Genomic DNA, 288,358 nt, shown 5'->3' with positions numbered 1-288,358 from the left:
ACCCCAGTCAGAAACCCAAACCCATCCCCATTAATCAGAAACTCAACACCATTCACACCACCCCAGTCTGAAACCCAACCCCATCCCCATTGCCCCAGTCAGAAACCCAAACCCACTCCCATTGCCCCAGTCAGAAACCCAACCCCATCCCCATTTCCCAGTCAGAAGCTCAACCCCATTGCCCCAGTCACAAATGCAACCCCATCCCCATTGCCCCAGTCAGAAACCCAACCCCATCCCCATTGCCCCAGTCAGAAACCCAACCCCAGATCCATCCCCATTGCCCCAGTCAGAAACCCAACCCCATCCCCATTGCCCCAGTCAGAAACCCAACCCCATCCCCATTGCCCCAGTCAGAAACCCAACCCCATCCCATTACCCGAGTCAGAAACCCAACCCCAGCCCCATCCCCATTGCCCCAGTCAGAAACCCAACCTCATCCCCATTGCCCCAGTCAGAAACCCAACCCCATCCCATTACCCGAGTCAGAAACCCAACCCCAGCCCCATCCCCATTGCCCCAGTCAGAAACGCAACCGCATCCCCATTTACCCAGTCAGAAACCCAACCCCAGCACCATCCCCATTGCCCCAATCAGAAACCCAACCCCTTCCCCACTGCCCCATCAGAAACACATCCCCATTCCCCCGGTCAGAATCCCAACCCCATCACCATTACCCCAGTCAGAAACCCAACCCCATCCCCACCGCCCCAGTCAGAAACCCAAACCCATCCCCATTAATCAGAATCTCAACCCCATCCACACCACCCCAGTCAGAAACGCAACCCCATCCCCATTACCTCAGTCAGAAACGCAACACCATCCCGATTGCCCCAGTCAGAAACCCAACCCCATCCCCATTGCCCCAGTCAGAAACCCAACCCCAGCTCCATCCCCATTGCCCCAGTCAGAAACCCAACCCCATCCCCATTGCCCCAGTCAGAAACCCAACCCCATCCCCATTTCCCAGTCAGAAACCCAACCTCATCCTCACTGCCCCAGTCAGAAACCCAACCCCATCCCATTACCCGAGTCAGAAACTCAACCCCAGCCCCATCCCCATTGCCCCAGTCAGAAACACAACCCCATCCCCATTTACCCTGTCAGAAACCCAACCCCAGCCCCATCCCCATTTACCCAGCCAGAAACCCAACCCCATCCCCATTGCCCCAGTCAGAAACACAACACCATCCCTATTACACCAGTCAAAAACCCAAACCCATCCCCATTAATCAGAAACCCAACCCCATCCCCACCGCCCCAGTCAGAAATCCAGCCACCTTCACAACTGCCCCAGTCAGAAACCCAACCCCATCCCCATCACCCCGATCAGAACCCAACCCCATCCCTATTACCCCAGTCAGAAACCCAAACCCATCCCCATTAATCAGAAACTCAACACCATTCACACCACCCCAGTCTGAAACCCAACCCCATCCCCATTGCCCCAGTCAGAAACCCAAACCCACTCCCATTGCCCCAGTCAGAAACCCAACCCCATCCCCATTTCCCAGTCAGAAGCTCAACCCCATTGCCCCAGTCAGAAATGCAACCCCATCCCCATTGCCCCAGTCAGAAACCCAACCCCATCCCCATTGCCCCAGTCAGAAACCCAACCTAGGATCCATCCCCATTGCCCCAGTCAGAAACCCAACCCCATCCCCATTGCCCCAGTCAGAAACCCAACCCCATCCCCATTGCCCCAGTCAGAAACCCAACCCCATCCCATTAACCGAGTCAGAAACCCAACCCCAGCCCCATCCCCATTGCCCCAGTCAGAAACCCAACCTCATCCCCATTGCCCCAGTCAGAAACCCAACCCCATCCCATTACCCGAGTCAGAAACCCAACCCCAGCCCCATCCCCATTGCCCCAGTCAGAAACGCAACCGCATCCCCATTTACCCAGTCAGAAACCCAACCCCAGCACCATCCCCATTGCCCCAATCAGAAACCCAACCCCTTCCCCACTGCCCCATCAGAAACACATCCCCATTCCCCCGGTCAGAAACCCAACCCCATCACCATTACCCCAGTCAGAAACCCAACCCCATCCCCACCGCCCCAGTCAGAAACCCAAACCCATCCCCATTAATCAGAATCTCAACCCCATCCACACCACCCCAGTCAGAAACGCAACCCCATCCCCATTACTTCAGTCAGAAACGCAACCCCATCACCATTGCCCCAGTCAGAAACCCAACCCCATCCCCATTGCCCCAGTCAGAAACCCAACCCCATCCCCATTTCTCAGTCAGAAACCCAACCTCATCCTCACTGCCCCAGTCAGAAACCCAACCCCATCCCATTACCCGAGTCAGAAATTCAATCCCAGCCCCATCCCCATTGCCCCTGTCAGAAACACAACCCCATCCCCATTTACCCTGTCAGAAACCCAACCCCAGCCCCATCCCCATTTACCCAGTCAGAAACCCAACCCCATCCCCATTACCCCAGTTAGAAACCCAACCCCATCCCCACCGCCCCAGTCAGAAACTCAAACCCATCCCCATTAATCAGAATCTCAACCCCATCCACACCACCCCAGTCTGAAACCCAACCCCATCCCCATTGCCCCAGTCGCAAACCCAAACCCACCCCCATTGCCCCAGTCAGAAACCCAACCCCATCCCCATTACCCCAGTCAGAATCAGAATCAGACTTTAATCGCCAAGTACCTATGCACATACAAGGAATTTACTTAATCAGAAACTCAACCCCATCCACACCACCCCAGTCTGAAATCTAACCCATCCCCATTGCCCCAGTCAGAAACCCAAACCCATCCCCACCGTCCCAGTCAGAAACCCAACCCCATCCCCATTACCTCTGTCAGAAACCCAACCCCAACCCCACCGCCCCAGTCAGAAACCCAACCCCTTCCCCACCGCCCCAGTCAGAAACCAAACCCCATCCACATTACTCCAGTCAGAAACCCAACACCATCCCCATTACCTCAGTCGGAAAGCCAACCCCATCCCATTCCCCAGTCAGAAATGCAGCTCCATCTCCATTACCCCAGTCAGAAATCCAACCCCATCCCCATTGCCCCAGTCAGAATCCTAACCCCATCTCTATCCCCAGTGCCCCAGTCAGAAACCCAAACACATCCCCATTAATCAGAAACTCAACCCAATCCACACCACCCCAGTCAGAAACCCAAACCCATCCCGATTTCTCAGTCAGAATCCCAACCACATCCCCATTTTCCCAGTCAGAAACCCAATCCCGTCCCTACCCCCTAGTCAGAAACCCAACCACATCCCCATTACCCCAGTCAGAAACCCAAACCCAGCCCTATCCCCATTGCCCCAGTCAGAAACCCAACCCTATCCCCATTGCCCCAGTCAGAAACCCAACCCCATCCCCATTGCCCCAGTCAGAAACCCAAACCCACTCCCATTGCCCCAGTCAGAAACCCAACCCCATCCCCATTTCCCAGTCAGAAGCCCAACCCCATTGCCCCAGTCAGAAAACCAACCCCATACCCATTGCCCCAGTCAGAAACCCAACCCCAGCTCCATCCCCATTGCCCCAGTCAGAAACCCAACCCCATCCCCATTTCCCAGTCAGAAACCAAACCTCATCCCCACTGCCCCAGTCAGAAACCCAACCCCATCCCCACCGCCCCATCGCCATCCCCATTTCCCAGTCAGAAATCCAGCCACTTCACAACTGCCCCAGTCAGAAACCCAACCCCATCCCCATTGCCCCAGTCAGAAACCCAACCCCATCCCCATCACCCCGATCAGAACCCAACCCCATCCGTATTACCTGAGTCAGAAACCCAAACCCATCCCCATTAATCAGAAACTCAACACCATTCACACCACCCCAGTCTGAAACCCAACCCCATCCCCATTGCCCCAGTCAGAAACCCAAACCCACTCCCATTGCCCCAGTCAGAAACCCAACCCCATCCCCATTTCACAGTCAGAAGCCCAACCCCATTGCCCCAGTCAGAAACGCAACCCCATCCCCATTGTCCCAGTCAGAAACCCAACCCCATCCCCATTGCCCCAGTCAGAAAGCCAACCCCAGATCCATCCCCATTGCCCCAGTCAGAAACCCAACCCCATCCCCATTGCCCCAGTCAGAAACCCAACCACAACCCCATTGCCCCAGTCAGAAACCCAACCCCATCCCCATTACCGCAGTCAGAAACCCAACCCCATCCCCACCGCCCCAGTCAGAAACCCAACCCCTTCCCCACCGCCCCATTGAGAAACCAAACCCCATCCACATTACTCCAGTCAGAATCCCAACACCATCCCCATTACCTCAGTTGGAAAGCCAACCCCATCCTCATGCCCCAATCAGAAATGCAGCTCCATCTCCATTACCCCAGTCAGAAACCCAACAACATCATCCTGATCAGAACCCCAACCCCATCTCCATTACCCCAGTCAGAAACCCAACCCCATCCCCACCGCCCCAGTCAGAAACCCAACCCCTTCCCCACCGCCCCAGTCAGAAACCCAAACCCATCCCCATTAATCAGAAACTCAACCCCATCCCCATTGCCCCAGTCAGAAACACAAACCCACTCCCATTGCTCCAGTCAGAGACCCAACCCCATCCCCATTACCCCACTCAGAAACCCAACCACATCCCCATTTCCCAGTCAAAGCCCAAACCCATTGCCCCAGTCAGAAGCCCAAACCCATTGCCCCAGTCAGAAACCCAAACCCATCCCCACCGTCCCAGTCAGAAACCCAACCCCATCCCCATTACCTCTGTCAGAAACCCAACCCCATCCCCACCGCCCCAGTCAGAAACCCAACCCCTTCCCCACCGCCCCAGTCAGAAACCAAACCCCATCCACATTACTCCAGTCAGAAACCCAACACCATCCCCATTACCTCAGTCGGAAAGCCAACCCCATCCCCATCCCCCAATCAGAAATGCAGCTCTATCTCCATTACCCCAGTCAGAAATCCAACCCCATCCCCATTGCCCCAGTCAGAATCCTAACCCCATCCCTATCCCCATTGCCCCAGTCAGAAACCCAAACACATCCCCATTAATCAGAAACTCAACCCCATCCACACCACCCCAGTCAGCAACCCAACCCCTTCCCCATTTCTCAGTCAGAAACCCAATCACATCCCCATTTTCCCAGTCAGAAACCCAATCCCGTCCCTACCCCCTAGTCAGAAACCCAACCACATCCCCATTACCCCAGTCAGAAACCCAAACCCAGCCCTATCCCCATTGCCCCAGTCAGAAACCCAACCCCATCCCCATTTCCCAGTCAGAAACCCAACCCCATCCCCATTTCCCAGTCAGAAGCTCAACCCCATAGCCGCAGTCAGAAACCCAAACCCATCCCCATTACCTCTGTCAGAAACCCAACCCCATCCCCATTTCCCAGTCAGAAGCCCAACCACATTGCCCCAGTCAGAAACCCAACCCCAGCCCCTTCCCCATCGCACCAGTCAGAAACCCAACCCCAGCCCTATCCCCATTGCCCCAGTCAGAAACCCAACCCCATCCCCATTGCCCCAGTCAGAAACCCAACCCCATCCCCATCACCCCGATCAGAAAACCAACCCCATCCCTATTACCCCAGTCAGAAACCCAATCCGATCCCCATTAATCAGAATCTCAATGCCATCCACACCGACTCAGTCTGAAACCCAGCCGCATCCCCATTGCCCCAGTCAGAATCCTAACCCCATCCCTATCCCCATTGCCCCAGTCAGAAACCCAAACCCATCCCCATTAATCAGAAACTCAACCCCATCCACACCACCTCAGTCAGAAACCCAACCCCATCCCCATTTCCCAGTCAGAAACCAAGCCACATCCCCATTTTCCCAGTCAGAAACCCAATCCCATCCCCACTCCCTAGTCAGAAACCCAACCCCATCCCCATCACCCCGATCAGAACCCAACCCCATCCGTATTACCCCAGTCAGAAACACAAACCCATCCCCATTAATCAGAAACTCAACACCATCCACACCACCCCAGTCAGAAACTCAATCCCATCCCCACCCCCTAGTCAGAAACCCAACCACATCCCCATTACCACAGTCAGAAACCCAACCCCAGCCCTATCCCCATTACCCCAGTCAGAAACCCAACCCCAGCCCTATCCCCAGTGCCCCAGCCAGAAACCCAACCCCATCCCCATTGCCCCAGTCAGAAACACAACACCATCCCTATTACACCGGTCAAAAACCCAAACCCATCCCCATTAATCAGAAATCCAGCCCCTTCACAACTGCCCCAGTCAGAAACCCAACCCCATCCCCATCACCCCGATCAGAACCCAACCGCATCCGTATTGCCCCAGTCAGAAACCCAAACCCACTCCCATTGCCCCAGTCAGAAACCCAACCCCATCCCCATTTCCCAGTCAGAAGCTCAACCCCATTGCCCCAGTCAGAAATGCAACCCCATCTCCATTGCCCCAGTCAGAAACCCAACCCCATCCCCATTGCCCCAGTCAGAAACCCAACCCCATCCCCATTGCCCCAGTCAGAAACCCAACCCCATTCCATTACCCGAGTCAGAAACCCAACCCCAGCCCCATCCCCATTGCCCCAGTCAGAAACCCAACCTCATCCCCATTGCCCCAGTCAGAAACCCAACCCCATCCCATTACCCGAGTCAGAAACCCAACCCCAGCCCCATCCCCATTGCCCCAGTCAGAAACGCAACCGCATCCCCATTTACCCAGTCAGAAACCCAACCCCAGCACCATCCCCATTGCCCCAATCAGAAACCCAACCCCTTCCCCACTGCCCCATCAGAAACACATCCCCATTCCCCCGGTCAGAAACCCAACCCCATCACCATTACCCCAGTCAGAAACCCAACCCCATCCCCACCGCCCCAGTCAGAAACCCAAACCCATCCCCATTAATCAGAATCTCAACCCCATCCACACCACCCCAGTCAGAAACGCAACCCCATCCCCATTACCTCAGTCAGAAACGCAACCCCATCCCGATTGCCCCAGTCAGAAACCCAACCCCATCCCCATTGCCCCAGTCAGAAACCCAAACCCATCCCCATTAATCAGAAACTCAACACCATTCACACCACCCCAGCCTGAAACCCAACCCCATCCCCATTGCCCCAGTCAGAAAACCAAACCCACTCCCATTGCCCCAGTCAGAAACCCAACCCCATCCCCATTTCCCAGTCAGAAGCTCAACCCCATTGCCCCAGTCAGAAATGCAACCCCATCCCCATTGCCCCAGTCAGAAACCCAACCCCATCCCCATTGCCCCAGTCAGAAACCCAACCCCATTCCCATTGCCCCAGTCAGAAACCCAACCCCATCCCATTACCCGAGTCAGAAACCCAACCCCAGCCCCATCCCCATTGCCCCAGTCAGAAACCCAACCTCATCCCCATTGCCCCAGTCAGAAACCCAACCCCATCCCATTACCCGAGTCAGAAACCCAACCCCAGCCCCATCCCCATTGCCCCAGTCAGAAACCCAACCCCAGCACCATCCCCATTGCCCCAATCAGAAACCCAACCCCTTCCCCACTGCCCCATCAGAAACACATCCCCATTCCCCCGGTCAGAAACCCAACCCCATCCCCATTGCCCCAGTCAGAAACCCAACCCCATCCCCATTGCCCCAGTCAGAAACCCAACCCCATCCCCATTGCCCCAGTCAGAAACCCAACCCCAACCCATTACCCGAGTCAGAAACCCAACCCCAGCCCCATCCCCATTGCCCCAGTCAGAAACCCAACCTCATCCCCATTGCCCCAGTCAGAAACCCAACCCCATCCCATTACCCGAGTCAGAAACCCAACTCCAGCCCCATCCCCATTGCCCCAGTCAGAAACCCCACCCCAGCACCATCCCCATTGCCCCAATCAGAAACCCAACCCCAGCACCATCCCCATTGCCCCAATCAGAAACCCAACCCCTTCCCCACTGCCCCATCAGAAACACATCCCCATTCCCCCGGTCAGAAACCCAACCCCATCCCCATTGCCCCAGTCAGAAACCCAACCCCATCCCCATTGCCCCAGTCAGAAACCCAACCCCATCCCCATTGCCCCAGTCAGAAACCCAACCCCAACCCATTACCCGAGTCAGAAACCCAACCCCAGCCCCATCCCCATTGCCCCAATCAGAAACCCAACCCCTTCCCCACTGCCCCATCAGAAACACATCCCCATTCCCCCGGTCAGAAACCCAACCCCATCACCATTACCCCAGTCAGAAACCCAACCCCATCCCCACCGCCCCAGTCAGAAACCCAAACCCATCCCCATTAATCAGAATCTCAACCCCATCCACACCACCCCAGTCAGAAACGCAACCCCATCCCCATTACCTCAGTCAGAAACGCAACCGCATCCCCATTGCCCCAGTCAGAAACCCAACCCCATCCCCATTGCCCCAGTTAGAAACCCAACCCCAGCTCCATCCCCATTGCCCCAGTCAGAAACCCAAACCCATCCCCATTAATCAGAATCTCAACCCCATCCACACCACCCCAGTCAGAAACGCAACCCCATCCCCATTGCCCCAGTCAGAAACCCAACCCCATCCCTATTGCCCCAGTCAGAAACCCAACCCCAGCTCCATCCCCATTGCCCCAGTCAGAAACCCAACCCCATCCCCATTTCCCAGTCAGAAACCCAACCTCATCCTCACTGCCCCAGTCAGAAACCCAACCACATCCCCATTACCCGAGTCAGAAACTCAACCCCAGCCCCATCCCCATTGCCCCAGTCAGAAACACAACCCCATCCCCATTTACCCTGTCAGAAACCCAACCCCAGCCCCATCCCCATTTACCCAGTCAGAAACCCAACCCTATCCCCATTGCCCCAGTCAGAAACCCAACCCCATCCCCATTGCCCCAGTCAGAAACCCAAACCCACTCCCATTGCCCCAGTCAGAAACCCAACCCCATCCCCATTTCCCAGTCAGAAGCCCAACCCCATTGCCCCAGTCAGAAAACCAACCCCATACCCATTGCCCCAGTCAGAAACCCAACCCCAGCTCCATCCCCATTGCCCCAGTCAGAAACCCAACCCCATCCCCATTTCCCAGTCAGAAACCAAACCTCATCCCCACTGCCCCAGTCAGAAACCCAACCCCATCCCCACCGCCCCATCGCCATCCCCATTTCCCAGTCAGAAATCCAGCCACTTCACAACTGCCCCAGTCAGAAACCCAACCCCATCCCCATTGCCCCAGTCAGAAACCCAACCCCATCCCCATCACCCCGATCAGAACCCAACCCCATCCGTATTACCTGAGTCAGAAACCCAAACCCATCCCCATTAATCAGAAACTCAACACCATTCACACCACCCCAGTCTGAAACCCAACCCCATCCCCATTGCCCCAGTCAGAAACCCAAACCCACTCCCATTGCCCCAGTCAGAAACCCAACCCCATCCCCATTTCACAGTCAGAAGCCCAACCCCATTGCCCCAGTCAGAAACGCAACCCCATCCCCATTGTCCCAGTCAGAAACCCAACCCCATCCCCATTGCCCCAGTCAGAAAGCCAACCCCAGATCCATCCCCATTGCCCCAGTCAGAAACCCAACCCCATCCCCATTGCCCCAGTCAGAAACCCAACCACAACCCCATTGCCCCAGTCAGAAACCCAACCCCATCCCCATTACCGCAGTCAGAAACCCAACCCCATCCCCACCGCCCCAGTCAGAAACCCAACCCCTTCCCCACCGCCCCATTGAGAAACCAAACCCCATCCACATTACTCCAGTCAGAAACCCAACACCATCCCCATTCCCTCAGTTGGAAAGCCAACCCCATCCTCATGCCCCAATCAGAAATGCAGCTCCATCTCCATTACCCCAGTCAGAAACCCAACAACATCATCCTGATCAGAACCCCAACCCCATCTCCATTACCCCAGTCAGAAACCCAACCCCATCCCCACCGCCCCAGTCAGAAACCCAACCCCTTCCCCACCGCCCCAGTCAGAAACCCAAACCCATCCCCATTAATCAGAAACTCAACCCCATCCCCATTGCCCCAGTCAGAAACACAAACCCACTCCCATTGCTCCAGTCAGAGACCCAACCCCATCCCCATTACCCCACTCAGAAACCCAACCACATCCCCATTTCCCAGTCAAAGCCCAAACCCATTGCCCCAGTCAGAAGCCCAAACCCATTGCCCCAGTCAGAAACCCAAACCCATCCCCACCGTCCCAGTCAGAAACCCAACCCCATCCCCATTACCTCTGTCAGAAACCCAACCCCATCCCCACCGCCCCAGTCAGAAACCCAACCCCTTCCCCACCGCCCCAGTCAGAAACCAAACCCCATCCACATTACTCCAGTCAGAAACCCAACACCATCCCCATTACCTCAGTCGGAAAGCCAACCCCATCCCCATCCCCCAATCAGAAATGCAGCTCTATCTCCATTACCCCAGTCAGAAATCCAACCCCATCCCCATTGCCCCAGTCAGAATCCTAACCCCATCCCTATCCCCATTGCCCCAGTCAGAAACCCAAACACATCCCCATTAATCAGAAACTCAACCCCATCCACACCACCCCAGTCAGCAACCCAACCCCTTCCCCATTTCTCAGTCAGAAACCCAATCACATCCCCATTTTCCCAGTCAGAAACCCAATCCCGTCCCTACCCCCTAGTCAGAAACCCAACCACATCCCCATTACCCCAGTCAGAAACCCAAACCCAGCCCTATCCCCATTGCCCCAGTCAGAAACCCAACCCCATCCCCATTTCCCAGTCAGAAACCCAACCCCATCCCCATTTCCCAGTCAGAAGCTCAACCCCATAGCCGCAGTCAGAAACCCAAACCCATCCCCATTACCTCTGTCAGAAACCCAACCCCATCCCCATTTCCCAGTCAGAAGCCCAACCACATTGCCCCAGTCAGAAACCCAACCCCAGCCCCTTCCCCATCGCACCAGTCAGAAACCCAACCCCAGCCCTATCCCCATTGCCCCAGTCAGAAACCCAACCCCATCCCCATTGCCCCAGTCAGAAACCCAACCCCATCCCCATCACCCCGATCAGAAAACCAACCCCATCCCTATTACCCCAGTCAGAAACCCAATCCGATCCCCATTAATCAGAATCTCAATGCCATCCACACCGACTCAGTCTGAAACCCAGCCGCATCCCCATTGCCCCAGTCAGAATCCTAACCCCATCCCTATCCCCATTGCCCCAGTCAGAAACCCAAACCCATCCCCATTAATCAGAAACTCAACCCCATCCACACCACCCCAGTCAGAAACCCAACCCCATCCCCATTTCCCAGTCAGAAACCAAGCCACATCCCCATTTTCCCAGTCAGAAACCCAATTCCGTCCCCAACCCCTAGTCAGAAACCGAACCACATCCCCATTACCCCAGTCAGAAACCCAACCACAGCCCTATCCCCAGTGCCCCAGCCAGAAACCCAACCCCATCCCCATTGCCCCAGTCAGAAACCCAACCCCATCCCTATTACGCCAGACAAAAACCCAAACCCATCCCCATTAATCAGAAACCCAACCCCATCACCACTCCCCAGTCAGAAACCCAACCCCATCCCCATTGCCCCAGTCAGAAACCCAACCCCATCCCCATCGCCCCGATCCGAACCCAACCCCATCCGTATTACCCCAGTCAGAAACCCAAACCCATCCCCATTAATCAGAAACTCAACACCATCCACACCACCCCAGTCAGAAACCCAACCCCATCCCCATTTCCCAGTCAGAAACCCAATCCCATCCCCACTCCCTAGTCAGAAACCCAACCCCATCCCCATCACCCCGATCAGAACCCAACCCCATCCGTATTACCCCAGTCAGAAACCCAAACCCATCCCCATTAATCAGAAACTCAACTCCATCCACACCACCCCAGTCAGAAACCCAATCCCATCCCCACCCCCTAGTCAGAAACCCAACCACATCCCCATTACCACAGTCAGAAACCCAACCCCAGCCCTATCCCCATTACCCCAGTCAGAAACCCAACCCCAGCCCTATCCCCAGTGCCCCAGCCAGAAACCCAACCCCATCCCCATTGCCCCAGTCAGAAACACAACACCATCCCTATTACACCAGTCAAAAACCCAAACCCATCCCCATTAATCAGAAATCCAGCCCCTTCACAACTGCCCCAGTCAGAAACGCAACCCCATCCCCATTACCTCAGTCAGAAACGCAACCCCATCCCCATTGCCCCAGTCAGAAACCCAACCCCATCCCCATTGCCCCAGTTAGAAACCCAACCCCAGCTCCATCCCCATTGCCCCAGTCATAAACCCAAACCCATCCCCATTAATCAGAATCTCAACCCCATCCACACCACCCCAGTCAGAAACGCAACCCCATCCCCATTGCCCCAGTCAGAAACCCAACCCCATCCCCACTGCCCCAGTTAGAAACCCAACCCCAGCTCCATCCCCATTGCCCCAGTCAGAAACCCAAACCCATCCCCATTAATCAGAATCTCAACCCCATCCACACCACCCCAGTCAGAAACGCAACCCCATCCCCATTGCCCCAGTCAGAAACCCAACCCCATCCCCATTGCCCCAGTCAGAAACCCAACCCCAGCTCCATCCCCATTGCCCCAGTCAGAAACCCAACCCCATCCCCATTTCCCAGTCAGAAACCCAACCTCATCCTCACTGCCCCAGTCAGAAACCCAACCACATCCCCATTACCCGAGTCAGAAACTCAACCCCAGCCCCATCCCCATTGCCCCAGTCAGAAACACAACCCCATCCCCATTTACCCTGTCAGAAACCCAACCCCAGCCCCATCCCCATTTACCCAGTCAGAAACCCAACCCTATCCCCATTGCCCCAGTCAGAAACCCAACCCCATCCCCATTGCCCCAGTCAGAAACCCAAACCCACTCCCATTGCCCCAGTCAGAAACCCAACCCCATCCCCATTTCCCAGTCAGAAGCCCAACCCCATTGCCCCAGTCAGAAAACCAACCCCATACCCATTGCCCCAGTCAGAAACCCAACCCCAGCTCCATCCCCATTGCCCCAGTCAGAAACCCAACCCCATCCCCATTTCCCAGTCAGAAACCAAACCTCATCCCCACTGCCCCAGTCAGAAACCCAACCCCATCCCCACCGCCCCATCGCCATCCCCATTTCCCAGTCAGAAATCCAGCCACTTCACAACTGCCCCAGTCAGAAACCCAACCCCATCCCCATTGCCCCAGTCAGAAACCCAACCCCATCCCCATCACCCCGATCAGAACCCAACCCCATCCGTATTACCTGAGTCAGAAACCCAAACCCATCCCCATTAATCAGAAACTCAACACCATTCACACCACCCCAGTCTGAAACCCAACCCCATCCCCATTGCCCCAGTCAGAAACCCAAACCCACTCCCATTGCCCCAGTCAGAAACCCAACCCCATCCCCATTTCACAGTCAGAAGCCCAACCCCATTGCCCCAGTCAGAAACGCAACCCCATCCCCATTGTCCCAGTCAGAAACCCAACCCCATCCCCATTGCCCCAGTCAGAAAGCCAACCCCAGATCCATCCCCATTGCCCCAGTCAGAAACCCAACCCCATCCCCATTGCCCCAGTCAGAAACCCAACCACAACCCCATTGCCCCAGTCAGAAACCCAACCCCATCCCCATTACCGCAGTCAGAAACCCAACCCCATCCCCACCGCCCCAGTCAGAAACCCAACCCCTTCCCCACCGCCCCATTGAGAAACCAAACCCCATCCACATTACTCCAGTCAGAAACCCAACACCATCCCCATTACCTCAGTTGGAAAGCCAACCCCATCCTCATGCCCCAATCAGAAATGCAGCTCCATCTCCATTACCCCAGTCAGAAACCCAACAACATCATCCTGATCAGAACCCCAACCCCATCTCCATTACCCCAGTCAGAAACCCAACCCCATCCCCACCGCCCCAGTCAGAAACCCAACCCCTTCCCCACCGCCCCAGTCAGAAACCCAAACCCATCCCCATTAATCAGAAACTCAACCCCATCCCCATTGCCCCAGTCAGAAACACAAACCCACTCCCATTGCTCCAGTCAGAGACCCAACCCCATCCCCATTACCCCACTCAGAAACCCAACCACATCCCCATTTCCCAGTCAAAGCCCAAACCCATTGCCCCAGTCAGAAGCCCAAACCCATTGCCCCAGTCAGAAACCCAAACCCATCCCCACCGTCCCAGTCAGAAACCCAACCCCATCCCCATTACCTCTGTCAGAAACCCAACCTCATCCCCACCGCCCCAGTCAGAAACCCAACCCCTTCCCCACCGCCCCAGTCAGAAACCAAACCCCATCCACATTACTCCAGTCAGAAACCCAACACCATCCCCATTACCTCAGTCGGAAAGCCAACCCCATCCCCATCCCCCAATCAGAAATGCAGCTCTATCTCCATTACCCCAGTCAGAAATCCAACCCCATCCCCATTGCCCCAGTCAGAATCCAAACCCCATCCCTATCCCCATTGCCCCAGTCAGAAACCCAAACACATCCCCATTAATCAGAAACTCAACCCCATCCACACCACCCCAGTCAGCAACCCAACCCCTTCCCCATTTCTCAGTCAGAAACCCAATCACATCCCCATTTTCCCAGTCAGAAACCCAATCCCGTCCCTACCCCCTAGTCAGAAACCCAACCACATCCCCATTACCCCAGTCAGAAACCCAAACCCAGCCCTATCCCCATTGCCCCAGTCAGAAACCCAACCCCATCCCCATTTCCCAGTCAGAAACCCAACCCCATCCCCATTTCCCAGTCAGAAGCTCAACCCCATAGCCGCAGTCAGAAACCCAAACCCATCCCCATTACCTCTGTCAGAAACCCAACCCCATCCCCATTTCCCAGTCAGAAGCCCAACCACATTGCCCCAGTCAGAAACCCAACCCCAGCCCCTTCCCCATCGCACCAGTCAGAAACCCAACCCCAGCCCTATCCCCATTGCCCCAGTCAGAAACCCAACCCCATCCCCATTGCCCCAGTCAGAAACCCAACCCCATCCCCATCACCCCGATCAGAAAACCAACCCCATCCCTATTACCCCAGTCAGAAACCCAATCCGATCCCCATTAATCAGAATCTCAATGCCATCCACACCGACTCAGTCTGAAACCCAGCCGCATCCCCATTGCCCCAGTCAGAATCCTAACCCCATCCCTATCCCCATTGCCCCAGTCAGAAACCCAAACCCATCCCCATTAATCAGAAACTCAACCCCATCCACACCACCCCAGTCAGAAACCCAACCCCATCCCCATTTCCCAGTCAGAAACCAAGCCACATCCCCATTTTCCCAGTCAGAAACCCAATTCCGTCCCCAACCCCTAGTCAGAAACCGAACCACATCCCCATTACCCCAGTCAGAAACCCAACCACAGCCCTATCCCCAGTGCCCCAGCCAGAAACCCAACCCCATCCCCATTGCCCCAGTCAGAAACCCAACCCCATCCCTATTACGCCAGACAAAAACCCAAACCCATCCCCATTAATCAGAAACCCAACCCCATCACCACTCCCCAGTCAGAAACCCAACCCCATCCCCATTGCCCCAGTCAGAAACCCAACCCCATCCCCATCACCCCGATCCGAACCCAACCCCATCCGTATTACCCCAGTCAGAAACCCAAACCCATCCCCATTAATCAGAAACTCAACACCATCCACACCACCCCAGTCAGAAACCCAACCCCATCCCCATTTCCCAGTCAGAAACCCAATCCCATCCCCACTCCCTAGTCAGAAACCCAACCCCATCCCCATCACCCCGATCAGAACCCAACCCCATCCGTATTACCCCAGTCAGAAACCCAAACCCATCCCCATTAATCAGAAACTCAACTCCATCCACACCACCCCAGTCAGAAACCCAATCCCATCCCCACCCCCTAGTCAGAAACCCAACCACATCCCCATTACCACAGTCAGAAACCCAACCCCAGCCCTATCCCCATTACCCCAGTCAGAAACCCAACCCCAGCCCTATCCCCAGTGCCCCAGCCAGAAACCCAACCCCATCCCCATTGCCCCAGTCAGAAACACAACACCATCCCTATTACACCAGTCAAAAACCCAAACCCATCCCCATTAATCAGAAATCCAGCCCCTTCACAACTGCCCCAGTCAGAAACCCAACCCCATCCCCATCACCCCGATCAGAACCCAACCGCATCCGTATTGCCCCAGTCAGAAACCCAAACCCACTCCCATTGCCCCAGTCAGAAACCCAACCCCATCCCCATTTCCCAGTCAGAAGCTCAACCCCATTGCCCCAGTCAGAAATGCAACCCCATCCCCATTGCCCCAGTCAGAAACCCAACCCCATCCCCATTGCCCCAGTCAGAAACCCAACCCCATCCCCATTGCCCCAGTCAGAAACCCAACCCCATTCCATTACCCGAGTCAGAAACCCAACCCCAGCCCCATCCCCATTGCCCCAGTCAGAAACCCAACCTCATCCCCATTGCCCCAGTCAGAAACCCAACCCCATCCCATTACCCGAGTCAGAAACCCAACCCCAGCCCCATCCCCATTGCCTCAGTCAGAAACGCAACCGCATCCCCATTTACCCAGTCAGAAACCCAACCCCAGCACCATCCCCATTGCCCCAATCAGAAACCCAACCCCTTCCCCACTGCCCCATCAGAAACACATCCCCATTCCCCCGGTCAGAAACCCAACCCCATCACCATTACCCCAGTCAGAAACCCAACCCCATCCCCACCGCCCCAGTCAGAAACCCAAACCCATCCCCATTAATCAGAATCTCAACCCCATCCACACCACCCCAGTCAGAAACGCAACCCCATCCCCATTACCTCAGTCAGAAACGCAACCCCATCCCGATTGCCCCAGTCAGAAACCCAACCCCATCCCCATTGCCCCAGTCAGAAACCCAAACCCATCCCCATTAATCAGAAACTCAACACCATTCACACCACCCCAGCCTGAAACCCAACCCCATCCCCATTGCCCCAGTCAGAAAACCAAACCCACTCCCATTGCCCCAGTCAGAAACCCAACCCCATCCCCATTTCCCAGTCAGAAGCTCAACCCCATTGCCCCAGTCAGAAATGCAACCCCATCCCCATTGCCCCAGTCAGAAACCCAAACCCATCCCCATTGCCCCAGTCAGAAACCCAACCCCATCCCCATTGCCCCAGTCAGAAACCCAACCCCATCCCATTACCCGAGTCAGAAACCCAACCCCAGCCCCATCCCCATTGCCCCAGTCAGAAACCCAACCTCATCCCCATTGCCCCAGTCAGAAACCCAACCCCTTCCCCACTGCCCCATCAGAAACACATCCCCATTCCCCCGGTCAGAAACCCAACCCCATCCCCATTGCCCCAGTCAGAAACCCAACCCCATCCCCATTGCCCCAGTCAGAAACCCAACCCCATCCCCATTGCCCCAGTCAGAAACCCAACCCCATCCCATTACCCGAGTCAGAAACCCAACCCCAGCCCCATCCCCATTGCCCCAGTCAGAAACCCAACCTCATCCCCATTGCCCCAGTCAGAAACCCAACCCCATCCCATTACCCGAGTCAGAAACCCAACCCCAGCCCCATCCCCATTGCCCCAGTCAGAAACCCCACCCCAGCACCATCCCCATTGCCCCAATCAGAAACCCAACCCCTTCCCCACTGCCCCATCAGAAACACATCCCCATTCCCCCGGTCAGAAACCCAACCCCATCACCATTACCCCAGTCAGAAACCCAACCCCATCCCCACCGCCCCAGTCAGAAACCCAAACCCATCCCCATTAATCAGAATCTCAACCCCATCCACACCACCCCAGTCAGAAACGCAACCCCATCCCCATTACCTCAGTCAGAAACGCAACCCCATCCCCATTGCCCCAGTCAGAAACCCAACCCCATCCCCATTGCCCCAGTTAGAAACCCAACCCCAGCTCCATCCCCATTGCCCCAGTCAGAAACCCAAACCCATCCCCATTAATCAGAATCTCAACCCCATCCACACCACCCCAGTCAGAAACGCAACCCCATCCCCATTGCCCCAGTCAGAAACCCAACCCCATCCCCATTGCCCCAGTCAGAAACTCAACCCCAGCTCCATCCCCATTGCCCCAGTCAGAAACCCAACCCCATCCCCATTTCCCAGTCAGAAACCCAACCTCATCCTCACTGCCCCAGTCAGAAACCCAACCACATCCCCATTACCCGAGTCAGAAACTCAACCCCAGCCCCATCCCCATTGCCCCAGTCAGAAACACAACCCCATCCCCATTTACCCTGTCAGAAACCCAACCCCAGCCCCATCCCCATTTACCCAGTCAGAAACCCAACCCCATCCACACCACCCCAGTCAGAAACGCAACCCCATCCCCATTACCTCAGTCAGAAACGCAACCCCATCCCCATTGCCCCAGTCAGAAACCCAACCCCATCCCCATTGCCCCAGTCAGAAACCCAACCCCAGCTCCATCCCCATTGCCCCAGTCAGAAACCCAAACCCATCCCCATTAATCAGAATCTCAACCCCATCCACACCACCCCAGTCAGAAACGCAACCCCATCCCCATTGCCCCAGTCAGAAACCCAACCCCATCCCCATTGCCCCAGTCAGAAACCCAACCCCAGCTCCATCCCCATTGCCCCAGTCAGAAACCCAACCCCATCCCCATTTCCCAGTCAGAAACCCAGCCTCATCCTCACTGCCCCAGTCAGAAACCCAACCACATCCCCATTACCCGAGTCAGAAACTCAACCGCAGCCCCATCCCCATTGCCCCAGTCAGAAACACAACCCCATCCCCATTTACCCTGTCAGAAACCCAACCCCAGCCCCATCCCCATTTACCCAGTCAGAAACCCAACCCCATCCCCATTACCCCAGTTAGAAACCCAACCCCATCCCCACCGCCCCAGTCAGAAACTCAAACCCATCCCCATTAATCAGAATCTCAACCCCATCCACACCACCCCAGTCTGAAACCCAACCCCATCCCCATTGCCCCAGTCAGAAACCCAAACCCACCCCCATTGCCCCAGTCAGAAACCCAACCCCATCCCCATTACCCCAGTCAGAATCAGAATCAGACTTTAATCGCCAAGTACCTATGCACATACAAGGAATTTACTTAATCAGAAACTCAACCCCATCCACACCACCCCAGTCTGAAACCTAACCCATCCCCATTGCCCCAGTCAGAAACCCAAACCCACCCCCATTGCCCCGGTCAGAAACCCAACCCCATCCCCATTTCCCAGTCAGAAGCCCAACCCCATTGCCCTAGTCAGAAACGCAACCCCATCCCCATTGCCCCAGTCAGAAAGCCAGCCCCTTCCTCACTGCCCCAGTCAGAAACCCAACCCCAACCCCATCCCCACTGCCCCAGTCAGAAACCCAACCCCATCCCAATTACCTCTGTCAGAAACCCAATCCCGTCCCCATTACCTCTGTCAGAAACCCAGCCCCTTCCTTACCTTGGTATAACAGTAACAAAGAAATTCAAGAATCTTTTTCAAGAAAATTTTGCTAATCTTTTAAATTCTACGGAATAGAGTTTGACACAATGGTCACCCTTCTCGTGTCTCTGGTCTTTCGAGTCAATGTTATTAAAATGTATATCCTTCGTAAATTTTTATACTTATTTTAGTCTATACCAATTTTATTTTCTGAAGCTTTTTTTGATTTGTTAAACATTCTGGACTTAATAAAGCTTACCTTCAAAAGTCTAAAAAAATAAGGTGGTATGGCTTTGCCTGACTTCCTTTATATTATTGGGCAGTCAATATTGGCAGTCTTACTTTTTGGTCCTTTTTTTATAATCAGTCTGATTGTCCAAAATGGCTGGCAATGGAGTTGATCTCTACTAAGGATATCTCTATTTCTGCACTTCTTGGATCTGCACTTCCTTGTCACTTGCCTAGACGAATTGTTAATCCTCTTATTGGACATACTCTGAGAACATGGGCTCAGTTTAGAGAATTTAATGACCTTCATGGTTTCTCTCTCTCTTGTCCTATCTTACACAATCATCTTTTCCTACCTTCTATGCAAGACTCAACATTTCATGATTGGTATAGAATGGGCATTAGGCGCTTTGAAAATCTTTTCATAGATAATCGTTTTGCAACTTTTCAACAAATTTCTGCAAAGTTTAATCTACCTAATACCCATTTCTTTAGATATCTTCAAATTAGACATTTCATTAATCCTTTATTATCTAACTTTCCTGAGATGCCCAAGAAAAATGTGGACCTGTTTCTTTGTATTAATCCATTGGGTAAAGGTTTAATATCTTTTATTCATGATAAACTAGTGACCCATTGATAAAATTAGAACTGCTTGGGAGCATGATTTCTTTATCTGATGCGGTTTGGGATTCAATTCTTAAGTCAGTTAATTCAACCTCTTTATGTGCTCGCCACTGTCTTTTACAGTTTAAGGTTGTACACATGTCTAAAACTAAATTGTCACAGTTTTACCCTGACATTAGTCCTGTTTGTGACAAGTGTAAAGGTGGCGAGGCTTCTCTTATCCATATGTACTGGGCTTGTCTAGAGAAATTTTGGAGAATTTTTGGAGAATTGAGCACTCATGCTCAATGGCTTAACGAAATTATGTCCTGTTTAGACCTTGAAAAAATTCATTACTCATTTCTCTTTCTTTTCTTTTTCAATCTTATTATTAGTATTAATAATATTATGAACAAAATACAATTGATATATTAATAAAGGGATTACAAACATACAAATTCCCATTACACATGAAAGATTACATAAGCAATGAATACAGTATAAATAAGTTTTCCTGAAACATGAACCATATAATATATATATGAACAAGGTAAATCTAGATATTTCATAATATATAATATAAAAAAAGAAAATATATATATATATATGCAAAATTGACTAACCTACTAATCTAATATCTAAGGAAAAAAAGGAAGCAAAAAAAGAAAAAAAAAAGAAAAACTAAAAAAGAGAAAAAAAGAGAGAGAAAAAAGGGCTGTTTATAATTTCTCACAAGAATACATAAACATCAATGTCGTCAACTCCGATCCTCTCAACATAAATAGGATTAAAGCTGAAAAATCCAATAAGCTTGGAACAGGGTCGTATTACATCATATGAAAATATTGAATAAATGGTCTCTATATCTTTTCAAATTTAATAGAAGTATCGAATACACCACTTCTAATTTTTTCTAAATTTAAACATAACATAGTTTGAGAAAGCCAATGAAATACAGTAGGGGGATTAATTTCCTTCCAATTCAACAAAATAGATGTTCTAGCCATCAAAGTGAGAAAAGCAATCATTCGACAGGCAGAAGGAGATAAATGAAGTGAGTCCATCATTGGTAAACCAAAAATTGCGGTAATAGGATGGGGTTGTAAATCGATGTTCAGTACCGCAGAGATAATATCAAAAATATCTTTCCAATATTTTTTCAAAAGCGGACATGACCAAAACATATGAGTTAAAGACGCGATTTCCAATTGACATCTGTCACAAATAGGGTTTATATAAGAATAAAAATGAGCTAATTTATCCTTGGACATATGGGCCCTATGTACGACCTTAAATTGTATTAATGAATGTTTGGCACATATAGATGATGTATTAACTAATTGAAGAATTCTATCCCAATTCTCAATAGGAATAATAAGATTAAGCTCTCTTTCCCAATCATTTTTGGTCTTATCAAGGGGCACTGAATGTATCTTCATAATTATATTATAAAGTTTTGATATAAGCCCTTTTTGAAAAGGGTTTAATTCAAACAAACTCTCCAAAATATCTGAAGAGACAAAATTTGGAAACGTAGGAAGTACCGTACTTAAAAAATACCTAACCTGTAAGTATCTAAAAAAATGAAATCTAGGCAAATTATATTTATTAGATAATTGCTCAAAAGACATAAAACAATTGTCCGAAAATAAATCAGAAAATCTTAGTAAACCCTTAGTTTTCCAAGCCAAAAAAGCTTGATCTATAATTGAGGGGTGGAAAAAACAATTAGATACAATAGGAATATTTAAAACGAATTGAGTCAACCTGAAAAATTTCCAAAATTGAAACCATATACGTAAGGTATATTTAACTATCGGGTTGTCAATTTGTTTCGGCAATTTAGAAAGAGCAAAAGGGAGAGAAGTCCCTAAAATAGAACCCAGAGCATAACCTGGTACCGATTTAATTTCCAAACTCACCCAATGAGGGCCAAAAGGACCATCCCATTCTTTCAACCAACATAACAAATATCTAATATTAACTGCCCAATAATAAAATCTGAAATTGGGTAATGCCAACCCACCTTCCTTCTTTGTCTTCTGTAAGTATGTTTTACCTAACCTGGGATTTTTATTCTGCCATATATATGAGGAAATTTTTGAATCAATGTTAGTAAAAAAAAGACTTCGGAATAAAAATTGGTACTGCTTGAAAAATATATAAAAACTTAGGTAAAATAACCATCTTAATAGCATTAATCCTACCTATCAGAGATAAAGATAATGATGACCACTTAGTAAATAAGCCTTTAATCTGATCAATTAAGGGTAGAAAATTAAACCTAAATAATTCTTTATGGTTTTTTGTGATTTTAATCCCTAAGTAAATAAAAGTCATTAACTAATTTAAAAGGTAAATTACCATAGCTTGGGACCTGTCTATTCAAAGGAAACAATTCACTCTTATTAAGATTTAACTTATACCCAGAAAACTCACTAAATTGAGCCAACAATGATAAAACTGCTGGAATAGATTTCTCAGGGTTAGAAATGAATAATAATAAATCATCTGCGTACAAAGATACCTTATGAATATCTGTTCCATGGTTAATACCCAAAATATCCTGTGATTCTCTGATGGCAATTGCCAAAGGTTCTAAAGCAATGTTAAATAGTAATGGGCTAAGAGGACAACCTTGTCTAGTGCCCCGAAATAAACGAAAGAAGGGAGATCTTTGATTATTAGTAAACACCGAGGCTACTGGAGTGTGATAAATCAGTTTAATCCAAGAAATAAAGGTCGGACTAAAATTAAACTTCTCCAGCACATAAAATAAGTAAGGCCATTCAACTCTATCAAATGCTTTCTCCGCATCTAATGAAATAACACATTCTGAAGTGCTATGTGAAGGAGTATAAACAATATTCAGTAATCTCCTAACATTGAAAAAAGAATAGCGATTTTTAATAAAACCGGTTTGATCTTCCGAAATAATTTGGGGTAATACCTTCTCCAGCCTGGAAGCCAGTAACTTGGAAAAAATCTTGGAGTCCACATTCAATAAAGATATTGGTCTATAAGATGCACAGTCAGTAGGGTCTTTATCTTTCTTCAGTATGAAGGAAATGGAAGCTCTATAAAAAGACTGTAGCAAATTCCCCAATCTAATTGCTTCTTCAAAAACCTTGCATAGCCAAGGAGAGAGAGTAGCAGAAAAACATTTTAAAAATTCTACTGTATACCCATCTGGACCTGGTGCTTTCCCAGAATTCATTGAGGAAATAACCCCTTTAATTTCCGCATCCGTGATCGGAGTATCTAATACTGAAAGATCATCGGATGATAATTTTGGAAAATTCAATTTCCCAAGGAAATCACACATGGTATTATGATCCTGAGGGAATTCCGATTGATACAGGGAGGTATAAAAGTCTTGAAAAGACTTATTTATCTCATCATGGTTAACTGTCAAATCCCCATTCTGCTGACGAATCTTAGTGATTTGACGTTTAACCCAAACATTCTTCAGCTGACTAGCTAACAGTTTTCCCGATTTATCACTATGTATATAAAAATCAGATCTGGTTTTCATTAATTGATTTTCAATTGGAGATGTAAGTAATAAACTATGTTCCATTTGAAGTTCAACCCTTTGTTTGTAAAGCTCCCTACTAGGAGTGGTCGAAGATTTCTTGTCAATCTCTTTAATTTTATCAACCAATAAAAGAGTTTCCTTCTTAATGCGTTTTCTCAGACCAACAGAGTAAGAGATAATCTGTCCACGTATATACGCTTTAAAAGTGTCCCAAAGTGTTCCGCAAGAGATATCTTCCGTGGAATTAGTTGAAAAGAAGAAATCGATCTGCTCCTTCATAAATTTAATAAAGTCCGGATCTTGCAATAAGGTAGAGTCAAATCGCCATTGTCTAACATTAGAAGCTGTATCTGTAAAATTAATAGAAAGTTTTAATGAAGCATGGTCAGAGATAGCTATAATATCATAATTACAACCAATTACCGAAGGAATAAAACAAGAGTCAATAAAAAAATAATCAAGTCTCGAATAGGAATGATAAACATGTGAGAAAAAAGAAAACTCTTTGTCGTTAGGATGGCGAAATCTCCAAATATCAAAATTCCATTATCAGTCAAAAAGGAGTTAATACAAGTGGCCGACTTATTGGGTAAAGTCTGAATAGATATAGATTTGTCCATCAAAGGATTTAAACAACAATTAAAGTCACCACCCATTATTAACTTATATTCATTTAAATTAGGTAAAGAAGTAAATAAGGACTTAAAAAAATCAGGACAATCCACATTTGGAGCATAAACATTAACCATAGCAACCGTTTTATTACAGAGTAAACCCGTAATTAACAAAAATCTACCATTCGGATCCGAAAGGATACCATGTGGAACAAATGCAATAGAGGAGTCAATAAAAATTGAAACTCCCTTAACTTTAGCATTCGAATTCGAAAGATACTGTTGACCCCGCCAAGACCTAAAAAAGCGATATTTGTCCTCCTTCCTCACATGAGTTTCTTGTACAAAAATGATAAGAGCATTAAGTCTTTGGAATACTTTGAAAATCTTCTTTCGTTTAATCGGATGGTTTAAACCATTAGTATTCCAAGACACAAAGTTAATGGTTTGAGCCATGCTTCTAAAGTCAACCCTTTGGTATAGAAAGGGTTAACCAAATTATAAACTCATGCACCCGGAAGAGGAACAAAAATAAAGAGCGGACCCGGAAGTGATGGCATCGTAGACATATTTGTAGTTCAAAAACAGCCCGAATGGAAAAACTGAAACAAAGTAGTAAAAGAAAAATAAAATTAGAAAACAGACCATCCCCCACCCCCACAAGAAAAAGAAAAAAAGCCAAAATATGGCTAGAAAAAGGAAAAAATGAGACTAATTCTACCCCGATATTAGCGGCAGACCACTCCGTATATTAAGGATATATATATAAAAAACCACCCCGACTTTAAAAATTATAATCACTAAACTAAAAACCACGCTTCTTAATATACTTAGTTGTAAAAAAAGAATATAATCACTAAAAGCTTATAAATCGGGTTATAACCCAAACAAATCAAGGTATTTAAACTATGATAAGCGATGCATTATAGGAAGAAGAGAAAAGAAACAATAACGCCATCATAAACAAAGCCAAGAAATGGCTCTTAGATCTAAAGGACGAGAACCGGGGCGAAACCCGAATGGTAATGGAAAGAAGCTAGCTCAACCGCAACGCACTGAGTTAACTTATGAACTGTTTGTGGAGGTTTTGGATAAAAAATTCGATGAACAACGACGAGTTTTTAAACAAGATATAAAGGCTTTTCAAGATTATATGGCTAAGACGGATTCAGTAATTAACCAGCAGCAAGTTCCTATCGCGTCTCTGCAAGAAGAAGAAGCTCGGAAAGGAGATTTGACAATTGAAAAATTGCAACAGGATTTAACTTCGACAGATTTTAGTCCTGAAGTTATGAAGAAAAGGCTTCCTTTTAAACCTCTGATGTCTGAATGTTATGAGAAAAATCTAAAACCTGTGCTCTTATACCCGGTGAAGCTCAGGATTTCCCCCCCGAATGCTCCACGCCAGATTTTCCTTTCTACATCTGAAGCGAGAAAGTATCTGGAGAACTTCCCTACAGCCACAGACACTAATCCCTAATAAATGAGTGATTCTGATGGTGTAAGATGGTTTTCGATTCCTTAAACCAGAGTTAGTCTCTGGTTATTGGTGTAGGTTTATCCTATACTTCATATTTAAGTTAAAGTGTGTTTTCGTTATATTAATCGCTCTGTTTTATAGACTTTAACCATTATACTATATTTTTGACTATTGTTTTTGTTCCCTCGAAGGTATATTTTTAACCTTTCGAAGGGAAATTCTTTTTTATTAAGATGGTGGTTTTTTGGAAAAATATTCTTGGTTTTGTTTATGATGGCGTTATTTTTTCTTTTCTCTTCTTCCTATAATGCATCGCTTATCATAGTTTAAATATTTCTTGATTTGTTTGGGTTATAACCCGATTTATAAGCTTTTAGTGATTATATTCTTTTTTTACAACTAAGTATATTAAGAAGCGTGGTTTTTAGTTTAGTGATTATAATTTTAAAGTCGGGGTGGTTTTTTTTAAATATATATACCCTTTATATACGGAGTGGTCTGCCGCTGATATGGGGGTAGAATTAGTCTCATTTTTTCCTTTTTCTAGCCATATTTTGGCTTTTTTTCTTTTTCTTGTGGGGGTGGGGGATGGTCTGTTTTCTAATTTTATTTTTCTTTTACCAGTTTGTTTTAGTTTTTTTATTTGGGCTGTTTTTGAACTTCAAAAATGTCTACGATGCCGTCACTTCTGGGTCCGCTCTTTATTTTTGTTCCTCTTCCAGGCGCATGAGTTTATAATTTGGTTAACCTTTTTATACCAAAGGGTTGACTTTAGAAGCATGGCTCAGACCATTAATTTTGTGTCTTGGAATACTAATGGTTTAAACCATCCGATTAAACGAAAGAAAATTTTCAAAGTATTCCAAAGACTTAATGCTCATATCATTTTTGTACAAGAAACTCATGTGAGGAAGGAGGACAAGTATCGCTTTTTTAGGTCTTGGCGGGGTCAACAGTATCATTCGAATTCGAATGCCAAAGTTAAGGGAGTTTCAATTTTTATTGACTCCTCTATTGCATTTGTTCAACATGATATCCTTTCGGATCCGAATGGTAGATTTTTGTTAATTACGGGTTTACTCTGTAATAAAACGGTTGCTATGGTTAATGTTTATGCTCCAAATGTGGATTGTCCTGATTTTTTTAAGTCCTTAGTTACTTCTTTACCTAATCTAAATGAATATAAGTTAATAATGGGTGGTGACTTTAATTGTTGTTTAAATCCTTTGATGGACAAATCTATATCTATTCAGACTTTACCCAATAAGTCGGCCACTTGTATTAACTCCTTTTTGACTGATAATGGAATTTTGATATTTGGAGATTTCGCCATCCTAACGACAAAGAGTTTTCTTTTTTCTCACATGTTTATCATTCCTATTCGAGACTTGATTATTTTTTTATTGACTCTTGTTTTATTCCTTCGGTAATTGGTTGTAATTATGATATTATAGCTATCTCTGACCATGCTTCATTAAAACTTTCTATTAATTTTACAGATACAGCTTCTAATGTTAGACAATGGCGATTTGACTCTACCTTATTGCAAGATCCGGACTTTATTAAATTTATGAAGGAGCAGATCGATTTCTTCTTTTCAACTAATTCCACGGATGATATTTCTTGCGGAACACTTTGGGACACTTTTAAAGCGTATATACGTGGACAGATTATCTCTTACTCTGTTGGTCTGAGAAAACGCATTAAGAAGGAAACTCTTTTATTGGTTGATAAAATTAAAGAGATTGACAAGAAATATTCGACCACTCTTAGTAAGGAGCTTTACAAACAAAGGGTTGAACTTCAAATGGAACATAGTTTATTACTTACATCTCCGATTGAAAATCAATTAATGAAAACCAGATCTGATTTTTATATACATAGTGATAAATCGGGTAAACTGTTAGCTAGTCAGTTGAAGAATGTTTGGGTTAAACGTCAAATCACTAAGATTCGTCAGCAGAATGGGGATTTGACAGTTAACCATGATGAGATAAATAAGTCATTTCAAGACTTTTATACCTCCCTGTATCAATCGGAATTCCCTCAGGATCATAATACCATGTGTGATTTCCTTGGGAAATTGAATTTTCCAGAATTATCATCCGATGATCTTTCAATATTAGATACTTCGATTATGGATGCAGAAATTAAAGGGGTTATTTCCTCAATGAATTCTGGGAAAGCACCAGGTCCAGATGGGTATACAGTAGAATTTTTAAAATGTTTTTCCGCTACTCTTTCTCCTTGGTTATGCAGGGTTTTTGAAGAAACAATTAGATTGCGGAATTTGCCACAATCTTTTTATAGAGCTTCCATTTCTTTAATACTGAAGAAAGATAAAGACCCTACTGACTGTGCGACTGTGCATCCTATAGACCAATATCTTTATTGAATGTGGACTCCAAGATCTTTTCCAAGTTACTGGCTTCCAGGCTGGAGAAGGTATTACCCCAAATTATTTCGGAAGATCAAACCGGTTTTATTAAAAATCGCTATTCTTTTTTCAATGTTAGGAGATTACTGAATATTGTTTATACTCCTTCACATAGCACTTCAGAATGTGTTATTTCATTAGATGCAGAGAAAGCATTTGATAGAGTTGAATGGCCTTACTTATTTTATGTGTTGGAGAAGTTTAATTTTAGTCCGACATTCATTTCTTGGATTAAACTGATTTATCACACTCCAGTAGCCTCGGTGTTTACTAATAATCAAAGATCTCCCTTTTTTCGTTTATTTCGGGGCACTAGACAAGGCTGTCCTCTTAGCCCATTACTATTTAACATTGCTTTAGAACCTTTGGCAATTGCTATCAGAGAATCACAGGATATTTCGGGTAGTAATCGTGGAACAGATATTCATAAGGTATCTTTGTATGCAGATGATTTATTATTATTCATTTCTAACCCTGAGAAATCTATTCCAGCAGTTCTATCATTGTTGGCTCAATTTAGTGAGTTTTCTGGGTATAAGTTAAATCTCAATAAGAGTGAATTGTTTCCTTTGAATAGACAGGTCCCAAGTTATGGAAATTTACCTTTTAAATTAGTTAATGACTCTTTTACTTACTTAGGGATTAAAATCAGAAAAAACCATAAAGAATTATTTAGGTTTAATTTTTTACCCTTAATTGATCAGATTAAAGGCTTGTTTACTAAGTGGTCACCATTATCTTTATCTCTGATAGGTAGGATTAATGCTATTAAGATGGTTATTTTACCTAAGTTTTTATATATTTTTCAAGCGGGTACCAATTTTTATTCCGAAATCTTTTTTTACTAATGTTGATTCAAAAATTTCCTCATATATATGGCAGAATAAAAATCTCAGGTTAGGTAAAATATACTTACAGAAGACAAAGAAGAAAGGTGGGTTGGCATTACCTAATTTCAGATTTTATTATTGGGCAGTTAATATTAGATATTTGTTATGTTGGTTGAAAGACTGGGATGGTTCTTTTGGCCCTCATTGGGTGCGTTTGGAAATTAAATCAGTACCAGGTTATGCTCTGGGTTCTATTTTAGGGACTTCTCTCCCTTTTGCTCTTTCTAAATTGCCGAAACGAATTGACAACCCGATAGTTAAATATTCCTTACGTATATGGTTTCAATTTTGGAAATTTTTCAGGTTGACTCAATTCGTTTTAAATATTCCTATTGTATCTAATTGTTTTTTCCACCCTTCAATTATAGATCAAGCTTTTTTGGCTTGGAAAACTAAGGGTTTACTAAGATTTTCTGATTTATTTTCAGACAATTTTTTTATGTCCTTTGAGCAATTATCTAATAAATATAATTTGCCTAGATTTCATTTTTTTTGATATTTACAGGTTAGGCATTTTTTAAGTACGGTACTTCCTACGTTTCCAAATTTTGTCTCTTCAGATATTTTGGAGAGTTTGTTCGAATTAAACCCTTTTCAAAAAGGGCTTATCTCAAAACTTTATAATATAATTATGAAGATACATTCAGAGCCCCTTTATAAAACAAAAAATGATTGGGAAAGAGAGCTTAATCTTATTATTCCTATTGAGAATTGGGATAGAATTCTTCAATTAGTTAATACATCATCCATATGTGCCAAACGTTCATTAATACAATTTAAGGTCGTACATAGGGCCCATATGTCCAAGGATAAATTAGCTCATTTTTATTCTTATATAAACCCTATTTGTGATAGATGTCAATTTGAAATCGCGTCTTTAACTCATATGTTTTGGTCATGTCCGCTTTTGAAAAAATATTGGAAAGATATTTTTGATATTACCTCTGCAGTATTGAACGTCGATTTACAACCCCATCCTATTACCGCAATTTTTGGTTTACCAATGATGGACTCACTTCATTTATCTTCTTCTGCCTGTCGAATGATTGCATTTCTCACTTTGATGGCTTGAAGATCTATTTTGTTGAATTGGAAGGAAATTAATCCCCCCACTGTATTTCATTGGCTTTCTCAAACTGTTATGTTTAAATTTAGGAAAAATTATAAGTGGTGTATTCGATACCTCTATTAAATTTGAAGAGATATGGAGACCATTTATTCAATATTTTCATATGATGTAATACAACCCTGTTCCAAGCTTATTGGATTTTCCAGCTTTAATCTTATTTATGTTGAGAGGATCGGAGTTGACGACACTGATGATTCTGTATTCTTGTGAGATATTATAAACAGCCCTTTTTTTTCCTTTTTAGTTTTTCTTTTTTTTCCTTTTTTTTGCTTCTTTTTTCTTCATTAGTTATTAGATTAGTAGTTTAGTCAATTTTGCAATTTTTTTTCTTTTTTCTGTTTTTTTATACCATATATTATGAAATACCTAGATTTACCTTGTTCATACATATACTGTATGGTTCATGTTTTGGGAAAACTTATTTATACTGTAATCATTGCTTATGTATTCTTTCATGTGTAATGGGAATTTGTATGTTTGTAATCCCTTTATTAATATATCAATTGTATTTTGTTCATAATATTATTATTAATAATAAAGAGATTGAAAAAGGAAATTACATTATAGTTTTGGTAGTAGGCATTATTATTCTTTTTGTATTTATATTTACAGTTTTGTGGGGTCGAATGCTCCAATTAATTTTTTTTAACATATTGTAATGGTTGGCCTGGAGTTTCATAGTGGGAGGGAGGGGAGGATACTAACTTTATATGACTTTATTCTGGGTGCTGTTTACTTATTGTTATGAATTATATAATTGATATGTTTATTTTGCACTGTATTAATCTTCACTTTTGTTGTTTTTTTTGTTTGTAGTTGGTTTGTAGAAATGCATTAAAAATTAATTTAAAAAAAAAGACACAAGACTGGTTCATCCTAAAGAAGAAGCATTCTAAAAGGACGATTAGGTAACTTTGCTGACAAACAGCGTAAAAGCAGAAGAGAGGACATACAATATAGCAAAACTTAGTGGGAAGCTAGAGGATTAAGAAGCTTTTAAAAGCCAATAAAGAGAGAAATGTTCAAATATGAAGGTATGCTAGCTGATAAGAGTGAACATTGGACCTCTGGAAAATGATACTAGTGGGGTAGCAATAGGAATACAGATATGGCAGATGAACTGAATAAGTATTTTGAGTCAGTCTTCACTGTGGAAGACTCCAGCCACATTCCAAAAAAATTAAGGGGTAGAAGTGAGTATAGTCGCTATTACTAAGCAGAAAGTGCTTGGGAAGCTGAAAAGTATGAAATTAGTTAAGTCATCTGAACCAGATGAACTACATCCCAGGGTCTGAAAGAGGTAGCTGAAGAGACTGTGAAGCATTAGTAGTGATGTTTCAGGAACCAATTGATTCTGGAATGGTTCTGGAGGACTGGAAAATTGCAAATGTCACTCCACTCTTTCAGAATGTCCGGAGACAAAAGGCAGGAAATTGTAGGCCATTTAGCCTGACTTATGTGGTTGCCAATGTGTTTGAGTCTATTATTAAAGATGGGTTTCAGGGTACTTGGAGGAACATAAAATAAGTGGAAGTCAGTATTGTTTCCTTAACGGGAAATCTCAGCCGGACAAATCTGCTGGGATTCTTTGAGGAAATAAGAGGCAGAACAGACAATGAGAGTCAATGGATGTTGTTTACTTTGATTTCATGAAGGCCTTTGACAAGCTACTGGATGTTTTTTAAACAAGAGCCCATGATATTTCAGGAAAGACACTGGCGCGGAGAGAAGATTGACTGGCAGAAGGTGAAGAGTGCGAATAATGGGGGTCTTTTCTGGTTGGCTGCAAGTTGCTAGTGGAGTTTTGCAGGGGTGAAGTTGGGTCTGCTACTTTTCACTTTTTAATGATCTGGCTGACAGAATTGATGGCTTTGTTCATGATACAAAGATAGGTGGGGGACAGGCAGTGTTGAGGAAGCTGAGTCTGCAGAAGACTTGAAAAATTAGAATGTGCAATGAAGTGGCAGACAGAATACAGTGTAGGGAATTGTATGGCCATGCACTTTGGAAAAAGGAATACAGTTGTAGACTATTTTCTAAATGGTGTGCTAATTAAAAAATCAGAGGTGCTAAGGGAGTCCTAGTGCAGCATTTCCTAATGGTTAACTTGCAGTTTGAGTTGGTGGTAAGAAAGAAAGGTAAATGCAATAATAATATTCATTTCAAGAGGACTAGAATATAATATACACTCGTACGTACCTTGCTCATGGATTGTTTGTCCTACTACTATTGTTACTTTCCCCTAGCAGTAAGTCTGATCAACACCTCCACACCCCCAGCCACCACTACCTTATCATTTCCTGTTAGTCACCTTATGTACAGTCACTCCTGTTAATAGCATCACTTTATGGACATACAATCAATCTACGTGTAAAAGCTATCTTGTGTATTTATATTTATGGTTTTTTATTATTGTTGTGTTCTTTGTCTTATTGTTTCTTATGCTGGATTGAATCCAGAGTAACAATTATTTTGATATCCTTTACACTTGTGTACTGGAAATTACATTAAACAATCTTGAATGTTGAATAAAATTAAGGATGCAATGCTGAGGCTTTATAAGGCATTGGTCAGACTTCACTTGGGAGTATTGTGAGCAGCTCTCGATCCCATATCTAAGAAAGGATGTGCTGCCATTGGAAAGATTCCAAAGGAGGTTTATGAGAATGATCTCAGTAATGAAAGGGTTAACATATTAGGAGCATTTTATGGTTCTGGAAGCTAAATACATGGGTGCCAAGTACCACTACATGCAGAGATTCTGTACATACCTGGTGTTAGAAGGAATGAGTATGACCCTGTTGCCATGAAATGTCAGAGTCAGCTGGACATTGTTGCACTACCTGTCCTTTGTGGACAAATTCTTCCGGAACAGCACCTTTGACCACATGTCCATCACGCAGCAATCAGCACAGATCATCCTGCAGATACTGCAGGAGAAGGACTCGATAGACACAGTCGGGTGATTCCCCGAGCTGACTGTCCAGACCATCTGGTGGAATGCCTCACCAACAGCCACCACGACCTTGCCTGGCTGGCAGTGGTGGGGTTGGGGTGCTGTGGAAGGCTCTCCCAGTCAAATCCTTCCGGCACACGCAGAGCACCACTTCCACATCTTGCTGCCCGCGGGATGACTGTAGTGGGGAAGAGACAGTAGCTCACCTCTTTGGGTTTGGAGAAAGATGAAAGAGCCTGTTTTGTGGTTCATCCCAAGCATCTGCATGATGGAGGACTCTCTGATCTATGGGACACACATCAAGACAGATGCTCTTTGGCCTGCCTGAAACTTGTTGGTCTATCAGCACATCAAGATGTTTGTGGAAGAATGCTGTCCACTGTACATTCCAGGATGCAGGAGTACGTACTGAGGATGCACTTGAAGCTTGGTCTAGCCACTGTGAGGGCTTGGTGGGGAAGGACCACGGTGTAGGGTTCTTCTACTGAAGAGGGAGGGGCCAGGTGGAGGGAGGAAGCCCCTCGATTATTGTGGTAGTTAGTATTGTTACGTACCCCGTAACTGGGTCACTTACCAGCAAAGATAGAGAGGTCCGTTGAAGTCTGATGGTACTATTTTTAACAGTATTTATTGATAAAAATACACAAAAATAATATCAATGCAAACATACAGATAATATACGTCATCAATACTAAATCTAAAAGCGCGGGTATAATAATAATCAATAAGAAATAGCTCTATCGTTGTCTAGGAGATAATGTATTGTCCGATGGAAATATAAAAGTCACTCAGTTCATTCAAGCTGCAGCTTTTGGGTTGGAGAGAAAGACGGGTTTAAAACTTGCCCATTCCTTTTATGATGTCAATCCTTCGAGAGTCGTTGGGAGTTGATTTCCCCGTTGTTAGCTAAAAACCGTTCTTCCGTGGTAAAGGCCACCGATTCCGGGGCAAATGGAAAAGGACGCATGTGGCCTTCCCACCGGCTTTCGCTATTACGGGATCGCTAGCGTTTCTTCTGGTGCGTCTGAGGGGCTGTGCCCACAGACCCTCTTTTATCCTGACTCTCAGGGTCTCAGATGTCAATCAGGTTGGGATGATGCAATCCCTCCACCAACCCCCCTCAGTTCATTGCCTGGGAGGGGCTTCGATGAATCGTACAGTATTCAATACACAATTCCGTCTCCAAAAGACAATGACCTGTTCCGTGGCTTTGTATCTCGGAGGCCCAGGAAACATTCCAACCATTGAGGAATCTGTGTCTCTCTCTCATTTCCTGGGTCTCCTGACTCGAATCAATAGCGATCCTGCGATTCTCAAAAAGGAGGGGGCCACGGGCGTAACAGTATACCAACCCAGAGTGCCACACAAGTGGCAGCAGTACTCTTATATATATGAATACAATAGAACAGTATGAAAAACATTGACCATGTATGTAAAAAATGAAAAGGCATTGAAAAGTTTATTCTTGTAAATAATTATTTTAGTATGAGTAAAGTTTATATTGTTTAATTCTTAAAAAATGATGCCTCTGGACCTGTGCTTGCTGGAGTGTAGAAGAAGAGGGGGAGATCTTATTGAAACCTCTGCAATATTGAAAGGCTTAGATAGAGTGGACATAAAGAAGATGTTTCCAATAGTGGGAGAGTCCAGGACTAGAGGGCACAGCCTCAGAACATGAGGACATTCCTTTAGAACAGAGATGAGGAGGAATTTCTTACAAAGAGTGTCAAGGAGGAGACAAGAGAACGAGGTTGAGAAAAAAAAATCAGTCATGGTTGAATGATAGAATAGACTGAATGGGCCTATTTGGGTAATTCTGCTCCTATGTCTATGTACTCTCTCTGTACTTTGCACTGACTCTTTAAAACAGTCAGTGTTTTCAAAGAACCCGAACATTCTCTCTTCTACCCTCTTCCATCAGGCAGAAATACATACCTGAAAGCACATATGAGCAGGCTCCAGGACAGTTTTTACCCTGCTATTATAAGACCATTGAATGGTTCCCTAAGTGGGCTCTTGACCTATCTACCTCATTATTGTTTACCTGCAATGCACTTTCTCTGTAGCCGTTACATTATTCTGTATTGTTATCGTTTTACCTTATTCTACCCTAATGCACTGTTTGATTTTATTTGATATCAGTATTTGTTGTTTATTTATGTCCATTTATTTGATATGTATTAACAGTATTGAAGAGCTTTTAAATATATCTTGATATATGTGACAATAATAAACCAATCTGAATTTCAGTTCCACCTTCTCCATTGTCACCACTCCCCATCAGCCACTCGTTGGACTTAAGACTTCTGACATTCATCTCCTGGAGTTAGTTCAGTCAACCATCAACACCACCTCGCTCCTAGTTTACTTTCCCAGTGGAAATATATACAGAAAGTAACATTCATAATACAGCAATGAGCCAATTGATTGTAGAAAGTGGAAATGAATCTAAAAAACAGAAAGTGGGATATCAAGAGTATGGAAATAGATTGAAGCCTGAAATAAAAAATATCCTAAAACACCTTTATGAACTGAATTTAAAAAAGACACACCCTGAATCGCTGGCAAATGAATAGTCCTCAGCACCTTCGTCCCTTGTAAAAACTTCATACAGTTGGTTTATCCAGTTTCCTTCTGAAGTTCTTACGTATACTGTAATATCCTACAGCTTTATACAAAATAATGCTTAAATACCCCAATCAGAATTATAAATCTCGCACATCCAAATGGCACTGCCCAAAATTTGGAAATTAAGTAATGCACTGCCAGCTCTTGTTTTTCTTCAGTGCTTTTTTTTTTAAAAAAATGGGAGGCTACACCGACTGTTGTTTTCTGTTTTATCAGTTAATCACACTTGCCATTAAAATTTGTAGCCAGAGTTCCATTTGCGGTTCCCTTACCTAATGTTGTTCGTCCTTCGGAGTCGAAGACGACCACGACTTCTGTCAGGTGGAGGGTTTGTGACTGTGGGTCCGGAGGTGACTAGTGAGGCCAATCCGGGCCCTGAAAGATCAGTGTGGTAAACTATGTATACCTGTCTGGACACGCCCCTCTGCTGACTGCTCCTGTGGCTCCTCCCACAGACCCCTGTATGAAGGCGATTGGGGCACTGCTCCTCCCTCAGTCTCCAAGATGTCGTGCTCCCTTTTTGCTGCTAATAAAAGCCTATCGTTCACTTCCAGTCTCCGAGAGTTATTGATGGTGCATCACTCGCCCACATGTGGGACACATGAGGGTAGGTGCTGCAGTGGAAGTGGAGGTAGCTCGAGCCTTGCGCGCGGCACGTTTCCTCTGAGCCTCTGCGGTGCGTCTGATTTCTGCTGCATACGCTCCTTTAGTAGTCCTGCTCCACCAGGTCGGGCGGTCCAGAGCAAGCGATTCCCAGCTACTGGGATTGATGTTGAGGTCTTTGAGGGACACTTTGAGGCAGTCTTTGAAACGTTTCTTCTGCCCTCCAACTGAGCGCTTGCCCTGGCTCAGCTCTCCATACAGCAGCTGTTTTGGTAGTCGACTGTCAGACATCCTGACGACATGGCCAGCCCATCTGGCTTGGGCTTTCTGTAGGAGGGTGTAGACGCTGTGGGTGCTAGCCCGCTCCAGGACCTCCGTGTCTGGGACTTTGTCCTGCCATCATATGTGGAGAAGTCTGCGGAGGCAGCTCAAGTGGAAGTGGTTGAGCTGTTTAGCGTGTCTGCTGTAGACAGTCCAGGTCACACTGGCATAGAGGAGGGTGGTGAGAACCACTGCTCGGTAGACCTTCAGCTTGGTGGTAAGGCTGAGTCCTCTCCACTCCCATACATTCTCACGGAGTCTCCCAAAGGCAGCACTGGCTTTGGCAATTCTGTTGCTGATCTCTGCATCTATGTTCACCGTTCGTGATAGAGTACTGCCCAGATAAGTAAAGCTGTCGACTGCCCCTGTACTGTGATGTGTAGTTCCTGGTAGGGCTTTCCGGGTGCGGGCTGGTACATAAGTTCGGTCTTTTTGGTGCTGATTGTAAGTCCGAAGTTGTCACAGGCTCGTGAGAAGCAGTCCATTTCTCGCTGCATCTTCTGCTCTGTGCTGGCGTTGAGGGAACAATCATCAGCGAGTAAGAGGTCTCTGACGACGGTCTCCTTTACCTTTGTAACAGCCTGTAGACGCCAGAGGTTGAATAGCCCACCGCCAGTCCTGTATCTGATGTGTATACCATCCTGACAATCACAGAAGGCATCTTTCAGCATAGCAGAGAAGACCATGCTAAAGAGTGTAGGGGCGAGAACGCATCCTTGCTTCACACCGTTCGTCACTGGGAAGGCTTCTGACTCGTCACCATCATCCAAAACTTTCACCATCATGCCATCGTGGAACTGCCGAACAATCGTGATGAACCTGCTAGGGCAGCCAAACTTCTCCATTATCTTCCATAAGCCATCTCTGCTGACCGTATCAAATGCCTTGGTCAGATCGACGAAGGTCATAAAGAGGTCGCTGTGCTGCTCTTGACATTTTTCCTGGAGTTGGCGTACAGCAAATATCATGTTGACAGTTCCACGCTCTGCACGGAAGCCACACTGGCTTTCTGGGAGGAGACCTTGCTCAAGGTGTTGGAGAAGGCGATTAAGCAGGACGCGAGCCAAGATCTTCCCAGCTATGGACAGGAGGGAGATGCCTCGGTGATTGTCACAAGACTGGCGGTTGCCTTTCCTCTTGTAGATGTGGACTATGCTGGCATCTTTCAACTGTTGTGGGACCTTTCCTTCATTCCACATAGACTGGAAGAGCTCAGTCAGCTTCTGCATCATGAATGGGCCTCCTGCTCTGTAGACTTCAGCAGGGATTGCATCTGATCCTGGTGCTTTGCTACAAGAAAGTTGCCTGATGGCTTTTCTGACTTCTTCTTCTGTGGGGAGGTTGTCAAGGTCCCAGTTGATCTCCACCTGAGGTAGGTGAGCAATGGCCTCATCATTGATTTTGGCAGGGCTGTTGAGGACCTGGTTGAAGTGTTCAGCCCATCTCTCCAAAATCTGCTTTTTCTCTGTCAGCAGCCGAGTCCCATCTGCACTGAGGAAGGGGGAGGAGCCAGAGGACTGAGGTCCATACATAGCCTTCAAAGCATCGTAGAAACGCTTGGTGTTGTGACTGTCTGCGTAGCCCTGGATCTCATCGGCCTTATTGCTGAACCAGACATCCTGCATCTCACGGAGTTTCTTCTGCATTTTCTGTCTTGTACTGGCGAAGGCATCTATCTTTGCTTGTGAAGTGGGATCGTTCTGGTGTGCTCTGAACAGTTGGTGTTTCTCTGACAACAGTGCCTGTATCTCCTCGTTGTTCTCATCGAACCAGTCTTGTTGTCTACGGATTGTGGCTCCGAGGTGTTCGAGAGCGGTAGAGTAGACCACATCTCTGAAAGCCGTCCACTGCTCTTCAATGCTGGAGTGGTCATCCTGGGGTGTGTCAAGCAGCCTGCTATCTAGGTCTTCACAAAATTCTTCTGCAACTACACTGCTCTTCAGCTTGGAGACATTGAGCCTCTTTGCAGTCTTCTGACCTTGGGGTCTTCTCACAGGCAGGATGCGAAGTTTAAACTTGGACACTATGAGTCGATGATCCATCCAGCAGTCGGCACCACACATGGCCTTTGTCACTCTCACGTCTTGCCAGTCCCTCTTTCTGGTGATGGCATAGTCAATCAGATGCCAGTGCCTAGAGCGTGGATGCATCCAAGTTGTCTTGTTACGGGTAGGGAGGCGGAATAGGGTGTTGGTGATGACAAGGTCATGCGTAGCGCATGTCTTGAGGAGCAGCAGGCCATTGCTGTTACACTTGCCAATACCATGTCTTCCAAGAATCCCTCCCCAGGTCTGGTAATCTGTCCCCACTCTGGCGTTAAAGTCCCCGAGGACAATAAGCTTCTCTAACTGTGGGACTGCTGCTATGAGGGCGTCAAGTTCTTCATAGAAATTATCTTTGATGTCATCTGGGTTGGTCATTGTTGGGGCATATGCACTGATCAGCGTTGCACTCCTCTTATTGCCAAGTGGGAGCAGAAGCATCATCAGGCGATCGTTGATGCCCTCTGGAAGCTTGGCAAGTTTACGAGCGAGGTGGGATCGGATGGCAAATCCAACGCCAGCCTCTTGTCGTTCAGTGCTGCTGCGACCGCTCCAGAAGGTGTACCCACCAGCACGTTCTGTAAGCTGGCCCTTGTCTGCTAGGTGTGTTTCGCTGAGTGCTGCAATGTCCACGTTATAGTGAGCTAGTTCTTTGGCGACCAGTGCTGTTCTTCTTTCTGGTCTGACAGCCTTGGTGATGTCAAGCAGAGTTCGCACGTTCCAAGTGCTAAGGTTAGGCACCTTCACTTTCATCTTCTTTGTAGTTCGACCGCTGAGTGGGATCCCCGCCAGCCGCGGTGTGCTGGCCAGGGTAAGATGAAGCAGGCTATGTTTGAGGCAGCTTTTCTAGCCCCTTCCTCCATGGAGGTGAGCAGAGCAATTCCTAAAGAGGACTGCTCAGACACCCAGGGGGCAGCCGAGCTCCACTGCTGCTTCATTCCCGCGGAGAACGACCCAATGCCCTGGGCCGCCTGTGTGCAGGTTTGTGACTACAGCTTCCAGTGTATCCACACCTGCTGCTTCGCCACTCGCCCATCGCCACAGGACTTGAAGTTTTTTGGCGGAATGGGTTTGGAGTCGTGACTTGCGCTTGACTTGGATTAAAGTGAGGGAGAGTTGCGCAAATCGCCAGCCTCACTCTCTCATCCCGACCTATCTGTATCCGGTTGCAAGATGGATTCGAGACAGCTGGAGATAAGTCGGGATGTAGTGGATGGCCAGCAGTGTCCTACGTGTCTCACTCTGCCCTGATTGCGCTCCACAACGCTTTGCTGGGTCCGCCTTTCTACTCGTTGGACCGCCAAGTGGTGGTCTCCTCCGCGTAGTCCGCCGGATTCAGTCTTCGCATGCGTAGGTAGACAAGCCCTAACTCATCGAGGGTTTGAGGCCCATCGGCTACCCTCACCTGGTTTTGCCGGCCAGTCGAAGCCGTTGCCCGGGGTGTGGCCGCTGTTGCATGCAAACAGCTACGAGGAACCACCGGTGAGAGCAGCGTGTCAGGTGAGGACCAATGCGGATGAACTACTCAGAAAAGTACGACGTGTTCCCTGTCAGAGGCACTTCCTCTTTCCGACACCCCATACACCCTGGAGTAATAACTTATTCAGGAATTTTTCTTTGCGCCTTCTCTCATCTTCTACACCTTCCATTTATGACATCACTCAAAGTCAAACAGATGGAAGTCAACTTCCATATCACAACACCCACTTCTACCTATGATGTTTTTAAACATGTGTCCCTTTATCGTTGGATTATTTAATTTCCAATTTTAATGCACCATTGCCCTCTACCATAAATTCCAACCTATTCATCTTTCTTCAAAATGTTTCAAGCCATCTGCCTGTTTAGAACCTCAACATCCTATTTTGGCCCACGATTTCTAGTACATATTTACAGGCTGTTGAAGGCCTCCCAACAGTAGCTGGGACGTGGAACACAGATTGCAATGGGAAATAGAAAAGGTGTGTCAAAAGGGCAATGTTATGACAGTCATGGATGATTTCAACATGCCGGTCAATTGGGAAGGTCAGGTTGGAAATGGATCTCAGGAGAGAATGCCTACGAGATGGCTTTTTAGGGCAGTATAGCATTGAACTACTAGGGGGTCAGCTATACTGGACTGGGTGTTATATATGAACCAGAGCTGATTACGGAGCTTAAGGTAAAAAGAATCCTTAGGAGACAGTGATCACAATACAATTAAAATCAATTTGAAATTTGATATGTTGAAAGTAAAGTCTGATGTAGCAGTATTTCAGTGGAATAAAGGAAATTATAGTTGTATGTAATAAAGCATTAATTAGTGGGAAGACAGGCAATTGGGAAGCTTTTAAAAACCTACAGAGAGCAACTAAAAGAATCATTAAGAACAAAAAGATGAAATATGAAAACAAGCTAGCAAACAATATCAAAGGGGACAGTAAAAGCATTTTCAAGTATGTAAAAAATAAAGAGATGAGAGTGGATATAGGACCACTACAAAATGAGGCCAGAGAAAGAACAGGGGCCAAGGAGATGACAGAAGAACTAAATGAGTATTTTGCATTAGCCTGCACAATGGAAGGCACTAGCAGTGTGCAAGATGTTGAAGGGTGTGATTGAAGAGAAGGGAGTGCAGTTACGTTACAAGGGAGAAGGTGCTCAGAAAGCTGAAAGACATAAGGGTACATAAATCACCTGGACCAAGTAAACTGCACCCTAGGTTTCTGAAAGAGGTAGCGGTAGAGACGGTGGAGGCATTAGAAATCATCTTTCAAAAATCATTGGACTCTGGCAAGGTGCTAGAGGACCTGAAATTTGCAAATGTCACTCCATTCTTTAAGAAAGGAGGAAGGCAGCAGAAAGGAAATTATAGCCCAGTTAACCTGACCTCAATGTTGGGAAGATGTTGGAGTTAATTGCTGAGGATGAGGTTAACGAGTGCTTGGTGACAGAGGACAAGATAGGACAAAGTCAGCATGGTGTCCTTCACTAAAAATTTGCCTGACGAACCTATTGGAATTCTTTGAGGATATTACAAGTAGGATAGATAAAGGGCATGCAGTCAATGTTATATATTTGGACTTTCAGAAGACCTTTGACAAGGTGCCACACATGAAGCTGCTTACCAAGTTAAGAGACCATAGTATTACAGGAAAGTTACTGGCATGGTTAGAGCATTAGCTGGTTGGTAGGAGGCAGCAAATGGGAAAAAAAGGATCCTTTTCTGATTGACTGCCAATGACTAGTGGTGCTCCACAGGGGTCAGTGTTGGGATCACTTCTATTTATGCTATTTATATATCAATGACTTAGATAATGGAATAGATTTTTTTTTTGCCAAGTTAGCAGATGATACAAAGATTGGTGGAGGGACAGGTACCATTCAGGAAACAGGAAGGCTGCGGAAGTACCTAGATTAGAATGGGCAAGAAATTGGCAAATTAAATAGTGTTGGAAAATGCATGGTCATGCACTTTGGTAGTAAAAATAAATGTCAGATTATTTTCTAAACAGGGAGAAAATCCAAAAATCTTGTGATGCAAAAGGAGTTGGGACTCCTTGTGCAGAACACCCTAAAGGTTAACTTGCAGATAGATTTTGTGGTGAGGAAGGATGCAATGTTAGTATTCATTTCAAAAGGTCTAGAATACAAGAGCAGGGATGAGATGCTGAGGCTTTACCTTGAGTGCTGTGAACAGTTTTGGCCTTTTCATCTAAGAAAATATGTGCTGGCATTGAAGAGGGTTCAGAGGAGTTTCACAAGGATGATTCCGGAAACAAAATGGTTATCATACAAGGAACTTTTGATTGCTTTGGGTCTGTACTTGCTGGAATTTAGAAGCATGGGGGGGGGGGGAAGTCTTGTTGAAACCTTTCAAATATTGAAAGGCCTAGACAGAGTAGATGTGGAAAGGATGTTTCCCCTGGTGGGGGAGTCTAGGACAAGAGAGGACAGCTCAGGATAGAGGGGCACCCATTTAAAAGAGATGTGGACAAATTTCTTTAGCCTGAGAGTGGTGAATTTGTGGAATTTGTTACCACAGGCATCTGTGGAGGCCAAATTGTAGGGTGTATTTAAGGCAGAGCTTGATAGGTTCTTGACTGGACACAGCATCAAAGGTTATGGGGAAAAGGCCGGGGGTGGGGCTGCGGAGGGAGAAAAAGGATCAGCCATGATTGAATGGTGATGCAGATTCAGTGGGCCAAGTGACCTACTTCTGCTCTCATGTCTATGTTCTGTAGAATTTTCCCCCCTCCCAAATAACCCTTATTTTCAATTCCATGATAATATTGCACCACACTATTCCTACTTCACAACTGCTGAACTTTCATCCATGCTTTTGTCACCTACTGTGAAATTAATCCAATTTCTCATGCTACACCTTCCATAATTTCAGAACATTCAAAATCCAGCTGCCTGTATTCTATGCCACAGCACTTTCTGCTCATCATCTCCAAATAGGCTGGATATGCCTATTGGTTTCAGGCTCCCACCAATCTTTCAACCAACACACTGAAACTCTATCACTTATATAATCCCTCCAAAAATCAGACCCTCCCTTTTAACATACCTGAAACTATTTTTCTTTCTACAGATGCTGCTCAATCTGCTAAGTATTTCTAGCATTTCCTACTTACACACAATTTAGCAGCAAGTTGATAGGCTGATTAACTGAGAACACCACAGTTACACCTGCTATTGTCAAACTCTGATTTTAGGCAACAAAGAGTGGAGTCATTCCACATGCAGATTTCCTCTTCTTTAAATCAAGGGCTTTGAATTCAGTTGCAACCTCCTTGCCATTGTTCAGGGCAGAATCTGCATGAACAGACTTGCACTGTTCAGTAATTGTAGAATTAAAATGAGACAGTGCAAGAGATAATAAAATAATAATCTGTAACAAGAACAAAGGCAAAATGTGCCTCCTGTTGAATTGGATTCCAGGTCAAGGGCACCAAATCTTGGTGCTAAATCATAAGCCTAACTCACTGTGAAAAAAAACACAAAGAACAGTTTGAAAAGTCTGGTTAGAAAATGAATATCTGTGACAATTACACAATACATAACTTGTAGCACTTACTGATTCCATTTTCAATTTTTATTTTTTTCTGGTGCAAACATTTTTTGTTACTTTGAAAGGGAGAGATCTTTACAGAAAAACTTCCGGCCACCTACCTTAACATTCTCCAACTGATTAATAAATTCAAGCTACACAATTGCTATTTTCTATTTAAGTTGCCTCCTTATTTTTACTTAAGGTGATCAATCCAGGCTCATTCCCTTTTCCTTACAACAATCAAATCAAATACAGAATTGGTCCGAAGTTTAGGGTACAGTTAAAAATAGGAATAAGTTAGCTTTTCCATAACCTCATTTACACCTTTGGGAAGTATCTGAGTTATAGTCACTGTTACAATCTAGAAAAAAATGGCTGCCTATTTGCACACAGCAGGATTTTTCAACGTTTGTTAAGAGTCTGAAAAAAATTCTTCTCTTGGAAAGGGACATATTTTAAGATCTTACATTTAGGTATGCCTCTTATAAGCATTACTTCAATTATCCTTTATTTAAACTTTTATATTGAGTAAGCCTAAAAATAACATGCATTTACTTTTTTTTCTCAGAAACTAAATTACTAATATTTACAAGATGTTGTATTGAAATATTATCCCAACAAATCACATTCTATAAATCATGGCCTGCTGAATTGTTTTCATAATGCTATTAAAAATTTTATTTCAAGAGTTCATCTATTCTAAAATGCCTGGACAAGTTTTGCTTAACTTTACAGTTAACATTAAAAAATAGACAACACATGCAGTTTGTAGAATTTCAATGGAAATATGTGGGCCTTTCCGGGCATTAAATAATAACTAAGGACACATCCACTTACTCTATGAGAATTTGAGACCATTTTCCCTGAAATTCTTCAAAGGAAAATAGAGATCAAAGCACTTTCCCCAGATTTAAATTTATTCATATTATAAATTTTAAAATATTTTTACTCTGCAAACTGAAAACACGTGTTCAATGGTAACACAAAGATAAGTTTTAGTAATTCAGTTCTACTTCAGTTGTTATTTTCAGCTATTAGTTTCTTTAAAACTGTTTGAGCCCACATTAACTCCTTCTACACAATCTTAGAAACGAAGAAACTTGAGCATATTTTTGTATGATTTTTTTGTAAATGTAATACTTTATTAAAACATTGGCAGAACTATTGTGCACTAAGAATAAAAATTCTGTTTTGATGCCTCTGGGACCACATATCATAAATTCTACAGCTCCAGGCTTATCTATTCTAGTTCTACCATATCTTACATTCCTTCCCCAATGCTCAAATCCGGGTACAACTTTGCCATCATGAGAAAAACTGACTCACTATGTACAAAGCCACAGCAGATCTCCTAATGTAAATATTCAACAAATAACTGGTCACATTCTCATAAATTTATATTTTATTGAGTTATGGGTAAAATTAATCAAATACCTATAAATGTTCATGTGGAGAAATGTCTTACTTGAATACAAGGTATTATATTACACTAAGACAGGCATGCCTCAGTAGCAACATTTTCAAGATTGATTTTAACAGAATATTTCTGCCAGTAGCCAATTTAAGGCTTAAAAATGGATCATTACATATATAGTGCAGGAGAACACCAAACTCAGTGGTCTGCAACATCTATTACACACTTGTAATGAATAACAGTATACACCATCCAGATCTTCTTGCTTTTAGTGCATATACACTATTTAAATCACAGTCTTAAAAAAGAATGCTGGTTGCATTATACAGGTTTATAATCAAGTTTAGATTCTAGCTTTTTAGAATCAGCCACTTTTCGGACAGCCTTCATAAAGTCTTCCTGGATGACGTAATCACGATCAGCACGTATTGCAAACATACCTGAAGGAAAACACAGAAATATTTATTTTCAAACTGCAGCAATATGTGAATACAGAGAGTTTGCTGATGAGGATGATTGGAGGTGGGTGAAGAGGAGTCACAATACATCTTCATATTTCTTTGGGAAAATGAATTAATATTTGGCTATGTTTCCAACAAGGATATTATGTTAATAATATTTCGATGACAACTGTAATTTGAAATAGTTTTTAACATACCTGCTTCGGTGCAGACATTTCTTAAATCAGCACCATTAAATCCATCTGACAGCTTGACAACGGCTTCATAATCTGTAAACAAAAAATGTGGAATAAGCTGGGAAAATGTGATGAATTAAATTAACACTGATAAATAAAAATCACTAGCAAAATATAATCAAAAAGAATCTTAAACACAAGAGATTCTGCAGATGCTAGAAATCCAGAGTAACACACACAAAATACTGGAGGAACTTAGCAGATCAGGCAGCATCTCTGGTAATAAAAAGTCCACGTTTCAGGCCAAGACCCTTCATCAGCGACAATGAAAAATATCTTCCACTGTTTGCTTCTTGGTGGCAAGTGAACCATGCAAAAACTATTGTATTTGTCAAGATCCTTACGAGCTGATTTGCAGATTATACTGGATCTCAAAAAGCACACTGACACACTTAAGAGCCAAATATGGAATGAAAATGTTTGACTGTCATAAGGCATATGCTTTGATTCAATATTTTCAAACATTATCTTTAATCACAAGAACTTGTTAAAATTACATCAAAAATGCTGGACAAAAACCAGGTTACTGCATAATAATCGGGTTTCGGCCCGAAACGTCGTCACCACCTCCTCCCATAGATGCTGCCTGGCCTGCTGAGTTTGTTGAATGGATAAACTATATATACTATAATCAACAGAGATCCATTGGTCATTTGTGGGGCACAAGAAACCACGACAAGTTCTGCCAGCATTTTGTGTTTTTATTTATTTCCAGCATCTGCAGATTCCCTTGTGTTACTGCATAATAAGTTGCTTGCACCACTGTAGAGTACTGTGTAAGTCTTAGGCACACAAAAACATTCCGTAAAGCGAAGATGCTTTCAAAAATAATGAATTGAAAAGTTTCCAAATATCAAAAAAAAGCACTAAATAGTAAAAAAGAAATAAATCAAATCAATATTTGATGTGTCCATCCTTTGCCTTTAAAGTTACATCAATTCTCTTAGGTACACTGTTGTGCAGATTTTTAAGAAAATAACTGGTAGGTTGTTCCAAGCATTTGAGAACTTGTCACACTACTGCTGCAAAGCTTGGCGGTCTCACTTGTTTGTCTCTCCAGGTAATCCCAGACAGCTCTGATGATGCTGAGATTAGAGCTCTGTTGAGACCATACCACCTGTTGCAGAGCTCTTTGTTCTTCTTTTTGCTGAAGATAGTTCTTTATGATCTTGGCTGTATGTTTGGGGTCATTGTTCAGCTGCATCATGAAGTTGGGGCCGATCAGATGCCTCACTGATGGTACTGCATGATAGATGAGTATCTGCTAGTACTTCCCATGGACAAACAACTACCTCCTACTTGAGCCACAAATTTCAAAATTTGACTTGTCACATCTAGAGGACTTGCTACCATTCAGCACTCCAGTCCTTGTGTTTTTGTGCATGGGTGAGTCTTTTTGCTTTGTTTCCACTTTACAGGAATGGCTTTTTGATTGCAACTCTTCTTTGAAGACCACTTCTGACAAGACTATAGAGGGGTGTACTTGGGTTCTGGTGGTTTCTGCGAGCTCAGAGCTGATGGCAGTGCTGAAATTCTTCCAATTTAGGAGGGACAACAGTTTGACGTATCTCTTGCCTGTTGTCCTTAATTTCCATGGCCAACCACTTCATTTCTGGTCCTCAGCCTTGCCCGTTTCTTTGTGCTTCCTCAGAAGAGCTTGGACAGCACATGAAACTCATGTCTACTGTGAAATTTCTGTTTGACGGACCTTGATGATGCAGGATGACCATCTTGGGTCTTGTTGCTATGCTCACTCATGCCATCATGAAAGAATGATGATTTTAGTTCTCACATCTGCCACACCCTCACCTTTTTGTTTGGTTATCCTTCACCCAGTTTGGTTCCTTCTATGCCCATTTCTGTTTCAATTAATCAGTTTAGTTAATTTAACTCATGCCATTATCATTAGCACCTGTTTGTTATCTTTGTTTAAATGTGCGCTGGGCTATATACTTACAAATTTATCAAGTTTTTACTTGGAAGAGGTCTATTACTTAATATGTTAGTTTAATGAAGTACAAAAATTTCTCAGTAATATTTAATTTTTTTGGAAAATGAATGTTTGGAAATCTAAAATTTGCTCCTTTCTATTGCCACATTAATACAGAGGACAAAAAATTAACATCTAAAACAACATTTATATAAAAAGCTAGGGTGCCTAAGACTTTTGCACAGTACTGTAACAAGTCCAGGTGGAAGTCTTATCGGATCCACAAGATGTATAAACTTGCTACAAACCATCATCACATCCTATGATACTGAATATTACAAATAATTTTCATTGAATATAATGTGCGTTGAAAAAAATCCATATATTGTGGCCTTGCCTGGAATAATTAAAATGTTGGAAATAATTTGGAAAATTTGTAGCTTGCATGGCTGATGATTGGGTTGAGTTGGTCTCTGGTCTTGGCAATCCATTTGTAAACATTTTGTCACCATATGAGGAGATGTCATCAGTGTGCTGTTATTAACTATATTATACTGTACTATGAAATACCGTAGATTCCGGACTACAGAGCGCACCTGATTAAAAGCCGCTGGCTCTAATTTTAGAAATAAAATCAATTTTTTACTTGTAAAGGCCGCACCGGATTTTAGGCCGCACTGGATTTTCGGCCGTAGGTGTCCCACGTTGTTATATGAGATATTTACACAGAAAGATATTACACGTGAGGATTTTTTAACTTTTAATTAAATCCATATGGTAACAAAAACAAATACATATTGCAAATGCTTTTTTTCGAACCGTGCCCGTAACGCGGCTACTTTTAAATATACGTTGCGTATACTTCTTTACTGAACAACATTCCAATATCTCCTAATGACTGGTAAAAAATATATATACTGCAGCCTACCAGGAAAAGTTATTGATCGCCTTTAACTTAAAAGCAGCGTTTTTGCTCCGCCGCTCGACCCCCGCTGTCCCGTTTTATCGCAAACGGCATTTAAAAGCAGCGTTTCTCTCAGATCTAATGCCGCTCGCGTAATGCGCTCCCTCCCTCCTTCCCGTTTATCGCAAACTGGTATCCCACAAGACGCGGCGAAACCGGGTGTGACGTCATAGCATCCCGCGATGTAGTACAGAAAACAAATATAGTTAAAACTCTTCTAACTTTAACTAGAAAATGAATTACTAAGCGAAAATATTATAAACTAAATAACTGCCATAAGGCAGCACAATGCTTCGAGTGTTTTCCATGTTGATGAGGGTGAGTACAAATGACTGATTTACAATAATTTAATTGTGAAAGTGCGCTTGATTTATCGTACAATTTCATTGGACCTCTGTGAACTACTCATCAATTTTATTGGTCTACTGTTACGAGGCAAAATGTTTACGAGGCGGCATGAAAAAAAATCATGCATTAGCCGCTCCGTTTTAAAGGCCGCAGTGTTCAAAGCTGTTCAAAATGTGGGAAAAAAGTAGCGGCTTAAAATCCGGAATCTACGGTAGCTAATATTTATTTGAATGGAATGCAAATATTTGCACTTCAGCTTTTGCAAACAGAGAATTTAAAGGTGTATAACAAAGTTGAAGCATTTATTGTAGTTTTAGAACTCACCAAATGTAGCCATTTACTGTTAAATAGAAGTTTATGCATTAAACCTAATTCTAGTCAACATATTTTACTAGCTTATAGATTTTCAGTCTTACAAAAAAATAAGAAAACATATCATACCTATTTCACCATGTTTCGTGATGGGTCCAGCATGGATCTTCAAAATATCCAATCTTGCTTGTTCATTTGGAAGTTCAATGTCTAGCAATACAGATTTAAATTGCATTGTCATAGTTGTAAAATTTAATGTAAAATATTCCTCCTAAACAATTTAAATTGTTTCTCTATACAGTACTTACGAATCTTTCTATCTAGTCTTCCAGGACGCAACAAAGCGGGATCTAACGTATCTGGTCTGTTTGTAGCCATTATCATTTTAACTCTGTGAAGAGTATCAAAGCCATCCATCTGATTCAACAGCTAGAATTCAATGCAATTAAGATGCAAATTAAAATGCAATTTGGTCCAAAACATCAATATGATGAGCTAATCAAATATAGTCCCAAAACAAGTATGAACCTGGATTTGCATAAATTCCACTCTTTCAATGCAGTTCAGAACTAATTTGCTCTTTGAATATTCTGAACAACAATTTTATTATAATTAGAGGGAGAGGGTGACAAGAGAAGAGCGGAGGGGAGAGGGCAAAAGGGGGAGGGCAAATAAGAGCGATGGAGAGGATGAAACATATGGGCAGGGAATGAATAGGGGGATAGGAGACAGCAAGTGGAAGGGAGGGAGAGAGGGACAGGATAGGAGGAAGAAGAAAATGTTTACTTAGACCATGCAAAGTTCATGGCACCTCAAGTGAAGAGATTTCAAACCTGGACAAGTAAAATGGTAAATTTTAAGTATATACAGAAATAAACTGCAATACCGGACAGTTCGCAAACCAAATCCTATGTAGCAGAGGGCTTTAATCATACAAATCCTTCTACATCTAATATTAATTGCAGTTTCAGGAGTTGGCTTAGTTATATTGGGGTTCAGTAAACAGCAGCACATGATTGTTCGTAAGAATATAAACAATCTAATGTAGTGTCACCCTTGAAGGCATATGGATGAGTTGGAAATTAATGACGAAGGGCAGACTATCAAATTAATCTTTTACCTTTTAGACAAAGCTATAAGTCAGGAAAAGCCGCGGGGACAGTTCTAACATGGCCCAACAAATTAGTTCACGGGATGAATGGGTGGTGCAAGAGAAAAGATGTTTGGTAGAATTGCAAGCTTCAGTTTTAACCTGCAATTATATCTGCAGATCATACTGAATAAAAACCCCTGGGATTAAATTACTATTTGTCTTAATCAAATTTACAGGGACACAAATAGCAAGGAGGAAGAGGAAATGGATAATTGCATGCTTGTTTTGGTGCTCCATTAGAACATGCTCACATGATAATTTGTATAAAGCCATTGTTGGGAATTATTAACTGCAATGTGGTTTAAGAGTTGTAGAAAATTCTGTATCACTGTAATGGCTAGATTAGTATGGAAAATTTTGGTACTTAACTATTAAAAATTTAATGGATACTAATCTTAATTAGATGATTTGTAAAGAATAAATAAAACAGACTTACAAGAAAAATTAAAAAAAAATGAAACAGTTTAAACCTGAAATAAAGCAGGAGCGTTGGAATTAATCAGGCAGTATCTGTGAAAAACTTGCAGCAGTAATGCTTCAAGTTGATTATCTTTCAAAAGAATTGGTGTTTTATGGAAAATATGCAGACTATTGATTAAAAAGTCATTGAAGTGAAATATTAACTTAGTATCTTTTAACCACATATGATACTTGATGCACTATCTCCAGCATTCTTTTTTCTTAAAATTTACATTAAACTGCATTTAGCAATACACAATGACTGCACGGTAACTGACGATGAACAATGCTCATTTTCTATAGTCTAAATTACCTCCATAAATCGAATAAACTCTTCATGGGCTTCCAGCCAGGTACAGCTATCGATTATAACTGATTTTTTTTCTCCAAAAATTCTTTATTCAGAAGTATTACAAAATAAAGTTACTTACAATAAATTATGCAATGACTCTCTGTTCCTATTCAAATTAAAGATGTTTACAATAAAACATTCATTGACTCTCAAACTTTAGTCAATAATTAAAGACTTATTTACAATAAAATAAAATTATTAATGATAAACATCCAAGTGTTGACTCTCATTCCTTTACGGTCTGTACATTTCCAGCCACTCCTGGGGCACATGTTGACTCATCTATCCACACCACTGATGAGGGGTATTCTCCTCCCCAACCAACCCCTCCCACTCCTGCAGGTGATGAACCTTAAATTGTGGTCCTTCCCCAACTGGCCTTTGTGGTGGCTGCACCAAGTTTGAGTGCATCCCTCAGCACATATTCCTGCAGGCAAGAATGTGCCAGGCGGCAGCACTCAGCCACGGACATCTCCGTGTGCTGGTAGACCACCAAGTTTCAGGCTGATCAAAGAGCATCCTTCACCGAGTTGACGATCTGCCAGCAGCACCGGATGTTTGTCTCTGTGTGCGTCCCCAGGAACAGCCCGTAAATCAGGGAGTCCTCAGTTATACAGCTGCCAGGCATGAATCTTGACACCATCCCTTCCGTTCTTCTCCACGGCTTTTTTGCGAACCCACGATTATAATTGATGCTTTGATGACAAATTCTGCCATCTTCATCAGGGATGATGCCTGGGCATTTATACCCCCGTAGTCCTTCCCTCCTGATTGGTTGGTCCTCATCCAATCAGGTTTCTGCTCTTCTACCTTGTTTATAATTGAATTCCGGTTCTTAATTAGAACAAGACCTTCATCTTTGTTAAAATTTCTTTTCCTCCAGGAACTCCAACAATTCCATGACAATCTGAACAGTATACATCCAAACATTCAATTTACAATGGAGATGGATCAAATTGTTGCTTCCTGGACATTCTAATACAACAGTAGCCTTAGACATGGTGCCTAGCAGAAACATACTCACATGGACATGAACCTCAGCAATAATGGCCACCATCATGTCTCCCAACATAGAGTGGCTCTTTCTACTTTGATTAACTGTGCAAAACCTATTTTGGACAGACAGTGTCCCCAAGGAAATAAGACGATTACGCACGACGTTCCTACAGAATGGCTACAAGGTGAAGGAAATCAATCAGGTCCTTAAAAGGGCCGATGGAAAATCAGTAAACCTAAACCTAACATCACTACCTCGTCTTCCATATATTTCCATGGTTTCTGAAAGGATCACCAGGATCCTGAAGAAATACCAAATTAATACCATCCACAAACCCGTAAGGAAGCTCAAATCACAGCATATGCAGGTCAAAGATGACCTGGGGGTCAGATCAGTTGGCGTTTACAAGATTCCCTGTGAATGTGGAGCAGAGTATATTGGCCAGACAGGACACATGGTGGAAATCCGCATTAAGGGGCAGAGGAGATGTATCTGTTAAGGTTCTCAGAGAAATCAGTTGTAGCAGAACACTGAATTTGCAATAGCCATAGGATTGACTTCGACGGCACAAAACTATTGCACCACGTCAAAGGTTTTTGGGACCACCAAGTAAAGGAAGCCATTGAAATAAAACTAGAGGAAAAGAATTTTAATAAAGACAAAGGTCTTCCTCCAGGTAAGAACTAGAATTTGATTGTAAACGAGGTGGGAGAGTGGAAACCTGATTGGATGAGGACTACCAATCAGGAGAAATGGACTACAGGTGTATAAATACCACTGGTCTAGACATGCCCAGATATCATCTCTGATGAAGATGGCAGAGATTGTTATTGAAACGTCAGTTACAATCGATATCTGTACCTGGCTGGAAGCCTGAGAAGTTTATTCGTCATATACGCCGGGAAAGCACTAGATCCCTTTTTACCTCCATAAGAGTTCGTTGAATCTCACGATCAGCAGAAGTACCTTCAGAGAAGCGGCGACCACCTAAAAAAATAATTCCAACATGTTTATTTAAGGCTTAGTTTTCAAATTAAGATATTGCTTCTTATGGAAGTTCAGAAAAGTGAAAAGAACAACTTTTCATAAAATCATAGAACTGTTATGGCAAAGAAGGTTACGTAGCTTATTAATGTCACGCTGACTTAGTAATGATAGTTTCATTTCCCTGGTCTTTCCCCATAGCCTCAAAATTAATTTTCCTCAAGAGTGTATGTACCCAAGTTATTTGTGATCACTGATTGACTACTTCCATTTCAAAAGACAGTAATTTCAAAATCATGACTATTCTGCATTAAAAAAAGTTTTTGTTTGCATTCCCCTGTAATTTTTGTCCATTACTTTAAATTTGCACCCTTGGTCATTGAAACACCTGCTAATAGGAATCCTATTCTCTCACTTAAAAACCAGTTAGCATACACGTCTATCAAATACTTTCTCAACCTTGTTTGCTTCTAGAGAGAAGAATACAGCTACAGTGTATCCCTGGAACCAGTCTAGCAAATCTCTAAGACTCTACATTTTCCCAAATAGCATTGACCAAAACAGTAGTTGATGGTCCTCCAACAGCCTCAATGGTATTTTATAAAACTTCAACCCAACTTCTTTTATTGTGTATTATGTTTTCACCCATTTCAGGTGAATAGTATTGTAATAGGATTGTACACTGACTTGAACTGTAATTCATGGTAGAAATTAATGATTTGAATTGAAAAGGCATAGGCAATAAGCTCACCAATAGCATCAATCTCGTCCATAAAAATGATACACGGCTGATGATCTCTGGCATAGTTGAACATCTCTCTGATTAAACGAGCACTTTCACCAATGTACTTATCAACAATAGAGCTGGATACGACCTATTAAAAAAATGGAATTACCATACTCAGTTCAATAGGATATACGCAAGATATATAATAACAGGCTACCATTTGATTTTTTCAGCTTGATCCAGGTTATCTTCTACCTTAACTTAATCTTTTCATACACCAAAAATATACTGATCCTTGCCATACACAATTAATTAGAACTCCAAAGCTTCACAACTTTTGACTGCAGAAATTTTTACTCATTCCAGTCCTAAAGGAGATGCTGACCAGAAAGAGGGCAATTGATTTTAGGAGGAAAAGGACTGTGATGAGTCATTTATACATTCTGGGAGAAGAAGTTGTAGTGGTGGTGGAGTACAAATACTTGGGTGTTCACGCAACAACAGACTTGACTGGAAAATTAACACCAAGGCAGTTTACAAGAAGAAGAGCAGATTCTATTTTCTAAGGAAGCTGAGATCTTTCAATGTGTGCAGCAGGATGTTGGAGATCTTTTACTAATCTGTTGTAGCGAGTGCAGTCTTCTTTAAAGCTTTATGTTGGGGAGCAACATCGGAGCTGGTGATGCAAAATGATTAACTAAACTCATCAAAAAGGCTGGATTCGGCGCTGGCTACAACCTGGACTTTTTTGAGTTAGTGGTGGACAGGAGGTCACTAAACAAACTGTTATCCATTATGGACAATCTGGCACATCGTCTCCATGACCTACTGAATAAGCAGCGGTGCACCCTTTCAAACAGACTCATTCAGCTCCCCTGTCACAAGGATCATTAATGAAAATCTTCCCTAACAAATGCAATAAGCATATACAGCAGTTCATCTCTGTGTGACAGAACACACATCATAGAACAATAGTCTCTGTTTTATTATTTTGTACATTATTACTGCACATTGGTAAATTGTGTATATTAGTATTTTGTACTTTATTAGTTAAGTCTGCTAAGCGTGTTTTTAAATATCGCTGCTGTAACAAAAGAATTTCCCACTTGGGATCAATACTTATCATAATGCCAAATTCCATATTTTGAGACTGAACCCCCAGTTCAAACTATTATATTCCCCAACCAACTATCTTGTCAATTCCTCTAAGAAATCATAACTTTAAAATATTCAATCTTTCTTCAAGGCAATCTGTCTCATCCAATGGATCAACCTAATGAGCAGATTCAATTACAAACAAGAGAAAATCTGCAGATGCTGGAAATCCAAGCAACACCTACAAAATGCTGGAGCATCTCGGGAAAAAAGTACAGTCAACGTTTTTGGCCAAGACCTTTCATCAGGTGTGAGTCCTGATGAAGGGTCTTGGCCTGAAACATTGACAGTACTCTTTTCTATAGATACAGCCTGGTCTGCTGAGTTCCTTCAGCATTTTGTGTGTGTTGCCAGAGCAGATTCAATTCATTTCTTGCTTATGAATATATACCTTTAAAAAATTGCAGTCTAATTGACTAGCAACAGCTCTTGCTAAGAGTGTTTTTCCTGTACCTGAAAAGAAATAAAGGTACATTTTACATTTTGTTCCTTCATGGCACATAAAACATCTTTACTGCTATAAAGGGATTACTTTAAGACATTATTTTCCCATTGCACTAAACATTTTACACCAATTCAAACTTATCATAATAAATGGAAAATTAGCAATTTTAAAATTCCTTTCTTCAACACACCATTTCTCAAACTAACAATCTGACAAACTTTTCACTCTCGTCTTTATTCGAGACTTTGCCTTTAGACAATTGATTGCAATAGGATGACTCATCTCTCAACATCTTTCCTTCTTGTAAAGATACATCCAGTATTTGTTGAACGCAGATCGACATCCAAATCAATTTCAGTGAGCCACAGCAGCAACATACTTCTACCATGTCACTACTAGATCATCTTTTATTGGAAAATGCCCAGAAAATTTTACACTGCCACCATATGAATTATTCTGGCCACCCAATATTATTACATCCAAATGCAGAATACCAAGCCATTTTATAAATCCATACTTTCTTCCCTATCCTTCCCCAAAGAAATTACAACTCCCAACAATAATCTGCAAGTAACTCTTCCTAGCACTGCAGCATATTTAAATATTCCAAAATAAACATATTGTTAACAATATGGCAGACTTAATTAGATTAGTTTCTAAGTGGAATTTAATGGGAAAAAGGTTATTTGTTTACCTGGTGGTCCATAAAGTAAACATCCTTTTGGAGGAATGATTCCCACACGCTGAAACAATTCTGGGTTTGTAAGTGGTAACTCTATGACCTGTAAATGTTGCATAATTTCATTTTCAGCTAAACAGAAGGTCTACAAGAACCATCAGTTCCACAGAACACAGTTCAATATATTCACAAAGCAATGTTTTTTGGCAAACCTCTCTTAGCTCTCGAATCTGTTCCGCCAATCCACCAATCTCTGAATATGTAACATTTCCTGGATCTTCATGAGACATGTTGTACACCAATGGGTCCACTTCTCTTGGCAAATACCTGTTACACAAGCACACAACATTTATAATTCAGTTACAAATGAACAAACTGGAGATATTTTAATCTATAAACACCACCTCATACCAAGCAAAAACTTAGGAAAAAAAATTGATTATTCCTCAACCCCACGAATATTCCTTAATAAATCACAATTGTCACAGCTTGATAGCTGATTTAGTAAAGAAAGATTTTAGCTCGTTGGCCTTTATAAATCAAAGTATTGAGTACAGGAGATGGGATGCTATGTTGAAATTGTACAGGACATTGGTAAGGCCTAATTAGGAGTATTGTGTGCAGTTTTGGTCACCTACCTACAGGAAAGATACAAATAAGGTTGAAAGAGTACAGAGAAAATTTACAAGATGTTGCCAGGTGTGGAGGACCTACATTATGTGGAAAGATTGAATAGGTTAGTACCTTATTCCTCGGAACATAGAAAATTCAGAAGAGATTTGATAGAGATATACAAAATTATGACGGGTATAGATAAATGGCTTTTTTCCACTGAGGTTGAGTTGGACTGTAACTAGAGGTCATGGTTTAAGGGTGAAAGGTAAAATGTTTAAGGGGAACATATGGGGGGGCAGGAAGGGTCATGAGAGTGTGGAAAGGGCTGCCAATGCAAGTCGTGTATGCAAACTTGATTTCAACATTTAACGTAAGTTTGAATAGATACATGAATGGCAGAGGTATGGAGGGTTATGGTCCCAGTGAAGGGCAATGGAAGTAGGCAGATTAACTAGCTGTAGTAATTCAAATCTTTAAATCCAAATATTGCCCTATTAATATTCTCAGGCTCAAATATTGCTTTATTAAGACTTTTTTCCCCGTTTAATTAAAATACTTCCATTCTAACACTTACCTCATTATAGTTAAAGTCGTCATATCCAGGGCAACTCTAGTCCCTGGTTTCAACTTGCTTTTTTCAAGCTGTATTTATATGAAATGAAAAGGAATGTTAAATGGACCAGAAAAATCAAATTTCCTCCTCCAACACAACACCCTCTCTCATACCACACAAAAAAGAATTGGCTTCTACTGGGCAAACTTCAAAAGTTAAAAAAAAAGTTAATAATCACTCTACATATATGAAAGATAATTATCTTCCTTCTGCAATTTTTTGCCTAATTACATTACTTGGAAACAAAATAAGGTATTTTATATTAAAATGTAGTATATTAATTGAAGTAATTGCTGATGTTCCTAAGTCAATTGTTTGAATAATTTCAGGGATTAGGGATAGACTAGAGAAGATGGATTGGTTCAGGACTGGAGAAGATGGGTCAGTGCAGAGAAAATTAAGAGATTTGATGGCAATGTATAAAGATTTCAATACCTTGAAAAGCTGAAAAAGACAGCTTTAAAATAACAACCCAAATTACCAAAGGCAATACAGGCCTTTTTTTAAAAAAAAAAAAGAAATGTAGTACCTGACAGGGTGCTATAGAGGAATCTTCAAAGGATACCTTGATTATTATTTGGTAAACTAAAAGGAAAATGTAGAAAGAACAAGGAAACAGGACAACTGGATTACCTTTTGAAGGCACTGACAAAGATTCTTCTTTAGTTTTGTATTTTAATGAAGTTTTTCAGGAAATACAAAAGATATTTTAAGTTAAGACAGGACAAACTTTAGTGAATGGCAACTTCTATGCATACCAAATACATTGTGTTTCTAGTGCTGGTGAGAAGCAAAGTATACACCCACACAGATTTGATTCAAAATGTTTCTCATTTCACTGTTTACATTAATTTAGTGCATAGACTCAAAATTCCAAATTAAAATGACAAGTCACCTGTACCAAACAGGTAGCTATTTAAAATAAATCAGACTATACTTTGGGGCAAATGTTTAAACAAAAGTGTTTTTGTATCTTTTACAGAAGGTATTCCATTTCTCGTATTTTACAACAATGTAATAATGCCCATGTAGAGTATTTCAATTTGAAAAGAATTCTGTTTTTAAATAATGGATATGTTCTTTTCTTATAGATACAAAAAACACACATCCATAATTTTTGCAGGCAAAAATCAATCATTAAATCTCAAATTGATATACAATACACTTGAGAAGGCACCATACAAAACATCAAAGTTTATTATGTATAGTTCTGGTATTGAGTACAGTCTTGGTCACCCTGTTATAGGAAAGGCATTGTCGAACTGGAGTGCAGAACATGCTGCTGCCTGGATTAGAGTTCCTGAGTTACAGGAAAAGTTGGCCATGCTAGCTCCTTATTCTCTGGAATGAGGGGTGGCCCAACAGAAGTTTCTTTAGAGCATGAGTGGTATGGATAAAGTGAACAGTCATTGTCTTTTCCCCAAGGTTGGTGGGAAGGCACAGATGCAGATTTAAAATAGAGTTGACAGATCAGTCTTTACACACAAGTTAGTGAGTACCTGGAATAAGCTGACAGAAGTGTTTGAAGTGGGTACAACTGCAACATTTTACAGGCATTTAGATAGGTACATGGAAGGGTGAGGCTTGGACGGTTGTGAACCGAGCGCAGGCTACTGGAACTAGCAGGGAGGATGCTGTGGTCATAGACTATTTGAGTTGAAGGGCATGTTTCCCTGCTATATTACTCTATGACTCATAAAAATACATTGGTATTTCACATATTCAGTTTTATCCCATTGAAATAATCAGATACTTCTGATAACCTATATGTAGAAATAGACTTTTGGTGTGGAAAAGAGAAGGAACTGGAACAGAATACACATAAATATAATGGAAATAAATAAATATTCTGTTAATGCTAGTGCCTGAGAAGAGACTGCTACATTTATTTTAAGGGGAAGTAATTTTGAACCAGAGAAAGGTACAAAGCTGTTGGAAGTCAGATACAATGAATTAGTTTAGGATTGTTCTAGTAAAACATTGGCTTACAATGCTATCAATGTATGTATTTCTATATTCAGAGTGTAAAATAATTTAAAAGCGTTAGTGATATGAAGATATTTGTAACTACAAAATTTATTCAAATATTTGCATACTTTGGCAACCCAAAAGCTCTTTTGCACTTAGGTGATTAAGTTTAGTTACACCAGTTCTCGTAAAACAATGTTGCCAGGACAGACTGCTTTCAAACAAGTCTAAAGAGCTCCAAATTTTGTGTCTCCAGTCCCATCATTAATGCAGAGACTCCCTAAGTAATGGAAGACCTGACTTAAGGAAATTTAACTTTATTTTGCAAATTTTCACATAAACTTTAAAGTATTTTTCAAGATAATAAGTTAGTTACAGCAATATTAACATGGTCAGGGATTATGGAATAAGGTAGCAGCCTATTAATTCAAAAGGTATCGAGTTTTCAAAATGTAAACTGTTTACACATAACTTCCACACAGTAATTAACCAGAGAGTACTTAAGAGACTTACTTTGAAATAGTTAAGGCCAGATCTTGACACTTGTAAAATACTTTAACAAACAATGGAGTATCCATTGATACATATAAGGTAATTAAAACTAGCCATTATAGATGTGGGACAATCTGCTACTGTACTATTGTAACTACATCGGGAGACAGTAGACAGCTGTTCTTGTTAGTCAACCTTTTTTGAAATTGCTGATTTATCTGACCTGCACAAAAACTGGTTCCTGGACATTTTCCAGAAAAAGAAACCTTAAGTAATCTAGGGACTGCCTGTATAGACTGGACTACAGTAGGTGCCCATGCAGTTCTACATTATACTGAAGGAACGTGATGAGCCTTGGAAGCCTTGACTGGGGTTTGGTGGACAACTGAGAAGGTAGAACAAGATTTCATAAATACTTCTGATGGAATCAAGTAGGTAGTTCACATACATTGAGTATCTTAGGTTGGGGTGATGCAGGGGTTCTTGGGAGTGCTGCAAGAATACTAGGAAGTTGAAGTTAATATCAGGAAAGAAACTGGGAGAGGACAGCTGGATGCCAGATTGGGAACTTGGGAGTAGGGTCATCGATCTTACCACTCGGAGCGGGTAAGACCTTATTATTTAACGTGCTCATAACTAATATATTGGGTAGCAATGGACATCAGTGCTTGCCCTGAACAAGAAATTCTTCATCAGTTTAGCATGAGGAAAGACTGAGTGGGATGAGGGGATTGATAGCTTAACTGCTCAATTATTTCTTCTTTACATATTAAAAATAAATATACAATAAAATAAGCAATGGTGTGTAGAAAAATAGACGGTTTTAAATGCACTTTGCCTAAATAATTTTTTAATACTTTACCTGTCGACGACAGCCAACAACATATCGTGGTCCATTTGTAGCCTTTACAATAACTATACAGGGGAAAAAAGTTGTATAATTTTAAATTGTTTGGTTATGAAGGAGGATAAGGTGAACTGTAAAAAAAATTGTTACTTACATTTCTCTTCTGTAAGTTGTTTCAACACTTCACCAACAATCTGAGGAAAATTAATTTTATTTATTTCAAATGGAAATGCAGAAAAATGTAATTTAAGTTCATGAAGGAGTGATGAGTATATAACTCTTACCTGTCCCACACTTTGAAGAGCTTTGAGGTCATTTTCAGACTTTTCATACTGCTTGGTTAATTCCTTCAGTTGCTCTCTCACTATATATTGAAAAATAATTTGAATATTAATTTTGCAGTTTAGTTAACTAAAAAGCAGAAATTCAAATGCTCTCTTAAAACAATGCTGCAGAAGAGGCCATTTGTCAAGTTAACTGCTTAATCCCTGTCCCATACCCTTCTCCCATAACCCCACAGTTGTCTTTACTTCAAATAATGTCATCCTTTCTTACAAGAGGCCATTCTGTCAGTTGAGTCAAAGCTGTCTCTCAAAGCAACTCTGTTCCCATCGCTTACCAAACACTCGTATATTTGGGTTGCTGACTGTAGAACAGTTTATGTAAATACCTCTTGGGAAAATACTGAAGTGTATTATTTGATTATCTTCTAAATTTTTGCCATTTATTCATTTTCTCGTGTTCTTTTGTCCAGATTATGTAAAAAAGTTACTGTGTTTTTTTTCTATGTCCATGGATTACCCAGGCTTAATAACCACAAGCATTCATGATATTGAATTACCTTTTAAATCTCCACTGATGCAAAGAGATCACTGTTCCCTCTATGCTGCGCAAGTGTGCAGTAACTGAAATGCTCCCAATCATGTAGTCTTTGTTGCCGCAAAACTGAAATTTTCTTTTTATATGCTAATATAATTTGAAATATGTCAACATACTTGTAAAATACCTTGTAATTATGTGTTAATGAATACAATCCATAAATTTTCTAAATAATAAACATAACTCAACCTTTATTTCAACGTATTTATTTCACCAGAGTTTCAGGTTACAACACTGTTACAAATTGTAACAATAAACACAGAATGGAAGCCACCATTCTGTTAATAAACCACCAGCCCACTGAATGCCAACACCATCTAGTCAAAACATTTCACTTTTGTCATTGTGCTGTCAGTTGTTTTGACTGCCTGACGTTTACCTGTGTTGTGAGTTACGGCTTCTGTTTGCTTGATGAGTAAAACTCTAAATAATTTTGTAAATTGCATTATAACCTTCAACTAAAATCAAAAGTATGTGATTGTAAAATTTTCATTCTAAATATTAATAATCTGTATATTACAAAAGGAAACAGTTAAAGCAGCATGCAGTTTTCAGGCTGTTTAAAAATTTCATGTTCAGAGCAATGGTTGGTCTGTGCAGCTGTCAAAAAAAATTACAAGGAATGTTGAAAGAAACTAACCCATTTTTTGCTCCAGATGCTGCATACAACCCAAAATTCTCACTACTAGTCAAAAGACAAAGTTCGTCTCTGAAATAACCAGCTTTTATAATACACTTTTAGGTAAGGTGTAAGCTTTAAGATTATACAGGAACATTTGTGATGAGATTCTTAGAAACGGAGGCCTCAATCCCCTCCCAAAGTGCAGTGTCAGAACAGAACAACTTTGTAATGTTTTATAAAGAATGTGTTTTTTTGGTTTTGTACCCTAGTTTTATATTAATAAATTCAAATTCATATTTTTAAACAACTTTCTCAATGCCTTCAATTTTTAGAATATTTTTTAACACTTTCATTATTCTCTCTGCCCGAACTCTATTTAAAATAGTTTCATTTAGTTCATATTACCTTTCTTCATATTAAAGCTTCCCACTTATCTTCACTAAATTTCACTTGTGTATCTGCCTATTTCATGAAGAAATTAATATGAAGCACATCAAATTCCAAAAAGTTCAAACACCCTGGAATGAGTATTGGTACAAATACCAATCCCCAGAGAACATTGTTTTATACATGAAATACCGTAACTCCATACTCTTTGCTCTCTGATCCATGGCCAATACTGCTATAATCATTGTACTTAATACTGATCATAACTATGAGGGAAATACAGCTATATTAACTTAATATAAACTAAAAGATTGCCAAAGAGAAAGGCCCGTATATTAATTTCTAAATGTATATCTTTAAAGGTGCTATTATGTTTCATTTCCACATTTTTAAAAATTCCAAAACAGATTAGTAGACATGACAAGTTTTTAAAACACCAGGGCCCATCAGCCTAATATTCACAGACCTTATTAGATTTTACTACCTAAGCACGATAATATCTATGATAAATGGCTTAGAAATGTTAACAGACATTAAGTTAATGCCTCTGTTACAATAATGACATTTAGCCACTTCACAGAAGACACTGTGGTCAACGACACCAGTGCAGGCAGCTATGACTATAAAGAATGAGGGTAGACTGAAGGGCATGTTGCAATGAGAATATCTCATTCAGATTGTTGAGTGAGTGGGTGAAAACTTGGTAAATGGAGTTTAATGTGGGAAAATGGTAAGTCATGCACTATGGCACAAGGAATTCAAAAGTAGACCATTATCTAAACAAAGGAAAATTGCAAATGAGTGATGTACAAAGGGATCTAGATTTCCAGTGCACCAATTGAAAAAGGTTAGAAGATGCAGCAAGTCATTACCAAAACAAATGCTATATTGCAAGCAGGTTGTAATTTAGAAAAGGGCTACTACACCCGCACAAAAAAAATGTTGAGGCCGCACTGGGAAATGGTGACAGTTTTGGTCTCATTATCTCCTCAGCAGCTGAAGAAATTGAATTAATATTCTGTACTTTCTGGTCAAGCAGTATCTATGGAGGGGAATAAACAGTCAGTCAAAAGTTTTGGCCGGGACACTTCATTGGGGCCAAATTAAATCGTCCAACACGGGCGTTCCTCTGGATTTCCAGTATATGCAGAATCTCTGTTTTTATTTTTAGAATTATTTTTAGAGTTTAGAAGAACGAGGGGTAATCTTTTTGAACATAAGATCAGCATAACTTCCACTGGTGTACGATATCTAAATTAGTAGAGATTTAAAACAGAGGGGAAGAGGAACTTTTTGCAGAATGTTTTGATTTCTGAAAACTTTCTATCTGGAGGGGTGTAGAAACTAGATTACAGTGGATTCTGGATAATTGAGGCATCATTTAATCGAGGCAGGCATGTATTTGGGGCAACTCTTAAAGAATAAAATCTAAATTTTAAAAAAATAGCTGGGATTCTCTTCATTTATTTGGGACACTATACCACTTAATTGAGACTGTTGCTGAACAGCTTCTAACTAGCGTCAGACATGTGCACTTGGGCTGATTTTAGGCACCACACTGTGTTTACAGCAAACAGCTTTTCAATAGCGTCATTTGTGTGTGCTTGTGTTCAAAAAACACTGAATGCTGTCACTGAGATTTGGCAATAAATAAGAATGAAGACAGTTCTGTTTTGCTCAATGTGGTTTCAAGCGTTCAGGATTGGAGATGCCAGATACAGTGGGAGTGAAAGTGAAATGATTTCACTACTTCAACAAGTTAGGAACTGCGAAGAATTTGAAGTTCCAACAATCATCTTGAATGTTACAATGAAAATGAAGATATGGAGGATGTAACTGATAAAGGTAGTCCATTACCTACAATAGGTGTCTGCGCTCAATCAAGATAAACATACACTAGTGTTACGAAGGATGAACAACTCTGATGGGCAGAAGGGTGCAGGGTTGCCCATGTCCCCCTCCCCTGGGAGAATTACAAACCGTTACTGTTGCCAGGCTGCTAATGAGAGAGAAAAGAGATCTAACAAAAACATACTGGGACTGGAACATTTGCTTCAGACAAGGGAGAGATAACACCGGGGGAGAGAGACCATATTATGACTCCTGTAAGACTTAGGGCTCCGGAGAGGGCTGTTTACTTGGTACTATTCTGTTAATTAAAATTCCTCAGTGGACAGCCGGAGTGGGCTGGTTTGATGGGCTGAGACCCTGTGAGTAGGGATAAAAGTGAGGTCTGGGGAGACACCCCTCAGACGCACCAAGAGACACACTAGTGAGCACTGTTTAAGTGTTGGAACCCACGAGAGAAGTGTGGGGCATCGGAGACCGAACGAAGGATCGGTCAACTTTAACTCACAGTGTTTATAGCGAGGCTGGTGGGGGCTTGTGTGTGTGTCCACCCTTGACTGGGTGACGAGTCCACCATAGAACGGTCCAGCAAAAGGACAGAGGGGTCATACCTGAATGGCCACAACAACACATCGACGGATCAAGAACGTAAAGGAAGGTTTGACAGGCTGTCACTGTTTGATCTCTCTCTCTCTCTCTCTCCAACAATTACAACACATCGACCAACAACTACCTCAGCCTGTATGAACTGAACTTTATATTCACATATGACAATTCATTATCCCCTAGACATCGACAGAGCTTGGTTATTATTGATTATTATTATACCCGCACTTTTAGGTTTAGTTATTGCTAACGTGTATTATCTGTATATTTGCATTGTTGATATTGATTTGTATATTTTACTAATAAATACTATTTTGAAAATAGTACCAGATTCCAACGGACACTTCTAACTTTGCTGGTAAGACACCCAGTTACGGGGTACGTAACACTAGACAAATTCCTCTGTTGGTTAACTATTAGGAACTAATTCAGTTTTATAGAACTGTAATAGTATTAACAGTGTTCTCATTTGTTCTGTATTTCATTTAAATACAAAATGTGTTACTCAGTTAAACAATACTTTGTCTTTTTATACCTTTTTAACTATTTCCATTGAACCAACTAATTGAGGCAGCTACCTAATTGGGCCAAAATATACTCCTCCCAATTAATCAGAATCCACTATATTTGGTGATATTTAAAGAAAATATAGATACAGTTTTGAAGAATTTTGAAGTTTTGAAGATGTGGATTTTAGGACACATCAATGGTGATCACATTGCTTAATTGAGCAGGCATGAAGGGCCATGTGGTCTTTCCCTGCTTCTACTTTCTTATGCTCACTGTGCAACTCAAGAAAAGGGGTTATAAGGTGAAAAGAGAAAACAGAAGTCCTTTCTTCAATATGTTAACAACTTTTATAAATAAAGTCACAAAACTTGAGAGATGTTGAGAATTTAGCCTAACCGAACGGTCTAAATCTATATCCTATTGATGGAAACAGAATTTGTAACTTTCTTTTGTAATTTATTTTTTATTGAAGTTCATCATCATACAAACATTTCCACAAGATGTAAGAAAAAGACAATTAAATGAAAAACAAAACAACTCATAGACAACTCTATGCCCGGCTGAGTGACTACGGTCTAACGATCAACCTGGCCAAATGCCAGTTCGGGCTCGACACCATTGACTTCCTGGGCCACAGGATTACCACAGACGGGGCAACCCCTCTGCCCGCTAAGGCAGATGCGGTCCGCCATTTCCCCCAACCCACCACGATCAAAGGCCTCCAGGAATTCGTAGGTATGGTCAATTTCTACCACCGCTTCCTCCCTTCAGCTGCCCGGATCATGCGCCCCCTGTTCGCTTTGCTGTCCGGTCCGGGCAAGGACATTACCTGGGACGAGGTGTCCGCCGCCGCTTTCATTCAAACGAAGGATGCCTTGGCGAACGCCACGATGCTAGTGCACCCCAGAATGGACGTCCCTACCACCCTCACAGTGGACGCATCTAATACGGCAGTCGGTGGGGTACTGGAGCAGCTCATCGCGGGCCGCTGGCAACCCCTGGCGTTTTTCAGCACACACCTGCGGCCACCCGAGCTCAAATACAGTGCTTTCGACTGGGAGCTGTTGGCGCTATACCTGGCAATCCGGCATTTCAGGTACTTCTTAGAAGGTAGGCCCTTCACCGCGTTCACGGACCACAAACCGCTTACCTTTACATTCACAAAGGTGTCCGATCCCTGGTCGTCCCACCAGCAGCGCCATCTGTCCTACATCTCTGAATACACAACGGACGTCCGGCATGTCTCGGGTAAGGACAATGTCGTGGCGGATGCGCTCTCTCGCCAACATTCACGCCCTTTCCCAAGGGGTAGACTTTGAGGCACTGGCTGAGGCACAGTTGGCAGATGAGGAGATCCCATGTTACAGGACCGCAGTCTCCGGTTTGCAGCTCCAGGACCTCCCCGTAGGCCCAGGTGAGAGGACCCTACTCTGTGACGTCGCCACCGGCCAGCCCTGTCCCGTCGTCCCGGCACCTTGGCGACGACGTGTTTTCGACTCCATTCATAACTTGGCGCACCCCTCCATCCGCACTACCGTCCGGATAGTCTCCAGCAGGTTCGTTTGGCACGGACTCCGCAAGCAGGTCCGTGACTGGGCCAGAACGTGCATGCACTGCCAGACGGCCAAGGTGCAGCGACACACCAAGGCCCCGCCGCAGCAGTTCCACCCCACCCACCGGCGTTTCGACCACATTCATGTGGATATCGTGGGCCCCCTGCCAGTGTCGCGCGGGGCGCGGCACCTCCTGACTATCGTGGACCAGTTCACAAGATGGCCAGAGGCGGTCCCACTCACCGACACCACCTCTGAATCTTGTGCCCGGGCACTGATCGCCACCTGGGTGTCCCGCTTTGGTGTACCGGCCCACATTACCTCCGACAGAGGCGCCCAGTTCACCTCCAGCCTGTGGTCAGCGATGGCCAGCCTGTTGGGGACTCAGCTGCACCACACCACTGCCTACCACCCACAGTCGAACGGACTGGTGGAGCGTTTCCACCGTCACCTGAAGTTGGCTCTCATGGCCCGCCTGCGCGGAGCTAACTGGGCGGACGAGCTTCCCTGGGTCCTACTCGGCATCCGCACGGCGCCCAAGGACGATCTGCACGCTTCGTCGGCCGAGTTGGTGTACGGCGCACCCCTGGTCGTTCCTGGGGAGTTCATACCAGCCCCAAGGGGGTGAGAGGACGAACCCGCAGCAGTCCTGGGCAGACTACGCGAGAGGCTCGGTGCCCTGGCCCCCGTACCCACTTCGCAGCATGGGCAGCACCCGACCTGCGTACCCAAAGACCTGCAGAACTGTAAGTTTGTGTTTGTACGACGGGGCGGGCATCGGCCACCGCTGCAACGGCCCTACGAGGGGCCACTTACGGTGCTCAGGAACAACGGGTCCACGTTCGTGCTAGACGTTGGGGGGAGAGAGGAGGTTTTCACGGTGGACCGACTCAAACCGGCCCATGTGGACTTGGCGCAACCGGTCGAGTTTCCGGCACCGCGGCGCAGAGGCCGACCTCCCAAACAGGGTCCGGCCCCGACTGTGGACATTGGGGGGTGTATCACCGGTTCTGGGGGGGTTATGTGGCGACCCAATTACTAGCACACTCGAACCGGCTGACAATTAGCCAGAGTGCAGGGACAAAGGAAGAAAGCCTGAGGGGGTTTCAGTAGGGCCTCTCAAGGTATCTGGTGGGAGAGACAGGCTTAAAAGCAAGACTGTGTAGTTGAAATAAACTTATTCTTTGGCTGCAGTTTATCGACTCTGTGTCGTTATTTCAGCGCTGCGTGTAGCACACCGCTACAGATAGTTATTGAAAAGTTAAGGCAAGCACAATAGATTGAACTTTATTCTACAAAGCAAAATTCTTTAACAATATATTACAAAAAAAAGGTTGTATTATTGCAATGACTATTTAGAAGGGCATGTCCATTAAATATATAGTTTGTAGGATTTGGTGCTAATTTGAGGCTCAGTTATTATTTCCCTAATTGGGTGAGTTAACTAAGTTGACAAATATTTTTGTTTAGCTAACATTTACATGTAAATTTCCAATATCTAGTAATGTAATAGACAAATTAGTTATGAAACTGTGGAAGGAAAATCAATTTATCTAACATCATTTAGAAAATAATTTTGCAATGGACTGGGCATAACACTTAATTTATAGTATATATCACTACTTCTGAAGCTACTGGAGCATTTAATATATTGTCTAATTGACAATGGGATTTCTTAAAAAATTTTCGGAGTGCATATACTACTTTGCAAATTCAAATCATTTTGTAGACAATGATACTTCGTAACTCAAAATATTATTGGCAGTACATTAGAACAGTGCGCAACACAATGCTTTACAGTGCTGGCTATAAGATTGGCGTTCAATTCCCACTACCATCTGTAAGGAGTTTGAATGTTCTCCCGTGACTGCGTGGTGCTCTGGTTTCCTCCCACATTCTAAGTATGTACAAGTTAGGGTCAGTAAACTGTGGGCATGCTATGTTGGTGCCGGAAGTGTCGCTGACACTTGAGGGCTGCCCCCAGCACAATCCTCGCTGATTTGGTTTGATGCAAGTGCATATTTCACTGTTTTGATACACATGAATAAAGCTAATCTTTTTTTGTAAAAATGTATTCAGACATGCAAAGCTGTGCTTTACTGTTCACAAATTAAGAGTATTAAAACAGCTAGGGTACAATCATTTGAAAATATGAGTCTATGCACACCTCTTTCTCACACATAATAAAATACATTTCCTGCACAGAAATGTTTACAATTAAAAGCGTGGGTAAGAATTTTCTAAAATCCTGAGAGGTTGAAGCCACATAGCAGAAGAAACCTTCAACAATCATGGAGGGCAAAAGCAAAGACCTAATAATATTTGTTGCTTTTTTTCCCTCCCCAGTGAAATTAAATATAAAATGGTTTATTCCTCAATCTGCGATGCACAAATCATCAAAATATTGATACAAGCATTAAAACCCAAAGCCAAAACTGACTTAATAATCTAATGGATGAACAGGTATTTAACCAGCTATGATTTTACCCACAAACTTTATTAAAATAGAATATTAGTAATCTTTGTTACAAAAGTGCTGTAATCAAATTTCTGCCATGAATGTTGGAAGGTTTTTTGCAGAACATTTTAAATAATAGAAAGCAAAATGCAACTGTCACTGGGAATCTGAAGCAAAAAAAATACCCATAAAGGATGTTAGCCCCCAAATATTTGCCTGCTGAGCTCCTCCAGCATTTTCTGTGTGTTGTTTGTTGAATTCACAAGCTTGGTTCCATCTTCCTCTCACAAAATTACTGGTTCACTTCGCGAATATTATCAACCTTCCATCACAGTTTCACATTTTTAAAAATTCTAATATACTCCATTCAAGGTGGATAGTTACTGTTACAGTACTTGCACTTATCATAGCAGTGTAATTTGTAACATCATCATAGTTTTGAATGCAGTGTATCAACAAGAAAAGTCTGAACTTGTGCTCTGAAATAGTGGATGAATGATTCAAAACAGACAGAGGCTTAACAGCCTCTATTTTTCACATTAGGATCAATGAATTAGGGTACGAGATATTGTAAAGGGATTCTTAATTCATTCAGCTCACTGCAACGTTAACCTATCTTAAGAGTAGCCCAATGTCGAGTGTTTTTTTCTGTTGTGATCAACCCTTAACCACCAGAGCCCGGAGCAGTCCAACCAGCTGCTTCGTATTTATATCTTTTATTAGAATTTCTACATTGGATTTCAGTACATTAGAGGTCAAATGAACTGGGTTTGCTGAGACTGGAGCTGGGCCCCGGCCCGGCTTCATGCATGACAAAGCGACTCCGAGCTAAAGCTATTACCACTCGATCGTACATGTCCAGGACGACGCGTATACCCCACCACTCAAGGAAGAAAAACAAAACATTTAAAAAAAACAAACATACGTTCTTTCAAGCGGCCGTCAATCTCTTTGTGCTCCAGTAATTTCTTCCTGTAATCCTGCAGCGCCTTCTCTCTCGGCTCCGCCATGTTGTTGCCTGGAAGCGGTGCCTGATGGGATTGGTCGAGCGGCCGCAGTTGACAAAGAGCGTCTAGTGCAACAGGAGTCGACGCCCATTGCTGAACGCCCGTACTCCGGCGACAAGAGCCAATTGGAGATAGAGGTGGTTAGAGGTAGCGCGTCGGGCACAGTCCGTGTTCTCTCAGGAACAAGGGTCAGCCCCGCATCGAGTGATCTCACAATGACTGTTCTCGTTTCTTACCCGATCCGTTCAATGTTCCAATCCCCATCTGAGTGAGTCCACGAACGAACTTTATGAGCGGTATAAATTCGCAGCAATAGGATTTTTAAAAGCAATAGCTAGAGAAACACAAGTGGAAGAAATAAATAACAAACTGTCTATGCCAGGAAGGAAAAAGAGGTTTAGTTTAGTGTGGTGTGAAAATAGTCATTCAAGGTTGCCATACATTGATGTTCCACGGAGATTGCCCTTGAGGCAACCATTATTCATTTACAAGTGCTTGGGAGCTGGAAGTAGAAATTCAAAATTTGCAGATGATGCCCAATTGAGGGCCTCAGTTCACAAAGAAAAAGGACTGAGATAAAGTACAAGGAGATCAATACATTTTAAATACCTTGGATATCAATACTAAATACAGGACTCACGGAATAATCCTTAGAAAGCACTGTTTTGCTCTACTGGCATGAACTCCACTTTATGTGCTCTTAAAGAACATGGACACAGAGGCTGAGCTATATTGGCAGCAGTTATATTCACAAACAATCTCACATCAAAACAGCAGTGCTGGGGACTTCTCTTCCAGCTCATTAATTTTTTGTTTAGTTTAATGTTTATATTATTTGTTTTAAACAGGGTTTGCTAGCTAATTTTTAACAATTGCTTTTTTACATTTCTAACCTACTTACTTTAATAGTTTTTAACAACACAGTCAGTAAAAAACTATGAAAAGCATCATATTTAGGAATGGGACTATGCCAACTGCTGAAGTCTTCATTCAGGGTTATTTTGAGATGGGGATTAGGTGACATCATCACTAGAGACCTCACTGCTATTGAATCTGACTCTTAAAGATCAGTATGATGAAGACCAGCAAGGCATTCCTTCTTCATCTGTGCCTGGCATGTATGAGTGTTGGGACTATGGTGAGAGTAACTTTGATAATGATCATCCTAGAAGGTTCTGACTTGAAAGAATACAGTATAACTAAGTGTGAAACTATTTTAGATCAAAATTATACTTTGGAACAATGAAATCGAGACAATTTTCCATTTCAAGCAAATGATGACATATAGAGTAGAATTACAGAAACATAGAAAACCTACATCAAAATACAGGCCCTTCGGCCCATGATGCTGTGCCGAACATGTACTTATTGTAGAAATTACCTAGGGTTACCCACAGCCCACTATTTTTCTAAGCTCCATGTACCTATCCAGGAGTCTTTTAAAAGACCCTATTGTATCTGTCTTCACCACAGTGCCGGCAGCCCATTCCATGCACTCACCACAGTCTGCACAAAAAACTTAACCCTGACATTTCCCCTGTACCTACTTCCAAGCACCTTAAAACTGTGCCCTCTCATGTTAGGTACTTCAGCCCTGGGGAAAAGCCTCTGACTATCCACACAATCAATGCCTCTCATTATCTAATACACCTCTATCAGTATCTGTAAACTTTCCACTAATCTAAGGAATTATCTATGCAGACTTCCTCCAGGCCTACTCTGTTGATCAACTCTACAGGACCACCCTACTTCCTATTTTGACTTATTCGGTCAGTGCTAGGATATCTCTGTGGCTGTGACCTGTAATGATTGGGCTCCTGTACCAGCTTCACTGTACCACCAGCACGCAACTGGCTGAAGCTTGCAGCTACCAGTCTCCTGTGCGGGTTTCACTCGCCTCAGCGCTCCATTGGCTCTGTGACTGTGGACTCACTTTCAGGGATACTGAGGTTCATGTTCTGTGTGTTATTTTTTTACTTTTTTATTGTTTGCATCATTTCTTTTTTCCCCACACTTTGGATATTTGTGTGTGTGTGTGTGTGTGTGTGTGTGTGTGTGTGTGTGTGTGTGTGTGTGTGTGTGTGTGTGTGTGTGTGTGTGTGTGTGTGTGTGTGTGTGTGTGTGTGTGTGTGTGTGTATTATATATATATATATATATGTGTGTGTGTGTGTGTGTGTATATATATGGGTACTATTGTGTTTCTGATTTGTGACTGCCTGCAAGAAGACAAATCTCAAGGTTCTATATAGTATATATACTTTAATAATAAATATACCTTGATCTTTGAACAAAGACTTCTCCTCCACATGTATCCTGATTTCTCCCAGGGTCTTGCTTCTACTTACCCCGCTGTCATCTCTTCTTTATTCATGTGCTGTCTTTTGCCAGCATTACCTGTATGCATGAGGATACGTTTTACAAACAGGATGATGATATTGAGATGTGCTTTTTCACCATACATCATTTGTTCACTGCATCCGTGTCATTGGGTAGTTACCCACTACTGGGCACTTCATACTTTTCCACAAACAAACTTTGAGAAGAATAAAGCAATCGTTTTCAAAGGAAATTGCGGAAATCTAAAACAAAAGCACACAATAATGGAAACACTCAGCAAGTCAGGCAACAACTGTGGAAAGTGAAACAGAATTACAGGTCAAAGTCCGGGAATGAGAGGAATCAAGTTAGTTTTAAGTTGCAGGGAGAGTGTGGAAGGATGGATAAGAGAAAAGGAACATCACTGATAGTTTAGCTTGGTTGAAGGGGCATAGGACATTATTCATTTACTGCTGTCCTTGGAGGATGGTTTCCCACACAGTGAAAGCAGGTGGATTTCAGTTTATTGATGTGCTGCCTCTTCTTTTCTGGTGGAATGCTTGTGTGTGACAGGCTCTGAAATTGAAAGTGTAAGGCTAGGATTGCTATGGGGTATAATTAATTTATTTTCACTTTCCACAGATGACGTTGCACTGTGAAGAGCTTATAATAAAAAAAATTGAAATCCCGATACAAACTCCAAACTATTACATAGCTCAGCGAAATTTTTGCAAAGGGTCAACAACTTGTTTGTTGAGCTTCCAACCATATATGTGAGATGCCGTAATCTCTTTGACACTTTACATCATATCGCTGTCTCAGCCCCGCTATGACTGAATCTCAGGGCCCACAGATGCGCTATTCCAAAACCCTCTTGGCCAGGCTCCAAGAAAGAGGCATTACAGAAATTCCCATTTATTCATTATCCTGATGATGACAGCTCTCTATTAGGCCTCGGTCAGAGTAACCCTTAGATTTATTTTAAATTCTTACCATTGTTTCTAAATCCCACATGGCCTCCTTCATCTCCTACACTGCAAATTTGACGTGACTTTGGAGATCCCTGTAATTCCTGAAATCTGGACCTTTGCAAATCCTTAATTTTCATTGTGATTTTGGCTGTTTAGGCTTGACAGTTTTCTCTATAAGACTTTTCTCATTACATCATTCTTTTCCTATATGTCTTGTCCCTTTTCTCTCCTAATATCTCTGTATGTCAGAAGCAAAGGTTTTGTTGGTAATTTTCCTGTGGAGTACCTTTGGATGTTTATTAAAGACTATAAATTCAAGCTGTTGAAGATGTTATATATGTGTGCAAACCAGTGTTCTTGTCACCCTGTCACCTGCATCAACATCAAACTGATAAAAGTTCCTTCTACTGCACCAAATAAGCATTCCCATAAGCATTCTGAAATCCCTTCCATGCAAGATTGCTGAATTTTATAGGGTAAACCAATTGAAACCACAAGCTGCTGTGTCAGGAAACGTAGAGGAGGTTTGACCCAAAAGCAGAACAGCAGAGGAGATTCAGCCTTGAATGACGACGTTAATGATAGGCCACACAATACCAAGGCACAAGGGACCACAGGAGAGAACAGGAACCAAATACAACAGGCAACTAGAGAGTGTAAAATAGGAGTGACTGGTTGAGGCCCGCTGTTTCCATGCCTGAACAAGGACTGTGGGTGAGAACTGGGGTTAAGTAGGCTGCAGCTGTTGAGTCTGGATGGATGGAGGGCAGGTGAACCCTACCAGTTGGCTGGAGACTGGGAGGTGTTGGCAGTAGCAGCCCTTACATACTGCCATTCTATTTTCACCAACTAAGTTTGATCCCTGTGTAAAATGCCAGCGCAGTCGAACACTTTCACCCCTTTTTCCTTAGAATATTTTGAAAAAGCAGCAGCAATAGTTAAATGATAGCCTTAAATGTATATCATAGATGTATTAGTTATTGTTTTTATCTATTAACTCTAGTAAGCTAACATACTGGGCATCAGCCTCGTCTGAGTAAAGAGCTAAAACGAACCTCTTTCTATCTGTCTCTCTGGGAGTGGGGTTAAGGTAACAGGCTCGGTCGCAGGTATGTCAACACGTTGCTATAGCCGTTTTTATGTACCAAGGAAACCGTGAAATAACACTTGATTTAAGTTTTCTAAGTGTCTAAGTTTTACCGCATGACACACCAGACTGAATACATGTAAATCAAATATTTAAAAACTTATTTCGTCACTTTGAGTGTAATTCCCGAAACCGGAGATCGGCACGCACGTAATACACGTCTTCAAAATGTTTACAGGAAGTTCCCTTTCTTTATCTCCCGCGTCCATTTACACAACTGGGGACTTAGAACATTCGGCAGGTTAAACAATTACACGCAATTCAGCCTGCTGTAAAATAAAATGAGACGCCACTGGACTTTCTGTGACATATTTGACCCGAGATTAGTGCGACGTGTGAGCTTGGTGTTACACACTAGGAAGTGGAGTGAAATTTACAAGGCGGGGCCTCGGCTTTAAAAGGAAACCTTCAGTGAGTCAAGTTTCTGTGCTTGCGGTGGATGTTAGCTCCTTGTCATCCGTTACATTTTGCAGAATTTGGATCGGAGCAGTTACCATCCCGGTCAAGAATAATTAACGATGTTGAGTCCAGTCTTTCTGATGTTGTTCTGTATGTTTGTGCACCAGGGTACACAGGATATAGTTTCAAAGGAGCAGACATATTCCTATCAGGTACAGTAACGTGCTCATTTTCGTATAACGTGTTTCATTGGGTGTAGAACGTTGTTTGGTACTTGGAGAGGAGTTTCCTGTACTGAGAAGTCAGTGTAGGTGGACTTTAGTTTGCTAATATGCGACCACTTTTCGGCTGTAATGTTAGTGTGGTTTGGGTTTGTGTGCGGCAGGCTCCGAAACCGATTTTGTCGTATCCGCTTTCCGAGGTGAGACCAGTGCTTTAAGCACATAGTCTGTCCGACGTGACCGAGCAAATCTCAGTCGGGATTAAATGAGTCAGGCGTAGTGCGTGTATTTACAACTCGGGCTAGATGGAGTGGATCTGCGGCTGAAAATTTGCAAATTGTCAGGTTGCTTCATTCCTTCGCTCAGCATGACACACTTTGAAATCGCCAAAACAGTCTCGAAAAGCCTGTACCCCTCCGGAAGGCTTTCCGTGATCTAACTTATTAGGAATTCTTTGGATAAGGAGATTTTTCGTTTCAGCTGGTAAATAGATAGCACACACTTACACACACTTTCTCACTCTCTCTCACACACTCACACTCTCTCTCACACACACTCACACTCTTTCACAGACACACACACACTCATGGTCTCTCTCTCACACACACTTATGCTCTCTCTCACACACACTCACACTCTCTGTCTCTCTCTCACACACACACACACACATGGTCTCTCACACTCACACACACTCATGGTCTGTCTCTCACACACTCACACACACACTCACACACACACACACACACTCACACACACACTCACACACACACACACACACACACACACACACTCATGGTCTGTCTCTCACACACATACACACACACACACACACCTCTCGGCCAACACTCATTCTTATCCATTGAGAGCGGCGGATCGAATTTGATGCATTTATTGTGATTTGAGGGCCCACATGCGAGGATCTCTGTCTTTACAGCTACTGGCGCCAGAATTTCAAAGTGGTCCCGCAGTAGATTTTCAGTCATTGGAAACAGATGCATTTGTCGCGTCTCCGAGAAAGTCCTACGTTTAGTCGGAAAACTACAGATTTAGTAATTCATGCTGTTGAATCCGTCGCCAGCCAATCTCTAAAGTTTAATAACATAGCTTTTGAAAAGCCAAATGTAATGATAATTTACCAGGCCGGGACGGCTATTTGGAAATGCAAGAGAAGAAACTGCAGAGGTTCTGCTCATCACCTGCACTCTGATCCGAGTACAGGAATGTACGGTAACTGAGAGCGATTAACGTTTAAAACGCGAATCATTGCAGGCTAGTTAGATTAACTTAAGCGCTAGTTTTATTGAAATCATTTCTGAAGGATGCTATAAAGGTGCATTATGAAATGCACTGAAAGGCCAGACGTAGTTTGCAAGGCCCTTAAATAATCCCGTGCATCCTCTCAAAACTACCGTAACCAATACGCTCCTAGACCTTGGCCTTAATACTTCCTTGTGCAATTGGATCTCAGTTGCAGAAGGCGGTCAGTTCGGATTGTCAACACCGCCACTTCCACGATCTCCATCGACACTGGTGCACCTGAAGGCTGTGTGCTTTGCCCCCTGCTCTACTAGCTTTACGTTTACGACTATGTGGCTAAGCACAGCTCCAGCGTTATATTTAAGTTTGTTAACAACACCACTGTCATAGGCCGAATCAAAGGTGGTGATGAATCTGCATACAGGAGGGAAACTGAATATCTGGATGAGTGGTGCCACAACAACAACCTCTCACTCAATGTCAGCAAAAACAAGGAGCTGATTATTGACTCCAGGAGGAGGGAACCAGAGTCTGCAAGCCAGTCCTCATCGAAGGAGCAGAGGCGGAAGGGGTCAGCAGCTTTAAATTCCTAGGGGTTATTATTTCGGGGGAACCAGTCCTGGGTATTTACCAAGAAAGAATGACAGCGCCTCTACTTCCTTGGGAGTTTGTGTAGATTTGGCATCATTTAAAACTTTGACAAACTTCTATAGATGTGTATTGGAGAGTATATCAACTGGCTGCATCACAGCCTGGTATGGAAACACCAGTGCCTTTGAACAGAAAATACTACAAAAAGTTGTGGCAATAAATGAGCAAAAATGCAAAGGAATGCACAAAGCAGGGCAGACTAATGAGAGGCAGAGAATTAGGGATGGTTAGAAAGGCAAACTGATGTTTTCTTTTTATTAACTAGGGCATAAAAAAGGAGAGCATAAAGGTTAATCTAGAATTATCTACAGCAGAAAATAGATCACAGCTTGAATGCTGCATTCAGTTCTGGGCACTGATTTGCAGGATTGCTCTGCAGAGGTTGCAGAGGGGATTCTCAAAGGTTAGCAGGAACACCATTGCTATAATTAGAAAGATTAGTTGGATTAAAGTTGTTTTCTTAGTACCTGAAAAGACTGAGAGGAGATTTAATTGAGGTGTACAAAATAATGAGCCACCCCAATAGAGTAAATAGGAAGGATGTATTTCTCTTGGCGAAGATTTATGGTATTTGATTGAATAATTAGAAAAGAGATGAGGGAGAAGATTTTCACCCAGGGAGCAGCAGCACTTGGCTGAAAGGGCGGCAAAGACAGAAAACCTCAAACATTTGAAATGTACACTATTTGGGTGTATAATTGAGGAACTTTACCTTGCAAGATTATGAATCTGGTGTTCCAGGGTGAGATTTGGTATGGTACCATATTCCTAATCAGAACAGACACATTGAGCTGAATAAATTTTCTGTGATTCTGTTTTTTGATAAATTGTAGCCCAAGCAACTAAAGCTAATTTCAATGTTTATTGCTAGATCAGCAAACCCGAATTAAACTTGGAATTGAATTTGGAACCTTCACTCCAACTCTTTTAATTGGCTATCCCCTTGGCCTTCATGTTCGTACTCTACCAAGAACTTCAAAATATTTAACAGTATAAATTAAAATGGGAATTGTAAAGGCTGGAAATTAAGATAGTAAATCATTAAATCATGTAGTATGAAATTACCATGTGGTAAATATCAAAGAGAAGTCTTAGCTTGAGAGGTGTTACATTTGGATTGGGCAATTTCTCAGTGGTATGTCTAATGTTCAAAAGGTTGAGCATGATTCTTATAGTTCAAATTATTCCTTTTGAGTTTGAGCTTTAACATGGAGAGCATATAGATTATTAAGGCAATAAAGTATGTTAGAGAATTCATCAGAAAGTCAAAAGCACTCCTATTTTCTTATGTTTAATAAATCAATTAGAATTTAAGTTTCTTTATGGAACATTCTACCATGCAAATTTGAAAACTATAGTTATCTTGATCAAACACAACCCATATTTTTAGATAGTGCTCTGTTGCACATGAAGTTCATTGGGTGGAGGTATACTCTTAGTTTTTTATCTAACAAAATGCTGGTGATAGGATCGCACTGCTGCAGCTTCCTTCCCATTTTCACTTTGTCTGATAGAGTCCAGGTGGGCTGGGGCAAAAATATTCTACCAGTATTTTAGCAAGCTAAAATTTAATCACAGCAAAAAACTTCAACAAAATACCAAATTAATTTTTACCTTGATTTTAAAGCAAAAAAAAAATTAAAGCATCTGATTAAAAATAGCATCCTAAAAGTAGCCTGGGAGCCTGGATGATCATTTTCAACCTTCATTAAATCAAAGTATAAAAATATCATCGAAGTCTTGTGTTTTTGTTTTAGAACAGAAGCATTGTTTCATCTATAACTTTATCATCCTTGTTCAGCTCAACTGTGGTGTATATACAGAGGTGCTAGAAAGTTTGTGAACCCTGTAGAATTTTCTTTATTAAATAAATAGCACAAAAGTATTATCCCAGGACATTGTCCCAGAAGTGTTGTAGAAAATCCAGGTGTTTTTTTCCAAACTTGAGACATGCAGCAATGATCTTTTGGTGAGCAGTGGTTTCCTCCGTGGTGTCTTTCCATGAACACCATTCTTGTTCAGTGTTTTTCTTCTAGTGGGCGCATGAACAGAGCCTTTAGCAAGTTCTAGAGATTCTTTTTCACCTCCTTCAACGTTGCACATTGTGCTCCTGGTGGGAGCTTTGCAGGACACCCCTCCTAGGGAGCGCAGCAACAGTACTGAGTTACCTCCATTTGTAGACATTTTTTCTTTCTGTGGACTGATGAACACTCAGGTCTTTAGAGACACTTATGTAGTCTTTTGCAGCTTCGTGCATCTCTACAATTCTATTTCTAATGGTCCCCTGGAAGTTATTTGGTGCACATAAACATATGTTTCTTGAGGGGAGCATGCTCTGTCAGAAACCTGACTTTGTGTGTCTTTTTTATCGGGCAGGGCATCTCTACAAGCCACACCTCCAATCTCATCTCATTGGTTGGAACATCCTACTCCAAATAGCTTTCGTAGAAAGCATTTCCCCAGAGGTTCACATACTTTTTCCAACAAATACATGAAAAACTGGATCATTTTTCTCAATAAATGAATCAACAAGTGTAGTCTTTTTTCTGTTATTTATTTAACTCTGTTCTCTTCATCTAGTTTTAGGACTTATGGATATCTGATCACATTTGAGGTCATATTTATGCAGAAATAGAGAAAATTCTACAGGGTTCACAAACTTTCTAGCACCACTGTATGATAGATCAAACATCTTCATCTGCTGTAGACCATAGTCACCAAAGTGTTTTTCCCCCTAAGATAATATAAGTGATTAGCTAAAAGATTACAGCCGACAAACTGCTGCTTGTAATTTATCTCAAATTGCTTTCCTTTGGCAATATACTTCCAAGCAGCTGTGATGTGAAATATTCTGTTTGACATACTTCAAAACTGATTTTAGACTGAAAGGTAATTTATAGTAATAAATTCAAATGTGTTATTATATATGTGTGTTTTATTCATCTGGATTAAAGCACTCAAATGTCAATATTGATGCTATCTTCTGGACCAGTGAGTGATAAACCAGCATCTTCAACAAACATGTACAAATATATTGACAGGAAGAATATCTCTTTCACTTTTTCCCAGGCCGTCCATTTCTACTGTGTTTAGATTTTAAGAGAATTTCAATTCAAGTGGAGGTGGGGGTAATAACCATTAAGATTATAGGAGGAGTTCACCTTTTGTTAAATGAAATACAGGTACTTGGTATTTTTTCCAGTCTTTTACCTTGCACCATTTAGAAATATTGCATGTGCTCTTTCTAACAGCAAGTCTATTTAAAAAAATATCTACCTGTGAGTAATACCTTTAAGCCTGTTGCCGATGGAAAAAATATATACTTAGATTCTGCAGTAATCTGTTGACACTGCACTAGTCTTTATTATTCACATTATTGACATCCGGATATACTGTATATAGATAATCTGAAGGGGTATCAAGCCAACTACATGCATATTTGCTGCAAGTTTAGCTTACTACAATGTCCTAAAGCAATTCACAGGAGCAATAGCAAGCATGTATGATACCTATCCATATAGAGAGACTGGAGAAGATGACCAACAGCTCGGCTAAGAAGGAAGGATTAAAGGGTAATCTTGAGGTAGTGGAGAAATACAGAGAGGTTCAGAAAGGGAATTACAGAGCTTTTCTGGATGAAAACATTACCTCTAATCATAGAGGGTAGTTATGAGACTAACATTAGAGGGCCAAAGTTATTTCAGAAGGGAAGAACAAGGCCATATCAGAATTTTAAAATGGGAGACTAGAATTTTACCTGCTTATCTGGGAATTGTGTTTGCCAGAAGTGCTAATGCAGTAATAGCAAGATTTTGTCCTGACTTAGGATGTAGATATAAGAGTTGTGGATAACTTTAGTTGTACGTTGGATAGCCAGGTGAGCGTTGGAAAAGTTAATCCTTGAGGTTAAAAGACACATGAATGTTTCAGCAGCAGAGAAGTTGAGGCAAGGCAAGAATCTTGTATGTTTCAAAGATAGTAGACTATCTTAAGAGATAATGCAGCTGGCTGTTCAGTGCTAAGATAATTTTGCAGTCAAATATGATGACAAATTTACAAATGCTCTGATTCATTTTCAGTAAGTGCATGAAGTAGGAAGAAGTCTTCAACTTGCATCGATAAGAGGTTTTGTAGTAATTTGGAAACATGACTTCATCTTATCTCATCTACTCTCTGCTTCTACCTCCCTGTTCCATCAAACTATGGTTTATTCAGTATCCTATCTTGACTTTCTTGTTTTCTGACATTATTTGCCTACCTTCTCCTTTCTGTTATCATTATTATTCTAAAACAGCTCTTTTACACCCTGTCCCATTCTTTACCCCTTTACATCCCACAGAAGGAATGTTTGGGGTTTGTAAGAGAATGTGGTTAGATGCTGATACTTAAAAAAATCAGAAGTAGCCACTTTCTTGTAGTAATAAGGCTCTCTTAGATGTATGACTGTGAATATGGATTACAACATACCTGTGTAGAGCAGGAGAAGAATGATTATGAGAATCTGTTGTTGCTTGTTACAGGCTTAGAACTGGAGCACAGGAAGATATGATTGCATAGTGGGAGACAGGCCTCTGTGGTAACTGAATCCCTACCAATATAAACCCTGAGTTCCACTGTGAACCCATCTGAGTGGGGGAAAGCTGGCCAAGATCCACATGAATTTATGTTCTTTGAGTAGCTTATAGGACATACAATACCAACACTATCACTTCTTAATTCGCTGTGCAGATAAACGTAGCACTTTTTAACCCTTAAACCTGAATCACCACTCACCTTAGCATTCACTCAGAGTATATTTCTGTACATATAATGATCAAGTCTGTCTGCAGTTCATTGCAGTTTGCTGAAGTCAACTTATAAATGCATCATTTTTAAAATTTAGAAGCTTGTGACAATTGTCACAACTTCTCACCCCCACACACACTGTACCACCCTAATCTTCCATGTTGCTCTACATCTGTAAAGTGGATATTTTGTGAACTTTCTCAGTGAATTATTTATTAATTACTTCAATGTAATGCTCCATTCTGTTTATTGTTTCATCATTAACACACATCAATGTTTAAATGGGGAAAACTGTGGGTACATATGTTCTGGGTGAATGAGATTTACCTTTCCAAAAGTTATGAGAACAGATCCAGATTCATTGGAACTTAAATCATATTGATTTGTCAATGTTATTAGCAAAGGTTTGATGGACAAATGAACAGTGAAATACAAATAAAAACATGTCATTGTGTGGCCTGAAGACATTAGCTCCTTCCTTGGTCATATATTCATAACCTTGACAAATTGTGTCAATGTTTCAAACATTTCATCTTGCACTTGTGATGGGAAGCTTGATCACTGTTTTCAGAATACAGTTATGAAATATCTTTAACAGGACAGTTGCCTTGTCCTTTTAATGTCGGTTTACTCTGCTTTAAATAGTTTCCCACTGCAAACATACCTGCTGATTTGTAATAGCTTCTAATGGATCAATCCAATTATTTCCATTCCTGACTCTTTCACTGTAGCCCTGTAGATTATTGCTCTTTTGCAAAAAAGCAGCATCATTGCCACCATCTTTTCATGGTAACAAAACCCAAAGTTTAGCTAATTTCAGTGTGAAGAAGTGTCACTATTAGTCTCTATTGCCAAACATCTTAACACTGTGCTGTGATTCTCATTATGTCATTGAAATATTCTTTTTCCCTTCAGTACTAAAAACAACCTCATATAGTTTTATACCTCAGTTACAGGTCAATCATGCTGTACTTCTTCCTACCAAGTATTAAGACTGTTGCTTCAATAGCTTGGATAAACCCCTTAGTTATGGTGAAAGTAAGATCATTTTGCTAACAGCTGTAGCAGGCATTGGGCCACTGAGTGATTTTTGACTGGGCAAGCAAAGTGAAAAGGGCGTCTATTCACTGGGCATTTGGTGCACTTCAGAAAATTTGCAAATTGCAAGGCTATACTCATTTGTACATTTTAAATATAGGCAACTGGATACCTTGAAGATTGCACTTGCGATGCTGAAACTATTCAAGAGTTTAACAACAAGCTGTTTTCTAAACTACAAGAGCTCCTGAAAAGTGACTATTTTAGGTATTACAAGGTAAACTCCTTTGCACCTTCTGCCATGTTTATATGTAAGCCCTTTGATTATTTAATGTGATAAGGGTATACTTAACTGTTTCTTTAACTTTTCCAGGTCAATTTAAAGAAGCCTTGCCCCTTCTGGTCAGATAATAGCCACTGTGGTCTGAGGGACTGTGCCGTTAAACCTTGTGAGCCAGTAAGATATTAATTTCATAAAAATTAATTATGTACCAAGGAAAGAGAGAAAAATAAATTTAGGAAAAAGAAAAGACTAGGTTAACTGCTTGGGATGCCACTTAGTTAGTTTGAAAATTTATGGAAAATCTATAACCCTTCATAAAAAAAACTTACATTTATTTCTTATGGGTCATTCATTTGGCATATTTTCCATTATAATATGTTTTACATACAGCACAATTATTTTTCTGCAGGATGATCTACCAGCAGGAATTAGATCTGAAAGCTTTAAGGTATGATACTTGCAGTAATTTCAATATTATTTCATTCTGCATTGTACTACTTAAAGGTTAAAATATCTTTTACATTCAAACATTATTTTAACCCTGAGGTGATTTTTTAGAACTAGGTTGTATTTTTATATATTAAATTTTGAAGCATTATTTATTACCCACCCCTAGTTATCCTTGAGAAGGAGTTAGGGAGTTGTCTTCCTGAACTGTTGCCGTTGACTTATGGACAAAGTAAAATAAAATATATTTAATCTTGTGCAAGATTATAATGATTGGATTTTCAGAATATCCAATGATCATCAATGCTAAGAATAAAGCAACAGGGTAGTAATGTTATTTAGAGATCTATAAAACTCTTGTTATGTGCTAGGTTCTTTATCATTGGCTTTGATCTGCACCATTTGGTCTAGTATACATGTTAATAAGCTTACACAATAAATACTTGTATTCAGCCACTGTTTAGATATTAGCCAACAGATAATATTCTTGTTGACGCTGGTGGAGTATGGTTTTGAGTTACTCATTTCAATGTACAAAGTCTATTTGTTATAAAAGTATGTATACTACATACAACCTTGAAATTTGTCCCTTTACAGGTAGCCTCAAAACAAAGAAGCCCAATAAAACCAATTTAATAAAAAGACAATCAAATAGCCAATGTGCAGAAAAATATCATGCACACAATAACAATAAGCGAATAACATTCAGAACTGAAGTTCCAAAAGTGAGTTGATAGCCATGAAGCCAGACATCACTGCAGCTGATCCAGGGGCCCGTTAGTTGAAGGCCACAGCCTCAGTTCAGCGCACGGATGAATAATCCTTGTGGAACAGCAAGCTGAACACCGGCCCATTCCTTGCCTCCAGCCTTGACACCCTGACCTTTTCAATCTAGCCCAGCACTTAAATTGGCCAAACCTCAAGTCGTTCCTTGCTCCCGGATCTGGGCCCTGTCGATTCAATGCACTCTCAGGCCTGGGTCCCTCAGCCTCAGTTTGGCCTGTACCTGAGCTTTCCAATCTGGCATGGCACTTAGATGGGCCAAACAATGGGCCATTCCTGGGCCTCGCTACCTCGATTCAGCCTGTATCTGCCGCCTTGTAATACAAAAAAATAAATGAAGTAAGCACCAGTGACCTAGTTTCAGCTGGCACAAGTACGCATACAAGCTGAATTTCTCCCACCTGCAATTGCTTCTCTGTTATTTCTTCTATTTATCCACTTATTCTACATGTATTTCATCTGTCTCACCTATGGCTCCAAGTAGCTGTTTGCATGCGACAGTGACCACACCCTGGTACATCGCTTCGACAAGTGGGCTAAACCATTTGAGGGTAGCCGGCAAGCCTCATAACCCTGTGAGCTAGGGACATGCCTGTCTTAGCATGAGAAGTCGGCTCCAGCGGATTTGGCAGACAAGATCAACAGAGAGATCCAATGGCCAGGAAGGTGGTTCTACAAAACTTTGTGGCAAGACCCAGAAGATGACTATTTGTAGCACTGGACCCTGACTTCTGAGGTCAATGGAGAGAAACTGCCCCAGTGTAACAGCTTTTCCACTTTAAAAACTCTCCCATACAGGTGTCCTGTCATTGTTGGATATGATGCACGACCAACACTTCATGTAAAAGACCACGCTAAATCCCATTTCTTCTGTATTCAGCAACTCCACCACTACCACATTTCTCCTATCCCTTTCTGTGTTCTCATCAACTTTTCCCACTTAGGAACCAAGTTTCCATTATCTCGTATTCCCATACATCCTTTACCTTTTCCTGTGGATTACCAGATCACTAATAAAATCACTTAAATTCCTGTCCTATCTGAAATCTGAAAATAAGACGATTATTAAAAAAAAATGTAGCTAAGTATAATTAAACTTAATGATTTACTGTTCATAGGCCATATAGATATGAAAGGGGATGACAATATACAAATACTCTGACAATTATCAATAAATTCCAGTGTTAGAACATAATTAATTGAAAAGTCAACATCCTACAAGGTTGTGTATCTTATACATCTTGTAAGGTAATCATTAAATAAAAACGTGGGAAAGGCTCAGTAGTTCTAGCAGCATCTACAGAGTGAGTAACCAAGTTAGTGTTTGAGAACAATAGCCTCTTATCAAAACCTGAGGAGGGTGGAAAGCAAATGTGTCAAGTTGCAGAAAAGGGTGGAGGAGTGGAAGGATAAGGGTCAGTTTTAAGAGCTGACGGTGCAGGCTGTGGGAAGGGGGCAGTGGTGAAGGCTGATTTGTCTGAGGACGAGTGAGAGAGAAAGAAAAAGAAGTTCCAAATGCTGGAATTGTGAAATAGCTCTGCGGTTGATGGAAATCTAAAATAAGGACAGATCAACAGTGCAGGGCAGGAAGTAAAATGCTTTTTGATTAGGGTTAACACTTTACACAGATTTAAATTCTCTATTGTTCTTCCCTACTTTTATTTTTCCTCTATGATTCATTAATATTTTGTCCTTATTTTGCACTTTTGAATCTTCCTTGCTAAACCCTATAAATTCTAGTTGTGCTCTTCATCGTCCCAACCTTTTCTTTAGCCCTGCTTTCAGCAGCGTTTCTCTCATCAAACTGAGTATCAGCTTGCTCTATTGTATGATTCAATCGGCTGTTTGCAGCGTGCACCGGCAAACTCTAAATGTTTGTGCTCCAGGTTCTCAATAACCCTCTAACACCAGAAGTTACAAATCCTTCCCCACCTCTCCAAGTCCACTCTGCTAATGCTTAGAGTTCCTTCTCCACTATCCCTGCAGACGGGTCAGGCAACCACTTCCTCAAATATCCAAAGTGTTCCTGCACATTGCTCTGATTTCATTGTTCCATTTGCTTCAGTGGCATAGAACCATCTGCCTGATAGCAAACAACTACTCCATCAACGGTGCTTCTAGACCATGGTACATGCCAATGTTTTTGCTTTCTCCAAAAGTTCAGACCCAAAGGTTCAAATCATGACATTATTTCACAATAAATAAACTCTTCTGTACAATTCTGTGAATAGAATTATTGGAACTTGTGAAAGCTCTTGCATTTATAAAGAAAATGTTTCATGTCATTTGCAGTTTGACTTACTAAATAATGCTTTTAACTACCTGTGGAAAGTATATTTGCTTTGAACCTCACCCTCAGTGTAAACAAGGCAAACATTCTAGGGTTATGATTATTGTATTCAATGACCTTAAGGACTACTGTAATTTTAATACCAAACTGCCTAAAACTCTTATTTCTCTCTGTAATCACTGCACATTTATTGAAACATCCCAGTTAAATTAAAGAGAAAAATGTGAAAAAATAAGAGCAAAATTAAACATTCCAGTGCTAAAATGTTCACTGTAATAGATAAGCCATGAAAATACTTCCTTACGAAAGAGGTTAGGTTCTGCTCATTTTTATTACTTTATGAAAATGTGTGCATATTAAGGACCCTCACCACCCTGGACATGAACACTTTTTGTTGGTACCATCAAAGAGGAGGTACAGGAGCCTGAAGACACACATTCAACAATTCAGGAATAGCTTCTTCCCCTCGTGTCAGATTTCTGAATGGTCTATGACCACGATCTCATTATTCCCTTTATTTTGCACTAGTTATTTATTTTGTAATCTGCAGTAACTTAATGTCTTTGCACCTTACTACAGCCCCAAAACAACACATTTCGCACCATATAAGATGGCACTCATAAACCTGATTCTGATTCTGCACATTATCGTGGCGAGAGGATGTTTTCTGAAAATTTATTTCACCTGCTATTCTTCATCTCCTTTTTCTAATGAACCTGGACTGGAAGCAGATCCAGAATACAGTGCTCAACACATTTTCTATTCCCCTGTACCTTAGGGATCTCAGATTTACAGAAATTCCTTTACCTTGTGAGAAAAATAACTCCCAGATTGTAGCAGGTTAAAATAAAGAGAAAAATGTGGAAAAACAAGAGAAGCAGAAACCTGGAATGGACTCTTTATTTGTAAATATTGTGACATATTATTCCCCTATCTGCCTAGTTATGAGTAAATTAAGGGAAACTTACATTTTTCTTGACCGTGCTTCCAATCAGAACAATAAGAAAATAAATATTGTAATTATGAAAGTTCTGAAAATATTCGATATTACTTTATGAGCATAAATTGACTGTGCAATTCTATGACCTTTCAGTATACCAAGGAGGTGAATACTGTCTCTCAACATGTTGCTGAATGTGAAGAGGCCGAGAAGCTTGGTGCCGTTAACAACTCTTTGAGGTACTTTGAATGGCACAGAGAACCTGTTGTCTTAAAGCGAAACTCTAATTTTATTGTTGTTCATAAAGAAATGTATGCATTCTAGTCTAGGAGAAGGTGTCTGTGGAATCACACAGACTGATTTTAACCCCTTCCACTGGGAGAAGGTTGCACAGAATTCCACAGACACACCACTCTCTGGCTAAAGAAATTCCTCCTCATCTCCGTTCTAAAAGGACGCCCCTCTATTCTGAGGCTGTGACGTCCAGTTCCTAGACTCTCCCACCATAGCAAACATCCTCTCCACATCCACTCTATCAAGGCTTTTCACTGTTTGATAGGTTTTGTAGTTGATCTCTGTCTGGTAGATAATCTGTGATCCTTAAAATCCTGAAAATCACAGACCTATGATGTCATTTACTTAGATTTTCAGAACACATTTGATAAGGTGCTTCACATGAGGCTACTTAACAAGATAAAATCCTATAGTGCTACAGGAAAGATACTGGCATGGATAGAGGAATGGCTGACAGGCAGGAATAAAGGGGGCCTTTTCTGGTTGGCTGCCAGTGACTAGTGGTGTTCCTCAGGGGTCAGTATTGGGACTGCTACTTTTCACATTGTTTGTCAATGATTTAGATAGTGGAATTGGTGGCTTTCTGGCAAAGTTTGTGGACGATACAAAGATAGGTGGAGGGGTAGGTAGTGCTGAGGAAGCAATACAATTGCAGCAGGATTTAGACAAATTGGAAGAATGGGCAAAAAGTGACAGATGGAATACAGTGTTGGGAAATGTATGATAATGCATTTTGGTAAAAGGAACAATAGTGCAGACTATTATCTAAATCGTGAGAAATTTCAAACATCAGAGGTGCAAAGGTAATTAGGAGTCCTTGTGTAAGTCTCCTACAAGGTTGCAATGTTGGCATTTATTTCAAGTGGAATAGAATATTAAAACAAAGAGATAATGCTGAGGCTTTATAAGACGCTAGCCAGGCTGCACTTGGAGTACTGTCAACAATTTTGGGCCCCTTATCTCAGAAAGGATGTATTGTCAGAGGAGAGAATCCAGAGGAAGTTCACAAGGATTATTCCCGGACAGAAACGGTTAACATATGAGGAGCATTTGGCAGCTCTGGGCCAGTACTCACTGGAATTTAAAAGAATGCATGGGGATCTTATTAAAACCTATCAAAAGTTGAATGGACTAGATAAGGTGGATGTGGCGAGGATGTTTCCTGCAGTGGGGTTATCTGGAACTAGAGGGCACAGCCTCAAAATTGAGGGGCAACCTTTTAGAACAGAAGTAAGGAGGAATTAGTTTAGCCAAAGAGTGGTGAATCTGTGGAATGCTCTGTGGAGGACTGTGGTTCAGGCCAAGTCATTGGGTATATTTAAAGTGGAGAGATTCCTGATTGGCCGGATCATCAAGTGATAGGGTGAGAGGGCAGGTGTATGGGGTTGAATGGTATCTGGGATCTGCCATGATGAAATGGTGGAGTGGACTCAATGGGCTGAATGGCCTAATTCTGCTCCTATGTCTTATAGTCTTACCTGGTCAGGTAACCCCAGTGACTGACTTGGAAATGACTTAGCAAGCCATCAGTAACACAATGCTCTCAGACTAGGAGAACGTATGTTTATTAATGTACCTTCTGTAACCTTGCCACCTATGGATTACAGAGGTTTGACCCACTGTTTTCAGGAGGTCAGAGGGACAAGTGCCAGAAGGAAGGAGAATCCTTCTGTTAGGTATAGAACATTAGCTGTGATCATATCTCATCAATTTTAACCCAACGCCTCAGCAGACCAACCTAGTGGCAAAGGACCATGTTAATTTTATTACTGTTATGTTCTCCAGCCCCTGTGAGGAAACCTGGTGCCTCTTTTGCTCAGGCCCCTCTCTTCCTACTCTACCAGAATATCCTCCTCTTTCCTGAGCACTTCTCTGAGTGTCACGGAAACGAAGAGGAAAATGGAGAAAGTTGACGAAGAACAGTACTGGTGTCATCCTCTTCCTAGAAGGGGTTCTGTTTCTGTTGAATGGTACCGCTAATAATCCATTGGAACACATTAACGTCAAGCTGTCATGTCTTTGCAATTGAGTGGTACTACAATGTCAATCAGCTTCCAGGAACTGTTCTAAAATGGAAGTAAATCCGAACCTTGAGTGAAATGCAACTTTGTTCCTCTGGGTTCTTGGCAACAATCCCTTTTTCCTGAAATCCCTCTTCTGCCTGCTGACTAGCGCTCCTGCCAGAACACTGAAAGGGTCAGTGCAGGCAAGGTCTGTAACTTGAAATGTTTTGGGCTTTATGCCAGGTAATTTGCCAATCACCTCAATCCATGTCAAAGTAACCTTAGAGAATTTGGGACTATAATTTTCATTATTTGACTCATCTCCTAATCCACACCGTATCTGATCAACAACTTTTAAAATATTTTAACAGTGAAGAAACAAAACAAGCAGTGCTTGACTGGACCAGACACGATGACTCCACAGACAACTTCTGTGAAATTGATGGTGAGTTTAATTTGTTGTTTAATTTTGACATTAATTTTTAGAATAAGCAATTGTATTGATTCTGTGTTTACGCAGGAGCTTATTGCAGCTATATTTAGGCGATGGTACCACCAGCTGATGTTTGCAATTCATTTAAGATGCATACCAGAGTTTCCTTTGTAATTGTCTAGAGCAGCTGGAAGAACATTTCACCGTGTATATGATGTATACAGACTTGATTCTTTGAGCCATTTATCATGTTACGTACCCCGTAACTGGGTGTCAGACCAGCAAAGACAGAAGAATCCGTTGGAGTCTGGTGGTACCAAACTAAAGGTGTTTATTAGTAAACTACACAATACAATTTCAAAAATGCAAATATACATATAAAACAAGTTAGCAGTAATAAACCTAAAAGTGGAGGAATAATAATAATCAATAATAAACAAGCTCTATCGATGTCTAGGGGTAAATGAATTGTCATAGGAAAGTATAGAGTTCAGTTCATAAATGCTGAGGTGGTTATGGTTGTTGTATTGAAAACGTTGGAGAGAGAGAGAGCGAGCGAGATGTAATAGCAACAGTTGCGGCAGGCAAACCTTTTTGTGGCTTTCTTAATCCATCGTATCATTGTGGTCATTCAGTTATGACCCCTCTGGTCTTCAGCTAGACCGTTCTTCTGTGGTGGACTCGTCACTCTGGCATGAGTGGACACACACACAAGTCCCCACCAGCCCTGCTGTAACACTGTGAGCTTTACTGACCGATCTCCTGATTCGGTCTCTGAAGCCCCCACCTTTCTGTGGGTTCCCAACACTCAGTCAGTGTCCACTGGTGTGTCTGAAGGGTGTCTCTCCAGACCTGTCTTTTATCCCCACTCAGCTATCCATCAACTCTGAATGACCGTGTCCATCAAATCAGGCCACTCCTGCTATCTCCTGAGGAATGTTAATGAGCAAAGTAAAGTCCTTGTAGTGGAAGGTAAATAATCCAGGAAGAGTCATAATACAGTAAATCAACAGTCTCTCTCCCCCTCTTATCTGTAGCAGATGTTCTTGCCTGGGCTTTATCTGTCTGTCTGTCTCTCAATAGCAGCATAGCAACAGCAATAGTTCGTAGTTCTCAGGAGGGGGGGGGGGTTGAGATTGGTTAACTCTGCACCCCATTTCCATCAGGTCTGTTCATCACTCATAACACCCCCATCCTTCTGGAAATTTTCACCAGGGTGAAAACTAATAAAGCATATTACTGAATTACAGAGTTTAACAAAATACAGAAGTGGTCTTAACTACAAGAATAATACAGATACACATTCAAATTAACATCTGGATAAACAGTCAGCAATTACATTCTCACTCCCCTTTACATGTTGTATTTTAGTATCGAATTCCTGTAACAACAGACTCCATCTTAATAACCTCCTATTTTTATTTTTCATGTTAGCCAGAAATACCATGGGGTTGTGATCTTAGCTTAGATGTATATTACAAAGTGTGAACCAATACATGTGTGATTATACTGTGATACATTACAGAAGTTTGTGCAAATACTAATCTCTATTTTACTTTCAAACTTAACATTCAATCTTCCATGATGTTGTCTTTATTATTCACATTCTTTGTTAAAAAAAAAATCAAATTCCCGCAAAACCAGATCCTGTTATTCAAAGTGCATTTGGTCAACCCTTGCATCTTTTCCACTTAACTCTCACGTGGTTAGCTTGCTCACCAGTGTGGAATAGGCCTTCACAAACTCCTTTCACAGGAGCTATCTTATCACCAATGTTTTCCAAACTAAGCCCATTTGCTAAACTTCCACACCACTCATTAATTTTAAGCAGGTCATTAATTTCATCTTCAGGATCTTTAATTCTATTGTATCTCGTTTAACATCTGCAGGTGATCCCTCTTGGTCAAAACAAAACTTTAAGTTCTGCCTCTCCAAATCACATCCTTGAACAACATCACCAAGTTGTTTATCCTTAAATTCCAAAACAAACTGTAATTGATTTGCAAGCACCTTGTTAACAAACCACTGTTCAGCTAACGGTTCCTTCACTTTAATTAACAGTTCTGAAACCAAACCCGACTTTAAATTTTCTTTATTCAAAAGTCTAGGAACAATACTTTTCCCTTTCCCTTCAATAATATTCATCTCACCAGCTTTCATCTCATTACTAACTTTTAACACAAGTGACTGAGAATTCTCACTTTCTCCCGGTGCCATGGTTAACCGTTTCTTCACTGAACCAAGTCTATCTGACCCAAAAGGACTGCATTCCTTTTCAACTAAATCAGATACCTCAGACTTTTCCTGAGCTTCAACACTAGGTTCAGTATCCTGTGACTCCACATCCTTCCCATCCTGAACACAAGCAAACGGGACATCTGCCTCTCCTAGGCTTTCAATACCAGTCCCTTTTTCAAATTCTAAGTTCCCCTGATCCTCCCAGGTACTCTCTGGGCAACTCCCTTTTGGAGTAAACTCAACCTTGCGGGTTAAGACAACTTTGTCTGCTAACCCAGCAGACTCCCTCGAGGTAGCGGCATCCTTTTCATCTAGGACTACTCTGACATCATCGGGAACACACTTAACTTCTTCAACTGAAAATAGCTCTGTCAAGCCAGACAGATCATCCGTGTCCAACCCTGGACCTTCTAACTGCCTCATCTGTTTCTCATCTTTACTCTGTGCCTCCATAACCTCCTTCCTCACTCCTAAGTGTCCACCTAGGGGTATCTTGTGAACCAGGTTCAAAGTTTTGTTCCTTGACAACACTAAATCTGCTTCGTCTCCCTTACTTTTCTTAACTCCACTATTCTGCGTTTTACCATCCTTCTCCTCCGGTAACCCCTTTTCATACAAGGTCGGCAAAAATGTCTCTGCTAAATCAACCCTGGACTCATTTAAACGGGTTCCTATCTCAGCCGCCTTTCTAGACATGCTGCGAGTGATTGCACATGCGAGATAAATCTTGGAATCTATGGGCGGGTCCTCAGCACTCACAGGCTTGCTTGTCAGCTTCACTGCTGAACACACATCACCACCTGCCAGATCGTTACCAAGTAGGACGTCAACGCCGTCCATCGGTAGTTTCGACCGCACCCCTATTTCGACTGGTCCAGATACCAGGTCACATTTCAGAAACATCCTGTGCAAAGGTACGGCCTCGGTCCCTTTTCCGATACCTCTTAACACAACCTCCCCAGTCTCAGTCTCAGGACCGAAGTCTAACATCTTCCTTAGAATCAATGACTGATCAGCCCCAGTATCTCTCCAGATCTGCACTGGAACTGGGGTTTCTCCTTCCTTCACAGACACCGTCCCTTCCGAGATAAACTTCTCACACCCCTCTTGTGCTCTATCTACCTTTGCCTTCCTTATCGATCTGTTGACCGACTCAATGCAACCAGTCGGGACTGCTGTTTTCCCTTTTCCTGTCTCCTTCTTCAGAGCAAAACACTTAAAAGCTATATGACCAGCTTTCCCACAATTATAACACGTGAAGTTGGGAACCTTCCTGCCAGCCTGCTTTTCCTCCTCCTTACCTTTTCCACTAGCTCCCGGCTTATTCTCTGCCTTAGCCGGTGGGCTCTCTCTGCCATCCCTACTGCCTTTCTGGTAGCTCTTATTTCGGGAAAACTTTGTTTTGTGGGTTAAGGCATACTCGTCTGCTAACTTGGCAGTCGCAGACAGAGTCACTGTCTCCTTCTCATCCAAGTATGTCTTCATACTCTCAGGGATACAACCTTTGAACTGCTCCATCAGTATTAACTGTAATAGTTTATCATACTCTCCAACGACCCCTTTTGAGGCACACCAACACTCACAATACATTTGCATCTCACGGGCAAACTCTAAATACGTGTGGTTCCACGGCTTTCTCAAGTTCCGGAACTTCTGCCGGTATGCCTCTGGCACCAACTCGTAACTTCTCAATACAGCCCTTTTTACTTCCTCATAATCCTTAGACTCATCCATGGACATTGCCGAATACGTTTGCTGAGCTTTCCCCCTAAGTATACTCTGTACCAGAACAGCCCATTTCCCATTAGGCCAGTTCTGATTCACAGCCACTTTCTCAAAATGAAGGAAGAACTTATCGACATCTATCTCCTCGAATGGAGGTACTAACTGGATCTCCTGACCAATCTTGAACCCCTCATTTGGGTTTGCAACCTGGTCTCTTCCCTGCGATGCCTTTAACCTCTCCATTTCCAGTGCAAACTGCCTCTCTTTCTCTCTGTCCTCCCTCTGCCTATCAGCTTCTTCCCTCTGCCTTGCAGCTTCTATCTCCTTTATCCGGAGTATCTGGAGCTCATGCTCCATTTCCTCCTTCTCCGCAACCAACCTTAATCTTTCTATCTGTATCTGAAGCTCACCCTCGACTGGTTTTTTCTCAGGGAACAGGTCCAATACATCCGACGTGAACACACCCTCGGATACGTAATGCACAGTTATTGCTCTCTGTATATCCAACTTGCTCATCGACGATTTCACCGTCGAGAGATTTAATCGTTTTGCAACGCTCACCAATTCCGCCTTCTTGGCATCCTCTAATGCCCCGAAGTCGGGTCTTTAAAAAATTTGTCAATTTCCATTTCTGCTGGTTTCCCGTCTGGTTATCCACCCAACCAGATCGGATAAGGGACTTCTATCTCGATTCACTGGCCCCCAATTTGGTAATTAAATCCCGGACGAGGCCCTAATTTGTTACGTACCCCGTAACTGGGTGTCTGACCCCCAGAGAAAGAAGAATCCGTTGGAGTCTGGTGGTACCAAACTAAAGGTGTTTATTAGTAAACTACACAATACAATTTCAAAAATGCAAATATACATATAAAACAAGTTAGCAGTAATAAACCTAAAAGTGTAGGAATAATAATAATCAATAATAAACCAGCTCTATCAATGTCTAGGGGTAAATGAATTGTCATAGGAAAGTATAGAGTTCAGTTCATAAATGCTGAGGTAGTAATGGTTGTTGTATTGAAATCGTTGGAGAGAGAGAGAGAGCGAGCGAGATGTAACAGCTACAGCAGCCAAACCTTCCGTTGCTTTCTTAATCCGCCGTATCGTTGTGGCCATTCAGTTATGACTCCTCTGGTCTTCAGCTAGACTGTTCTTCTGTGGTGGACTCGTCACTCTGGCATGAGTGGACACACACACACAAGTCCCCACCAGCCCTGCTGTAACACTGTGAGCTTTACTGACCGATCTCCTGATTCGGTCTCCAAAGCCCCCACCTTTCTGTGGGTTCCCAACACTCAGTCAGTGTCCACTGGTGTGTCTGAAGGGTGTCTCTCCAGACCTGTCTTTTTATCCCCACTCACAGGGTCTCAGCTATCCATCAACTCTGAATGACTGTATCAATCAAATCAGGCCACTCCTGCTATCTCCTGAGGAATGTTAACGAGCAAAGTAAAGTCCTTGTAGTGGAAGGTAAATAATCCAGGAAGAGTCAAAATACAGTAAATCAACAGTCTCTCTCCCCCTCTTATCTGTAGCAGATGTTCTTGCCTGGGCTTTATCTCTCTCTCTCTCTCTCTCTCTCTCTCTCTCTCTCAATAGCAGCATAGCAACAGCAATAGTTCATAGTTCTCAGGAGGGGGGGTTGGGAATGGTTAACTCTGCACCAGAGTTCATCACTCATAACAATCACTTATTCAGCTGTTTGCAAAATAATGAAAACTTTCATTATTTATGAAAGCATGTAAGATGACTGAAGCATTTGTTGTGAGGATCATTGCATAAACTCTTCTATCTGTACTGTCGAGACAATCAGGGTACGATGGCATTATATACCCCCAAATGTCTTCAGTGCTTGCATCCTAGAGCAATGGGGGTTGTTTTGCTGGGAGTCTCTTTCACCAAACGTAGAGGAAAATGGAGAACTTTCACCCTACTCCGTATTTATGGCCTCGTGCCATCCTCTTCCTGAAAGGGGTTCAGTTTTTGGTGATTGGTACCGTTAGTATACCATTGGGACATGTAAAAGTCAAACCGTCCTGTCTTCGTAATTGAGTGGACTTGCAATATCAGTTGGCTTATAGGAACTGTTTTAAAATGGAAGTACCTTGAGTGAAATGTAACTTTGTTCCTCAAGATGAACAATCTCCGGATGCTGAGTACGTAGATCTGCTTCTCAACCCTGAACGTTATACTGGCTATAAAGGTACAGAAACATGGAAAATTTGGAATAGTATCTATGAAGAAAATTGTTTTAAGTAAGTAATACATCAGTAATGCTTCTAATCCTTGAATGAAGTATGTTCAAATCAATAAGTAGCAAGTCACTGTAAGAATTATGTGCAGTCATCTATTTCACTGTTCATTGCAGGCCAAGCTCCATTAGACGACCATTCAACCCACTGACACCTGGCAAAGGTGAGTTAAATATAACTGGGATTACTATATTTAGAATTGGTTTTGACAGCAATAGTAGAACTTCTTAGCAAATAACTTAAAAGTACTTTCTACAAAATTTGCGATAGGGATGGGACAATGGTTAGAATGTTCAGTGAAAGATCAGAGGGAGTTTTTAAAAAAATGAAATCATAATCCAATCCAAATAAAAACAAAAAAATGAGAGATACAAAATAGTAATCTTGGTTAGTGTAAGGTTTATCACTTTAGACCAACAGGGATATTTACTGAGTGGCAAGAGAAAAGGAAGAAAGGGATTTGGTTGTCTGTAAGGCCACATCCATTAAAAACTTGTACAGAAGAACAAATAATATTTACCTCAGTAGGTTGGGGCCTAAAAGTGAGGAAATGATGACCTAGCTTGGAATACTGGTTTGAAGGATAAGCATCAGTTTTCTTGGAGGACTATTTTGGCTGTTGTATTTCTAAAGCGGAATTTTAAAAAGTTGATTTTTTTCCCACTTAATTTTAGGAAGCTTGAGGGCTGAGGGTAGAGGAGTTATCTAATCAAGTTATTTAAAACAACTAAGGTATTTTTAGGGATAGATAGAATGAAATTATTTTCTCTAGTAGCAGATTCTGAGATCAGAGTGAGTCCAGTTGGATCAGGAATGGCAAAACAGCTTCAATGATCTGGGTGACCTAGCATTGATGCAAATTTATATTTTATGGTGTATGTTCATATGTTTTGTGGAAATGAGGTGGATGCCATTATATTGAAGGGATCTTATTTGAAACTGGCTTGGTATAAACCAGTTTGAGAAATGTTCTTATTTTGGGACAAAAACTTTGAATGAATCATGGGCAGATGGAGTTCAATCTGGGAAAGTGTGAAGTGATACACTTTGGAAGGTTGAGTTTCAAGGCAGAGTACACGATTAATGTCAGGATTCTTAGCAATGTGGAGGAACAGAGGGATATTGTGGTCCAAGTCCATAGATCCCTCAAAGTTGCCACAAAACCTGTTAGGATGGTTAAGAAGGCATATGGTGTGTTGCCCTTCAATAGACAGACGGACATACTTTATTGATCCTGAGGGAAATTGGGTTTCGTTACAATACAATAGCTAGGCGATTGAGTTCTTATAAATCTCTGTCTTCAGTTCTGGTCAGCTCATTCTAGGAAAGTTGTGGAAGCTTTGTTGAAGCTGCAGTGGAGATTTACCAGGATGCTGCCTGGATTAGAGAGCATGTTTCAGGAGGACAGATTGAGAGAGCTCAGGCTTTTCTCTTTGCAGCAATGAAGATTGAGAAGCAACTTGACAGAGGTGTATAAGATTACAAGAGGCATAGACAGAGTGGATAGCCAGTGCCTTTTTCACAGGAAACAATAGCTAATACCATAGGACATACTTTTAAGGTGAATGGATGAAAGATAAGGGAAACATGACATCAGAGGCAGGTTTTGTTTTAACATTGAGATGGTAAGTCCTTGGGATGCACTGGCTGGGGTGGTAGTTGAGGCTGATGCATTTAGAAACTCTTAGGCAGGCCCATGTTTGGACAGTTGTGGACTATGTAAAAGCTTTAGATCAGTCATGGATTAGGTGTATATAGTCAGCACAATAGCGTGGGCCAAAGGGCCTTGCTGTTTTGTGTCCCAGGAGGTAATTACTAATTAGAAGGAACTAACATGGATTTGACAAGGCTACTTTATGCTAATTTCATTTTATGGAAATAACATATCAGGTTTTAACAAAAAAACACAATAGATATAAAAATTGATTTTCAGAAGACTTTTGATTGAAGTTTATGAAGAGATTTATTCTGAAAATATAAAACATGGTCAGTGGAAGTATTCCATATAAAGCAAATGAATATTGGTGTCCAAGGACGAAAAGAACATGACTGAATCTTTCAATGTACATGTGTCCTCCATACCACTCCCCAAAGATATACTTTATTTGTCACATGTATATCAAAACATTCAGTGAAATGCATTGTTCGCATCAGTGACCAACACAGTCCAAAGGTGTGTGGGGTGGGGGCAGGGCGGGGGTCAGCCCGAAAGTTCTGCTATCAATATAGTAAGCCTGCGACTCACTAACCCTAACATCTTTGGAATATGGGAGGAAACTGGAACACCCGAAGGAAACCCATGCAGTAACAGTGACAAACTACTTATAGACAGTGGCGGGAATTGAACCCTGATCGCTGGCACTGTAAAGCGTTACACTATCTGCTATGCCTCCCCTAAAGCTCAGTACAACATTGTGGGCCAAAGGACCTGTAATGTTCTAACTTACAGAAAACAGCGGGTATTGAACCCTTAGCACTGGTGCTGTAAGGCATTATTGAACAATGTAGAAGTCAGACTTTAGGTAAGATGGTGGCACGTTTAGTCACAGCAGCCTCTCCAGCTCCAACAAATGGTTCAGGTGCTTGTCTTAAATGTTTTCTTGTGATCACGATCCTATTGGACATTGGTAATACAAAATACTGTAAGTCCGGTTCAGTAGTGAGACTGACAGCAGAGGAGTAGTGTGGCCTTAGGTTCTTGTGCAGACTAGGCCAGTTACAGCCATCCACAGAGGAGGCACTGGAGGTGGTGTGGGAGAGAACAGAGATGCAGCGGGCATGCTGGGTTGAGGGCTGGCTCTCCCATTGGTGCTGCCCTCCAGTGTTCACTCCCTGTAGGACTCCCTGGATAGAAATGGCTAATACAAGAGGGCGTAATTTTAATGTGACTGGAGGAAAGTGTAGAGGGGATATCAGAGGAAGGGTTTTTACAGAGAAGGTGGTGGGTACTTGGAACACACATGGATGTAAGAAAATGGAGGGCTGTGTAAGAAGAAAGGGTTAGATTGATTGTAAAGAAGGCACGACTTCTGAGCTGAAAGGCCTGTACTGTGCTGTAATATTCTATGTTCTAACTGCTACACTACTGTGATGCCCCAATAATAGAATTAGCCCACTATAGAAAATGACATCAAAAGGAATCATGGAAATGCCAGCATTCAAGTATGGAAGAAAATTAATTTAGCAGCTTCCAAACTTTTTAAAAAGTGAAAATGGTGATGGGCAATTGGAATTTTTAGTATAAAGCATAGGGACTCTGAATATCACAGATAAAAATAAATAATATATAATTTCTGAAGATCACAAGAAATTACATGTACAGCTCTTGATATCCCATTATAATACATGGTTGAAACAAAAGAATGTATCAAAAATGTTCACTAAGAAAGAGGGACTGATTGTGAATGCTGTCAATTTCAAGGTCTTTTGTCATTAGAAGAAAAGATATGTTAATCTGCAAGTGCTTTTCAAAAATAACATTTTCAGCAAAGTGGTAACAAAGAAACATTGGAAATTATGAAGAATGAGAACAGCTATTTGAATAGATTTTCACAAAACAATGCATAGCCGTCGATAAATTGGATTTCATGCTTTTTTGATGCACTGAACAAAATTATTACTGTGATGTACACCGTTTAAGACTGACTCTGTACTTTTAGGAGGATAATGCTCCTCACTAAACAGTGATCAGCAGCAGCATTCTGCCAAGACTGCTGGGGAATAAGATTAGAGAAGGGTGGGAGTGATCTCACATTGTACTCCGATAACATCTCATGGCCACAAGTATTCTCAAAAGCCCATTATCAGCTGTAGCTTCAGGCTTTCACAGAGGGATCTGGAAACTGCAAATTATGGAGGATGATTTAAAACATAATATCAATATTCTGGAGAAACATTTTTAATTGTACAAATTTCACTATGTTCACTTTGTTGAACTGTATGATCATGCAGAATATAAATCACATTTGATACTGATGATATCACTGTATGCATGAAATGCAAACCTGATAGCCATAAGGGAGTGACTTTCACAATGGGCAGGTTTTGCAGAAATTCTGTATAAGCATTGCAAAATATGCTCAAAAATTACACAGTGTTCACTTCTAGACACAACAGACACAAATAGATCTTCCCTAATCCAATTTCTAGGCTGGAACACAGAGAGCAGAATGGGTTCCTAAAATGTTGTTGATTTGTACTATTTGCTGAAATAGCTGGCTGCCTTGTAATTATATATCAAGATTTATTATTCTGCATGCCAATATTGTGTACTACTTTGTGGCTGGTATGTAGAAAACTGATTACATCTATATATGAAATGTAATTTAAAAAGTTTAATATTCTTTATAATTTGTTTATTTTTCTCTTGCAGGTGCTGAAGGTAATTTGTTTTGGTCAGTCCTGGGATATCATTGCAATAGGCTTACATCTATAGTTCTGGATGGCTTTAACAATGTTGACTTTGAGCATTGCAACAGTAGTTTGTACCTTTTAAAAAAATATATACATTTTATAACATAACAAAACACATTTTTTCATTTTGGGGTGATTTACTAGTTCTTAATGATTTCTTTAAATTGTCATTGCTATTTATGGATTGAGATTATTTATTTATTTATTCATTCAACATAAACAAAAGCAGTAGTGAAGAAGGACATATGGTCCACTTCATTTGCCAAATTTGGGGAAAAATTCAACACATGGAAATCTCTGAAGCTGGTGGGTACCAGTAGTTGGGACACTGTCATTATGTGCATTTTTCTACTTTGTTTTGAATTAGTCCACTTGGAATGACCTTAAGGCAAAGTTGTTGAAACATGTGGATTACTTCACATTTCAGTTTTTTTTAATAGCTAACTTCTTTTGTTGCACTAAGAATTTCCCCAAAATAAAGAAAAGCAGCTCTCCCAATGTTCCTTTCTAAGCAGGTTTACTGATGGAAATACTTTATTATAACTTGCCAAACAGTGCTTTCCCTTGCCAATGGCAGTAAATGGTATGAAAATAAGTGATTAGTAATTTAGGCTTTTTGGTGATAGAGGGTATGGTGATACATTGAATAGTGATATGAGCAAAAGCAAAATGTTAATTTTCTCCTGAATTAATAATGCTAATTATATTGAAGCTTTTGACGTATTAAAAACATCACTTAACTAACAGCCGAAGTAGAATAGTTAAACAGTAGCAGTGTTACGATTAATTCTCAGAAGTGTCATGAGAGAACATATGATTGTAGTCAGGGAAAATTGATTTAGTTTTAAGATTTTATTTGGAGAAAATGGGGATGAACCACGGAGAAGGAAAATTTATCACTTCAATACCCCTGGATTAAGCCCAGTTAGCAATGCAAGTGGGATCTTAATCATTTTAAGAATTCAGTGACCTTGTGGTTTGCTCACATTAAAATTGTAACATGGTTTAAGTATTTTAATTTTTTTTTTCCTTTCCCTCCCTATAAAGGTGGAGCCTTCTACAATTGGTTGCAAGGTAAATGCATCTTCATGGCCATGTACAAATACTTTTGCACATAACGTTAACTGTTACAACTGTGAAAGTAACTGTTAAACTTTTATCAATGAAGCTACAACCATTTAAGATGTCACCAGGTGGTACCTTTCAATATCATTATACATATTTAAATATTGAAATCCCAGTAAGTTGGAAGCAAACAATGATGAGTGATTGACAAGGTGTTTTTTTTCTAAGTGGAAAACTGGTACCATAGGGGTTCTGTGGGGCTTAGTATTTGGTCCTTTGCTAATTAAAAAGCTCATCTTTAATGTAGGGAGGTTTGTAGATAAAATTGGCCATGTGATTGACAGCAACGAGGGAAGCTTTAGAATACAGGAAGATATAAAATATCTGGGCGCATGGAAAGAAAGGTGCTTCATCCAGTGAAGAATGAGGGAAGTGCAACCTGGCAAGGGAACACAGGAGAAAGAGACTATATTGCCTAGCATGGTTGAACAAGGGAGAATATGTTTACAGATTCTTCATGGTGGTGGAAGAGGTCAATAAGATGGGTAAAAAGGAATATACAATGTTTTCCTTTACTAAGGCACAGAAATACTTGCAGAGAGTAGTCAGTGAACTTATAGTCTGCAAATGTAATACACACTCTCAATTTAATACAGTACTAGGATTTGTAATTGAACTGTGAGCTGCAGTGCCATTGTTCCAGCACTAGAAGATGTAATTAGGCTTATTTTAAACTGGCAGAGCTGTGATGAGCCAGGTGCCCTTTATTATATCATGTATTTCCAATGATGTTATGATTAACAAATCAATTATTGTTGAGGAATGAAACTAAAATTTTCTGTTTCAGATTTGTGCATAGAGAAGAGATCATTTTATCGAACTATTTCAGGACTCCACACCAGCATTAATATCCATCTTAGTGCACGATATCTGTTAGAAGGTATGTACCAAACACTCCTCTTCCCCATGATTTGCCACACACAAATCAAGGATGGCAATCTGCCAAATACAGAATGCTTCTTCTGAGACTTTTAGTTAAACTTTACATCTACGCTATGCTAAAAAAAAAACATTTTCCTGGCCAGATAATTTTGAGAGATTTGGTTTTGCTTGATGATGCTGAGATAAACTTACCGGTAATTCATTTTCTCCATGAGTACGTAAGTGGGCCTAATGAAAGTTTTACTGTCTCAATATGACTGGGACAATGGTAAGCAATCACTCATCTTCAACTGGTTTGAGTATACCATCGTGCACTGTCCAGCTGCAAGGGACTGTCATTCCCTGGTTGCATGAAATGTGGGCAAGGACGCATGGCAACATTGAGAAATCAGAAGTGGGGCAGCATGAATTCTTGGAGGCATTAGAGGTAATGAAAAAGATACATGAATGTAAATATATTGTAGCTTTTCACAGTTAATATTATAGCTTGCATGCTGTCTGCTGTCATGAACAATTTTTAGATGCAGACAAGACTGCAGGGAGACTCCACTGTAATTACCACAATGGGAATTGTTTCCTTTCTTGACCATACATCAGATGTCTCCTGGAATAACCTCCTTCCCAGAAGTAAGGACTGAATATTACAATGTGTCTTTTGGCATTTATGTTGGCAATGAGGCAGAGTTGTCTCCTTTTGATTTTAGAAACTGTCAGTCAACCTATAGGTTAAGCTCCCTCATGTGGGTGTTAGTATTCTGGGGCATGTTAAAATATTTCAAAGATTAATATTGCTTTCATTTTGTCTAAAGGTAAAATTTAAGAAATGCCTGTTTTAGTAACTCATTGGAGCTACTGTTTTAACAGTATATTTTTAAAAAAATCAATATTTTTCCAGGGGAAAAAAGGCAAGATGATAAAGTGTGTTGAGCGCACTCCTCTTACATCCAATGTAACGTCGTGTAAACTCTTTTTCTACAGATACCTGGTATGAAAAGAAATGGGGGCATAACATTACAGAATTTAAGCAGAGATTTGATCCACATATTACCAAAGGAGAAGGACCACGCAGGATTCAAAACCTTTATTTCTTGTACCTGCTGGAGTTGCGGGCTTTATCCAAGGTGTTGCCCTTTTTTGAACGCCCTGCCTTTCAGCTTTATACAGGCAATGAAGCACAGGATGCTAAATATAAAAATCTTCTTCTGGAAATTCTCAATTTGGCCAAGTAAGCAATTATTTGATATACAGTATTATATGGTTTATTAGCAAAATTATATGAAGATGCGAGGCTGAAATACAAAAATGCTGCATGACAATTGCTTAGAGAAACTATCACTAAAGCTACCTGTTAAATGAATTTGTACAGTGTTCAGGAAATGTCAGAACAGCTTACCATTATTGTTGCAATGAAAAATTGATCCAAACTAACTCATATCTGTTAGAAACCTGGATAATGATAGTGCACGATAGGGATATCCCACAGATAAACTTGCAGTGCTGGTTGTTCCTAAAAATTTACTAAGGAACTGCAGCTCATGACATTGGGTAAATTCCAAGTATAATTCATTCTTTTGTGGGCCAGTTTTCTGAAAATTTGCCTTGTGCCAAATGTGACATCTAGAACATGGACATCATCAATTTCCCTCACAAACTTTTAATTCAAATTCTGATTGTTATCATGATATGATCACTTTGGCTCCTCTGTTTTCTTTAGACATCATTAATGAATGAATTTCTTCAGGCTAAATTTTAATCTTAATTCATGAATTTTAATTTTTGAACTGTGATTTTCCTTATGTAAGTTCATATAAACAGTTTTTTAACAGCATTGCCAGTAGAAGTGACATTTAAAATTAACATTAGGATGTTTTCTCCTTCTGCACTTTTAAATAAGAAAACCTTTTTTTCATTGGGTAAAAGAAGGCACAAACTGTCCCAACGACTTTAAATCCATGTTTTAAACTACTTCCTGCCGTTTACTTATCCTCTGCTTTCTGAAGTCTTTCCAGTATCCCTTTCTACTTCATATTTCTGGACATTAAACTGTACCAGCATTTTACCCATTAATCTCTTCACTTTACTGTATTAGCATTCAACTTGCTATCTCTCCTAATTTAGTAACATCAAATTTTAATAACACATTACTCCTCATGTCCAAATTTTTAACGGTTTCAATGGTCTCACAGATCCCTACATATACTATCTGTCTGAAAAGCTCCCCCCACAAAAGTTACAGATATCTTTGTTGCACCTCCACTTTTTCCAACTGTTTATTCCTTGTTAATAATATGTTCTGGAGTCCATGTAACAAGCCTCTGATGTTGCACCATATCAAATTAAATATGCTTATAATTGTTACACACTTATGAACACTTTTACAATAATCAAGCAAATTCAGATTGCTGATGGTTTGTAACACAATGGCAATCGTACTCTTTTACTGCTGAGTAACAGTTTATCATTTAGTAACAATGTATTCTGCCTTAGATCCTTCCCTTCACATTTTGATGAACATTCCTTGTTTGCTGGGGAGAAAAAGGAATCTGTAAATCTAAAGGTAAGACTATATTAAAACTGCTTTTTATATTAACAATAACTAAGCCAGCAAGTGTTTGATCATAGGCTATGCAGTGGAAGACTAACTGCTGCTGGTATTGCATTAACTGGAAACTCATTCATAATTGCAACATTTTCTTCCAGCAACATTTTAGCAGTTCTGTTGCCAGATTAATGTCTCGGTCCTGAACCTGCATTGTACCCACCCAGAAAATTTGGTGTCTAGATTAATACATTTAATTTATTCCTTTTATAAAAGCTTCCATTATAAATATAGCACGATTATGTATCATTATAAACAAGTGCAATTAAAACATTTGCATCAGATTTTTAAAAACTAAAGAACTCTGCCAATATAAGGCAAGTTAGTGGATTAAATTTAGCAATATTCTGATTATGTAGCACTGATTAAAGTGGACAAGGAAAATTGCATTTTTATCACCAGCAATTTCAAGCTTATTTAACCAATAAATAGTACAATTTCATCCATTCTTTAGAAAAAAAATACATGTTGGTAAAATAATCTATTGTATTGTAGATTTGTATCCAAAATTGAGTGGTCATGCTAGAAATCACAGGATTGTTACAAAACAGCACATCAAATCTGCTATCTTCAGACCGAGAGAGACGCGAGACTGCAGATGCTGGAATCCAGAGCAAAGCATAAATGCTAGAATAATACTGTGTGGAGGCAGAGGGATGGTCAACATTTCAGATCCTGATCCTGCATCAGGACTCTGGGTCTCAACCCAAAATGTCATGCATCAGTTTGCATGGACATCCGTTGAGTTCGTCCAGCAGCTTATTTGTTGTTCCCATCAGTCTCATTCCCTCATTCACCCCCTGCAAATTGATTTGCCTCAAAATGCCCATCCAACTCCTTTTCCTTCGATCATCCTAACTGACAGTGAGTTCCTAACCACTTCTCCAAGTACACAGATTCTTCGTTGACTTAAAACCGCTGGCTATACTCCACTTAGAAGCTTCACATTATTTCCACAGAATTTGGTGTGCAGTGTTTTATGATTTAAATTATTTAACCATCTGCTTGCTTTAATATTCTTTATGCATGAATAGCCAACCCTGTTAAGCAGACTTTCCAAGATTCATGCAAGTACTCTCTCTACACCCTCTTTGGAAACTGGTTTCTACTTTATTACTTCCTGCCAAAAATGGATGATTAATCACAGCTGCTGTTCCTTTGTTTTTGCTGCATTTACCTCCGTGGCTTTGGGGTTCCATTTTGATGAAGGCTGGGTGCCACAGTGAGGTGGAGTGGACTTTGTGCATCTCCAAGGCCTTAGCCAGCAGATTTTAAGGATTTGTATCCTAAACAGCTTGATATTAATATGCTGCAGATACCCAGCAGATCAGGCAGCATCTGTTCAGAGAGAAACAACCTTTCATCCTAAGAAAGTAAGAAAATAAATGGTTAAGTTGTAGAGAATATAGCATGTTAGCACGGAGACCAAACCTGTTCAGAAATTGCTTAAACTTATAATTCATTTTATTAGTGTTCTTAACATGTTCCTCCACACACATTAAGGCAAAATATACAAGCCACTTCCCTGGACTTGGCCTTTTAATCATGGACAATTACTTCATATGAATGAGATCAGGCAAGTTATTGGTAGTCAGTCTTGGCATGAAGTGGGGTTCTGGTCTTTCTACTCAGCACATCTGTACTCCACTGCTGATCCAGCAGCCAAGCAGGTGGCCACATGCACTGCTTGCCATTATGATAACTAAATTTCCATATGGCGTTCGCTAATGAGCTCTGCACTACTCAAATAATTGCTGTGTTTTAATTGCAAAATTTACATACACAAATGCTAGATTGTAGTATCAGGTCCAAAATCAAAGGGCACCAAGAGCAATGGCATGTGTCAGTGATAATAAACCTGATTCCGATTCTAATACACTGGAGAAATGACAAACGGCTTTTCCCAAAAATGGTGGTTCTGGTTATTGCTGCACTTTCTAAGATTTGATTTCAGCAACTGCAAGAGCATATCCATACCCTAAGCAATCTAATCTTTAATTATCATGCTATTGCTGGAGAAGATAATATGCATTTCTCTTATCACAGGAAGAATTTCGGCTGCATTTCAAGAATATTACAAGAATCATAGATTGTATTGGTTGCTTCAAATGCAGACTTTGGGGCAAACTTCAGGTCAGTACTGATCTCTGAAAGAAGAAAAATGACAGTTTAATCTTCAGTTATGTATAGATGTTTTCACACACTGTCATTGCTTTAGATACAAGGGCTGGGTACTGTACTGAAGATCCTCTTCTCTGAGAAGCAGATAAACAGTATATCTGACTCTGGTTCATATAAAAGATTCCACCTAACACGCCAAGATATCATTGCACTCTTTAATGCTTTTGGAAGGTAAGAGCATTTTAAAATAGAAACCACTACATATTAAGTTGGAACTAAATGACTGTTTTCCTCTAACTTCAAGTATAGAAAATTTCTCAGAATGAGTGGGTAGGGAGAATGAGAGGCCACAGATGCTGTGCAGTTTTCAAAGAAAAAAACAGCAGGATGATGTTCTTCCTCTATTACATGACAGAAGTGGGATTAGGGTTAGCATACTTGCCATAAAATTGACAGATACAACTTCTGCCTCTGAAATTCTTCTCCTATCCAGGAGTTCTGTCAGCATAGGGGCTGGGTGTTGTAAATTACTTCACCCCCTAAGATTTAACATGGGGATAGAACTGGATCAGGTCCACTGCATTTCTGTTGGCTGGGTAGGAATGTGATTATTAATAGCTCAGTTTAGGTTTACAGATAGTAATGTAGGATACATGTAGCTACTCTACCACTAAACATCAGTAACCATCTTTTGTTCCAGGGTTTCTACCAGTGTCTGGGAGCTTCAGAATTTCATGGAACTACTGAAAACTACACATTGATGGTACCTAACGTACTACTCTCTTTTTCCTATTGAAAGTTCTTGTGCTTTTGTTTTGAAAAGTCAAGAGCTCGTTGTAAATACAGTAGGTTCTGGTTAATTGGGTGGGACACATCAGGCCCAGTACATTTTGGCCCAATTATGGAGCTGCCACAATCAGCCAAAGTTTCATGGAAATGGTCAAAAGCTGTAAAATAGGCAAACCACTTATAACTGCCATAATGTATGTATTTAAATAAATAGGGAACAAATTAGAACACTACTAATACTACTACAGTACTATAGAGCTAATAGTTATTGATGGTAGAATTCATGCAGTGTATGCATTTTTTTGATTGACTGAATGAACAAAATCAATGCAGATACCTACTGCAGATAATGGACTGCCTTCGTACAATACTTTTGATGATTGCAGTTTCCAAATCTACATTTTCATTGTACATTCCAGATGATTGTTGATACCTTCAAACTCTTTGTAATTCCTAACTTGTAGTGAGATAATTTCATATTCATTTCCAGCATCTCCAATCCTGAATGCTTGAAACCATGGTGAGCAAAACGGTTCCAAATTGTGTAACTGCTTACTTCTCAATTATCAGTGACAAAAATCACTTTTCTCAACAAAAATAGATGTAGTTGATGCTATTTAAGAATGGAACACTCCAAGCAGTGTAGTGTGCAACAACCACATGAGTATGCAACTGTTGCTAGATAGAAACTGATTGGGAATGGTCTCCTGCTCTAGTTAAGCAGCATTTGTTCCCAAATAAACGGAGGGAATCTTGGCTATTTTCTTGATTTTGTTTTGAGTAGTCCCAATGAACCAGAATCTACTGTATACTGTAAAAACAAATTTAATGCTGTAGCTGAAGAAGTTTTCAGAAATCATTAATATAAAAATGGCTAGTTCAGCCAACTATGCCATAATGTTATTTGTTGATATTGTTTGTGACACTGTGAATTACAACTTGGAAATTAAAGACATTGAATATTTTTGTAGGATTTTCACTGAAGAAATGTTACCAGTTGGACCACTGAGTTTACAAAATGCACTGTTCCACTCCAAGATTTCTTAACTTTAATTTTATTTCATCCATCAAATTAAATTTCATTCAGGATAATTGCATCACTGTTGCAGCAACATTTGTTGAAATAAATGCAATTATCAAAGACAAAAGGATTACTGAATGATAACCAAGTTAATTCCCAAGTTGCATGGAGATTGTAGCAGATTGTTTGGGGGTCAAATCAATGTAAATGGGATGATTTTGTTTAAAACATTGCTTGACATCTGGATTGCAAGTGCACTGTGGCTTTTTGATCTAATTCAACTTATTATTTCCAACAGCCAATTTGGAAACTCCAATTGCAATAAATTTTCAACAATCTCACAAACAAGCAGATCTGGTGTGGTTTGTGGCAAGTTGTAGAATATACTCAATACTTTTTTAATACTTGAGCACTAATTGGAGTTCTGTAAATAACTGCTACTGAAGATTTATATCTGATCTATTGCACATGTGAAAATCCAAGGGGCACAAAGCCAGATGTATAAAGTGGTGAAAAATTGCAGGGGTAGGAAGGTACAGGTTTCTATTAGTCCTTCCACCCCTCACCACTTACCACTTTTGTGGCTCATTTTACTATAAACCTGCATGGCTTTGCAAGGAAACAAGTATCTGGAGGGAAACCCTGCAAACTCAAGATTATTTTGAATTGTAGTTGAAGCTACTAGCTGGAAATAGCCCTGATCCAGCACTTAATCATGTGGAAGGACATTATAAAAAACTATCATATATACCCGATAAGTTGACTTATGTTGGGATTACGTTGCCCAGGTTTTGGCTTTTCAAGATAGAATTAATAGCATCTCTGGATCAGGCTTAGCAATCCCTTTCAGAACTTAGTACTCACTTATTTTCTGAACTTCTAAGAATAGCACAATGTGTTATCTGTGGGGTACCTGCATTCAGTCCAGAAGGTCAACACCAAATTCCTGTTGCTTGGAATTCTATATTTGACTCCCACCCCAATGCAAGAGGCTAATCCAAGTGTGGAACAGCTCTTCAGCTTGAGATTGAGCAGCCTTTTGGCCTCGGTACTGAATCCTACACATTCATTAAACTTGATTTCTCAGTAGTTTGTCTGATATTGCTTCACCAACCTGATTCCCTTTTATCCTCCCTCTGGATTTTGCAATTCCCACATCTTGTCTCTGGATAAGAGAATATTTCAAGTCAAGGACACTTTTTGTCAGATGTTAGCTCCATTTATCTTCACACAGACAAAGCCTGACCTGGTGTGCCACAGGGATCAGTGTTGGGTCCATTGTTATTTGTCATCTATATCAATGATCTGGTAAATTGGATCAGCAAATTTGCTGATGATACAAAGATTGGAGGTGCAATGGACAGTGAGGAAGATTTTCAAAGCTTGCAGAGGGATTTCGACCAGCTGGAAAAATGGGCTGACAAATGGCAGATGGAGTTTAATGCAGACAAGTGTGAAGTATTGCACTTTGGAAGAACAAACCAAGGTAGAACACACAAGATAAATGGTAGGACACTGAGGAGTGCATTAGAACAGAGGGATCTGGGAATACAGATACAAAATTCCCTAAAAGTGGTGTCACCTGTAGATAGGGTTGTAAAGAGAGCTTTTGGCACATTGGCCTTTATAAATCAAAGTATTGAGTATAAGAGTTGGAATGTAATGGTGAGGTTGTATAAGGCATTGGTGAGGCCGAGTTTGGAGTATTGTGTGCAGTCTTGGTCACGGAGTTACAGGAAGGATATTAATAAGGTTGAAAGAGTAGAGAAGGTTTACAAAGATGTTGCCAGGACTTGAGAAACTGAGTTACAGAGAAAGGTTGAATAGGTTAGGACTTTATTCCCTGGAGCGTAGGAGAATGAGGGGAGATTTGATATAGGTATATAAAATTATGATGGGTATAGATAGTGAATGCAAGCAGGCTTTTTCCACTGAGGCTAGGGGAGAGAAAAACCAGAGGACATGGGTTAAGGGTGAAAAGGGAAAAAGGGAACATTGGGGGGAGCTTCTTCATAGAGAGTAGTGGGAGTGTGGAATGAGCTGCCAGTTGAAGTGGTGAATGCAGGCTCACTTTTAACATTTAAGAAAAACTTGGACAGGTACATGGATGAGAGGTGTATGGAGTCCAGGTCAGGGGGACTAGGGAGAAAAATGGTTCAGCACAGCCAAGAAGGGCCAAGAGGCCTGTTTCTGTGCTGTAATGTTCTAAGGTGGGCATTTGCAGAATTTGGGTGTTGTTTAGACCATAGGCCCGGTTTCTTCATTTCCTGTTTCCCAGGATTGCAGAAACCAACCTAATGAATGAGTGTTACATTACGAGGGGGAGAGGGGGAGAGGGGGAGGGGGGGAGGGAGAGGGAGTGTGTGTGTGTATGTGTGTGTGTATATATACACACACACCCTGCTGTCAGTTGTAACTACTGCACACATATATATATTTTTTAATCTTTCAACAAGTTCGAGAGAAGTTCTCTTCAAGACTTTCAACTACATATTAGCATTTCCCCTTTACGAATGCCATAAAACATTTATTTAAATATGGTAGTGCTTGTTACAGCTTTTGAATAGTAAGTTCATTACATTCATTGGTCACAATAAAATAAAGCCTCAAGAATAGCTTTACAGTTAACAGAACAGTGGTAAATATACAGTTAAACTATTAACAGTACAATACCTTTCAATAGTGCTACACAGACAAAACTTTAGATTTAAGCATTACAAGCTTAACAAATCATTCAATTTTGAAGTGTTACTGAAAAATAATTTACAAATATTTTCAATAAAGAAAGTGCATCATTCTGTGTTGACATGGTAATTATGTTGTTTGTTCCAATGTCAGAAATGAAGATAAAATCAGTCAATCGGGTTCCAATTGGAGAGCTTGACCTTGCGACATGATCATTTAGACAACAAAGCTAGAGCTAAGCTGATCACTTCCAAATCACAGATCAAGCCAAAGAGGGTAGCATTTGTTTGGTTGTTCATATCTTGGTTCATGGAAGAAGCGTTCATGCAGCAATGAGATTAAGTATTTGATCCTCTGATGGATTGCCAGTTAGATAATTCACTCATGGACTGGATGGAAAATAGAATAAGCTCTTGGTTCATTAAGCATGCTGCAGTGAAAGACTACATGAATTTTGAGGAGTAATAAACAATTTTAATGTCTAAAATTAGCAATTAGCAAAGTTTTAAATTAATTTCATTTATGCTGAATGATTCCAATTTTAGTTTTGATACTGTGCACATATAGGATCAACATTCCTAAGATACCATACTTCTACATCAGTTTACTCTTGATAATATTTACATATGAAGTAGATTTAAATTCTAGAGGCTTTGTTGACGATAAGGTAGAGTGCAAGTCTGCAAGATACAAACGGCTGAATGTCAACAGATATTAAAATTAAATCACTAAATTATTTTTTCCTGATGGGATGATACAAATCTTAGAGCATCCTGCATGACCTAGTTATTTTTCCATGAGAACATACTCTACCTAGATTGTTCAATATCACAGAAAGCTTAAGTATTAACAATGTGATAATCCTGATCTATATAGTTCTCTGGTCCTCGTCTCCCTTGAACACACCCAATTCAACCTAGAACACGGGATAACTTGGAGAAACAAAACACATCAACGCTTTGAATATTTTCTTCAGAAGACCCTGTCTATGATGCTCCCCGATGCTTTAATCATACTAAAAAATTAGGATGATAAATGCAATTCAGAAATTAGTTTTCCCTAGAGAAACATATATTCATGTATATTGACAAACATGTATACCCATTTTCCAAAAGACTAAATATTACAATTTACATGGTACTGTAGGGCACATTTTAAAATCAAATTTATGTACCAAATGGTTGCTTAGAATACAGCATAACATTAACAGATGCAAAAATGGATTACGAAGCTATTGCTGATTTTTTGTTACCATCCTGCTGCTCGCTCTATTCTGCCTTACTCCAAAAAGAACAATACTATATATACACTGAGGTATCACCAATTTAAAATGACACCTATCAAGTACATTATGTATGAAAACAAACCGCTAAAGGTAATCCCTAATGCACCAAATATGCAAAAGGGAAAAATAGTTTTGGCCATATTAAGTGACCTTTACCTATGACGTTTAGGTTAAATCCTGAAACAGACAACCACATAATTTTGGCCCAGGTACAATACATTAGAAATAATTGAAACTCATGCTGGAAAGCTTTTAAAAACATAGCAGGATTGAAGATGAACATTGTGCAAATTCAGTACTCAAGTGCAGATTTAAAAGACCATTTAATAGATTTATCTTGTTGCTGAAGTTTTTTGTTGAAGACCTGAGACATACATACATATTGTGCAGCTTCCAACAGTGACTACATACAAAAATACAGCACATTCAATAAGTTTTATAACCAATAAATTACATTTACTAACATTTAAGCTGCACTATTTTAACAAAGTCAAGAAGTGTGCAAACTTTGAAAAGTCTATTTTAATCTGTGCCCTACAATAATCGTGTAGTGTACTTAAATATCTGGCCATCTCTCAAAGTTCAAATGTGTACCAAACATGCTGATGCGCACGTTATTACATGTCTGGAATTACATTACAGAGCCTAGAAGCATTTCTTCTCTGTGTGAAGAAACTAGCCCTCAAGAACAAAGAAACCCCAGATAACCAAATCTGTGGGTAATGAGATTTTACTTCACTAAAATAAACACGCAACTTGACTATATCAAAATAGTTTAAGGTAATGCTAACAAATTTAGGCTATAGATAGAAATATTACCACATTGACAATTTGCCAGGTTTATTTATCAGACAACTCTAGCCCATTGTGTAGGATTTCAAAATGGTAAATACTGAAATATCATATTACATAGTTTGTCACTTAAACAAAACTCATTAAATATAGAAGTTGGATATATATAACCAACTCATTAATACTGTATTTTACCATGGCAAAGGTGTACAAATCCAAATGACATTGCCTAGTCTTAAGAATACCTTAAATACATGCGTCACAGCATTAATGCATTTTAAACTGCCTGACTTGGTTAGTTTAAAATAGCTGATTGAAAGTTAACTCACTTAATAGATACATTAAAACCAAGTTCATAATGATCATATTAGGAATAATTGCATCTGCTTGGCCCAGATTAATCCAAAAAGCCCTCAAAATATATAGATATTAATAAAGCCAGAACTTTCCAAACCTTGGTTCAGGTTGCAAGTGCAGGCTAAAAAGTGCACACAGTCCAACCTACTATAGTCAAAGCAAGCTGTAATGGTGTAGATCAGTTGTTTGCTTATAGTCATTGATGCAGCTCTGAAATTCCAAAGATCTTCCACTCAATGGCAGAAATTAAATTCAGGCAGCATTTCTTTCATATTGACACAAGAGGTCAGTCCATGCAAACTGATGTGCAAGCATTTCCACAAAACTAACTGCAGGTTCATACTAGTTCTGGGGTGTCAAGTAATAGTTTTGTGGCGTTGAATAATAGTTATGGTGGTGATTATTTTGGATATTACCATAAGCGAAGAGCAGTGGTGCTGTAGCTGTTGGAGGTCCATTCAGCAAGTGAGAGACTACAGTGTAATTGCTATTCCTATGGACTGCTCCATACCAACCAGTGCCTTGTGGTGTTGTGGATAGGATGCTTTAAAGGAAAAAAAGGAAAGGGATTTTTAGTCTAATTAAAAAGAACAATTTTAGATGGTAATATTTTTAACATTTTTATCTTTTCTATTCTTTCCCCAAATTACTTTGGCAGCCAGATAGATGACCTGCTCCAAGCATCTGCCTGTATTGTTACAATTGTTTATTCTATGGATACTTTATCTCGGAGATGGGAAGGTAGCGGAAAAAGAGAAAAGCTCCCTTTTGTGAGTGGGGAGGAAAAATACCTTCCAGCAAGTTTGAACACGAGTTTATAAGTATGGGCTAGGAAAAATCATAGGATGAAATCATGTATTCCTGCAGCATTTTGTTGTGATCGTCAAGGGGTGATAAGAGAAAACAGTATTAGGTCACTGTGTTGTTAGGACATCAATGAGGTAGAGCTCTAGATTCACTTTGCTGTTGTTATTCTTATTAGTGGAGCATGACAATAAATACTGGGGAAGCGGACAACCGCAACTTCCTAAAATCAAAATGAAATAAATACAAATTGCTGCCTCAATTCATGTTGGGATATCAAAGACCTTGATTTCCTAATTATATACTATGGAATCTTTTCCAATGCTACCTTTTGCTCCAAATTTAGTGTTCTTAAGTGGTTCCAAAGTATTTACTTTCCTAATGATATTATATCCAACAATTAATGCTTAAGTTACAAAGGCATTACTCATGCACAACAAAGATCTAGAAAAATGGTAATTATAGAAACACAGAACAATACAGCACAGTACAGGTCCTTCAGCCCACAATGTTGTGCCGACCCTTAAACCCTGCCTCCCATATAACCCTCCACCTTGAATTCCTCCATATACCTGTCTACTCTTGTCCACTCTTCCTCACTCTTCCTCTTCAAGGGAAAAGACTCAACAGATCCCCCTGTTAAAAGAATGAGTGTGAAGGGGCTGGAGGGCAAGATATTTTATCTTCAAAATTGAAATCTCATCTCTACCTGGGCTTCTTATAGAAGAGACTCTAAAAAAAAATACACCTTTAGTCGTTTAGAGACACTGGGTGAGTGAAACAATTCAGATTTGCTGAAATTCCAATGGACCACTTTTTTTAAGTGACTTGTTTGGATTATCCTGTTTATTATGGAGGAACTTAAAATATAATTTCTTAAACAAAATTACTGATTGCAAACAAGTGCTGGAAATTCAAGAGTAGTATTAATTAGCTTCATTTTTCATATAATGGTAAAAAAATTCAAATGTTTTACCTTGCTACAAGTTTAAGCTTAAGAGTACAGCACAACTGAAAATTGAATGTATGTGGAAATAGGAAACAGTTGTAGCAAATACAGTTTTGTTCTGTATTGACTGCATTGGGAAAATAAATTTGATAATTCAGCAATAAATCCATTCAAAGATCATTAACTTAAGACAATTTAAATCTTGTTCCGGCCTAGTGGTCAGATTTAACAATAAATATAATCTTGGTATGTGACTAATTATGGTAAAATTTGTTCATGTACTTTAATCTCCAGTTTATCTTATATTTAGCATAAAGGATTTGATTTTTCCTTACAACACGGGCCTACAAATAAAAAGATTTCATGACACGATGGATAAGTGGAGATCCAGGGATATGGATATAATGCTAAAGTACAGTTGGTTAAAAAGGTTCAGTTGCCCAGCATTCAAGATCAGTTTGTAAATTGTATTAGACATTGGCTTTGTGGGAGAAGCCAGAGAGTGGTAGTAGATGGTTACCTCTCTGACTGGAGGACTATGTCTAGTGGTGTGCTGCAGGAATTAATGCTGGGTCTGATGCTCATCTATAATCAGTCAATGCTCTGGATGATAATGTGGTTAACTGAATCAGCAAATTTGCGGATGACAGATTGGGGGTGTACTGAACAGCAAGGAAGGCTAACTTGGCTTGCAGAAGGATCTGGATCAGCTGAAAAAATGGCAGCTGGAATTTAATGTGGACAAGTGTGAGGATTTGCACTTCGGCAGGACCAACCAGGGTCAGTCTCACACAGTGAACGGTAGGGCACTGAGGAGTGTGGTAGAACAAAGGGATCTGGGAATACTGGTCCATAATTCATTGAAAGTGGTGTCACAAGTAGGTATGGTCGTAAAGAAAGTTTTTGGCACATTGGCCTTCATAAATTAAAGTATGAGCACAGAAGATGGGATGTTGTGTTGAAGTTGTACAAGACATTGGTGAGGCCATACTTGGATTATTGTGTGCAATTTTGGTCACCTAGCTACAGGAAAGAAGTAAACAAGGTTGAAAAAGGGTAGAGAAAATTTACAAGAATGTTGCCGGGTCTAGAGGAAGTTACAAGGAAAGACTGAATAGCTTAGGCTTTAAATTTTCTATGTTCCAAAGAATAGAGGAGATTTGATAGAAGTGGACAAAATTATGAAGGGTATAGATAGGGTAAATGCAAGCAAACTTATTTTCCCCCACTGAGGTTGGGTGGGAGTACAACTAGACGTCATGGGTAAACAGTGAAAGGTGAAAAGTTTAAGGGAAAACTTCTTCACTCAGAGTTTTGACAGTGTGGAACAAGCTGCTAGCACAAGTGGTGGATGCAAGCTGAATTTTAATGTGTAAGAGAAGTTTGGTTAGGTACAATGGTTAGGGAATGGAGTGCTCTGGTCCCTGCACAGTTTAAATGGTTCGGCACAGTCTAGATGGGTCAAGGCTAGTTTCTGTGCTATACTTTTCTATGACTATGACTCTATTGCTGAGGTTGGGGGGGGGGGCGAGGAGAGAGGGTTGATATAGAAAACCCTCAGAAAGGAACACAAGGGTATGTCTATAGGAATACCGAATGCAAATGCAAATGAATTCGAAGACAACTCTGGCCACAGTAGTAATGTGTCATTTTGAGCGTTTTACTTCCAAGCTCTTGGTCCTCTGCTCTTGCCCACCTTTGTCTAGCTTTTTACTGTATATAGCTGCAAAGCATGACTAATTCTACTACAGGAAGCACTCTCTGCCTTACTCATCGCAGCTCATCTGTCACCATCTGAGATAAACAGATACCAGCATTAAACTGAAGCACCAGTAGGCTGCTGTGTTCATCGCAACCACTGTGGGAGGAAGATGATTTAATCGCACAAGGCAGCAACTTCTGCAGTATAAACTAGATGCAAAATGCAAGTTAATATTTGATCGAAGAGTCTGATACTGCTCTTCCACCTTTCCATCAACACAACTAGATCACAAATATAGTAAAATTATATTCCTCAGACAAGTGCTTAATGACAAACAGTAATACCAACTGTTTTGACATACATCCTAGGCAGTATTAGGAATATCAGGTATGCTAATTTGCACTTGTCCACAATGTTACATCAGGAATGAACAAGGGATTTCACTTGAACATGGTAGACCATCATGAAGACCCATTTGTCTTCTTTCCAAATTGTTTCTCTCAATGTGCAGTTTGACACAGGACAAAGGCCACTTGCCCCTTGATATCAATTGCCAAATTACATAGATCTAACTTAAAGTATTCAGGAAGAAGGTGCAAGTCAATTTGTTTGCTATACAAATGTTCTTTAACTACTAATTTATTTTGCTCGTAATAGATTTGAAATCCTCAAGAAAAGTCACATTGGATTCGAGGCCTGAAAATGCATATGTTTTAGTTACTTAGTAGTATTTTGATTTTTCCCCATGAAATTGCACTTCAGTAATTCTTGCAAGTATTAATTGGCCTGAATTTTATTGAAGATTTACAATGGTCCTTTCTAAGTGTCATTTGTTACTAGTCCGGCCTTTCATATTCTGGTACAAAATCTTGGAATTCAAAACTTCATTTTGATATTGTGCTGTTCTCCCTGGATGCTCAGAATTGGAGATTATCCTTTAAGATCATCTCATGGTTATTCATTCATTACAGGTCAGTAACAGAAAGCAGAATGAATGTGTAATTCTAGACCTATAGTCTCAATTTTGATTCTGTAGATGTCAAGTCAAACATTGTGACACTGAACTGAAGTTCAGAGTTCAGGTTTATTTACACTGGAGTTACTTTGAATATTGATATACAGAGAACTGCAAATATTTAATGAAGATTAAACTAATGTCAATAACAACCTGGTAATGTTAATAAGAGCTTGTTCAAAATTGTTTAACTTTGTTCTTGTCAAAGACTTCTGAAGAAACGGAGAACTAGGTTTTTGTGTTTCTTCGTAAGCTGGTTCCGTCCATCTACAGCTGGATATTTCCAGTACATTTCAGAACCAATCAAAACCGGAGTATGTAAATTACTGGAAAACAATGTTAATTATTTCTGCTCGCAAGAGCCAGCATGCTACAAAGCATTTCTATCTTTCCAGGAAGGGAAAATCTGTAACAATACAAATTTTGAAGAATTGCAATGACCACTCTTCAGGAATGCTTCTCAGAATTAAAAAAAAAGTGCCACACTTTCAGGATTTGAAGATTACACTCTCAAATTTTACCTACCTTCCTCGTTCTCCTCTTGAGCCACTACTTCGACTTAAATCATCATCACTATCATACCGCCTTGGATTATCAAAAAAATATGCCCTGGAACTGAAACTGTGACTGTTTATCATTCCTCCTGATCCCTGTAAAAGACATCAATGCAAAAGATTCAATAGCGTAAAGAGCCACAGAAGCTCCAATGCATTCCAATGAAATGCAATTTTACCAAAAATGAATCCTGCCATGTTCTGTCTAAGTATTAGATAAAAGTTTAAAAGGAACATTTAAAATTTGTTCTGTTGTGTACAAGTGATTATTTTCCCATTTAACAAATCAGACTTTAATACTTTAAATTTCAACCACTATGGAGGGTACAATATTGATCCCCTGCAGGGAATGAGGGTGGGCAAGAAATTGAGTGATTGGCTCTAGTAACTAATTCTATTTTTTTTAAGATAGTGGTGGAAAAGGATGGGACAGGTCTACAGGTTTGCACCCTAAACTGGAGCAGGATTAGTTTTGGAGGAATTAGGCAGTATATAGCAGAATTGATTGAGTCAGCTTGTCTGAAAGGAAAGGAACAAATGGAAAGCAGGAACTTGAGTGATATCAGGAGTGCAGGGGTAGCACATTCCTGTTAGGGTGAAGGGTAAACTTGACAAGTTTAGGGGACTCTTGACGACAATAGATATTGAGATCTGATCAGAAAAAAAGGGACGCAAATCCACGATGACTATAAAAAGGACAAGAATAAACCTGCAAGGGAAATCAAACATCAAAGGGAGGATATGAAAGTCAGATGTATCTGTATTACAGTGAAGTAAAGGGAATTACGGGGGCACAAGAGGACAGCTTGCTAAAATTGACTGGAAGGGGACACTAGCAGGGATGATGGCAAAGCAGCAATGGCTGGAATTTCTGGAAGCAATTCAGAAGGCGCAGGATAGATACATCCTGAAGTAGTAGTATTTTAAAGCCAGGATGGCACAACCATGGGAAGCTTTAAAAAAACAAAACAACTAATTTAAGGTACTGAACCACTGAAAAATTATGCTGGAGAGGGAGTAATGGGGGACAATGATATGGTAGATGAACTGAATAAGTATTTTGCGTCAGTCTACAGTGTGGAAGACACTAGCAGTATGTTACAAATTCGACAGTGTCAGGGGGCAGAAGTGAGTGAAGTTGCCATTACTGGGGGGTAGATGCTTGGGAAACTGAAAAGGTCTGAAGGTAAAGAAATCATGTGGACCAGACGGGGTACACCCTAGGGCTCTGAAAGATGTGGCTGAAGAGACTGTGTAGGCATTAGTAATGATCTTTCAAGAATCAATTCTGGCATGGTTCTGGAGAACTAGAAAACCGGAAATGTCACTCCACTGTCCAGGAAGGGAGAGGGGCAGATGAAAGGAAATGATAGGCCAGTCAGTCTGACCTCAGTGGTTGGGAAGATGTGCATGTCAGTTGTTAAGGATGTGGTTTCGGGGCACATGATAAAACACCCAAAGTCAGCATGGTTTCCTTAAGGGGAAATCTCGCCTGATGAATCTGTTGGAATTCTTTGAAGAAATAACAAGCAGGACAGACAAAGGAGAATTGGTGGATGTTGTGAACTTGGATTTTCAGAAGGCCTTTGACAAGGAGCCACACATGAGATTGCTTAACAAGTTAAAAACCTATGGTATTACAGGAAAGATACTAGCGTTGGCTGATTGGCAGGAGGCAAAGAGTGAGAATAAAGGGGAGCTTTTTCTGGGCTGGCTGCCGGTGACTAGTGGTGTTTCTCAGGGGTCTGTATTGGGACCGCTTCTTTTATATTACACGTCAGTGATTTGAATGATGGAATTGACGGTTTTGTGACCAAGTTTGTGAACAATAAGATAGTTGGAGGAGCAGGTAGTGTTGAGAAAGCAGGGAGGCTGCAGAAGGACTTGGACAAATTAGTAGAATGGACAAAAAAGTGGTAGATGGAATACAGTGTTGGGAAGTTTATGGTCATGCATTTTGACAGAAGAAATAAAAAGACTATTTTCTAAATGGAGAGAAAATCAAAAAATTCTGAGGTGCAAGATTCCCTAAAGGTTAATTTACAGGTTGAGTCAGTGACGAGTAAGGCAAATGCAATATTTGCATTCATTGAGAAGACTAGAAATTAAAAGCAAGGATGTAATGTTGAGGCCTCAACTGGAGTACTGAGAGCAGGTATGGGACTTTAATCTAAGAAAGGATGTGCTAACATTGAGATGGTTCAAAGGAAGTTCAGGAAAATGATTTCAGAATTGAAAGGCTTATCACACAAGGAGTGTTTGAAGGCTCTGGGCCTTACTCAATGGAATTCAGAAGAGTGGGGTTGGGGGAAGAGATCTCATTGAAACCCAGATAGAGTGGATGTGGAGAGAATGCTTCCAATGGTGGGGAATCTAAGACACAGCCCACCATCTCAGAATACAGACACAGACAGCCTCAGAATAGAAGTACATCAATTTATAAAGTTACTTATTTAGCAAGAGTGGTGAATCTATTGAGTTCATTGACACAGGCAGCTGTAGAGGCCAGGTCATTGGGTATATTTAAGGCAGAGGTTCATAGATTCTTGATTAGTCAGGGTAAGAAGGGATATGGAGTGAAGGCAAGAGATTGGGGCTGAGGGAGAAATACATCAGCCACGATGAAATGGCAGAGCAGATTCAATGGGCCAAATGGCCTAATTCTGCTCCTGTGTTTTATGATCTGGGGCAGGGAGAAGAAATCAGTAGTTTATAGGTACAATTGGGGCAAACAAATGGCACTGACAAAGTCAATTTATCTTACTTTATCTGAAGGGCCAGCAATCAAATGTAGTGAAGTAGTGCTTTAGTACAGTTTTGAGCAAACTTCAAGGAAGTTATAGCATGCTTGAGAAGTGGTTAACAGCAGATCTTGATACTAGGTCAGTTGTAGTTCTGCAGGACCGAGATTTGTTAAGCAAGCACGTAAAGCGTTAAAAAATGTGTGTGCAAAATCAGCCTTGATCGAATGGCAGAGAGAGCTTTAGGAACGGAATGGTCGACACCTACATTTTTCTACCTGCATCCATTCGATTGAGCATTCGCTGGAGAACGGGAAAGCATTGAAAGTGTTAGCACAACACATTGAACAATTTAAAATAAACATTGCTAGTGGCATGTGATAGATGAAAGGGAAAACTTATCTCCCAAGAAAATCTGTTAAAGCAATTTCATACCAGATTTTGATTTGGCCTCTGCACTCTGAAAAAGAATACCACCAAGCTCGTCGGCAAGAGCTCCCACAGGAAAAGAATGATTCCAAAAGCCAGGTAAGCTTGGTCACTCACTCTCTCCACGTCAGCCTGTAAACACCCGGCAGTTTAGTACAAGATACAAAAACTTTATTGTCATTCTAACCGTACATCAGCTCTGCAGGGCAGAATGAGACAGCGTTTCCCAGGAGCAGTGCAATCATAACATAACAAACGCAACACTAAATAATAGACATAACAATAAATAGTAAAACACAACAACCACATGTCAGTTAAAAACAAGTTATAAGTGTCCAAAGCAGAATCAGGTAGAGCGGCTATTTAGCAGTCTGACTGCCTGTGGGAGGAAGCTGTTTAGTATCCTTGTGGTTTTAGTTTTGATGCTCCTGTAACATTTACCTGATGGCAGAAGAACAAACAGTTCATGGAGAGGGTGTGAGGGGTCTTTAATGATGTCTTCTGGAGGCATCGACTCTGAAAGAGGTCTTGGACAGAAGGTAGGGAGACCCCAATAACCTTCTCTGCTCCCCTGACCACCCATTGCAAACCGAAACAGAGTCAGGTGCAACATTCAAGGGAAAATCCAAAAACGGCAAGGAGAAAAGATAAATCAATGAACATTTAAAGTAGTTTGGAAAAGGAGTCTTAACTTGTAAAAGACCACCTTGTTTCAATTTATTTCATTAATTCTGTTAATGCTTCAGGTCAAAGACTCATTTTGTGGCGGAATATTTAATTTTTGTTCTGATGGGAATTTCTGTACATACCTCACTTTTTTCTCATTTACTCATGTTAATAAAGTCCTCTACTTCATCTCATCCATTTCCCATGTCTATGCTCTTGCTCTGTCCCAGAGGGGAGAGAGTAAGGACCGAGATCTCCCCGGTCCTCACCTTTTACTCTAACAGTCTGGTATTCAACAGATCATTTGTTGCCACCTCCAAAGAAATTCCATCACCTAACACATTTTGCTCTCCACCTTTTTCAGCATTTCACAGGGACCATTCCCATTGTGACTCCCTATATTGCTGCTAATGCTCCCTTTCTTACAGCATGTTCCATCAGCCATAGGCGATGCAGCACCAGTTCTTTCATCTCTTCGGTTCCTACCATTCACAGACCCAAATAATCTTTGCAGATGAAGCAGCAATTCACATATACTTCCTCCAACCCAGTGTACTGCCTTCAGTGTTCACATTGACGTAATGCAGATTGAACAATTGCTTTGTGGAACATTTGCCACATTTATAGTGGCAACCCAGAATTTCCAATTGTCTGTTTTAGTTCTTCATTCCATTCCTCTGACCCACCAGTCCATGGCTTCCCGCACTGTTTGAGATACCCAGTGGAAGTTTGACAGAGCACCCCATTTTCTGTCTGCGCACATTGTAGCCTTATAGATAGTACTGAATTTTACCAGTTTTGTTTAATTTCTTTAGATTGTGTCAGTCATTCATTTGTCATCTCAACTCAGCTTATTTTCTTTGTGAGACTCTTCAGACTGATTTGATGAGCTTTTCCTCCTGTTGTGCATTTTGTAACTCTCACATTCTTGTCTCTTGGTTCTCATTGTGTAACCACTGCCATTCAATCATTGATCTTTCTTTACAGCAGATCCTCATCACCCTGGTTGCAATCAGAGACATTCCCCTGTCCCACCCTCTCTGCAGCTTGACAAGTGTACCCGTTTTTCAGTTCTATCAAAGTTCAGACTAAATTTATCAAACAACTTAGTCACCTTACACTACTCCGATGCATTTTCTTGGGCATTCACAGTGATTACATAGAATCAATAGATTAATTTGCACACAAAGGGACAAACAGCCAAGGTGCAAAAGACAAACTGTGCAAAGGGGAAAAAAAGCAATAAATAGTAGATTTATGGGACAAGATTGTAGAGTTCTTAAAAGTGAGCCCGTAGGTTGTGGAACCATAGGTTGGGGTGGGTGAGGTTGAGTAAAATTATCCTCTCTGGTTAAAGAGCCTGATAGTTGAGGAGATATAAAACTACGACTGTTTCTCTTTCCGCAGATGCAGTTTGACCTGCTAAGCATTTCCAACAACTCATGAGACCATGAATGCTGGACTCACTCAGGAACGTTTTTGGCATTGAGTATTTCTAGCATTTGGTATGCGCTGCTTCCTAAATAACAGACTTCAAAGCTATAGCTGAAAATGCAAGTGAAATCACTCCTCACACGAAAATTCACAAAACACACAGCTGCTTTGATTTTAAGCAGAAAATTACATTATTGTGCCTACCTGATCAGATACATTGTACCAGCCATAGTTGAATGAACTAGGCCTATCCTCTGGGGCCATGAAAACAACCACCAGGTTATAGGAAGCCCTGGAGATATAAAGCAGGATCACTGCAGCACCCACAATCATGGCCTGACAAACAGATGTTCCCTGAAGAAAGAATACATGTTAATCAGAGATTCAACAGATAATTCTCAATGTTAATCCACTGCAGTTTCTAGGTAACTGAAAAGCAAAAAAAAAAAACCCTACAGATGTTGAAAATCTGAAATTCAGAACACGCTGGAATAACCAGCTGGTCAGGCAGCAGCAGTGGAGAGAAAGGGGATTTACACTGCAGGTCAATGACCTCTCATGATTCCTGCCTTTGCCTGCTGTTAAAGTGTGTGTAGTGTAGGCCTCCGTTAGTCTCGATAGACCATGGATTTGCGCCTTGGAAAGTTTCCAGGGTGCAAACCTGGGCAAGGTTTTTTTAAAATAATGGAAGACCGGCAGTTGCCCATGCTGCAAGTCTCCCCTCTCCACGCCACCGATGTTGTCCAAGGGAAGGGCATTAGTACCCATACAGCTTGGCACCAGTGTCATCGCAGAGCAATGTGTAGTTAAGTGCCTTGCACAAGGACACACATGCAGCCTCAGTCAAGGCTCAAACTAGCGACCTTCAGATCACTAGATGAATGCCTTAACCACTTGGCCATGGTGTTAAAGTAAATATCAAGATACAGAAGGGAGCGTGGAAAGAAAAGATATAGTAATAAACGATGTACTGGAGGGACTCAGAAGGTTGAGCGGCGTCTGAGAGTGGGAATGCATGGTCAATATTACATATTTTGATGCAGGGTTTCAAACTGAAATGTCAACAACTCCTCTCCTTCCACAGACACTGTACAGCCCACTGAGCTCCTTCCCCAAATCGTTTGCTGCTCCAGATCCCAACGTTTACAGCCTCTGTCTCAAGGAAAAGGTAATGTCTGTGATAAGATGGAGACCAAGAAATCCTGATGCAAGAGATCATGGCACTACAGAGTTGAAGGTTTTAAAATTGTAAATGATCTGTTTGAAGTTATATTAGAAGCGGATTAAAAATATTCCTCACTGCACCAGCTGGAAATCTGAAAAAGCACACTGAAAGTACCCAGGTTATGTAGTAGCTGTGGAGAGAAAAACTGGATTAGTTGATGATCTATCAATACTGGCCAGTTCAGACAGAACAGGAAATATTGTTTATTCTGAAGCCATTGAATACCAAGATTTGGAATATGCCAAAAAAAATGACAAAAATGCAGCTGTTGACCATAATTGCAGATTAGATTATTTTTATTTATCACATGATGCATTTCACTGTTTCAATCTACATTTGCAAAAAGAAAGTCAGCAGGGACTGTGCTGGACACCCCGTGAGTGTTATCAAACTCTGAGTGCCAACTCACTCACTGTATCCAGAGATACCGGCCACGTGACAGACGCACTGCCACCTGGCTGGTCGGAGGACACACCACACGCCAATCAACATTTGGACCCTCCCAACTAATCAATGCACACCTAAATTATTGGTCACCTTAATTGGATTATCTCGCCCAGCCCCATGCTATAAAAGGTGAGACATGTGCCTGGCTCGGTCTCTCTTACAGACCACCTCATTGAAGGTAAGTTCATTGATTTATGTTTGGGAAGGTCTATCGTTTGTCCTGGTAAGGGAGCCGCAGCTATCCAAGGTCAAGGGGGATAGCTGTCGTAGTGCTTTTCCCTTGTTCTTTGTCTGTGTAACCGTACCCTGTCCCCACACCATTTCCTGTGTATTGTAGTTGCTTGTGTTGACCCAACTTCCCCTTTAATAATAAATTCCTTATTATTAAAACTGTGTGTGTCCAGGCCTCTACTGTTGAGACTCAAAGAACCAGTTATTTTCCATCACAACACTAACCCATGTACTTCTTTGGAATGTTGGAAGAAAGAAGCGCATAGAAGGAACCCAAGCGGTCCCAGGGAGAACATACTGAAGGTTTTCACAAATCAAATGGCGTGAGGCTTTTTAGGTTTCAGAGAAACTGTGACAGCTGCTTTACAAACTCCAAAAAACTGAGCACAAAGCGCGGCAAAAGTATTTATGTAGTATGTAATCACATCAGACCCGCCTCTTAAAGTGAACCCCGACTAAATGTGAATTCTGTACGTCTCCACCAATTACATTACCATTACAGCACCCCCCCACCCCCAAGAATTTACTAAGATCGTGAGCCCATCTAGATCCACCCAGCTTGGGCCCCATGTTCCATAGATATTGGAACAGCAGGTGCCTCTGGCTCACCCAGAGGTGCGTTGACACACCCATGGCCATCTGATGACAAGGGCATAGTAGTGGAATCCTCTAAAACTTAGTGGGCTGGTTTAAAGTGATCTCCGAAAACAGGTTTACCCATCGTACGATGAGTCTTTTCTCTCCATTCCAAAACGCGGAACGGGCCATCACAAGGGTTCCTAAGGGGATGTTGGTATGCATCATGGCAGACGAAAACCAATGAGGTGGAATGCAAGTTAACAGGAACCTGAGAGTGCTGATGGGAGGTAGGAATAGGTGCAAAGGAATTGAATTCATGAGGATGGAACACGGTTCAGAAGTCGACCAGGCGGTCATGGCATCAGGAATAAAATTATTTGGAACTCGTAACAGCTGCCCATATACCAACTCAGCTACGGAGTGCAGGTCCTCTTTTGGTGCCGTTTTGAGCCCCAGCTGGGCCCCTGGGAGATGATCATGTCAACATTCATCCATCAGGGAACCCTCAGAGCAGCCTTTAAGGAGCGGTGAAACCACTCCCTGCAGCCCGGAGATCTGATATGAACTGGGGACTGTGCTAATGAACGCCGGAGCCACATCTGCAGCTGTCGTCAATGCTGGAGGGATGATCTTTGGCCATCTGATGGTTCTACGGTCCACCATGGTAAGGTGGTATGAGAAACCGTGGGGTGGGGGGGGAAGTGGGAGGAAGAGGACCATCTAGGTCCACATTGACTGGTAAAGCTGTCGCTCAGGGACCTCAAAATGGCACCTGAACATGATGGTCAAGTTTTGCTCGCTGGCGCTCCACAGAGGCTGCAGATCAATCATGCACATCCTTTCTAAGGCCATCCCACACAAACTTTAGTGCAACCAATTTCTGTGAGGCCTTCCGGCCCAGATGCAAGAGGCCATTCATGGAGTTAAAAACAGTCTGCCAGTTTGTGGGCACCATGGGGCGAGGGTGACTGGTTGAGGCATCGCACAGGAGAGAAACCCTAGCTTCCCCAAACTTCATGTCAGCCAACCACAGGCTTCGAGCTTAGGGTCTGCAACTTGGTCGGCTGCCATAACCACATGGCCTCAACAGCTGGCCATGAGAGGCATTTAGCCCTGGCATTATTTTACTCCTTGATATGTTGTATACCAGTTGTGAACTCCAATATGTAGGCCAGGTGGCATTGCTGCTCTGCGGACCAATAGTGCAATATTTTGGCCATTGTGTGCATGAGGGGTTCATGGTCAATGAATGCTGTGAAATGGAAGAACATTAAAACAACGGACAGCCAGGTAGACACTGAGAAGCTCACGGTCAAACGTGCTGTGATTCCTTTCGGAGGAAAGGAAGCTGCTAGTTGCCGGTGAGGGGCTGCTACACAACCCTTTGTATATGCCACTTTTAAGCTGTATCGGCCTTTGCCCTTCCCTTGGACAACATCGGTGTCACGGAGAGGGGAGACTTGCAGCATGGGCGACTGCCGGTCTTCCATACAACCCTGGCCGGGCCTGTGCCCTGAAGAAGACACGCCAGTAGACTTTCCAGGCGCAGATCCATGGTCTCGTGAGACTAACGGATGCCACTACAGGGGGAGCGCAAGTTCAGCAGCTCGCGAATAAAGTGGTGATAGAAATACACTGTACCCAAAAACCCCTGCAGCTTTTTAGTGCGGTGTCCACAATAGCACGGGAGGGGTTTTGCACCTTCTGCAGAGACACGATGACCCCGAAAGTCAACGGTTGACAAACCAAACTGGCATTTAGCAGGGTTAATAATCAGCCAGCATTGGCTAAGCACTTGAAGTGTGCAGAGATGAGATACTTGTTCAGATTCGGCGACAAGCACGTCACCCAGGTAAACAAAAAGAAAATCGAAGTCTTTTAATACAGAGTCCAACAGTCATTGGAAAATCCGTGCTACGTTTTTCAGCCCAAACGGCACGTGCAGAAACACAGAGGTGAAATGGTATCACAGGTGTTTCGTGATTGGCCTCCGAGTACAGGCACCCACTGGTAGCCCTCAACTAGATCGACTTCGAAAAAATATTTTCTGGCTAAGTGCCGGAGATTCTTGAATGCGTGAGACCGAGTAATGATAAGGGGTGGTAACCTTGTTAAGCAACGTTCCCTCCAAGGTGCCCGCATGCACAAAGGAAAACTATACACAAAAGGCTGTCACTCTCTACCTCATAAGCATGTTAATTATGCCATCGTACACAATCACCTTTCCTTTTCCGGTTTCTGATGTGGACAATGTGGAGTTTGCGATGATGTGCCTGCAGATTTATACTATTTTTATTGAAGCAATTAATTGATTCACTATGTCAAATTTAGCACTATGTTGAATTCCAAAGAAGCACAAAAGAACTGCAAGTTCATTTAAAACATGAAACAGTTTTGAACAGTTTTGAAACAGTAATGAAACAGTAGAAACTGCTACACCAAAAGCTCATGAGATCAGGAACGTGCAGCTATGAGAAATATTTTTGTACAATACAGAAACTGGTGTTACTTGTGTGTATTGTCATGATGCAGAAGTTGCTGGAGAATTTGTAAGTGGGAAGTGGAGTAACATTTGGAAACTTGACTTTTTGAAGTGACCTTTAGCAAGCAAATCACATATTGACGGTGTGCAAAAGCTCCAACAAGAAAATCCTTCATTACCTGCTACAGGCTTGCTATCTGTTTTGAGAGTGCTGATGAATGACAGCGAAAACGATCATACCCAGAGGAGATCAAAATTCTGATTGACGATGTTTTTCAAGCTCTTAAAATGAATACCGCTATATAAAATTCAGTGTGCACATGTTGTCACTGGGGGGAAAAAATAAATAAATCGCAGAGCACAGGATTTTTGCACACACTAGTCTTTATGAAGTAGAGGGAACATTGTCATAAGGCAATGTTAATTGCCACACTGGCAGCTACCACCATTGGACTTGGGGACCATATGGAGGAGCAAGTAGGGCTACTCGACCAGTGTACAATGTCAAGTCTTTCCTTGTTGGCAAACTCTGCCTTGTTGCCAGCTTTTCAGGGTTCAGCATGGACTAGTGGTGAATGTGGTGCTCAACCTCATATTTTGTGACAATAGTGAAGAATGTGGGCTTGGTGAGGTTTGGGCATTCATCCAGCAGTCGAGTAAACTCGCACATGGTGGTGCAGGCACTTGACAGTCATTGTGGAGAACTTACTGGGGGAGTAGGACATCTACAAGCCAGCAGTTCATTTTTAAAAAAAAGTGTTGACTAATAGTCCTTGGGCATACAGGAAATCTGCACAGAGCAGAGGTCCAGCCACAGTAGCCAGGATGAAGTTGCATGTGTAACATGGCCCACTGAAACAGAGCATCACCCACTGTGTCCCATTAAGTTTGGATCCTGCTGCCATTGGCGGCCTCCAGTGAGGTTGTGTCGCTCTTTGCCTTCTTGTCAATAAGTGACGCTGGCAGCATATTCACTTGAGCACCAGTGTCACACAGGAGATGTTGCCCTGAAAGGGTGTCTGTAGTGAACACTAGACAGCTGGAATCCATGGTGTTCACAGACCTCTGATATCCCGGTACAGTGGCACTGTCAAAGCTGCAAAGTGGTCAGCACTTCCTAGTGTTCGTACCAAAGTGAGCATTGGAAAAACATGGCCCGGCATCGTCTGTTACGCAGCTGCTGGTGACTTTGTCCGGTGCCTTGCTGATCAGGCTTATTAAGGCAGGGAAGAGAGGAGGAATTATGCACTATTGCCTGGCTGAGTGTAGACTATCAGCCATTTTAGCAAGCTCCTCAGTCCTTCACAGGTGCATTAGTGAGGGCTATTCAAACTGCATGAAGAGTTCTTTAAAAATAAGAACAATAATTTTCCAGGAGAGATCGCATGAACTTCAGGGAGGGTAAGACGAAGGAACACATCCAATCCTCAGAAGGATCAGAAGTGGAGAGGATGAGCAATTTCAAGTTCCTAGGTGTCAAGATCTCTGCAGATCTAACCTGGTCCCAACATATCGATGTAGTTATAAAGAAGGTAAGACAGCGGCAATACTTTATTAGGAGTTTGAAGAGATTTGGCACGTTAACAAATACACTCAAAAACTTCTATAGTTGTACCGTGGAGAACATTCTGACAGGCTGCATCACTGTCTGGGGCTAATGGAGGGGCTACTGCACAAGACCAAAAGAAGCTGCAGCAGGTTATAAATCTAGTTAGCTCCATCTTGGGTACTAGCCGACAAAATACCCAGGACATTATTAGGGAGTGGTGAGAGAGGCAGGAAGGCAGTGTCCATTATTAAGGACCCCCAGCACCCAGGGAAGGCCCTTTTCTCACTGTTACCATCAGGTAGGAGGTACAGAAGCCTGAAGGCACACACTCAACGATTGAGAAACATCTTCCCCTCTGCCATCCGATTCCTAAATGGACATTGAACCCATGAACACTACCTCACTTCTTTTTGTTAAATATACAGTATTACAGTTTTTGCACTTTAAAAAAATCTATTCAATATATGTAATTGATTTACTTGTTCTCGTGCAAGATCACCAACATTTCAGTTTTACTCTTTTCATCAATATTGCCTGATTTACTGTTTTTTCCTTGCATTAATTTTCTTTCCAGATGTCCAGCAAATGCAATGCTCTGCATCTCAGTCACAGCATTTAAAACCCTATAATCCTCATTTAGTTTTGATTTTCATATCTTTCAGGATAATTAGTAATTAACAGGCTTACGTTACCTCTAATTTGACAGCACCAGCAACTATCAATCTGCAGATATTCCCCTTTTTCTCTCCACTACTACCCTCCCACATGGAATTTAAAAATGCTCGTTTCAGAACTTTATTCGATTGAGATGGAAGTCAGTGATCTGAAACGTTAACACTGCTTTCACCATAGATGCTGTCCAACTCACTGAACATTTCCAGTATTTACTGCTTTTACTATAACTTTCTGGTATTGCGCAATAGTGTAGTGGTCAGAGTATAGCTCCTGGTAATTAACTGAATTTGGCACTTTTACACAATTTCTATAATTAATAGAATTAAATTATTATCTAGGATACCAAAAATGTTGTTTACGTGTGGTCTGCACTAAGGTACTCCCATGACTAATAGTAAGGGGACAGCCACCTTCCATTCAAATAGTGAGGCATAATTCTGTTGAAATCTGCATAGTAGTAATAATGAAAATTAGACAATTTCTGCTCCTTAATGGCTCCCAAGAGTATCTGGCTACCATTAAAACTGTGGGTTTAAAATAGAAACATAGAAAACCTACAGCACAATACAGGCACTTCGGCCCACAAAGTTGTGCCAAACATGTCCCTACCTTAGAAATTACTAGGCTTACATATAGCCCTCTATTTTACTAAGCTCCATGTACCCATCTATAGGTCTCTTAAAACACTATTGTATCCGCCTCCACCACTGTTGTTGGCAGCCCATTCCACATACTCACCACTCTGAGTGAAAAACTTACCCCGACATCTCCTCTGTACCTACTCTCCAGCACCTTAAACCTGTGTCCTCTTGTGGCAACCATTTCAGCCCCGGGAAAAAGCCTCTGACTACCCACACGATCAATGCCTCTCATCATCTTATTCACCTCTATCAGGTCACCTCTCATCCTCCATCATTCCAAGGAGAAAAGGCCGAGTTCACTCAACCTATTCTCATAAGGCATGCTCCCCAGTCCAGGTTAATATCCTTGTAAATCTCCTCTGCACCCTTTCTATGGCTTCCACATCCTTCCTGTAGAGAAGCGACTAGAACTGAGCACAGTACTCCAAGTGGGGTCTGACCAGGGTTCTATATAGCTGCAATATTACCTCTCGGCTCCTAAATTCAATTCCACGATTGATGAAGGCCAATACACCGTATGGCTTCTTAACCAGAATTAGCCTGCACAGCTGCTTTGAGCATCCTATGGACTCGGACTCCAAGATCCCTCCGATCCTCCATACTACCAAGACCATAAATACTACATTCTGCCATCATATTTGACCTACCAAAATAAACCACTTCACACTTATCTGGGTTGAACTCCATCTGCCGCTTCTCAGCCCAGTTTTGCATCCTATCAATGTCCCACTGTAACCACTGACAGCCCTCCACACTATCCACAACACCTCCAGCCTTAGTGTCATCAGCAAACTTACTAACCCATCCTTCCACTTCCTCATCCAGGTCATTTATAAAAATCACGAAGAGTAAGGGTCCCAGAACAGTTCCCTGAGGCACCCCACCGGTGACCGACCTCCATGCAGAATATGACCCGTTTACAACCATCAAAGCTGAAGGTACAAAGTAGAAATAAATAAATACATAAATTAATTTGACTGAAACTGTCAGTTTAATTTTAAAAAGCTTTAAAAATTTGGAGACAGACAAATAGATGTTAACAATATTTAAAGTACATTTTTAAAATGCATGAGTTTGAAAAGTAATCTTACCTTTGACTCGAGATAAACATTTGCAGATGACATTTTTGCAATTTTGAAGATGCACACTGCTAACGATATGGCACAAAGTACAAAAAGGCTATCATTGATGAGCACGCGAGCGAACACAGTCCATTTCAATTGGCTTTCTGGCACGTTTCCTTGGACAAGTACTGCACATGTGAAATTCACCACCAGAAATAGAATACTAACAAACAAGAATGTCAGCCGCAATGGAATCCTGAAAGCATTGAAAAAATAGTTAGGGAAAGCTCTATGTATTTACATCAATAGCTTGAATTAGCATTAGTAAATACAATTTGTATTAGTTTACATGTTGCTTCATACAATTTCTATTTCAATAACTGAAATTAGTAAAGAGTCACAAGAGTGTAATGGTTCACTTTGAGAAGCACCCACTTGGAAAGCTTCAAGAGAGAAATGAGAGAGCAAGGGAGAAAGCTGAGAAGCAGGACCTCCAGGGTAGTGATTTCTGGATTGCTGCCTGTGCCGTGTGCCAGTGAGGATAGAAACAGGATGATCCGGCAGCTAAATGCGTGGTTGAGAAGCTGGTGCAGGGGGCAGGGCTTCAGGTTCTTAGATCATTGGACCTCTTCTAGGGGAGGCATGACCTGTAGAAAAGGGACGGGTTGCACCTGAACCCAAGGGGAATCATTCTCGTGGACAGGTTTGTTAGAGCTATTGGGGAAGGTTTAAACTAATTTGGCAGGGAGGTGAGAACCAGAATGAAGGGACTCAGGATAGAACAGATAGTATAAAAGCAAGATGGTGTGCTGTCAGGAAGGGCAGGCAGATGATAGGACAAAATTGCAGCCAGCAGGGCGGGCATCAGTGCATTAGGGTTGCAGAATCAAAAAGGGTAGCAAATACAGTACACAAAGTGTTAAATCTCAAAGCATGGGGTGCAAGAAATAAGGTGGATGATCTTGTTGCACTATTACAGATTGTCAGGTATGATGTTGTGGCCATCAGTGAATCATGGCTCAAGGATGGTTGTAGTTGGGAGCTAAATGTACAAGGTTACACTTTGTACCGGAGGGATAGGAAGGGAGGCAGAGAGGGCGGCTTGGCTCTGCTGGTAAAGAATGGCATCAAATCATGGGAGATTTCAACATACAGGTCAACTGGGAAAATCAGGTTGGAAATGTATCTCAAGAGAATGCCCATGAGATGGCTTTTTAGAGCAGTACCTTATTGAGCCCACTAGGGGATAAATTATACTGGATTGGGTGTTATGTAATCAACCGGAGCTAATTAGGGAGTTTAAGGTAGAAGAACCCCAAGGAGAGAGTGATCACAATATGACTGAACTCAACTTGAAATCTGATGGAGAGAAAGTTAAGTCTGACGTAGCAGTATTTCAGTGGAGTAAAGGAAATACAGGGGTATGACAGAGGAATTGGCCAAAGTAAATTGGAAGGAGATGCTGGCAAAAGTGCCAAAACAGCAGCAATGGCACGAGTTTCTGGGAAAAATGAGGAAGGTGCAGGATAGATGCATTCCAAAATGAAGAAATTCTCAAATGGCAAAATAGTACAACCATAGGAAGTCAAAGCTAATGTTAGAGCAAAAGAGGCATATAATAAGCAAAAACTAGTTGGAAGATAAAGGATTGGGAACTTTTAAAAGTCTACAGAGAGCAACTAAAAGAATTATTAGGAGGGAAAAGATGAAATGTGAAAACAAGCTAGCAAACAGTATCAAAGTGGATAGTAAAGGCTTTTTCAAGTATGTAAAAAATAAAAGAGATGAGAGTGGATATAGAACCACTAGAAAATGAGGCTGGAAAAGTAACAACAGGGGCCAAGGAGATGGCAGATGAACTAAATGAGTATTTTGCATCAGTCCTGACGGTGGAAGACACTAGTAATGTGCCAGATGTTGAAGGGTGTGAGGGAAGAGAAGTGAGTGCAGTTACTATTACAAGGGAGAAGATGCTCAAAAAGCTGAATGACCCAAGGGTACCTAAGTTAACTGGACCAGAGGAACTGCACCCTAGGGTTCTGAAAGAGGTAGCGGTAGAGATTGTGGAGTTATTAGTAATGATCTTTCAAAAATCATTAGACTTGGGCAAGGTGCCAGAGAACTGGAGAATTGCAAATGTCATTCCACTCTTTAAGAAAGGAGGGAGGCAACAGGAAGGAAATTATAGACCAATTAGCCTGACCTGTGGTTGGGAAGATGTTGCAGTCAATTGTTAAGGATGATGCTATGGAGTACAGTACTTAATGACACTGGACAAGATAGGACAAAGTCAGCGTGGTTTCCTTAAGGGAAAATCTTGCCTGATGAACCTGTTGGAATTCTTTGAGGAGATTACAAGTAGGATAGATAAAGGGGATGCAGTGGATGTTGTTTACTTGGATTTTCAGAAGGCCTTTGTCAAGGTGCCACATATGAGGCCGATTTCCAAGTTAAGATCCAATGGTCTTACAGGAAATTTTACTGGCATGGTTAGAGCACTGGCTGATTGGTAGGAGGCAGCGAGTAGGAATGAAAGGATCCTTTACGAATTGGCTGCCAATGACTAGTGGTGTTGCGTGGGGGTCAGTGTTGGGACTGTTTTTTATGATGCATATTAATGATGCATATTAATGATTTAGATGAATAAATGGCATTGGTGACAGTTTGCAGATGATACAAAGATTTGTGGAGGGGCAGGTGGTGTTGAGGAAACAGGTAGACTGCAGAAGGACTTAGACAGATTAAGAGGATGGACAAGAAAGTGGTAAATGAAATACAATGTTGGAAAATGCATGGTCATGTACTTTTGTAGAAGGAATAAATGTGTGGACTATTTTCTAAATGGAGAAAATCTAAAAATTTGAAATGCAACGGGACTTGGGAGCCCTTGTGCAAAACACAAGGTTGCAGGCTGAGTCGGTGGTGAGAAAGGCAAATGCAATGTTGGCATTCATTTCAAGAGGTCTAGAATACAAGAGCAGGGATGTGATGCTGAGGCTTTATAAGATGCTGGTGAGGCCTCACCTTGAGTATTGTGAACAGTTTTGGGCTCATCACCTAAAAACAATGTGCTGGCATTGGAGAGAGTTCAAAGAAGGCGTGCAAGGATGATTCCAGGAATGAAAGGGTTATCATACTAGGAATGTTTGATGGCTATGGGTCTGTATTCATTGGAATTTAGGGGGGGGATCTCATGGAAACTTTTTGAATGTTGGCAGGACTAGACATGAGATGTGGAAAAGTTGTTTTTCCATGTTGGGGGAGTATAGGGCAAGAGGACACAGCCTCAGGGTAGAGGGGCGCCCTTTCAAAACAGATGCGGAGAAATTTCTTTAGCCAGAGGGTGGTGAATTTGTGGAATTTGTTACCACAGGCAGCTGTGGAGGCCAGGGTGTATTTAAGGCAGAGCCTGACAGGTTCTTGATTGGGCAAAGCATCAAAGGTTACTGGGAGAAGATCGGGGAGTGCGGCTGGGGGGGGGGGGGTTGGAAAAAAGAAGGACCAGCCATGATTGAATGGTGGAGCAGTTTCGATGAGTCATATGGTCTAATTCTACTCCTAAGTCTTATGGTCTACTGTTGGTTAGAAACTGCTATATTATGTTGCAAATCAAACACTGACATACATCATTTTCAACACATTTTAAGCTAAATTCACCAAAAAAAAAATGTTTTTGGCCACTTAATGAAGTAACAGAAATGCTAATTTGTGATATCATGTTCTTTGGAAATATGCTCATTTTAATGTAATTATTTCCAAAATGCATATTTGCTACTCACTTGTATTTGTTAAGTTCTGGACAATATTTGGCTTTGGCCTTGAAAATAACCTGCAAAAAAAATGCACATTATGATAATGAAACAATCAGAAAGTGAATGAAATAGTACAAAACAATTGTGCACAGGACATTAAATCTTCAAGCCAGTTTACTAATTTCTTTCATTGGATCAGTGAATTCAATACAGACTAGGAGGGTTGGCCAAAAGCTTGGCATGGATGTAAGTGGTCTTTTGGGAGGATGAATGTAACACCAAATGAAATAACAAAGCTGCAAGTTTACTTCACTGTGGAGAACTGGGAATGAAGACAAAAAACATGAGTGAGTAGATAGAACAGTTGAGGGTTAGGCAGAAATAGATGTGACATAGCTAAAAATTGTCATGTTTTCTGCAGATGATGCTATCCAACATTATTATACAGCCAAGAAACAGGAGAAAACAACTGGTTTGGGGGGGGGGGAGGGGAGGGAGAAGGAGGAGTATCCTGGTTAACAAGGAGAAAATTTAGTTGTAGCAACCCACTGGAGAGGGTTATTGAAAGCAAGGAAGAAAAAAAAAAGCCATTTATATAGGACATTTCAGTTTCTAGGAAATTCATAAATTGTTAAGTATCTATTTATGAAAAGCCCAGTGGCTGGTTGTAGCTCTTTGGTGCTATGTCAGTAATGACCACACAGGAGGAAATTAAGTTGGTTTATGGAAGTAACTATCACAGAGCTATGAAACATTTGAAAGACCATGGAAAAAACATATTTCAGAGGCTTGAAACATTACAAATTGTTATGTGAAATGGTAATTTTGAAAAGTTAGCAAATGCTATGTGAAGTGGAAATATCTGAATGGAAGTATGGCGAAGAGTGTGGGTCATGGATCATGAAGGACTCACTTTATCTTGATTCAACTGTAGAAGGTGCAGTTAGATAAAAAATCCTTATTTCTAGAAATATAGGTAACTCATTGATTGTAATGATTTCAAAATATATTTGCTTTATTTCCACATTCTGCTTACACAATTTTATTCATACTTACATAAAAAGTAGATTATACTACACAACTGCATTAGCTAGAAATGTCAGATGACTTAGAATGTTTTAGCCTAAACCCCTCTATGTTTAGATCATAGGAACATGCAAATCTGGAGAAAAATATCCCAATTTTAGATCTATATGCAAAAGCAATGAACAGGTAGGCATTCTAAAGAAATGCCAAAAAAGCTAAGCATAAACTGCGAGAAGAAAATTCTAGTGGCTTGAGTGAAACTGAGTGAAAGACAGTATGATTGCCTCATGGAATAGAGCATCATGTTCATCTTCACCTGTTGTTAATATTTTAGGCAAGGATATAGACATGGTGAGAGAATGATCATACACAAGATTTGGGATTTGGATCTACAAGGACAATGCTGGCTATAACCTCTAAAAAGGCTAAAATCAAAAGAAAGGTAAAATAGTGATTATAAGAGATTGCTTAACATTTCAGTAAAATAGAAAAAAGTTAAACATCTTTAATTTGTTAGGCGAATAGGATTGTTTCCAATATTTTCAGATTAAGGAAATGCAATTCCTCCCAAAGAATGCAATGTACATCAAATGCTGGAATTCTGAATGGAAAAACTGAAAATTACCAACTCCAGGAATCAGATTTATTATGATTACTGACATGTGAAATTTGCATTTTGCAGCCAATACAGTGCAAAGACAAAAATTTATTAGTTATGAGGAATGATTGATAAGTTCATGGCCTAAGGTAGAAGGAGATGAGTTATTAACTTCAAACTTTTTGCATAATCAAAGAGTTGAACTGCATATGCATGTAATGAGAGCTGTAATAACTCCATCTCCTTCTACCTTAGGACCCAAACTTATCAATCACAACTTATCAATTAACCTGCTATGGGCCATTTCTGGAGGTCCAAGATGACGATTTCTACAAAGAAGGATCTGTATGCTCTACAACTGCTGGACTAAGTGTGTAAACGTTGGTTAAGTTAAAGTCCGTCCTGAGCCTCATAAGCTCATCAGGCTGGTGCTTATGCCGGTTTCCATGGCGTGAAGCAACTGAGAGTACTAGACTCCCCCCGGATAGGACGCCAGTCTATCTTGAGGTTAACTCCAAGCATTTTGCCGGTACTCATTTTCAGCTGGGTAGATTGGAGCAATGTGTGATTTAAGTGCCTTACTCAAGGACACAACATGCTGTCTCAGCTGAGGCTCGAACTCACGACCTTCAGATCGCTAGTCCAATGCCTTAACCACTTGGTCACGTGCCACAAGTGTGTAAATGTAGGAGGAGACTATGTTGAAAAATAAATGTGCTAGGTTTTCTAAAATTGACTCCTTCTACCTTAGGCCACGAACTTATCAATCACCCCTCGTACAACAATAAAATAGTGCCAAAAAAAAAAATGAGGTAGTGATCAAGTACTATTCAGAAACTTGATGGCAGAGGGAAAGAAGTTGTTTCTAAATCATTGAATAGGTATTTTCAGGATTCTGTGCCTCCTCCCTGATAGTAGCAATGAGAAACGTCATGCTCCAGTTCATCGGGGTCTTTAAGGACATATGCATGCATTGAGGCAACACCTCTGAAGACACTCTGGTGAGGGGTGTTCTGCCTATGATGGAGCTGGTTGAATCTAATATTCACTGCAAACTCTTGCAAATCCTGTGCACTAAAGCCACCACAACAGGCTGTGATGCAACCTGTTAGAATGCTGTCCACCACATTATTAGAAATTTAAGGGTCTTCAGTGATGTACTAAATCTACTCAAGCTCCGAATGAAGTAGAGCTGCCTTCTTCATGCTTACATTAATACGTTTGTGTCCAGGGTAGATCCTCTGGGATATCAATACCCAGGAAGTGCCTGCTCACCCTTTCCACCACTGACCCCTCAATGAGGACTGATGTGTTCTCCTGAGGTTTACAATCAGTTCCTTGGTCTTGTTGACACAGTGCAAGGGTGAGACACCACTTACCCAGCCAACCTCACTCCTGTAAGCCTCATCGTCACACTCTTAAATTCTGCCACAGGAAACTTATGGCTTTGCTTAGCCACAGTCATGTGAAAAGAGTGTGGAGAGCAGTGGTTAAGCACATAACCTTGAGGTGCACTTGTCTAGATCGTCAGTGAGATGCAATTTGTTAAAACTGTTAATAATTGCTTACATTCTAGGATGATGACATTTCATCTAAGTTCAGATGAGTTGACAACAAAAGTTTTAAGTTAGAGAACAAAGGGAGGGATGATATGTAGAGCAGGGGACATTAAATGACAAAAGAGGCTGAAAATGCAGTCAAGGATTTTATAAATGCAGTATTATCTGACTTTGCCAAAAGGAATTTGGAATGCATGCTGAACATCTGGAAAACGTGTTGTGCTAAAAAAAACATAGTGGAATTCAAAGTTTGTGTAAAACAAGCTATAATCTATCCTTGTCACATGAGTGGATGTTGCTCCTGTGCTTTGATAATGTGCAGGATGAGGATTCAGAAGATGGAGGAAGACAGTTAAAGCATTGGGCCAACAGGAGACTTGGCTCATGTGCAACCCAAGTGCAGATATTTTCCCTTCATCATCCCAGAGAAAACATGAACAGATTATATAAAGAGGAAGACAGGATTCTAAGGTCAAATATGACAAAATAGGAAAAACATCAATTAAAAGTACAAAGACGCAAGTGGACAAAAACACAGATAATTTCTTTGTAATATCAGTGCTACTAGGTAAAGCACCGTTAAGTGTTGAAAGGTCTCAAAATACAAGGCAAATTTATTAATGCTGCCAAGGAAGAAAACTCAATTTTTCAAAGCAATGTATTTTTACAGGAGATGGAAGCCCTAGGAGTTATTAGATTCAAACAAAAATGTGCAGAAAGACAGAATTTATACTTCCTGTCAGAAAACTACACATTTATATTCTGCCTTTCATGTGCATGCTATCAAAATAATGTCAAGGCAAATTTAGATCAGGGGACTGACTACCAGTTTGATCAAAGGAAGTTGGACGGGGAAGCAGAAAGTGGCAAGACAGATTGGTGTAAAGATCTTGCTCAGGCTCAAGCAACCACAAACAGTTGAACAAAAGGTGGAAACACCAGACGTTTGTTCAAATGGGATGAATGCAAGGCATCAGAGGGGAATAACATTGGGATGAAATTTTACTATACTTTACTGTCTTCTACAGTAGTTATTCAATCTTCAACAGCAAACACAAGAATGATTATCCAGGGAGAATTGATACAGAACAGAGTTTTGGTTGAGCCGGTTTAAATTAGTGGCTGGGATGTTTGCTAAGAGAATATTGATACCTTCAGACTCAACTGTGGTAAAGGCATGTTGAAGAATATCAGGAACAGATGCGCTAATATAACAATTCAAACAGATAAAGTAAAACAGTCTTAAGGGTTAAATCATCAATTGAAATCGCTGGAAGACTAAAACACAGCTTGTAACTGGCAGCCAGTATGAAGACTATGATCTTTCCAATACTGTATTTAACAAGAGAAGTAGTTTTAAGGAGGGTTTTAAAAAAGTGAGATTTAGGGAGAAATCAAATGAGAATTCTGCTGACAATCTAAAGAGATCAAATATTAGTTTTCAGTAATTTTAATTTGAAGATGATGGCATGAGGAAATGGAAAAGAAAAATGTACAAGGTGGATAGGTCTGGTTTATACAGGTGAGAGATCTGGCTTACTCTGACAGACAGGAACAATGCATAGATAAGAAAATGTGGGCATGTTCATGATGGAATTGAAACATGACACTGATTGGGGTTGATGTTGCAGTTGTCAGGAGGCAAGGAGATAGGGAAAATAAGTTTTGTTATTCCGTGGAGTGTGAAATTGCAATTGGAAACAATCCATGAACCTTCAGTTAATTGTAGAAATAACAGTTTTGCTGATCATGTAAAAAGACACAAGAGAAATATACAAACTAGGTCAATGAGCCAAAGTCTTCTGAGGTTGCAGAAAAGAAATATAGTCAAGGTAACAGGAAGGGAATACTATTTTGCAATTTTGATCGTGGCCATTACAGGCAAGAAACCAGGCTGGAAAGATTAAAAGATGCGCTTGAGTAAAAAAATCAAAGAACTGTAGAGACTAGAGGTCTGAAGTACAAACAGAAAATGCTGGAACAACCTTTGAATGGTATGCACACGAAAGGCAGAATGAAGAACTGTTTCATGCCTTGGAACCCCATCAAAAAACTAGAAAGAGTAAAAACGTTGGTATAAGTAGCAGAGAAGATGGGGGCTTGAATGGATTGGTAGAACAGGTGGAATATTTTCTCTAATAGACAGAAAAAGGCAGTTAATCTCCTTTGTCTGTGTAACATGTTGCTAATGTTTGAAAGTATTAAAAAGTTTTAAATGTTTGAATGCCTGTATAAAGTATTAGTCCATCTGGATAGAATATACCTAGCAGAACAGAATATACAGTAGATGTGAAAGGCAAAAAGAATGACAGACAAATGAATAAACAGCAAGTTATCCATAGTAAGAGAACTTGATATCAAGTTCAGGCTGTTTCAAGTTGGAAGATGAGGCACTTGCTCCTCGAACTTGTATTGGCTGTTGTAATACGCAGGAGGTTACATTGATGTTAGAGTGGGAAAGAGATGAATCGGGCAACAAACTCATGGCCTCCTGCAGACTAAGCACAGGTTCTTCACAATGCAGTCACTCAACCTGCATTTGGATTCTCCAATGGGACTGAGGTGAGATAATGAACACTCCATTCAGTACATAGACTAGAAGGAGTAGAAGCAAAAGACATGGATTTCAGTGGTGGATAGGGCAGAGTGAACAGATAAGAGTTGCATCTCGTGCCGCTGCATGGGAAAGTGCTATCTAATGGGGAGGAGCTGACCAGCGAGTTGCAAAAGGGATGACCCTTTCAAAATGTGAAAAGAGAGGCAAGAGACTATGTACCTGGTGGTGGAACTTTGTGGGAGCTGACAGAATTTGCCAAGGATGATCCATTGAATGTTGGAGGGTGGATGGAAAACTCGACCTACTCTGTCCAGGAATAACTGTTAAAAGTATGGGAACTGGATTTCAGCATTTGAAAAGGTGTTCCAGGATTGAGGTTTCAAACGTGAAAAGGAGTCCACAGATATGAATAACCAGGAAAGCTTGTGAAATATTGGCACTTAGTATGAGATTCAGATTTAAAACCACGAGTGCGATTTGGTTGCAGAGCTGATTGGTTTCTGTTCTGAGTAATGTTTAGTTTTGGCCACAATACTCAAAAGGAGAACTACATCAGAATAGTATTCAATGGAATGTTATCAAAGTCTGCTTAATTAGACCAAGTTCATTAGAATTAAGGGTGCAATCCAGTTGGTGTATTTAAAGTTATTGTGTAGGCCTCCGTTAGTCTTGACAGACCATGGATTTGCGCCTTGGAAAGTTTCCGGGGCACAAGCCTGGGCAAGGTTTTTTTAAAATGCAAGATCAGCAGTTGCCCAAGCTGCAAGTCTCCCCTCTCCACGCCACCGATGTTGTCCAAGGGAAGGACATTAGGACCCGTACAGCTTGGCACCGGCGTGGTCGCAGAGCAATGTGGGTTGTGCCTTGCTCAAGGATGCACATGCAGCTTCTGCCGAGGCTCGAACTAGCGACCTTCAGATCACTAGACGAACGCCTTAACCACTTGGCCATGCGCCAACACTATTTAAAATTATGAAATGTAATACAAAAAGAAACCATTTCATCTGATGTTAGAATCAATAGACAGTAGGTGCAGGAGTAGGCCATTCGGCCCTTCTAGCCAGCACCACCATTCACTGTGATCATGGCTGATCATACACAATCAGTACCCCGTTCCTGCCCTGTCCCCATATCCCTTGACCCCGCTATCTATAAGAGCTCTAACTCTCTCTTGAATGCATCCAGAGACTTGGCCTCCACTGCCTTCTGGGGCAGAGCATTCCACATATCCACCACTCTCTGGGTGAAAAAGTTTTTCCGCATCTCCGTTCTAAATGGCCTACCCCTTATTCTTAAACTGTGGCCTCTAGTTCTGGACTCACTCATCAGCGGGAACATGCTTCCTGCCTCCAGTGTGTCCAATCCCTTAATAATCTTATATGTTTCAATCAGATCCCCTCTCATCCTTCTAAATTCCAGTGTATACAAGCCCAGTTGCTCCAATCTTTCAATATATGACAGTCCCGCCATTCCGGGAATTAACCTTGTGAACCTACGCTGCACTCCCTCAATAGCAAAAATGACCTTCCTCAAATTTGGAGACTGCACACAATACTCCAGGTGGGGTCTCACCAGGGCCCTGTACAGCTGCAGAAGGACCTCTTTACTCCTATACTCAATTCCTCTTGTTATAAAAGCCAGCATGCCATTAGCTTTCTTCACTGCCTGCTGTACCTGTATGCTTGCTTTCATTGACTGATGTACAAGAACACCTAGATCTCATTGTACTTCCCCTTTTCCTAACTTGACTCCATTTAGATAGTAATCTGTCTTCCTGTTCTTGCCACCAAAGTGGATAACCTCACATTTATCCACATTAAACTGCATCTGCCATACATTTGCCCACTCACCCAACCTGTCCAAGTCACCCTGCATTCTCATAACATCCTCCTGACATTTCACACTGCCACCCAGCTTTGTGTCATCTGCAAGTTTGCTAATGTTACTTTTAATCCCTTCATCTAAATCATTAATGTATATTGTAAACAGCTGCAGTCCCAGCACTGAACCTTGCGGTACCCCACTTGTCACAGCCTGACATTCCGAAAGGGACCTGTTAATCACTACTGTTTCCTGTCAGCTAGCCAATTTTCAATCCATGTCATTACTCTGCCCCCAATACCATGTGCCCTAATTTTGCCCACTAATCTCCTATGTGGGACTTTATCAAAAGCTTTCTGGAAGTCCAGGTACACTACATCCACTGACTCTCCTTTGTCCATTTTCATAGTTACATCCTCAAAAAACTCCAGAAGATTAGTCAAGCATGATTTTCCCTTCATAAATCCATGCTGACTCGGACTGATCCTTCTACTGCTAACCAAATGTGTCGTGATTTCCTCTTTTATCATTGACTCCAGCATCTTTCCCACCACTGACGTCAGGCTAACCAGTCTATAATTCCCTGTTTTCTCTCTCCCTCCTTTCTTGAAAAGTGGGACAACATTAGCCACCCTCCAATCAGCAGGAACTGTTCCTGAATTTATAGAACATTGGAAAATGATTACCAATGCGTCCACGATTTCTAGAGCCACCTCTAAGTACCCTGGGATGCAGACCATCAGGTCCCGGGGACTTATCAGCCTTCAGACTCAATCTATCCAACACCGTTTCTTGCCTAATATAAATTTCCTTCAGTTCATCCTTTACCCTAGTTCCTTTGGCCACTATTACGTCTGGGAGATTGTTTGTGCCTTCCCAAGTGAAGACAGATCCAAAGTACCTGTTCAACTCATCTGCCATTTCCTTGTTCCCCATAATAAATTCACCCGTTTCTGTCTTCAATGGCCCAATTTTGGTCTTAACTATTTTTTTGCTATTCACATACCTAAAGAAGCTTTTACTATCCTCCTTTATATTCTTGGCTAGTTTACCTTCGTACCTCATTTTTTCTTGGCCTTTTTTGTTATCTTCTGTTGCTCTTTAAAAGCTTCCCAGTCCTCTGGTTTCCCGCTCATCTTTGCTATGTTATACTTCTCTTTTATTTTTATACTGCCCTTTACTACCCTCGTCAGCCACGGCCACCCTTTACTCCCCTTAGGATCTTTCTTCCTCTTTGGAATGAACTGATCCTGCACCTTCTGCATTATTCCCAGAAATACTTGCCATTGTTGTTCCACTGTCTTCCCTGCTAGGGTATTGTTCCATTGAACTTTGGCCAGCTCCTCCCTCATAGCTCCATAGTTCCCTTTGTTCAACTGTAATATTGACACATCCGATTTTCCCTTCTCCTTCTCAAATTGTAGGTTAAAACATATCATATTATGGTCACTACCTCCTAATGGTTCCTTTACCTCGAGGTCCCTGATCAAATCCGGTTCATTGCACAACACTAAATCTAGAATTGCCTTCTCCCTGGTAGGTTCCAGTACAAGCTGTTTTAAGAATCCATCTCAGAGGCACTCCACAAACTCCCTTTCTTGGGGTCCAGTACCATTCTGATTCTCCCAGTCTACCTGCATGTTGAAATCCCCCATGACAACTGTATCACTACCTCTGCGACATGCCAATTTTAACTCTTCATTCAACTTACACCCTACATCCAGACTGCTGTTTGGGGGCCTGTAGATAACTCCCATTAGGGAGATCCCATTAAGATCCCATTAGAATCTTAAGATAGGATGATCTTAAAAATTAGGAAGAAGGGCTTGGAAGAACTAAGCTTTTCTTAAAAAAAGCTATGCAAATGTTGTAGACACCCAAGACAAATGAAATTCAAGACCAAAAGTATTTTGTTTACAATGCTTGAAGCTGTCATTAAGGAAGAAATAGTGAAACATTTAGAAAGGAGTGGTTCCATTAGACAGATGCAGCGTGGATTCAGAAAGGGCAGGTCCTATTTGACAAACTTACTGGAGTTCTTTGAGGACATAATGAGTGCAGTAGATAGAGAGGAACAGGTTGATGTCGTATACTTGGATTTCCAGAAGGCGTTCGATAAGGTGCCGCACAAGAGACTTATAAATAAGAAACGGATGCAGAGTTGGAGGAAGAGTATTGGCATGGATAGTGGATTGGTTAACCAATAGAAGGCAGACAGTTGGTATAAATGGGTGTTTCTCCGGTTGGCAGTCAGTGGTGAGTGGGGTGCTGTAGAGGTCAGTGCTAGGCCTGCAGCTGTTTACCATTTACATTGATGGTTTGGAAGAGGGGACTGAGTTTGCTGATGACAGTAAACAGAGTAGAAAAGCAAATTGTACAGAGGAGGTGGAAAGTCTGCAGAGGGATATAGATAGGTTAAGTGAGTGGGCCAAGGTCTACCAGATGGAATACAACGTTGGTAAATGCGATTTCATCCACTTTGAAAGGAATAATAGAAGAGGAGATTATTATTTAAATGGTGAAAGCTTGCAGCATGCTGTTGTGCAGAGGGACTTGGGAGTGCTTATTTATGAATCGCAAAAAGTTGGCTTGCAGGTACAACAGGTTATTAAGAAGGCAAATGGAATGTTGGCCTTCATTGCTAGAGGGATTGAATTCAAGAGCAGGGAGGTCATGCTGCAACTATACAGGGTACTGGTGAGGCCACACCTGGAGTACTGTGTTCAGTTCTGGTCTTCATACTTGAAGGATATACTAGCTTTGGAGGCAGTGCAGAGCAGGTTCACAAGGTTGATTCCAGGGATGAAGGGGTTAACCTATGAGGAGAGATTGAGTTGCCTGGGACTATACTCTCTGGAGTTCAGAAGAATGAGAGGGGATCTTATAGAAACATACAAAATTTTGAAAGGGAGAGATAAGATAGAAGTAGGAAAGTTGTTTCCATTGGTAGGTGAGACTAGAACTAGGGGACATTGCCTCAAGATTCAGGGGAGAAGATTTAGGACGGAGATGAGAAACTGTTTTTCCCAGAGAGTGGTGAATCTGTGGAATTCTCTGCCCAGGGAAGCAGTTGAGACTTCTTCACTAAATACATTTAAGAAACAGTTAGATATGTTTTTACATAGGGGAATTAAGGGTATGGGGAAAAGACAGGTAGATGGAGCTGAGTTCACGGACAGATCAGCCATGATCTTATTGAATGGCGGGGTAAGCTCGATGGGCTGGATGGCCTACTCCTGCTCCTATTTCTTATGTTCTGCAAAGTAAATGGGTTTGAAGCATAGGTCTGCCATAATCTAAATGAATGTTTGAAGGCCTAACTCTGTTCAAGCAGATGATGAATTTGGAGATTGGAAGGAAGCTAGAGCTGAATCATGGTCAAATGTGAAGGGCAAGCATAGCGTGAAGATAAACTATTAGCAAAATCAAGTTCCGAAGCTAACTGTCAAAGGAGAAGGTGGTGAATAATGTAGGGCACAGCTACGTTGGTTACATTTAATTCAAGATTGCTTATGCAATAGTGGGAAGCTCTAACAGAAGAGTGATGTTTGATGTTCATTATGGTGGTATGCAGTATTATATGGTCACCATAAGAGGATATTTTACCATTTCCATAGCCATTCCTTGGCATTTCTCTAGATGCACACATACACCCTCCCCTCCAAGAGTTATGATTTCTTTCAAAACCATTGAATCCCAGCTTGTCAGGCAGTGAACTCCAGATCACAATGCATTACCTTAAATGCTCAAGTTCAATTTTTTTTTAATAAATAGGCATATATATCCAAGGAATAAATGCCATGAAATTAACTTTTTTCAGCAGTAGCACAGGTGGCTTGGGTACCAAAGGAGGTGTAAGATGCTCCTTCCTTCCGCTAGCCGGCAGATTACCCTTGGACAAGTCCTAACACCTGTTTAGCCCACCCACCCCAATCAAGCCATGGGAGCAGGTGGTGGATGGTCGTATGAGTAACTGGTGCACATCACAAGTACTGGTTATGTGATCACTGATGCCAGGCAGACAATCACTGAAGAGTATTGATAATGGCTGGGGTCACTTGTCTGATAAAGGCACTGCCCAGAAGGCAGCAATGTCAACCACTACTGCAGAATTGGTCAAGAACAATCATGATCATAGAGCATGATTGCTTGCATCATATGGCACACCACATAATGAAGACCTTGCTTCAAATGGTTGATTGACATGATTGATCCCAACACTGTTTAACAGTGCAAGTGCAATTAATCTTCTACAGAATTTGCCAATAATCAGGATCATAGACCATGATACATAATGGCATGGCATGGCACATCATATGGCATGGTACATAATGACAAGCCCATTAGTCTTGTCTTCCTTCAACTTTATTTTTAGTAATTTTATTTAAATGATTATCACTGGATAAATCAATTTGGAATAAGTCTTAAATCTCCCACGAACTTTCTCTTTTAAGTCCTCCAATGCCTACATCTCCCCACAAAAATTTAAACACTCCTAGTAAGGTTTTTATAATATTTTCCCCTATGTACTTTAAAGTCTGACATTTTATCCCTAAAAATGTGGGCCATGGCACAATTCCATGAGGGCTCAAACAAGTGTTTTATAAAGACTACATTATTTCCCTTGCACTTGAACTCTGCCCAGATACTTCAAGGAAGTCAATGTTCTGAAATTAATTCAACTTTATTGTCAAGTAAGCAGATTGGAGGTATATTGGAAACGGGAAGGGAACAATAGGACAAGAGCATAATTAAGACTGAAGGGCAAATCGTGTCAGAAGAATCCAAATAGAACATGTGAAATTAATTTTACACTTCACACCAGCCTTACTAGTAAACCCCAAACCACACATTATTAGAATGGGGGTTAAGAAACCAAAGAACTTCTCCCAAATAATACACAATTGGAATTATCAAGGGAGAAAGACAATGGCATTTGAAGGAACAGGAAGACTTTACTAGGATCAGGTGCTTGGAGCGGAAATGCAAGTAGGAAAGAGATTGTTACTGAACTATTTCCTACAGTTATGCTTCAGGGAAATTCCCTTATTTTTTTCCTGATGTAAAGCACAAATCTCAACTTAAAGTGGCAATTGCTTTGTAAATTTCACATTCTTGTGGTCATGCTGTAACAAATCTAATTGTTCTCATTTTCTTATAGCAAAGAGGATCTTTGCTATAGCCAAACTAATGCATAGTCTTTAGAAATCACTCGTTAGTGCCCTGCTGGAGCATTATATTTAATGATGTGCAGCACATTTTTGAACACAACACAAAGAGAAGGATAAAAAAGCCCTAATTTTACCTACAGATAGCTGTACAAAGTAAACAGCTGCATAAAATCTTTAATTACTCACATTAGATTCCATGCAACAAGGGGTCAGCTAATGATTTGTATATAATTGGCTGCATTGATATTAGAGAAATACCAAAACTCAATCACTCACAGAACTTGCCAATCTGACTTTGTTGAAGATGTACAAAAGGTGTGTGCAGATGACAGGCATTATTTGGGGTCATGATCATTTCTATGGAGTTCTGGAGTGCTACAAAATTATTACATTGATACTCGAGAGCTGCAAACAGTGTCACTCAGCTTCCCATTCCAAGCATCTAGAAATGTCAATTAATGTTCTACCCATTAGTACTTTATGCAATATCATGTTATTGCATATGAGGAAGTGTTAATTAATACCATTATAACATTCATTGACACCTCAAATGGTCCAGTTGGAAAATGCACAATGCTAAGCAATGAACAGAACTCCTAGTTTGATTCCTGGTCTGCAATGACAGTCAGATGGACATTTACAAACATTTCCAATGGAGGGTTCCAGTTGACTTCATGTTTTTATCCTAATTACAGCTTAATCTCTTGCTTGGACAAGTTCCAACTCAATTATCCCTGAAGGCATCCAGGTCATTGTATATCAAGCAGTAGTAAATCAAGGCAACTGGACTTGCTGTGTTGTCTAGAAGACATTTCGTCACTCATCCAAGAGGCTTCTTCTAATCCGTGTGGGCAGTTTTCAGTCTTATAAACTGAGTTGTTTAAAGGTATAGCAATCATATGAGGGTCTTTAAGAGTTGTAGAGGCAATGAGAGGGTCACTAGTCTTATCTTTGCATGAATGGAAGTGTGAACTGTTGTGGAGAGACCGGGGTAGAGATGTTAGGACTGCATTGTAAGTAGCCGATAGGTGATGTCGTATCCCACCCCCTCTGCTCAGTGATGGGTTTTCCGGTTTGGCAAAGATAGCTTCTACTATTGCTATACCTAAACAACTCAAGTTCAAAAGCCAGCAAACTACCCACCATGGATTAGAAGTGAAGAAGCCTCTTGGATGAGTGGCAAAACGTCTTCTAGACAACATGGCAAGTCCCGATGCTTTGATTTACTACTGCTTGATACCAACACAAATCACTTCACAAGCATGGGCACTGACAAGCAGAGTCCTGAAAAAGTTTACTGACACTTAGGGAATGGTAGTATAACACCAAAAGAGGAAGAGGAGGAAGCACATTATAGGATCTGCTAATATTTATAAATCTACCTTTGTTTCTCTAATGAAACACCAGGCTGCTAGATTTGCTAGTTCAAGGAAGTGTGGAAATACTCATTCAATTCAATCTGTCTGCAACTCGAGTGGATTCCAGCATTGCTGACAATGGTCCATAATGAGGTTAAGAAAATTGCTTATAAGCTCCAAATTCTGAAACCAATTCATAAAAATAAGGTGCAGCACCTGGTGATAAAACTTTTGAGGTTGTGAACAATCACACACTGAAGTGAAGAAATAACTGTAGAGTTCTTCCTGGTAAAAGATACAATGCCTCCCCTGAAAATAATGTGTTCAGAAGTATTAGCAAATACCAAAAAACCCCTCATAAGTAATGAATAAACAGACTTCTTATCTGGCTTTCTTTGCTTCCAATATAAAAACCAATCTAAAAAATCTAACCTAAAAACCAATATAAAAAATACATCAATTAACTTCCATAACTAGTAAGCCCCATGGGCTCATTATTTAAAATACTAATAGGACTACTGAGGAAAAAAATCTAAGTAACCTTGAAGGATTAAGGTTAGATACATTGTCTATGAATGATAATAAATCATGTACTATCACACAAAATGCTTCCTTAATCAACTCATCAGAAAAGCATGTGTTTTAAATATATAATTAAAATTTATCTTTCAGAAGAGGCATAATGATGCAGGGACTACCTTGCTTTACCAGGTGGCGAGCTGGAGATATGTCTCTACCAAAGGAGGTGCAAGTCACTCCTTTCCTCTGCTAGCCTGCAGCCACCCTCGGGGAAGGTGTACCACCTGTTTAGTCCCTCGATCAGGGTCACCTGAAGCCATGGGAGCAGCTGGCGGATGGTTAAATGAGTAGCTGGTGCACATCACCAGCTCTGGTTATGTGACCACTGACACCAGGCAGACAATCTCTGAAGAGTATCGATAATGGTTGGGGGTCACCTGTCTTATAAAGACACTGCCCAGAAGGCGGCAAAGGCAGACCACTTCTGTAGAATTTGCCAAGAACAATCATGGTCATACAGCATGATTGCTTACATCATATGACATGGAGCGTAATGATGACCTTGCTTCAAATGGTTTATTGACATGATTGATCCCAACACTGTTCAAAAGTGCAGGCAGTTCTCCCACAGTAAACACAAAGTACACTGCAGATGTTGTGGTCAAATCAACACGTATAAACAAGCTGGATGAACTCAGCAGGTCGGGCAGCATCCGTTGAAACGAGCAGTCAACGTTTCAATGGATGCTGCCCGACCTGCTGAGTTCATCCAACTTGTTTGTATGTGTTGAGTTCTCCCACAGTTCTTTATCAAAAGCACTAAAATCTGGATAAACAACCCATCCAACTTGTTGCAGTCTCTCAGATGATTGGATGCACAACTACATACAAGGAATTAAGAGTTCTTGTTAAATTATGAGATGCAGGTTATATACATATAAATTCCAAATCTCCATATAATCTCCAATTTCCCCTCCAAATCTGACCAACTCCATCTCATTGATCTTTGTAAGCATTTCCCCTGAAAAGTAAAATTGTTTCTGGTTTTCACAAATGCAGTAGGAGCTCGACAATATCCAGGCTTGGACTGATAAGTGGAAGTAACATTGTAGCCTCACAAGTTCCGGACAATGACCATCTCTAAGAAGAGAGGCACTAACCATCGTCCTTTGACATTCAGTGGCATCACCACCGAATCCCCTACTATCTACATCCTGGAGGTTACCATTGATAGGAAACTGAGTTGATCTAGCCATATAAACACCCTGGCTACCAGAGCAGGTCAAAGGTGTGTAACTCACTTCCTGTCTCCCCGAATCCTGGCTCAGGTCAGGAGTGCAATAGAATACTCGCCACTCACCTGGATAAGTGCAACTCCATCAACACTGACACCATCCAGTACAATGCAGTCCACTTGATTGGTACCCCTTCCACATACATCAAAACCCTCCACCATCGACAAACAGTCGCAGCTGTGTGTACTATCTACAAGATGCACTGCAACAACACAAAGTTCCTAAAGCAGCATCTTCCAGACCCACAACCGGTAGTTCCTAGAAGGACGAGAACAGCAGATACCTGGGGACACCACCTGATGGAAATCTCCCTCCAAGTCACTCAGCATTCTGACTTGGAAACATATCGCCAAGTCAGTTGTCGCTGGAGCAAAATCACGGAATTCCCTCCCTAACAGCACTGTGGGTGTACCTACACGTCAGGGACTGCAGCAGTTCAAGGCAGCTCATCACCACCCTCTCAAGGGCAAGTAGGGATGGGCAATGAAAGCTGGCTTAGCTGACAATGCCTACATTTTATAAATGGATAAAATAAAACAATGCTGACAGTTTATTATTGACCTACAGTGTTCATCTAAACCCAGAAAGTACTGGATTCAATAGTTTGCATAGACAATGGGAACAACATGTATGGGTTGGAAAGGGGTAGCAAACATGCAATACAATTTGTTGGTGAATGTATCTTGATTTGTTAGTTGCTCAAGGCAAGTCTGGCTACAGTGGAAATGGGCAGGAAACTGGATTCAGCTTCTATTGACTAAGTACAGAGCATTATGTAACATTTTATTTTGCAAGGCACATGATTCCACAAATTGGAACTATTCCAATTTGCAAACAGAGGAATATGAAATGTTTAGCCAATGCAAAAACCCTTTCCTGACTGACTGCTTATTTCTAATAGTAGTCACCCTTCACTTAATTATCCTTAATAGGATAATTATGCACTAATTGCCCAATGAAATCAGGCAAGATCTTTGTTAATTACACAAGCTAAACAGTTCACTGATAAACAATGTTTACTTTGAAACCATTAAGAAATGCAAGTTCTTAAAAACAACAATCAGTGCACTGATTACAACTACATTTAGAACAGCAGACAACTTTCTGAAAAGTCAAATTTGCTTTTCCTTTTTGTTCCAACTTTCAGCATTTGATGTGGAATGTTCAGAATATAAACTCTACACCTGTGAAAATCGTATCAACACAATTTATCAGATGTTGCTTCTGGCCATTCCAATCACTACACCAGGGTTTCTCAAATGGGGTTCCACAAGAGACTGATTAAAAATGTAAACATTGTTTTTTGAACTTCGTGCAACGCAGTGATCAGTGGTCAGTGATCGAGCAGGCCCATGAGCAATCTCAGCCCAGTATGGCAGTGTGTAGTAGGACCATGCTTACTTGGTTGAGTCCATTCTCAGTTTTTGATGCGAGATAGGGGAAGCCGTTGATAATTGGCGAGCACTGTATTGCATGGAGGGGAGGGCGATAGGCTGATAAGGAGCATGAAGTGTGTTTTTTGAGCACTGAATAGACTCGCTCAACGGGCTGTCAATTCAGCCTCTCCCTCCCGAATTACCTTCAACTTGCCCTTACGCATTGCCAACTGACTTATGGGAGTGAACAAAATTTTCCAAACCTACCTTTCAAAAATTTAAAACCCATTTTGGCTTAAGTCAGTTATTTGACAGAAATTTATTATGTTTGCCTTATGAGTTTTTAAAAATTTATGAAAGGGAAAGATTTCAAGAAAGGCAAGCTAAGCTTAATTATCTGTTCTTCCCCTCCCCCCCCAAAAAAGAAAGGCTGGCTAGAAATTCACTCTCTATTTAAGAGCATTGGCAAAATTGTTGGATTATTATACCTACAACTTACTGATCACACTGACATACAGTGAGCTGTAGATATCAATTTATTTTTTCCCTGAGACCTGAACATTATTTCAAGTGTTTCTCTGGGACAAAAAGGTTGAGAAAGGCACAATGGGAAGGGATATTTACATAAACAGAAATCAACAGCCACAGTATATTTCTGGAATTTATAGATAAAAGAATTCTGTTAAAAAAGGCAGGTGTAGAGGAAATGAAAATATTTGAAATGACAGAGTAAAGGTAGAAAATAGCAAGTGAATTTGGGGAGCAAATGTGGAGACAAGAGACTAAATGCTGGGACCTGCAGCAACAAAATTCACCTGATGAACTCAGTTGGTCAAGGTGTGTGCCTGGAATTGCAAAGAGGTTAGATATGAAAAGTCAACATGTCTGGCTTGAATACAATTCCCTCCACCCCCCACAAACACAAATGCTGTACAACACACTGAGCTCCTCCAGCAGAATGTTTTTGCTGGGAAGGAAACGTATGCTGGGGCAAGAAACGATTTTAATGAAATCTGGGAATCCCTTCGCAGTGCTGTGGTGTGAAGAGCAAATGGGAAGGAGATAGGAAAGCCCAGTGTGGCGAATATTATTAATTTAAATGGGTGATGTAAGGAAATTGCCAGATTCAATTCAGAAAAGCAATACAGAGGTCACTAGCCCGTTTGATTTTACCACTAAATTTACAGCTGCCTTTTTCACAATTCCTTATAAATTGTTTCTAGCATCTGGAAAAATGGAAAATGAATGATGACATAAAAGCTGAAGAGATATTAGTCTGCATTAGAGCAAAAGTACAAGCATGCACATCTGTAGGAAGGACATAAAACTATCTGAACTCAGTGAGTTGGGAAGGGTATAGAACTTTAATTAACCAAGAACAGAGGAGATGGAGCACTTCTGAATGGTTATGGTTGACTTTTAAAGAAAATATTATCCTCCCGTGCCCCACTGGCTTATTGGGCGGCAACCTTGCCATTTCTTCAGTGTTTGACTGTTTTGAGGCCAAATTGCTAGCTCCAAGTTCAACTCAGCATGGATGGAAAGCTTGCAAGGAAAGGAGCCGGCTGGCTATTTTTGAGGAAAGTGACTGCCAAATGAGTTTTAGGAAAGTGAATTTCTTAGCTGAAGATTTTCAAAGTCTGTGGTAAAAATAATGTTAAAATTGACAAAACTAAATTGAATCCAAATGTTTTATGGACAAAATTAATCAATCTCTTGTCGCCTGCTTCCTTCAGCTCACATTATTCTCCTCATTCCCATATGGCCCTTCCTGCTCTACACACTTCAGACAAATATCTGTTGCTAAGGGAGTAGACCAATACTTTAAAACAACATGCATTTTATTTAAGAGAATAATTTAAAACATGCATAGAACATAGCAACACCATACAGGCCCTTTAACCCACAATGCTATGCCAACCTGTTAACCTACTCTAAGATCAATCTAACCCTTCCCCACCCACATAACCCTCCACTTGTCTATCATCCATGTGCCTATTGAGGGCATCTTAAATGTTTCTAATGCATCTAAAGTATTTTACAGGAATAATTCAACAATTAGCAATGTGGGCTTAAAACGGTTTATAGACTTACAAATGAAAAATTTGTTTCCTACTCATTGAAGTACCTATAAATTTAAAAATGCAAGTTCAGTTAATTAAAATCATAGCTGATAGCTTTGCTTTCTATATTGGTAGAAGTTGTGCTATTTCAGATGAACCCATAGAAAGAAGAGATTGTATTTTCAATAGTTGTATTCATTCAGGGTTTTGAAGACTTAAATTACATCCCTTTGAATACAAGGGATGGAATATTCATGTTAAAACAGCAAGCTTTTTGTTCACTTTCAATGTGAGGTTTAACTGTTCGTACATTCAGGGCTCCTTTTGACTTTGCTTAAAAAAAAAACAGTAATTCAGTTTTTCAGCCCCAGACCATAAGGCATAGGAGCAGAATTAGGCCATTAAACCCATTGAGTCTATTCCGGCATTTCATCATGGCTGATCCCAAATCCCACTCAACCGCATACACCTGCCCTCTCACCATATCCTTTGATGCCCTGGCTGAACAGGAAACTGTCAACTTCCACCTTAAATATACCCACAGACTTGACCTCCACCGCAGTCTATAGCAGAGCATTCCACAGAGTCACTACTCTATGGCTAAAAAAATTATTCTTTCCCTCTATTCTAAAAGGTTTCCTCTCAATTTTGAGGCTGTGCCCTCTAGTTCTGGATACCCCCAACCATAGGAAACATCCTCTCCATATCCACCTTATCAAGTCCTTTCAACATTCGATAGGTTTCAATGAGATCCCCATGCATTCTTCTAAATTCCAGTGAGTACAGGCCCAAAGCTGCCAAATGCTACCCAGTTAACCCTTTCATTCCTGGAACAATCCTCACAAACCTCCTCTGGACTATCTTTTTGGAGATATGGGGCCCAGAACTGTTGACAATACTCTGTGCAGCCCGAGTAATGTCTTATAAAGCCTCAGCATTATCTCCTTGCTTTTATATTCCATTCCCCTTGAAATAAATGCCAACATTGCATTTGCCTTCTTTACCACAGACTCAAGCTGCAAATTAACCATCTGGGAATCTTGCATGAGGACTTGCACCCCTTATGTTTGAACCTTCTCTCCATTTAGATAATAGTCCACACTATTGTTCCTTTTACCAAAATGCATTATCGTACATTTCCCAACACTGTATTCCATCTCCTACTTTTTTTGCACATTCTTCTAATTTGCCTAAATCTCACTGCAATCACATTGCTTCCTCAGCACTACCTACACCTCCACCCATCATCTGCAGACTTTGTCACAAAGCCATCAATTCCACTATCCAAATCATTGACAAACAATGTGAAAAGTAGTGGTCCCAATACTGACCCCTGAGGAGCACCACTAGTCACTGGCAGCCAACCAGAAAGGCCACTTTTATTCCCACATGCAGCCTCCTGCCTACCAGCCATTCCTCTACACATGCCAGTATCTTCCCCGTAACATCATGGGATTTTATCTTGTTAAGCAGCCTCACATATGATACCTTATCAAACGCCTTCTGAAAATCCAAGTAAATGACATCCACTGCCTCTCCTTTGTCCACCCTGCTTGTTAATTCCTTGAAGAGGCCAGTATCCTCCTCCAAACTACCTCGGCAAGCTCTTCTCTCATGCTAAGCATTTGCACCATTTTGTGGTAATAACATTTAATGTTTTCAGTTTTAGGGATTCACAAGCCAAATGTAATTTACTTCATCACCTAGTGAGGACTGAAGATGCAGTCCTTAATAATTGGAAGCAGCATTAGACCTGTAACAGTGTTTAAGAGCTTTGCACTGTGTAATAATGTAAATAAACACAGAATATCAATAGCTCAGGTTTTTCTCCTTCAGATACTAATTTACAGATTTGAAAGCTACATTTGCTCTCAGCAAAAACTGAGATTCAATCAAAAAACTGTAAAATGTTATCCATTAATGCCTGATTTTCATCTCATTTTACAAGTACAAATCAAAGACTATCATAGGTACTAGTGCCAAGTGCTAAGAACTCACCACTCCTAGCACTGCACCAATATCTTTCTACAGACCCGTCAATAATTGTCTGCCAAGCAGATAAATGCTTCAATCTAATATTATTTGATTTCCCTTAAAACACTCGCAGAAAAGCAATGGGGTTTAAACAGTTGTATTGTAAAATTTCAGTTGTACTGCAGTTTATAAGCTAAATTACAGATCATTATTCTCAATATGTTTATTTAACAAATACTGTTTGTGCACTGCTCCAACACACTTCTGGCCTGTGTTTGATCGCAGAAGGACTGGGTCAAATGCTCTGGTGCTTGCTCCAGCATCAAACTCAGGGCTGAAGGAGTCAGCATTTCCTCCCTTAACCCTGAAATAACCTCCAAAAATCGTTAATGTAACGCTCAACACCCACTGTTCTTCAGGGAAACGAAATTTGAACACATAGGATACAGACAAGATACTCGCGCTACTCAAGCCAAAAGCTTGGATCCTGGAAGAGTTGAAATAGTTCTTAATGAGATGAAAGTGGGGACTAACTGTTCGGAAATGTCCAGAAAGCAAGAAACAGGCGTCTCCATACACGTGTGGTATTAATATGGAATTCTGTCGGATTAAATAGATAATAACAACCGTTTGCATACAGCTTTCCATTAGGGCACTGGTATTAACACACCAGGTTGATAAATACAATGTACAATGTCTGACAGAAGTTATTACACCGGTTCTCTATAAAAATAGAAATGCTACCAAATTGCATGGGAGTACACTTTCGTAATGTTTTATATAATCCTGAAATATGAGATCTATTATTGATTACTTCAACATTTTGCGCAACTTTTGGAGCTAACTAGTCACGATAAAAGCTGAATTGAAATCAGGAGCAGTGGCCGGATGTCCAATGGCCCAACTCGGCACAGGATCGCCCTTATAAATCAATTTTCTCTTGTAACATTTTCCTAACATTAACTGTTCAAGGACACGCAAACAAGATACCAAACGCATTCTCAAAAAGCTTTAAATAATGCAGTAATGCTACAATTCCATGATATCGATTCCCTACCTATAATTAAAAGTTTTAGAACAGTGGTTCCCAACCTTTTTTTGGCCATGCCCCACCTAATCACCTCTAAAATCCTGATGCCCCCTGTGGTGATACATAATTCTTATTATTCAAAAAGTGAACTCCTATTCACCTGGAGGAAGCCTAAAAGACCATGAACTTGGTTTAAACAAGCTTCCAAAGAACATGGCATTCATGAAAGAGAAAAATAAAAGAACCAAAGGACTGTTAAAGTTCTGAGGAAGAAATTACTAAGAAATTGTAAAAAAAAGAACATTAAGTGATATTAAAATAATAATAATAAATAAATAAAACAATGCTGATTCGTTTCTACAGCATACAAAGACAGATACACCGTTTAAAAGAGATGACGCAATGTACACACCTTCACACCACCAAGAACCGAAAGCTACTGCAAAAAGCAGCATTGGCGCGACCTCGTACGAGTTTCTTACGCGTTTGGACTTGTTCATTCGTTCCTTCCTACATCAGTCAATTCATTAATTTAATTATGAAAGCCATTTGATGGTTGTAATGATGGTGATACACTATATATAGTACATACGCAATTACACATGTACATACACACAAGTATTTTTATGTATGCATACTGTATATATACATATGTATTAACTCGTACACACACTCATACTCACAGACTTACTAGAAAAAATTCACTTTTAATAACTCATTCCCGAATTGCCCCCCTTAAAAATCAAATTACCCCCCTGTGGGGCGTACGCCCCACGTTGGGAACCACTGTTTTAGAATATTCCTCCTTGCAGGACCAAATTGGCAATACTAAACACGTGAATACTAGAACCTTGAGTTGAAAACGTCGTTGCCATAAACGGGTGGTTACACCAAGTCCTTCCCAAAAGTTTAATAACCGTTTGTCAACTACCTCCAAATTGCCAGTCAATAACTCAGTCGCTTTAGTCGCGAGACAACACTATTAATTGTTTAGATTAAAAAAAACAAAATTAATGCCATCAGATTAACGAATTGACAATTCTATCCACTTTAGGAATCAATTCATTTTGGAATTTTAGTAACCACTGAATGGGGAAAAATGCTGCAATTAACTTCAAGGTTTAAGAAATACGGTAAAAAGATTTTACAATAAACAGCCGAGCGTTGCATTGAGACGAAAAGACGGTCAAACCAATGAACGTCATAAGTGGGATTTATCCAATATCGGAATGAAACGGTTTAACATACTTTTTTTTCCTACTGTCGAGATTTAAATATCACCAGAACAAAACAAGTCTTTCATATTTACGTTTTCATGCCTCTCTGGAACGAGTACAGTTGAAATCTGCATTATACAATCTGATTTACATCTCAGAACACAGCCGGCTGTTATCTTTATATTAAAAGGACAAAGACAGTTCGTACATCAACGCTTCAGCTAATGCTCTGCGGTCTCTAGAGATTATAATGTCAATTATCCGCAAAAACATGTAGGAGGCGTTAAAATTAATTTCTATTTTACTTATTTCTTTCTAAAAGACATACCTGCGCAAAGTAAAGATTTAGCAGACACAACGTGAAGAACTGCAAACACACAGGGAAACAATACAGCAGCCAGTAAGGCAAAGGCTCCAACTGATTGGCCTGGACACAATTTTTAAAGTAAAACGAAAAGAGGGTAGTCCTCAGCCCTGCCCAGAGTAGACAGAGAAACAAAAATACGGTCTGGTAACTGAAGCGCTTGTGCTTATAGTGCAAGACCAACCAGAGCTGCAGGTAAACGAACAGGAAAAGCAGAGAGTACAGAGCGGTGTAAACCACGGTCAAGCCGAGCTCCACTGAGGGGGGCACGGCAGCCTCAATCGGCTTGTCCGGAGCTGCCGTCAGTGATGAGAACAGAGCCGCGTTTGCAGCTGAGCTCTGCGGGGACATGGTCACGAGTATCCAGCAATTGCTGCAGACAAACACTCTCCATCCATCCATCCGCCGCCTCAGTCAGCTCCGACAACAAAAAAACACATCCAGCCGGCCGCCTACCAGCCCGCCCCCATCGGCCTCTGATTGGGGGAGCCATGTCATCCCTTCACGTCAATCAGACCGGGGGCGGATTTGCGATTGGCGCACGCGTAGTCAGAAGCCTGTTCTCGTACCGGAAGCGGCGGGGAACAGTTTAATTGACATCAGAAATAACCAAGAATCGAAAGTGTTGTCAGTGAGGGCAACAGAAGCACCAATAGGAGACGCGGGAGATGAGATGAGACGCCGAGTTTCCACGCATCTGGCCTGTAGAGCGTCCCGATGTAGAGTACAATAGCTCCAGGTAGGGCTGTGCAGGCAGTGTTTGCGTCTTCTGCAATGTTTTATGTTGCCTTGCTAAGTAAACGGAATTCGTTTAAACGAAGGCGCACAAAAATCTGAAATAAAATCAGAAAAAAATAACAGGCCAGGTAGTAACTTTGGATAGCGAAATATTAATTCTGTTCTCTTCTCTCCGCTGATGTTGCTTCTCCGTCTGAGTATTTCCAGCACTTTGAGTTTTTGTGTGGGTAGTAGTTGTTTAGTCATAAATCAATCAGTTCGGCTAATGTTCAGTAGTACAATCCACGCCCGTGAATGAGTCCCGTAAACTATTTTCTCTTATAAATACCCATCCACTTTTTTTGGTGGGCTCCGTTTCTGTTTCAAACACCCTTGCAGACAACATATTCCAGAGCACAATTACACAATGATCATTTAGCCAGAATCTTAAATCTGGATCCCCTCGGCCAATTTGCTAATGGGAACTGTTTCCTGCTATAATGGTTTTGTTACCATTGTAAAATCTTTGATCCGAGAAAAAAAACACCACGTTTTCTACAACCCTTTGCCCTTGGAACCATACTAGTATTTTTTAAATTTAGAAAATGCTGCAAAAGGCATTTCTAGAGAGAAAATCAAGATAACGTTTAGGGTTACTTGTTCTTTAGAATGGGAAAATAGATTTTTAAAAAAATAAGAAGGGGAACTAATAACAAAAGGAAAGGATGCTGGTTTAGGTTAACATGGGAAAGCAATGGGATGAGTAGAACAAAAGCAGGTGTTGAGGAAGTGTCAGTGGCATTAGCAGAATCATCACCAACTGATGTTATCTGAAACATTGGAGATAGTAGTTATAACCTGAATTTATTCAACCCAATTGAAAGACTGAAGCATTAACTTCTTTCTTTACAGAGTCTGTCGGGACTCTGGGTACTTGTGGAAACTGTGGTGATTTTTTTTGAACTTACAGTCCTTTAACATCTTGGACTTTTTTTTAACTGTGCCCATAGTCTTTTTTAATCAATTATGCTATTGTTTGCACTGTTGTAACTATATGTTGTAATTATGTGGTTTTGTGCAGGTCTTGTAGCTTTAGTTTTTGGTCTTGTTTGTCTGGTGGATTTGGAGCTCCTTTCCGGGAAACGCGCTAGACGGTAGTGCGATATTAATACACAGCAGCCTCTCCGGACTCTGGATTGGGGATTGCCAAACGTTACGTGGATTTTCTGGTGTGGTCTGTTTTGTCATATGCTTTTGTGATATCATTCTGGGGGAACGTTGTCTCATTTTTTTAACTGCATTGCATTTGTGGTTTCTAAATGACAGTAAACTGAATCTGAATCTGAATCTGCTGGAGCCATTGCACATTTCCAGCATTTTCTGTTTTCAACCCTGTGTTTAGCTTGGAGGGTTAAAAAGGTCTGATTTGAAATATGGAGTTCAGTATCATAAAATAATGCCACGTTTCACTGGAAAAGTACTGGAAGTGGAAATCAAAGTGGGACAGTGTGGAAAATCACATTGACAGGTGAGCTGCGTATAAGAGAAGAGACAAGTTTTGCTAAAACTGCTTTCTAAAAGCTTTGATTGGCTGCATCCTGAGGAGCTTTCCTTCTCTATAATCCAAGGGTAGAGTATTTGGTGAAAAACTCATTGTACCTCTGGAGTTGGTTAAACAATTGGAAACACCTCAAGACCTTAAACCTTCTTGGCCCCTTTACATGATCAGGTATTTAACCTCATGCACGTGTAACCTAAGGCCATCTGCACAGTTCCCTTTCTTTATCAATCTTCTCCTTATACCCCGCATGACCCCTTTAGATCCACCTTTGATGGACTGTGAGATTGATTATTTTTGTTTTGGTTTCTTATCACAAAGAAAATTATTTCCAGTTTATCAAATCTTTACAGAAGCTGAGCCCAGAAGCCCAGGTTTATTGTCACTAACAAATGTCGTGAAATTTATTTTTTTTTGTGTGGCAGAAGTACAGTGCAGGATTAACAAAATAGTATAAGTCAAAATAAAAATGAATGATCACTGCAAAAGAGGAGTAATGAGGTATTGTTCGTGCGTCCATGGACAATGACATCTGATGGCAGAGGAGAAGAAGCTACTTCCGAAACTTTGGTGTGGGTTTTCAAGTTCTTTTATCCCCTCTCTAGTGGTAGTAATGAGAAGAGGGCATTTCCTGGATGCTCAGGATCCTCAACAATGAAGACCACCCTCTTGGACACTGCCCTTTGAAGATGTCCTCAGTGGTGTGTGCCCGTGATGGAAGTGGCTGAGTCCACGACCCTCTGAAGCCTCTTACGATCCAGTATATTGCCATCTCTGTATGCAGCCTGTTAGACGCTCTCCATGGCGCAGGTGTAGAAATTTGCTAGTGCTTAGCGACGTGCAAACTCCTAATGGCATATAGCCACTAGTATGCTTCTTCACGATTGCATCATTCTGCTGGGCCCAGGGTAGGCCCTGTCAGGGGTGTTGACACCGAGGAACTTGGAACTGCTCAACCTTTCCACTGCTAACCCCTCGATGAGAACTGGTGTATGTTCTCCCAACTGCCCCTTCCTGAAGCCCACAATCGGTTCCTCGACTGATTTCAACTGATGCATTGAAGATTACAAATCTAAACGTTTATGTTCTCTTCTGTTACAGACATGGAAGCAATTATATTCTTCCTAATGTAACTGACAAAATTGGATATTGGTCAAGGAGTTGGAGATTAGTGGAACAGCCTGATAAGGTGGTGGATTCACTTGAGCCTCTTAATACTTGGTGAGTCCTCTCTAAACCTTTTCTTTAGCCTGCAGCTCATCTGCAGATGGGGTTTCACATACAGGCCTTCTAGTAGAAGAAAATGACTTCAAAAGACTTTTTATTAGATAATTTGATTAATTATGATTTTCATATTAAAGCAACATATCAGCTTCATAAGACATAGGAGCAGAATTAGGCCATTCAATCTGACAAGTTTGCCCTGCTATTCATTATACTTTATTGTCACCAAACAATTGACACTAGAGCGTACAATCATCACAGTGATATTTGTTTCTGCAGTTCACGCTCCCTGAAGTACAAATTGAAGTAAATATAATAAAAATTTAAATTATAAATCATAATTAGAAAATAGAAAAGGGAAAGTAAGGTAATGCAAGTCAGGTCTGGATGTTTGGAAGGTACGGCCCAGATCCGGGTCAGGATCTGTTCAGCAGTCTTATCACAGTTGGAAAGAAGCTGTTCCCAAATCTGGCCGTATGAGTCTTCAAGCTCCTGAACCTTCTCCCGGAGGGAAGAGGGACAAAAAGTGTGTTGGCTGGGTGGGTCTTGTCCTTGATTATCCTGGCAGCACTGCTCTGACAGCGTGCGGTGTAAAGCGAGTCCAAGGATGGAAGATTGGTTTGTGTGATGTGCTGGGCTAGGTTCACAATCTTCTGCAGCTTCTTCCGGTCTTGGACAGGACAACTTCCATACCAGGTTGTGATGCACCCTAGAAGAATGCTTTCTACGGTGCACCTATAAAAATTAGTGAGGGTTTTAGGGGACAGGCCAAATTTCTTCAGCTTTCTCAGGAAGTAAAGGCGCTGGCTGGTGGGCCTTCTTGGCATTCCATCATGGCTGATCCTGGACCCCACTCAACCTCATACACCTGGCTTCTTGCCATATCCTTTGATGCCCTGACCAATCAGGAAACAATCAACTTCTGCTTTAAATATACCCACGGACTTGGCCTCCACCACAGTCTGTGGCAGAGCATTCCACAGATTCATGACTCTCTGGGTAAAAAAATTCCTCTTTACCTCTGTTTTAAAAGGTCACCCTCTAGTTCTGGATACCCCCACCATAGGAAACATCCTTTCCACATCCATCCTCTCCACATTCACCCTATCTAGTCCTTTCAACATTGGGTAGGTTTCAATGAGTTCCCCCTCCCCCACCCTGCGCTCTTCTAAATTCCAACAGGAATTTATTGTGGAAGGAAATATGAAATGGAGAGTCGATATTCTTAATAGAAAAAATTTCTAATACAAATGTTCATTTATTCCAATTAATGAGTTATTTAGTGTTGGTTTTTGATGTTTTATAATAAGTGATTTCTTTTTCAGTCTAAAGTTTGTAGGTTCTGATGTACTGGTGTTAGTATCATAATTTATCTTTATGATAAACTGGCAGTTAAAATGACTTTGTGGAATATATGTTATCGCTAATTTCTTTTCTATTTTCAGATTGAAATAAAGAAAAATTTTGTTGAGGATTTCATTCAAATTATTTTAGTAATTCCGAGATTACTGCTGCCTTAAACCTTCCACTAAAATGGCTCAAAGGCATTGCTATCTTTACTTAGTTTTGTTGTGTACTGGTCTGTTAAGTGTCCTTGATGGTGTAAAGGTACCTCACGATGCAAATCAGCAACACTTGGCCAACATCCTGCAGCCGGGAAAACCTTCTCTAATATACTTCAAAAAAATAAGTGAGTATTTGCATTTTGAGCATTTGAAGCAGAATTCTTATCTCACTTGTTTATTTTGTATATTCAATGCATTAGTCATTTTTTGCAAATGGTAGTCAGTTGGTCTTTCCATCTTGAGTAAATTTTGATCAACCTAGAGATTTGAAAATGGTAGCTGAAGTTGTATAAAAATGCTCTTGACTATAAAAGTCTCATGTGGAGGCCACATAGTTAAAAAAATATGAAATATTTACCAGTAGTGGTTTGGCATAGTTGCTTTTCTAAGATTGGGCTTAAGGATAATTTTTGAGGCAATGTATTGGAAAGACAGAATGTAGGAGTAGAAGTGGTCCATCTGGTTCTACAAGCAACCCTGCCATTCAATATCATAAACACAAAATACACTGCAGATACTGGGGGTCAAGGCAACACACACAACACGCTGGAGGAACTCAGCAGGTCGGGCAGCATCTGTGGAAACGAGCAGTCAACGTTTCGGGCCGAGACCCTTTGTCAGGACTGAAGAGGGAGGGGGCAGGGGCCCTATAAAGAAGGTGAGGGGAAGGTGGGAAGGAGAAGGCTGGTAGGTGCCAGGTGAAAAACCAGTAAGGGGAAAGATCAGGGGGTGGGGGAGGGGAAGCAGGGAGGGGATAGGTAGGAGAGGTGAAGAAGGAAAGTAAGGGGAAAGCACTATGGGTAGTAGAAGAAGGCGGAACCATGAGGGAGGTGATAGGTATCTGGAGGAGGAGGCAGAGTGAATCTGGGATGGGGGAAGGGAGAGGCAGGGAATTATTGGAAGTTGGAGAATTCAATGTTCATGCCAAGGGCCTGGAGACTACCCAGACAGTATATGAAGTGTTGCTCCTCCAACCTGAGTTTGGCCTCATCATGGTAGTAGAGGAGGCCATGTATGGACATATCTGAATGGGAATGTGAAGCAGAGTTGAAGTGTGTGGCAACCATTTCATGCCGAGGGGCTGGAGACTTCCCAGACGGTATATGAGGTATTCCTGCACCCATGCTGAGCTCGTCAATTTGGTCGACTTTGCCCCTAACTTCCACTCAGCCCTCAAATTCACTTGGTCCATCTCGGACACTTCTCTCCCCTTTCTCGATCTCTCGGTCTCCATCTCTGGAGACAGACTGTACACTGACATCTATAAACCCACTGACTCTCATAATTACCTTGATTATACCTCTTCCCACCCTGCCACATGCAAAAATGCTATTCCCTATTCCCAGCTCCTCCGTCTCCACCACATCTGCTCCCAGGATGAGGCTTTCCATTCCAGGACATCTCAAATGTCCTCTTTCATTAAGGATCGTTGTTTCCCTTCTGCCATCATCAATGATGCCCTCACCCGCATCTCCTCCATTTCCCGCACTTCGGCCCTCACCCCATCCTCCCATCACCACAACAGGGACCAAGTTCCCCTTGTCCTCACCTACCACCCCACCAGCCTCCGGATCCAGCACGTTATCCTCCGCAACTTCCGCCACCTTCAACAGGACCCCACCACTAAGCACATCTTTCCCTCTCAAGCCCTCTCTGCTTTCCGCAGGGATCGTTCCCTTTGTGACTGCCTGGTCCACACGTCCCTCCCCACTGATCTCCCACCTGGCACTTACCCTGCAGGTGTAAGTGCTACACCTGTCCCTACACCTCCTCTCTTACCCCCATTCAGGGCCCAGAATAGTCCTTCCAGGTGAGGCAACACTTCACTCGTGAGTCTGTTGGGGTAATCTATTGCATCCGGTGCTCCCAGTGCGGCCTCCTCTACATTGGCAAGACCCGACGCAGATTGGGGGATGGCTTCGTCGAGCACCTACGCTCTGTCCGCCACAACAGACAGGATCTCCAGGTTGCCACCCACTTCAACTCTGCTTCACATTCCCATTCAGATATGTCCACACATGGCCTCCTCTACTGCCATGATGAGGCCAAACTCGGGTTGAGGAGCAACACCTCATATACTGTTGACTGCTCGTTTCCATAGATGCTTCCTGATCTGCTGAGTTCCTCCAGCGTGTAGTGCGTGCTGCCATTCAATATGATGTTTACTTTTTGTAAATGATATTTAGCAATTCTTGGTCTTTTATTATTCCAAACAAAAGATGAAATAATGGAGTCAACCTGATCGAAGAACTTCTTAGTTTAAAAAAAATAGGGATATTTTCAAATACATATAAAAAATTTTGGTGAAATCATCATTTTAACTGCATGAATTCGGCCAACTAATGAAAGTGTAAGTGGATTCCATCTACAAAATAATTGCTTCATAAAATCCACTAAAGGAACCAAATTAGCTTTATAAAGATCTTTATGATTTTTAGTGATAATAATACTTAAATATTTAAATGAGTCCATAACTCTAAAAGGAATGTCATCATATATAGAAGCAGAATTGTTTAGGGGAAAAAATTCACTTTTATGAAGGTTTAGTTTATATCCCGAAAACTTTCAAAAATTGTTTAATAGTTTCAATAAATGGAATAGATTCTTCAGGATTTGAAATATAAACTAAAAGATCATCAGCATAAAGGGAGATCTTATGAACAATCCCATTTATAAGAATTCCATGAATATCTTTAGCTTCACGAAGTGCAATAGCCAAGGGTTCCAGCTCCAAATTAAGTAACAAAGGATTTAACGGACATCCTTATCTCGTACCCCATGAAAGCCGAAAAAAAGGAGATCTGCAATTGTTAGTAATAACAGTAGCAATAGGGCTTTTATATATTATTCTAATCCACTTATTAAAATTAATACAAAAGCCGAATTTCTCTAAAACATTAAATAAGTATTTCCATTCTACTCTGTCAAATGCCTTTTCAGCATCTAGAGAGACGACACATTGGGGAGCCTTAGAAAAGGATGAATATATAATAGTCTCTGAACATTAAAAAAGGAATAACGGCCCTTTACAAAACCTGTTGATCTTGAGAAATAATTTTAAGCTAAAATATTCTCCAGCCGATTAGCCATTATTTTTGAGAGAATTTTAGCATCCACATTTAATAATGAACTAGGTCTATATGAAGCACAGTCAGTAGAATCTTTATCTTTCTTAAGAATTAAAGAAATAGAAGCTTCATAAAATGTGGGAGGTAACTCTCCTATCAAAAAAGAATCTTTAAGCATTTCCAACATATATGAACAGAGCAATTTTTCAAATTTTTTATAAAATCCTACAGAATAACCATCCAGTCCAGGAGCTTTACCAGATTGCATTGAAAGAATAGCTTTCTGAATTTCGTTTTCAGTAATAGGAACATCAAGAGTCTGTTGCTGTTCAACAGAAATTTGAGGAAAATCAATCTTGTAAAAAGGCATTCATTTTGGAAGAATCAACTAGAAACTGAGATTTATAAAGTTCCATATAAAAGTTTTGAAAAATTTTATTAATATCTTCATAATTGCATGCTGAACTACTGTCTCCCTTACGAATTTTTGAAATTTGTCTTTTAGCTCTAGCTGCTTTTAATTGAGATGCTAATAGCTTATTATTTTTATCTCCAAACACATAAAATTACTTTCAATAGGATAAGTTAATAATAAATTATATTGTGATTGGAGTTCAACTCTTTGTTTAAATAAATCAATGTTAGGAGAGACTGCATAAATATTATCCAAGTCTTTAATTTGTTTGGAAATCATATCTAACTGTTTTGTCTGTTTCTTAAGCTTAGCTGAATAGGAAATTATTTGACCACGCAAATATGCTTTAAATGTGTCCCATATAATCAATTTCGATACATCTCCCATATTGTTAAAAAGAAAATATCTTTTATGAGTCTCAATAAATTTGACAAAGTCCGGACTTTGTAATAAATTTTCTGGAAAGCGCCAGGGCAAATTTGCAATAGTGACATCATTCAATTCAAAAGCTAAACTTAAAGGCGTATGATCCGAAAGAGCTACAGCATCAAAATGTCTAAAATGTTTCCTAATGTTGATAGTGTGACAGATGTAAAACTGAGACAGCCACATTGACACATATGTTTTGGTCGTGTTCTGTATTGAAACATTTTTGGAAGTCTATTTTCTCTACAATTTCTAAAGCTTTAAAAATTAATTTACAAAGTAATAAATTGACAGTTTTATTTGGTATAATTCCTCAATATATTCATGGTATTTCTCCATTAGACCAACATGTAATTGCATTCTTTACATTATTGGCCAGAAGGGCTATTTTGTTGAAATGGAAAGATGCTTCTGCTCCTACTTTGATACAATGGTTCTCTCAGGTGATGTTATGTCTTAGTTTGGAGAAAATCAGAAGTCGAACTTTTGATCCTCGATTTGATTTTGAGGAAAGGTGGGCTTCATTCACCCGCTTCTATAATCTGATTTGAGTTAATTAATATGGTTTCCTTCCGAGTTTTCTTTAAGTGGATTTGAGTTGGCGGACTGATGTTTTTATTTGGAAGCTTGTATGATGTATAGCTCCGGGGTTGTGCTCCCAATGGGTTTTTGTTTTTGTTTTTTTCAGTTAGTAAGGGTTCTTTTTTTCCTTCTTTTTCTTTCAAAAAATATTCGTAACACTTTATTTTTTCTTCTTCTTATTGATATATTGCTTAGCTTTGTTGCTAACTTAATCCTTTATTGTACATAATGACATATTGACTTAATGTATCTTTTTTGTTAATATTCAATAATAATTAATAAAAAAGATTTAAAGTAAAATATATGAATGTTTACTGATATATTCCAGGACTCATTCCTTCTCTTTGCCCTCAATCCCCCAATCTTTCAAAAACTTATCTCTGTCATTTGAAAGTACTTCCAACAAGCTAGCCACCTCACTCTCCAGGGAGAGAATTCCAGAGATTCACTACCCTCCAAGAACAATTTTTACATACCTTGGTTTTAAATGACCGGCTCCTTATCTTGAAGCCATGTCCCATTGTTCAACCCTCCCACTAATGAAAACTTCTCAAAGTCCATGTTGTCTTGCCTGCTTGGATCTCATAAATTCCAATAAGTTCACTCTTTATTTTTTCTGAACTACAAAGAATACAAACCACCCTCTTTAGCCTCTCTTGACAGGACAGTCCTCTTGTTCCAGAAATTATCCTGGTAATGCCTCCTATCTTGCTTTTTTTTTGTGTAGATCAAAACTCAGCATAGTATTCCAGGTGTAGCCTACCCAACACCCTGCAAATGTAACAAAATTTCTCTATTTCTAAACTCCAACGACTTTGGAATAGCCTTAAGTCCTCTTATGCAATTGCACATGCCTGCTAACAGTTTGTGATTCACGTACGAGAGGTTCACTTTGTACCCAACCTGCACTATTGAGTGTTTGATACTAGGACAAGCAATATATAAAATAAAAAAGTGTACCCAAAGTAGATGATTGAGCACATAACCTTAAAGAGTACTCCTCTAAAATTTAACTTAAAATCAATATAGTTGTCTTTTAAAATTGAATTTTAACTCCTGGAGGAAAATTGTACACAGCTCTTTCTACTTTTGACTGGTCTGTAGTATCCACTTAAAAAGAATCAATCTAAGTTTCAATTTTTTTTTTCCTTTGCAACTACCGGTAGTTTAATTTTTAAAGTTAGTTTGAATTTCAGTTTAATGATAATTGAACCCTCTAGTTGTTACTAATTGTTCTGACTAAATCCATTCAATTTCCTTCCCTGTTCCTACTTTCTATCATAGCTTGGTTGAATAGCCCTGCCTCTAAAATTGTAATGTTGGCAGATCACAAGTACATCCTGCAGGCTGGCATTTCAATCTAGTACTAGTTGTTATTGGTTGTAGAAGAAATGTTGTTTAAATGACTTAAACATGATTTTATTTTTCAGTAAACCCAGAAATCAACCTTTTCCTTCAACAACTAGAAAAGTCATCAGACTCACTTAAGGAGTATGGAGTTACAGTGGTTCAGGTGACTTAAAATGCTTTTATCGTGCATGCTAAATTTATAAAAATGGGAGAGGTGTAGGCAAGAAAACGTTCTTGATTTTAATACGAGAAGCCTATTTAACTATATACTAAATGAAAATAGAAAACGATGAAAATGAAATATAACTAGCTCATTGATACAAAGGTGACTACATTGTAACTCAAATGGCTGACTTACAAAGTGGGTAGGATACTGTTGGCTTTTTTAAAATATTGTACACTCCTGAGTTGTCAGTCTTGGTTATCTTGATATTTGGAGCTACTGATTGGAGGTTTCTGGCAGAAGGGGCATAAATGGTAGGTGCATACGAATCATAAAGTGCTGCTAATGGAATTTTGACGCATGAGTACCAGTAAGTGGAAGAAAAGATTAAAATATATTTTAAAAAGTTGGCCTTGGTTCAGAAAAATACAATTTTCTTAATAAAGTCCAATGACAGGGACTGCAGCTGTTTATTAAGAAGGAGAGCTTCTTACACCTTTTCAAGAACAATGAGGTTATTGTAGTGATATATTTTAAAAAAAATGAAGCACGGATCTGAGCATTCTTATTATTTAGGAGCATGGAGGAAAGAATTGATGGAGTTTTTTTGTGGAATAAAGGGAATAAGTACTAAACAGTAAGGTATTATTGTTATGTAACAATTTTTATGTATTTATATTATCTTGTTAAAGCATTCTGCAATTTTTTGTAGGTTGATTGCAACATAGAAAATGTTCCAAAATATTGTGAAGATGACCATTATCTGAAGAAAGCCTACCTTTTCTGGTAAATTGACATGTATTTGTAAATCTCTCATGCAGTGCTTAAAGAATTTTAAGTGAATATAAAAATGGAGGAAGTTTTGGGCAACTCTTGCTCTTGGTGCAGGTGGTTGGGCTGTTGCTTTATGTAATTGATTCCTTTGAGGACCATTGGCTTATTTAGACAAAGGGATAGATCGCTCTTTAAAACATCCAATTGTTCTTGAAGGATTTTGCTGCTGCCCAATTGTTCAGGAATCTATTCTATTAGATTGGGGTTTCCCAAAATTTTTATATTGTGGACCAATACCATTAAGCAAAGGGTCAGTGGATCCCAGGTTGGGAACCGCTGCATTAGATCATAATACTTGCATTTAGAATCTCTTGACATCTACTCTACATATTCCTTTAATTGGTTTGAATCAGTTTACTTAGTTTCTGTCATTAATGTTTGTAATTTTCCATGCCACTGCTGCTAAAAAGCTGCTTTTTTGTGGCACATGCTTTGGGTTTGAACTTAATGTTGTAATATTTTTAATTGTTTAATCTGAGTCAATTGCCTAGATCTGACTTTTCTGTATATTATAATTGAATAACATGATCTGGCAAATCATGGAGCCAAATTTTGATATGTTTCTTTAATTTTTATTTCACTCTCTGATCTAATATGGCATGGATGCCTCCCTATATAGTAACTGAACCCAATACTCAGTGATGTAGAACAGAAAAAAAAGGAAATAGTCAACAGGTCAGGCAGCAAATAATGAGAAAGAAACAGAGGTGATGTTGCAGAATCACACACAAAACGCTGGTGGAACACAGCAGGCCAGGCAGCATCTATAGGGAGAAGTGCTGTCAACATTTCGGGCCGAGACCCTTCGTCAGGACTAACCGAAAGGAAAGATAGTAAGAGATTTGAAAGTAGTGGGGGGAGGGGGAAATGCAAAATGATAGGAGAAGACCAGAGGGGGTGGGATGAAGCTAAGAGCTGGAAAGGTGATTGGCGAAAGTGATACAGAGCTGGAGAAGGGAAAGGATCATGGGACGGGAGGCCTCGGTAGAAAGAAGGTGGGGGGGACACCAGAGGGAGATGGAGAATAGGCAAACAACTAAATGTGTCAGGGATGGGGTAAGAAGAGGAGGTCAGTACGCCAGACAACAACAGCTCCACCCTTATCAGCAGGTTTTATAGTGAGGTTGGGATTGGCGCAGAGGGAGCGGAGAGCAGAGCGTTTGGAAGGAGTGAGGTTGGAATTGGAACAGGGTGTGGTGAAGTTGAGACAGTTGATGTCCCGTCGGCAATGAGGAATAAAGAGATCCAGAGCAGGCAGAAGACCAGAGCGGGGTGTCCATGAAGAGGAGGAGAGTTGAAGACAGGACAAGGTGTCATCGGTTGGGGTAGGAGAGTCCTTGTCAAAGAAGTAAGCTCGGAGACGGAGCCGGCGGAAGAAGAGTTCGGCATCATGGCGTACGCAGAACTCGCTGAGGTGTGGGCGAAGGGGGACAAAGCTGAGGCCCTTACTGAGGACAGAGTGCTCTGCCCAACCTCACTATAAAACCTCCTGATAAGGGGGGAGCCGTTGTTGTCTGGCGTACTGACCTCTACCTGGTCGAGGCACAGCGACAACTCTCTGATATCTCCTCTTTACCCCTTGATCATGACCTCACTAAGGAGCACCAGGCCATTGTCTCCTATACCATCACCAACCTTATCAGCTCTGGGGATCTCCCATCCACTGCCACCAACCTCATAGTTCCCACACCCTGCACCTCCCGTTTCTACCTCCTACCCAAGATCCACAAACCTGGCTGTCCAGGTAGACCTATTGTCTCAGCTTGCTCCTGCCCCACTGAACTCATTTCTGCATACCTTGACACTGTCTTATCCCCCCTTGTTCAATCTCTTCCCACCTATGTTCGTGACACTTCTCATGCTTTGAATTTTTTCAATGATTTTAAGTTCCCTGGCCCCCACCGTCTTATTTTCACCATGGACGTCCAGTCCCTATATACCTCCATCCCCCACTGGGAGGGTCTCAAAGCTCTTCGCTTCTTTTTGGATTCCAGACCTAACCAATTCCCCTCTACCACCACTCTCCTCTGTCTAGCGGAATTTGTTCATACTCTCAATAATTTCTCCTTTGGCTCCTCCCACTTCCTCTAAACCAAGTGTGTAGCCATGGGCACCCGCATGGGTCCCAGTTATGCCTGCCTTTTTGTTGGCTTTGTGGAACAGTCCATGTTCCAAGTCTATATGGGTATCCATCCCCCTCTTTTCCTTCGCTACATCAACAACTGCATTGGCGCTGCCTCCTGCACGCATGCTGAGCACGTTGACTTCATTAACTTTGCCTCCAACTTTCAAATTTACCTGGTCCATTTCCGACACCTCCCTCCCCTTTCTTGATCTTTCTCTCTCCATCTCTGGAGACAGCCTATCTACTAATATCTACTATAAGACTACAGACTCTCACAGCTACCTGGACTATTCCTCTTCCCACCCTGTCTCTTGCAAAAATACTATCCCCTTCTCACAATTCCTCCGTCTCCGCTGCATCTGCTCTCAGGATGAGGCTTTTCATTCTAGGATGAAGAAGATGTCTTCCTTTTTTAAACAAAGGGGCTTCCCTTTGTCCACTATCAACTCTGTTCTCAAACACATCTCTCCCATTTCCCGCACATCTGTCCTCACCCCATCCACCCGCCACCCCACTTGGGATAGGGTTCCCCTTGTCCTCACCTGCCACCCCACCAGCTTCCAGGTCCAACGTATAATTCTCCGTAACATCTGCCACCTCCAATGGGATCCCACTACCAAGCACATTTTTCCCTCCCCCCCTCTTTCTGCATTTTGCAGGGATCGCTCCCTACGTGACTACCTTGTTCACTCATTCCCCCCATCCCTTCCCACCGATCTCCCTCCTGGCACTTATCCTTGTAAACTGAGCAAGTGCTACACCTGCCCTTACACTTCCTCCCTCACCACCATTCAGGGCCCCAGACAGTTCCTTCCAGGTGAGGCGACACTTCACCTGTGAGTTGGCTGGTGTGGTATACTGCATCCGGTGCTCCCGGTGTGGCCTTTTATATATTGGTGAGACCCGACGCAGACTGGGAGACCATTTCGCGGAACACCTACGCTCGGTCCGCCAGAAAAAGCAGGATCTCCCAGTGGCCACACATTTTAATTCCACGACCCATTCCCATTCTGATATGTCTATTCATGGCCTCCTCTATTGTCAAAATGAATCCAAACTCAGGTTGGAGAAACAACACCTTATATACCGGCTGGGTAGCCTCCAACCTGATGGCATGAACATTGACTTCTCTAACTTCCGTTAATGCCCCTCCTCCCCTTCTTACCCCATCCCTGACACATTTAGTTGTTTGCCTGTTCTCCATCTCCCTCTGGTGTTCCCCCACCCCCTTTCTTTCTCCTGAGGCCTCCTGTCCCATGATCCTTTTCCTTCTCCAGCTCTGTCTCACTTTCTCCAATCACCTTTCCAGCTCTTAGCTTCATCCCACCCCTTCCGGTCTTCTCCTATCATTTCGCATTTCCCTCTCCCCCCACTACTTTCAAATCTCTTACTATCTTTCCTTTCGGTTAGTCCTGACAAAGGGTCTCGGCCTGAAACGTCGACAGCGCTTCTCCCTATAGATGCTGCCTGGCCTCCTGTGTTCCACCAGCATTTTGTGTGTGTTGTGTTTGAATTTCCAGCATCTGCAGATTTCCTCATGTTTGATGTTGCAGAATAGTTGATTTTCATGAGCACTAGAAAACATTAGATTTGTGTAAGAATTCTTAAGTAAGGAAAAGGCATGGAAGAACAAAAGGAAATGCCTTATAACGGTGAAAGATACTGATTGACAAAAAGGAATGGTAACTCGACAAAACTGGGTGGTATAACAATGTATAGATTGAAAAGATGTGCATGAGCATGGTAAAGACAGCAATAGCAAAATGTATTACCAGTATTTTCCATTGAAAACCATGAGCTAAGTTTGCAATTTGACATCATTAGAGACCAGTGGTAACTTTTAAGTCTGAAAAGTGTTTAAGGAAGAATAATGTGGTTTCCTCAAATTCCCACTCTGCTTAATCAGCAACAAATATCAAGACTTAAAATTGATCTAAGTAAGTTTACTGAAAATGTCTTTCTACTGTCTTCTTACAAACACTGATGGAGCATATTTAAACTTCTGGCCACTACAATAATCTCTATGTAATGAAGATTGCTAACTGATGCTTAAAATTGTGTTCCTTTTCTCTTTAATAGGGGTAACATAATGCTTCGGAGCTTTGCAGTTGATGCATTATTTGATGTTGATGCAATTGTAGCAAATGTATTATTGTAAGTATGTTCAAGCATTTTCTTCCATTTTGGAAGTTATTGTAAAATGGACAGGAGCAAATAGTTATAGAAACTTAAATAAGATTTCTAGTTTTTGTTTAATAGAGATTGAAGCCCTGTGTTACTTCATCAAAAGTTTACATATTACTTTTTTATTAATTAAAAAGATGAGAATTTATTAAGGATAAGCCAATGTTTATTCTTTTAATTCAGAAAACACAGTTGCATTTCAATGTGTTTCTTATTAGTATTAAGATAAAGGAAAAGACAGCATCCACATCAGTTACTCATTTGGTATGGAACTGCTATACCTTAGATAGCATTTGTTTTTCCATTGGCTTTTCTTCTGAACAGTTATGTTGTCATCCTAGAAATTCATTGTTTCCCATAAACTTTATCTTCCTAAGGATCTACAGAATACTGGACTGCTGCCAACAGTGCAGCTTCTGACCAGCTTTACTCTGTGTGGAGAGAGTAAATGACATTTCCACATCCCCTCCACACTAGGAGTAGTTGTTCAAACTAAAGTAATTTCAATCTTCATCACAGCTATATGTCACTCACCTTATTTCTTTGTAGGTCATTGTATCCTATAGTTCCATAGCACTTATAGACTGAGTATGAAGTTGATCTAAAAATATCTAATAGTATAACCAAAACTGACTCATAATGACCATCTGGACAGACCAACACATGTCATTTATTAAGTTTGCTGGAGGGCATGAAGGTGATGAATGTCCATTTTCTGATGAGACAGTACCACTTATTTAGCAATGTTTGCAGCAATTTGGTACAAAATTGATTACATCTTGCACAGCAGGCATTTGAGATACAAATGGAAATTGGAGGACCTTGGTTACTATTACATTATCTTGCACCAAGAAGTAAAAGTGCATTTTGCCTCTTGCATCATCTCCAACACTCATCTTTGCTTAAAAATAAAGTTTGAATGCCACAAAATGCATCAAGCTAGATTCATCTGACTGTAAGGCCATCACTCTTGTTCTCAGCTGGTCCCTGGTTCTCTGGTTTCTTAGTAATTCTTTTTCCATTCTTGAGTAATGGTTATAAGACCCAGTTAATAATTTTTTCTTGTCCTTTAACTCTATCACTCTGCTTCTCCCCTCCAATATTTATTTTTCTGTTATATGTGATTTTCACCAGCATTTTCCTCTTAGACCTCTGCATAACTTGCCACTTTTTTCACATTGTAAATGTAATCATTTGGACAGTAATGGAAACAAAGTAAATGATCAAATTTTCCTTTAAATAAAGTGAGTTAGTGTAAATCCAATTTAAAAAAACCCTAAATATTTTGCTAACATCATAACAATATATTTAGATGCTTCTTACAAACTAGAATTTACTTTTTTTCTTGATTATGGTTGTGTAAGTCCCAGCCTACCCTGCCATGATAACTAGTCTGATCTCTAATGTGCTTGCAGCGAGTGCCACTTGTGTGACTGTATGAGTATTGTAGTGAGTATTGTAGTATGTGTACAAAAGGGACGGGTTGCACCTTAATAGGCAGGGGACCAGCATTCTGGCAGACAGGTTTGCCACTGCAACACGGATGTGTTTAAACTAAGTAGTGGGGGGGAGGGGATGAACTGGAAATATAAGGATGGAGTTAAAGGGAAAGTGAAAATAAGAAAAGTTAAAAAGGACAACAGAATCAATGGAGTAGAAAGCTCAAGAAGAGATCATACAGTATGGCCAAGTGAAATGGGAATTGATATGAAAGGTGAGGGGAGTACCGAATTAAAAGTATTATATACTTCGTGCATTCATATAAGGAATAAAGTACGGTAGATGAGCTTGAGGCTCAGTTGGAAATTGGCAAGTACGATGTTGTGGGAATAACTGAGACATGGCTTCAAGCGGACAGGGCCTGGGAAATGAATATTCAAGGATATACATCTTATCAAAAGGACAGACTGACTGGCAGAGGGGTGGGGTGGCTCTGTTGGTGAGGAATGATATTCAGTCCCTTGCGAGGGGGGACATAGAATCTGGGGATGTAGAGTCAGTATGGATAGAACTGAGAAATTCTAAGAGTAGAAAGACCCTAATGGGAGTTATCTACAGGCCCCCAAACAGCAGTCTGGATGTAGGGTGTAAGTTGAATGAAGAGTTAAAATTGGCATGTCACAAAGGTAATGATACAGTTGTCATGGGGGATTTCAACATGCAGGTAGACTGGGAGAATCAGAATGGTACTGGACCCCAAGAAAGGGAGTTTGTGGAGTGCCTCTGAGATGGATTCTTAGAACAGCTTGTACTGGAGCCTACCAGGGAGAAGGCAATTCTAGATTTAGTGTTGTGCAATGAACCGGATTTGATCAGGGACCTTGAGGTAAAGGAACCATTAGGAGGTAGTGACCATAATATGATATGTTTTAACCTACAATTTGAGAAGGAGAAGGGAAAATCGGATGTGTCAGTATTACAGTTGAACAAAGGGAACTATGGAGCTATGAGGGAAAAGCTGGCCAAAGTTCAATGGAGCAATACCCTAGCAGGGAAGACAGTGGAACAAAAATGGCAGGTATTTCTGGGAATAATGCAGAAGGTGCAGGATCAGTTCATTCCAAAGAGGAAGAAAGATCCTAAGGGGAGTAAGGGGTGGCTGTGGCTGTCGAGGGAAGTAAAGGGCAGTATAAAAATAAAAGAGAAGTATAACATAGCAAAGATGAGCGGGAAACTGGAGGACTGGGAAGCATTTAAAGAGCAACAGAAGATAACAAAAAAGGCAATACGCCAAGAAAAAATGAGGTATGAAGGTAAACTAGCCAAGAATATAAAGGAGGATAGTAAAAGCTTCTTTAGGTATGTGAATAGCAAAAAAATAGTTAAGACCAAAATTGGGCCATTGAAGACAGAAACGGGTGAATTTATTATGGGGAACAAGGAAATGGCAGACGAGTTGAACAGGTACTTTGGATCTGTCTTCACTAGGGAAGACACAAACAATCTCCCAGATGTAATAGTGGCCAAAGGAACTAGGGTAAAGGATGAACTGAAGGAAATTTATATTAGGCAAGAAACTGTGTTGGATAGACTGTTGAGTCTGAAGGCTGATAAGTCCCCGGGACCTGATGGTCTGCATCCCAGGGTACTTAAAGAGGTGGCTCTAGAAATCGTGGACGCATTGGTAATCATTTTCCAATGTTCTATAGATTCAGGAACAGTTCCTGCTGATTGGAGGGTGGCTAATGTTGTCCCACTTTTCAAGAAAGGAGGGAGAGAGAAAACGGAATTATAGACCGGTTAGCCTGACGTCAGTGGTGGGAAAGATGCTGGAGTCAATGATAAAAGAGGAAATTACGACACATTTGGATAGCAGTAGAAGGATCAGTCCAAGTCAGCATGGATTTATGAAGGGAAAATCATGCTTGACTAATCTTCTGGAATTTTTTGAGGATGTAACTATGAAAATGGACAAAGGAGAGTCAGTGGATGTAGTGTACCAGGACTTCCAGAAAACTTTTGATAAAGTCCCACATAGGAGATTAGTGGGCAAAATTAGGGCACATGGTATTGGGGGCAGAGTACTGACATGGATTGAAAATTGGCTGGCTGACAGGAAACAGAGTAGTGATTAACAGGTCCCTTTTGGAATGGCGGGCTGTGACCAGTGGGGTACCACAAGGTTCGGTGCTGGGACCGCAGCTGTTTACAATATACATTAATGATTTAGACAAAGGGATTAAAAGTAACATTAGCAAATTTGCTGATGACACAAAGCTGGGTGGCAGTGTGAAATGTCAGGAGGATGTTATGAGAATGCAGGGTGACTTGGACAGGTTGGGTGAGTGGGCAAATGTATGGCAGATGCAGTTTAATGTGGATAAATGTGAGGTTATCCACTTTGGTGGCAAGAACAGGAAGGCAGATTACTATCTAAATGGAGTCAAGTTAGGAAAAGGGGAAGTACAATGAGATCTAGCTGTTCTTGTACATCAGTCAATGAAAGCAAGCATGCAGGTACAGCAGGCAGTGAAGAAAGCTAATGGCATGCTGGCTTTTATAACAAGAGGAATTGAGTATAGGAGTAAAGAGGTCCTTCTGCAGCTGTACAGGGCCCTTGTGAGACCCCCACCTGGAGTATTGTGTGCAGTTTTGATCTCCAAATTTGAGGAAGGACATTCTTGCTATTGAGGGAGTGCAGCGTAGGTTCACAAGGTTAATTCCCGGAATGGCAGGACTGTCATATGTTGAAAGATTGGAGCGACTGGGCTTGTATACACTGGAATTTAGAAGGATGAGAGGGGATCTGATTGAAACATATAAGATTATTAAGGGATTGGACACACTGGAGGCAGGAAGCATGTTCCCGCTGATGGGTGAGTCCAGAACTAGAGGCCACAGTTTAAGAATAAGGGGTAGGCCATTTAGAACAGAGATGCGGAAAAACTTTTTCACCCAGAGAGTGGTGGATATGTGGAATGCTCTGCCCCAGAAGGCAGTGGAGGCCAAGTCTCTGGATGCATTCAAGAGGGAGTTAGATAGAGCTCTTATAGATAGCGGGGTCAAGGGATATGGGGAGAGGGCAGGAACGGGGTACTGATTGTGTATGATCAGCCATGATCACAGTGAATGGCGGTGCTGGCTAGAAGGGCTGAATGGCCTATTCCTGCACCTACTGTCTATTGTCTATTGAAGAGTGTTTTTCTCCATCGTGATTGTAAGCTTACTGAATAACTGGGAATGCTTGCAATGCTTTCCCTTTTTCTAATTTATGGGCGATCAAGTTAGCAGCCTTTATTTCTCCCTTAGTGCAGCAGCATCATGAAATTGAAGCTGGGTCTTCTTAGCTCTTAATTTAAACTAACATTCTGATTGTAATATTTGGAACAATTTATGTGCTCCACATTACTGAATTGACCATAAAGTAATAAATAGTAGAGGATTAATTGTTTTCTTAAGACCACAAAATGTCTCTGTCATTTCAATGGGAAACTAATCTGAGTTGCTTCCCAAGTAAGTTAAAGCTCTTTAGTTAATGCTGAGCCTCTTGGATGACTCTAAATATGCATTGCTCTGTTACAGTGTTTTGTTATTCAATGAAATAAAGTACGTGTCCTCACTGATGGATCTTCGTGACATTGAAAATGAATTGAAAGGACGAGGTGATATCATAGTTACGTTTGTACCAGCAATAGGAATTCCAGGTATTGTTGAAGCAGCTTTATGTTGCATTTTATTTAACTGGTTTCTTAGTATTGTGCACAATACAACTGCAACCCTGATAACGATGGCTAATGTTAGCCAATTTAATCCTTCATATTTTTCATTATATTTAGTTAAACCAAATTTTGTTTCAGCCAGAGCTGGGAAAATTGCTCTGACGTTACATCCTCCTGATTCATTGCTTCCTTTTCGTTTTGGCCCAACACCTTTGTCACTAACAATGCTCTCTGTGACAGTGCCCTATTTTTCATCTTAGACTTCTCTGTGATGATTAGTATAACCAGTTATTTTCCTCATCATTTATCTATCGAATGAGCTGGTTCTAACCTGTCTGTCTAGCAGAAACAGTATAACAAAGGGATAAGTTCTCACCTACACACATGACAACCTCCTGGAGCAGTTTAATGATTGCCCTTGAGATCTCACCTCTTAGCTGTTTGCATTGTGCATCTTGGGAACTTTTATTATAGACACTGGAGATGCAAGGGACTGCAAATGCTGAAATCTGGAGCAACAGACAGTCTGCTGGAGGAACTCAGTTGGTCAAGAAACATCAATAGGAGGAAAGTAATTTGCCAATGTTTTGGGTTGAAACGCTGCATTGAAATAGTCCTGAGTCTGCTGGGCTGTGGCTCTTTTTTATAGAGCCTGTTTAGTTTCTTTACATATTGGTGATGCTTACTTTGTATTATCTTGCCTCCACTATCTTCATATTTCATAAATTTCATTTTCTCCTTATCTCACTTTCATTGGCTAGCTTCACTATAAACTGAAGAGATTAAACATTGACAATAAATTAATCTCTAAATTCAGAAATATGATTGACGTGCCTCTGCCTTACAAGCATAATCAGTGCGCTAATCAAAATTAAAATACTCTGTTGCAATCCTTTCATCTTTTCATATTATTACAGTGAGAGCGTGGTTGAGTAGCATTTATCAAAGGGAGAGTCAATGTGCTGAGAGGGAGCATGTATTGGAATTTTTGGAGAAAAGAATACGAATTGCTTGTATGTGGAAAAAAGTATTGTCAGTATGAAAGAGAGAATCATCTCTGGTAGTGAGAACAAAGGAGAATGGAAACAAGAGAAGGCCTTGTCCCTCAAGCCTGCCTTGCATCCATTATAATCATGGATGATTACCACAGGTATCAGTTTCCCTCCATTCCCTGATCTTTCAAAAATCTATCCCCTTTAAATACTCCATGATCTTCTTCCACAACTCTCTGGGGAAAGGATCAAAGATTCACTTCCCTTTGTGAGAAGTTTCTACACATCTAAGTTTTAGGTGAGTGCCCCTTAGTCTTCTAACTATGTCACCTCATTTAGGATTTACTGATTAGCTGAAGCATCTTGACATCTATCTTGTCACGTCCACCCTCAGGATCATGTCTTATTTTAATAAGATCACTGATCATCTAAACTCCAAAGAATATAAATCTAATTTCTTTAGATGTTCAAAGTAAATTTATTATCAAAGTATAAGTAACCATATCCAGCCCTGAGGTTCATTTTCTTGCAGGGATTTACAGCAAAGACAAAGAAACAAATAAATAAATAAACAAACAAACAAGCAAGCAAGCAATAAATATCAAGAACATGAGAAGTCCTGAAAATGACTCCATAGGTTGAAGGAATAGTTCAACGTTGGGGTGTGTGAAGTTTAATGAGATTATCCCTTCTGGTACGAGAGCCTGATAGTTGAGGGATAATAACGGTTCCTGAACCTACCTGAGGTGGTCCCTGAGGCTCCTGTACCTCCTTCCTGTTAGTGGCAGTGAAAAGAGAGCATAGCCTGGATGATGGGATCCTTGACGATGGATGCTGCTTTCCTGTGACAGTGCTCCATGTAGATGTGCTGAACGACTTTTACCTGTGATGGTCTGGGCTATTTGTGATATGACAATCCTGTTATTTCAGGAATTAGTCTGGTGAATTTCTTTTGTATCTCAAGTAGTTGTCATGAAGAGGCACCAAATTTGTGCACTGTATTGCAGGTATGGCCTCACCAGTATCCCCTCAAATTGTGACAGTATTTCACTATTTCTAAACTCAAATCGTCTTGCGGAAAAGGGCGGGGAAGAGGGAGAGGGACGAGCTTGTTAGCAGGGCATTTAAATTACTGTCAGAATGTGAGGGATAAAGCCGTATCTATTAGCACAAACCTAGCTCTCTGCAGTAGGTTACTTTAATATCCCCAAAACTGGCATGTTCACTTGGATATTAGGCTGTTCACAGCCTCTTGGTTTCAGGTTTAGTATTATGTACTTACTGACCTTAGCGATCTCGCACTATTCATCATGGAGTAACGTATGGAGTTGATGTTCACTTGTCTCTGTAAATTTGTGCTTTCACAGCTCATGTACCCTGTATAGTGTAAAAGGCCATTTGGCCTATTGACTCTATGCAGGCTCATAATAAATTCCTTTCCCCATCTTATTTCCATAAAACCTGTTACCTGTCATGTGCCCATCAATTCCATCCTGATTTTCTTGCCGTGTACCTAACTGGGGTAATTATAGCAGCTATTTAACCCAAGAACTTGGACTTTTGGATGTGGCGGAAAACTGGAACACCCAGGAATGATCAGATCAGAATCAGCTTTAATACCACTGGCATATGTTGTGAAATTCATTGTTTTGCGGCAGGAGTACAGCAGTACATAATAATAAAAATTATACAAGGTCAGGACTGAACCTGAACAGTGTTAGTCCATAGATCGATACACTTATACCAATAAATCAATTTATGGAAAGTTAATTACAGAATTCTTCACATTTGCTAATAGTGATTAATTAAAAATAAATTCTTGTTCAATATAATCTAATTTCATCATTATTATTATTAGGCACCTTTGAGCATTAGGCAACATCAGAATTAATCATAATTAATACAACAGTTGAAATACCAACAGTAACACTTTTAAAGCATATAAACCTTAGCTATCCCTGCCATCTTTATACTTACTACTCATTAGGTCTCTTACTAAACCCTTTAACATCAAACACAATACTATTTGTTAAATGCTGTTACAGTCGGCTCTCCTTATCCGCGGATTCCGCATGCGCGGATTCGACCAACCGCGGATCAGGAAAACCCGGAAGGTCTCTCTCCAGCACTCGTTGCTTGAGCATGTACAGACTATATTGTCTTGTCATTATTCCCTAAACAATACAGTATAACAACTATTTACATAGCATTTACATTGTATTAGGTATTATAAGTAATCTAGAAATGACTTAAAAGTACAGGCAGTCCCCGGGTTATGAATGAGTTCCATTCTTGAGTCTGTCTTTAAGTCGGATTTGAAGTCGGAACAGGTACATCCAGTATTATTTGGCGTCAGTTAGTGAAACGTTTTTCTTAGTATATAGTACATATTTTACCTTTCTATGCATATAAAACACTTAAGAAACATACGTATTCCAATAATTTAACCACTGCGTTGCTTAGTAATAATTGTAGCTTTCATCGGGGCAGGGCCTTTCCATTAAAATTGTTCCGATCGTTGACCGACTGTAACCTAACACTTTTCCAATGACCGATGGAAAGTGTTTCACCTCTTTCCCATTGCTTTATTATTTCCACCTTATTTTCAATCACGATCGTGATTATTTTCGTGAACAGAAACACCACGGATTCAGAGCTGCGCCGCCAGGTCCTAATGTCCACCGCATGGATACATGTTAAATAAAGTCCGGGGTTCCGCTGGGTCCTAAAGACCACCGCGCTGATACATGTTAAATAAGGGAGTTGAGCATCCAAGAATTTTGGTATCCGCGGGAGGTCCCGGAACCAATCCCCCGCGGATAAGGAGGGCCAACTGTATTTCCTAGCAATTACAATGTATTTTGCAAATGACCCATGAGAGCTGGCTATCACACCACCAGATGGTGCACTAACAGAAAATGTTGTAAATAGCAATAGTAACTTCAAGTTATTTTCAGATAAGCCAGTAAGCGGAGCTATTATGCTTTCCAGATCTTGAAATTAATTTCAGCCCCTTGTGCAGTTTCACTGTTTCTGTATTGCATATTAATGTGATAATTGTTTTTCTACTGAATTGTGATTTATGTCAGTGTGTGATTTTAAAGATTTTTACTGGAAGGTTTCAGGCTGTCCCAAATGATTGGCTATTGATACCTTTTATATGAGTGATGATCCTATTACGGTAACTCAAAATTATTATGCAACCATAAAATAAGTTAAAATATCTGGAAGTTAAATTGCTTAATGCCGTGCTTTTGTGTGGCATGTAATTCAAATGACAAATAATAGGAGAATGAACTTGCAATTTGGTAAATTGGTTTATTATTGTTACATGTCCCAGAGTACAGCGAAAAGATTGTTTTTCATGACATCCATATGGATAATTTTATTACAACAGTGCATTGAGATAGTACAAGGGAAAACAGTAACAAGGTACAGAATAATGAGTTCCATTTACAGTGGCTGTAAGATTTGAAGGGGACTTATCTGAGTACGCTTCTGCCTTGTATTATAAATTGAGCAGTCCCTTTTAAGCTATTCACTCTGGCTCTCCTACAGGCATCACCCACATAGCATTCATCCACTGATCATCTGACATTCAGACTCTTCCCCTTGCCTTTCAAAGCATTTGTAACACCCTGGCTTACCTGGCCTGCGGTGTCGTGGCATCCACACCAGACTTCGTGGCGAGTGGTCCCGGGTTCGAACCTGGCCGACGAAAAACGGATTTCTTTGCTAAAGAAATGGCAGTGTTGCCGCTCAATGCTCCACAAGGTGCGGAGAGGAGCAAAAAACACTCTGAACCATGGACCCACACCACAGGCCACCAACTTTACCCCACAACCAATTCTCCCAAACAGTTTTCCACACCTGTCTATGGCCCTGGACTCAAAACATTCTCTTTGCACACATTGCACTGGTGCGGTGCATAAATGATACCTTACGTAGTGCATGGCTAACTTAGTAGTGTATGACGCCTGAGCCTGATTTAATGTCCAAACAACTGCTCCAGAATTAAATTGGATATTAGCGCTAATGTTAGATGCTGATAAAATACATCATTATCCAAGATATGTCAGCGGCCAAATTTTATTAAATCTATCTTGGTTTTAAAAGATGTTCAATGTAATATATTATTTATGCTTTGTCATAGAGCACAGAGCCATAATGGAAACTGCGTTTGTTTACGGTGCCAAGTATCAATTTGTATTAACTACAGAACAAAGTGTTTTAGAAGACCTAGAGTAAGTATGGAGCTAATTGGAATAGCAATAAAAATCAACTTATTATTCAACACTTTTGAAAAATTCAAATTTAATTTTAGAGTGAATTAATTAATTGAGCAATTGTTCTGCTGAAATATAGGTCATAAAATATATTTGGGGTTAAACAAATGTATGAACTTAGAATTACAACATTGTTATCATTAGCAATGAATTAAAAAAAATCTTATTATTTCTTTCTTTCTACAATATTTTTATTCAGAAGAAAAAAAACAAGATTTACAGAGTGCAACACAGATACATCTTAACATAACTTGTGTACATTCATATATTGTAATAAAATTGATCAAAATGTTATAGCATAACACATAAAGGTATACCACTCTGTAATCAAAAATTTAAAGATAAGTCATACATCATAAAAGAAATTTTTTTTATATAAAAAAAGTCAACCCCCTACCAACTACCAAAGAAAAAAGCTGATGGATGACAATGGATAATTAGAAAAAAAACCATATTCATTTAAGAAGAGAAGATAAAAATATACATAGAAGTCTGTGCACTGTTAAACTTTATAAATTGGAAAAGTAATTTAGGAAAGGTCCCCAAATATCATAAAAAGATTTTTTCGAATTTAAGACTGAGCATTGGATCTTTTCTAAATTTAAATAAGACATAAGATCACATAGCCATTGAAGATGTGTAGGAGGGGTAGACTCCTTCCATTTAAGCAAGATTGCTCTTCTTGCTAAAAGAGAGGTAAAAACTAAAACCTGTAGGTTAGGAGTATTTAAAGTTATATCTTCATTTGAAATAATACCAAACAAGGCAGTAAGGGGATTTGGGTCAAATTGGACCCTAAATTTACTGGACGATCTTTTAAATTTAAAACCTTTTGTTAATGGTTCTATTACTGGTATCTGTAACTTGTTGATTGATTCTAGACAAGACTTTTTACATAAAATAAAAAAGCTTGGGAGGATGACCTAATTTGTCAGATTTCTGATGATAGATGGAATAAAATTCTTTAACGGGTTAATAAATCATCTTTCTGTGCTCGTCATTCTCTTCTACAATTAAAATGGTTCATAGAGCTTACATTTCTAAACAGAAGCTCTCCAGTTTTTACCCGAATGTTTCTCCACTTTGTAATAAATGCAACTCTGCTGATGCCTCTTTAATTCATATGTTTTGGTTTTGCCCTACAATTGAAAAGTTTTGGCGGGAAAAAAATCTTATTATTTAACTGGAGGGAAAAAGGTGATGTTTTCAAATAGTGACATTGCTTGATCTGTGAACTTTGCCATTGAGAAGGGGGTAAGTATAACATTATTGGGCTGAAAGTTTGAGACATCTTTGCTGTTCATCAATGTTGAAGCTCCATTACATAACGTCTGTAGTGGTTCAAAGAGAAGGTTGATCGGTATCTTCTTGGGATGAATGTAGGAGAACAGCAAATATGCTATTGTCTTTGTTCTAGGAATAAATATGTGACTTGAGTCAAATAAACAAACAGTTTTGTATTTTAAGCACATGCTAAATCTACCATGGGAAATGGAGAACATAATAAATGACCATAGATCTAAGTGACATAGCTTTGTTATGGAAGCAAAACATATGCTCTTTTCATAAGAATTATTTATTTTCTGTTACCACTTAATGTTGACCTCTATTTGTAAAGGGTATGGGACCGTTTACAGTAATGGAAATCTGTACTTATTCTGCCAGAATAAAATCCTCCGCACTGCATGCCATCCTTCATAAAACCCTGTGTGCTTCAATCTAAGGCATAGCAAATTCAATGGAATCCATGCTTTATGGAGGAAGAATTAGATGTTTGCATTATGACGTATGAAGTATTACTTAGATATTAATTCAAGTGCATCTGGAGAAAAATCAAGCTGCTCAAATTGTATTCTTCCTTGAATTAGTCACACATAAGAGTACCATGCTTTATTATGGCAGGATATTGTGGTATTTGAGAAAGTGCAGATAAGATTTATAAGAATAATGTCATTATCATGAGTTTAAATAGATCCAGAAATGATGAATAGACTCTGTCTCCTTTATTTTGAGAAAAGAAGACTGTGGGGTGAGCTCAATCTTGATAAAGCAGCTATAAAAAGAATGTTTTTGTTTACGGTGGAGCTATTCATGAGTGAATTTGGCATAAATTTCCTGACACAAAGAATGATGAGAGTATGGAACTCATTATGTTGGTAATAGCAAACATTTAAGGGGAGGCTGGACACATGATGAAGAGATTTGGATGAGAAAGGCTGTGAGGAGTTTTGAATAGAAACATTGGTAAAGACTGATTGATCCTAATATCCTGTTTCTGTGTCCTTTCACGTGTCATTCTTGTAGAATTTAAGCATTGTGCAGCATAGAAACAAGTCCTATATCAATGGCAATCATCAAATGCCCATCTATTATTTAATTCACTCTCTGGTTGAAAACATTTCTTTCATGGATCTGCAGTCATCTTATTTTAACCATAAACCCATGCACTCTGATCTTGCTATGTTGAAAGTTTTCTTCAGGACAATGTGGGCATGCCGGTCTCATCTTCTGCTAAATAGAGTTCCATGAATTCAAATAGAAGTCAGCTGGTGTGTCAGGGTGTCCTCAAATTCACAGCCTTTTTGCTGTTCCTGTTAACCTGTACAAGTAGCAGAAGAGCCTGTGTTTATTCTCGGGGTTTCTGTAAATTTAATCGTTACAAGAAATGCTGAAAATGTTATCAATTTATTGTATCTCATTTATGGTTTATCTATAATTTTAACTTACAGTTTGGAAGATTCAGATAAGTTGTCAGCAAGACTTTGGTTCTGTCATTGCAAAGTGGTGAAAGATAGAACTCAGCCATGCAAGAAATCTTTACTTGAACAGCCACTAACAACTGTGAATATACATTCCTACCTCAAAGTACTGGAGGCACCACTTGTGGTGAGCTAAATATTGAACCTGCATTCACCAGCGAGGAATTCTAATAAATTTTTAACCCAATATAGATATGTTTTGAAAGCAATATCCACAACAATTGTTTAATTTCCTAATGTTAATTGTGCTAAAGGAAGAATAAGTATAGTGTGCATTTCTTGATCAGAAGCACGTGGATTTCAGTGTACATTCCAAGTCTCAATGCAATATACAATATACAGGCACACCTCACAGAATTGTGCTTAGCTCCCTGTTCCACACTCTCAACCGTCATGGCAGGATTTAAGTAGTTGGGCTGGTTGAGAGGTGTTGTAACAACAAACTTGCACTCAACATCAACAAGTCCAAGGAATTGATTATGGACTTCAGGAAGGAGAGGTTGGGAGAGCACACACCAGTCCTCAATTGAGGGGTAGGCAGTGGAAAGGCTGAGCAGCCTTAAGTTCAACATTTTGAAGGATTTTTCCTGGGTCCGATGCAATTAGGAAGGCATGCCAGTGGCTCTACTTTGGCTCTAGTTTGAGTAGATCTGGTATTTCACCAAAGACTCTTGAAAATTTTTATAGATGTGCAGCAGAGAACATTTTGATTGGTGGCATCACAGCAAAGATTGCAAGAAACTGCAGAGGGCTATAGACTCAGGGAGTTCCACTATGGACACTGTCCTCACCATTAAGGACATCTTCAGGAAGACAGCATCCATCACTAAGGACCCTCACCATTGGGACATTCATTCTTCTAATTTCTGTCACAGAGGAGGCACAGGAACCTGAAGACTCACACTCAACATTTTAGGAACAAATTCTCCTCTGTCATCAAATTCCTGAATGGTCCATGAACACAACAACTTTTGCACTATTTATTTATTTTGTAATTTATAGTAATTGTATGTTTCTACACCGTACAGCTGCTGCTAATCAACAAATTTCATGACATATAAGCCAGTGGTAATAAAGCTGATACTGATTTTCATGTTACCCGTCTCTAATTCTTCAGATGGAGTCTTCTGTCGGACCAGAGGAAGTTTCTACAGTACATACACAATTAAAGATGCCAGTTATATTTCTCTTCACACAAAGAGAGACGTATGAACATGACCGAATAACTGCAGAATCTCTAGCCTGGCAGCTACTTGGAAAAGCAGGAGTTATTTTAGTGCCAAGGTAAGTTTGCTGTAAAATGCATTTAGAAGCAAACAAATTATTTTACAGAAGGAAGTGAAAAGGACACTTACAGTTCTTTGCAGCAATTCGGATCCTTTGTCTGTACTTTCTACCTTAAGTTTAGAAAATTGGCTCATTAAAATCCCATGTCTGATTTGATCTGTGTTGTGCAATATTTTCAGTCCAATACATCTTCCCCTCTAGTACAGAAAGACATGCCAAAAGTATAGAACTGGATTCAGTAGGTTGAAAGACTTGTATGTGTGCTGTATCACTTCAATTCTGTGACTCTTTTAAAACATCTAAGTAGAATATTTATCATTAGAAATTAAGAGACAGCTTTTAAATTTGCAGCTTAGGCCATCGGAATAAATGGAAGTTTTAACCAACAGTACAAAATCTAATAACACAGTTTTTAATTCAAGAATTTTACTGTTCTTTTAAAATATATTTTAGTAAGTGATACTGTTTGCTTTCAACTTCAACAGGGCCCAGCTCCAGCCTAATGTGCCAGAAGATGTGACTGTAGGATTCAGATCTGCTGGAGGAGTATGACATTTGTATTAGTAGTTTGAAAGTTGACTGCTTGCATCCTGAGCTGTATGAAATCACGTTCTATATCCCCCCTCCATTTCCTTGCTGATCTCCATGGGATCTTTTCCCCTTTCCCCATCAATGTTTTTGTTGTTTGTCTTTGCCTGTAGCCCCAGTGCCTCCTGCCTCTAAAACTTAGTTTTGCTAATGACTTTAGACCCGCGACACTCTTGACCCCTCTGTACAACTTGCAATCGATTAGATCTTATTCTCTACAACCTGCTCACCTTGCGCCTTGTTTTCCCCATTTAATATGCTGATCTACTCTATTAATCAGGAGCCATGAGAGGTTTAGTTAGGCCAAAATTATCATTGAAAGGAGTTGCCATTGATTTTTCTTTGGTTAATTAAACACATTCAAAAAGAAATTTTAATTTTTAATCCTTTAATGTGGAAAAGTGAAATAAATCTGCTAGTGTGAACTTGGTAAAGACCTCTTTACAGAAATAGATGAGTAACCATTTTAGACTACATGCCTGATTACTTGTGATCAACAGATACATGAGAGTGATTCCCTCGAATAGGTAAACTGGCAGTATTGCATGACTGTTAATAGATACCGGAATCTTGGGTAATGAGGCTCTTTAATGAGGCCTGTGTCATATTAAAAATGTATTCTTAGCTGATTTGCACAATCCTGACCCATTTTGTTGTTGAATTTTTCTGATTAATGATAGGAAATGCAGAGAGCTAATTTTGTCTGACACTATTTATCTGCACGTGTCAAAATTCAGCAACGTGGACAAGTCTAACCGATAATTTCCTCCCAGTTGGCGCTTTGAAAACAATGTTTCCTCGCTGATAGAAATGTTAAACAGCAAGCTGACACATTTCTTGCAGTCCCTATTGGAGTTTATTGCAACAACAAATTAGCTACTGTTTGAATTATTTCAGATCAATGATACATTGTCTAACTTCTGATTTACATAAAGTGATATCATTCCTCAGTAAAACTATCAATCTTTGTGTTGAAGGCAGTTGAAGTAACTCAGGGGCTGTGTAAGGTGCACAAAGGAAAAGGGGAACTGACCCAGACAAGCAAGCTGTATGTGGTACCTTGCTAGAAGTTAAATGATATACCTTTAATGTGGTAATATTTAAATAGTGTAGCTGATCTGTTGCTGAATGTAGCACATTTGTTTGCATTTTGTTCCTCTCTGTAAAGGAACAGTGGTGGTCTAAGCTGACCTGAGACAGGGTACAGTACTGTATTGTCTGGTTAGGACCCATTATCAGGAGTATTTTCAAGGGAGAAAGGGAGAGAAGATTTAAGTAAAGAAAATAATTGATAAATTGAGGAGAACAGTATGATGTTTGGACCAACTGATATTTTTACAAATGAAATTGATATCCTAAATTGAATTGAGGTATTGATTGAACTGATCATAGTAAAATAATATGGTTGATTTGTAATGGAAAGCGCTATCAATTGTGCCTCAGATTTCCCTAGCCGTGGAACAGCACTTGTATTATCATTCTTGAGTGGCCTAGAATTGGATGTAATATGTACAAAATAGTAAGTTTCAAGCTTTTTGTTGCAATTTGTGAAGGATACTGGATTTATGAGGAAAGTGAATGTTGTTTTCGTTGTGATCAACTGGTATTCAATATATGTTCTTGGCAAATATGAAGAGCAGCAGGATCAAACTCATGGAAATGCTGAGGATTTACAGCCTGCAGAATTCCAGTTTAAACATGATTGTGCAGCTTGTAATGTTGGGCCTGTAAACGGCAAGGTCTCAGTACTCGGGTTTGTTTCGACTTGAGTGTGGTTTTGGATTGAAGTAGCACATTTTCAGTGATTTAGCTGTACAATTTTATAATCTCATGTTCACAAAACAAAGCTAAAGTTACATATATGAAAACTTAAACCTCCTTCATCAAATAATATACCTTTTTATCACTTTCCTGACTAATGGAAGGCTAAAGACTACATTGTTTTAAATATTTTAATGTATTTTATTGATTTTTGTCTAGGATTCACCCATCAGCTATTTAGTTGTGACATCTGTTGAAGAAATTGTTGACCTAGTTAAAAGCGAAAGGAAACCGATGCCAACTTCTGAAACAGATGATGAAGAGGAAAGTGAAGATGTGGATTTCAGAGGTATAGTGCAGTACAATTAGTTCACAAATTAGTAAACTCCAATGGCAAAAAATTCAAGAAAAGAAGGCAAATTATCAGAATATTTTAAATCATTTATAAAAGAGATTAATTGCTTGACTTAATGAGAAGCATTTCCAGCTATTATTTCAGTATCCTTTGGTCGAGTAGTTTTCTTCTTTTGCAGCATTATTTTGAGATTGGAGTACAGTTTTCTTTGGGATTGTATGCTGTGTATTTCTTATTTTAGTTTGAGTTGCATAATCTGAAAAAAAATTCTGGCTATCTTGCTGTATATCAGAGAGCTTGATAATTAGTTAGTTGTTAAAACCAGGATTTGGAAAAGATCCCAGTCTGAGTTAGGGTTAGGATCAATACTTGTAAATAGAAATGATGTGATCAAATACTTGTGGAAAGACGGCTCTTAATCCTGGAATAGTGGATGTGCAATTACTGCAGTTAGCAATTGGGCATAGTTGAATAATTTAGACTCTACTATTAGCTGTAATACAAAAGCTTAGGATATCTCATTTGGGAAAGAGGAGGCTCTGTAGCTTCCCTATAGTTATGTGACTTGATAATCTCTAACTTCCCTTTGGACTTGGAGGCAATTTGATGTGGCAGAACTGAGGCGAGGTGAAGCCAGGAGTGCGGAAGACCTGAGGTTCAATTGATTTAAGCACCAGGCCGAATTAGAAAGGTTGGGTACAGGCTGACTCGAGGCAGAGGGTTCTAGGCCCCAGAGTGTATTGAGGTGACTGAACCCGATGTTTGGATGATGAGTTAGGCGCTGGGCCAGATTGCCGTTGAAGCCCGAGACAAGTGCCAGACTGGTTCAACTTACTGCTCCACTCTGCGCTGAACTAAGAGTCTAGGGACTGTCTCTCTTTATGGACTTCAGTTCAGAATGTTATTTGCTTGTGTTTATTGTTTGCATGGCCTGTTTTCTCTCTCTGCAAGTTGGATGTTTGATGGTCTTTTTTTTAATGGGTTCTTTTGGCTTTCTTTGTTTCATGACTAGTAGGAAACAAATCTCAAGGTGCTATAATGTATACATACTTTGATGATAAACGTATTTGAATGTCATGTTTAACTGACTTGCTGAACACCATAAATGGTTGATTTACACATTTTTATGGAAGGAACAATTTCATGACACAAGGCATGTTTTTATCTATTTTTCCCGGATATTTTATTCTGCACCCTATGAGCAAAATAATGGCACATTAATAATAACACAGTTTTTAATTGCAAAAAATGAAATACTTAATGTCAGTTAATTTAATGAAACTGCATAACCACCGGGTGGTTAAATAGATTACAGCAGGGTGGTAGAAGTTCCTTTTAGTGAAGTAAGTTGTTTGAATAGATTATTTGAAGGTATAATACACCCTCGATTTATGAAGGTGATGGTGGTAAACTTATTGTAGGTACTCTTGACATCATGATTGACCACAATCAGAATCATTTTTGTATAAAGACATTTGCTAGCTAATCATATTGTTAATGTTCAATGCCATCTTTCTACTTCATTATACAGGTCATCGTTGGGTCACGAAAACCTGACTTACAGATACCCCACCAATGAACAATTTCCCATAGCATTATTAAATTGAAATGTTCGATATATGTGCAAACCTTCGATGAATAGTTTTTAAAAGTAATCATTCTTATTAGTCTCATGTGCTTTTGATGCCATCCATTACAATGCTTTGGAGACATCGTCACCATATCGAGTAATTTTTGAGTATTTTCTGGCAAACGGACAAAATCACGTTATGGATGGAACCTGTTCATTACCCTGTGATGCCCCTTAGCTCAATGTTTTTACCCAGAGCAAGGAAGAAGTGAATTTAAAATGATGACATCCAAACTTATTATATCCAAATTGATTTCTTTCTGGAATTTAGTAGTTTTGCTGTTAGCATTAACCTTAACAGTGCAAGTGAAACAAGCTACCTGCAAGTTGCAATTACATAGTTAGGTAGCTAGAAAGATGAAGTCAGTGCTCACTTAGAATGCTTATTGTTACAGCCCACAAACCAAGCCAGAAACCTTGGTGTTGTGATGGACTCTGACTTCAATTTTAACTGCCACATTAAGACAATTACAAAGTTGCCTTCTACCATCTTAAAACTATGGCGAGAGTTAAAGGGCTTGTGTCTCAGCAAGATCTAGACAAACTCAACCATGCATATATTTTTAGTAGGCATGAACTGGAACTGGGTATTGATAGTAATTGATCAGCCATGATCTCAAAATGGCGGTGCAGGCTCGAAGGGCCGAATGGTCTACTTCTGCTCCTATTGTCTATTGTCTATTGACTACTGTAATGGCGTTTTCACAGGTTTCAAATTTTAAAAAAAATCCCTCCTACAGCTGCAGCTCATTCAGGATGCTACTGGTAGAGTCCTCTTTAAGACCAAGAAAACTGTTCTCACAGTGCTACACTGGCGTCCTGTCCATTAGAGAATTGACTTTAAAATATTACTACTGGTTTATGAAGTACTTAATAGTCTAGGGCCAAAGTACATGTCCAGTCTCTTGCTGCATTATGAACCTTCCCGAGCTCTCAGGTCATCTACATAAGAAATAAGAGCAGGAGTAGCCTTTTCCCTGTGACCCTTAATTCCCCTACTATGCAAAAATCTATCCAACTTTGTCTTAAATGTGCTTACTGAGGTAGCCTCCGCTGCTTCATTGGGCACAGAATTCCACAGATTCACCTCTCTCTGAGAAAAGCAGTTCCTCCTCATCTTAGTCCTAAATCTACTCCCCTGAATCTTGAGGCTATGTCCCCTATTTCTGTCTGGGGTGGGGTTGCTTACCGTCCCCAGGTTCAAAACTAAATATACTGAAGCCACTTTTAGTTGCTATGCTCCACATATCTGGAATAACCTTCCAGAGGATCTGAAGTCTGCCCCAACTTTCAAATTGAGGCTTAAAACTTTTCTTTCTGTTGTAACTTTTAATTAGAATCTCCTGCACTGTAACTTTTATTTCTTCATTTTTCTGTGTGATTTTACACTCTTTATATTGTCTGAAATTTGATGTATGATTTTTCATATCTTGATCGATGTAAAGCAATTTGAACTGCCTTGTGTTTGAAAAGTGCTATGCAGATAAACTTGACTTACCTTGCCTCGCTAGCTACAATTAGTTTCTTGGAAGCACCTACCAAAGGTGTGATTCTGATACTTAATGAGTTCTGACATCCTGCAGAAAGAATTGTCAGAGAAAAGCTTGAACTCTAGGGCTTGCAGCTGAGGTTGCTGCATTCCATCTGTGATGCTGAGTACTTTTTAGATAGCACATTTCAGGTGGTGATTACTTGAGTTCAAGAGAACATAATCAGTGAGGGACTGGGCTACAACTAACAGACAAGAAGAAATAAACCAGATACTGATTACCGATGGGTGAAAGGGTACCCTGGGTAATGAAAGCAGAACCAAGGTACTGTAATTGTACCAGGGTTGCCTCAGCTATTTAGGGAGGGTGGAGAAAAGTTACAGAGGATGCATTTGCTAGAGATCGGAGTTAGGGATATAGCTGAGCAGTTGCAGACCATTCCAGTGGTTATAGTTCACAGAGGCGTCAATAATGTAAGTTGAGATTCTGCACGCAGATTTTCAGGAGCTAGGAAGGAGACTGAGAAGCAGGATCTGAAAGGTAGCGAAGGAAGATATAGACTACATAGATTGTACTTTAAGAGGATGGTGACAAATATTCTTCACGGGTAGGGAAAATCAGAAGTGGAAGACTGAAGATGAGCGAGAGAGATTAGAATGCAAAAGCAAAGAAAGGATAGAAAATAGATCTAACTGGTGTCTGGCTGCTTAATATTATGGGCCCAATAAATATTGCAGTCAACAAATAGATGAGCTAGGGGCACTGAAAGATGCAAAATGATACTTTATCTATTACTGAAACATGGCTTGCAGAAGGACAGAATTCAGAATCAGATTTATTATCACTGTCTCAAATGCTGAGAAATTTGTTGTTTTGTGGCAACAGTATAATACAAAGGCATAAAATTATTACAAATTAAATAAGTAGTTCAAAAACAATGAGGTCCTGTCAGAGATTTATGCAGAGGGGGAAGAAGCTGTTTCTAAATTGTTGAGTGTGGGTGGTCAGCCTTCTTCCTGATGAGATGAGGGTATGTCCCAGATGACGAGGTTCTTAATAAAGAACAATGCCTTCTTGAGGCATTGCTTCTTGAAGGTGTCTCTGATGGTGAAAAAATAGGGACAGGAGTGGCAGCTTAACATTCCCAGGAATGTTTAAGGAGAAAGAGTGAGTCCAAATAAAGAGGGAGAATGTTGGGCTTCTGAAATTTCTTGTAGTAATGAGAAAGGATGCATTGATGGGAGAGAGGGCATCAAATGGATAGAAGTAATGAACTAAAAACAAGCAAATGCCCTGTCAAGAATATACCGCAGACCTCCAAATTTGAGGAAGATGAGCAAATTTCTGAAAAGTGCAAAACTGGAACAATGATAGAGGGTCTTTCAATTTGGATACTCTGTTATTAGTGGGGATTCATTTAGGATAAATGATATAGAGTGCACAAAGCTCCTAAACTTCACACAGAAGAACTTTCCTTTGACGATATATAACAGACTCAAAATAGTCCAAATTGGAGCAAAGGTTTTACGTTTTTTATGGTGAATTTTACTGGTTTATTGAAAGTGGATTGAAACATGACTTGAAGTTAAATCAGGGTCAGACCAGAGAAGGAGGCATTTAGGGAGGAGATAATGGTGTTCAGAAAAATGTTGAATGCTGAATTAGAGCCTCTGATATAACATGGTGCGTAGAGGGTTAAGATATCAAAAAAGAGTAAGTTTATATTGGGTAGTGAAGCTTGGAAGAGTAGAAAAAGTATAAAAATGAATCCAGTAAGGAAAATAGGAAAGCAAAGGGAGGGTATAGAAAAAAATTCTAGCAGTAAAATCAAAGAAAATCCAAAAATGAGTACAAAAAGAAAAGAGGATAACCAAAGGAAACATAGAGCCCGCTAGGGTCCAATAAGCTAACTTGTGTACAGGGGTAGAAGGTGTGGATAAAGTTCTTAATGAATTCTTTGTAACTCGCCAGAAAAGAGAAAAATGGCACTGATATTGTAGTTAGGAAGGACCTCTGTGGAATATTGGAAGGCACAAACATATTAAACCTCTTAAATCTTCCTCTTTCACCATATCACAGTTTGTTGAAAGAAGTAAAGGAAAAAGAACAATTGACAATCAATTGGAGAACTTTTGCTTGTAGGAAGATGTGGATAGTTTGGACAATTTGACAGGAAAGTGTCAATGGAGTTTAATCCAGATAAAGGTGAGGCAGTGCGTTTGGGGATGTGCAAATCAGAAAGAGAACACACTATAAATGGGAGAAGGGGGATATCGAATGGTGCTTAGGAACAGAGGGACCTCAGAACACGTCCACAGATCCTCAAAAGTAGCAGGATCAATCAATAATGTGGTTAAAACTGTATGTGAGATATTTTATTTTGATCAAGTACAGAACGAAAGAGCAAAAAAGTTTTGCTAAAACTGCATAAAGTAATAACTCAACATAGTTTATTTGACACATCGTTCTGGACACCGAACTCTTGGAAGGGGCTGATTACACTGGATGGAGGATTTTGCAAGGATTAGAAAATTTTATCTGTAATCCATTGCCAAATGAGTGGTAGAGGTAGAAACCTTCATCATATTGAAAAAAGACCTTTGATGTGAGATCTGGAGGGGTGCAGACTATGTGTTGGAGGGTGAGATTTGGCCAGGTATTTTGTGACTGACAGGACTAAGAGGGCTGAATGGACTCCTGTGTCATAGTTTTTCTATGATTTCAAGCATTAATTTTTAATACAATATTTGTATACAATGTTCTGGTTTGAAAAGAAAGGCCACTTCTGTGTTAGACTTTGTTGATTAAATTTACAACTCAGGTTAGAAGATCAGAGTACCTGCTACTCTGTCCTATCACATTCTTCTGGAGCATCTCTGTTTGTAGGAGGTTGGGGGAAGATAGAAATAACTTCTAAGTGTGTTTTACTCTAAATAGGACCAACCTTACAGATGCTTTTTATAAACTGTGGACCCAAGATAGATGTTAAATTACTGTTCTGTTGTTATTTCAGAACATTAGATGGTGCCATTTAACTCATGGAGGTATTTTGTTTCCAGTATGCCTCTGATGGAGCCAATGATTATTTTTCCACCCTTCAGTTATTCAAGATGACGAAGTAGCAGAAGCTATATACAGAAATGGATGGAGAGAGCTTGATGTGGACTTAATTCCAGCACTAACAGACAGAAGTTTTCCTCAAAGTTTGTCAGCAACTCCCCATGTCGTGGTTCTCTTCTATACTGCTTGTAAGTAATTGATGTAAGTACATACATGTAGAAGCAGAATTCTATTATAAAAAGATGAGGTAGCAGGATTTTTGGCTAAATACTGAAGATTGCAAAAGGGAATGAGAAGATATAGGCGTAAAAGCTTCAGCTGAACTAGGGAATAGGTTAATATATTTGAATTCTTTCTAAGTAAGATTTTCTTCTTTCCACTTAACTAATTGATACAGCATACATTTCCCATAAATTGTACTTCACAGCATTTATAATTTCATTTGTTCTGTCTCTGTCTCTCTCCCCAATGCTTCTTATTAATCCATTAGCTAAATGACGTAGCCAACGGCTTTTCACTTTGGCAGTTCTGTTTCCACCATGTGAAAAATATTCCCTTTATCACTGCTCCCACTCTTTCAAAGCAACTTTAAACTAACGTGCTTTCATGTTTTCCCATTCTGATGGATTTTTCCCAACCTCATTAATTTGGCTGGATTGCAGTTGTCTAGTTTCTTCCATGGAAATGGATTATTTCACTCACGGCTTGGTAGACCACCAGTAATGTGGTAGGTTTTCATTAAAAGGAGCAGCAGAAGGCCTTCTGGTCCTCCACCATTCACTAAGTTCACCAAGTGGATTTGGTACTTTTTGGAACATCGGTCATTATTTTATGTTATTTGCAAAGGAGACTCTTTGGAGTAAGTCTGATTGAATCATTCATTGGTCACTTTCACTGAAAGTACACTGAAGCATGACAACACTATCTCTTGCATCACATACAACGCTATGCAATGATTAATGAAATGGTTATCAGTGAACCATTAGCTGATTGTGAACCACCAGCCTGGAGAGGATGTTACAGGGCTACAGTGTTTTGTGCTGATCTGTCAGGCTATTTAGCATTGATGATCTGCTTTGATATTTGGCATAATTAGGATACATTGAAATCCACCAATTTTCATTCCAATGGACTCGTAAAATATCCCTTTAATTGCCAAGTAATGTTTACTCTGACACAGTGACTACATTTATTTGGGGTGATAGGACTCAATGTGTGACAAAATATTTATATATTTTAGATAAAATTGAAATCTTGGGTTCTACATATCTTGGGTATTTTCTGCATTTGAAGTATATTTTAATACTTAAAGTTGTGTTCAACTTAGTCACAGTACCAGACAAAATACACATGTCATTTAAAAATGTGTTATTTATAGTGAATTCTAATAAGATTGGTTTTAGTTGCAGTAGCTATTTATTCAAAATGTCAAGTACAAAATTACGATGAACTAACACCTTAAGATATTATCATTATCACTTGTGACAATTAACATTGATAATTTGGGAACATCATACATTTTATAAAGCAAAGAATATATTGGGAAGAGTTTATTATCACTAATTTGAGAGAAATTAAAAAGTTAATTATTTTTTAATTTGGCTTCTATGGAGAAAAACTATACTGCAGTTCTTCCATTTTTCATGAAAGCTCTTGGAGAAGAATAGAGTCAAAAGAGCACTAAGGGACAGAAATTGAAACACCCTGACTGCACATGGTGATCTCCACTTAACTAATTATGTGACTTCTAAAACCAGTTGGCTGCACCAGTGATGATTTGGTGTGTCATATTAAGGGGGGGGGGTTGAATGCTTATGTGATCAATATTTTTATATTTGTAATTAATTTAGATCACTTTGTAGAGATCTGTTTTCACTTTGACATGAAAGAGTCTTTTTCTGTTGATCAGTGTCAAAAAAGCAAAGTTAAATCCACTGTGATTCAATGTTGTAAAACAATAAAATATGAAAACTTCCGGGTGGGGGGAGTATTATTTTTATAGGCACTGGGCTTCCAATCCTCCAACACCTCACCTGTGGCTAAGGACATTTTAAATACCTCCGCCTGGACCCCTGCAATTTCTGCACCAACCTCCCACGAGATCCAACAAGACACCTTGTCAGGCCTTGGGGATTTATCCATCCTCGTTTGCCTCAAGATAGCGAGCATCTCCTCTGCAATTCGTATATGCTCTATGACCTCAGGGCTGTTTTGCCTTAGTTTAATAGACTCTGCGTCCATCTCCTGAGTAAACACAGATGCAAAATATCCATTTAAGATCTCCCTTATCTCTTTTGGCTCCATGCATAGATAAGATTCACTTAGAATTAGTGTTCTTTTTCCACCTACAAAAATCAACATCTGTACCAGTTTTGTCAAGAATGAGATTGTGGTGTGTTGAGTCAAACTCTTCATCTTGTTTGTATAGCAGAGGACAGGCCGCAGTACTAATTAAGCTAATGACACTCAGTCCCTGCTGCCTGTTTGTTTAGGGTTAATGTGTTGAAGAAACTTGCATGCCTCTCCTTGTCTCTTTCCCTCCCTGTACCCTTTTCTTTCTTCTGGCTATGGTCTCACCCTGATTGTTTGTAGCTGTACTAATCCACAAGCATCTGCATTTCATAACTCCTTAATCCTCTTCAGTCAAAGGTTACTCTTTTTCTCCCTAGCCTGGAGTTCTGTAGAAACAGAAAGTGCCCTGGGTGGTGATTATTGAGGCACGGAGTGTAATATTACCCCGGCTGCAGTTGGCTTAATCCCTAGAAGTAAACAATGAAAGAAGCAGGCCTCTTATGACCTCTGTACACTCACAGTGAACTACATTGTCAATCATTGGCCATCATTTGATGTTTATTGGACTTCTATAAATACAGTACAACATAAGTTTTTGAATAATTTTATTATTTTCCAAATTCATTCTTCACCTATTAAGCATTTCCTCAGCCACATAAGAATGATGTGCAACCGAATGCCGCACATTTACTATTCAGTATCAGCGTTGAATAACAATTAAAAGAATGCTTTTCTGGATAATGTTTTTTTTCCCATTTCCCTATTGTGCCCCTTCACCTCAATCCAGCTGGAACATGATAAATTTTAATGCTGTAATTAACCTCCATCTGGATAGTACAGCTGGTCTCTGATTTGCTGGTATATTAGGCTCTGCCTTTACTTCTTAGAGCCATAAGGTTGAACCTCAGAGATACATTGAAATATCATACGACAGGAACATATCCCTTCTTGTGTATCCAACAGTAGGACGACTGATGCATATTAAATCTCTGCAGAAAGAGGCCCTCTGATTTGTATGTTTGAAGTCATTATATACTCCTCATCTGTATCTGCTGGAAACCTACTAACAGGACTTTACAGTAGGAGCCAATACTGGAAACAAAAAGCTGTAGCAAAAACCTGCAAACCATTACAAAATTGCACTGTACACCACATGCTTACCGTCTGCTGGGATCCGTTGACTCATAAATTGGTGAACTGTACATGAGCTGTGAAGATTTTATGGTTCATTCAAAGCAAAGATTGAAATTGTTTCCATTTCTGTAACCTTTTTGGGTGTGATTATTTTGTGTCTGTACAGTGCAAGATTGCAGTTAGCAAACTATAACTTCTGTTCACATGATTACTAAGCTAGCAGTGGGTCTCAAGCTAATACATGAGTGACATTTCTTGGAACTGTTGCCCTATTGTACTTCGTGGATTATGTCTGATCTGGTGTAAAACCTAGTTTACAAAGGTCCACTGAACTGCTTAGGGTATTTTTGGAATCTACATTGTCTTAAAGTTGTGAGTCAAGATTCTTCTATTCTTGGTTTCTCAATGTTTGTTATTTTTGGGAGTGACCTCCACGCTGATACACAATTGTATATGCAAATCTCTCTTGGCAGATGCATTCACCCAGAAATTGGTAATGTTGGTAAAGGTTTTTGGTTGGAATTTGACCTGCTAGAACCCAACTGTAGAATAGTCTTGAAAATTAAATTAAATCCATGAAGCACACTTTTAAACCAAATGAAAGTTTTGATTTTAAGCTGTTTATCCAAGAGAACTGACCAGTTTTTTAAAAAAAATGAGCAGAGTTGTAGCCAAATTAAACTCTGACCTCTTGTGCCTGGAATCCATATGTACTTGCAATCTAATTAATTTTCTTCTTGGCATATAATTTTTGTTACAGAGTTTCTTAACTATCCAGAGATTCTTCTCAAATGGGCCATAGGACTCATTAGTATGCCAAATGATAGCTGAGTGATTCAGTTTCTTAGGTTTCTGACTATTCCAGTGCCGCTGGGGAAACACTTGCAGTAGGTGGAGAGAAATTTCTGACTCCGTGACATTGGCCTTATTGTAGAAGTTCAGAGGAGAACTGAAGTGAGAATTCAGTGTGGGGGGTGGGGGGGTGGGGTGTGGTGATTGTGGAGCGTGAACTGTGAGCGGCTGGGGAGAGAGAATGAAATGGAGTGTGAAGACCAGTGTTTTTTCTAGGGCTGGTAAAGCAATCATTGTAAGTATCGTTGCGAGAGTGACTGACATTTGGTTTCTCACATGGATTCCACCACTAAATGAGAGTTCACAGTCTGGATGATATTTTAGCAAGCAGAGCTTTTGCATTATAATTATTTATGTATCTTATTATTATAGGGGATGCTGTATCAATGGTATTTTTTCAGTCTTATGTGGAAGTTTCTACCAGACTTGCAGGTAATCTGTTAATATTTTCATTATAATTTATTTTGTTTCCTGTAAGCAATCTGCTGCGTGACTCACATTGATTTTCAAAAATGTCAAAAATAATTGTGCTAATGCTGGAGGTGTTTGTTCTTTGTTGTTTATCAACAGTATTGCAATTATTTTGCAGAGTTCCCCTTCTCTGTGCTCTTTAGTGTCATTGTGATATGGTATGGAGCTTCATACTGTTTGATCAATAGTAAGTTCTTGTCCAGTTGGCTGAGATAACCTTACAAGAAAATAGAAAACCACGCATTAACATTGTGCAAAAGAAAGGAATAATGACAATATTCATGAACTTATGGACCATTTAGAGATCTGATAGTGGAGGGGGAGAAGTTGTTTCTAAGTTGTTGAATGTAGTTCATCAGGCTCCTGTACCTCTTCTTCAGTGATGGTAAGGAGAAGAGGGCATGCTCCTGATGGTGTGTGGAAGCTGACTTCTTGAAGCACATTCCTTGAAGAAGTCCTTGAGGTGGTGATGCACTTGGTTGCGTCTACCATCCTCTGCAGCCTGTTGTGCACCTTTTCACAACGTCTTACAGCAAAGGACAATTGACCCAAAGTGGATCAATCATAAGCGTCTTTATTTTACTTGCTGCAGTGGAAGGCCATCACCGCACAAGAACTGGAGATAGCTTCGAGAAAGCAGACAGCATAGTCACTCTTTTATCCACAAATGTTACCTACCTGTGCCAGTTCAAGAACCAGGCACATTCTGTTAGTGTGTTTAATTAGTGCTCTTGGCATTCTTCCAGTAACTGAATCTACTTGACTTTCTGCAGTTTCTCATATACTCAAGGTCCATCGACATAATGTTGCATGAACACTATCTGCAAAACACTATGGTACAATACAGGTTCCATTTTGGTAATACCAAATAAAGTACATTTCCACAATCTCTTGGAATCTTGTGCCTTGGGGCTTCTATACCAGGCAGTGATGCACCCAGTCAGAATGGTCTCCACAGTACATCTATAGAAATTGCAAGTGTCTTTGGTGACATACCAAATCTCCTCAAACTCCTAACAAAAATAGAGCCGTTGGTGTGATTACTTTGTGATTGTATCGATGTGTTGCCCAGGATAGATCCTCTGAGATGTTGACACCAGGAACACAAAGCTGTTCGTTCTTTCCACTGCTGACCCCTCAATGAGGAGTGATGTGTATTCCTTTTGAGATCATCACACTCCTAGATAAACAGCCAACTGGCAATTTCAGCAGTGTTTCAGAGAAGTAGCTGAACACTATCTAAATATTGTATGTTGGAAGTATGCCTTAAATACAAACCCCATTTCCTGAAAAGTTGGGATATTTTCCAACATGCAATAAAAACAAAAATCTGTGATATGTTAATTCACATGAACCTTTATTTAACTGACAAAAGGACAAAGAAAAGATTTTCAATAGTTTTACTGACCAACTTAATTGTATTTTGTAAATATACACAAATTTAGAATTTGACGGCTGCCACACGCTCAACAAAAGTTGGGACAGAGGCATGTTTACCATCGTGTTACATCACCTTTCCTTTTAATAACACTTTTTAATCGTTTTGGAACTGAGGATACAAATTGTAGTAGATTTGCAATTGGAAATTTTGTCCATTCTTGCTTGATATAAGACTTCAGCTGCTCAACAGTCTGTGGTCTCCGTTGTCTGATTCTCCTCTTCATGATGCGCCACACATTTTCAATAGGAGATAGATCTGGACTGGCAGCAGGCCAGTCAAGCACACGCACTCTGTGTCTACAAAGCCACGCTGTTGTAGCCCGTGCAGAATGTGGTCTGGCATTGTCCTGCTGAAATAAGCATGGACGTCCCGGGAAGAGACGTCGCCTTGATGGCAACATATGTCTCTCTAAAATCCTAATATACGCCTCAGAGTCAATGGTACCTTCACATACATGCAACTCACCCATGCCGTGGGCACTGATGCACCCCCATACCATCACAGGTGCTGGCTTTTGCACCTTTCGCTGATAACAATCAGGATGGTCGTTTTCATCTTTGGCGTCAACTCGACGCCCGTTTTTTCCGAAAACTAGCTGAAATGTGGACTCATCTGACCACAGCACATGATTCCACAGTCTTTCGGTCCATCTGAGATGAGCTCGGACCCAGAGAACTCGCCGGCATTTCTGCATAGAGTTGATGAATGGCTTCCTCCTTGCGTAATACAGTTTCAAGTTGCATTTGTGGATGCAGCGACAGACTGTGCTAAGTGACAATGGTTTTCCGAAGTACTCCCGAGCCCAGGTGGCTATAATTGTCACAGTAGCATGATGGTTTCTTAGACAGTGCCGCCTGAGGGCTCGAAGATCACGCACATTCAACAGTGGTTTCTGACCTTGCCCTTTACGCACTGAGATGTCTCTGAATTCTCTGAATCTTTTCACAATATTATGTACTGTAGATGTTGAAAGACCTAAATTCTCTGCAGTCTTGCATTGGGAAATGTTCCTTTTGAACTGACTAACAATTCTCTCATGAAATTTGGCAACAAGAGGTGAGCCATGACCCATCCTTGCTTGCAAAGACTGAGCCTTTGATGGACGCTACTTTTATACCCAGTCATGATACCTCACCTGCTACCAATTAGCCTGCTTAATGTGGAGTCTTCCAAACCGGTGTTACTTGAATATTCTGTGCACTTTTCAATCTTATTTTAACTCTGTCCCAACTTCTGTTGAGTGTGTTGCAGCCATCAAATTCTAAATTTGTGTATATTTACAAAATATAATTAAGTTGGTCAGTAAAACTATTGAAAATCTTTTCTTTGTGCTTTTGTCAGTTAAATAAAGGTTCACGTGAATTAACATATCACAGATTTTTGTTTTCATTGCATTTTGGAAAATATCCCAACTTTTCTGGAAATGGGGTTTGTATATGAATATGGCTGACTAAAAGGTTGTACATGGTGAAAGAGGGTAGTTGCATCAGTGATGAGAATGGGAAATTTTCAAAATCATTCTTATTCAATAAAGCAGTGCTCCTCATAGTAAAAGACTAGCAGATGGCAAAATAAAGCAAACAGGTCGATTTTAGCCAAGCAGCAAGCGATATCGTATTTAACCATGGACAGAAAGTCTTCAGTCATGTTGGCGAAGAGAACAATGATATGGAAAGGTTTGAAGTTTAATGTGTTCAGAGGATAGGGTAGCAGGTATGCTTGGAATTGCAATCTATAGCTGCTGTTTGATGTGAATATTCTGCATCAGTTCTTGCCACTATAATGGTTAGTAACCAGTACAGCAGGGTTAATGCTAGTTAATGAATGTGTAGAAGTTGAAGTTAGAATTGGACCTTTGAGAAAAGTATCATCATTACTAGTATCCTTACATGTAGATATGGCAGAAGTGGAGATTAATTAAGAAACATTAACTCCTGTACTGAGGTCTATATTCTTATAGGCTAGCAAAAGACCGTGTACTCGAACAAATTAAAATTAAGTATTAGTGATGTGATTGAAAGCAACAGGAATGATCTAAAACTTTGGATGTAGTAATGCCATTTGAATTTTAGAAGAAAACAAAGGGATCCACAAGCCATTTGAGATATGCCAAGCAGAAGAGTGCATATTTGGCAGCATAAATTTGGGCAATGTGATGCAATTAGACTGAAGCAGTTTGTAGCATTTGATGCATCATGAAAGTTTTTAAGCTCCAGGCTATTAAACAGCGGAACCTAGGAAATATACCTTATGAATCATCGAAGATCCACAATGTGATACAAGAGAAGTACTGAAGATGTGCTAGGATTAATATCTACAGTGCCTGTAAAAAGTAATTACTTATGCAATCAATTATTTAGTATTTTTTATTTGTAATTAATTTAGGTCACTTTGTAGAGATCTGTTTTCACTTTGAGTCTTTATCTGCTGATCAGTGTAAAAAAAAAAGCCACTGTGATTCAATGTTGTAAAACAATAGAACATTAAATTTCCAAGGGGATTGAATACTGTTTATAGGCACTGTATCTCATTTATAAAATTCAGATTATAATTTGTTCTTTGCACAATGTCTTGATCAAGCTGTTGTTAGAATACAGTATCCTCCTACTGAAAAAGAGAGAAGAGTTCATCAATTGATATGTATCTAAGGTCTTTGGAAAGCTGGCCAATTTTTTGTGGGAACAACTAATTTAATTTAACTTAACATAGCAGCAAAGAATTCTTGAATTGTCCAAAGGCTATTTGACAGAATCACACTGAATGCCTAGCAAACTTCTGAGCTGGTTGCAGAAGATAACAAAGTTTTATAGAGGCATTACAGCAGGTGAGATGACATCTGTAGAGAGAGAGTGGAAGGTGTAGAGAGAATTTTCTTTTGCTGCTTCTACAAGGATGTGTGTGGTACTGGTCAGTGGAGAAGGCAGAAAAGGAATGGGTACTTCATATCCTGTGGATGTCCTGGTCAAGGGACACATGGTGGAGATGAAAGAGTGCATCTGAGCATCTCAGATGGAATGGTCCCATGGGAAGAGATGAAAGAGGCAAAGTTGTGTCCAGTACTTACGGTATTTAGAGGCTTTAGAAATTATGTGAGGATGCACTGAAAAGGGAGGTTGCTGAGAAGACAAGTGAGGTGAAGGGGAGCACTATCCATATTCTGGGTGAGAGGAGATACTGAGGATTTGGACTGGGTTTTCAGAGCAGATGAATGGGCTAATGACTGCCACTTTCTCAAAGGGAGCCCTATCCATATTCTGGGTGAGAGGAGATGTTGAGGATATTGGACTGAGTTTTCAGTGCTGATTTCAGAATTTCTACACTTTGATCCATTGAACATACAAGAAACATCACATCCAATATCAGACTGAAATGTGTAATCCCAACAAATGGGCTTTTGAAGTCTACAGTGTCAACGGTACTTCTGTGTTCATTGCAGACATTAGTGGAACTCATTGGAATTTCATCGCAGTGGGTAAGATCATAGAAGCATAAAATCATAGCCTAGTAATTTCTAAGGTAGGGACGTGTTCAGCACAACTTTCTGGGCCAAAGGGCCTGTATTGTGCCGTATGTTTTCTGTGTTTCTATGTAAGCACAAAATACAACTCTTTTGGCAGTAGTGGACTGATAAACCAGTGTCCTGCACATCAACTTCCAAACCCTGATAAGGGTCCCTTTGTTTCGGGTTTATAAGGTTCGAGAACTTGCAACAGGTAACTCAGTTGGTGAATGGAGACCCATAATGAGTAAAATATCCCTGAATGAAAAGGCCTGCACATGGAATAGGTGACACAGGGGAAGCAGTCTGTTAGGAAAGAGTTAGTGTTGTGTTTTGAAACTTATTATGTTAAGAATCATAATGTGTTTTCTTTCCCCCCCCCCCCCCCCACTGTTATTCTTGGAACTAGAGTTGTACAAGTAAACTATGCATGCATTTCAGCATATTATTCAGCAGGGAAACTTGGTGTCACAATAGTCAGTGAACTGGTTTATATACTTGACCTCGGCTGTTATCCGTGTTGTCTTTGCGTGTTCTAGTTTTGCCTGAGCAGGCTTTTCCTGGGCCCACCAGTTTGCACCCAGATCAGTATGTTAAATGGCTACTGTAAATTACCTCTAGTGTAGGTGGATGGCAAGATAAATGGAGGGAGTTAATGGGGCGGGGGGGGGGGGGGGGGAATTGTAACAGGAATGGGATTTGATCTGCCAGCTGGCATTGATGGAAAATTATCAGCAAATACAGTTAAAATATTTTATGGACAAGCTGCTGTGCTCTCAGATGAATGCTGAATATGGTGGTGACAGAGATAAACTCTGTTACTGAAGAGAAGAATACTCTGATGTGCTCCTTTAGTCCTTGTACTGTTTAAGGATGAATTAGAAACATAGAAAACCTACAGCACAATACAGGCCCTTCGGTCCACAAAGCTGTGCCGAACATGTTCTTACCTGAGAAATTACCTAGGTTTACCCATAGCCCTCTATTTTTCTAAGCTCCATATACCTGTCCAGGAGTCTCTTAAAAGACCCTATCATATCCGCCTCCACCACCGTCACTGGCAGCCCATTCCACGCACTCACCACTCTCTGCGTAAAAAAAAAAACTAAAAAAAATACCGACCTACCCCTGATATCTCCTCTGTACCTACTTCTTGCTTCAAAGAAAAAAGAATCCTCAAAGTTATGATCATCCTGCTGGATTTCTGCAACTCTTGTTCCTTACATTTTTGCAAGTACTGTATAGCTAATTTGAAATCTCTTTAAAATTACCAGATAAACATATAGGCATACTGCTGCTAAGCAAGAGACTTGATCAACTGAACATCTTGACTTGTCAAGGCAACAAAATCATCTTGTAAAATACCTTGAGTCACACACCATGTCATGGAAATACCAGGCTACTGTTCAGAGACGTTATTCAAAGATGTTGGGGTGCACCTTCTGCCAAGGTTTAGTTGATGAGAATTTTCTTTCAGTAATGACTAAAATTTAAGAATTTTCAGTAGATTGGGATTAAGGTTGATGCTAATTTATTTAACGCCAGGCAGCTTGCCATTTTAGATGGATTTTGTTGGTCAGCTGGGGAATAATGGAGAAGAACATAAAATCATAACAAAATACATTAGCCACTCAACATTAGTTTTGATATAAATGATTTTTTTGAATGTTGGAAATAAAAAGGAAATTAATTTCTTCTATATTTTGGGATCATTGCCCATGGGATCATGGGCTCAGAATTGTACAGCCAGTATAAGATTAAAATCCATTGTCGGTCTGAACAGTGTCATGACAATCTTGACGTGACCATTGCCAACAGTCCTAACGTTGTGCTCACACATAGCCCATGTCCACATGGCTGAGCATTGGAGAAGTTTGCAGCAAAGTTTCCCATGGCCTGACTGGGGTATATCAATTTCCTTTGAGACCAGTCCTTCTTCAACCCAAGAAACCATCTCACAGTTCTGATGCAGTATATCAGTAGCATTAGTGTCAACCTTCCCACCTCTGACTCAGTTAGTATAAAATAGAACAGAACAGGCTATGAACAAATGACATGACCTTATAAATTTGGTCTTAAAAATCTTGTTCTTGGAGATCATATTTATAAAAACAGAATAGTAAACACAAAGTACACTGCAGATGCTGTGGTCAAATCAACACGTACAAAAGCTGGATGAACTCAGCAGGTCGGGCAGCATCCGTTGACTGCTCATTTCAATGGACGGTGTCCGACCTGCTGAGTTCATCCAGCTTTTGTATGTGTTTATAAAAACAGAATTCTTCCCAACCCAATTCAACTTCTATAGATGTGTGGTGGAAAGTGTGCTGACTGTTTGCATTATGACCTGAATTGGAACACCAATGCCTTTGAGTGGAAAATCCTACACCAGGCAGTGGATTCAGCCCAGTTTATCACGGGTAAAGCCATCCCAACAACTGAGCACATCTACATGAAATGTTGCCGTAGAAAAGTAGCATCCATCATCAAAGATCCTCACCACCCAGGCCATGCTCTTTTCTCACTGTTGCCATCAGGAAGAAGGTACAGGTGCCTCAGGACTCGCACCACTAAGTTCAAGAACAGTTACTACCCCTCAACCCTTGAGCAAAAGAGGATAGCTATACTCAATTAAGAACTCTTTCTTATATTGTTATTTCATGCTCATTTTTATTACTATTTATTTGTATCTACATTTACAGGTTACAGTGCCTGATGTTTACAGTTAATGTTCTATAGATTTGCTAAGTATTCTAACAGAAAAAGAATCTCAGGGCTGAATGTGGTGACATGTATGTACTCTGATAATAAATTTTACTTTGAACTTTGAACCAAAGCCCAAAGACCATTTTAAAAGCAAAACTGACTAGAGCTGAGCTTTTGTAGCCAAGTTTTATGTGAGCTCAGTTTCTGATGCATCCAATAGAAAAGCTTATAATAATTAAATATATATTCAGTACTGGCAGTTATGATTATTCTAAAATCCATGCTAACGTTATTGAATATAGTAATGGACTGTTCAGATGATTATGTTGGGCATAAGCTTTTATTTATATAACATTACCAAAATTATTTATAGATAAGAATAGTCATGCAATCTTTAGAACCGCTGAATTGTTACCAAAATTCAAATCATCATATCCTTATAGCTAATTTTTCAATCCTCAAACCCTTTAAAATTTTGCTTAATAAAAGCTTTTTAATGAGTAAGGTTGAAAATCTATTCCATGCTATGAGGAATAATGTCCATGTTTCACAAAACATTCTGTCCCTTGACACAGACAGTGCTATGTACCAGCAAATACATTAAAATATTTAGTGATTAGTACTCCATCAACGAGTAATTCTGAGAAATGGCCTCCATAATTGGTGTAGAAATCCCGAAACGTTTCACGAATGTTTAAGTGTATGCTTTAAGCAGCGGCCTTTTAAAATGTATTAACAGCAGTGAGATTTAATAGCATCAAGTTGAGTAGCTGGCATTCTTACTATTATCTACAGTATATCTGTTGAGTAAGTTAATTATATTTCATTGAAGACAGATTGTTATATTTTGGAACTCTTGTTGCAGAGTACTCTGAGATGATAACCTTTTAATCTTTTTAACACTGTCATGAGATTTTGGATGTGTTCCTTGCTCATCCTCACCAGTAACACTGAGTGGCTGGGGAGCCCTACAGCACCAGGTCTATAGCTTTCTGCCAGAGTGCAGGTGCAGATGCAGCTCCAAAAGTAGACCTGTCAAAATGATAAAGCCCTTTGACAGTGATTATTGTGAGAAACACTTTGGACTCTTCTTCCATCTCCATCTCTTGGTAGGCCTCAGCTAAATCCACTCTGCTGAAGTATTTCCCTCCAGTAAGGTTTGGAAAACTATCCTCTACCCTGCACAGAAGGTATTGATCTGCTTTCATCACTGAGTTGGTGGAGACCTGAAAATCCCAGCAGAAGCTGAAAGACCCATCCTTTTTGGCTACTGGGACCACCCACGTTGCCCATAGACTCCTCTCAACCTCGGAAAGAATTCCTTCAGCTTCCATCTGATCTAGCTCACTGGCTACTTGAGCTTTTCCAGTTTGAGTTTTCCAGTGCATCTTTGAGCACTGATGTGGCATAATCCAGTATCTTGCTTAATTCGTTTTCAGTTAACTCTATTGCTGGGAATGTGGCTTGCAACTGGTAGGTGGATCTCCAATCAAGTTGTAGTTGTCTTAGCCAATCACAACCACACAATGCTGACCCTTCTTTTTTGCACCACATTCAAGCCCAGTGTGGTTTGTTGGTGGTTGTATTTCACTGTTACAAAGTCATTCCCACAGAATTATCTTTTCTCCAGTATAAGATTTTAGTTGAATATCAGAGCTGAGTGTATAAATACATTAGGATGTTTAAGAGGTCAAGGAGGAGGAAGTGTTGGGCCTCCTAATGAGTAGTAAGGTGAGTAAGTCCACAGGGCCTGATGGGATTTACCTCAGGTTATTGAAGAAGGCAAGAGATAAAATTACTGGGCTCTTGACCAGAATCTGCAAATGTGAGGTCGCAGAGGACTGGCGAGTGGCAATGTACCTCTATTTAAGAAGGGAACAAGAGAAAATGCTGGGTACTTAGATTAGCGAGTCTCACATCAGTTGTACGGAAATTGCTGGAGAAAAGTCTTAGGGATGGGATATTTGAGCTTTTGGGAACCCATGGCTCTGTATGTGGTGGATCAAGCCTTACCAGTTATTCAGTTATTTGACAAATTGGTGAGAGAGATTGATGAAGGTAGGGCAGAGGATGCTCTCTATTTGGATTTTTAGTAAGTTGTTTGACAGAGTCCCTCATGGGAGGCTTATCCGGAAGATTAAGATGCTGTGAATTGGCTGTTTGGATTCAGAACTGGCCTGGGCATAGCAGACAGCGGGTAGTGGTTGAAGGGACACACACAAAGTGCTGGTGGAACTCAGCAGGCCAGGCAGCATCTATGAAAAAGAGTAAATGGGTGATGTTTTGGGCCGAGACTCTTAATCAGGACTGGAAAAAATGATGAGAAATCAGGGTAAGAAGGTGGGGTGGTGGGGGGGGGGGTGGCATTGGAGGAAGATGTACAAAGTGGTAAGTGATAGGTGAAACTGGGAGAGGGGAGAGTTGAATTAAAGAGATGGGAGGTTGATTGGTGAAAGAGATAAAGGGCTGGAGAAGGGGGTATGTGACAGAGGACAGAAGAGCATGGAAGAAAGAAAAAAGGGAGGACCACCACATGAATGTGATGGGCAGGTAAGGAGATCAGGTGAGAGAGGGAAATGGGAATGGGGGCTCGTGAAGGAGAGCGGGAGCAATTACCGGAAGTCCAAGAAATCAATGTTCAAGTGGTTGAAGGGACTTGTTTGAGTTGAGGTCTGTAATTAGTGGTCTTCTGCAAGGATCTGTGCTGGAATCTCTGCTCTTTGTGATGTTAATAAGTGACCTGGATGAAAATGTAGATGGGTGTGTTAGTAAGTTTGTGAATGGTACCGAGATTGGTGGAGTTGTGCATAGTGTAGAAGTCTGCTAAAGAATAAAGCATGATATAGACCAGTTACAGATATGGGCAGAGAAATGGTAGATGGAATTTAACCCAGATAAAAGTGAGGTGTTGCACCGCGGTAGGGCAAATGCAAGGAGACAGCACACTGTTAAGGGCAAGGTCCTTAACAATGTTGCAAAACAGAGAGAACTTGGGGTCCAAGTTCATAGCTCCTTGAAAGTGGCAACACAGTTCGATAAAGTGGTTAAGAAAGCTTATGGAATGTGTGCTTTTATTAGTCAAGGTGATGAGTTCAAACATCAAGCGGTTATAAAATTCTGGTTAGGCCATATCTGAAATATTGCAAAGAATTTTAGTCAGCTCACTATAGGAAAGATCTTGAGGCTTTGGAAAGGGTGCTAAAGAGGTTTACCAGGACGCTGCCTGGTTTAGAGGGCACGTGCTATCACAAGAAGCTGGATAAACTTGGGTTGTTTTCTCTGGAGCGGAGGCTAAGGGGAGATGTGATAGAGGTTTGCAAGGTTATGAGAGGTGTAGATAGAGTGAACAGAGAGCATCAGCTTCCCAGAGTTGAAATCTCTAATACCAGGGGACATGCATTGAAGGTGACGGGGGTAGATTAAAAAGGGATGTGAGGGGTAAGTTTTTTTTACTCAGAGAGCTGTGACCTGGAATGTGCTTCCTGGTTTGCTGTTAGAGGCAAATACACTAGAGGATTTTAAGAGATGTTTGAATAGACATATGCATGCAAGGAAGATAGAGGGATATGGACAGTGCAGATAGGAAGGGTTAAGGTCTGGGTGTTTTGATTTGCTTGTTAGCTGGTTCGGCACAATATTGTGGGTTGAATGGCCTGTTCCTGTGCTATACTGATCTATGTTCTATCTGTGGGCTTCAGCTCAGTCTCTTTGAAATGCTGTTAAAATTCATTTTGTGGAATGACTGAAATAGTCATTCCAATTCCATTTTCATTAATTTGCATTTCACTTCTGGTATAAGCCAGATTTTCACATTTTAAATCTCAGGGCTATGCAGTCCTGTATCATTCATCATTATCAGATTTTTTCATCAACAGTGTGCAGATTAGTGCTCTTTTTGAAACTGCAGCTTGACTTTTTCTCTTCCCTTTATTTCCATGGTTAGTTGTCCTCTTGAATTTGATCTTGTAATTGTGGCCTCCAAGAAACAAAAGGGAAAACATTTAATTTTGTCTGCCCGGCATGCTATTTGTATGTGCTCTACTTTGTTGTATTTTCGGCAAGTTTTGCATTTAAATCTGCATTGCCGTGGTGTATGTGAGCCCCTGCCACAATGATAACGCAGTTTGTTTGGGCAGGCAGGGTTCTGCTTAGATGCTGCAACTTTGTTCATGCTCACTTTCATTCCTGACTATAACTGTCTGCTGTTTCCATTGATACAGCGATTTCAACTGCTCTTTTAAACACAAGTTGTGCTTCAGTTAGGAGCCATTTTTGAATGCTTTCTTGTAAGAGTCGTCAAATTAAACGATCTTTCAGTGCATCATTAGGCAATGCTCAGACACGTTCTTACATTCAGCCACATAAGCTGAAATTCATTCCCCTTCCTTTTGATTCTGCTTTTGGAACCTAAAATGTTCTGCAATCAACAATGGTTTTGTTTCTAACTGTTCCTGCATAACTTTCACTATATTAGCAAAGCTCATTTCACCTTGTTTAGTTGGAGCAGTGAAACTTGTAAGCAAACTGTATGCTTTTCCACTAGTACACTCAGTATAACTGGCACTCATTTTTCATTGGCTATTTCATTTGCTTCAAAATATTGCTCAATTTGCTTGGTATATATGAACCAGTTATCCCTTGTGCAATCAAAACCTTTCCAATATAGCCACCCATTTCTGCCTTTTAAAAAAAATTAATATTATTATCATCCAGTACTTATGAACCTGTGAATGTTTCCGTTTTCTTCCTTTTTTTCACTTGACTGTCTCTACTTTTCCAAAGAAACATCATTCTATGCTTTTTTACTCAACCGTTTCTCTCCTCTTGCGAGGAAAGGCACTTCATTTGGTAGATAGTTGTCTCAGTTTTGATTTAAAATTTACTCATTACCACTGTTATGTTTTATAACTCCAAAACATAAAACTAATTGAAAGAAAACAATGGAGCCAGGGACAACATGTCCATAGTTCATTTTAGGTTTTAAATAAGGTGCACGCTTATGATGTGGTGGTGTGATGGCGTATGACATATACTGTATAAGCTATTTGCATATTTTTACTTTTAACCCATAAGGAGTTATATAACAACAAAGAATGCTATATTGAACAATATATTTAAATATTGCTGAACTCTGATATACACAACACAAAAGGACGCAATTGCATCATGCTCTTCGAAGATTTAATATATGGCCTTTACAAGGTTTGTGGTGTGGTGGATAGTGTTGAAGTCTATTGTAGATTACATTGGGACATTGACTGGATGCAGAGCTGAGCTGAGAAGTGGCACAGGGAGTTCATTCCATTTAAGTATGAAGTGATAGACTTTAGAAAATCAAACTTGAAGGCAGAGTTAATGGCAGGGTTCTTTGCAGTGTGGAGGAACAGAGGGATGGGGACCACATCAATAGATCCCTCAAAGCTACCAAGCAAGTTAATAGGGTGTCTGTGATGACTTAGGGGACTGAGTTCAGGAGCCGCGAGACAATGTTGCAACTCTGTAAAATTCTGGTTAGACCACACTTGGAATATTGTGTTCAGATCTGGCTGCGTCATTATAGGAAGGACGTGGAAGCTTTACAGAGGGTGCAGAGGAGATTTATCAGGATGCTGCCTGGATTGCAGAGCATATCCTATGAAGATAGGTTAAGGCTTTTCACTTTGGAGCATAGGAGGCTGAGTGATAATAGAGGTGTATAATGATAATAGCATTGATAGAGTGGAGAGTCAGCAGCATTTTCCCATGGTGGAAATGGCACATAGAGAACATGTAATAGCTGCAGACATTGCATCCAGACGGAGCCTTTATTGTTGCTGGGGACTTCAATCATTACAAACTACGCACCGTGCTTCCAAGAATTTACCTTGTGGTGCACCACAAGGGGAAATAAAACCTTAGATCATGTCTACGCAAATATGCCTGACGCTTACAAAGCCACTACCCTCCCCCACCTGGGACATTCCAACCATCTTTCATTGTTTCTGCTTCCCAATTACAGCCCGGTCATTAAACGTGTGAAACCCACAATGAAGGCTATTAAGATCTGGCTGGAGGGTGCTGACTCTGCTCTTCAGCACCAATCCCAGCACACAGACTGGAGCACATTTGTTGCCCGTGCCACCACAGACTCTCAGATTGACATTGACTTATATACCAACTCTGTCCTTGAGCACATCAACAAGTGTGTAGATAGAGTGACATCACAAACACAAATAGAAGTTTTCCCCAACCAGAAACCATGGATGAGCGGAGAGGTTCACCTCCTGCACAAAGCCAGAGATTCAGCCTTCAGGTCTGGAGACCGGGAGGCTTACAGCTCAGCTAGGGCCAACCTGAGGAGGGGAATCTCTCAGGCTAAACACACATACAAACAGAGAATCGAGGAGCATTTCAACTCCTTGGACCTCGGCACATGTAGCATGGCATACAGGTCATTACAGACTTCAAACCACCTAGTACTGTGCCCCCTTCCAGCTCTGCTTGCCTCCCTGATGAGCTCAATTACTTCTACGCTTGCTTTGACTGAGGGAACAAGGAGGTCACCCTCAAAGTGAATCTCCCACCTAGTGAACCGCCTCTCTCACTTTCCACCTACGATGTTTGCGCCACCCTGAGCTCAGAGTCTGTGCAGGGCAGTTGGCCGGAGTCTTCACGGATATTTTCAATCTGTCCCCAGCCCAGGCAGTTGTCCCCACAAGCTTCAAGATCACCACCATCGTGCCAGTGCTGAAGCATTCCACTGCTATGGGCCTGAATGACTTCCGCCCAGTGGCACTCACCCCCGTCATTGCAAAGTGCTTTGAGAGACTGGTTCTATCACATCTGAAATCCTGTCTGCCCACTATCCTGGACCCCCATCAATTTGCCTATCGCAACAACAGGTCAACAGAGGACGCCATCTCCACAGCACTTCACTCTGCCCTGACCCACCTGGACAGCCCCAACTCTTAATGTCAGAATGTTGTTCGTTGACTTTAGTTCGGCATTCAGTACTGTGATCCCCTCCAAGCTGATTGCCAAATTTCATCAGCTTGATATCAGCTCGGTATCAGCTCATCCCTCTGTAATTGGACCTTGGATTTTCTGACTAACAGATCCCAATCTATTGTTAGACAACCTCTCCTCCTCCACTCTCACCCTGAACACCGGCGTGCCTCAAGGCTGTGTGCTGAGCCCTCTTCTGAACTCCCTTTTCACCTATAAAAATGTTTTTTTTTTACACCTTAAAAAAACATTAAAAATGTTAAGATTGATAAATCCCCAGGGCCGGATACGATACACCCCAGGTTGCTGTGGGAATTGAAAGAAGAGATCGCAGGAGCATTAGCCATGATCTTTGAGTCCTCTTTGGCTGCAGGGGAAGTGCCGGAGGACTGGAGAATGGCAAATGTAGTTCCCTTGTTTAAAAAAGGTAATGGGAGAAACCTGGGAACTATAGACTGGTGAATCTTACGTCAGTGGTATGCAAACTATTGGAAAGGTTTCTTAAGGATAGGATCTATGAGCATTTGGAGAAGTACAGTCTACTCATGGATAGTCAACATGGCTTTGTGAAGGGAAGATCGTGCCTCACGAGCCTGATTGAGTTTTTTGAAGAGGTAACAAAAGAAATTGATGAGGGTAAGGCAGTGGATGTGTTCTACATGGACTTTAGCAAAGCATTTGACAAGGTCCCTCATGAGAGGCTCATCCAGAAAGTCATGAGGCATGAGATAAGTGGAACCTTAGCTGTTTGGATAAAAAATTGGCTTAGAGGAAGAAAGCAGAGGGTAGTTGTGGAAGGAAAGTATTCTGCCTGGAGGTCAGTGACTAGTGGAGCGCTGCAGGGATCTGTCCTGGGACCCCTGCTATTTGTGATTTTTTATAAATGATCTGGATGTAGAGGCGGAAGGATGGGTGAGTAAGTTTGTGGATGACTCGAAGATTGGAGGAGTTGTGGATGGAGCTGTAGGTGGTCAAAGATTACAAGAGGATATAGACAGGCTGCAGAGTTGGGCAGAAAAATGGCAGATGGAGTTCAATCCGGACAAATGTGAGGTGATGCATTTTGGAAGGACAAACTAGAAGACTGAGTACAGGATTAATGGTCAATTACTTAAGAGTGTGGATGAACAAAGGGACCTTGGGGTTCAAATCCATACATCCCTCAAGGTCGCTGCACAGGTTGATAGGGTAGTTAAGAAGGCCTATGGGATGCTAGGCTTAATTAACAGGGGGATTGACTTCAAGACAAGAGAGGTCATGTTGCAACTCTACAAATCTCTGGTGAGACCACACTTAGAGTATTATGTTCAATTCTGGTCACCTCATTATAGGAAGGATGTGGAAGCTATGGAGAGGGTGCAGAGGAGATTTACCAGGGTGTTGCCTGGTTTGGAGAACAAGTCACATGAAGCAAGGTTAGCAGAGCTGGGACTTTTCTCTTTGGAGCGTCAAAGAATGAGAGGGGACTTGATAGAGGTCTACAAGATTATGAGAGGCATAGATAAGGTGGATAGTCAGTACCTGTTTCCCAGGGCACCAATAGCAAACACCAGAGGGTATATGTACAAAATTAAGGGAGGGAAGTTTAGGGGAGACATCAGGGGTAAGTGTTTTTACACGGAGGGTTGTGAATGGCTGGAATGACTTGCCAGGGATAGTGGTGGAGGCTAAAACATTAGGGGTATTTAAGAGGCACATGGATGAAAGAAAAATGGAAGGTTATGGGGTAGTGTGGGTTTAGTACTATTTTAAGGATTATATGGGTTGGCACAACACGGAGGGCTGAAGGGCCTGTACTGTGCTGTAGTGTTCTATGGTTCTATGACTGCATTCCTGTACATGGTTCTAACTCCATAATCAAGTTCGCAGATGACACCACGGTGGTTGGCCTGATCAGAGGGGATGACGAGATGGCCTACAGGGATGAGGTCCAGCACCTGGCCCCGTGGTGTGCCAACAACAACCTGGCCCTTAACGCCAAGAAGACCAAGGAGATCACTGTGGACTTCAGGCATGTTAGGAACCACACTCACATCCCCATCAACATCAATGGAGCTGTAGTGGAGTGTGTATCAAGCTTCAGATTCCTTGGTGTCCACATTTCTGAGGATCTCACCTGGTCCCTGAACGCCTCCATCCTGATCAAAAAGGTGCAACAGCGCCTTTATTTCCTGCAGAGCATCAAGAAAGCTCACCTCTATCCCAGGATATTGGCGGATTTTACCGCTGTACCATTGAGAGCATACTCACCAGTGTGGTATGGCAATTGTCCCGTATCGGACCGCAAAGCACTCCAGCGTGTGGTGAAAACTGCCCAGCGGATTATCGGCACCCATTGAGAACATCTACCATAAACGCTGCCTGGGCAGGGCGAAAAGCATTATCGAGGATGCATCTCACCCTAATCATGGATTTTTACTCTCCTCCCATCTGGTAGGCGCTACATGAGCCTCCGCTCCCGCACCAGCAGGCTCAGGAAGAGCTTCCTCCCTGAGGCTGTGACCCTGCTGAACCTCACATCACAGCATTAAGCAGTATTGCACCCATATTGTACTGTCTCAGCACTTCTAGATTTGTGTGCTGTAGCACTTCTTATTCGCAGTTATTTTATAAATAACACTCTTCTTTGCATTTCTGGTTAGACTGGGTGCATTTCTGGTTAGATTTCATTGGCTTTGTATCTGTACTCGTCACAATGACAATAAAGTTGAATCTAATCTAATGTAATAATTTCAATAAAATTGGAGGAAAGTATATGAGGGGATGTCAGAGGTAGGCTTTCTTACACTGGGTTGTGGGTGCATGGAATATGATGCTGGAGGTGGTGGTAGGGACAGAGGAATGAGGCACATTTAAGAGACACTTTGATAGGGATATGGATGAATGAAAACTGGCGGGCAATGTGTTGGATTGACCCTGGAGTAGGTTGTAAGGTCAGCATAACCTTGTCAGCTGAATGGTCTGTATGGTTTTGTTTGATATTGTTTACTGTGAGTCACTTGTATCTTGTAGACTGTAAAGGACAAAAACATACATTACATGAGTTGATTGTCATATGCCCAAGTACATGTATACACAGGCCCATTGAAAAACTTAATTGTAGCTGCATTAAAGAGAGATGGCATCATATAAGCAGCATTCATAAGAACACAACATTTTTACAAGTGAGTATACAATTAAAAGAAAAGAAAAGTCTATTTTAATGCATCATGTTCAAAGTGTTCGTAGTTTTGCTAAACTTTAGTTCTTAGTATTTTGCCTGTTGGTTCAAGAATCAAAGGGTTGGAAGCTGTGCTTTCTACTCGGTTGCAGCAGCGAGTAGTTACACTGCAAATATTTTGAATGCTTTCATGGATATAATGATAATAAGGAATTAATTTGCTTTAATTGTCATTTCCAGTAGGTGTCTTCACAATCTTCAGATTGGTCTTAGTCTTTTTCATAGCTTTGATTTGTTGGTTAATTAAAAACTAGTAGGAGTGGAGAATAGCAAAGATGCACCAGCAGATGGTGGTGTAATCTGTGGGATGCCAATGCATTCCAGAAAAAATAAATATTGAAACTTCAGAAGTTTCCAAAAAGTCTGAAAAATGTAGATGGAAAGTTGTAGGATTATAGGCTGTATGGTTTTCATGAAGAAATAGTAGGAATGGGTAGTAAATGGAGAATGAAAGTAGTTAGAGAAATGAAAATCTAATGTAGAAACATACAGTGAAATATATCAACATAGTGAAATAGGGATTCAAATTTTCTTAACATAGGAAAACCTACTGACTGTATGCCAGCACATTTGAGTGACAGACCTATTGGTTTTCCTTTCCTACTGTCCACACCCCTATATTTTGTCATGTGCCTTCCCTTCATCTTATTTTGTTTAAATCACACCCCTTATTCCTCTCCCAGCTAGGGTGCATAGATAGGCTGGCCATCATCCCCACAAATCTCCCTCTTTCCCAATGAAACAGTTTATAATTCGTGCTTCTCCTCTTCCTTCCCCCTTCCCCCTTCCCCATCAATCTCTTCACTTTTTTCCTTGTCACACTCCTTTCATTCCACTCCTCCTCTTGTGCCTGGCTTTAACGCGTTTCAGTCTTCCTTTATTTTGTTTCTTTCTCCTCTTCCCCCCCTGTTTTTGCCTCTCTCTCCCCCATAACTGCTCTTTCATCCAACCCCTCCAAGAACATGTCTCTCTGTGGGTGTAATAACTTTAATGTTCTGGACAGTATTCCTACTTTGGCGAACTCCTCCAAAAATATTTGCTCATTTCAATTTGCCATGTTCATTCTGTAGCTTTGACTGCAATTCAAGGTTAACAAAATCAGCTATGAAACAATTTAGGATTAGTTGTGGATTGATATGGTGTTAAATAGATTTTAAAATACTTCATTTATTGCGAAGTTCGTCACTTAGCTTTAAGAAAAATAACGTTTAATTATTTGAAACAGTGTTAGACACAAGGAGAGAGGAGACAGTGATAATATATTGGTTTGTCCAACAAAAAGGCAGCACAAGCATTAATTCTCTGCAATAGTTCTCGTGTCCTAAATTGGAATATACAATTGAATAAAATTTTATTATGAAACTAGTTGTAATTAGTATAATTAATGTCACTTATTGATGAATTCAGTAATTATTTGTATAATAATTAGGAATATCTGTTCTATGTAGCTATCAAATGCATTAATTTCAAACAAGAGTAAATCTGCAGATGCTGGAAATCCGAGCAACACACACAAAATGCTGGAGGAACTCAGCAGTCCAGGCAGCATCTATGGAAAAGAGTACAGTGAAGGTTTTGGGCTGAGATCCTTTATCAGGACTCTGCATTAATTTGTCATTATAGTGGTTCTAGTAAACAGGAATAGAATTTGTATTTGCCTAGCTATTTTTGTGATGTATTAAAAATTTAGTTCATCAACTAAATGTGTAAGAAACTGACTGGATGTTCAAAACAAACTTTGTGGCTTAGTTAGTCTTCAATTACTGAGATCTAAACATGGAATCTTTTAGTGGGAACTATTGTGATGTCATAAAGATGCACCTACAGATACAGAGAATATTCTGAAGGTCTCATTGTAGATGTACGTATTGGCAGTGTTAAACAAAGAAAAGGTATAACTACATCCAGCACAGAAGTAATGAAAATTGAGGAAATTCACAAGCGGTGCATTTTTTTGAGGGGGATAGATGGGAATACAGATGCATTACTGAATAGCACAGAATGTTGATGGAGTTTTTGTAGAATCTGAGAGAATTGCTTCCCTAAGAAAATAAACCATGATGTTGAATCGTTTTTGGGATTGTATAGAATCAAACAGCTGCACATTTCCAATGCCTTAATAAAGCTCATTCTCTCTTTACCTATTCCTTATTACATATTGTCTTCCTGGACCTTTCAAAAATAACACTTTTTGGAAAAAGAGCTATATTCTATCCATGTGATTGGGGGGAAAATCCCAAAAGAAAATGTTATTTTATAAATTGTGTTATATGTGCGTATGTTTCAGTTTGATAAACATTACTTCAATTTATCACATAAAGGTCAATATTTTATGCCAACAATTTATTATTTTACTTTTATGGTAAAGCCACCCACAGAAAAAAATGACACGCTTTGAAAGCTAATGTAGCTTTTAGTGCTTCAATTTTGCTCTTCTTATCTTTTCATCCTGCACTTCTGAAAACTTTCCAAGTTGCCGCTGCCATATTTATAATGGATATTGTCTATTTAAATTTGCCACATCAGATTGACTGTACATTAGCAATCTTAATAATGCATATTAACAGATATTACTGTGAGCTTCATTACATGCTTTTAGTGCAGCTCAAAATAAAAGGCTCCTGGATTACTAATTTATGTTCAAATATAATAAGTGTTGAAGTTATCACAGTAATGGTAATTTTATAGAGTTGCAAGTTTGTATGTACTTACAGGATAACAACTTCTGAGCCTAAATGCCCATTTATTGAGGGTCAATCTTTCATTTTAAGTAGATGTAATAAAATTGTTTTAATAATTGTGTTGCACAGACCTAAAGGATGTTTTACTGGCCCGGGTTAACTGTGGAGATTGGCCACATATCTGTTCAACTGAGAATGCCACGCAGTTGCCTGCTGTGAAAATTTATAGTCATGGAGAGGACCCTTTATTCTACACTGGAATGTTGGGAACACAAAATTTGTTGAAGTTCATTATGCTGTAAGTAAATTATGCTCAAACTGGTCATTTACATATTTTTTTCTTTGTGTTTTAGATGTGAGCAATGCTGTATATATTTACTTTTGTTAAGTTATTAGAAGTGCCCTACTGAAAGGGGAGGAATTTGCATCCTGAGGAGCATCAGTGAACCAGTTAAGTTTTACCAAGAAATAAGCAGGATTCATGGTTGTGATAATTACCTGCAAGTTACCACCCTTATAACTTTAATGTCACAATTTGTTTTGGTGGGACTTCAATTTGCTATCCCTTCCTAGATAACTTAATGTCTAAACTTCTAGACTACATTCAGTGTTAATTGAGCTTATAAGAAATAGAAGCAGGTGTATCTGTTCAGCCTTTTATTTCTACTATGCCATTAAGTAAAATCTTTTGCCACGGCACCACTTCTCTCCTATGGTAGCTAAAATACTGACAAATCTCACCTTGGATATACTGAATGATTAAGCCTCCACAGCCCTCTTGGTGAACAACCCCAAAGATTCTTGTCTCTGACTTGAATGGCCAACCCTTTGTTTTGAGGCTGTGACATTTCAACAAGAGGAAAAATTGACGTGTGTAAAATATTCTATGATACATTTTATTTAAATCATCCTTCATTCTTCTGAACTCAAGCGAGTATAAGCAAATAAAAACACAAAATGCTGGCAGAACTCAGCTGGCCAGACAGCGTCTATGGGAGGAGGTAGTGACGACGTTTCAGGCCGAAACCCTTCATCAGGAGTTTCAGATTTTCGGCCCGAAACGTCGTCACTACCTCCTCCCATAGATGCTGTCTGGCCTGCTGAGTTCTGCCAGCATTTTGTGTTTTTATTTATTTCCAGCATCTGCAGATTCACTCTTGTTGCCTGAGTATAAGCAAATCTGTTTAATCTTTCCTGATAAAATAATATTCAAGTTTGTTGAACATTTGTTGCCTTTCCTTTATCTCCCTCTTCCTTAGACTGGAAGGACAGACCTCTGCACGATATTCCAAATGCAGTCTCACCAAGCCTCGACAATTAGAGCAATGTTTCTAACCTTGTCCACAAATCTTTTTACAATAAAAACTAGTATACTGATTTCTCACTGAACCCATAAACTTGCAGTGATTTGTTCACAAGACACACAAATCACTCTGATCACAAATGTCTTTTAGTCTACCATTTGGAAATGATTTTTTTTTAGTAGTGGGTGACTTCGCATTCTTCCTCTGATGTTCCATGTCCTTGCCCATTCACTTAACCTGTTCATATCCTCCTAAAGCTTCTCTACACCCCTGCCTACTCCACATTGCCACTTAGCTTTCCATCATCAATGAGCTTATATATATCACGTTTGAATGACTCACTTAATTTATTGATATTGATTGTTAACTGTTGAGACTGTGGTAGCAATCCTTGCAACAGTTCACTAGTCATAGCTTCTCAATCTGAAAAAAAGATGGATTTGTTCCTACTTTCTAATTTCTGTCCATTAACCAATCTCTCATTCATGCCAGTATCTTAACCCAATATTATTTGCATTTATCCAACAACCCCTTTTGGGGCATATCTTTTGACTTTACAAATATATCACATCCACAGTTACACCCTTACCAATTCTGCTAGTTACAATTTCAAAGAGCTGACTGACTCCATTCATTTATTGTTGACTGTCCATTCCTGTTTATATTTTCTTAGGATCCTGTTATTTTTTGTGAATATTTTCCAGTATTTTCACTGCTAACTGGTCTGTTGATCTTGTTTTTACCCCTTCCTCCTTTCCTCCTGTCATTGTACACCAATCATTGAAGGTGGGCATGCAGGTATGGCAGGCGGTGAAAAAGGCAAATGGTATGTTGGCATTCATAGCAAAAGGATTTGAGTACAGGAGCAGGGAGGTTCTACTGCAGTTGTACAAGGCCTTGGTGAGACCAGACCTAGAGTATTGTGTGCAGTTTTGGTCCCCTAATCTGAGGAAAGACATTCTTGCCATCGAGGGAGTACAGAGAAGGTTCACCAGATTGATTCCTGGGATGGCAGGACTTTCATATGAAGAAAGACTGGATCGACTAGGCTTATACTCACTGGAATTTAGAAGATTGAGAGGGGATCTTATTGAAACGTATAAAATTCTAAAGGTTTCTGATGTTGGGGAAGTCCAGAACGAGGGGTCACAGTTTAAGGATAAAGGGGAAGCCTTTTAGGACCAAGATGAGGAAAAACTTCTTCACACAGAGAGTGGTGAATCTGTGGAATTCTCTGCCACAGGAAACAGTTGAGGCCGGTTGATTGGCTATATTTAAGAGGAAGTTAGATATGGCCCTTGTGGCTAAAGGGATTGGGGGTATGGAGAGAAAGCAGGTACAGGGTTCTGAGTTGGATGATCAGCCGTGATCATACTGAATGGCGGTGCAGGCTCGAAGGGTCGAATGGCCTACTCCTGCACCTATTTTCTGTGTTTCTATAAAGAATTGGGTTGCATTTGCTATTTTTCCAACCTGTGCAAATCATTTTGGAATTCAGGGAATTTTTAATGATGACAACTATTTACTCGCTGCATTATCACCCACTTTGAAACCTTGAGTACTTGTTCATCAGATTCTGAGATTAATTGCCTTTTAGTTCCATTAATTTCTCAATACTAATTTCCTATTTTCTTAGAGATCCTCACTCAGTCTAGACCTGCATTTGTGACAATATCCAAGAGGTTTTCTCTGCCTTCTTCCTTGTAGGGAGACAAATGATTTCTCTACCAAATAATAGAACTATTTGCTCTGTCTGGCCTCATAATCCAGTCCTTCCTTCCTTTTGTTTTTATTCAGTCCTTAAATAAGGGTTGCACTGAGTGGAGCTAGCAAGCAAGTCAGCTACAAGGCGTTCCTGGTTATGTTTCTGCACTGTTACCAAAATAAATCTTTGTTTTTGACTGAAGTTTTGCAATAAATTTGATTTTCTGCCAACACGATCTATATTCTAGATCACTGGAACTGATAGTTATATGACATTGGAGCCAATTCTGTTCTCATAGCCTGTGTGCTACTCCACCCAAATACACACATACAATCATTAAATGTGTAAATATAGGTAACAAGCTATATCCTTTAATTTTTTTCACTAAATTAGAATGCCTTATGGTCGTGTACATTTCAGGATTGAACAAATGTGTTTATATATGTGCTGAGGAGTCAATCATTGTCTGTTTAAACATGGTGACTTCTTTTCAGGCCACTTATGTCACATAGCATGTCATAACTGCTGTTCTAAAATAGCATTTTTTTTCACAGCTGCACCTTATGATGTTAAAACCGGTCATGGTTTATGGGTATCAAACGCTTTCAATGGAAATTGATTGAATACTAGCTGTTTCTTTTATCATTGTTTCCTATGGTAACTATATACCCCCTGGCTTTGTGTCATTGCTTCCTAACAGGTTTTAAATTTTGTCTAGTATTAGCAATGGATAATAGAAAATACAGTATAATTACTGTGCTCTAGTCAATTAAATTTAATCTGCTGATACAGAAGCCAAATATCATGCAGGCTGTAAATCAAAAAGCCATATGTGGCTTCAGAGCCTTGGACAGGTTATCACAGACCTAGATCAAAAGATTTCCTGTAGCAATGATCGTGAAATAGCTGTAGATAGCAACATAGTAATGATAACCCTTATAAGTTTATAAATCAGCAATTTGTGGTAAAAAGTGAAGTAAATTGCTGGGGAGATCTTTGCTTCTTACCCCTTGGACTCATCAAGGTCAATAAAATTGTTATCATGAGCTTAAGTGAGGTTTTTAATTCATATAGCATTGGTCCCATTGATCATATATATTCATACCCTAATGTGAAACTTCATCTTTGAGATCCTGAATGGGACCAATGGAAAATTACAGACAAAGTTAGAGTCAGAGTTATATGGCCCAGAAACGGGCCTTTCAGCCCTCCATGTTGCCTACCTGATCTAGACTATCTTGTGATGGCAGAGCTAATGTGTGTTTATTTGCTCAGCAATTCCTGTTCACAGCCAAAACTCACATTCACATTGATTGCACAAATGTTTTCATACCTCAGTGTTATTTTTCCAGTACTCTTACCATTCCCATTCCTGAACAGGAAGGCAGTAAATTTCAGGGTGCTAAACTGCATAGTTATTCAAAGTTGCAAATTTGACATATGTTTTTGGAAACTAATATTGAGATATGGCATATGAGCAGATTTGTACATTTCCCTTTTTCTATTACTTTCTCTCATTCTATTTTAAACTGGCGGGGATTATTAGAAAATTCTGCTGAAAAGCTTATTAATAGTCTCTGAGTGATTGGAAATGAGCTGGATTGGTAAAGCTGTTCCTTTTTCCCTTGCAGAAAAATCAAGACCATTTACTAAATTACGATAACGTGAGTGGACATGAAAGGCATCAATTATTTGTTATCATACAGCATGGAAACAGGACTTTAGGCCATAATGACCATTTGCTAATTCTACTTGGTAGCACTTGGCCAGTAGCCTTCTATGCCATACATTTGAAGCCCTTAGATACATCTCTGAGATTACCTATGTTCACCATTCCTCGAGAGTGCTGTGCAGATTTCAACCACACTCTGGGTGAATATGTTCTTCCTTGAAGCTCCTCTAAAGCCTTCTACCCCTTAGTATAAACCATGCTGTCTGGTTATAGACACTTCCCCTAATCTGTAACATTTCTCATTATATTCTGTATCCTCAAATTAAGCTCATAGCCAAGCTTTAATCTCTGAAAGGTTTCACATCCAGAAGTTGCAATACTAGGCAAAATGAGGGTTCTGGCCTATTTATACCTGTTAGGTTTTCTTACTTCTCTCATCCCTAACTCTCCCTTCTTCATTCTGTTATTGCCTGATACAGCTTTTCAGTGTGCCCATCATCCTGACTGTGTTGAAAGTAATGGTGGGGAAAGGCCCAATTGTGTTCTCATAGAATATTAAAGTTCTGGCGGAGGGTGTGGCAGTTTTAATGGTTGATTAAGGAAAGCAGCAGCAACTCACTTTGGATATTGACTATTGTACCCTCACTGCTGCCCACGCTGAATTGTGTTGGGCTTCTTCTCTGGATTTTCATTATACATTTTCATGGCTAAATCTTTCTGATTTGAGTGTATTTCTATGTTACATTGACTGTTCTATTTGTCATAATTATTATAAATGACTATGTTTGCACATTTTGACAAACATAACATGAAGATTTTTACTCGTATGTGAAGGATGTAAGAAGTAAAGTCAATTCACTTCAATTCTGTGGGCTATTTTTGGCACAGATTTACTGTACAGTGAAAACAGAAAGGCAAAATTGATAGTATACAATAACAATCATCTAAATGATTTTTTATTTTTATTTATTTATTGAGATTATAGAGCAGAATAGGCTCTTCTGGCCCTTCAAGGCCCGCTCCCCAGCAGTCCTCCTGTTTAATCCTAGCCTAATCACAGGACAATTGTGTGGCATCCGTTAGTCTCGCAAGACCATGGATCTGCACCTGGAATGGTTTCCAGGGTGGAGGCCTGGGCAAGGTTGTATGGAAGACCAGCAGTTGCCCATACAACAAGTCTCCCCTCTCCACGACACCAATGTTGTTGAAGGGAAGGGCAAGGGCTGATACAGCTTAGTACCAGTGTCGTCGCAGGAGTTGCCAGAGCGAGGTTGAAGGCAACGTCGGACTGCCTTAGGGACTCCAGCTCCAGATTTGTCCTCAGGGTTTACTCCTGAAGCCTTTTCCATGAGTGGGTATGGCCGCAAAGCAGCGGAGGATTGAAATCAGAGTTTTCCCTCTCTTAGATGGATTGCCTTCCTAGGCTGACGAGCTCCATCTACCCGAACAATATACAATGACTAATTAACCTACCAACCGTTACATCTTTAGACAGTGGGAGGAAACTGGAGCACCCAGAAGAAACACATGCAGTCACGGGAAGAACATGCAAACTATTTACATGCAGCGGTGGGTATTGAACCCGGGTTGCGTGTACTCTAAAGAATTGTGCTAATCACTACGCTTCCATGCCCCCCTTGATTTCAATGACTATTTTGTTTCAATTCCACCTTTTCTAAGAAATACCTTTTACATCTCACATCTTGAACAATGGCATTTCATAGGTTCTGTTGAAACACTCTACACTTCTGAGATTATTGAAATTATTTTTAAAATAGTGGACCTGGAGGTTTCTAAGGTTGCAGCTTCAGAAGGCCACATTAACAGGAATTGTGCTTAGTAACTTAGTTTCAAAAGTTTAATTTCAAAGGGAGATTTTCCAAAACCATATCTTTGGAAGTGTAAAACCATTCTTGAACTTAAAAAAGAGATAATTAACTGGTTGAATTATCACCACCTTTGACTCTGCCCACAGCAGTGGTGTCAAAAGCAAACTTGAATATGAGATTAGAGCTGTGCTTAGCCACACCGTCAAAGGACTGAGCTGTTGCTTTCATTTATGTTGAATGGTCAAATTGTGAAATGTTATGTGCACTTTTTGTGGCTTAGTGAATAATTTAGACCTGTTAGACCTCTATGAAGGAACATGGGTGTGTCTAACACTGGATGAAGATCTGCTCGATTAACTTCCTGACAGGAAGACTGGTTTTCTGCAGATTAAGCCTGAAAAATAAAATTGCTTGTTGTCTGTTAGGTGTGAGAGAGAGAAAAACTTGGAACTGTTGAATGGTGCAGACCTTTTGCTTATGGATTTATTAGGGGATAAATTGAGTGACTGGAATTTAAAGGAGACTAGTACAAATAATGCTAAGATTTCAACAAACCTTGTATTACAATTACTGACCTCAGTAGTAATGTGGCCATTCTCCAACCTTGTCCATCAAACTTCTTGTTCCAAATTTCTTCCTCTAATAGTTCATTTTGTTGTTTTTAATTTCAGATTAACAATTAATATCTTCCCCATATTGGCACTAAAGACGTAAGTAGAAATGGAGGAAGGGGTACTCGTGTGATGTGTATAGGGATTTAAGAAAGAGGCTTAAAGAGCAGGACCACAAAGGTAGTAATTTCTTGATTACTTCTGCTGTCATGTGCTGCTCAAGGCTAGAATAGAAAGAACAGATGAATGAGTGGCTGAAGAACTGGCACAGGGAGCAACATTTCAGATTCTTGGATCGTTGAACCCTAGTCTGGGGCAGTGGTTACCTGTACAAGAGGGATAGGTTGCATCTTAATTGAAGGGCAACCTGCATCTTGGTCAGAGGTTCATTAGTGTTACTCAGCAGGGTTTGGCAGTGGGATGGGAACCGGAGCACGAGGTCAGAAATTGGAGCAATTGAGAGGAAGGTAGATGTAATAACTGGAAAGAAAAGGCAGAAGTAAGGTAAGGTAATAGACACAGTGCGACTGATGAGTTGAAGTGTGTGTATTTTAATGCTAGGAGTATTATAGGTCGGGTTGATGAACTTAGAGCATGGATCCGTACATAGAATTATTATGTTGTGACCACAGAAGAGACTTGGTTGCAAAGGGTAGAGAAATGGGTGCTTTATGTTCCAGGGTTTAGATGTTTTAGAAAAGATAGAGAAGGAAGTGAATGTGGTGGGAGGGGTAGAGTTGCACTATTAATCAAAGACCATACAACTGCTGCACTCAGAGGGGAAGTAATAGAGGACTCATCTACTTGGGTAGAACTCACTGAGGAACAGATATCCGAGCAGGTTAGAGAAAGATGTGAAAATAGCTGGGTTGATGTCATGGGTGACTTCAACTTCCTTAATATAGACAGGCACTTGCTTTGTACAAGAAGTTTAGATGTGGCAAAATTTGTTCGCTTCATCCAGGAGGGTTTCTGAAATCAACGTATAGACAGTCCCAACATGAAGAGTGGCTATACTGGATCTAGTGTTGGGCCAGGTGACTGACTTTTCAGTGGGAGAATAGTTAGGGAATAGTGATCACAACTCCTTAAGTTTTAAAGTTGCTATGGATAGGGATAAGCCTGGACCTAATTACGAGAGCATTAGGCAGGGACTAGGGAGAGTTAATTGGAAACAGCTGTTTTTGGGCAAGTCCACATCTGACATGTGGAGGATTTCAAGACCATCTGTGCAGAGTTCAGGACAAGTATGTTCCAGCAATAAATAAATTAAGATGATAAATAGCAATAAATAACAAGCATGAAATAACAAGACAAAAGAGTCCTTAAATGGGTGTGGTTCTCTCCTTTTGTTCAAGAGCTTGTTGTTCTTGAACCGGATGGTGCGAATCCTGAGGCACCTGTACCTTCTATCTGATGGCAGCAGTGAAAAAAGAGCATGGGCTTTGTGGTGAGGATCTTTGTGATGGGTGCTACTTTTCTATGGCAATGTCTTGTATAGATGTGCTAGTGGTTGGGAGGGTTTTAACCGTAATGTACTGGGCCAAATCCACTACCTTTTGTAGGATTTTCCTCTCAAAGGCATTAGTGTTCCCATACCAGGCTGTAATACAGCCAGTCAGCATACTTTACACCACACATCTATAGACGTTTGCCAAGGTTTTCAATGACATGTTGAATCTCTGCAGAATCCTGAGGAAGCAGAGGTGCTGTCATGCTTTCTTCACAATTATATTTATATGATGGGTCCAGGACAGGTCCTCTGAGATAGTGACACTGAGGAATTTAAAGTTATTGACGCTCTGTACTTCTGATCCTCTGATCATTACTGATCTCCTGAAGTCTACTATCAGTTCCTTGATCTTATTGACATTGAGAGAGATTTTCAATCTCCCTCCTTGAGCACCTTCAGTCTGCCTGCCACAAAAACACAATTACAGGTAAGTGCATAAGATGATGAGAGGCATTGATAATCAGAGGCTTTCTCCCAGGGCTGAAATGGCTTGCACAAGAGGGCACAGTTTTAAGGTGCTTGGAAGTAGGTACAGAGGAGATGTCAGGGGTAAGTTTTTTACGCAGAGAATGGTGAGTGCGTGGAATGGGCTGCCAGCGACGGTGGTGGAGGCAGATACGATAGGGTCTTTTAAGAGTCTCCTGGACAGGTATATGGAGCTCAGAAAAATAGAGGGCTATGGGTTACCCTAGGTAATTTCTCAGGTAAGGACATGTTCGGCACAGCTTTGTGGGCCGAAGGGCCTGTATTGTGGTGTAGGTTTTCTGTGTTTCCCGGTGGACACCCATTTCAATCCTATTTCCCATTCCCATTCTGACATGTTAGTCCATGGCATCCTTTACTGCCCACGAGCCAAATGCAAGTTGGAGGAGCAACACTTTGTATTCCGTCTGGGTAGCCTCCAGCCTGATGGCATTGACATCGATTTCTTAAAGTTTTGGTAATTGCCCCCTCCCCCCCCCTTCCCATTGCCATTCTCCATTCATGTTTCACTCTCACATCTTCTCTTCTTACCTGCCCATTACCTCCCTCTGGTGCTCCTCACATTCCCCTTTTTTTCATGGTCTTCTGTTATCAGATTTCCCCTTCTCCAGCCTATTATCTCTTTCACCAATCAACCTTCCAGCTCTTTACTTCACCCCTCCCCCTCTTCCAGTTTCACCTATCACCTACCACCTTGTACTTCTTCCACTCCACCTTCTTACCCTGACCTCCCTCCTTACTTTCCGATCCTGATGAAGGGTCTCAGCCCGAAACGATGAGTGTTCACTCTTTTCCATAGATGCTGCCTGGCTTGCTGAGTTCCTCCGGCATTTTATGTGCGTTACTCTTGACTCCTCGTGTTTGATACACGTGACATACTCACTTTTATTACTCAAAGAATTGAGTTCAAGAGTCAGGACATGTTGCAGCTTTATAAAGCCGCATTTGGAGCATTACCTTCATTTCTGGTTGCCTTATTATGGGAAGGATGTAGAGGAGAGGGTGCAAAAGGGGTTTACCAGGATGCTTCCATGGAATAGAAGTATGTGCAAATTGGGGAGGTTGTTTTCTCTGGAATGGCAAAGACTGACAGGAGATCTGGTAGATGTTGAATCTGTGGAAATCATTGCCACAGAAGGCTGTGTTTAAAGTGGAAGTTGATAGTGTTATGTTTTGTAACTCCAAAGCATAAAAACTAATTGAAAGGAAAACAAGGGAGCTGGGAGATACCATGTGTACATTGTTTATACCTTAAGCGAGCTGTGAAATATCACATGGTCGTATCATGTATGCAATTCACATATTTTTACATATAACCCAGAATGAAATATTTAAACAAAAATGCTTAATCAAACAATATATTGACAATATTATTCAAATACCACTGAAATATTAAATACACAGCACTCCTCCCTACTTTGCTGCAAACTCCAACTCAATAGAGAATGCATCTCAACTATATACACTGCATACTATATATTGCAACTATTAAACAGACAGCATAGGAAATTTTTAAATTGTCCTCTTCAGGCCTAAAGATATAATTGCTGTTGAAGCTTTCTTATTTTAAAGGATAACGTCTTTGCTGACAGGGGGTTGGGGGGGGGGGGTGGTGTCACTGCGTGGCTGGTGAGAATTGTGGCTGTGAAACTATCTCAGCTTCTGGGGCCTCTTGGGACTACAGGAATATTTTTTTTTCTGAAAGCTCTGGACATCTTTCTTCTCCTTTTCTCTCTGGATCTACTTTGATCCTTGCTTCTCTCCTTTTCAACTTCCTGTCTTTCTTTTTCTCGCTTTTTTTTTCTTATGGTTTCTTGTGAGTATCTTTGAAATTGCTAATTTCTCAAGAAATTAGGTCTCATTTATTCTATTCCATTTCCATAGCACTTATTTCACCCACCTCTTCCTTTTTTCTTCTTTTAAGGATGTGCATCTTGATTTTGGGAAGGTAAATTTAGTTCACTGGAGTATTCTTATTAATCCTTCTGTTGCTCCCTTTACGATCTAATTTCCGCTCTTGGTTTTCACATCCATAACATTATCCAACAAATTTTCAGTTTTCCTATCTCCATTGACTGCTTTCTTTTTGGCCTTCCGCTCATCCAGCTGGGCTTTGGTCTTTGCATCTACTTTTACAAGCAGTGTTTTGCTTTCAATTCAAGTTCATGCAATAACCTTAATGCACGCACATAGATTCTGGTTCTTTATACTCAAAAGCCCAGTGCTTGCACCCTTCCCAAGTCACATTTTGCAAGTAACTGCCTGATTTCACGTATCAGAAGCTTCCTCAGGTATGTTGCCATGTATGATGAAGTGGACTCACCTTCCTGTGGATTTCACTGATGGAATCTGAAGTGTTCTGCAATCAGCACTGGTTTTGGGTTCCAAATGCTCCTGTACTACTTTCACAACATCATCAAAGCTCATTTTAGCTGGTTTGGTTGAAGCAGTTAAACTTATAAGCAAACTGTATGCCTTTAAATCCAGAGCACAGAGCAAAAGTGGTATTTGTTTCTCATTGGCCATTCCATTTGCTAAAAATACTGCTCAGTGAATTCAGTATCCGTTATGCAATGGAACACGTCTATTTTGCTGTTGTAGCCAGCTATTTCTGTTCTTTTTTATGATTATTATCACCTAGTACTCACTGTTTATATTAAATATACCCAGATAGACTCTTGATTAGTAAGTGCATCCAACGTTTTGGGAAAAAGGCAATAGAGTGGTGTTAATAGGGAAAATAAATCATCCATGATCTATGGCCTAATTCTCCTCCTTTGTCTTATGTGAGAGTCATAGATAGAGTAGATAGCCAGTATTTTCTCAGTGTTGAGTTGACTAATAGTAGAGGCTATGCATTTAAGGTGCACTAGGAGACATATGAGGCATGTATTATTTTAACAGAGAGGAGTGGGTGTTCGGAATGTGCTGCCTGGACTGGTGGTGGAGGCAAATCTGACGGGGGTGTTCAGGAAGTTCTTGGATTGAAGGGCGCCGCAGTAGCGTGTCGGTTAGCACAACGCTATCACAGCTTGGGGCGACAGAGTTTGGAATTCAATTCTGGCATCCTCTGTAAGAAAGTGTGCAAGTCCTTCTCGTGTGTGCATGGTATTCTTCCGGGTGCCCTGGTTTACTCCCACAGTCCAAAGGTGCACTAATCGGCGGTCACTGTAAGTTGTCCTGAGATTCAGCTAGGGTTAAATGGGTTGGTTTCTGGGCGGTGTGGCTTTGTTGGGCCGGAAGCAGCTGCTCTGTGCTGGATTTCTAAATAAATAAATGAAAGATGAATGTGCATAAAATGGAAGAATATGGACATTGATGAAAAGATTGTGTGTATGTGTGGGTGGGAGTGCGGAAAGGGGCTTACTTTGCTGCTGCTGTTTTGTGCTGTTCTGCTGAGTATTGTAGGCATGCTATGTTGGCACCGCAGTGTGTGGTGACGTTGGCATGCTGCCCCCAGCGCACACTCTGATGTGTTGGTTGTTAACACACACAACACACTTCACTGAAAGTTTTGGTGTACAGGTGGTAAGTAAGCTTGAATCTTGTGCGGGCAAGAGGGATTAATTTAGTGGGCTTTTGCTTACTAATTTATTTGTTTTGACACAACATTGTGGGCCAGAGGGCTTGTTCATGTGCTGGACTCTTCCATGTTCTATTTTTATTTATTCACCAGTGATCAAAAGGCAGTCTCCCCTCTCTGCAGCAGAGAGATTCAGTGCCTCAGGTTTCAGAGAATGAAAGCTCCATGGTTATCACATTCTGTAACTTGTCCACAGTGGGTTTCCAGCCGGCCTTCTCCTATGCTGAAGATAAAAATACTCATATGAGTTGTGTGGCAATGATATACATCTGTCAAAATTGTTTTGGGAACAAGGAACCACCCTTTGTTTCATCAGCCACGAAAGGATGATTTTGGACATAACCCAGTACCTGTTTTTCAACTGCAAAACAGAATCCTTATTCAAGGTGACACTCCTCTGGGCGACATCTTCTGGATGGATCATGAAGCTAAATATTTCACTTCTTTTACGTCTTGTGCATTTGTTTTTCATCTTGAATGTGTTCCTGGGACTGCTGGAGCCTGTGATTGGCAATTCAAAGATCATTTGGGAGTTTCAGCACTCTGTAGATTCAGACAATTCCTGGAGGCAGAGGTGGTGTCCGTGTACTTCGTGGTGAGAAGACTGCGGGGCACAAGCCAGTATTTGACTCCAATTTGCCAAATAAAGCTTCCTTTGTTCATTCTGTCAATTAAAGCTTCTGTTGTTCATTGATTAAAGTGATGAATGAGATTGAATCATCAAGGTAAATGTGGAAGGTGATCACCAGCTACCTGCCTTTGATCACTGGTGAAATCTCTCTGCTATGGAGAGGGGAGACTGCCTTTTGATCACTGGTGGGATCGCTCTGCTACGGAGAGGGGAGACTGCCTTTTGATCACTGGTGGGATCGCTCTGCTTTCAGAGAGGGGAGACTGCCTTTTGATCACTGGTGGGATCACTCTGCTGCCAGAGAGGGGAGACTGTCTTTTGATCACTGGTGGGATCACTCTGCTGCCAGAGAAGGGAGACTGCCATTTGATCACTGGTGGGATCGCTCTGCTACGGAGAGGGGAGACTGCCTTTTGATCACTGGTGGGATCGCTCTGCTTTCAGAGAGGGGAGACTGCCTTTTGATCACTGGGGGGATCGCTCTGCTTTCAGAGAGGGGAGACTGCCTTTTGATCACTGGTGGGATCGCTCTGCTTTGGAGAGGGGAGACTGTCTTTTGATCACTGGTGGGATCGCTCTGCTTTCAGAGAGGGGAGACTGTCTTTTGATCACTGGTGGGATCGCTCTGCTTTGGAGAGGGGAGACTGCCATTTGATCACTGGTGGGATCGCTCTGCTACGGAGAGGGGAGACTGCCTTTTGATCACTGGTGGGATCGCTCTGCTTTGGAGAGGGGAGACTACCTTTTGATCACTGGGGATATCACTCTGCTAACAGAGAGGGGAGACTGCCTTTTGATCACTGGTGGGATCACTCTGCTGCCAGAGAGGGGAGACTGTCTTTTGATCATTGGTGGGATCACTCTGCTGCCAGAGAAGGGAGACTGCCATTTGATCACTGGTGGGATCGCTCTGCTACGGAGAGGGGAGACTGCCTTTTGATCACTGGTGGGATCGCTCTTCTTTCAGAGAGGGGAGACTGCCTTTTGATCACTGGGGGGATCGCTCTGCTTTGGAGAGGGGAGACTGTCTTTTGATCACTGGTGGGATCGCTCTGCTTTCAGAGAGGGGAGACTGCCATTTGATCACTGGTGGGATCGCTCTGCTTTGGAGAGGGGAGACTGCCTTTTGATCGCTGGTGGGATCGCTCTGCTTTCAGAGAGGGGAGACTGCCATTTGATCACTGGTGGGATCGCTCTGCTTTGGAGAGGGGAGACTGCCATTTGATTACTGGGGGGATCGCTCTGCTTTCAGAGAGGGGAGACTGCCTTTTGATCACTGGGGGGATCGCTCTGCTTTCAGAGAGGGGAGACTGCCATTTGATCACTGGTGGGATCGCTCTGCTTTCAGAGAGGGGAGACTGCCTTTTGATCACTGGTGGGATCGCTCTGCTTTGGAGAGGGGAGACTGCCTTTTGATCACTGGTGGGATCACTCTGCTGCCAGAGAGGGGAGACTGCCATTTGATCACTGGTGGGATCGCTCTGCTGCCAGAGAGGGGAGACTGCCATTTGATCACTGGTGGGATCGCTCTGCTTTGGAGAGGGGAGACCACCTTTTGATCACTGGTGGGATCGCTCTGCTGCCAGAGAGGGGAGACTGCCATTTGATCACTGGTGGGATCGCTCTGCTTTGGAGAGGGGAGACTACCTTTTGATCACTGGTGGGATCGCTCTGCTGCCAGAGAGGGGAGACTGCCATTTGATCACTGGTGGGATCGCTCTGCTTTGGAGAGGGGAGACTACCTTTTGATCACTGGTGGGATCGCTCTGCTGCCAGAGAGGGGAGACTGCCATTTGATCACTGGTGGGATCGCTCTGCTTTGGAGAGGGGAGACTGCCATTTGATCACTGGTGGGATCGCTCTGCTTTGGAGAGGGAGAGGCCAGCTGTTATGCCTGGACAATGTTGCCCAGGTTTTCTGTGTTTTGGATACGGACTTGGACCATAGATTTTGTTTCAGTCTTACAGTTTTTTATATTTGGTTTGTCCAGTCTTTCTAATTTTTTTGTGTGTTGGGGAGGTTAATTTGGGGGTCAATGTGCCTGTTCTGTTTTTTTACATTTGTTGTGTGGGGAGGAGGGATTTGGGGGTTGATGATCGTGCTGCCATTCTTGGTTTCATGGTTGTCTGGAGAAGAACTTCAGAGTTGTATACTTTGATAATGAATGAACCTTTGAACAAACAAAATCTCCAATGCTCTTATAATTCAAGGGAAATATTATAAAGCCACTGGCCTTGGCAAACTGGATGTCAGCATCCTTTTAGTTAGAAGCACAGTTGACAACACCCAGGTTTGGAGCGTCCTTTCCAGAGGTGTGGTGCTGTTAATGAGGTATCTTTGGAAAATGAAGTAACTTTGTTTACAGAAGCTGTGAAAAGGATATAATTTGCCAGAGGCAGTCACCTTCTTCAGCTGTGGTGTTAAAGTCCCAGTTACAGATTCACAAACCACTGCTCTGCAAGTTTAGTCCGTGAACCAGGACCCCAAATTTGGGCCACCGGTACCATCTGGGGGCAATGATTCTTCTCGTGATTTTTGGCAAGGTACACACCCCTAGTGCTAGAAAATATGTGATAGCATTGCAGCAGTGGTAGTTTTCTGTGTGAAAGACAACTAAAACTACCTTAGCCACCACCTTGCAGAAAAGTTGTAGCAGTAGAAGAGCAACTCCCAGGAAACTCTGCTACAGTGGTTGATGGAATGAACTTGGTCCAAAGAGTGAAAGGTGATCAAATTACTTCCAGAGATGTTGCCACAACAATTCTGGGTATGGCTCGGAGGGAAGGCAGTCAGAGTAGCAGAATGGATGTTGTGTTCGACACGTACAAGGAGAACTCTATCAAGAATAGTGAGAGATCTCTACGGGGTGAAGAGACTGGTCATGAGTTGCAAGGTATCACAGGCACACAGATGGTGAGGCAGTAGAGGAGCTTCCTGACCAAAGTCAGTAACAAAAATAGTCTCATTAGCTTCATAGTCCATGAGTGGAGGAAGGCGGAGTACAGAGCAAAGCTACAGGAGAAGATTCTGTATGCAACTGTGAATGACGAATGTTACAGAATCACATCTCAAGACAGTGAGGAGGTGTCAGCTCTTCAGTGTCAACAAGAAGAAGCAGATGGCCACCTACTTCTCCATGTGCCCATGCCACAAGAGAGGGATACCAATCCTCCCATGTCCAAATAGGAAGATGAAAATATTTCAAACCTAAGCTTTAGGATTCTTCAGAGTTTAAAAGGAAAAAGTAAACAGACATTAAGAGCATTCCAGTTTATTAAACTGCATATTCTGTAGTGTTAAGATATTTGGGTGATTCACCCATGGGGATCTTTAGTGAAAAGCCAAGAATTCCAAGCATTCATTGTTTTTGCCCTAATTATGCTTGCTCTGATACCATCAATTAAAATGAATAGATAATACCAGAAATACAGGCTTGTACAAGATATAGAAAAAAATTCTGTGTGCGTTAGTCTGAGAAATGCATAAGTATTTAAAATGAATGAAGTGACAGTTTGGAATGCAAACATTTTTCTCCTACAAAAGCAGCGAACAATACTGAAATTACTGACTCATAAGAGGTAGTTTTTGTATTTTATTGTGTATGGTTTGTAATCAGAAAATGTGGTTTCCTTTCAAGCTCTAAATTAGGGGGTATTTTTCCTTTATATCTTGTTGGTCAAATTAAACATAATCATTCAGCTTGTCCGTAAAGATGTATACTTGCATGTCCGGTGCTAAAATTGAAAATGATGTGCTATTCTCTAATAGTCAGGAACAGAATCAAGTTAAGTATGTTGTTTTATGATAGCAGTACAGTGCAATTCATAATAATTAAAACAAATTACAATAAGAAAATGTATATGAGAAAAACAGTAGTGCAAAATGAGAGCAAAACAGAAAAATTATTGAGGTCGTGTACATGGGTTCACTGACCATTCAGAAATCTGATGGCAAAGGGGAAAAAGCTGTTCCTAAAAACTTGAGTGTGTCTCTTCAGGCTCCTGTACCTCCTCCTCAATGGTAGCAATAAGAAGAGGGTGTGGGGGTCTTTGGTGCAGCATTTTTGAGGGTGTCCTTGAGGCATGATCTTCTATAAACAATCATTTATCTACTGAACTTCTCTGATGTACTAATACTTTTCTGGGAAACTTTGTCATGTCTGATTTTTATTTTTTTTAGATGGTTTGGTGGGAAATATAGTGATTAGCATTGTTTTGACGTTTTGGTGTTAAAAGGTCCTTCACCCTACTTATTCCAACACTCCCTGGCCTATTTTCAACATATCAGATGTTAAGAGAGTGCTGATGGTCACTGATAATCTGAAGGGTGGAGTATGCTAAGGTTATCCAACTGGTAAGAATGTTAAATTATTCCATCTTCTTGACATAATTACATTACATTAAAATATTCCTTCAGGGATCTAATCACAGTAGATAAATTGCAGTTTTGTTTTGTGCATTTGAGTAAAAAACATCTGGAGTTGCTTGAAAGTTTCATGTTATAGGTTAAATGTGATTCAGACTAAATTATTGCTCATTGCTGTTGCCCAGTTTTACAAATCAAGACACAACAATTTTGAAACATAAATCCAGACCTAAATTAGATTTACATCACACCTACTGCTTAGTGTTGAGACCAAAGTGTTCCACTTTAATCTCATCCAACCACAAGACCTTCTTCCACATCTTTTCAGTATTTTCTAAGTGATACTTTGCAAAGTCTTTACAACCAGGATATGCTTTCTTTTAATAGTGCATGTAATACTATACTGTACATCAGCAAGGTAACACCATCCCCACTATAAAGTAGCATCATGCTATGGGAATGTTTTTCAGCAGAAGGGACTGGAAATCTGGTCAGGATTGATGGGAAGATGAATGCTGCTAAATACAGAGTGATCTAGGATATAAACCTGCTAGCCTCTGCCAGAAATCATGAAGTAGGGAGGAAGTTTGTCTTTCAGCAGGACAGTGATCCAAAGCACACTGTCAGAGCAACCATGGAATGGCTTCATTTGAAGAAAATTTATGTTCTTGAGTCTCCCAGTCAGAGTCCAGACCTTAACCCAATCGAACATCTCTGGCAAGACCTCAAGATTGCTGTCCGCTGCCATTCCCCAACTAAACTGACACAGCGTGAGCAATTTTGCAAGGAGGAATGGATAAATCTTGCTCCATCATGTTGTGCACAGCTAATAAAGGCTTATCTAAAAAGACTACTGGTTGTAATAGCTGCAAGAGGTGGTTCAACTAAATACTGAGCAAATGGGGATGAATACTTTTGAACTGCTGATATTTAAGTTTTTGAATTTTAAATTTTTCATGCTTACAATTTTCCCTGTTTTTTTTAGCTCTACTGTGAAAACAAGGTGATTCACAAATAAAAAAAATTCAGTTAAATCGATGACAATCCCCAGTGTAATTACTCATTTACGTGAACAAAGGGTTGGGAGCTGAATACTTCTTCAAGGCGCTATATTTGCTGCCAATATTTTATCATGCTCTCTCTTTGCTTCTAATTTTTTTTTACTTGACCTCTTGTTCGCATTTGTGAAAGCAACCTGACATCTATCTTGTACTCTCTTATTTTCCATGGAGGCTTGTCTTTAATTTCACTACATTTCTCCCTCACTGGGAATACACGTGCACTGTAGCTGAAACCTCTCACCCTGCCAGTCTTTGTCTCCAGTTTACCTGGGCTGGATGTTTCATCCATTGAAATTGAATGGGAGTGGCATACGTCCTATTCTAAACTCAAAAATATTAAGCTAATCATTTCTGTGCTTGTTGACCTTTATTTAATGTTTGCATCCTTATTTTTCAATCTACCATGACCTGGCTTTGTAATCTTGTACTAATTCTTTCCTGATATTTTCGTTGCAGCATGATGTCCTTTTGAAACTCCTCGTCAGTGATCTCTCTGCCTTTGATGGCCACATTTTGGGCTGTCAAAGCCTCTGAACTTCCTCTCTAAACTTCTCCGCTTCATTCATTCTCCAGAATGCTCTAAAACTGACCATATTTAGAAATAGTTTGGTCATCTCTATCTTTTCTTTTAATATACCCGTAGCTCAGCATTATATTTGATAAGTGGCTTCAGATCTTACTTATAACCACTTTTCTGTTTAAATTCTGCAAATATGGCAAATCTGTTGCACCACTGTGTTCATAAGAAGATATCACTCCTCTAAAAGTATCTCTCTACCATATTCCATTTTACTGTTGAGTGTTTATATAGTTTGCAGTTACTCTGGCACCTTTACAAATATTAATAATTTACCATATTCTGTGATTTTTTTGGCATTGTTTGACACTTTCCATTTGTTCTTTATTTTAGGAGCAGGCTAGCTAATCCTGTCAAATTAACAACAACAGAAGATATTGAAGCCTATCTAAGTGGGGATCTCAAACTGTATCAGAATGTTTCTGTTGTAGGATTATTCAGTCCAGACCTGGACAAAGGTAAACATAAATCTTTAAGTGAACTCATATGATAATCACTATCATATTCAAGCGTGATACAGGGAATGAGCTTTGCTTTATTTCCTAAAGACAAGCTAATAGAAATCAGAATCAACAGACAGCTTTCATAAATGGCAAGGCCTAAATCCTTGATAAGTCTCAGGTTTAGCAGTATATTCAATATGTATTTCAATGATATCAACTTTACCTCAGATCATCCACTCCAGTTATATTACAGATACTGTGTTGCCAGCTAATTTTCACTGATTTTGTTCAGTGATGTTGTATTTCCAAATAGAAATCCCACCCCTTTCTTAGCTTTTTTGAACCCAATGGTATGTAATCTTTGTGCATTGTTTGATTCTCAGCAAAGTGTCAAAATCCATGCCCATTATGAAATAATGACTCTCTCTATCTTGACAGTATTTCCCATTCTCTTTTGATTTCACATCCACTACTGCTTCTTGTCATCTTTGTGAGCTTTCAGAATGGATTCTCATGCTTTCCTCCTCATTGCCCAAGTTACAACCTGCATATTTTTTACTGTGCTTTTAACTCCTGTATCTTCTTTAGTGGTGAACTATTCATTACATAACTTTCTGAAGACTCTTTAAAACCCATGAGCTCTTTTCTAGACTTGCCTTTCTTTCTCCACAGTTATTGTTTGACCAACTGAGTGTTTCCAGAATTTTCAGTTTTTATCCACAATGATCTAGCCAGCACAACCCTTCAGGATAGAAAATTCTTGTTATTAATCATCCTCCTGGACAAGAAAGGCCTAAGCACATTAGTTTTACCTGACTGTCCTCTTTTCATGTAACAGCGTTCTCTTATTTGTGATTCTCCTACTAATGGAAACAATCTCAACATTTATCATGTCATGACCCTCATAATTTTGTACCTTTCAATAAGACCAGTCCTCTTTTTCTTATAGAATATAGTGCTAACTTCTTCAGCCACTTTTGTTATGACAACCCTCTCATAACAGAAATTCAACTCCTGAATCTCTCTTGTACTGCTTCCAATGCCAGTACATAGTTTCATAAACAGGGAAATCAAAACTTCACCTCACGTGGTTCCTGTGCAATCATAAAAATTCTTCCCTTTTTCTAAATGCCTATCATTTTGTTATAAAGAGCAATGTGCTATTTGCCTGCCCAACCATTTGCTGCATCTGTATGCTAACTTACTGTAATTCATGCACAAGAACAGAGAGAACACAACAGGGCTACAGTTTCACTGGTTGCACGGTGTTGCAACAACAATCCCACATAAACATCAGCAAGACCAAGAAGCTGTACACTTCATGAAGGTGAAGTTAGGAGAACACAGACCAATCTTCATTGAGGGACCAGTGGTGGAAAGAGCGAACAGTTGTAAATTCCAGGATGTCAACATCTCACTGGATCTGTTCTGGGCTGAACACATTGTTGCAATCATGAAGAAAGCATGCCAGTGGTTCGAAATCTGAGGAGTTGTTATATCACCAAAGACTCTGGCAAACTTCTATATGCCGGTGATGGAGAGTTGTGTTACAGCCTGACATGGAGATTGCAATGCACAGGATCACAAGTGGCTGCAGATGTTTCAAGGACACAGCCCTCCCCACCAGCGAGGACAGCTTAAAGAGGCAGCATCTATCATTAAGGACCCTCCTCCGAGACTTGTCCTTTTCTCATTGCTACCATCAGAGATGAGGTACCGGAGCCTGAGGTTATAAACTCAACAACTCAGGATTAATTTCTTCTCCTCTGCTGTCAGATATACGAATGATCCATTATTACGGGAACACTTAGTTATACCCTTGTGGACTCCAGCTTTTATTTTCCAATGCTATGCAAAACTCCACAATAAATGAACTTCTGCTTGTCCAAAACCTTTACTGCCTGAAATCTTTTCCATACCAAAATCCCATTCTTATTTTTCATCCATCTCTGCTAACATTCATTTGGCTCACTATTTCTTATAAAATTTGAAATGCTTGTCTTTGTCAAAATTACCTTGTGTTTCTTTTAAAAGTTTATTTATTCAAGGTTTTTAGACCTTGGTGATTGGCTGGAATTTGTTGTTTCCCTTGAAATATCTCTGAACTAAGTGTTATTTCTGAGCACAGTGAGACTATGCAGATGTAGGCAAAGATTTGTGTTGGCCAAGTTAAATAAGGCAATTTTGCTTCCATAATGAGTGTTGGTAAACATGATGGATTTTATGCCAATTTGTAAATTCATACTCCTTATTAATTTTATTAGATTTATATAAGTTTTAATGACTTGAATCTTAACGACCCTGTGATCTCTGTCTCAGAGGCCGATGTTAGGCTGTCTTTAAAGAGAGTGAACCCTTGCAAGGTGGAAGGTCCTGATGGAGTACCTGGTAAGGCTCTGAAAACCTGTGCCAGCCAACTAGCGGGAGCATTCAAGGACATTTTCAACCTCTCGCTGCTACAAACGGAAGTTCCCACTTGCTTCAAAAAAGCAACAATTATACCAGTGCCTTAAGAAGAATAATGTGAGCTCCCTTAATGACTATTACCCAGTAGCATTCACATCTACAGTGATGAAATGCTTTGAGAGTTTGGACATGACTAGACTGAACTTCTGCCTCAGCAAGGATCTGGACCCATTGCAATTTGCCTATCGTCACAATAGGTCAACGGCAGACACAATCTCAATGGCTCTCCACGTGGCTTTAGGCCACCTAGACAACACAAACACCTCTGTCAGGATGCTGTTCATCGACTATAGCTCAGCATGTAATACCATTATTCCCACAATCCTGAGCCTCTGTACCTCCCTCTGCAATTGGATCCTCAACTTCCAAACCGGAAGACCACAATTAGTGCAGGTTGGTGATAACATCTCCTCCTCGCTGACGATCAACACTGGTGCACTTCATTGGTGTGTGCTTAGCCCACTGCTCTACTCTCTCTGTACACATGACTGTGTGGCTAGGCATAGCTCAAATACCATCTACAAATTTGCTGACGTTACAACCATTGTTGGTAGAATCTCAGGTGGTGACAAGAGGGCATACAGTAGAGAGATATGCCAACTAGTGGAGTGGTGCCTCAGCAACAACCTGGCACTCAACGTCAGTAAGACAAAAGAGCTGATTGTGGACTTCATGAAAGGCAAGACGAAGGAACACATACCAATCCTCACAGAGGGATCAGAAGTGGAGAGAGTGAGCAGTTTATAGTTCTTGGGTGTCAAGATCTCTGAGGATCTAACCTGGTCCCAACATATCGATGCAGTTATAAAGAAAGCAAGACAGCAGCTACACTTCATTAGGAGTTTGAAGAGATTTGGCATGTCAACAAATACACTCAAAAACTTCTATAGTTGTACCATGGAGAGCATTCTGACAGGCTGCATCACTGTCTGGTATGGGGGGGGCTACTGCACAGGACCAAAAGAAGCTGCAGGGGATTGTAAATCTAGTCAGCTCCATCTTGGGCACGAGCCTACAAAGTACCCAGGACATCTTCAAGGAGCAGTGTCTCAGAAAGTCAGCGTCCATTATTAAAGACCTCCAGCACCCAGTGCATGCCCTTTTCTCACTGTTGCCATCAGGTAGGTGGTATAGAAGCTTGAAGGCACACACTCAACGATTCAGGAACAGCTTCTTCCACTCTGCCATCTGATTCCTAAATGGGCATTTAACCCTTGGACACTATCTCATTTTTAAAAATATACAGTATTTCTGTTTTTTGCACGTTTTTAAAATCTATTCAATATATGCATACTGTAATTGATTTACTTATTATTATTATTATTTTTTTCTCTTCTATATTATGTATTGCATTGAACTGCTGCTGCTAAGTTAACAAATTTCATGTCACATGCCGGTGATAATAAACCTGATTCTGATTTAAGTGCCTCAGCTGATGAAATTTGCTTTGTACCTGTTTCACAAGATTGATCATTTAGACCCCTAGTCCAAACACAGAAACTGTATCCTACCTTACTATTCTAATGCGCTGGTTCATATTGTTTATGTTATGCTGTTCTGTATTTGATTTTTGTGCTGTTCTCTGCGAGCTGCTTGTTTGGGTTACTGTTGAAGATGAGAGGTAGGGGAGTTGTGTGCCATCGGATTAAGAGGAGGTTTCTCAGCTGAGGGACACTAAGGTTAGGCTTGGGGATTTTGCTAAGGGGATAAAGAGAGAAGACGCTGGCATGAAGAGGTTGTAGGAGTGGGGCTGTGATTCGACGAAGCCCAGGGTAAGATCGAAGGAGGATCAGCAAAGGGGAAACCGTGAGCTCCAACTTGTGCATGTTAGACTGTTTCATTAAAATGGACCCTTTTCTTTGTTCTTTCTTTACTAACCCTTTAGTCAAATTAAGAATTATGACACTAAATCTTTTAATTGTATACTGTCTGTTATTTCGTGGCACTCATTTGTAGCAAGGTAACAACTCACGCGGCATCCACACAAACGGGGTTTGAGGGGCGAGCGCCCAGAGATTGTCTTTCCTAGACTTAAACAGCTGACGGAACCGGAGTGTTTCACTATCGTACATGATTAATGTGCAGTTTTTTTCTTTCCATTTGCACATGTCCTTTCCTGTTTAATAGCAGAACCACCAGTTAACCACTCTGCTTTACTTATTGGATATCCTCCTCATCTTTGGCTGATTCTTTTAACTCCTGTTATTGATCACTGAATGTGTTCTTGTCTCTTGTGATGCTTCAGGCCGTTCTGTTAATGGTCACTGATAAATGAAATGATTGAAGTGCACTGTAGTACTCCAGGCATGGACAAATCTGGGAAAGTCACAGTAATTTCTTGTCCCTTGTTACTGGTGGGAATTCCGACAGTATTGACAGCCAACATTTAATTTTGATTAAGAGACCCGTGGACACCTGATCAAACTGAGGGCATCTTTCCATCATTGGACACAGATCAACAGAGCCACTTTTATCGAACATTCTAATTGCATCTAAATTCACAGTCTCTGGGTTACTAGTCTCAGCATAATTGCTACATCACAATGACTAAGTCTGGAGTCTTTGCCAGATCGTTGAAATTGTTTAACTGCCAGACCCAAATTTACAGTAAAAGAAAAAAAAAACTGGCAATACGAATCCTTAATTAAAGAGTGATTTTCTTGTGTTTATACAGAATCTACATGGATGAATATGTGTAAGGTTATATCAGCAATATCCTGAGATATAGTTGCAATTCTGAGCACAATCTTTTAATAATATTTTGATGGCCTCACAGGCCCATTGTCATAGATGTTCTGTCTTTATCTTTTTCAGAGCATGTTGATTTTATTACAGCAGCTAATTCCCTGCGGGGCATTGTGGCCACTGGATATTATATAGGGAATGACTATCCATATCTGTAAGTCTTTTTGTAACATTCTTTTCCCAGATAAGTGAGGTTTGTGGTTATACTTAGAATTTCATATTTGATATGTATTGTAACTTTGATTAGCTATTTATATTTAAGATTGCATATGCGTACATTGGAGAAGGTCCAGAGGAGATTAATGAGAATGATTCCAGGAATTAAGCAGTTAATGCATGAGGAGTGTTTGATGGCTGTGGGCCAGTGCTCATTGGGGTTTAGAAGAATAAGAGACGATCTCATTGAAACCTATTGAATATTGACAGGCTGAAACAGAGTGGATGTGGAGAGGATGTTTCTTATAGTGGGTGAGTCTAGGATCAGAGGGCATAGCATCAGGATAGAAGGACATCCATTTAGTGCTGAGATGAGGAAGAAGTTATTTAGCCAGAGGGTGGTGAGTCTATGGAATTCATTGCCATGGCCAGCTCTGGAGCCAAGTCATTAAAAGTATTTAAAGTGGAGTTCTTAAATATATGCGTTCTTGATTAGTCATGATTTCAAAGGTTATGGAGAGAAGGCTGAGGGGGAAATGGATGAGTCCTGATGGAATGGTAGAGCAGACTCGATGGGCCAAATGGCCGAATTCTGCTCCTATATCTTAGGGCCTGAGACTTTATGCAATAAATCATATTCAAATTGGTCTAATATTTTATTGCCATTTCAAATGTCAAATGTTGCATAGTAGGGCCTACCTTGTATTATGTTGTACACAAGCGCTATCTCCAGCACATTTTTTTGTAATGTGTGTCAAAGTGCTTAAGACACATGAATATGTGTGAGAAATAGACATTATTACCCTGGAGGTTCTACTTTGCATCTTTCTACCTGACTCCCTGTATTCTGGCTCCAGGAGGTCCTGAAGAGAGAATATAAGGAGTTAAGTAGAAAACTGGACCTCCAGGGTAGTAATTTCTGTGATATGCACCAGTGAGGGTAAGAATAGGATGAGTTGACAAATGAGTGCGTGGCTAAGGAATTAATGCAAGGGACAGGGTTTCATATTTATGGATCATTAGGGTGCCTTCTAGGTAAAGAATGATCTATGCAAAAAGGACGGGTTACACCTGAACCCAAGGGCAACCAATATCTTCGCTGGCAAGTTTGCAAGAGCTGTTGGGGATTGCTTAAACTAATTTGGCAGGGTGAGAGGACCGGAGTGATAGGGCTGAGGATGGCTCAATAGGTATATGCAGTGTGTAGTGAGACAATGAGAAAGGACAGGCAAAGTTGCAGTTAGTGCAATGAGTTTGAAGTGTAACATGGGGACAAAATTGAAAAAGGTGATGAATACAGCACTGACAGTGTTTTTGTTTGAATGTGTGCGGTATATGGAACAATGTAAACGATATTGTAACGCACTTGGAGATTGGCAGGCATGACGTGGGCATCACTGAATCATGGCTGACATAAAATCATAATTGGGGGAGCATAACATCGGAGGATACAGATAGTATTGAAAGGATAGGAAAGTAGGCGGGGGTGGGGGTTGGCTCTGGTGATACATAAATGAGGTAACGTAGATTTGGAAGATACAGAATCCTTGTGGGTAGAGTTAAGAAACTTCAGGTACAGCAGCCAGGATGTGAAACACAAATTACAACAGGAGGTAGAAAAGGGATATAAAAATTGCAATGCTACAATAGTCATGGGGAATTTCAATATGCAGGTAGGTTGGGAAAATCAGGTTGGTGCTGGATCCCAGGAAATGGAATTTGCAGAATGCCTATGAAACGGCCTTTTAGAGCACCTTGTGATTGAACCCACTATGGGACAGGCAGTTCTGGATTGGGTGTTGAGTAATGAGCCAGATTTGATTAGGGAGCTTAAGATAAAAGAACCCTTAGGAGGCAGTGATAGTATTATGATAGAATTCACCCTGTTTGAGAGGGAGAAGCTAAAGTCAGATGTATCATTGTTACAGTGGAGTAAAGTGAGTACATAAACATGAGAAAGGAACTGGCCAAAGTTGATTGGAAGGGGACACTAGCAGGTATGCTGGCAGAACAGCAATGGCTGGAGTTTCTGGGGGCAATTTGGAAAGCACAGGATAAAAACATCCCAAAGATGAAAAAACATTCTAAAGGGAGAATGAGGCAACTGTGACTAACTAGGGAAGTCAGAGACACCATAAAAGGAAATGAAAGGGTATATAATATAGCAAACAAAAATAGTGGAAAGTTAGCAAATTGGGAATCCTTTAAAAACCAACAGAAGGGAACTAAAAAGAAATAAATAGAGAAAAGATGAAATATGAAGGTAAAGTAGCCAATAATACAAACAACGATATCAAAAGTTCTTTCAGAGATATAAAATGTAAAGGAGAGGCGGGAGTGGATATTGGCCCACTGGAAAATGACGCTGGAGAGGTAGTAATGGGGGACAAACAGATGATGGACAAACTTAAGTCTTCACTGTGGAAGATGCAGTATGCCATAAATTTGAGAGTGTTGGGTCAGAGGTGAGCTTAGTTGCTATTACAGAGGAGAAGATGCTTGGAAAACTGAAAGTTCTGAAGGTAGAAAAGTCACCTGAATCAGATGGACTACATCCTAGACTTCTAAAAGAGATAGCTGAAGAGACTGTAGATGCATTAGTAATGATCTTTCAAGAATCACTGGATTCTGGAATGGTTTTGGAGGACTGGAAAATCGCAAGTGTGTACTCCACTCTTTAAGAAGGCAGATGAAAGGAAATTGTAGATCAGTTAGCCTGACTTCAGAAGTTGGGAAGGTGTTGGAGTTCATTATTAAGGATCAAGTTTCAGGGTACTTGGAGGCACATGATAAAAATAGGCCAAAATCAGTATGGTTTCCTTAAGTGGAAATCTTGCCAAATCAAACAAATCTGTTGGAATTCTTTGAGGAGATAACAGCCAAGACAGACAAAGGAGAGCCAGTGGATGTTGTTTACTTAGATTTTAAGAAGCCTTTGACAAGCTGCTGCATTTGAAGCTGCTTAACAAGATGAGAGCCTTTGGTATTACAGGAAAGATACTAGCGTGCAGAGAAGATTGACTGATTGTCAGGAGGTGAAGAGTCAGAATAAAGGGGCCTATTTTGGTTGGCTGCCAGTGACAAGTGGTGTAGGGACTGCTTCTTTTCATATTATATGTCAGTGGTTTGGATGATGGAATTGTAGCTTAATGGCCAAGTTTGCAGATGATAGAAGGATAGGTGGAAGGTCTGGTAGTGCTGAGGAAGTAGGGAGTCTGCAGAAAAACTGAGAAAGACTGGGAGAATGGGCAAAGGAATGGAAATGGAATATGGTGTAGGCCAGTGTATGGTCATGCACTTTGGGAGATGGAATAAAGGCGTAAATTATTTTCTAAAGAGGGAGAAAATTAAAGAATCAGAGGTGCAAAGGGACTCGGAGGCCTTTATGCAGGGTTACTTAAAGGTTATCTTACAGGTTGAGTTGGCAGTGTGGAAGGCAAATGCAGTCTTAGCTTTCATTTTGAGAGGACTAGAAAATAAGAGCAAGGATGTGATGCTGGGGCTTTATAAGGCATTGTCTAGACTGCACTTGGAATATTGTGAGGGGTTTTGGGTCCCTTATTTAAGAAAATATGTGCCACCGTTGAGACTGTGCAGAGAAGCTTCACAAGAATAATTCTGGCAATTAAAGGGTTAACACGAGAGTGGTTTTTTTTAATGGTCCTGGGCCTGTAATCACTGGAGTTTAGAAGAATGGCGGCGGGGGGTGGGGGGGGATCTCATTGAAACCTATTGAATATTGAAAGGCCTGGTTAGGGTGGGTGTGGAGAGGATGTTTCCTACTGTGGGCGAGTCTAGGGCAAGAAGGCACAGCCTCAGAATAGAAGGATGTCCGTTTTGAACAGAAGTGAGAAGGAATTTCTTTAGCCAGAAGGTGGCGAATCTGTAGAATTAATTGCCACGGATGGCTGTGGAGGCCAAGTCATTGAGTATATTTAAAGGAGAAGTTGATAGGTTGGTGTCAAAGGTTAGAGGGAGAAGGCAGGAGAATGGGGTTGAGATGGATAATAAATCAGCCACGATGAAATGGTGGAGCAGACTTGTTGGACCAAGTGACCTAATTCTGTTCCAATGTCTTATGATCTTATGGTCTTATTTTAGTACTTCATGCATGTTGTTCTCTATAATCTCTGGTTTTAATTTTACTGTGCTGCAAGGTCCTGGGAAGCAGCAGCAGAGAATTAGACAGTATCAAAATATACTTGGACTTGTTTCTCTGCTGGAATTTATAGTTGGCGGAGAAAGGGAAAGCGACTCTGGCAGGGTGTGGTCAATGAAATGACAGTATAATTTTCAGCAGAGATGAAGGGTGGAGCTTATGGTTCGTGGGGTTTTTTTTGCATCACATTGGAATTCAATTTAGCACCTAGCTCTTGCTGTTTTTAAACTGGGTTGTACAAAGTATTTGCCCCTGGCTCAGCTAGTTATTGCTTTGGTAAACTGTGCTCCAACCTCTCATTAAGCTGCAAATAGTTTTTATTTGTATAGCCTGCAGTTGTTAAAATCAGCATTTTAAAAACAACATACAAGGTTATAAAGGCTACTTTATCTGTCTTGAAATTATGACCAATGTTTGCCTATAGAATATGGCACATTTCACAAGGAATGACTTTAAATACTGTGTTCAAAGCATATTTTTGTTCTTTAGCTTTTCAGTTAATTGCGTGTGAATGATTTTGATTAAAAAATTCTCAAAAATGAAATGATGTATAAATTATGTATAATATATTGTATAAAGTAAGGCACATTAATGCAAATGTCAGCTGCATCATGATATCCTCTGGGGGGTGGGGGGGACACTGTTTTAATTCAGAAATAGAAGTACCTTTGTTCAATAAATGGGACTTTATTTTAATTCTTGATTTTAATTGCTGGATTTTCATCAAGCTCCCAGAGATTTGGTGTGGTCCCACCAGCTCTTGTGTTTGCGAAGCACGAGAAGTCTCACATAGAAGGAGTTCAGCTTGAGAAATTTCACGCTAAAGAGATTGTATCTGCAATCAAAAGTTCAATGTTGGAAAAATTTGTAGGTACTTTTACTACCAAATGTTAACATCTAAACAGATTATATTCAGTTGTTTTCTCTGTGTACCACTTCTATATTTTCATTATGTGCTATGATTTTTACTTAGGACGTGTATTATGATTTAGCTTTATCCTTAAAATTTTTTCGTTCAGTTAGTCAATTCTCAATTTTGCTGCAAGAATAAACTATTTATGTAATTATTTTTCACGTCCTCAGGATACCCCATAAGGTATTACAAGTGCTGAGTTGTGCTGTCATTGTTATGTAGCTAAAGACACCATCCAGGCAGTATACAATAAGGTCCCACATCAAGAAATTAGTAAATTATCTGATAAAAATTTGTGGTGATATTGTCTGATTGAGCAATCTTTGCAAAGAGACAAACAGAAAATCCACCTTTTCAGAAATACTGCGTGAGACTAGACTTTTTCTTTATATCTACTTGGACAGAAAGAGACTCAATTAAAAATATTTCAAAACATAGCAAAAAAAGTTATTGCTCATTATAATTTGTCACTTGTGTCTCTGATTATGTAATCACATAAATATTTGCAGTGTCATTTAATAGTTAATCATTTGTTCACACTTTGATAATGGCAGCCAATAGTCCATGAAAATTTGGCTCTGGTAGCAAAATGGACTGACAAATCTACCTCTTCTAGTTAACTGCTATTGTTATATTACATTGAGCAGTGAGAATTGAAACAGAATTTGTTGAAAGTTTAATACATTTATACCTTTTATTCGGTTTTGTATTTGTGCTCTGATATTAGCAAATGTATTTAAGTGTGTAAAGCGCATTTATCATTGGCACTGGAAAATCAGCTTAAAACTGAAAATTAATAATTGTATAGGTAGACTTTGTTGTCTGTTGTTAATGATTGCATGTCTTTGCAACAGTATAATTTAACAAATTGTTTTTCAATGGTAGCCTGAACTCAGAGTGGAAAATCTCCCTTCTTTCTATCAACCACTGAAACCACTACTCATTCTGTTTACTGACGATGATGACCCCATAACTGCGAAAGCCAAAGAAGAACTCGCAGAATTTACCAAATTAAGAAGTATGAAGAATTATACCACATGCTGGATTGATCTGTGAGTTGCAACCTCTTTTGCAGTAACCTAACTGGCCTAGGTGATTCAAAGACTTGATTCCTATCAAGTTTTCTAATAAATTGAAAAAAAAAGAGGCATTGCTGGTTCTTCAGTTACATAAGTGTTCCCTTTAGCTGTAAAATGTGTTATATTTGTTACAGTTGAGATTGCTGAAATCTTGCCTGAAAAACAAAATTAAGTTCAATTGTGTCTAAACAGCAACAATGGGTATAAAATAAGCAGATTTCATGTCTTTGTGTCTTGAACAAAATGGATTTTCAGATTATTTTATTTAAATCTCGTCCATCCAAGCAGTGTAGAGATGAAAGCAGTGATTTTTAGACTCTTTTACACCAGCTTGTTCTATTCATGGAGGTTTTTCTTTCCAATACTTTCATTCTAGATTTCAGGTCATTATGACTTACATTATTTGATGAATAAACACATCTTCTCAATATCCAATCATTAAATTATTTATTTATTTAATGGACAGAGATGTAAGAACCTCTTTTGTCAGCAGTTGATGTTTTAAGTCCGGGGTCATTTTGGTAGCAGTATACATTCCTCCTCAGGCCAATGTCAAGCAGGCTTTAGATGATCTGAGCAATGGGATCAACATGCACAAAACAGCGCACCCTAATGCCTTGACCATCGTTTTGGGAGATTTTAACCAGGCCAGTCTGAAAAAATCACTAAGCAATTACCATCAACAAATCACTTACAATACCAGAGTAAACAACGCACTAGACCATAGCTACACCACCGTCAAGAATGCCAACAGTGTTATTCTACACCCTCACTTTGGGAAGTCTGAACACTTGGCTGTACTTCTACTCCCCGAGTACAGGCAGAGACTGAAGACTGCAGCACCAGCAGTGAGGACCAAGAAGGTTTGGACAAGGGAAGCACAGGACTGCTTTGAATCAGTGGACTATATTCAGGGATTCGTCTTCAAACCTGGATGAGTATGCTGCAGTTGTTGCCGACTTCATTAAAATCTGTGTGGATGAGTGCGTGCCTACAAAGATTTACTGCACATTCCCAAACCAAGAGCTATGGATGAACCAGGAGGTATGTGGCCTGCTGAAGGCTGGATCTGTGGCATTCAAGTCTGGTGATCCAGGACTGTACCAGAAAACCAGGCATGCTCTGCGGAGGGCTATTTCAACGGTGAAGAGACAATTTTGAACGAGGTTGGAGGCGACATCGGATGTACGGCAACTCTGGCAGGGTCTGCAAGACATTACTTCCTACAAAGTGAAACCCAATAGCATGAATGGCAGCGATGCTTCACTACCAGATGAACTCAACAACTTCTATGCCTGCTTTGAAAGGGAGAATACAACTGCAGCTGTGAAGATCCCTGCTGCACCTTATGACCCTGTGATCTCTGTCTCAGAGGCTGATGTTAGGCTAGTCTTTAAAGAGAGTGAATCCTTGCAAGGCAGAAGGTCCCAATGGAGTACCTGGTAAGCAATGTTCCCTCTAATTTTTAGAAGTCAGTGTATGCAAAAAATCTTATGTTGTGCAATTTTTTTTCCTGTGACAAAAGTATGTGCACACTGAATGCACACATGACACAGTTTCTGTAGGTTTACAAAATATTTGACATAAAATCGCACAGAATAACAACAAAATAACATACATATTTAAGTCACTCAGCTATTTTTTCTCTCTCCTGTCTTTGGCAAGAAAGGTTCCCCCAATGTCCATCAATTGTGCAAGGTCACAAAACTGTTCATTTTGAAGTACAAATGCCACCATTTCAGCAAAGTTTGAAATCAATTTGGATTTAATTTTTTCTTGCACGGAAAAATTGAAATCATTAAACTGTCTAGCTATTACAGTATTTTCAGCTAGAAAATCATGATATTTTAGACATAAGGCATTAACTTGTTCATTGCCAAATGTGAAGTCACAATCTGCGGAGAAATCAAAAGCTGACCATTCTTGTGCCTCATCTTCAGGAAACCTTTCTTCTAAATGAACACAGACTATTTATAAAAGTCAATAGTGAACTTGTATCTACTGTGACGATTTCTTCACGTTGTTGGCTTAGCAAAACTTTAACTTTGTCACTCCACAAAACATTGTCTCCCAAATACTGCTTTCTTATGTTGTTAATTTTGCCTCACGCAAAATGAAGTGAATCAATCAGAGTCAGACCACTCTTTTGCAGAATCTTGCCCAGTGCAGACAGTTCATCAAAGACATCACTCAAAACCTGTAAAGTTCTTTTGCGCTTTACGCCCTTCGCTTCTTTTGAATTTGACGTAGTGAATCAATATTTTTTCAATAAAAACTTAGTAGGCTATCTACAGAATTTGAAACAGAACTTTGTAAACATTACGATATGAACACTGTCTGCCAAAGATGGCTGCTGCCATGATGCAGCTGTACAAACCGGAACAGGAAAGGTGAGGCGACATAAATTAGTGACGTGCATTGAGGTATTTGAAAAACCATCTAACTAGATAACAGAAACAAGAAGTATAATAATTAATTACAACATTATTTTAGGTAACTAACCTTTTGTGCGCACATTAATTTCCTTTGTGCACTGGTTGAAAAACTTGTGTGTGCGCACAGACCAGAGCTGGATTAAGCTAGTGCGGGGCCTGTAGCATATGTTATGAAGGGGCCCTAAATTTTAAAAATGCACATAAGTATTCAAACATAAATTATTTACTTGCATAGTAAAGTAATTCAATTTTTTCATTTGCTATACAGCCAGATAATACAACAAAATGTCTGACACTTCAGCAATAGTATTACTTACACGTAGGTATCAATTTCAAATTTCAAAAGTAACAGAACTACAATTTAAAAGTTACATTTTCTAGATTTAGCATGAGCAAATTTGTTGATGATACTGGACATGTCTATTTCACGCAGAAGTTCACGTTCAATGCTCACTAGAATGAGATTGTTCAATCTGTTTTAACCCATGGTGCTCCTTAGTTCATTTTTAACCCTTTTCAGTTTTGAAAATGAACGTTCTTCACTGCAATTGGTAACCATGAGTTACAAATAGATGTGCAAGGCATTTTTCTACATTTGGAAAACATGACTCCAAATAATTGTCAGTTATCAAACAGTACAACTGTAACCCTACAATCTTGTTTGGTGCCAATATGAGAAACAAGATCAGTTTTCAACAGTTCAGTAAACTGCACAAATTCTTCATCAAGACTTTCTTCCAGATCTTCTGGATATGATTCAATAAGATTTGATGACCTCTTTACAATCTCTTCAGTTGTAAACAACTAACTGATGAAGGAATCCAAAAACACCATTCACCTTTAGATAAGCTTTCTGCCTTTTTGACATTATTTTGTCAATAATGGCAAGAAATGTTTGGCTTTTAAATTTCTGAGAAGGTGTTTGAGATTCAACAAGTGGATCGAGAGTGCTGGAACCACTGAAATCATCATACACGTGATTTTGCTTGTGTTTTCTTCAAGTTTGCCGTGAAAATCTTCACACTTAGTCAGATCCTTGGCTTTTTGCTCAATGTCTGAAAAAGTAGACCGCATAGCTTGAATATATCCATGCAAGGATTCATAGAGTGCACAAGCTGTGTTCAAGTCTTGGCCAGAAGATTGCAAAGAAGCACTGGTCGTCTGAAAACGCTGTAATCCCACAATATGACCATTATTCCTGTTTCCAACTTCATCATGGTTGAAAGTAGTCCACAAGCCTGTTATCAACACTCTGCCTTCTGATCATTGTTATTTGAAATGTCATCTAAGACATGTTTTATTGCAGAAAAGCTGTGTAAAAGTGCTTTTGTTGTATCTGCACGAGCTGACCGTGTGGTAACTGACATTCTTTTAGCAATGGGCAAATGAGTACCACCATCAGATAATGCAGCAGAAAGGAGATCCCACCGATAAGTAGAAACAGAAAAAAATGTGTACAGGCTTTCTACAAATTGAAAGAAAATTAATGCTTCTTGACAACATACAGCAGCACATTTTCCAACCAAATTTAGTGAATGTGCAAAATGTGGAATGTAATCCGCAAACTCATTCAGCTCTTTAATTCCTGCTTGTAAGCCACTATACTTGCCACTCATGTTGCTGGCATTGTCATAACTCTGACCACGGCAGTCTTTTATATCAATGTCATTTTCCTTTAAAAAGTCAAGTAAATTTTGAGTGACCTGGTCAGGACTATGACCTTCGATATCAAAAAAAACTTCACAAATCTTTCAACTGGTCCAGACGGCAAAACATAGCGCACAGTCAATAACAAATTTATGTGACTGTTGTGGCTATGAGTGCGTGTGGATCACATGCACTCAACAACCAACTAGGAATAGTGTTCTGAAAAGTACCTGTTTAGTTGCTTATTGAAACCCATTTTCATTTGGGAAATACAGGTTGAAACTCAGTCAAATCTGATCTTGTATGTTCCTGAGCTGGTTCGGACTACCTAAAATCAGGAAAAAAATGATGAATCATGAACTGGGTCACATAAATCCGTTGAGTCGAACATCCCTTGTCGCAGGCTCACCGCGGCGGCGCACCCTCCAGCAGTGTAACAGCGCACGGTGCAGCAGCCTGGGAGCGTGGGAGATAGCACAAAGGTCACCACGACACAGCAAGGAGCCAACACACGCCTGCACACACACATACCATGCAGCATACACCTCCCCCAACATGAAAACAACAGCATTGCCAGATCGTCGTGAGAATGCAGTGAGATGCCGATTTCACCAGACTGCAGCTTGCAAGCATTTAGTGCACGGCCCATAGTATGCTGCTTTTCCTACTAGGTTAATCCGGCATTGGCACACACGCGCACACCACGGAGGGAACATAGCTGGTAAGGCTCTGAAAACCTGTGCCAACTAACTGGTGGGAGTATTCAAGGACATTTTCAGCCTCTCATTGCTATGGGTGAAAGTTCCCACTTGCTTCAAAAAGGCAACAATTATACCAGTGTCTAAGAAGAATAACGTGAACTGCCTTAATGACTATCGCCCGGTAGCACTCACATCGACAGTGATGAAATGCTTTGAGAGGTTGGTCATGACTAGATTGAACTCCTGCCTCAGCAAGGATCTGGACCCATTGCAATTTGCCTATCGCCACAATAGGTCAATGGTAGATGCAGTCTCAATGGCTCTCCACACAGTTTTTGATCACCTGGACAACACAAACACCTACGTCAGGATGCTGTTCATCGACCATAGCTCAGCATTTAATACCATCACTCCCACAATCCTGATTGAGAAGTTACAGAACCTGGGCCTCTGTACCTCCCTCTGCAATTGAATCCTCAACTTCCTAATCGGAAGACCACAATCTGTGCGGATTGGTGATAACATCTCCTCCTCGCCGATGATCAGCACTGGTGCACCTCGGGTGTGTGCTTAGCCCATTGCTGTACTCTGTATATACCCATGACTGTGTGGCTAGGCATAGCTCAAATACCATCTATAAATTTGCTGATGATACAAACATTGTTGGTAGATTCTCAGGTGGTGAGGAGAGGGTGTACAGGAGTGAGATATGCCAACTAGTAGAGTGGTGCCACAGCAACAAGATCAGAAGTGGAGAGAGTGAGCAGTTTCTAGTTCCTGGGTGTCAAGATCTCTGAGGACCTAACCTGGTCCCAAAATATTGATGAAGATATAAAGAAGGCAAGACAGCAGTTATACTTTATTAGGAGTTTGAAGAGATTTGGTATGTCAACAAATACACTCAAAAACTTCTATAAATGTAGCGTGGAGAACATTCTGACAGGCTATATTGCTGTCTGGTATGGGGGGTGGGGGGGTCTGTTTCAGCACAGGACTGAAAGAAGCTGCAGAGGGTTGCAAATTTAGTCAGTTCCATCTTGGGTACCAGCCTACAAAGTACCCAGGACATCTTCAGGGAGCGGTGTCTCAGAAAGGCAGCATCCATTATTAAGGACCTCCAGCACCCAGGGCATGCCTTTTTCTCATTGTTACCATCAGGTAGGTGATATAGAAGCCTGAAGGCTCACATTCAATGATTTAGGAACAACTTCTTCCCCTCTGCCATCTGATTCCTAAGTGGACATTGAACCCTTGGACACTACCTCACTTTTCTTAATATATGGTATTTCTGGGTTTTTTTTTTTGCATGTTTTTAACCCATTCAATATACATATACTGTAATTAATTTGCTTATTAATGAATAAGGTGGTAAATGAGGTGTTTCACATGCTGGCCTTCATCAATCAGGGCACTGAGAAATAGGAGATGGGAAGTTTTGTTGTGGTATGTAGCACAGATTATTGTGTACTGTTTTGGTTTCCCTTTTATAGGAAAGATGCCAATAAAATAAACAGAGTGCCAAAGGTTTATCAGAATGTTGCTTGGACAAAAAGAGATTACATCAGCTAGGACTTTATTCTCTGGAAAGTATGAGATTAAGGGGATGACCTCATAGAGCGTCATAGTCAGGGTGCAGGCACATAGACTTTTTCCTAGAGAGGGGATGTTAAAAATAAGAAAGCATGGACTTAAAATCAGAGGCAAGACTTGTAAAAGGAACATCGGGGCAACTTATTTGTGCAAAGGGTGGTATGACTTTGACTGAGGTGGGGAGGGCACATTAGCGACATTTAAAAGGCATCCAGATAGATATATGGATAGGCGAAGTTTAGAGGGCTATGGGTCAAATGAAGGCAGATGGTACTAGCTCATTGGGCAATGCAGTTAGCATGGATGAGTTGAGTCAGAGGGTAGGCTTCCATGCTGTATGACTCCCTCCTTTATCAGTTGAAGCACAAGTGTTCATGAAAAGAAATCACATTTATTAGCTGTGTTTCTGTTGATTTTAAAAATCTTTTATTACTGAGTATCCATTGGGTATGATAATTTTTTAACACAGCTGATGCATAAATTATAAATCTGACATAAGAACCATCATTGAATAGATTTAGTTGAATTTTACTTACATGATAATTAAATCAGTCATTCTGATTGAACACATCTTACACTGGTATGGTGACAACCTTTGCTCTGGTTGTTATAGTGCACAACAATAAAAATGTTTCTATTTGTTAATCAGTTTTTAAGTAATAGATGTAGTCTGAATGTTGTGTGACCTGTTCAGTGCATCTAAAATCCCATAGATCTCATTATCACAATTGCTCTTTATCCATTAATAACAATTTAAAAATAATTTCTTCTGTGCTAATTGCTATCACGTATGCAACCAGCATAATTTTTCATTAATAGCATAAATCAGATGTAATATTTTCATTATGTTGCTGTTAAGATATCTTATCAATAATGCTTTTACTATATTTTTATACCACTGAGGCGAAACACACAAGTTGGTGAAGAGATTCTTCAAATATATTTGAACTACCTTCCACAGCTACCAGCTCTCATCTTAGTGAAGATTGGCTCTGGAAGCCATGTATTTGCATTTCCTGAAGGGCAGATTATTTCAAGGGTGAATGTGCTTCACTGGCTAAAGAAGGTGCAGGAGGGACGGGAGGAACCTAACAGTAAGTAAAATTCCTATTTTCCAAGAACTAAGCATTATCAGCAATGCTGAAGTTTTTTTTAATGGCATATATAGTCACCAAATGCTCAGCTCTTCTGTTTGTCCTGTGCAGCTCTAGCAGTAAGCTGAGAGATAGATGGATACAAGCCCAGGACATACTTGTTCTGAATGTTGCCAATTCCTGCCACCTGCTTTTGGGGTTCAAGGATTATTATACATCAAATAAGGTCACCTTCATCAGAGGGTATGCCACCTGTGAGGGAAAGAGGGTATCAATGCCTAAAGCACTCACTTCCTCAGTCACTCAGTCCACCAGGCCTGATTATTAAGATATACTGGACTACTCCAAATGGGGTCAACTTTGAAGGCTTGTTCCATTTAAAACTTTTATTGGCCAAATGGAATAATTTTCCCCAAACCTGTGCCAATAGGAATTCTGGAAATTAAAATGGAAATGGGCAAAGTTTTCCTTCATTGAATGGAATTGTGACTGATCTGCAATCTAAATAAATATATTCATTTTTTTAAACCACAAAACCCTTGAAGGTCGATTTTTTTAAAAAAGTCTTGAATTAACTATTGACGTAGCATTGATTGGATTCACAGAAGTGAGTTGCAGATTTCTATCACCATCTGCAAATAGAAGTGATTGCGTACTCCACATCCAGAAGTCTCCAAGCATTGAAAATCTCTTTCACCTAAAAGCCAAACTTTCATCAGTTGGACTTTGCATTGGAACAATGAACCCTTGTAATTTGAATGGAGAGAAATAAGTAGAAGGGAAGTGTGCCCCTGCTTTATGGTGGTTTGGCCAATGGAAATTTGCCTTTAATGAATTCACCATTTACAAATGCCAATTTATGCTAAGTCAATAGTTAATTTAAAGTAAGCAACAGATCTTCTTGAAGGGTTTTGCAGTAACAATTGATATATTTATTTAGATTGCAAATCAGATACAATTCCATTCCATGGGGAAAAAATTGCCGCCTTCCATTTTAATTTCCAGAAACCCTACTCACACAATGATGGGGAAAACCATTCCATTTGGTCAATAAAAGTTTTAAAAGTGTATTTTATATGGAATTCTTTGCCTCACTTGCAGACCTCAATCAGTTCGGATTGGCAATAGCATCTCTTCCGCAGTCTCCGTCGGCGTAGGTGCACCCCATAGGCTGTGTGCTCAGTCTCCTGCTTGATTCGCTTTACACTTACGACTGTGTGGCTAAGCACAGCTCCAGTGCCATATGTAAACGTCCTGTGGCACCACCGTCATTGGCAGAATCAAAGGTGGTGAGGAATCTGCATATAGGAGGGAGATTGAAAATCTGACTGAGCAATGCCACAACAACTTCTCTCTCAATGTCAGCACGACCAAGGAACTGATTATTGACTTCAGGAGGAGAAGGGATCTGGACATCCATGAGCCAGCCCCCATTAGGGAATCAAAAGTGCAGAGGGTCGCAAACTTTAAATTCCTTGGTGTTATCATTTCAGAGGACCTGTCCTGGGTCCAGCTCTTAAGGGCAGTTATGAAGAAAGCATGGCAGCGGCTCTACTTCCTTAGAAGTTTGTGAAGATTTGGCATGACATCTCATACTTTGACAAACTTATATAGATATATGTGATGGAGAGTATATTGACTGGCTGCTTCACAGCCTGGTATGGAAGCACCAATGGCGTTGATGGAAAATCCTACAGAAAGTAGTGGATACAGCCCAGTCCATCACAGGTAAAGTCCTCCCCACCAGTGAGCTCATCTACGCTGAACACTATTGGACCATCCATCATCGAGGACCCCCACCACCCAGGTCATGCTCTCTTCTCACTGCTGCCATAAGGTACAGGAGTGTCAGGACTCGAACTACCCGGTTCAGGAACCGTTGTTACCCCTCAACCATCCGGCACTTGAATGGGGAGCATTTCACTCAGCTTCCCTTTCTCCATCACTGAACCGCTCCAACAACCATTGATTTCACCATCAAAGACTCTTCGTCTCATGTTCTCAATATTTATTGTTTATTTATTATTATCTCTTTAGTATTTTTTATATTTGCACAGTTTGTTGTCTTCTGCACACTGGTTGTTTGTTTGCACTGATGGGTGCAGTCTTTCATTGACTCTATTATGGTTCTTGGATTTACTGAGTATGCCTGCGAGAAAATGAATCTCAGGGTTGTACTGTACATAGTGACATATATGATAATAGATTTACTTTGAACTTCCAACTGCCAATAATTAAGATACAGAATAAAAAAATTGTTCTTAAAGGACTTGTGTGAGGAAAAAATAACTAAGTTAACACAATATGTGAAGTAAACAAATTTGTCAATTTTTCAAGGGGTTGTTATGAAAAAGTCATGATACGGATTTAATGCAGGGCTATACGATATTAGGTAATACATTTTGAAGTAGTTAACAGTTTACTTGATTTTATATGTGATAGAATTTTAATTCTTAATCACTTAATAGACTTAATTTTTAATAGATTTTGAATATTTATGACTATTTCTGAAGCAACTAGGAAGGATTCAGCATTATAAACAATATTAAGAGCTGGCTTAGCCTTCACTCTCGTTACGAAAACCTGATGATAATTTCATATATATACCCTATTCAATAGCACCTCACCATCTGCTCATGACTCCCCAGCTGACTGTATCAGTGGGTTACCTGTTTGTTATCCATTAATACATGAGCAGAAACCTCTACCAGAAAATAGTGGAAAATCTGAAGCCATTCTGTTCCAGTTCATGTTCTTGACACTGATTTCTTCTTCTTGACATTTGTGTGAAACTGAGTTAGTCTGTTCATAACTTCAGTGCTACACTTAACTCAGAGATGAATTTCAGAGCACGTGTCTGTGTTGTTACTGAGAAGTTCTTTCTCCCCAAAATCTACACCTATCTCAAGTCCTCTGGTATTTGAAATCTCAGTCTGGCTTTTGTTACCTCTTACATTTGCCTGTTCTCAAACACTGCTGGCTGATTTCTCCCTTTTCCACCCTGCAGTCTTCTGAAATATCCATCAAAGTTGTTTTGATTAAATCTGAGGTTGGTCTCTTGATCAACGTCAATCAAAATATTGTTCACTGCTGCCTTGAGATGCTGATGCCTTAAGCTCTATCTTTCAGAAGTTTATTAAACCCACTCTCTTTACCCTGCCTTTTGACTATTCACCATTGTGTATCCCGCAGTAGCACAGTACCACTCCTGTGAAATGCCATTGCAATGCTGAAGCTGTTGTGTTGTGGTATCTGAAGGCATTTGCCATCAAGTTTCTCTGTGTTGTGTTGCACTGCTGATACTAAACTTATTTCGAGATTCTTGTAATTTGGTAATCCAGGAAAGTCCCAAAGGTTAATTTTGAAATAGTATTGCAAGTTTTGCAATTCTGAATCTTAAACATATGCTGGCAGCTGAATAAAAACTGAGCAAGAACAACTTGGGTTGCTTCACTTCTCAAATTGCTTTATAAACTGTAAAATATTTTTGCAAGAAAACAAGCAGTAGTTATGTACTCTCTAAAGAAAGGAAATGACTGTCCAGTTCATCTGTTTTGTGACATTGATTGGGGAGTGAAATTTAGCCCAGGGAGGTGAAAAGTCACTGCTTTCTTCTAAATAATGTTTGGAATTTGTTTTATTCACCAAAATAGACACTTGTTTTAATTTTTCATTGAAAAATGATGTTGCCAAGGATGATAGATTCCTTCAAAGCTGTACTGCAGTGCTAGCCTAGGTTATATTTATTGGAACTTGCAACCATAGCCACTGACTCATGAATTTCAACCGAGTCAGCTGCTGTTTGGATTTGGCTGCTAGATTAATTTAAAAAAATAAACTCTAACTCAAGGAAATAGATTTTACAGACTAAGTAAAAATTGGAATAAAACTATTGATAGCAGGGTTGAAGTAGGGAAGTTCATATTGACAAATGAGGCACAGGCATTCTTCCTTGTGTGTCAATTAAACCACTAGCTAGTTATACCACAGAGTTTGTTAGTGTTATATTTTGTGACTTTGCCTCAATGCAACACTAAATTAACCTCATTAGTTTATTGGATCATTCTTGTATTCAATTTCATTTATAATTTGAACAGACTGATTTAATTAAATCCAGCAAACGAACCTTCTGACCTTATTAAGATTAGCAACTAATTCATCTGCACAATTAGATTTTATTTTCATTGTACTTTTATGATTGATATGTTATTTTCCTTATGTAAGACATGCTTTATAAATATGTGAAAGAAATTACTTATTCCTTCATGTCACAATTGGTGAGGCTTGCTTTCCAGATTTTGTCGTAGTATTGCTGTAGTATCCCGCTGACTCTGCAGAACTGGCAACTCACTTCTTTTGCTTTGTGTTAGCAACTGAATGATAAGTTGTGGAGTTATAGAATAATAACAGCACAGAAACTGGCTGTTTGGCCAGCGAGCCTATTCTGACCATCAAATCCACATTTACACTAATTAACTTGTTTTACTCACTCCACATTCCATTCCACTTCCTCAGACTGTCACATGAAACAATTTACAGTGGCAAATTAACTTTGGGACTGGAGGAAAGCTACAGGGGAAAATGTGCAGACTCCATCTGGACAGCATTGGATGTCAAAATCGCACTTAGCTTGCTGAACATGTGAGGCAGAAGCTCTACTCCATGCACCATTGTGTAACTTTTTAGTATAAGTAATGCAATTGTGCATTATTACAGTTTAAAAAAAATCTGGTCTATGAAAAAATAAGTTTAAAAAAATTTTTTAAAATTAGTTTTTCAAAACATTTTACAAATTAAAAGCCCCAAATCCCAATGAGGAGCATTAATACAGTGCAAAATTAAGCATACAATAACAATATGCTACAAAGGAAGAGAATTTAACAAAAAAACACCTAAATTAAAGACAAGTAAGCTTAGTGTCCTCCCCAAGCCCCACAACACAAGAAAAAAACAACAACAACTCCAGACCGACCACAACACAATATAGAGAGTATAAGTCAGGACAGTCAAACTCCCAGACTGTGAATACACTTAGCAACAGAGGATAATAATGCCTACTACCAGAAAAAATAGGGAGCTGAAAGCAAGGGACTGAAAAGAAAAAAAACCCTAGTCAAGAGGAAGGTTATGAAAGTACTCGATAAAAGGTCCCCAGACCTTATGGAACTTTAGCTCCGAATTAAGAACTGAATAATGAATTTTTTCGAGGTCTAAGCAGGCCATAATGTCGTTAAGCCATTGCGTATGAGTGGGCGGGGCAACATCTCTCCATCTAAGGAGGATCAAGCATCTAGCCAGGAGAGAGGCAAAGGATAGTATTCGGCATTTGGTCGGACCCAGACATAAATCTGTCTCGCCCCAAAAACCGAACAGAGCAATTAAGGGTTTGGTTCTAGGTGCTGATTCAGAATACCCGATAATGTAGTGAAGACATCTTTCCAGAATTTCTCCAAGCTAGGACAGAACCAGTACATATGGATGAGAGAGGCCACGCCCCTCTTGCATTTATCACAGAGCGGACTAATGCCAGGGTAGAATCGAGATAGTTTAGATTTAGACATATGGGCTCTATGAACAATCTTAAACTGTAAAAGGCAATGGTGAGCACAAAGAGAGGTTGAGTTAACCGATTTGAGAACTGAGTCCCAGCTCTCCTCGGATAAGGAGATATTTAAATCCTGCTCCCAGGCCATTTTAATTTTATCCACAGGGGCCCGTCATAAGGCTGCTAGTTTATCTTGGATAATTGATATTAAACCTTTACCTAGTGGATTAATGGAAAGAAATAGGTCCATAGCATTTTTCGCAGGCATTTCAGGAAAGTTAGGAATTAAAGGAGCAATAAAGTGTCGGATTTGGAGATATCTGAAAAAATGAGCGTTAGGCAGGTTGAACTTAACAGAGAGCTGCTGAAAAGAAGCGAAGCGAGAAAAAATAAGTTTTTTGTTTAAAAAAAAATCGAATTTCCCTCCAAGCTGAATGAGCCAATCAAGTTTTGTCTGAAAAATGCAGGATCCAGAAGGAAAATCCCAGCTTTCATGCTGTGTGTCATGAAGTAATAGATTACACTTTGGAAAGTATCTTCCAGTGAATCCTTTGATGAATCATAACAATGTGCCATTCATTTTTTAAGACTTTTACCTTTTCATTTATAAAAAGGTACAAAATCTTCAGGTTTGAAAATAACGATGAGAGTAACTAATATTACAAATGACTGATCTTACGGAAACCAATTTTATAAATGAGTTTGAAGATAAAACTAAACCAGAAGATAAATCGTTTTCTTCACTTACGTTAATGGTGCTTAATGTGCCTGACTGCAGGTGATTGAACAATAAGCTGAAAAGGGACTATTTTTTAATGCTCGCTGCAGCATTTTGTCAAAGTTGATTGTATTTGGCAGGCATCAAAACATTTACTTGGCAATAAACAACTGTTGTTATCTAATAGATATGCTTCTGGAGAAATATTCTGAGATTATGAGTTAAATTGCTTAATAGCTGTGTTGTTATTTCAAGAGTTATAGTATCTTTAAGCATGCACATACCCAGGATTGTTGAGTTATTAAAAATTCATGGTAGTGCTTGATTTTATTGTCAAAATAAAGTCTTAGCAGCATCCTTGTAATTCTCTTCTGCACCCTCTCCTGCTTGACAATTTCTTTCCTATAAAACTGTACACTATACTCCCAAGAACGGTCTCAACAACTTGCATGTCTAACGACAATATTATGTCGCAACTCGCAAACTCGCCTCACTTAATAAGGCCAAAGTATTCAACACAAGATGGACATCATGTTATGCTAAACATCAGCATGCAAAATGCTTTCTTCATTGTCCTACTTATACGGCTTCTTTCAATTGTACCTCCAGGTCTCTCGTTCCGTACCCTGCCATTCACTGTATAAGCCCTACCCTGATTTGAATGTCCAAAGTACATCACCTTACACTTATCCGTTTGCCATTCCTCAGTCCATTTCCCTAACTAGTCAAGATGTCTTTGTAATTCATTGTAACCTGCTTCACTATCAACAAGATCCCTTAACTTATTCTCATCAGCAAACTTGCTAATTTTGCCACGTACATTCACTCCCAAATAACTTTCATAAATAATGAATAACAGCGGTCCCAACATTGACCTGTGGGCACCCCTCTAGTCAGAGAATCTACCTTCAACCATCACTTTCTGCTTCCTATCATTGAGCTAATTCTGAATCTACCTCACATACTCCACCTGAATCCCACATGGCCTAACCTTCCAGATCAGATTACATGAGGGACTTGTCAAAGGCCTTACTAAAGTCAATGTAGAAAACATCCATTGCCTTATCTTCATCCATCTTCTTAGTAATCTCTTCAAAAAGCTCCTAAAGATTTGTTAGATGTGACCTCCATGCGCAACACCATGCTATTTCTAACCAGGCCTTGACAATCCAAGAGATGGTAATCTTGACTCTCAGAATTTCCTACAACTGACGTCAGGCTCTCTGGCCAGTCCTTGCTAACTTTCTTGAACAAGGGAACAAAATTAGCCACTAACAGTCTTCTGGACTTTACCAGTGTCTAACAATGAAGCAAATATCTCTATAAGGGCCTCCACAATTTCTCCTCGGCCCCTGTTGGAGGATGCACTTGGTCAGGCCCCGTGATTTGCCCACCACTTGGCTTCAGATATTTCCTCCCCTGTAATACACGTACGATCCATTATCTCACTACTTATTATCTTCATTTTTTGGCATCCTTTATATTTTCCTTAGTAAACTCTGAAGAGAAATGGACATTAAAAATCTCGACTATCTCCTATGGTTCCACACATAGTCAGACCTGATGGTCTTTAAGAGGATCTCATCTCTCCTTAGACACTGTTAATATAACAGAGGTACCTCTTGGGATTATCTTTAGCCCTGACTGCCAAATCCATCTCATATCCTCTTTTTGCCCCCCTCATTTCACTTCTAAACCTTGGCTTAAACTTTTTATATTCATATTTACAGTGAATGGGCAGATAGTATCACTGCTTTAATTTGCATTTATTTCAATGCACATAGCTTAATGCATAAGGCGGACGAATTGAGGAGTAGAATATCTCTGGGGACTAAGGTATTGTAGCCATAACAGCAAGAACTGCAGCCCATTGATGCTTCAGGTGGGTGACAGAGGGGAAAAATAAGGGTGGAAGGAATGTCACCCTTTTCATAATGGAGGACATTACAGTTGCCTAAACACAATGTTTACTTTCTTCATTTTCCTGACTGGACCCTCAATATCTTTCATCAGCCAGGGTTCCTTGAAATTGCTATGACTACTGTTCACCCTATCAGGAACATACCGACCCTAAGCTCCCGATGTAGTCCTTTTAAATACCTCCCACTTTACAACTCTTCCTTTGCCTTTAAATAGCATCACTCAGTCGACACCAGCTAAAGAGTGCCTAATTACCTCAAACTATTTTAAAGCTAATAGGATTGCAGTCACTGCATCCAAAGGACTTCCCACTGCCACCACAGTTACTTGGCCCGTTTCATTCCTTGAGAGATCTCTCCTACTATTCTCACATCTACCTGCAATTTCTTGATATCTCTACTCCTCAAGTTCCCTGTATTGGGGGAGGGGGTGTATAATATAGCCCTACCAGGTCTTCAACCCTATTTATTTTTAATTCTATCCAAATGGTCTCATCAGTTGATCCCTCAAGAATATCCTCTCTAGGCACTTACTCTTAAGTCCACCTTTATAAAAAAAAAGGCACATTTCCTCCAGTTTTGCCTGTTCAGCTGTCACACCTAAAACATTAGTATCCCAGAACAGTGAACTGCCAGTCCTGACCTTCTCTCAGCCACATTTATGTAATGGTCACAATGTTCCTGTCCCTGGAGGCAATGCATGCCCCCAGTTTGTCCACCTTACCTGTCAAGCTATGTACATTGAAATAGCTGCAATTTGAAATGATGGTCCTATCTGCTCTTTTACTGAAAAGATGCCTATCCTTATTGCTAGGCTTACATTCTTCGGCTGCTGCATGTACCCTTCTCACCAACATCCCTCAAGCCCCAACCCCCTGCCAATCTAACTTAAACTGTCGCAGGCTGCAAAAGTGAATCTCAACACGAGAATTTTGGCCTACCTCAAGCCCAAATGCAACCTGTCCCTGTTGTACAAGTCGTCGCTACTGCAGAAGAGATCCCAATGAGCCAAGAACCTGAATCCCCTGCTCCCTGCACCAGCTTCTCAGTCACACGTTCATGTGGCCTATCTTTCAATTCCTGGACTCACTAACACATGGCAGCAGGAACTCACTATCCTTGATGTTCTGCATTTTCATAGAAACATAGAAAACCTACAGCACAATCCAGGCCCTTCGGCCCACAAAGTTGTGCCAAACATGTCCCTACCTTAGAAATTACTAGGCTTACATATAGCCCTCTATTTTACTAAGCTCCATGTACCTATCTAAAAGCCTCTTAAAAAGACCCTATTGTATCCACCTCCACCACCGTTGCCGGCAGCCCATTCCATACATCACCTCTCTCTGAGTAAAAAACTTACCCCTGACATCTCCTCTGTACCTACTCCCCAGCACCTTAAACCTGTGTCCTCTTGTGGCAACCATTTCAGCCCTGGGAAAAAGCCTCTGACTATCCACACGATCAATGGCTCTCATCATCTTATACACCTCTATCAGGTCACCTCTCATCCTCCTTCACTCCAAGGAGAAAAAGCCGAGTTCACTCAACGTATTCTCATAAGGCATGCTCCCCAATCCAGGCAACATCCTTGTAAATCTCCTCTGCACCCTTTCTATGGCTTCCACATCCTCCTGTAGTGAGACGAGCAGAACTGAGTACAGTACTCCAAGTGGGGTCTGACCAGGGTCCTACATAGCTGCAACATTACCTCTCGGCTCCTAAATTCAATTCCATGATTGATGAAGGCCAATACACCATATGCCTTCTTAACCACAGAATCAACCTGCGCAGCTGCTTTGAGCGTCCCATGGACTCGGACCCCAAGATCCCTCTGATCTTCCACACTGCCAAGAGTCTTACCATTAATACTATATTCTACCATCACATTTGACCTACCACAATGAACCACTTCACACTTATCTGGGTTGAACTCCATCTGCCACTTCTCAGCCCAGTTTTGCATCCTATCAATGTCCCGCTGTAACCTCTGACAGCCCTCCACACTATCCACAACACCCCCAACCTTTGTGTCAGCAGCAAAATTACTAACCCATCCCTCCACTTCCTCATCCAGGTCATTTATTAAAATCACCAAGTGTAAGGGTCCCAGAACAGATCCCTGAGGCACTCCACTGGTGACCGACCTCCATGCAGAATATGACCCGTCTACAACCACTTTGCCTTCTGTGGGCAAGCCAATTCTGGATCCACAAAGCAATGCCTCCTTGGATACCATGCCTCCTTACTTTCTTAGTAAGCCTTGCATGGGGTACCTTATCAAATGCCTTCCAGAAATGCATATACATTACATCTACTGCTCTTCCTTCATCAATGTGTTTAGTCACATCTTCAAAAAATTCAATCAGGCTTGTAAGGCACGACCTGCCCTTTACAAAGCCATGCTGACTACTCCTAATCATATTATACCTCTCCAAATGTTCATAAATCTGGCCTCTCAGGATCTTCTCCATTAGCTTACCAATGGTCTACAATTTCTTGGGCTATCTCTACTCCCTTTCTTGAATAAAGGAACAACATCTGCAACCCTTCAATCCTCTGGAACCTCTCCTGTCCCTATTGATGCAAAGATCATCGCCAGAGGTTCAGTATTCTCCTCCCTTGCCTCCCACAGTAGCCTGGGGTACATTTCATTGGGTCCTGGCGACTTATCCAACTTGATGCTTTCCAAAAGCTCAAGCACATCCTCTTGCTTAATATCTACATGCTCAAGCTTTTCAGTCTGCTGCAAGTCATCACTACGATCACTAAGATCCTTTTCCATAGTGAATACTGAAGTAAAGTATTCATTAAGTACCTCTGCTATTTCCTCTGGTTCCATACACACTTTCCCACTGTCACACTTGATAGGTCCTATTCTGTCACATCTTATCCTCTTGCTGTTGGCATATTTGTAGAATGCCTTGGGGTTTTACTTAATTCTATCCGCTAAGGCCTTCTCATGGCCCCTTCTGGCTCGCCTAATTTCCTTCTTAAGCTTCCTAGTAGCCTTATTAAAAGAAATTTCTCATTCTGCACTAATCATTTTACTTCTATTAAGTATGATTAACTCTAAACAAGTTCTAGTCTCTGTTGATCCATCTGATGTGGTTTAACATACAGTACAGCAGGCTGTCACTTAACATATTGATCACTATATTTATAATGGTTTTGGGGAGATTCTATTACCTGATATCCCCTGTGTACTTGCTTATAATGAGGCATATTTTTATATCTTAAGGCTCTGGTCTGTGAATTGCTTTCCAGCTAGAATTACCCCAATTTTGCAGTATTGCTCTCGATGAAAGTACTGAACTAAACACCACAGACATTTCCCTACTTTGTTAAAAAATCATATTGCAAGGTGAGAAGAAAATCCTGAATTGAGATTAAGAGAGTACATCTGGAACCAGTTTGATGTTTTTGTAAATTTGCTTTTGCAGATCTCCTGCAAGATAAGGAATGGACACCTCCACAAGCTGCTTATGACTTCCTGGCCATTATGGATATCGTACGTCCTGGATTTGCAAAGCAGAGGACACCTAGTTCTGCAAAGCAGGTTGACGCCTATGAGGGAGAAGACAAGGCAGAACTGACGAGTGAGGAGGAAGAGGATGACACAGTATCAGCTGCAGATCCTGAAGGAGATTTCTTGCCCAAGACATCGCCCAGACCTCCAGTTCAGGACAAGAAGACGCAGCATAAGCTGCACAGTGAATTATAATAAGAAAGCAGAATTCACCAGTTCCTCATGTTATCATTTATCTTATTTGATGGATAATGTAATATGAACCTGAATATTATAGAGCAAAGCATGTAACCTACTGCATAATAAACTTAGTTTAATCTTGCAAAACATTTTGGCATTTTCTTTAAAAACCAAGCAAAATAAACTCCAGCCCTTTCCATTCAAGCTATTGTCATTGCTTGGATGTCCTTGTAATACGTTGCTTGTAACGTTATGTTCTCAGTTTGGAAAAATGCTGGAATCGGAAGCAGTTGCAGGAATGCTGGAAGAGCTCAGCTAGTGAAGCAGCATCTATAAAAAGAAAAACATTAACAGTTCAGTTCTCATCAGTAACCCTTCCTCAGAACTGAGGAGGTGGGGAAGGGTTAGCAGTTTAAAATCTGGGCCAGGCAACAACAGTGAGGTGTAAGCAAAAGACTATGTGGCAGCAGGTAATATAGAACAAGTCTCAATGACACTTCAAAATGTCTTACTAATGCCTACACATGCTCCTTATTTCCTGATCTGTCTTCAATCACTTGGTGCAGGGTTTAACCTGAAGATGTTGCTCAACCCACTAAGAGATGCCAATTTTTCAGATTTTAACAAACACACTATAGAAATTGTGGAAATGTGTAGACTTTCAAAATTAATTTTATAAATACTGATGAACACAAGCAATTGATTGTGATCCAGATGATGATCGTTTCACAGGCACCTCTTCAATGTAATCCAAAAGTTGAATAGTAGTGGACTGAATTTGCGCAATGAAGATTATAAATATTTTGTGATTAGGCCTGCATATGATTTGTATGACTTCATTGCATATGTTTAATTTGAATAGAAAAAGGAAAATATTACAGTAAGGACTTTGCGAGGGTGAAATTGCCCTAGTTCTATGATTTAGACTGAAACTGTGTTGTGTTCCACTGAACTCTGTTGGAAGCATGAATTATGTAGAATTGTGTAAATGAAACTGTGGCACTGCTCCACAGACACAACTGTAAAAATAATTACATGACAAAACCTCAAGGGTAAAATGAATCATAGGAGTCATGTGTATACTCGCTGTTGAGATCAACATATTCTTATTTCACATTTCACATTTGTACTGAGCTTATAAAAACAGAAAACCTGCAGCACAATACAGGCCCTTCAGCCCACAATGCTGTGCCAAACATGTCCCTACCTGAGAAATTACCGAGGATTACCGATAGCCCTCTATTTTTCTGAGCTCCATGTACCTATCCAGGAGTCTCTTTAAAGACCCTATCGTATCCACCTCCACCACCACCACCAGCAGCCCATTCCACACACTCACCACTCTGTGTAAAAAAAACATCCCTGACATCTCCTCTGTACCTCCTTCCAAGCACCTTAAAACTATGCCCTCTTGTGCTAGCCATTTCAGTCCTAGGGAAAAAGCCTCTGATTATCCACACAATTAATACCTCTCATCATCTTATACACCTCGATCAGGTTACCTCTCATCCTCCGTCGCTCAAGGAAAAGAGGCCCAGTTCACTCAACCTATTCTCATAAGGCATGCTCCCCAATCCAGGCAACATCCTTGTAAATCTCCTCTGCACTCTTTCTATGGTTTCCACGTCCTTCCTGTAATGAGGCGATCGGAACTGAGCACAGTACTTCGAGTGGGGTCTGACCAAGGTCCTATAGAGCTGTAACATTACCTCTCAGCTCTTGAACTCAATCCCACAATTGATGAAGACCAATGTACTGTATGCCTTCTTAACCACAGAGTCAACCTGCGCAACAGCTTTGAGTGTCCTCTGGACACGGACCCCAAGATCCCTCTGATCCTCCACACTGCCAAGAGTCTTACCATTGATACTATATTCTACCATCATATTTGACCTACCAAAATGAACCACCTCACACTTATCTGGGTTGAACTTCATCTGCCACTTCTCAGCCTAGTTTTGCATTCTATCAATGTCCCGCTGTAACCTCTGACAACTCTCCAGACTATCCACAACATCCGCAACCTTTGTGTCATCAGCAAATTTACTAACCCATCCCTCCACTTCCTCATCCAGATATTGACCCGACTTAATGGTAGGTGTTGATTTGGATAATTTTCCTTGCAGCAGGACACATGCTCCATAAGATCATAAGACATAGGATTAGAATTAGGCCATCTGGCCCATCAAGTCTGCTCCGCCATTCAATCATGGCTGATCCTTTTTTTTATATCTCCTCGTCAATACTAGTTCCCCGCCTTCTCCTCATAACCTTTGATGCCATGTCCATTTAAGAACCTATTAATCTCTGCCTTAAATATACCCTTTCCACATTTACTCTCTCTTGGCCTTTCAACATTTGAAAGGTTTCAATGAGATCCCCCCTCATCCTTCTGAATTCCAGCAAGTACAGACCCAGAGCCATCAAACCCTTATGATAACCCTTACATTCCTGGACCATCCTGTGAACTTCCTCTGAACCCTCCCCAATGCCAGCACAATTTTTCTAAGATGAAGGGCACAAAACTGTTCATGATACTCAAAGTGAGGCCTCACCAGTGCCTTACAAAGCCTCAGCATCACATCCTTGCTCTTGTATTCTAGACCTCTTGAAATGAATGCTATCATGGCATTTGCCTTCCTCACCACCAACTCAACCTGCAAGATAACCTATAGGGTGCTCTGCCCAAAGACTCTCAAGTCCCTCTGCATCTCAGATTCCTGGAATTTCTCCCTGCTTAAAAAATAGTCCACACATTTATTTCTACTACCAAAGTGCATGACCATGCATTTTCCAACATTGTATTTCATTTGCCACTTTCTTGCCCATTCTCCTAATCTGTCTAAGTCCTTCTGCATCGTACCTGTTTCCTCAACACTACCTGCCCCTCCACCAATCTTCGTATCATCTGCAAACTTGGTAACAAAGCCATACATTTCCATTATCTAAATCATTTATATACAGCATAAAAAGAAGTGGTCCCAACACCGTCACTTACAGAACACCACTCGTTACTGGCAGCCAACCAGAAAAGAATCCTTTTATTCCCACTCGCTGCCTCCTACCAACCAGCCAGTGCTCTAACCATGTTAATAACTTTCCTGTAATACCATGGGCTCTTAACTTGGTAAGCAGCCTCATGTCTGGCACCTTGTCAAAGGCCTGTAAGTCCAAATATACAACATCCACTGCATCCCCTTTATCCATTCGACTTGTAATCTCCTCAAAGAATTCCAATAGGTTCATCAGGCAGGATTTCCCCTGAAGGAAACCATGCTGACTTTGTACTATCTTGTCCTGTGTCACCAAGTACTTCATCACATCATCCTTAACAATTGACTCTTAACATCTTCCCAACCACTGAGGTCAGGCTAACTGGCCTATAATTTCCTTTCTGCTGCCTTCCTCCTTTCTTAAAGAGTGGAGTGACATTTGCAGTTTTCCAGTCCTCTGGCACCATGCCAGAGTCCAATGATTTTTGAAAGATCATTTCTAATGCCACCGCCATCTCTACCGCTACCTCTTTCAGAAACCTAGGTGCAGTTCCTCTGGTCCTGGTGATTTTTGTACCTTCAGGTCTTTCAGCTTTTTGAGCACCTTCTCTCTTGTAACAGTAACTGCACCCACTTCTCTTCCTTTACATACTACAACATCAGGTATACTGCTAGTGTCTTCCAGAGTGAAGACTGTTGCAAAATAACCATTTAGTTCATCAGCCAAATCCTTGTCCCCTGTTATTACTTCTCCAGCCTCATTTTCTAGCGGTCCTATATCCACTCTTATTTCTTCTTTATTTTTAACATACTTGAAATATCTTTTACTATCACTTTGATATTATTTGCTAGTTTACTTTCATATTTCATCTTTTACTTTCTAATGATATTTTTAGTTGCTCTCTGTAGGTTTTTAAAAACTTCCCAATCCGCTATCTTCCCACTAATTTTTGCTTTGTTGTATGCCCTTTCTTTTGCTTTTACAATAGCTTTGACTTCCCTTGTCAGCCCTAGTTGTACTATTTTACCATTTGAATATTTCTTCAGTTTTGGAATACACATGTCCTGCACCTTCCTCATTTTCCCCAGAAACGCACACCATTGCTGCTCTGCTGTCATCCCTCCCAGCAGCTTCTTCCAGTTTACTTTGGCCAACTCCTCTCTCATACCGATGTAATTTCCCTTACTCAGCTGAAATACTGCTACATCAGACTTTAGCTTCTTCCTATCAAATTTAAAGTTGAACACCATCATATTGTGATCACTGGTTCCTAAGGGTTCTTTTACCTTAAGCTCCCTAATCAAGTGGTTCTTTACATAACACCCAATCCAGTATAGCTGATCCCCTAGTTGCCTCAATGACAAGCTGCTCTAAAAAGTCATCTCTTCGGCAATCAACAAACTCACTCTCTTGAGATCCATTACCAACCTGATTTTCCCAGTCGACCTGCATGTTAAACTCTCTCATGACTATCATAACATTGCCCTTTTGACTCGCCTTTTCTATTTCCTGTTGTAACGTGTGGCCCACCTCCCAGGCACTGTTGAGAGGCCTGTATATAACTGCCATCAACATCCCTTTACCCTTACAGTTTCTTAACTCAACCCACAAGGATTCAACATCTTCTGATCCTATGTCACACCTTTCTACTGATTTGATGCCATTCGTTACCAGTAGAGCCACTGCACCCTCTCTGCCTCCCTTCCTATCCCTCCGATACAACATGTAACTTTGGACATTCAGCTCCCAACTACAACCATCCTTCAGCCACGATTCAGTGATGGCCACAACATCATACCTGGCAATCTGTAATAGTGCAACAAGATCATCCACCATATTTCTTATACTACACACATTTAGATACAACACCTTGAGTAATGTATTTTCTGTCCTTTCTGATTCTGCATCCTTAATGATTTGATTCTCAGCCTATTGGCTGCAACTAAGTCCCATCGCCTAATCTGGATGCACAATATTGGTACTTTTTTACCATCCGTCTTATCCTGAATCCCCTCACTCTGGTTCCCACCCCCCTGCCAATTAGTTTAAACCTCCCCAACAGCTCTAACAAACCTGCCCGTGAGAATAATGGTCCCCTTCGGGTTCAGGTGCAACCCGTCACTTTTGAACAGGTCATACCTCCCCCAGAAGAGATCCCAATGATCTAAGAACCTGACGCCCTGCCCCCTGCACCAGCTCCTCAGTCACGCATTTATCTGCCAGGTCATCCTGTTTCTATCCTCACTGGTGTGTGGCACAGGCAGCAATCCAGAAATTACTACCCGGGAGGTCCTGCTTCTCAGCTTTCTACCTAGCTCTCTAAATTCATTTCTCAGGATCTCTTTGCTTTTCCTTCCTATGTCATTGGTACCAGTGTGTATCTGGCTGCTCCTCCTCCCTCTCCAAAATTTCATGGACATGATCTGATACAGCCCTGACCCTGGCACCTGTGAGGCGACATACCATTCGTGTGTCCTGTTCAGAATCTCCTGACTGTTCCCCTCACTATCGGGTCCTGCTCCGCGGACTCGTGCTCAGTGCCTGTAACTTGGTTCCTCTTCTCAAGTTGCTACAAAATCATCATTGTTATCATATATCTAGGTTTTAACAGGGTATCCAAACCAGCTATAAAACGTAGTAAACAAGATTATCTTTAGTCTGTTAGAAGGCGCACGCACACGCACACACACACACGCGCACACACACACACACACACACACACACACACACACACACACACACACACACACACACACACACACACACACACACACACACACACACACACAATGTTTGTGTAGGTTCAGGCAAAGAAGCTTTATCCATAGTTTCATGCCTAGCTTTTTATCCATCCTCCTGCTCAAGAATGTGAAACGCCTCAAAATCTGAGTGGTAGCAAGAAATCCTCAAACCTAAGAGGAGTTAACTGCCATTCATTGCACAACTTGTCATTCATTAGCACGCAAGCAAGGCCACGTTAATGACTTTAGTGCCTGCTGATGATAACAGTTTTAAACCCAATTCCCACAGAAGTCGGTTGGTAAAGGTTGTCACAGAAGTGATTTAGCAATAAATTGGAATGGAACTAAATCAGTCAACCAGCGGTCATTAAAATATCAGCAATCATTCCATTGCATTGAATGACCATACCTAAAATGTTTGTTAATCTATTCACTTTATCATGTACAGTATTTAAGTATCAATTCCATGTCATGGGAAATAGAAATATTTATTAAGAAAGCATATGACTATTCTATTATGTAGTTTTTTTAATTTTTGAAAGATATACCTTCACTTCAGAGAGAAAAGAACAATATAGGTTATTTTGGTCTAAATCCCAACCTGTTGCTGTATGCTGCATGGGATTTTGTAAACTTTACTTTAAAGCTGATCTAGCACTGATGTTTCTGTATGTCCAGGTCCCGAGAACGAGACGTATAGCCATTTCATTATTTTACCGGTATTAGTTAGCACAAAACTTTTCTTTTCTCTATTTGTAAAGCTGTAATGTTGCACTTGTCCAATATTCCTAACTTATTAAAACATCTGAAAGCTCTTTGCAGGAGTGTAACCAAACACCCAAGCCTTAAAGCTCATTCCTGAATGCATTATTCCACATCCTGAGATTGTGAGTATTTGAGATCCCTCAACCGGGAAAAACTGGCATTGAACCAGAGTAGCTGCAACTGTGAAGGAGTGACTCTGTCATCAGTGTCATTATGCAGACTTCAGATATGAAGCAAATGTGCTGGCAGACTCAAACTACTGCTTATTTTTTCTCCCAAATGTCTCCAGCTAAACACATTGTTAGAGATAGGAAGATACTTCGATTATTTTTATGTGGGCATACACAAATGATTTGTGATATATATAGTCTGGATCATGTTAAATCCAAAGAAGAAGAGCAAGGAACTGAAACTCAATCCCTTAAAAAAGAATATAAAATATTAAAGTAATAGTAATCCCAAAGTTGAGCACTGGTAATGTTCTGTAGCAGAATTTAATATGTTGGCCACTGACATCCCACATACTGTAACTTTTTCCTCTTGAGAGTATTTGTGTTTCTTTCTTGTTCTATTTTAGTATTCCAGGAAACAGAACTCTCAAAATGTGTTTTGGAGATTGATTTTTCATATTTTTCAAACAATTTTCTTTGCTTTTTTTTTAAACAACTATTTCCTTCTTACTATCTGCACAAGCAATATTTGAATCGATGTGCTTCAAAAGGGGCTCAGATCTGGCCTGATAAAAGTGTACCATGTCATTCATCTCATGGCCTAATCAGCTGTGAAATCTGCTCAGAAGTGGATCTGGGAAAATTTCACTTTATATGCAAAGGCTTCTTTCTAACCCACAAAAATAAACCTCCCTAGTTTGCTTAGGGACCCTGTTTCAAAGTGATAATGTGTGAAATATAAAAGTGGTAAATACTTTCATCCTGAACACAAGAGATTCTGCAGATTCTGGAAATGTTGAGCAACACACACAACATTCTGACAGAACTCAGCAAGTCAGGCAGCATCTATGGAAGAGAATAAACAGTTGATGTTTAATAAATCAGCATGATTTCTCACCCTCTATGACCAGCGATCATATGCCACATGTTCTTCCCTCCAGGATATTAATGGTAATGTCGCTCGGTAGGCAATGCGGCATAAAGAATAACATTAGGCAGAAGTGCACCAAAGGGAAGATCAAGGTCTCCAAAAAACTCAGGGTAAGTATTTCCTGTGAAATTTCCCTCTAACATTTGTGAGAACAGAGTTGTGTGGACAGTTCATTGGCCAGCCCTAGAGCCAATGCCCATCCACGTAGAGGAGCTGTTTTAATTAATCACAAGCTTCTCTATCATTTCTGCTCAGGAACAGTTTAATCCCACATACTTCCATTAAAATAAGTGGAAGCATATCAAATCATATTTTATTCATGAATGGTCTACTCTCAGAAGCATTTTAAAAATAATGCTTTTAAAATGTTAACTACTGTTGGAACATAGCTGTCATTTCAGAACCTTTCCGATAATAAGGTTATTGACCTGAAATGCTAATTCAGTTTCCCTATCTGCGAGCGTTTACAAGCTGCCGAGTACTGCATTTCTGTCTCTTTCATTTGTTTGTCTTTAGTAAAATAATTGCTGGAATGGTGATTGTCAGTTAAAAACACTTAACGCTAGAGTAAATAATTTCTGATTTACAGTACTTGAATTGGCCTAAGTCCAAACAAATCACTTCCCAGTTGAAGTAACAGATTAGACAGGGCTTGAAACTGGAGATGCTGGATATCTGAAATAAAAGTGGAAAAGACAAATCACTCAGTCGCTCAGGCAGCATCACAGTGTTTCAAGTTTCTTTATAAGAATTAAAAAATAGTCTAGTTGCAGAAAAGGGAGAATGTTGGAAAACATAGAGAAAATTACTCTGATATTGCCAGGACTTGAGGACCTGAGTTACAGGGATAGGTTGAATAGATTAGCACTTTATTCTCTGGAACACAGGAGAATGAGGGGAGGTCTTAAGGAGCTGCACAAAATTATGAAAGGTATAGATTATGAATGCTTGCAGGCTAAGGTTTAGGGTAAAAGGTGAAATATTTAAGAGGAATCTTCATCCATTCAGAGAGTGATGAGAGTGTGGAACGAGCTGTCAGTGGAAGTGGTGGAGGTTGCTGAATTGTAGCGTTTAAGAGAAGCTTAGATAGGTATATGACAGAGGTATGGAGGGCTATAGACCAGGAGCAGGTAGATGGAAAACCTGTATGGAGTAGCACAAACACAAGAAAATCTGCAGATGCTGGAAATCCTGAGCAACACACACAAGGAACTCAGCAGGCCAGGCAGCATCTATGGAAAAGAGTAAACAGTTGATGTTTTGGCCTGAGTCCCTTCTTCAGGACGTCCTGAAGAAGGGTCTCAGTCCAAAACAGCGACTGTTTACATTTTTCCAGCATGGACTAGATGGGCCAAAGGACCTGCTTCTGTGATTTTATAACAAAGAGGAAATTAGGTAATCTGCAACTGTGGGGAGAGAAGTAGCTGTCAAATTGTGACAAGGTGCAGTCATTGGAAGTCTTCCTCTTACCACAGACACTACCGGCCCTTCTGCAACAGCATTTTCTCCAATTTTTACAATAACATAGAGTATTTTTAATGAACACCTAAAAGGACAGAGAATTCGGAAGAGAGGCTAGGAAATTCCAAGAGAAAGGACTTTAGTGCTGGATGCATTACTGGTGAAGTTAGTGCAATTACATTTGGCAGAATCAAGGAGCAAACTTCAGTGGGAATGAAAGGTGAGACTGTGGAAGGATGTGAAATTATATTGTGACATTTAAACAGAACTGGCAACCTAACAAAGCACATCCATGACATTTCACACACTCTAGATCTTTTCAATGATTTCAAGTTCCCTAGTTCCCATTATGTTTTCACTATGGATGTCCAGTCCCTATACATAGAAAACCTACAGCACAATACAGGCCCTTTGGCTCACAAAGCTGTGCCAAATATGTCCTTACCTGAGAAATTACCTAGTGTTACACATAACCCTCTATTTTTCTGAGCTCTATATACCTGTCCAGAAGTCTCTTAAAAGGCCCTATTGTATCTGCCTCCACCACCATCGTGGGCAGCCCATTCCACGCACTCATCACTCTCTGCGTAAAAAATTTATCCCGACGTCTCCTCGGTACCTACTTCCAAGCACCTTAAAACTGTGCCCTCTCGTGCTAGCCATTTCAGCCCTGGGAGAAAGCCTCTGACTATCCACAGGATCAATGCCTCTCATCATCTTACACACCTCTATCAGGTCACCTCTCATCCTCCGTCATGCCAAGAAAAAAAGGCCCAGTTCACTCAACCTATTCTCATGAGGCATGCTCCCCAATCCAGACAACATCCTTGTAAATCTCCTCTGCACCCTTTCTATGGTTTCCACATCCTTCCTATAGTGAGGCAACCAGAACTGAGTACAGTACTCCAATACAACTCCATTCCCCACCAGGAAGGCCCCTGTTTCTTTCTGAACACTTGTCCTCACTCTCAATAATTTCTTCTTTGGCTCCTTCCCTTCCTTCAAACAAAAGGTGTAGCCATGGGCACTCGCAGGGGTCCCATCTACGCCTGCCTTTTTGTCAGCTACGTGGAACAGTCCATGTTCCAAGCCTACACTGGGGTCCGTCCCCCACTTTTCCTATGTTACATTGACGACTGCATTGGTGCTGTTTCCTGCACCCATGCAGAGCTCGTGGACTTCATCCACTTTGCCTCCAACTTCCACCCTGCCCTCAAATTTACCTGGTCTATTTTTGACACCTCCCTCCCTTTTCTTGATCTCTCTGTCTCTATTTCTGGAGACAGTTTATCTACTGATGTCTATTATAAACCCACAGACTCTCACAGCTACCTGGACTATACCTCTTCCCACCCTGTTACTTGTAAAAATGCCATCCCCTTCTCTCAGTTCCTCCATCTCTGCCATTTTTGCTCTCAAGATGAG

General features: G+C 40.7%; 4 protein-coding genes and 1 long non-coding RNA gene across 9 annotated transcripts; 2 read left to right on the top strand and 3 right to left on the bottom strand.

Moving 5' to 3' along the window:
* Positions 1-45,313: 45,313 nt before the first annotated feature.
* psmc6 (proteasome 26S subunit, ATPase 6) lies at positions 45,314-70,980 on the bottom strand. The gene is made up of 14 exons (XM_073039848.1): positions 70,869-70,980; positions 61,365-61,444; positions 61,235-61,274; positions 61,096-61,148; positions 57,735-57,802; positions 56,758-56,872; positions 56,561-56,648; positions 55,813-55,874; positions 54,291-54,414; positions 53,481-53,542; positions 49,903-50,023; positions 49,724-49,804; positions 46,002-46,073; positions 45,314-45,783 (listed from the first exon to the last, which is right to left on the bottom strand). The coding sequence occupies exons 1-14, from the start codon at positions 70,951-70,953 to the stop codon at positions 45,665-45,667; spliced, it is 1,170 nt and encodes a 389-aa protein (XP_072895949.1). The 5' UTR covers positions 70,954-70,980; the 3' UTR covers positions 45,314-45,664.
* A 4,597-nt stretch (positions 70,981-75,577) lies between these two features.
* Positions 75,578-110,725, top strand: ero1a (endoplasmic reticulum oxidoreductase 1 alpha). Its single transcript, XM_073039847.1, has 16 exons — positions 75,578-75,996; positions 83,897-84,013; positions 84,110-84,193; positions 84,429-84,467; positions 88,633-88,718; positions 91,148-91,221; positions 97,307-97,427; positions 97,541-97,591; positions 100,358-100,362; positions 102,885-102,911; positions 103,750-103,842; positions 104,823-105,069; positions 106,332-106,401; positions 108,490-108,576; positions 108,662-108,795; positions 109,265-110,725. The coding sequence occupies exons 1-16, from the start codon at positions 75,904-75,906 to the stop codon at positions 109,323-109,325; spliced, it is 1,389 nt and encodes a 462-aa protein (XP_072895948.1). The 5' UTR covers positions 75,578-75,903; the 3' UTR covers positions 109,326-110,725.
* Positions 110,726-112,880: 2,155 nt separating this feature from the next.
* Positions 112,881-162,814, bottom strand: gpr137c (G protein-coupled receptor 137c). Of its 2 annotated transcripts, none has more exons than XM_073039845.1 (7): positions 162,325-162,814; positions 138,460-138,509; positions 134,708-134,936; positions 125,992-126,141; positions 123,694-123,819; positions 120,489-120,613; positions 112,881-116,037 (listed from the first exon to the last, which is right to left on the bottom strand). In XM_073039845.1, exons 1-7 carry the CDS (start codon positions 162,760-162,762, stop codon positions 115,836-115,838), a joined length of 1,320 nt encoding a protein of 439 aa, XP_072895946.1. In that variant the 5' UTR covers positions 162,763-162,814; the 3' UTR covers positions 112,881-115,835. The 2 variants fall into 2 exon arrangements, with proteins under 2 accessions (XP_072895946.1, XP_072895947.1); XM_073039846.1 differs by having other exon boundaries at positions 112,881-113,448.
* Positions 162,815-162,954: 140 nt separating this feature from the next.
* txndc16 (thioredoxin domain containing 16) lies at positions 162,955-278,018 on the top strand. 4 transcript variants are annotated; one of them, XM_073039841.1, is made up of 22 exons: positions 162,955-163,099; positions 164,159-164,306; positions 165,737-165,856; positions 167,305-167,549; positions 173,346-173,428; positions 174,141-174,214; positions 178,467-178,541; positions 183,594-183,715; positions 188,876-188,966; positions 191,738-191,894; positions 192,885-193,051; positions 193,540-193,600; positions 195,623-195,752; positions 201,980-202,126; positions 206,589-206,648; positions 227,348-227,516; positions 246,886-247,010; positions 252,276-252,360; positions 257,250-257,388; positions 258,320-258,486; positions 265,790-265,980; positions 277,606-278,018. In XM_073039841.1, exons 4-22 carry the CDS (start codon positions 167,393-167,395, stop codon positions 277,884-277,886), a joined length of 2,481 nt encoding a protein of 826 aa, XP_072895942.1. In that variant the 5' UTR covers positions 162,955-163,099; positions 164,159-164,306; positions 165,737-165,856; positions 167,305-167,392; the 3' UTR covers positions 277,887-278,018. The 4 variants fall into 4 exon arrangements, with proteins under 4 accessions (XP_072895942.1, XP_072895943.1, XP_072895945.1 ...); XM_073039842.1 differs by having other exon boundaries at positions 164,159-164,311; XM_073039844.1 differs by lacking the exon at positions 164,159-164,306 and having other exon boundaries at positions 162,958-163,099.
* Positions 191,336-270,586, bottom strand: LOC140724972 (uncharacterized). Its single transcript, XR_012098229.1, has 4 exons — positions 270,236-270,586; positions 262,826-262,919; positions 261,016-261,129; positions 191,336-191,607 (listed from the first exon to the last, which is right to left on the bottom strand). It is a non-coding gene; the product is annotated as an uncharacterized lncRNA (long non-coding RNA).
* Positions 278,019-288,358: the final 10,340 nt, after the last annotated feature.

Source organism: Hemitrygon akajei, chromosome 3 (genome assembly GCF_048418815.1).
Source record: "Hemitrygon akajei chromosome 3, sHemAka1.3, whole genome shotgun sequence".
In the NCBI taxonomy this organism is placed as follows: Eukaryota; Metazoa; Chordata; class Chondrichthyes; order Myliobatiformes; family Dasyatidae; genus Hemitrygon; species Hemitrygon akajei.
This window is presented reverse-complemented; position numbering and strand designations above follow the sequence as displayed.

What these genes read in the sequence shown, in the direction of transcription:
- psmc6 (XM_073039848.1), bottom strand. Translation starts at nt 70,953, where the DNA reads ATGGCGGAGCCGAGAGAGAAGGCGCTGCAGGATTACAGGAAGAAATTA. An exon ending in TAGACTGCAATTTTTTAAAG is followed by an intron (nt 54,415 to 55,812) that starts GTATATATTCAT and finishes TTTTTTTAATAG; the next exon opens with GTCGTATCCAGCTCTATTGT. An exon ending in CACGAAACATGGTGAAATAG is followed by an intron (nt 46,074 to 49,723) that starts GTATGATATGTT and finishes TTTTGTTTACAG; the next exon opens with ATTATGAAGCCGTTGTCAAG.
- ero1a (XM_073039847.1), top strand. Translation starts at nt 75,904, where the DNA reads ATGTTGAGTCCAGTCTTTCTGATGTTGTTCTGTATGTTTGTGCACCAG. An exon ending in CAACTTCTGTGAAATTGATG is followed by an intron (nt 91,222 to 97,306) that starts GTGAGTTTAATT and finishes TTGTTCCTCAAG; the next exon opens with ATGAACAATCTCCGGATGCT. An exon ending in CTTCTACAATTGGTTGCAAG is followed by an intron (nt 102,912 to 103,749) that starts GTAAATGCATCT and finishes TTTCTGTTTCAG; the next exon opens with ATTTGTGCATAGAGAAGAGA.
- gpr137c (XM_073039845.1), bottom strand. Translation starts at nt 162,762, where the DNA reads ATGGATGGATGGAGAGTGTTTGTCTGCAGCAATTGCTGGATACTCGTG. An exon ending in AGAGGCCAAATCAAAATCTG is followed by an intron (nt 120,614 to 123,693) that starts GTATGAAATTGC and finishes TGTCTTTTACAG; the next exon opens with GGATCAGGAGGAATGATAAA. An exon ending in TCAAGAGGAGAACGAGGAAG is followed by an intron (nt 116,038 to 120,488) that starts GTAGGTAAAATT and finishes TTTCCTTTAAAG; the next exon opens with CATCCTATCCACAACACCAC.
- txndc16 (XM_073039841.1), top strand. Translation starts at nt 167,393, where the DNA reads ATGGCTCAAAGGCATTGCTATCTTTACTTAGTTTTGTTGTGTACTGGT. An exon ending in TACTGGAGGCACCACTTGTG is followed by an intron (nt 191,895 to 192,884) that starts GTGAGCTAAATA and finishes CTAATTCTTCAG; the next exon opens with ATGGAGTCTTCTGTCGGACC. An exon ending in GGGAATGACTATCCATATCT is followed by an intron (nt 252,361 to 257,249) that starts GTAAGTCTTTTT and finishes ATTTTCATCAAG; the next exon opens with CTCCCAGAGATTTGGTGTGG.